Source organism: Phaethon aethereus (assembly GCF_964289735.1).
Source record: "Phaethon aethereus genome assembly, chromosome: 11".
Taxonomy (NCBI): Eukaryota; Metazoa; Chordata; class Aves; order Phaethontiformes; family Phaethontidae; genus Phaethon; species Phaethon aethereus.
Window position 1 is genome coordinate 21143097 of NC_138587.1, and position 288358 is coordinate 21431454.

A 288358-nucleotide genomic window follows, 5' to 3' on the forward strand; every position below is an offset into this window, starting at 1 on the left:
GTAGAAAAGGTCAAACAGTTAATGAACTTATTTTAAGGAATATCAGGTCCTGTTCCAGCCAGATACTCAGCTCTGACAGCATTGGGTTGCTGAGCCAAGGGCCCATTTTGTTGTCATACACCTCCTGCTGAGAAACCCATTTTCTAGATAATAGAGTGACCACTCAAGTGTAGAAGGGGGTTGGAGAAAAGCTACTGTTTAGAAAGGTCTATCGCTGGAGCAGTATTAAATAGCAGCATGTAGCAAGTAACTTCTGCTACAGTACCAACATTCTGTGATATCTGTTAGTATTGTAGCAAGCAGTTTTCAAGGAAACAGGAGTGATATAACCTGTTTTTATAGCTGTTAACTTTACCTAACTACTGCAAACCACATGCTTAAAAAATGTACCTTTCCATTCTGTCAACACGTGACAATTTGACAATAGGAGACTTTTATTTTTAAAAATCAGTTACGTAACAAAGATTTAGCTATAAATCTTTATAGATTTATGATCTAACAATGATGGTTGGACTTGATGGTCTTAAAGGTCTTTTCCAACCTTAACGATTGTGTGATTCTGTGCAATCGTAGATCTCAACCCTTTGAGAGAACAGTCATAGAATAAATCTGCTAAGCCGTTACCAGAGTCAGTGGGAGATTTAACCAGACTATTCAGAAAAGATAACAGGGAAGTAATGTTGAGGCACTTCTGGTTCACCCAGGTAAAGAATGTTTGTGGGTGGTTAAGTCCTTTCTCTTGAGCATCCTTGCTGCTACCACTCTCCTTCATCTACTGTTGCACGTTGTTTGTCCTTGATGAAATAAGAATTCTGTTTCTACATTTGTTTTCTATCTAGGTGACATTTTAAAATTACTGATAGCATCCAAACACTGATGAAAACTCAGCCTCAGCCACTGAGGTGTGCCTGTTTTTGACACAGAATTTACTGTCTGCAACAGATTCCCTTGACAGGTTGATTAGAACAGAGCACATCTGGTCAGAGTTCTGCTCTTCTAACAAAAAGTGCAAGGCTTTGAGCAGATTTCAAATATTTCCTAATTTTAATAGTCTAACATATACAAATGACTTAACAGGAAAGAAATTGCATTCATGCCAATATACAAAGTAACAGGTTGTTATCCTTAATCTTGAAATTAACTTGAGCAATTAATTTCACTAATATAATTATAATGCTAGAGTTAAAATTGCGGAAAAAATAATTTGAGGATTATGTTTAGAGGTAAAATAATTTTAATGTTAAATCATACATTAAACAATATTAATTAATACATTAAATAATGTTAAATATATTCAAAAATAAACAAAAATATTGGTGTAAGATAATGTTAAATAATACAGAAATAATTATGGCCCAGAGGCATATTTAAATCAATTCATGGAAAAGATGTATCTGATTACATTCAGGTAATTATGCCTTGCAAACAAATATTAAAAACTGTTACCTGAAAGCCAGTATCAACTGTAAGCTGAAATGAAGGTAAAATGCTGACAGGGCAATCCACCTCAGAAAGCTGACCTAGTGATAGTTACTTATCATTGCTGCTGATCATGGTGTCGGTTTTCATGATGGTGCCTGTTTAAAAAACAAACAAACCAAAATAAAAACCCCACAAAAAAAAAACCCAAACCCAAAGGAACCCAAACAAACAAAAAAACCCAACCCAGACCACTTATCATTAGTATTATACCAAGTAACATTATTTTAAGAGTGGCTAACATAGTATAGAATATTTTAAACTGTTGATTTATCACACTCATATACATTTTCTGTGAAATTCATAAAAAGTTTTTCTTTTTAATTTGTGAAAGTGTGTGTGGTTTTTTAGAGGGTGGAGTGAATGAATGTTCTCTGTACTGGCTATCTTATTTGGGTTGATAGCTGACTGGCTGAATCATTAGGTTTTTGATGTATTACTGTAGAAAATCTTGGGAAGCATATTGCTTGACTTATGTCAATAGGGACTGCAGTACACTATAGCTTTGGGATTATTTTTAAATGTCCATTATGTCCTCCTATCGCTATTTAATTTTCAGTGGCATATTTAGAACTGGGATGGGGTTTGCAGGTGTTAGTTTTTCCATACTTTAGGGATGCATCAATCTGAAAGGAAAAGCTATTATTGTTATTGAAAGGGAATTTTATTAGGAGCTGCTTTTTTATTCAACCCTCCCTCTCCCCCCAAACCTTAAACAAAACAATTAGTATTATGTTCTCCTGCTGTTATAATTGCGTGGAAGTCATAGAATCATAGAGTGGTTTGGGTTGGACGAGACCATTTAAGGCCATCTAGTCCACCCACCCTGCACTGAGCAGGGACATCTTCAACAAGACCAGTTTGCTCAGAGCCCCGTCCAGCCTGACCTGGAATGTTTCCAGGGATGGGGTGTCTCCTATCTTTCCGGGCAACCTGTGCCAGGGTTTCACCACCCTCATTGTCAAAAACTTCTTCCTTATATCTAGTCTAAATCTGCACTCTTCTAGTTTGTCTTATAGCTACAGGCCCTCCTAAAAAGTCTGTCCCCTGCTATATAGGGTTTGGAGGGGTGGATATGATAGGGTGATAGCCAATTGATGACGAATCATTGGGGAAATGGCATTTTAAGAGTATCTTAGATACTGAAAATGTAAGAGGAGGATGTGAAGAAACTAAACATAAGCGGAATACACTATAACTCAAACCTGGTTTTGGATTTAATACAAACATAGATGTAAAATGTATCTACTACTTCTAAAAGATCTAAAGTAAAACTTGGAACACAGGGGGTTTAAATACCTTTTATTTTTTGCAAAATTTGAGAATAGAGGTTTGTGCACTATTGGTGTTAATTATTTTAATTCTTTCATAGTTGTAAAAGCAGAGTGAGAATTAACTTTCACTCAAGAATTGGAATAGCAATGTGTTTGCATAGCGGAAATTGTAGATCTGGACAGATTTTCAGATATTTTAGCCTACCTGAGAAGAGCTGCTAATAATGTTTGTATTAGAATAATGTCTTGTAAAACAGTAGTCCTCGTTAAGAGTAAAGTATCTATGGAAAAATAATATGAACCACAGAACTTAAGTGTGTGTTAAGCGTATTGCATTTAGCTACTACCATTTCTTCAAATAAGTCTTCTTGAATGTCTAATTTGTGTTAGTGTGAAACTGTAATTTAGATCTGCTTCAGCTAGGAGTAAAATAGCGTGGTAAAAGGAGTTCCTGAAAGCTTCTGCTCTGCCATTATACGGATTAGGTGCCATTCACTATGGTATTTTGACCTTTAACATCAGATTTTGAATGCAGCTCAGGAACTTTCTTTGGCCTCTTCATTTTAATGCAACCCAAATGCTTCCTGAGCAAGTCATTAGGCAGCAGCCAAATTTTGTTTTAATCAAATGGACTCATAGATGGGTTGTTTTCTGTGTCTGGCCAGGATTCTGATTTGCAAACATAAAAGGGGACTTAGAACTTCAGGATGCTGTTAGCAAAGTAGAACTGAAGCCAATAAATCAAGAAATCATGTAGAGCCACTGTGTTTAAAAAATTATGTATACATGAGAGTATACAGTATGAACATCCACACGTAGCAATCAAGACAAAATTAAATCGATGTCTTGCTGGAGGATGTCACTCCACTTCCACTGGTTAATATGCTGTGACACAATCGTAGTCCTGCAGTAAGGGTCAGTGCAGAAAACCCAGTGTGCTTCTCAGTATATGATAACGTTTGGTATAGTGATTTGTGTTACAGTTCACTGAATCCATGTTTAATAGGTACAGCCTGTGATGCAGATTTATTGGCCATAAAGCAAATGAACATACATTGTTATTCCTTTGTGTTGAATATGTAGGCAGCACAGCATAAAGCAGCTGCTTTGGAAACACTGCCTGCCTGTATATAAGCATGTATTGCACGTAGAAATTTTCTCTTTATTGAAAGCAGGTGGAACCATTGCTCTGTGTCTCAAAGGGTTGACTAGCTCAGCTGTAGAACAGGGACACTATGCTCCGTTCCTTGTTCAAGACTCTTGTCAAACCCAGGAGTGAACTGGTAAACTCTTAAACAGACTTAAAATAGAAATAAACTTACAGTTGAAAACCCATTTAACACAAGCATCTGAAATGTAATACTTTTTTGTCATTACTAAACAAGGACCTGAAATTAGTTACATTAATGGCTAACTGCTCCAAACCCTTACTGCTTCTTTTGAAACCAAACCTCAAAAGAAACTCTTTCCCAATTTAAAACTTTTCTATTATGTATGTAATGTTAGTAAAGAATTGAGGAAACTATCGCATTTTCTGGAAAGGTAAATGCACTTACAGATACAGAGCCATGAGATACAGAGCCCTATCTCCTTAGCCTTAGCTACTTTAATCATCTGAACAGTCAATGTTTAAGATGCACAAAGCCCTTTCAAACTGCAAACAACTAATCAAGCACCATATTTTGGCCCTCTAAAGCAGAAGAGAAAAGACAACCCTGGAAATTAAGCTCCTAAAAACTTTATCTTTAGGCCCCAAATATGCAAAGTATCTATTAAGAAATTAATTTCAGGCAATAGATGTTGAATGTGCTGAAAGGTTTGTAAATGATACACTGGTGAAAAATTTAGTGGTATTTACCTGCAGCACATTCTTTAGCCAGTAAAACATGATTTTGGATACCTCTGCAGATCAAATTGTTTTCCTCCTCAGTATGCAATTTTCTACTCTTAAATTACATTTAACCTGAGTAACAGGTGGAGAAGCTGATTGCAAAACACAGAATGATAATCTCAAAAATTGTACACTGGTGAATACCATGACTAATGAAGACCTATTATTTGTGAGCTGTCACTCACACTCTTACACTTTAAGACATGTTAGTCTATTTGCCTTGACTCCATCAGCAAAGAATTTCTTTTTCAGAGGGACAAGTAGAGAATATGACATCTAGTAAGGAGACCTTAAGCTGCTGGTGACACTTTTATTAGTATTCTTTCTGTTTTAGTTAACTGGACACTTTGAGTCATCAAGAAATGATGACTAGAACAATATTCAGGAAAAGTTAAACTTTTAAAAAATTGTTTTTTAAATTGATGCCTAACATTCCTCAGCATAAGGACTGAAACTAATAGAATTACATTATAGTCCAGGATGAATTACAAACTAGCATGACATTAGTCCTTTCTTGTCAGGTGAAATTCCAAACTTTTAACCTTTTATATATTAAGCATTTAAAAGGTCCACTCATTCCCTGACTTTCTTATTCTCAAAGATTGCCTGGATTTAATAAATCAGAATACTTTATTTCATTCTAATATTCATACTGCTGCCTCACTCCAGAAATCAATGACTCATTCTCCATTTCAACAACACAAAACATTTCCCGCAGCTATCTGTTCTTGAGTGTGTTCATCACAGTATCACCTACTAGACAATGTCATGCTAACACTCATTTCTCAGAAGGTGTTGAGTAAAGCACACATATAGCCTCAGTGAGGATTCAATCCCTTTTGTTAAATCAGGATTATATTTATCGGTTGGGCACCGATAAAGTAGTGATAGGTACTGTCATGCTTTTCTGAGCTTTCAGAGTGTAAGAACTGACATAGAACATAATGAATAAAGGTCCATTTGTCCCCATATTTTCAGTGTCAATCAGTTTAGATAAGGAGTTTAAGAACTAGATTATATTATTGTTATTGTTATTATTATTATTAATAATAATAAATTAATAAATTCCAAAGAGAATACTACTTGGGGGATTACATTCACCAAACATTGTACCTAAAAGCATTATGGTGGGAGCACAGAAGAATACCAACTGATTATTTCCTTCCACTTACCAGTTCTACTAACTGCCTTTCTTATTACAGACTGCAAAGTGAAATGAGTCAAAACTTCTCATTCTTCCTCCTGTTCTGAAGCCAGAAGAACTGTATGTCTCAGAATACGAAATGTGTTCTCTCTGTGTGATACATTGCCTGTAACTTGCCCTGTAAACACTAGGATGTTGAGGAAGTCAAACATAAGCCTTTGGCACAAGTTGTGCATAAAATGACCTTCTGCAAAACTACTTCTTCTCCCATCTATTTGGTTTTCTATGGATTAGGCTTAATGTTTCTGATAGTATGATTCTACCCAGTGCCAGATGTTTGGAAAAGAATTTGAGACAAGTGTACCTTAAGTGTATTTTTAATGTAGTCAAACACTGTAGAATCAGTTTCAGCTTTCCTGTAGATAGTATAGGAATAGAGGATGAGATGGAGTAGAAGCTATTAGAAATATTCTGAGTTATCTGAATAATATTCTTCACATCTCTGCTTTAAACATCATGTTAAAATAATATTCATGACTTTCTTTAAAAGTTTCTGGAAAACTTTTTCCCACTCATAAGAATCTGCCCATTTTGTCTTCTGTGTCTGAATTGTAACACCCAAAGAGATGCCATCCGTTTCTGAAAGTGCAGCAGCAATTCATATACGTCTTCTCTTGTCCTCCTGCCATACCCATTATCAGGCTTCTGAAATCTGTGCCAACAAAGTAGGAATCTACCTACTGTTCTTTGTTCCTCTTGACACAGAGCTTTGCGCACGAAAATGTGAGGTATGCCTTTTTGCTGTAAAGTTCTTCTGTCATTGATTTTCTTTGCTCACTTTTTAACAAGTCACTGGGGAAAATAATTGCCCAGCAAATATGAAATTATGTATAATCTGGTATTCTTGTATTTTCTCCATTTGCCTTTCCAGTGAATTAGATTAGAGTATATATTAACAGCTACCCCCTCTTTGTCTTTCACAGCTAAAAGTCCTTCATGCAACAGGACTGGCACATAGCTGTACTTTCTAGTAAGCGAATATAATAAAATGTGAGAGTATTCTATATTTAGTCTCTTAAAGCACTGAGATGTTGCTATTGCTTGACATAGTGGGGTGGGGTTTTACAATTTTTGTTTTTTTCTGGTCTAGCAACTAAGTTCCATTTTGACCCAATCACAGAATATAAATCTACAGGTTTGGCTTGATGTCAATTAACAGCTGATTTTTCACAGCTGTAAAGTAAGTAGTAGAGTAAGTAGAGGAGTTTCTTCAGTACTCAAATACTGCAACAGCTTGGGAAAAAAAACCCCAAACACTTAAAAATGGAATGTATTTCTGATTAAAAATCTGATGGCAAAAAGCAAAGCAGTAAAAAAATCTTTAGGTACTTGCCAACAGTGCACAGAAATGCAACTTGGCTGAACCATCTGCAATATCACATCATCTGCTCTGCAGGAGTCTTGTTGAAGGCAATTAATTGTTAATTAGCAATGTGCCAGCAGACAGCTCAAGAAAGGGTTGTTTGCTGAGTTAGTCCAAATTGTCATATGTAATTTATGTGATGGAGCAGTTGCAGTAGCATAGTGTCTGTATGAATATACTGGGTCTGCTTTAGAGAACTGAACACATACTACTTTCTTTAAAACCCTAGGTATTCCGGTGCTTAAATGCTTACAGTATTCAAATGTAAACAAATACTGAATATGATAGGGTGTATTGATAAGAGCTGATTAAAAATTTTCAAGCAATTACTTTGTTTTACTAACATGCAGCTTCTGCCAAATAGAATTCAATAAAGGAAACATTTTAAAAATATGAGAACTCTTTTAATTTTTAAGCAATATATTGATGTTGCACTCCATTTTCAGAGGTATAAAATACGAACAATAAAACATGATAGAGTTGAACAGAATTTTTGAGGTAACTCGTCAATTTTATATCATGGAGAGAAGTAAATCATCTTCCTTATGGGTTGATCTGTCTGTTGGAGCTTTTCTTCTATTTCAGATGTGGAGCTGAACCAAAACCACTCCCTCATTCACATTTTATGACTCTATTTCTTATGGTTACTTGCAGTTGTTCTTTTTGATGTATTTTCAAACTACATTTAGCAGACTTTGTGCAGTGCTGCTGCCACCCTTCACTCAACATGAGTATTGCATGGGTTACCATGTTTGTGAGGGACAGACACTTCACTGCACGTTCAAGACTGAACACTGGTCTTTTGCTTCTGGGTAGGTGTTGTAGTTTAAATCTGGTAGGCAGCTAAGCACCACACAGCTGCTCTCTCATTCTCCCCCCGGGAGATGGGGTAGAGAATCGGAAAGGTGAAAGTGAGAAAGCTCATGGGTTGAAATGAAAACAGTTTAACAGGTAAAAAAAGCTGCATGTGCAAGCAAAGCAAAACAAGGAATTAATTCACTATTTCCCATCAGTACGTAGATGTTTAGCCATTTCCAGGAAAGCAGTGTGTCATTGTGTGTAACCATTACTTGGGGAGAGAAATGCCATAACTCAAATCATCCTCCTCCCTTCTTCCCACTCCCCCCCAGCTTTCTATGCTGAACATGATGTCATATGGTATGGAATATTCCTTCGGTCAGTTGGGGTCAGCTGTCCTGGCTGTGTCCCCTCCCAGATTCTTGTGCACCCCCAGACTACTTGCTGGTGGGGCAGCGTGAAAAATAGAAAAGACTTGATGCTCTGTAAGCGCTGGTCAGTAATAGCTAAAATATCAGTGTGTTTTCAACACTGTTTTGGTCACAAGTCCGGAGCATAGCTCCATACCAGCCACTATGAAGAAAATTAACTCTCTCGGCCAAAACCAGTACAGTAGGAAAGCTAGATAGATGAGCAGACTAAGCTGTTGAATCAGAACAGGAGAAATTAATTTTCATCAAGAAATGTTTTTATTCCTTGACACGTACTTTAAAAAAAAATATATAAAGGCATATAATTGCAAGATACTTACATTTCCATGTTTATTTACTTCAACTATTGATGATTAGCTTCATTCAGAAGCTTGAAAATGTTTTTTTTTAATACTGTTCCATAGACTCAATCTAAAGCCTGAAAGCCAAGTTAAACTGTGTGAAATTAATGGATTAACACAAAGCCTGGATAGATGGGCTGTTCATGCAAAAGAAGTGCAATGGGACCACTACCTAGGGGCTGGGGGAGATGCTGTTTCCTATCAGGTTCAGTTAAATTCTTTGAGTTTTGTAAATCCTAACAGTCTCCCCATGCTAACCTGGAACATACAGTGCACAAAGCAAGTCCTTGCCCTACTTTCTTCTACAGCAAGAAAGAATGTCTGGGATAAGATAAAGGACTTTAGATGCCTGCAGAGAGCATCTATAATCTCAATTAAATTCTGCCTTTATTTTAATATTCATCTGAGTACCTTCAATAATACAAATACTGAAGTCTTAAAATAGTTGAAAATATGTCCAGAGAATCTGAGCACCAACTTTCCTCAGAGTTCATTTCTTTTCCAGGTTGTAGCACCTCTCAGTATCAGTTTGGCATATTGATGATGTGCATAGCTGCATGAAGACTGAAACTTCAGTTTTGAATCCGGAAGAATGATTGACTAGTAACTGCTAGTGGTAAGGCAGTTGTGCTGTTATGTATCTAATTCTTCTGAAGTCCTATTTGGTATTTCTTTTATTTGGTCTCACTTGTAAGTCACGTTAAAACATCATTCCATATGCATCTTCTCTTTTAGTGCCGTTGTTTCTATAGTTGAGTATTTCCTCTTTTCACAAAAACTAGTGCATTTTACTCTCTGTCTTGTAGGACACTTTGGACTGCAGACATTTGCTAAACTACTGGAGGGTGGTTATTTTTTGTCAATGTGTGGAAATATACTTCATGTTGTCTTATTCAGAAGTACAATGCCTCAAGGTTGACAGAGGCATGAGGATACTTTTTCATGAAAATAATGTCTTGCTTATTGTTTATTGCTGCTATAACTGCTAGCTAAAGTAAAAACATGCTTTTGTTAGCTAAGTCAGCAGATATGACTTGACATGACATAGAAAAGGCCTCTGTTCAATTTGGGTAGATGACTGCTAAGTCTTGGAAGTTGTGTATAAGCCTCACTATTGGAGGTTCCCTCCAAGTGCTGTCTGTCTGTAAAACTCATGTTTAGGAAGCTCAAGATACTATTAGCCACATTAGCAGAGGGGTATCTCCAGAAAACACTATGGGAACGGTGCATACTTGTGTGAGGCAGTAGGAGGAACTCATGATGTGTACCACCTTTTTCATGAGACATTAGATCAACTTTATATTAAAATACAAGCAGTCACTGAATAACTGTCAGAAAAGTCTGTCTGACAAAAGGCACTGAGGAACCCTGTCAGGGAACTGAAGTTAACCCTTTCACAGCAAGATGCCCTGGAGGTGATCCAGAGATCAAGACGTGTTAGCACAAGTCTGTAGCAGAAAACCCATATTGTGGAATGTATCACCCACTTCTGTTTAGAAGATGAGGCGGTCTGGAAGATAAAATGCGTGTAACAAAGAAAATATGGATTTCAGACTGACAGCAAGGGACAGGAGAAGGCCCCCAAAGGGCAACATCAATAGATGAAAAAGTGGTTTTCACAGCTCTCTTGAACTCTAAATTCAGCATCTCGATGTTTGTGAGGCATGGGCAATAAATTTAAGGGAGAGAGATCTCCAGTGATAGTTGTTAAGCCTTTCTAAATAGAAGCCAAACAATCAGTTGTTGCTTAACTTAAAGTTGTTATCTGCAACAAATAAATATCCTTTTTTTCCCCATTGCAGAAAACTGATTATGCACAAAATCAGACAGCCTATTGCTGTTGGACTTAAGTCCAGTCTGTAATAATGTAACTAAGGGTGTCTTGTTCACAAATTGCTTCATGATCTTAGGCTTTTGATCCAAAACATTGTGTCAGATCACTATCACTAATGAAATTCATATTGTATATCTTCTCTTTTGTGTAGCTATTTACCCATGAAAAGCCTTTGTGAAATATTTACATAAGGCTTCTGCAGATTTTTCTTACGTCAAATCTAAACTAAAACTTTTAAATCTGGATGGAATTGTTCCTTCCTCCCTTCAGTCATACTGACACAGGGTTCTATATTGTTGAAACAACACAGAAATCAACAGCGTTACTCTGTTTTAGTATGAAGAAATGGAGCCAAGCCCAAGCCTTTTCATTTCCAAAGCCATATAACATGACTTTTGCTTACATTAAACACTCACATGAACGTTGCATTGATTGCTTTTAGGAAATTAGCTCTGTTCTTGGTAGCTTTAATTCTAGCAAGAATTCTTTTTTGGACAGCTATTTATTGCCTCTTTTTTTGTTTGTTTTAGTCAGGAAAAATGCAAAAATCTAGAGGCATGTGTTTGGGCCTAAAGTTTACATGGTGTAGCAGAGACTTCACTGTTGTCCAGTTGTAGTGCTACAGAAAATGAGGCATCCTAACAAGGATCCAAAGTGCAGGTTAAGCAAAGCATCCTCATTTCCAAGAAAAGTTATACATCCAAAGCATGAGAAGCAAAATGTGCAACTGTATCATGCAGTTTTTTTCACATGCCTTCTGAACTGTGTAGGGTTTGGGCACTAAGGAGAAAAAAAAGCAGAAGAGTTAATCCTCTGCATGTAGTGGTACATCGTAACACTCTGTGTATTTGTGTCTTGAAAGTATGGACCAGGTAGAAGTCCCAGAACAGAGTAAATGGAAAAATAAGCTGCATATGAGTTCTGGCAGTAACTAAAGAAGGTTGAGTACAGTGTGCATTCCTTGGTGCATCTGGGCCATGTATTCCAGCATCCTGGCAGAATCCTGTGGAAATGCAGCTTTTTCTTGGAGGTTCTTTTCTCAAGTTACTCTACATATCAATTCCTCATCTTTATTAATTTTAGTTTATAAATATCAATAAATGTAGTTTTAGAACATTTGGTACTTCACAACACCTTTCTTTGACTAGCAGAAACATCTGTTTTTCCATTCCCACTGCTGTCAACTTTCTACACAGAGTTTTAATGGTTTCCTTTGGAGTGTGGAGATAAATCTGAAAAAGGCAGAACCTGAATTGCTTTGTTAGGTCACATCATTTTAATCTGGGACTCGAGAGGAATGGCTAGGAAACTTACTTCTGGTGGGTGAGTGGGCTGTAAGCAACAATTCTAAATGATTCTGCAGAACTGATGCTACGTTATCAGGAATGGAGTAGGCAATGCAAAAGATATCTACTTGGGCATAACTAGAGTATTCGATGTGTGATGTTGCTAGCCCTTCTACAGAATATGTACTAATGTTTTTGTTAACTAATGTTTTAGTAGTAGGTGTTGGTTTTACTAGCAACAACCTTGTGATATTGATAACTATCAGTCTCTTGCCTTACAGCCCAGCCATGTTGCAAAGTTTGCTCTCATCCCAGTCACCGAGTTGAGCTCTGATTGCGTATCATGTGCAGATCTCCCAACAGACTGACAGAAGCAGGCACAAATTCATGATGAGGAGCGTGAGATACACTAGGTTAGTGCATGAACTGAGATGTAACCTGTAATCCAGAGAATTTTTTCTTCATTGCGATAGAGGAGGCTTCACCAGATTAAAAACCCAGGGTTAATCTGTTTTAAAATTTGGGAAGTTTTATGTTGCAAACACTGTGCTGTATTTCAGTGAAGTATTTTCAGAGATTAGCAGATAACAATTACTTACATAGATCCTTCAGTTGTTAGGAGGCTGAATGGGAATCGGTGCAAGAATACAGCAGTGGATAAAATACTTGTCACCGGGAATTAATCACTTCAGATACTGAACAAATCGGAACTGATTAAACATCTTTGGCATCTGCCAATCATCCTATAGACTGTTCTTTGGAGCAGGACCCTTCAATTTGGTATCATTAGTCTATTTGAGTAAGAGTTGTCTTTCCCATGTATCAAATCATCAGTCAAATGTTTACAGTCCCTTAGCTTCCCTCCATTTTTAGAATTACTTTCAGGAATGAAATGAGAATTCAGTTTCAGCTTTGATGTTTAAGTGTATCCTGTTGAGCTTGCTCAGCCTGGCTCGAACACACAAAAACAACGCCTGTTTTGAACCCTGCTGAAAACTAGTTGAAGGAAGGGGGAAAAATAAAACAACAAAAGCCCTCAAAGTTGAGTTTGGTTTGTACAAAGCCAGGTTGGGAAAAACGGATCTATTCCATCCTCAGTTAATGAATACCAGCTGCATTAAAAACCAAACAAAAAAAGTAAACCACAAAAAGACCACCCAAAACCAAATCCAGCTCTGGTAATGATATCTGTGGAGGATACTTTTAAAAAACATGATAAAAAAAAAATCAGAATTTTGCTGTTTTATCATTGTTTTACCCCTGGCAGTTTTTCTTGCACAATATAGGCTTGACTAGTACTATATATATTAGTATTAATAAGAAAAGAAAGGGCCTCATCCTGCACCTGTTAGGTGCAAGTGTTTATGTGATATACACTTGACAGAGAATATAGGGTGAGGCCCCAACACCCGCTCTTGTGGCATGCATAATGTAAAAGCAAAATTTAAAAACTTTAACCACAGTAGGAGCTTAAATGTGTAAACACACTCAGGCTGTGGGTGTAAGCAGGGTATGATGAGGCTCTAGCTTCCAAAGTCAGCTAAAGTTAATATAAAATCTATCCATGGGTATCTTTCCACTTTCTTCAGTGTTTTTACTGAATAAGAGTTTTCCTGGGAGTGTAAAAGTCCATGGAGCTGGAGGGCAAGAGGGAGGGAATTCACCTGGAAGAGCATGTTGTCTCTGGGACAGCATCCTCCAGCAGGCTTAGGTGTAATCCAGGAGTTAAGAGACTGTTCCAAAGCGCATCTCGTGTAGTTGCAGAGTAAAATGTTGGTGATCATAGATGCAGCTGAGAGTTTGGATTGAGGGAAGATTTGAAGTTAAAAGCTGAGTTGGGTTTTGCCATCTGCAGGGAGAAGCTGCAGAGATGAATAATGGAAGAGGTATTTAGTCTGGGTTGAGAAACATGGGTGGAAATAACTGACCCACCAAAAAAAAAAGGGGGTGTGTGAAATGGAAAAAAAAATAAATCTCTATTTGAAATATTTCATTCAGCCTGAAACAAGACAGTTTGCATTATTTTTTCCTATTCTTGCTTCTATTTTACACTTATTTAGCTTGAACTTTAAGCAAAACCCCGGTTAGAAATGCCCATGTGGGCTGCTTCTGCATTTTCCCAGTGTAACTAGAGAGCGCCCACATTGTTTCCACACTTTCCAAATGCTCCCCCCACATTTTTTTTAACACACACCCCCCCCCCCCCCGCAGAAGTTATGTCATCTGTTTTCGGCAGGTTCCTTTTTTTTTTTTTTTTTTTAAACTTGCCAGGCCTTGAAACGGAACCGAAGCCCACCCCCCCTCCAGCACCCCGAGCCGCGGCTGGCCGTGAGCGGGGGCGGGCGGCGGGGCCGGGCGGCGGGGCCGGGCTGCCGCCGGCGGCACTGCGGCAGGCGGCCGGCAGGTGCACCGCGAGCCGCCGCTGCGGGCCTTGCGCCAGCCGCACGCAGGTCGCCTGTCCCCTCGCACAGGGGGGAGCCGGGGGCGGGGGGGGTGCAAGGAGCGGGGCTGGGGACCTCCCGGTGCTTTCCGCAGGGCTGGGATGCTCGGGTGGTGATGCTGGGTGGAGGAGGAGGAGGAGGGAGGGGAGCTGGCGGGACAGCCTGAGGTGGGCGGAGGGGAGAGGCGGGTGTTATACCGTTGCTCTGGGGAAGGCTGAGCATTTGCAAATTCCGGCTTCAGAGCGCGGGGAGCATCCTGTCCCCGGCGGGCGGCCGCACAGCAGCCGCAGAACAGGACGAGGTTCGCCGGCTCAGCGTTACCCTCACGCCGTCCGCCTTCTCCCCGCCTCTGCCGCGGGGCGCCGGCGGCTGCCCTGCCCCGTGCTGCCTGTGCAACAGAGCGAAAAGCGGCAGCCCGCGGAGGTCCGCTCGGAGCCGGGCTCTGAGCTACAGACCCTGTCCCTCTCCCAGCCGCGCAGGCACAGGCAGAGCCCTGGGTGAGTAGTCTGGGAGCTACCTTACTCCTCCAGGCAAGCCAGAACCGTTCAGGCCCCCTTCTCGACATCCCTTTCTTCTCTGTGCTCAATTGTGTGCCTGGAAGGTGCAGGACATCTCTGTCCTCTGGTAGGTTAGTCAAGCTGGGATCCTGGTCTGGGGAGGGATTTTTGAAAGGCTTCAATACCCGTGCCTTAAAACAATGTCATACTACTAAGTTGTCTGTCTCAACGTGGAAATCTTCTCCTTCCCTTGTGCATAAGCTTCTTTCTTTTTTTTTTTTCTTTTATTTTTTTTTCTCTTTCCCTTTCCTTTTGTCCTTCTTTACAACTTTTCTAGCCGTATAGAGTTGCCTTCTTCACTTTCACCTGCAAATTTTTGTAGGTAATGAGAAGCCAACGATATGCTGAGGGACTTCTTTAGTCCTTGAAGGCTATTACTAACAAGTGACTTAAAACATCTGTATGTTTTTCTTTTGTTCTCCCCTAGGCTGAACAGTCATGACAGCTGAAAAGACTATTCCTATAATTAATGGGAAGCCAGAAGATGCTTTGGACCCAGAAGCCTCAAGTACCAACCTCGTCCACAGCAATGATAAGAAAGTTCATGAAAGAGGTCACTGGAACAATAAGGTTGAATTTGTGCTTTCTGTGGCAGGGGAGATTATTGGGTTGGGAAATGTATGGAGATTCCCATATCTTTGCTACAAGAATGGAGGAGGTAAGATGGCATCATATGTTTCTTTTCAGCTCACCATGAACATGGGGGAAATAAACAGTTAAGAATGCTTTACAGGGATTTCTTTCTCCTGTAAGAGACAAGTATTCAGGATTTCAGTGTATGTACAGGTAGCGGAGTATTAAGCATCTGACAACTGAGAAGAAATCGTTGTGTTTCTCTTTCCTTCTCCTCCCCAAATACTGTGTGGCTTACTTTCACAAGTTTCTTTTGTGTTAGTAAACTGCCATTTTTTTCTGTAAGATTTTTATGCAAAGAAGCCAGTGTTCTGCTATTAGTAGTACACTGTGTTTTCTTCTGCATGTGAATACAGACCCATGTATACTTAAATAAGTTTGTCTGATGTAGAAAAGAATGTAGCAGTTTATTTTTCACAACCGTATGCTTTGGAGAAGATTAATATAATTTTTAATAATGCTACAAAGATTACTTGTTCTTCTTTGTCATATGAAAATTTCTTTAACTCAGCTGTACTTTCTTTTCTCATTACTTCCCAAATCACTGCAGTAGGGCAGGGGAAGATGTATAACCTGCCTGTTACGCAAAGAACAGAGCAAACTCTAAAAAATTTAGAATGTTATTTGAGAGAGAAAGACTTAACTTCTACAAAAGTATGACATGTGGCATTTATTGGTTATAGTTAAATATAAACTATGGAAGATATGTGACAGTCAAGAATAAGCACGTCAGCTGTGACTAGCGAGGCAATGAGGAAAGAAAAGTAAATTACAAACTTAGTTTAGAACTCTGTGGACTGGATTCAACATTCTCCCCCCTTAAGGCCTGAATCAGTGTTAGTGTAAGCATATCGGCTGGGAGAAAAATAGTATGTTCAGTGGCTGATATGCAAAGGTCTGTTCTTTAATGGGTTTGCTAACAACACTATGCCAGATTTCTTTTCCTTGTCCCTCCAAGACTAGGCACGGTTGTCTGAACTCGAGGATGGTTTTGGCCCATTCTGTCTGCTGTTTCTATAAGTCTAATACTACTGTGGAAGATGTGTTTATGGTTTGCAGCTCCTTTACATATCTGTACTTTGGCAAAACTAAGATAACAAGAACTTATTCTGAAAGAATGGTGCTACCGAGTACTGCTGTTAGTACATAAATATTAATATGCTGGATATGATATGCAGAACAATTTCTTGTTGATTGTCAAGATTTTCCCAGAGAAATTTTGGCAGAGGAAAGATAGAAATATTTTTTGGTATATAATGAAAATGTCCTTTTTCATACAGTAACCTTTATACATCCATTTGTAGGTACATGCTAGCTTGCCAAAATGTGATGCTATCATTTTTAAGGGTATAACATTAGGTAGAAAAAATTCTAACCACGTTTTTGGGTGATTTGGTGAAAAAGTAATTACTTAAATATCATACTTAATCACCATTGTATTCTTTAAGAATAGAACTAATGTGTGTGATTTAATTGGTCATGTCCTGGCACCATGGGAAATTTGCCATTGACTTCAGTTTTATTCAGTGAGGACTTGGTCTATGACCTGTGTTTTTGTAACTCTCTGGAATGCCCTGCTGGAATTAGACCAGTTGGACTTGTTTGATCCATCAGATATAAAAACTGAAAACTACTTAGTGTGTGGTAAGTGAAGACAATGGTAAGATATATGAGCTAGTTATGAAATAACTTGTTAGCTACAAAACAAATATAGAAGCAGTAGTGTGGAACTTCTGAGGTCTGACCTCCCGCTGGTACCTACTCCTAGTCATAACAGGTAGCATAGGCAGGCATAAGCTTCTATAATTTCCATTTGTTCTTATGGATATTTAGTGATTTTTTAATTTTTTTTTTATTTTTTTTAGGAAAATCAATTTCTTTGTATGTTTAGAATGAGATATTTCTTGGAGTATGATGTTTGCAAGCTGGGAGACCTGATGTCCTCTAAGTTTCATGATGCATACCTGTTGTAGAACAGTGTTGGAAAAATAGTCCTTCCAATTTCAACAAGTTGCCATGTTAAACTCGCTTTAATTGTGTATATGAGTGGGCCAAGCTGGATTTGATACTGTCTAGCATTTTGCCTGGCTATAGAGATTTTGTTCAAACCATTTGCACATTAGATGCAAGGATTCCATTCTTTGTGAAATCCACGTGTATTGCTTGAGATGCAGCTGAGATTCAACTGTAGGCAAATTGCCTGGCTGAGGGAGGAGACTACTCATGAAGAGATCTCTCCTGATGTGCTGGGTCTGAAGAAAGAAACTGCAAGTCAAAGCAGCTGTATTTAGTTGTCTCAGCTTTCTGGTCAAAGTGACTAAAGCATAGCAATTGTTGCAGGTTGTGGGTGTGTTGTGGTGTTTGGGTTTTCGTGTGTGTTTTTTTTTTTAAGAACATGAATGGGATAACTATTTGCCTTGTAGTTGTAGAAATTTTCCTGAAGTATATTCAGAAACATTTTGTTCATAGTTAATAGTCTGACAGAGATTTAGTATTAGAGAGGTAGTTATTAAGGTGCTGTTCATTAATGATCAAATTGATCTTCTGGACTCCCATTGAAGGAAGGAAATGCTGCTATTGCTAGTGCTCTAAAGAACTGGTCAATGTGTGTGCCATGATGGACAGCACTGTAAAACGCATCTTCCCAGGAAAAACTGCATCCAGCAAAACCTTTGTGTTTAGCATATCTTGTGCTGGTTTGATTTGAAATGGAATGAATAGTGGGATGCTTACATCATTTAATGGGAGCTTTAAATGAAGTTAATTAGTGTTGTGATATTATTTGTTTGGGAGCAAGTAGTTTGAGACCTGGATACAACACATCATGTAGGTTGTACTAACCTTTATTTTCATAACTTAATTGGACAGTTAACGCCTTGTAATTTTCCTACAACTTAAGATAAATTATTTTGCGCAGTGCTTTGCTGCTCTAGTGTGCTTGGTTAAACCAGTAAAAGTTTCTTGGTGTAAGTAAACATGGCAGAATCTGTTATTTTGTGCTTCCTTCTCAGTATTTATTTCCTTCTTTCCTTCTTTCCTCCTTTCCTTCTTTCAGGCTAGTTGCTTGCTTTCCACCTCATCCTTTGACTCATCAGAAAGTCTGAGTACTTGGGGAATAAGGGAAAAAAGCTTTATGCCTTGTGTGTTAATGGATTCTCTATGTAGCCAAAAGGCTGTATTTTATTCCTTATTATTTAGGTTCAGTTCTAAATGGAATACCTAAAATCTACATTACTAGCAAGTGACATTATGCCTAACATATGTATCTTCTCTCATTTTTTGCTTCGGCATACTTCACAGCCATGTTCTTTAGGTGCTATACCTAATAACATGATGAATCATTAAAAAATACAATACTTCTGCTATGTGTTAATCAATGAGAAGTTTTGTTGTTGTCGTTGTGTATAACACCTCAGCATTGAATTGCACTATTCATTGTCTATGCTGGAGTTTACTGTCAGCATCTAACAAAAATGTTGATGCTTTGTTATTTTCCTGCAATTTCACATTAATATTTCTAGCTGATGAGGCCAAGCCCTGCTTTCCTGTTATTGTAAGTAGTTCTAAAGTTTATTTCATCATCCCCTTTTGATGATCTTTATCATCAGGCTTATCCAAATAACATACAAAGGACTTCTTGGGTTTAATTTCCATAACACTTCATCGCTGCTTTTCCTGAGAAAAGCAAGGAAGAGAAGAAAGATAGCGTAGACTGACTTGGTGATGATCAGAGCAGAGCTGTGTGGCTGAGCAAGACTGCAGTCTTTTCTCTGTTTGAGAGACATATGAGCAGAATTTAATCAATACTGAGCAACTTTAGTTTGGTCTTTTTTTGTCCATGACATTGGCTTACAGGTTAACTTTTGCTATTTGGGGCCAGGAGTAAACACTTCCTGCACTTTCAGGATAATGCCTGAGAAGGTGGCTAATAGGTGATCCTTCTTTTATTAAGAAAATTAATTTCTTACTGTGCTGTCAAGGAACTGTATTCATTATAACTGGTACCCCCGCAATGTTTGCTTGTAGGTGCGTTCCTCATCCCATATGTGGTTTTTTTTATTTGCTGTGGAATACCAGTATTTTTCTTGGAGACGGCCTTGGGACAGTTTACTAGTGAAGGAGGCATTACGTGCTGGAGGAAAGTTTGCCCTCTATTTGAAGGTAACGAACAGTTCTGTGTTCTACTGCAAAAGAATGCATGAAATTTGAAGTAAAATAAAGTAAATTGTATCAAAATTGAAGTTAAGATATACTTAAAGTAGTAAGCGTTTGTTTTTAAATTACCTGAAAAGTAAAAGTTTTCTATTGTGTCTCACTTTTTTTTCTCTAGGCATTGGATATGCTACCCAAGTTATAGAGGCACATCTAAATGTATATTACATCATCATTTTAGCATGGGCTATCTTCTATTTGTTTAACTGCTTTACTACAGAGCTTCCTTGGGCTACCTGTGGGCATGAATGGAATACAGGTATGACCTCAGTAGCGATTATTGGTATACAAATACTTCCAAATAATTGATTACGATATTAAAATGTCAGGAACAAAACTATTCTGGTAGAAAAGACTGTAGAAGTGGGCCAATTGCATCCTATCACACTACACCATGATAAAGAAATCCTGGAGGGAAGACTTATTCATACCTTTTTGGTTTAGGTCATTGTATAAGCATTTGTTCCTGCAGAATATAATGTCAGATAGCAAAAGAAGACTTTGGATTTTGTTAATTCTGTAAGATATTCTGGCTAAATCCCAAAACTCTCATCTTCAATCATATCTATTCTCCCTGAATACAGTAAGTGAATTCTACTGAAGAGCTGATGACAGGTTACAATCTTGCTCTTTCACTCTAATGAAATCAGGAGGAGTTTAAATGGAGAGAAAATATTACATGTGCAACTTTGGATTTGCTCTTTTTAATGCCAGATGTTGAGGGATAATGTTCATCAAGCTACTTCTGAAAACTTAGTCACATAAATAATCCTTACTGCATGCAAAGTAACCTCTTACATGAAAGATGAGGTGTGTATTTCTAAGGGTTTGCAGTGTAGGGCTTTCCATCTGTCCTCTCATTGATATTTTTATCTGTAATGCTCTACTTACTGCATGTGAAGATCACAAACGTCTGTGGGGAAGAATACATACCAATTCCCTTATTTCCATGTTCCTGAATTTTTTGCATTTATTCCTTATATTGCTGTCTGATTTCAAATCATGTATGAATTGTACCATCTTTCGTAGTTTTTTATTAATTGGTCACTATGGTGTTCTTTGAGCATACCTGAAGCTATCTGAAATGTTGCAGTTTAGGTTACCTTAGGGAACTAGTCTTGGGCCCAGTAGATGTGGAAGGCTTCAGTATCAGTTTTGGCAACACTGCAAAGGCGCTTAGCCAATGTTGGTCGCTGTTCAAATACTAAGTGTCAACTCAACCATGCTGAGCTGCTTTGATCTCCTTTCTCTGTACCCGAGATAATAATGATATGCCAGAGTGACTTTTCACTTGCCATATTAAGGCAAAGTGGAAACTTGTTACTGGCAATGTTTCATAAGCCAGTTGTTACCATTGGCCGTTGAACCAGCAGCTGGAGTAGGAGTGTGCTGTAATTCCCAATCAATCACCTCAGTTTCTCAAAGCATCTTTCTTCTGCCTCAGATGTTTTATTGGCCCCTGCCATTGCAGCTGTTCCTTTGGAAAATGTTACAGGAGAATGTAACATACAGCGTGGATCTTTTTCTGGAATAGGCCTCTGATCTGGTCATCAAAATACAGTGTTGCAGAAGTAGCAGCTGTGGCATTTTAGTATACCTAGAAATCCTTTAATCACATAGAGAAAATGTGTTATAGAATGCTGGCTTTACAAGACGCATAAACTAGAGGCTGCACAAGAAGAAATGTACTTTCATGTCAATATAGCAAACTCTTGTTTTTGTTCTTTTATAGAAAACTGTGTGGAATTTCAAAAACTTAATATGAGCAACTGCAGTCAAGTCTCTTTACAAAATGCCACTTCTCCAGTGATGGAATTCTGGGAGTAAGTGCACATAAACTTTACGTTTGATCAGACTATTCATTATCTTCCAATATTTTGATCATTTACACATGACTTTACAAATGAGATACCTTGTAACCCTATAGCATTTAGTGATGTGAGTTCAGCTGGAAATTTTCTCATACAGCCAAAGAGAGTCAGGATAAGAGTTTTAACTCCTTTTTTTTTTTTTTTTTTTTTTTTTTTGAGAGGATACAAGGAAAGGAATTCCATATCCTGAAAGAACATAGAACAAAGTGTGCCACTTGCTTGGGAGCTTGGCTCCTGCTGCTGGAGGAAAGAGCCTCTAAACCCATACTAATGAGGAGGCAGAGGTGGAAGAGGATGATTTTAGATTTATTTATTCCCTGCCCCCACCCTCCCCACCCCTCCAGGATGTTCCCTCTTTTAAGTGTTTGAGAGTTGCCTCTTCATCCTTGTTTGAGCTAACTAATGCTTTGGCTTCTGTATCTCATGATTTTTTAAAGGACTATGTAAGTGTTAGTTATTCAGCTATAATATGAGAGTTTAACCCTCTTGAGTCTCCTTGATTCTGATTTCTAGTTAGAGTAATAGAAGAGAATTATATCTTTACAAAATATGGTCTGCTTTTCTGATGACACATATTTTTTTCTTACTATAAATATTTAATTAGCGCATGTGTAGTCACATATTTGTTCCTTGCAGGGTGCAGAGTTTAAGCCAGTCATAGAAATGGAATGTTACTTTTAATACTAAGTCACCTCACAATTCAGAGTGTGTTACAAAATTCTGGGTTACTAAAGTTTCTTGAGGGCTCACTCATTAGTTGTATTATTAAGATAGAGCCTTATTCTGAGACTGTATGTTCAGAGCTCTGTTTTATGTGCAGGACAGCAATAGCTACACTTTGAAAGGACCATAAATTAAGACTATCCTTGAAGGGAGAACTCTACATTGACATAATTTTCTTGAATGTTAGCATATGCTATTGTCTTTGCCTTTACTAAACCTCTTTTGTCTTGCTACATCAGTTACCTTAGCCTTCATGGGTGGTAGTTATTGCTTCAGTAAATAATAGTGTTTTATTTAAAAGTAAAAACCTCCAAAACCAAATTAAATCTTAGTAAGGCATGAAAATGGATACATTCTCTGGTTAAAACTGTCATTTCATTTTGCTGCTAATATTATCAACAGTCTGAACACCCAACATGTTAAATCAAAATATACCTTGTCTACCCACTTCCCAGCTAATGTTTCAGAATAAACAAGAGTTTCTTAGGTGACATCTCTTATTGCTATGACTTCATCATTTTAACAAAAATATCTTATGCTTCTTTGGGATAACTAGAACTAAGAACTCATATAGTTAGATTAAATGAACAAAGTATTTTCTCCAGTACCAGCCTGATTTACCCACTGTGTTATTTGTTTATTCAACAATATTCAAAATTCAGCAATTGATGGTAACTCTAGTTACCCAGAGAAGTAGGCAATGGTCAGTTGAAGTGTGTGGAGGACACAGACTAAGTTTTATATCCCCACGTTTCTAGGGTTTTGGGGTTTTTTGTTAGTGCTCATCCTTGGATTGCCAAAATTCCTATGTCAGTGTTATTTTGACGCACATACAGATACATTTTAAGCATGTTCCCTTCTCAGAATTCTCAAAAATGAAACTAAACAGGGTTTTATAGCTAAACTTGGATTCAAGTTACAGTGGGTTTTAAATCCTTCAAATTTTGGACATATTTGCCTACCTGATTTTGGCTGAGCTAGGAATGAATTGTGAAACTAGAAGGGATAATCAGATTTAGCCTTTTCTATAACTTATTTTACAGTCTTGTGTGTTCAAAGTTGAAAATACACACTCCAAAACTTTTAAAATCACAAAAACTAAAAGAGAACGTAAATAAAATAATTTCTTATTTATTTGAAACTTCTTTCCTTGTGTTGTGGACAAACTTTTTGTGATACTAACAATGTACTGGCCAAAGTAGCTTAAGATATTAAACTTAGTTACTTTCTCTGTCCAAACAAAACTGAAGTTGCACAGCTTTTCACCCTTGGATAAAGAATGTACTCTCTTTCTGCTGAGGAGGGTGCTGGCCTTGTTAAAATTTAAATAGGTATGACGTTGCATGGCTTCAAAATTTATAATAGACATAACACACTAGTTTAGAAGTGGAAGAATGAGCTTTATTAAATATCAGGACTGGTTTTGCATTAAAATAACTAATTGGAATGAACAGAAGATTATAATTAAGTTATATGTCTTAAATATAGCAGACATAAATGCACAGTAGAGGTCTTTGTGTATAGATGTGCAGTGTGGATCACAGAGTACTTAATATGTAGTAAATATATTACTAGGCTAGTTAATTTGTCCAGCAAGTCATCTCCTAGTCTGTAGATAAGGGTTACCAAAAATGTTATTTCACTTAGCCAGAGGTCTTGTTCACATGATGTTGCTGTACTCCTTCATAAATTCTGGTGTCAGGAACCATAAATTTATTGAAAGACTCTTTTTGAAACAAATAGTGGAAGGATAATTGATGGGGTAGACTATACAGAGCAGATGCCCGTTGCTATTTTCAGAACTCATGTGGATAGTGTGTGAGAATCTTCCTTGCTGCAGTAACCAATCACAGGACTGAATTCATTTGCATATCGACCAGGGTCCTTACAATTAATTAAGTTGATGGCAGTGAAGGGAAGGGGGAGGCTCTAGTTTTCTTCTGAACAATCACACCATTCAAAACCTTTACACTTTGCTCTCTGCAATGTCAAGTCTGCAATTGAAACTCCTCTAAGTTGTGGCCACATAAAGCCAATTTATTGTGTAGAGAGTCAGCTACGGGACCCTTTTTTGGTCTATTTGGTTCTTTTTTGGTCTGTTACAATCTAATCTTAAGATAATCTGTGAATTGGAATGGTAATTATTGTCGCAAATAGTGATCCTATTTGCTTACTGTATGTGATCTCATTTCATGTAGAACTGAATACTGCATTTGTAAACTGTCAGGCTGATGTGATAATGAAAGATGATATGATCATCTTTCCTTTGATAATCATATCACATTACCACAGTGATATTGTGAATACTCTAGGAGTAGTCACAGTATTCTAGAGTTTCGTACACTATTCAAAATATCTTCAGAATTTTAATCAAAAAACCAACCCACTCCCCCCCACCCCACCCTCACCCCCACCAAAATGCTTGGGGAGGACTCAGTATTTACACAACTACATGTTTGAACAGTGCTATGTGTTTCTTTCAAGCCTAGTGCTCTGAGTCCAAGCATTAATGGTGAGGGATATACAGGTCGCTGTGTATCACACACATACATTATGTAAATGCCAGTAGAGGGTAGGAGCAGGGGCACAAGTCAGATTTGGTTTTGCGTATGGGTGCGCATGTGTAAATGAATACACCAGGCCCAAGAGGATGTCTTTACTTCTGGCTTTGAAAAGGAGTCTTCCCACCCCGCCCCCTTCCCGTTTTTACCTTCCCCACCCCCCCTTCCCCCCTCCATCCCCCCTTCCCCCCTCCTTTAGCTAGTACTACTAGGTCTTTTTCATCATCTAGGTTAGGAAGGCTCAGCCCTTATTTGCAGCTGGAAGTAAATCCAGATCCTCAGTTGGTTTGAGGATTGCGAATGGATACTTCAGCCTCTCTGCTGAAATATTTCTAGCTTTTATTGCCTCTGTGGCCTTGGCTACTCCTGCTATTCTGCTATTGCAGAAGTCAAACAGCAGCTCACCCAAGTGCAGTGATGACTGAGGGAATACTTTGCAGTATTATGAAGCTTTTCTGGCATGCGGTTACCCGTCCTCAGGTCTGTACAGAGGATACTGTTTCCTTCCTACCCTGGCAGGTATAGACTCACTTCCTCCCATAATTCAACATTGTCTACCAGCTTTGGCTGGATCACACAGAGAGTGAAAGCCTATTTATTGTCTTGGATGGATTGTTTGTTTAAAAAAAAAAAAAAAAAAAAGCAAAGGCTTTAGAGATAAGTATTGCAGTGGGTCCTAGATGCTATTTTTCTTTTGGTACAATCAGAAGAATCTCATCGTACGTGCAAGGACCTCAAAACTTAGACTTTTGTGAGCCTATAATTGATAACTACTTATATGTAGCTAGACACTGAAAATGGTCTGATCCTGCTGGAGGAGCAGTAGGCAAAGTCTGGGAGTTTGGACCCTCTTTAGTTGTTTTCCTGCTTAGAAATGTCTAACCTTGTTAATGTTTTAAGACTTCATTTGAGTTAGCAGATTTGCCACTGACTATAGGTATCAGTTTTGACAACTCTGAGAAAAATTATATTTCTATATTAAAGGATTTCTTACATTACTTAAAAAGGTCTTGGAAGCCATAGCCTTGAGAAACTTCACATTCCCTCTGCATATACAGAAAAAATAATAATCGTATTTTCAAGGTATGGCACATGGAATTTTTAGTGTCCAAACTTTAAACAGTTAATAGTGATAGCTGCATAATAACAGAGGTGTTGATAATTTTGGATATGTTAAATCAGTCCCATGAAAGACAGCTGTGGCCATGGATGAGGCTGTGTTTATAGCCTGGGAAACAGAATAGAGAGGAGAAGATACTCTACTCTGTTTTTCTGCGTACTTTCCTAGGAGCAGAAATTGCCTGGCAGGTATAGGGGGCAGCAACCATGTCTGCGTGCTCTTTTGGCTGCTACTCCAGTCTGTCACCAGGGTCAGGAATTTGAGGTTTCTAGTGCCTAGGAAAGGGAGCTGGACGGACAGAGGACCCATGGTTTTGTGGTTGATTCCACCTCAATAGTTTTTTATTGGCTGTATAACAACAACTTAGTACTCTGTTAAAGAAGGTCTAGTTGTTGGCCTGTCATTCTCTGGAGGGGGTGACACATCCTTAGCATTTCCAAGTAAAGCCTAGTGAGAAAAAACATTTTTTTTGTCTAGTGAAAAGAAAAGGGGCTGTTCTCAGCAAAAAGGAAAAGGCACAAACACTTTCCTTGCAAAGTCAAAAAGAGTTTTTCCTGTTTCATTCAGGCTGCAAATGACTGCAGGAGTCACATTGTGGTTAATCCCCACTACCCTATGAAAAGTCATTAGCCAGTAGGGTCTGATCCTGCAGTGCTCAGTACCCGGAGACCTTCAGCACCTCTCAGAACTAGGCCCTTTGTGCATGTCTTGTAGAACATTGAGTTGTGCCAGACTTACTCGTTTCTCTTCAGTTCATAAGAGGCCGTGTGAAAATTGCTTTTTGTTTGGAGTCACGTGAGCTCTTCATCTGGTTTTGCCTCAAAACCACTGACTTTGCCTGGTTTCAGCTGAAAGAAGTAAATGGGACAGGTGTCAAAATGCTATGCTCATTTCTTAATATTGAGGGATAAATGATACCCTAAACGAGGCTGATGAACTTCCATGGTTTTTGATTTATATTTTGAACATTGTACATAACATTTTTACTATGGAGAAAAAATTACCTTAAAAATTGCAGAGTCAAGTATTTGGGTATTAGGAAATAGTAGAAGTAAGGTTGTGCAATTTTAAGTTTACATCTTTTCTGAACGGGATCATATTTAGTTGAAGAACTGCCTAATGTTTTTTCAATAGATCTGCTTTGTTCTTGCTAGCGGATGGATAGGGAGCAAACACTGTGCAGGTATTCAATACTTTGTTGTTCTTCTCTCTGTTAATTTTCTTATGTTTTATATTATCATTATTATTAGGTTCCTGCTCTGCTGACAAATTTGTGAATTTAATCAAGGCTTCCTACGGTGCTCGTGGTGTCAGTGGCTTTGCAATCATAGTTTTCTTGATTATTTACATGTTCCTTTATATTCACAAAATCTCAATAAGGTCAAATTATTACCATTTTACAGAAGGGGATCTGAGATACAGAGAGAGCAAAAGTGCTAAGTATGAGAGGCCCAAGACATTATTTTCGTACCATTTAGCATTAGTGTTGTGCAAATTTTATTTCAATTAAGAAACAAGAAAATGTCCTCGAGTCAGCTTTGTCCAGAGATAAAGATAAAAAAATGTTACGTAATTGCAGACACCATAACATTTGTTTGAAACAAGTAGTTGCTATTTCAATCCAAACAAAACATTTTCTTTTGTGCACTTAAATGAAAATTTAAGGGAATTACTAAAAAAAAAACCCAAAACCAGTGACTTCCTGTCATCTTTGCTCTAATGACTCGGTATTTAGAAGACTTTCTTCATTGGATTTTGCTTGCAAAAAACTGAATACATATGTTCCACTTTTTTTGGAATGTTTTCTGTATGAGGTGGGAGTTTTACCATCTTCTCTTTAACTGGCTCTACGTTGCGTAAAAGTCAAATAATCATGGAGTATAGACTGGGATCCTAACATGTTGCTTCTCAAGTGGGTGCCTTGACCAGAAGTTCACAGGATCATTCTCCCACTGTCTCAGTACTTATTTAGGTGTTCTAGATTGAAGAGGATACTTGAGGACAAGAAGGATTGAAAGAGACTATTCTGATACTTTATAGGTTAATAGTTAGACCATTCCATTCCAGTCTTTATGCCAATAAATATTTAATTGTTTATACACCATACTAACAGGAGAGAGTGAAAGCTTTTTCTGAAGGCACCTACTGCAGAATAGCGGGAAGCTTGATAGCTAGGGAGTTCTCTTGGTAGAAAACTTTATGTTTTAGGGTAGAGAAGGGCTATGAATGTGGGTTTACAGCGTGATGCGTGAGCTTCTTGATTGTTTGTTCCCTGCCCTAGCCTCTTCTCTCTGTTTATGTAAATCAGCTCTTCATTCCCCATGTTTCTAATCTTAGTTCCAGACACTTTGAAAGGCCTTTTCAAAGGCAACCCAAATGTTAGCATGCTTCTGGGTCATTGGTGGGCTATATCGGTTCTTAACTCCTCCACTGATTTGTTACTCCCTGGCCCATAGCTAGTATCTGTCTGCCATCCCCGCCACAACTATCCAGTTTAGTACCCCTCCCTAGGATGTCTTTCAATCCCGCCATTCCCACATACACTTCCCACTGCTGTCTTTTCTTTGTATTATAATTCATCTGAATCTCTTTTTTTGGGCAGTTCAAATTGTCCTCTGACTTGTCTCTAAATCAGGTATATTACTGCTTCCCACTTCCAGCCACCTAGTCCTGCTCATTTTATCCAGCCAGCTGTCTACTCCCCAAACTTGCCTCTAGTCTTGGGATGGCTGCTCACTGGTCTCCCTGAACATTTTTCATCTGCTCCCTAGATTCATTGGCCAGCTAAACACAGACTGCTCTTCCTCCCGCTCGTTGCTTCTCTTCCTCTCCCCATGCCTATCTGCTAGTGTGAGAAAGACTAGCCTCCTTGTCCAGTCTCAGTCCAGTTAATCTTCCAGTTTCCCTAACTCCCAGCCTTCCAGATGTTTGGTTTTTTTTTTTTCCCTCCTGATGTTCTGCAGATTGTGCAAAGTTAGTAAGTATGCAGCATTAGAGCATTTTGACAAAGGACTCTAGGAAGATTTTTATCTGTATCCTGATGAAGTCTGTTGGCAATGTGGGGCTTTCTTTTTTTTCTTCAATGATGATGTCAGGTTATTGCAATAAATATTTTTTCCTATGCCTGGGTTTTGGATGCAGCCAAACATTGCCATTAACATTTTTGAAGATAATTATTGTAAAAACCTTAGTTTAAGCAGTAGGAGTCTGAATAAATATATTTGCATCTGAAAACAGGATATTATAATGGAAACTTTTAGTCCTCTTAATAAAAATACGGTGTTAGGAGATGCGCCTGTATGTTTTGGAAAAGTAACTTTAAAATATTACAAACTCCTCTTCAGTACTTGTAGGTACTCAAGGTAATAATAAACTTTGATTGTGAAGGTGCCATGAACAAATTTTGTCTTTTATTTTCCTAGTTATTTAGAATGATACTGTTTCAGATATAGATCATAAAACATTTATTTCACTATCTAGTACTTCGAATGCCTTTTGGGAATTTGTAGCATTCGGTTGGTTCCTATGATAAAACATGGGAAAGTTTTTTGTTATTGCTGTTGTTGGGGGGTTTTTTTTGCCTGTAGTGTTGACAAAAATAGAAATTACATTTTAGTAGCAAAGGTCATATATGAGCTGTTTAGAATAACCTTAATTACACAATTGTAAAAGTTCTGGCAATAATATTATTACCTACTAATAGTTGGAAAACATGCAAAGAGAGATGAGTGATGTGCTTAAAAAACTGAGACCTTTAGAAGCTGCTGGCTCAGATATCCAGTTTGGTGAAGAATGCTAAATTAATTGATTAATTATTTTAAAGAATCAATAACATTAAGGGCATTTTTGTTATTGTTGTTAATGTAGGAATGTGTGTTTAAAGGCATGTATATCTATATATGCACTTTCTGATGCTGTAGGGAAAAATATTTAAGAAAATAAGTTTGCTTGCAGGGAAATTAAAAAAAAAAAAAATTTGAAAGGTCTAAAAGCTTGGGCAAATCAGACAATTGCATAACATGCCAAAATAACCTGGCATGTTTCTTCTGACTTTGCTAGGGTTTTAATTGGTTTCTCGGAGATTTTTTTTTTCTTGATGTTACTTATATAAGAGAAGACCTCTACTTGAAAGGCCTCCTTTCAGTTATGCCTCCTTTCTTTTATTGTATTGTGCAAATACAACAGTGAGCTCATCCCCTTTTTTAAGAGTTATTACGTGTAGCCTCCTACACTTGGATCTAAGCAAACTTTTAAATCTTCTAGAAAACTAAAAGCAAGATACGATTGGTGGCGATCGCTGCCTGAAACCAATTAGTCCACTTCAGTAGCTCCCCTAAATAGGAGAGGTGTCTTGCAGAAGACAAATTGAAAAGTTACATTCAAGTTTTACAAGGTTGCCCACTCCAATAAGTATTTTCTCTCTCAGTTTGCCATGGGAATCAGATTTGTAAGATTAGATGTGTAAATAGCATGTAACTCATCCAAGATAATATTTTTAAATACCCCTGGAATCCTTTAAATATGCATGTGGCTTTGCAAATACTAGACTGTCATTTTTAACTGTCCAAGAACGTGTCCATTAGATTTTCTTACTGTCTTGAATTTGAGAATCTTAAGGACCTTGGTGCAAGGGATTTTAGCGATGCCCAAGCAACTCTGAAAACAATGTTAAGCTGTAGTCACATTCATCTGCTTCTTGGTTACCTTAGCATGGGTACTGTGTAAAGCAAATAGTTCCATGCAATTGAGCAAGCCTGTATCTAGTTTCGGCTCTTGAAAAAGTATCATCACAAGGAAAAAAAAAAAAAAAGTTTAGACCCTTTTAACGAGTATTTCCCAAGTATGGCTTTGTAGATTCAGGGCATTAACAGAAAGGGTGGTTGCTTAGGTTTTTTTAGTCAATTTAAACACTCAAGGGAGAGATGTTTTTGTGCAAAAAAACCCATAAAAACAAATGGAAACAACCCCCTTGTTTGGTAAAATTTTCACTGTTTTCCAGTATATTCTTATATGACAGCAAGGAAGTTGATTTGCAGTGTCAAGAGGACTTCCTGAGGAAAACTCATTAAATACTGCTATGGAACTCATAAAGGTTGCGGAACATCAGTTGGTGCAGGCCTTGAAACAATGATGTAGGCATAGTTGTCCTCTGTGTGGAAAAGAAAATGACTGATATTCTCCCAAAGTCCCTTCCACAGCTATTTTTAAATGATTTCAACTCTGCTGACTATTGTTTTTAGTTTATGAATGAAAAATTGAGCGAGAATCTATCTGAACTTAATTAAGAACCGTACTGTAAGTTACAAACGTTACACAAGAGTGGTATTTTATGAAGACTCAGTAAATGTAGACAAAGGACTTTGGACCGCCCGAAATAGCTCCTGTACACTTGCAGTTTTCTTTTTTGTCTTTTGACCTATCAGCTATTCTTTACTGCCTTGTGCCCCTGCTCCTGTGTAGTTTCACTTAGGGTTTTTTTGTAACTACAATTTAGTACAGGTCCAGTGAGTAAATTTTTTTTTTTTAGTCAGTTAATGGTTTTATATTGGCCTGTTCCATGTGGAAGAGATAAGAACTTATCACACATCACTCATTTGAGTGAGAGGTAATAAGAACACCACTCATTTATTACATGACTTTGTAGCCAAGAGCTTGCTATGAGGGACTATTTTACCATGGAACAGTTCTCAATTTTTTTGTGGTCTGTAGTTCTCATGTTATGAACATTTAATTAAGGGTGAACAACTGAGTGTAAGTCTACAGACTGTCTAAAAGGCTTAACACAAGTTTTGGGAGCCATCATGTTGGCTTACAATTCTTCTAGGTGCTTTCAGTTCACAGCTGCTATTGCGTGCTGAACTAATTTATGTCACTCAGGAGGTGAATTAAAAAAGGAGACTTTTGTCACTGCATGACTTCTTCAGAGAGGAGTAGGGGGAAAACTGCAAAAAGACTGGAGGAGTCATTGGATATACTGAGACAGTACCAAGAATCTATAGAGCAGAGGTGAGTGGAACAGTACAAAAACTTTATTTGACAGGATTAAACTCTCAGACTTCGTTAAGAAGTTGCCATGACTTCAGTGAAAGACGTTGAAGGAAAATAGGTCAGGAATGGCTAGAGGAGAAGTGGGATGTTTTGTGTTTATCCATCACTGTCTCTGTCTCTCGCTATAGATGTACACAAACACACATATACATACAAAAATGAAAAAAAGCAATATATGTGTATATACAGAGGCTGCTAAGTAGTGTCACATTACATTCAGGTAGCTTAAGTACTGACTTAATGATGCAAGGGTTGACACAAGAAATATGTGCCATTATTTGCAAGCAGTACTAGAAGTTTTAGAGAGAAGTAAGCTGAGGAGTGTTTAATCTTTCCTTAAGAAGTGTAAAAATGGATAGTGAATGAAGCAACATTCAACTCTGTCAGGACCTTAAGAAGAAGGAACTAGGCTGAGCAGCAGCAAATATGGCTCAGCTAGGAATAATTCATTCTGATATGTGTAGGTCACAGAAAATATGCTATAAGAAGTAAATATTTTAGAGCTGTGCATAATGCTCTAGCTGAGGGATTCTCACTAATGTGACCACTGGGAATTGTCTGTCGGCTGCTTCAGAAAAAAGGCCAAGTATGGAAGGAAGTGGATTTCCAGAGCAGAATGCTTACAGTTTGAGAGAATTTTATTACAGATTCTTTAATCTGTAGTCTGTAGATTATCTTCTAAAAGATGAAATACATCTTTCTAATTCTTGAGCACTGATGATTGGAGACTACAACTGGGTAGCAAGGAGCAATATCTGGCAAAGATTATTTGTAGCACTTTTAGAAACCTGTGGATGTGTTGTATTTCTTATTTTAGAGTTTACATGAAACCTTAAAAAGCAAGGTTTGTACAGTACACAGATTCTGTGTCCTTTGTCAGTTCTGGATATATAATTTTCAGAAAAATGAAAGTGTCAGCTCACATTGATTTCCAGTGAGAGCTCAGCACCCATACTTTCTCTCTGTTCATTTCAAAGAACATATACTTTTCATGACTAAATCTGCTGCAAATTCACTGGAAGATTACCTTTGTTCAACTTTATAGTTGTATCCAAGCTTGTTCTGGAGGGTGTTTCAGTGATTACCACACTGCTGCACTAGAAAAAGAACCTGACACAACCAATTTTTAGTTTCCTAAATGTTAGAATCTAGAGGAGAAAATGAAGCCTTTCTTTTTAAGGCATTCTCCTTCTCCAAGACATGTGCCTACTATATGGTACTAACATTATCAATATGTCATTCTTTCCCATGTCGTCATCACATAACCAGAGCTCCACAGGTTAGCAAGCCAAAGGATGGTTCATGCACTAGCCAGTCATGCAAGACATCTTCTGAAACTGTCTCTCCTTTTGCTTCTACTAGGGTTCAAGATTGTATAATATGGCTGCAAGTAAGAGCAGAACCAATTGAATGTGCAGCTTGAGTCATACATATAGCTAAATTTTGACATTTGTTTAGTCAATGCAGTGTATATTGTATGTAGTATGAGAGTAGTTGTGTGTGTGTGAATATATATATATATATATATAAAAAAATACTCTGGGGCTTGCAATTATGAGGGTTATCCCTGTTAAAATATATGTTTCCTTCCTGTAAAAGGGAGAGGTCTCCCACACATTTTTGTCAAAGTCCTGCATCGGGTAGGTTCTCTTCTAAGAAGAATTTTTCTTCATTCTCCTTTACTTTATTTGGCAGCTGCCCTTTAATATGTAGTCCTGTAAAGTGTAGAACAGGATGTTTGATTTATGTTTTAAAACTTTGAAACATTTCACAGCTTTCATATTGCTAATAAATAGAATGTTGCTATACCTGTTGTCTAGACAATGTTGTACCATTCTGTACATTTTCTTATGTCAAGAGATAATCACAAAATCACTAAGGTTGGAAAGGACGTTTAAGATCAAGTCCAACCATTAATCCAGCACCACCAGGTCCCCTAAACCATGTCCTGAAGCGCCACATCCACACGTTTTTTGAACACTTCCAGAGATGGCGACTCCACCACCTCCCTGGGCAGCCTGTTCCAATGCCTGACCACCCTCTCGGTGAAGAAACTTTTCCTAATATCCAATCTAAATTTCCCCTGGCGCAACTTGAGGCCATTTCCTCTCGTCCTATCACTAGTTAGTTGGGAGAAGAGACCAACGTCCTCGTCGCCACAACCCCCTTTCAGGTAGTTGTAGAGAGCAGTAAGGTCTCCCCTCAGCCTCCTCTTCTCCAGACTAAACAACCCCAGTTCCCTCAGCTGCTTCTCATAAGACTGTGCTCCAGACCCCTCACCAGCTCCGTTGCCCTTCTTTGGACATGCTCCAGCACCTCAGCATCCGTCTTGTAGTGAGAGGCCCAACACTGAACACAGTATTTGAGGTGCGGCCTCAGCAGTGCCGAGTACAGGGGCACAATCACTTCCCTACACAGTGATTAGCTGGCCACACTATTTCTGATACAGGCCAGGACGCTGTTGGCCTCCTTGGCCACCTGGACACACTGCTGGCTCATATTCAGCTGGCTGTCAACCAGCACCCCCAGGTCCCTTTCCGCTGGGCAGCTCTCCAGCCACTCCTCCCCAATCCTGTAGCTTTGCATGGGGTTGTTGTGACCAAAGTGCAGGAGCTGGCACTTGGCCTTATTAAACCTCATACAATTGACCTCTGCCCATCGATCCAGCCTGTCCAGATCCCGCTGCAGAGCCCTCCTACCCTCCAGCAGATCAACACTCCCACCCAACTTGGTGTCATCTGCAGACTTACTGAGGGAGCACTCGATTCCCTCATCCAGATCATCAATAAAGATATTGAACAAGACCGTCCCCAGAACCAAGCCCTGGGGAACACCGCTTGTGACCGGCCGCCAGCCACATTTAACACCATTCACCACAACTCTCTGGGCCTGGCCATCCAGCCAGTTCCTCACCCAGCGAAGAGTAAACCTGTTTAAGCCATGAGACACCAGTTTCTCCAGGAGAATGCTGTGGGAGATGCAGTCAAAGGCTTTACTAAAGTCCAGGTAGACAACGTCCACTGCCTTTCCCTCATCCACTAGGCGGGTCACCTGGTCATAGAAGGAGATCAGGTTGGTCAAGCAGGACCTGCCTTTCATGAACCCATGCTGGCTGGGCCTGATCCCTTGGTTGTCCTGCACGTGCCCTGTGAGCACTCTCAAGACGAACTGCTCCATGATCTTCTCCGGTACAGAGGTCAGGCTGACAGGCCTGTAGTTCCCAGGATACTCCTTCTGGCCTTTCTTGTAGATGTAATGAACCATGCCAGAGAAAAGAGAAACTTTGGAAAATGGTGCAAGTAATAAATGCAGTAATAAGTCAGCTAGGGAAGTAACAAGACCCTTTTTAAAGGTTCTTTTTATTGAAGGATAATTTTTCTTATTACCATGTCCTATATATATGTGTGTGTGTGTATATATATTTAGTAAAAAAACCTGAGAGATTTACAAAGTAAACCACTAGCCTTTTGGTTTCATAGAGTTTGATACCCCTTTAGCATTCAGCATAGATTTTTACACGTTTATCATGCGAGTACCGTTATTAAAAGTTACCATATGAGTATGTAAGGTAGTGGAGAATACAATCTCAAATCTTTAGCATCTTGTTTAATACTGTGGGGTTTTTGGTCTGTTTTTTGAGGTGTGGGTTGGTGGGTTTTTTTGTTCTCTCTGTGAGAGAAAACCACTCTGTATTCAAATAAAGGTGGGAAGCATGTAATTTTGGTGAACTCACCTTCTCTTAGCTGTTATTCCTTACTCTATGAGACTTTTAGTGTGTCTAGTCAGTAAACTGCAGACTACTGACTCAAAGCAATAGATCCTTCTCTGAAATACCATTGCTTGTATGATTATGTATTATTATTAAAATAAGCATTCTTTCAAAACTTTTTGTTCCTCCTAAACTGTTGCTTTTCCACCTTTGACTTATGCAGACCAAATGCATGGATCAGCCTCTCTTCCAAATTAGACAACAATTAGTGCAGAGTAGTCAGCCACAAGGAAATGTCGCAACTCCCTGAAAGATATTTCAGTACAGAAAAGCTTCTCTGCTGTTCAGCAGAGCTTAGCATTTTCATAGAATGAAAAGAGCAATTTTGCTACCTGGGAGATCCTTTAAAGCTGCTTGCAATTGTAAGATTTGAGGAAGCACTGACTTGAGCAAGAACTGGCAGCACGGCTGCCTGTGAAGGGTGCAGGGTCAGGTGAGCCTCAGCATTCAATTTTTAAGATTCTCTGTAAGATAGTGGGAAAGCTGCAGTGATCCAAATGAGAGAACAAATGCTGCTGGTAGGGAAACAACTCAAAATAGCTGTTTCGAAGCCATTTCTATAGTTTGGTGGTTGGCCACACTCTCATCAACAACTAATGTGTCACAAATACATTAGATAAGCAGTTGCCTCTGAACTCTGTGAGAAAAAGAATGTCACTTTTTAATTATCTGTGTGTTCCTGGCAAACATCTCAGCCTTCCAGTGTGTCTGGAAGTACTGCAATCATTATGGTCTTACAAAGGAGGCTGATTTTACGACTGCTAACTAGTTGAATAAGCATCTGACAGTGCAACAATCCACAGTACGATTGTCTTCATGCAGATGTTTACCAGAACCTTAAGCCTAGCAGTTCAGGCATCCACAGAAGATTTTGGTACATGGAATCTAAATCCCACCATTTTCAGAATTCAGTTAATATCTGCTCAAGTTTCTGCATGTCAGCAACTGTATACTTGCACACAATACTGAAACCAATACATTTTCCAAAAAATTAAAGGATACTGACTGCATAAAGTGCAATGAGAGAAAAAAAGATGAGAGTTTAGAAAATAGATATAAACTTAAACTCACTTTAACACAGGAATAGAGAATGCCTGAAAGATATTGATACTTTTCTGCTGAACTGATGGGAAAACTGTACAGCACTGCTACTCAAATATGTTACGCTTTTTCTACAAGGAGCTCAGTAACAAGGTTCACAAGGTAAATACGTCTGAAAAATCTGCAGGCATGAAAGGAGCATACCAAAACATAAGAAAGGCCACTGTACAGTAGCACCACTGCTACTTAGTGGCTTAATTTCGTTTTCCTTTCATTCCCCCCAGAATGCTCTGAGGACAGAGTCTGGCCCAGAGTAAAAAGGAACATTGCCACCTATGTTCCTGACTGAACAGATACAGATGGAGAAGTGACCTCAAGAGGCTGCCTTCTTTGTTTGGTTTTATGTTGTTGTTAGTGTTTTTTTGAAGAAAAATGTCTTGGAAACTGCTCCAAATCAGAGAGGGAACATGAAGGGGCCTTCCTCAAATAGACTGAATCTGTTCTTCAGCTTTCCAAATCATGAAATAATGCAATAAGTACTCCCGGTACATTCCTTTCAACAATGTGTTGGCAGCAGTTAATCCTCTTGCTATTCAAGAGCCTGGTACAGCTCCACACATTGGAACACTTTAATAAAAATGCTCTTTCCCAGGAAAATGCAGTGTTCTCCCAGCCAATAATATAGTGGTGTAAGCTTTCAAAATGTCACTTTTCAAATTTGGATGGAAAGGTTACTTTTCAGCCGTGAGTAGTCAGAGGTAGCAGTTAGCTCATAATATGCCCCTCTACAGGAATTCCAACAATGGAGGGAGGGGCCCTTCTTCCTTTCAGATGTACTGAACCACTAAATTGAAAGGTGTTTTAGTACATTCTCAAACAAATTAAAACCCTTTACAATAAGTATATAATACTTTTTGAAATAATTTCCTCATGGGATTTTATTTTTCTAGATTTTGCTAGGACTAATGTGCAATTATGTTAATTAAAAGAACAGAGGTAACCATTAGCAACAGTATGTTCCTGGCATGTAGGTAGCAAGAGGTTGTAGTAGTTTAGTCTGTCTAGTTTCTTACTAAGGTTATTATTTTATGTGTACTTAAGGTGTGCTGAAATTTTTCTATGGCTCTGTTATATCTTCCCCATGCTGTCCATGTTTGTTTTTATCCACACTTACATTTTGATTCAAGTTAAACTGTAAGCTTATAATAGGCTTACAATATTTGGTACTATAAGCTGTAACCAGAATAATCTACATTGTAGTAATAATGTCATGATTTTGTTCAGTCTAGTTGTAAATACCCTGGTGACCAAACATCATCATTCCTGACAGCTAATGGGAAACATAAAGAATGCCAGCTTTCAGATATACTTCCTATTATTCCATTTAAATTTATCTTTTATTCATTAGATTTTTGTAACTTTTATCACTTTTCTTCTGTGTTATGTATAGGAAGAAAAGTAAAGATCTTACTTCAATAACGTTTAGTGAAGTTATATACGTGGAACTAGAGGTAGTGAAACCTTCATAGTGTGTCTTTGGGTGTGAGACTCACTACAAACACACTCTGGTTTAAATTCAATTTTCTATTTACAAGCAAAATATCCCATCTAGAATTAATAGTTTGCTACCTCAGATTAAAAACCTTACTTTGGTTTGAGTTAACTTTTGCGTTCCAAATTAACCCTAATACGAATGGAGCTTATTTCCCTCAATATTCTATTCAAGATGCTCAAATGCCAACGGTCCCCTGGCTTTTTTCCCAGGCTATTGGCTGGTTCAGGAAACTGAACTGCTGTATATTTTTAAACAACAAAACCCCAAACAACTGCAGCAACATACCTGCAATAAATCTTTTCAAACTCTCATAAATTTCTATTTTCAGAGAGATCCAAAAATAGTTAATGATTTGTATCTTCAGTTCTCTGTACAAGACAAACCTTTTCTACAGCAAAGTTTCTCATAGTCTTAAGTTGTTGGCAGCACACTCGGTATACTCAAAGTTACACTGCCTAAAATGGCTTGTACTAACCAGTGATCTTACGTTCTGTAGTAATTCACATGGCTACCTCCAGCTACCTCCAGTTTGTTGTACTGGCAACTACAGTGGTCCTCTAGGTTTTTGGGCTTTTTTCTATCAGGATTGTTGTTGATTTTTTTACTTCTTTGAGTGTATGGTGATTTATGGAATTTTCATGTATTAAGAGAAGATTAGAATAACCTTCCTGAACCCAGTATCTTTTCCCCTAAATGTCCTGCAAGGTAGATGAGTTTGCAATGTTTTTTTGAAGGTAAGTACATTCAGACCTTAAGCCAGTGGCAGTAATGAATTCTGGTAATAAAGCTTCAAGACATTCCAATGAAATGTCTGTTAAGATATTTCTCCTCATTTAATTTTGGGGGATTTTACTTACAGATCCTCAGCTTTACTAAGTCTTGATATATGTATAAGGGAAAAAATATATATTTTTTTTCCAAACAAGTGTGAACCAAACCACCTGAAATGAAAATGAACTCTCCATATTCTATCTGTATTTTTAATAGTGCTCTTAAGGACAGACATTTGTGATTCCTTTGGGAAATCATAAAGAATTCAAGAAGCAAAATCTAGGAGGCAGTTACTGAACATATCTGCTTTTTTTTATAATATGTCTGGCAGGTGGTGGCACCTTTGCTAAGTCATATGGCCACTGGCATTCTAATCCCTTCTGGGATATTCAGATTTGATGATTGGAAAGTTTTATCACAAAGAAATGTCTTGAACTCATCCCTTAACTTAGGTTTCTAATTCCTGATAATTCAGTTTCATAAATTAACTTTGTCAGTTATCTCCAGTGGCTTCCCTGAGACTGTCAGGCTTATGTAGTTATCTAACTAGGGCACCTTGTGCTCAGAAAATCACTATTTTTCATTTTTACTTTTAATATCACCTGATAATTAGAATATAAAACCAGCATGAGTTTGTAGTTTGTCTCGGGATCCCATTGTCTTTTTTTACAAGACCATGTAGTTTATACAAGGGGATGCTTAAGGAGGCACTGAGGCCCTCTGTTCAAGAATAATTTCATTTAGTGTGAGGCGTTTGCAACTTCTTCCCTTTGCAATCATCATAAATTATGCAACGTGCATGAATTACTCCCTTCTGCTCTGCTTTAATATGTGCAATCACTTATTAAGTGATGAAAGTGATGAAAGATTGGTGCAAAGAATCTTACTGTAGAACTTCTCTTTTCCAAATGCTTCTTATTTCAAAACAGAGTATCACTTTCAATGTTGGTTTTACCACTCTTGTTCTGTCTCCATCCTTCCCTGCGTTAAAAGATGAGGAGCACAAGGTAGCGTATGGGACTTGCAGTGGTAAGAGAAGAAGAAGATACAGTGAAAGCTACGCGCTCTCTTTTTTTGTTGCCTGGGCGATTTATTCAAGGTCATGGCAGCTCGTAGATAGAAGCTGCATTGCTGAGGAGCAAGAAGCTGTGATCAACTCTGTCACCTTCTGATCCCTGAATACAACAACCTCACTTGGATGCAGGGAAGAATCATGTATTTTTAAAATTCTCCCTCTTTTCGTTTTATTTAATTTGAGTAATAGTGAGAGCAGGTATGAGGGTATCTACAGTCAGACTGAACTGAGGCTTTGTGAGAAGAATTTCATGGTCTGAATGCCATCTCCTTGCAAAACCCACATCTGCTGCTGCTGTTTCGGATCGTTTCGGCAGGAGAGCTGGGGCCCTGGCATTAGGGAGAGCTGCATTGTGCCAGCTGGGGAACTCACTGCTAGCCTCTGAATAAGACTTTCTCTTCCTTGGATCGATTCTTTGCATACATTGTGTCTTATAGTTTGATTATATGTTTTGGACTTGTTGCTGCTTACTTTCTAAGGGAAACATTAAAACTTTGTTCTGCTTGAACAAAGAAAATACAAAACAATTTACAGCACTTCAGTATATTTAAATACTCATTACAAGGCTAACAGTTCAAGTTGATTGGCACCACGTGTCTTTTTTTTAAATGGGAGCAGCAGGGATAATTGTGTTGAGGCCATTAATTTGCCATTTACCTTCTATCACACTCTACAAAAGAATTAGGCCAAGATCTTTGGATGGGTAAGGTAGGTGTCTCTGCTATTTGAGACTTCTCATAGAGCATTCAGAAAAAACTGAGCATTGACTTTCTGCAGACAGCTTCCAGAAACTGGTTGCTTTTAAAAGTCCTCATCTTGAATCTTTACTGAGAATTGTGTTCCTAAGACAAAGTTGTCTTTTGGTGTGTGAAACGTTCTAACTGTGAGAGAGAGAGAGAGAGTAATAACATTAATTTATTAAGAAGTTGTTATGCAGTTAGGGAAGAACAGCATAGTCATTCAAGTGACTGGCTGCTGGAATGGATTACTTTGACAGCTGGATGTGGATTATGGTGTGAGTCTAAATTAATTCTGCAAGCTCTGTTTGAGCCCTGAGTATGCCAATGTATCGGTCATATACTTCCATCATGCTCGCTCTTTTGCAATGTGGTAGCAGCACTGTGGAATTATTATTGCAAGCTTTCCATTGCTTTTTCCCCACAGCATGAGCTCTGCAACCGCGCTACAAGGCAGCTGAATAAAGATTGATATCTCAGTTGACGCATTCATGGGTCTGGAAGCCGAGGAGTGCTTTTAGCCCTATACGTAACTGTTGGCAGGATGTGAGTGTTGAGAGGTACTGTGTGACTAGGCAGGTGGCATTCATGGGAATTAGCGACTGGTGTGATGCAGATCATCATCCATATAGATGTGCACAAATCTTTAAGTAAGGAAGTTGGCAGCCTCTCTTAAATAAATTTAGCAATCCTCCAGGAGCTGTTCCTATTGCTGGGGGTTTGTCCTATAGCGGGTTTTGTCATGAAGTTCATACCACATGATATGACAGAGTCTTGTGCAGAGGTTGCAAGCTGTCTGAACTGGCCGGCTCACGTACCAAAGCAGCACAGCTATATCCATGGTATATGTGTTACAGGCAACTAACTACTTATAATACTTAGCCCAGGCAGAGTGCTGTGTTAGCATGGCTCTATGGCATCCAGTAGCTGAATAAGCTTACATATTTCTCCATAGCATTGATTTGCATTACTGCAGGCAGCTTACATGTGTTCACACTTCCCCATTTTTGGGGAAGAAATGCTACTTGTGTTTAGGTGCACATGTACCTAAATATCATCCAAATAGCCAGAAAAAAAATTGGTTTGATTGAAACATAAGGAAAAGCATTATTATTATTTTTCAATGAAAGTAAAGTTAAATGAAAAAAGTTCCAATTTCACAATTATTGTGGCCCAAACACAAACATTTTGTTTCGGGCTTTTGATTGTATGGCCTCTTGGTTTAGTTTTCTTTTTCAAATTTAAAAAAAAAACCAAAAAACTATTAATTTTAAAATGTAGTATGCCACTTGAAAATAAAAATTAGCACCTTTCTATGCAAGACAACAATTAAAATTCTTTAGGGTGCCCCTGCTTGTTTTCTGAGTTTCTCTCACTTAATCTGATTCTGAAGTTCAACCTGAACTTGGACCAATCTCTTTCAAACCTGCATCTTTAAGTCAGTATACTAATACTTACTTCTCAAAAAAAAAAAAATCAACTGCAGGTATAAACTGGAAATTATAGGTAATGTACACTTATGTGTCATTGCAGAAAGGTTAGATATGTATAGTCTAACAACAAAACTATGTGATTCCCATATTGCGGGTATATACTGTATAGATGTGCTGACTGCACCTTGTGCTGTGAGCCAACAGGCTGATAATATGCTGCTTTCCTTTCATAGGGTTGCAAAAAGAGCATTTACTCTACAACGTTTTCTTGATATTAGTAGCTGCATTTGTCAAAGCTGTTCCTCCTTAATCCTGTCAGAGCAGAAGTCTTACTGGTGGGTTAAGATTGTTGATCTGGGATGGTCTGCATGAAAACACTGGTGACCAAATGTGGAACTTTAATACATTTCTTTTCCATGAAATTAATTTGTAGTTTGAGGCTTTTTAGTTAATTTATAAAACGTTTTTGCTTAAAAAGAAAACTTGTAGTACCTGCAATCAAAATAGATCTCTTTACAAATACCTTTGTCATCAGGTTTCTGTGGTGGACCATTCACTCTTAACATGTCTTTCAACATGGTTATCCATAGCCTGTTGTCAGTATACAGCTGTTGGCCATTTATTGCCTAGACCCTGTTTAATCATATTATACCAATTTTTGTCTTGTTTCTCTTGAAAGTAACACCCTAATATTCAAGCTCAGATAAGAATTCAAAAATTTCTTTTGCTTTTTGAATGAGAATTTATAAAGAGGGTGGATGTTATCCTAAGTCAAATTCCACATGATATCATCTGTCAAATTGCTTAGAAGAGCTTGAATTTTAAGTATCTATTTCACCAGCCTTTTAGTATAATTATGGCTTCAGTGATGTTATTTTCAATTCAAGACTCTAGATATAAAATATGTGCTTTCCCCTTCTTCATTAAAATATATCTTTCATTAAAAACCCTCTCTCTCCATTTTTGAATGCATTTTGATGACAGTTCTTTAGTTTCTTTGTAGGTCTTAGCTAGCTGAGGGTGTTCCATGTTAGACCACTTCTCTCCCTAAATTAGATGATGGCAGAAGCATTGCAGAATAAAGCTAGTTACTTTGGACAAGGAAGAAATGTGGATGAGGTGGCAATAATTTTACATTTAAGCACTTAACAACTTCTATTGCAAAAAGTTTGTGTAACCTTCCTTCCCCCCCCCGCCCCCCCTTTTTTTTTTGTGGGAAGATCTTCCACCTCTACATGTGTTGGAAAATAAGACGACAAAGCTCAGGCTTTAGAGTTTTGTTTTTTTTTTTTTGGTGAAGTTTCTTTGACCTGTTAAATTTTGTCCTGCCTTAGCTAAGCAGTAAACTTTCAGCACGTATGTTGTAGATGGCTGTGCAGGAACAGCAGCTGCAGCTCTTGGAATGTGTGAAAGACTGATTAGGTTCTGCAGCATCTGTAAGGCCATCTGAAGGACTTGGTGATCGATCTTTTAATTTTCCTACCATATCACCAGCTGTTGATGTCTCCATCCTACTACCCCATCATTAGAGGCAGGTGAAGGAATGTCCCGTTCATCCTTAACCCACTGCTGGTGAAAGCAGAAAGAACCAGGCCAGATTCCTCCCCAGGTAACCCCAACATTTATTTATTTTAGGCATGGGGTTGAATTACATGATCATACCTTTTACTCCCTGAATTGATTGCCTCAGCCAATGACTAAATCAAATGCAAAAGGAAGAATTATTTCATATGGGTAATTGTAGGTCGGACTTTTTTAACTTAATACTCAACTCTTAACCTAAATATATTTTATTGTCATTAATTACACTATCTGTATAATTATATGCACATTAATTATATGTACGGATACTGGTCTCTTTTCCCAGCTAATAAGTGATAAGACAAGAAGAAATGGCCTCAAGTTGTGCCAGGGGAGGTTTAGGTTGGCTAATCAGAGAAAGTTCTTCACCAAAAGGATTGTCAAGCACTGGAACAGGCTGCCCAGGGAAGTGGTTGAGTCACCATCCCTGGAGGTATTTAAAAGACATGTAGTTGTGGCGCTTAGGGACATGGTTTAGTGGTGGACTTGGCAGTGCTAGGTCAATGGTTGGATGTGATGACCTTAAGGGTCTTTTTCAACCTAAATAATTCTGTGATTCTATGATATAATACAGTGATTATTATTATAGGGCTTTTAACTGTATCAGAGTACCTGTGAAATGCAGTTAATTTTCTTTCATTCACAATGTGTCTGGGAGGGTGAGTAGTGTAAGTCTAGGGTCTCTGAGGTTGTATAGATAACATGTAATAAAGATTTCAGGGAAAACTTGGCTCAGGGTAATTTATGTAAGGTTGAATGTTGGAAATTTTTATGTGAATTTGTGTATGTGTGCATACAGGTGTGCAAATATATTTGTGGAAACACACATGGAATGAACTGTGACCAATCCCTATAGAGATTTAATTAAGCTGATAAAAAGCATGAATGAAATGAATTCTTCTTCAATCAGCAAATGACTAGTTGCTTGCTTTAAGTTGTTTAAAAAATATGAGAAGTTTCTAAATCTCTGAATGTATGGAAATTAATGCAATTTCTGACCTCACATACCAGTAAAATCATACTTCTATTTTTCTGGAAAATTGAGGTTCCTGAAAAAAAGTCTTTTAATTATCTATAGGGCTTCTTTCAGGCTGAAGAGCTATTGAAAATCTCAAGAGAATTTATGAAATCATTGAGCATTATAAGAATAAATTTTTATTCTTGCTTTTAACTTTTTCATCCATACAACTAGGAGTATCCATGGTTTATTTATGGGCTGGTAAATAATTTACATTTTCTTTAATCTGAGTGTTTATTTAAAGTAAAAAAAAAAAAGAGGGCATGAAAGGACCATGCATCTCTCAGATTAGAGAAACATTCTTGCGAATAAAATGTTAGCTCAGATTTCTGGAAATGCACTGAAGCCTGGTTCTGCAGGTTTCCTGTGTGAATACTACCAGTTCACTTGATTTTTCTGTTCCCAAATTCTTGTTCATCACTCTCTCTCTTGTTAGTAAAGTCTTTGGCCCCAGAGTATGAACTGAGGGGTGTTCCTAAAATTCATGAGGACTTAAAGTTTTTAGAACTGAGTGGCTAGTATTTCAAATACACTATTTTCAAATAGTAAATGCAATACATATTTTTTCTGACCACTTTTCTCAAAAAAAGTTGTGTACTTGTTTTTTTTTAATAGAAACTTTGGGTTGAAAGGGACCTTTAAAGGCCATCTAGTCCAACCCCCCTGCACTGAGCAGGGACATGTTCAACTAGACCAGGTTGCTCAGAGCCCTGTCCAGCCTGACATGGAATGCTTCCAGGGATGGGCCATCTACCACCTCTCTGGGCAACCTGGGCCAGTGCTTCACCACCCTCATTGTCAAAAATTCCTTTCTTACACCTAGCCTAAATCTGCCCTCTTTTAGTTTAAAACCATTATCCCTCATCCTATTGCAACAGGCACTGCTAAAAATTCTGTCCCCATCTTTCTTCTAAGCCCCCTTTCAGTCCTGGCAGGCTGCAATAAGATGTCCCTGGAGTTTATGAAAATAAATGTTACAAAGTAAAAATAAAGGTTAGAACTTTTTTTGCCCTGAAAAAACAGTAAAATTGAGAAAAAAAATTATTGAAATGTTTTATTTTGGGCTTGTGTCAGTTATTAATTAAAAGAAATTTGGGGGTTTTCTTTGACTTGTCTTTATACAAAAGCTATTTTAAGATTTTTTAAAATTTTGTCACTGACCTGGAAAAATTAAACATTTGTAAACAAAAAAATCCATTTTTAACCAGATGTAAAATCCACTGAGAATATTCTACTTTTTTTCCTTCTGTCTATTCTATCTTAGCATGGTGCATTTTCAGTAGTCAGTAACCAAGAGTCTCCTTCCTTGAAGATGATTTAGTTTTAGCCCAGTGTTTTATATGTAGTGCTGTTTTGCCTCAATATTATTACCTTTTTTTCTTTTTTCTTTTTTCTTTTTTTTTTTTCTTGGAAGACGAAGGGTGTTAGCTATATCTGATGGAATTGAACATATTGGGAATCTTCGCTGGGAACTTGCACTGTGCCTCCTTGCTGCTTGGACTATCTGCTATTTTTGCATTTGGAAAGGAACAAAGTCTACTGGAAAGGTGAGGTTAAAATTCTGTGCATCCGCTGTACTATGAACAGTAGAATTTCATATGCATCTTGCATTGCTGTAAGTAACTATACTTGGCGGTATATAAATTGTAGTACTAGGTAATGAAGAATCAGCCATACTTTGCATTGTTTTGCTCCTCTTGTTTTTAATGATTTGCTTTTTCCCTAATTCTGTTAGATGAAGCTTTTTGATTTTGTTTTAGTTTGGTTTTGTTAATTCAGAAAACCACACTACTGGCCAATGTTTGAACCCTGAAATCAGTACTGGGCTGTGTTCATTTCTGTGCATTGAGGTATCCAAAACTTGAATTTTGTCCCAAACTGACAGGAGTTGAGACTCTCAATGACACAAGTAAGTTACATATAAGCAGAGATAATTCAGAAATATAAGCAAGCCACAACAAATACAAATGCAAGAAAATGCAAATGGAACACCAAAAGCAGAAATAATGCAAAAAAAACCCCAAAACCAAAGAGATAAAGATGGACATATTAGGGGGTAAAAAAGAAAAATATCTAGTACTCTTGTAACTTTTTGAGAGAATTCCATTACATACTGGAAACCCACCAGGGAGACACTACTTCCCAGGCTAAGTGAGTCATGGAATGATGGAGAGGTTGCCCTTGGAATAGTAGCAGATGTAGTTCTGAGTATAATATATGATTAATCAACTAAACAGAGAGAGGAAGAGCGCCATAGTTCTGGAGGGGGGGTGTGTATCTAAAAAAAGCACTGGTTTGTCATATTGGAACCAAAGAATACAAGGAAAAAAATTGGTGGATTGAAACATTTTGTGATTTAATTTTCAATAGTTTATTACTTAGTTTGGAAGTGTGGTTGGATTTTTTTTTGTTTGTTTCTGTTTTAGTACTCTAAATTTATAAATGAAATATGTGAAATGTAGAGTATTTTTTTAATTTAGAAAATATCAGAGTGAAATTTTTCAGCTTTCTCAACGACACACATCCTTCTTCCTATGAAAATTTTGGCTGAAACTATTTGCTGAATGCTGTCTGTATTTGCCAACTGTGCCAATCAATCTGGTACTGCATTTTTCATCTAAGTATTTTCACAGATTTATGCATCCCTACTTTTATCGAGTCACTGCAGGAAAAATGCTGAGAAAGACTGTCTAGGGATACATATAAGCATGAATAGTTTAGAAGAAAGAGGGTGGAAAAAAAACCTGAAGAGAAAAATATAGAGAAGCAAAGGTGATATAAGGGAATGACAAGATAAATGTCCATATGTCTTTGAAGCATGCACTCCAGGGAGGTACAAAAGTGGTTTTGAGTTGTCTGAGGAGCAGTGAAGAAATGAACCTGATTTTCTTTTTTCCATCAGAAAGAATATCTGAAGATGGAGATCTATTCTACCGTAGTATAATCTGACCCAAGGGTGGAGGAAAAAACATGTATTGTGAATGCACGTGCGTGCATGCATGCAAGGTTGTGCAAAGCTGCATTGTACTTAAGAAACACAGCATGAGTAGAAATCATTTGCTGATAGGGAGAGGCTCTATTGATTTCAGAAAGAACATATTTTATGTTTCTGCATTTCTGTGGTTTATATGCAGATTTTTAGTGTTATATGTATCACATGAGTTTCCTTCAGCTTATACCATTTCCTCAGATCTTAAAATTTGGAAGTAATTAAAGTGAAACTGACCTCTTTGACTTTTTAAATTGTTTTCCCCCTGATAGCTTAGCTAAAACCTCAGCTTACTGGTAGGTGGATTTTATTTGGTTTTATTTCAGTGTGATTTTGATAACCACCTTTCTGATGAGGTTAGGTGAAAAAGCGTGAGAAAGAGACGTGTCTTGCCCACTTGAAATGGGATAATAAGCTTATTAACTAAGCAGAAGTGCAAAGAAAATGGAATTAATATCCAGTATTCAGCTTTATATGTCTCAAGCTTAAAAAAAGCCCCGTAAGAAGTAGACTCATCATATATTTACACTACTTAAGTCAGTTTACCATGAGCAGCAGTTCTGTTCCCAGAATCATGAGCAAGCAGATTGGTATATTCCTGTGTTCCTCAGGAGACACTGTGGTAATCAGCCATCTGCGTATGCAGAGGATCCATTGCTTCTCAAGAAACATGTATCCAGTTCTGGTCCTGTAATTAGTAAGGAAAGCCTTTTACTAGATGAATGTGTGACATTGTAATTGGTTTCCAGTGATACCTTTTTTTCCCTGGATGTAAGTTCACTTTTTAAATGTGTTTAAGAATTTTAATATTCTTACACTTGCCACTCATTACAGCCAAGGTCACTGGAAATCTGTGCCATCTCACTGCCTCCCCAGACCAGCTAAACAAAGACATAGCAGTCAGGTGTTGTGGATGCTACAAAGGAATGAAATGCTCTGAAATACAGATGACAGAGCAGTCTTCTGGGCTGCAGTTTCCATTTCTGAAATACTGGCATTTTGAAAGGTCATATTTAAGCTCATCTGATCAGTCCTTCACACTAGATTGAATTTATTATATGCTCATTTCCAGGAAACATTTAAGATTGGCTTGTAGATTTGATTATAATATTAAAAGTGCTTTGAGGCTAACCTGCTAAATTTGCTACATACTTTAATTGGATTGAGTAATTTCAATGAAATAACACATTCATTCAAAGCAGAAAACTTCTTAAGGTTTTATCAGTTTTGGAAAGATTTTCAAAGGAATGTGTCTGTGGGACAGAATAGCTAGAGAAAAAGAGGACAAGGGAAACAGAGACAAAATGGAGAAGTGGAGAGAGAGACTTACCATCTTCATTCAGCTGTGTTTTGTGAAATATTCAAGAGGTTGATTTACTTTTTTCCTCTTTTTACTCTGCATCCTAATGCATGGTGAAAAAAATAATCTAAGCCTTAAAAGATGACATAAAATAAAACCATCATTCTCCAACTAGCATTGCCACAGAACTCATCTACTCAGGTTATGAATATTTAATATTTTAATATATTAACTATATTAAATCGTAACATGAAGTTTATCGCCAAATGAAGTGCTTGTGACACTGTTAACAAGATGTTTCAAACTTTCCATTACAGTTCTTATTTCTCGCATACCAACAGATATGTAATATCAAAACAATTTCAGGTGGTTCTGACTGCTTTCAGAAGAAACATAGTTGTGCCTTTTCATAGGTTCTTGCCGTTAATTATTCAATCTGAGATCTGTAGTTATTTGTGTGCTAGCTTTCACATTTAAAATATTGGAAATTGATTAAATGCAGGGTCTTTGAATGAGAACCTCAAAATCAAAAGGAGAAAAATATGATAACGTACTGTTATCACAATGTTATGTGTATATTCCAACTTGCTGATCTTGATAATACATGATATTTGTCTTACGCAGAAGTATTTTCAGTAGCTACCACCCAATGTTTCCACAGATGAGGTAAGAACTATGTAGAAAGCTGAAGAAAGTTTTCTAAACATACAAAGTATCATTGTAGACTCTGATCATTAGGGCTTGGTTTAGTATCTTATTTTCTCACAGTATTTATGATTGCTAATTACGACTATTCTGAGTATTTCTATAATGGAATGTACTGACATAGTTGCTGAGTCTTGCTAACTTTTGCTCTTCATATAACATTCATGAAATCTTCAGGTACCAGGGAACCAGTTCTTTTTTGGATCCATTTATGAATTTCACTAACCGTCCTTGTGCTTTAAACTTGGAGAAAGGGACACCAGAAGTTCCTAATCTATTTTTTCTAAATTCCTCGCTGAAGGAAGTAATCCTAATATTTTCCTCTTTTCTTTTTCTTAATGACAATATGGGAGTGTTTTCAGATCATGATCACTCCTCTGAGCTCATAGTGACTCCTCACTTGTAGCAACTTCTGCACAATTCCTTTTGAAGTGAGGAGGCTGGTAGACTTAGAGTTATGTAAAAGCATTATGGTAGTCTCTGTCTTACTCATCAATCCGTTCCTTTTCTGTTCAAGCATCTTGCTTACTTTTTGAATGCATCAACACATCCCTGTCTGGTGCTGATATTGTTATTTCAGAACCCTGTCAGGTACGTGTATTTATAGAATCACAAAATTGTACAGGTTAGAAGGGATCTTGGGAAGTCTCTTTTCCAGCCTCTTGGTCAAAAGAAAGGATCAATGCTGAACTCAGAACTGTTTTCTTAGTGTTTTGTCTGGCTGCATCTTAAAAACCTCCAAGAACAGAGATTTCACATGTCTTGAGGCAACCTATTCCAATCCTAAATTACTCAGATCATGAGGATAATTAATTAATTATTTTTTTCCTACAGGTAGTGTTCATTCCAATATTTAATTTACTGAGTTATGAATTATAAATTTTTTTGCTTAGCTTGTTATATTTGTCACCCACTCCTGATGAAAACACATTTTTGTATCATCTGTGTTACTATGCAGCATGAGTTTGAGTGTCTGCAATTATCCATGCACACAAAATGACTTGAAAATACTTCTATATTAATAAGCTAATAGCTGGATTTTTTTTTTTCTTCTTGAGTCTCTCTTTCCTACTCAGCATCACTGGCTTATTCATGAATGTTAAGTGGCAGCTAATCAGCCTATACTATACCATGCAGCCATGGGACCACTGGTCAAACTTGCTCATGTCTTTGTAATATCATTGCATGGTGTGCTTCTGTTCTCTGTGTGCTATGAAAAAGCACTACTTCTGCCCACTGTAGATGAGGAAGGGTTGAATAAAAAGTGTTAAAAAGCGGCCTGCTGTCTTGCTATTATTTTCAAGTTTGGCTATTAGAACATTTTACCACACCCCCAGCTTTGCATTTTTGAGTGTGATATCTTATGTTTGAAAGCAAGCCACAAAGAGAAAAGCAAAATTCCGTGTAAAAGGGAAACTAATATAATAATGACTAATAGATTTGGATCCAAAGGCTAGTTTAAGCAAGTGAGTATTTGATGTGTAATAAATGCCATAAACTGCCCTTGTCCATATGCAATATCTTTTACATTTCTTGGAAAATCAAGCTAAGACCCTTTCAATCTTATTGCAAAGAGTTGGACCTAATGAACAAATAATGCAAAGTCTGTGAAGGATATTATAGGTAAACGTTGCCAAGAAGACAGCTTCCATCTTACAGAACATTAGTAACACATAATATTGCCATATGAATTTGTACTCCAAACCATTTTCTTTGCTTTGCCATGTATTCTATGGAAACAGCATACATTATTAAATAATGGTTTGGTTACAAAAAGCAAACAACAGAAAAAGCTTATGTTCCTTACAAAATAATAAACTGTGTTCAGATTTACAATGCATTCCAATTTGTTCCCTGAACCTTTCCATAAAGAAAGTTGTGTAACACCTATATGTGTAATTATTTCTGATATAATTTATCTGGGTAACACTAATTTGAAAAAAATCTGGATAGCTGGAGGAAAATTGCTTTTGGTCTAGGCAACATCGTTTAGTGAGCAAAAAAAAAAATTGTTGTAAAACTGTAGGTCAGGTTTTGTCATTTTATGACTCAACACAAAGTCAATGTTTTCTGATATGAAGTGTTAGGAGAATATTGTTTTGTACCTTCAAGATTTTCACTTTATTTAGTATTAGAGTATCCCACTGCTTGTATGACCACTAAGACCAAGACTCATGCTTTTTTTTGGGGGGGGGTGGGGTGGGGGGGTGGGGTGTCTTTTTGAATGAGTTCTCATTAGTATCATAATGACTATACTTCTATTCTTTTGCCAGAGCCACACCAAAATAGTTCTTCTATAGTTCTACTTCTCCATTAGCTGCCGGCCAATATGTGATGAGAAATCCTTCTCACATTGTTTCAGGATCATCTGGAAGAGAGAAGAATCTCTTAAGAGTCCATTCTTCAAATTTTTCTGGAACTAATTTAGGTATCACAGAGATAGGCTTCGGTAATCACTGAATATTATTCTCTCTGATTCTGACTTCTGAATCTTTTAGTATTTTCTTACTCATTTTGTTCAAACTGTTCCCTGAAATTGAACATCATCTTGATCTTAGAGATGCATTAATTTCAGGCTGTCTCTCCACTTGATATACTTTAAAACTACAACAGAAGAAGAGTCCAATAAAAATAGAGGGTGATGCCGAAAGGTAAGGTCAGGAGTGTTGTCCTGACTTGACACAAGAACACGCAGAAAACATCAACTCTTTCATAGATATCAAGGATCTACAAAACAAATCTAGAGTAGTAGACCCAGAGCTAAGAGGCTGTTACCCTTGTAAAAAGATGTGGATGTTGCTTTAAAACAAATTTTCTTGTTTTTCAGATTGTAATCAATTTTGAAAATGTCTTGCACACTGTCTCATCAAGCTTTGACTTGAAAACATGCTAGAAAACATTAATATGTTTCTGTTTATCACTTTCTACCAGCTTTCACTCCGTTACCATTGCACAGAAAGCATTGCTGAAAAGTATTGTTGTGCTCACATGTTTAAGTGCTACATGAGAAAAAGCACTGATATAGCTACTCTCTCTACTTAAACATGAGTTGTCTAAGATGCTTGATTAAATAGTCCTGCAAGTCAAAAGCTAAAATAATAGGTTAATGATTACACAGTATCTCCTCATGAAACTTTTATGACTCTCCTTCTAATTTATCATTGGATAGCCTCATATTATCCAGTGTATCTCTAAAAAGGATACTGTTTGGTTAAGAAAATAATTGGCAGTTCATCATTTTAAACTATTAGAAGTGACCTTGCAAGCTTTCTTGATGATGTAGTTATAAACATGAAAGTATGAGGCACTCCAGGTTTTTTTACTTATCTCTTCCATTACTTATTCAAGTATTTCACTTTCTACCATGACATCATTGGAAAAGTTATAAACACCTCAGCAAAGCAGAGAACTTTCTTTTTTTTTAAAGGAGCGACAGTACTGCTTTACCTACCATGGGTAAGCAGGATATTGAGTTAAATATGTGTAAGTGATGGCATAATTTGTTATTTTACTCTTATGCTATTGAGTTTTTCCTTTTTCCTGTGTATGTGCATAGTGTCTTAAAAGGTAATGTTCTCCACAGTTCTTCTCTGCTTAATGGGTCTGATGGGAGCCTGTCTCTTTCAAAATGTTATGGTTGGCAAACTAGGTTAGATTCTGTACAGACTCTCAGATTTTTCCTGGTTTGAGTGTTTTATTTAAGCTTTACATGTGAAGCTTAGACAAGAATCTTGTAAAGGCTGCTAAGTGCATTTTATAGCTGTGATCAATATGAGGGTCTTAAGCTGGTCTTTGTGAAATTCATTTTGTAACTGCATGGTGGTTGTCCTTCCCAATGCTGCAACGTTCCTTACTTAATTAGTTCCACTGATCAGTTTGACTTGCTCAGCTGAACACAGTGAAGGACCTTTTAAGTGTAAATCGTCAAGAAATTTTATGGAAGTCTGTATTAATTCTGTGTGTTAAAAGACCAGAGATAAGTTACAACCTGTTTGACTGAGAGGCTTTGATATAGACCTATTAACAAGAATAGAAAAGTGGCTTGGTAAATAGTTTTGACATCATTGTTAATCTGTGAATATGATGGACAGGAAACAATCACTGAAAACTGTAAGACCATTTATAATGAATAAATAAGATTGCCAATGAAATGTGCTAAAATATGCATAATTAGCATCCACATTTTAGCAATGTTTAGCTAAAGGTGTAGAACCTGTTTTTTTCACTCTGTAGTGCTTCTGAAGACCTTCTGTCCCAGGCTGCAGTTCTGATAGGCCTGAATAGTTCAATACAAAATAGATAGCTGAGCTGTTGAGGGTTATTCCAACAAGTCAAACTTCTTGCTATGCATTACTAGAAAAAAAAAAGCTGCAACTGTACTTAAATATTGGTTACATTTAATTTTTCAGTTTTCTGTTGAGGAAAACCCCAGAATTTGTGTGAACAGCATAAAATGGAAAATGTAAGCCGTCAAACTCTGGCTGGCTGAGCGTAATGTCATTTCTTGCTATTGAGCTCTCCACATTCCCACCTTTTCATAGTCATGCTGCCTCCTCCACCTGCATTTGCAGCACTGGGGAGTGTAGGATGATTTATGGATGTTTCACAGTCCATCCTCCCAGATAACTTCCTTATCCAGGCTGGAGACAATAGAGGGCACAGTAATAGTAAATTATTTTTCACCTTCCCCACCCCCCATCCTCCTCCCAGCTCATATTTCTTTATATTTTGTGAATTATTGATACAGTTCTCCGATATTGAGATGTTTTCAACTTTATGAAGCAGCAACTCATAACTTCAAGATTTGAAGGCTTTTCCCCTTCATTCTAAGCCTTAGATTTTGCAAATCATCTGCCAAGGCTGTCACTGTTAGAATGTATCCCCATGGCAAAAAAATGACCCCACGGAACTTCCCATCAAGAGAAGGGCAGGGAAGGCCAGTGGCTTCTATGCCAGTGGCTTCTATGCCAGTGGCTTCTATGCCAGTGGCTTCTATGCCAGTGGCTTCTATGCCAGTGGCTTCTATGCCAGCCTTCATACACCTGCTTAAGATGGCCTGTTTGTACGCAGACCTCTTTTCTTATGCTAGGAAGGGCCACGGGTTGATCTTCTTTCTCCATCCTCAGACGGGTCTCTGCTTGGCCCCACTGTAGCTCCCTTCCTTCTCCTGCATTGTGCACCTGTACAAGACCTAGTTTATCGCCCCAGAGCGGCAAGTTTTTCAGCTTGCATGCAGGCCTGTTCTTGTTCTGGGGTAAGCTGCAATGCACCAACTTTGAATCTAGCTTTAGTGTCTTTGAAATAGTTTATCGCACTATTGGCAGACCTGAAGAGTGCTTATATTTCTGAGTGTGCATAATTTTGTATTAATTGAGAGAAGACCCAATTTTACATCTCTTTCATAGCAGCACATCTCTGATGACGTCAGAATGCCTTCTAATTTACAATTGTGTGAAAAGGGCTGGCATATGGACCTAAACCAAGGAAAATAATTGCAAGGAGTATATTGATCCGGCTGAAAATATGTGCAGAAAGATAACTTAGACTAATGCATGAAAGACGTGGAAAAAGTGCTAGGATTAGGATGTTCCTTTACCTTGAGGTGATTATCAGCAAGACACTTGCAAGGTATCTGCTCGAAGACCCCAAATTCAGAGATGGATTCTTCATACCTTTTACCCATCGTTTTCTCTGCCCTCCCATCAGGAGTTAAGCCTTGCCTGCCAGCAGTTAAGACTCAGTCACTAGTCCCAAAGAAAATTTATTTCTCAATAGCAGGCTATATAAAGGATTTAATGGATTCAATGAGGCAGAAAAAAGAGTAAAAGGACAGAAGCAAAAAATAGAGAAAGATGTGTGTAAGGAAAAAAAAAAAAGAAAAGAAAAAAAGAACTGGGGCCCATTGTAGGAGCCCAGGAAAAGGAACTAGGCAGCAATGATTGTATCTCCTGAAGTGTCTTTTGTTTTAGCTTAAAGTAGTAGCAAAGAATGGCCCTTCATGGCAAGGCTTTAACACTCTGTCCAAGAGTGATCTCTGTATTCAAAGAGGGAAAGTAGAACATTCATGAGATGCATGCAGAGTTCCTGCTATCCGCCTCCTCTGTGTGAGGTTTTAAAACAACTACTGCAATATTTTTTTCACTCTCCTGTGCACTGAGCATTTAAGGACACCTTGGATTTGTTAAAAAAGGGGATTTTTGTGCCCCTCTCAGTGGCTTTCCCAAACTTCTGTTTGGCAGCTGGGGAAAGTATCAAATAGTAAACTTAAATCAGAATTGCATCTGCATGATTTCATTCCTTCCCAGCTGTACCTCAACATCAGACACCCACTTTCATATGAATACTTAGACTGGATCTAAGCCCTGGTCTACAGCCCAAGCAAGTCAAAAGTGTGTTTCAGTGCACTGAAGGACATCTCAGGGCACATGCAAATGTGAGAGTTTTTGGGCAGAGCAATCATCTGATCTGTCTACCTAATGTATGAAAAAGTGGGGGTGGGGTCAAAGGGCGGCAGTCCAGCTGTGATAATTGCAGTGGTAATGCAGTGAAATTTGCTGAAAAATTAAAGGTGAAGTGAAAAGGCACAAATTAACATTGAGGCATCTCTATAGAAGAAACATATTGATTGACTAAAGGTAACACATACAGGTTTATTTTTTCCAGTGAGGTTACCAGGCACATTTAGCCCATTATCAAAAATATATACACTGACCCAATGAAAAAAGACTTTAGAAATGCAACAGTTTCAGTCATTTGTTCCTGTATGACCCCGTCATATTTCATTTCTCCTTTCAGATAACCTGCCCTTCCTTAACCCCCACCCAAAAGAATAATCGGTGAACAATGCCATACAGAACACCAAGCAGAAGCCAAAATATAAGTTGCTCTGTTTACTGTGATCATTGTTGATGCACAGGTGTCAGGGCTAGAACATTATTCCTTCAGGTACATGACACACTGCTTATATCTGTGATTTGTAACTGTTGATTTTTTTCATGAAGCTATGTTTTGCAAAAATGTTTGTATGGTTGCCCATGTCCTAGTCTCTTTATGGGTGTACAGAAATCGCTATAGATACTGCTTTTGTTAGATCTTAGTTTATGTATTTGGAATATTACTTGCATCTTTTCTTCAGCAAGAACATACAAGGTCTCTCCTTGGTCCCTCAACTCGAATACAGAAATGTGAGAGTTGGTGTCTGTTTATAGCATCATTAGTGCTATATTATTATGCCTCTTAGTGACGCTTCAATTTCATATTTCTTCAGCTGAAGTAGAATAGATGTAATCCCTGTTCCCACACAGGCAGTCTGTCCTCAGCTAGTGCTAATCTACATAGCTTCAAGCTTTGCTCTTTCTTAGCAATTTACAAAGCAGTTTATAGGTATCCATCCCCATGGCACTGTATGCAAAGGTTAGTATTAGATCAAATTCCTGCCAGTGGGAAGGCAGTCTCTTCAGTTTCTGCAGTCAGTATAGGCCAGATTTTTGGCTTTATCTACAATTTAAAGATGTCTTTGTAGTAGAAATTTTATTTACAAGGCTGTTCTTGTGAGATTTACAAACTTTAATTCTGTATACCACCCCGGTGTCAACTGACAGGGATTGAATCCAAACTCAGTCTTAAGAATGGGAAAGCTTAATGAAATAAATTGCTACATGAGCAACAAAGGCAGCTTCAGGCAGCTGCTGGTGCTATGCTGGTAACTAAAACACATCCCCGAGAAGTGAGTTGGCTGCTATGCACCTGCTATTCACTTATGCTGCTGGGCAATTGAAAAATTTGTGTGGTTAAAAAAGAAAAAAACTCCAAACATGCTGTATAAGCTTGATTGTGTCATATGCAGAAAGCGTAAAGCACTGCTCTAACAGTCTGATACAAAGAATTTACTGTACTAAAAACTCCTTTGAGTTATTTTCTGTGGGTGTAAAATGTGTTCATTGCTGTCTGAGATAACTAATGGTAGTTCAGGTCAGTAAGTCTTTTACTAAATCACCGATAAGTGATTTAGTTTGCATGTCACTTCTTCGTGGAGCGCCTTACTGAGGTTAGAATCTCAGTGTGCTAAGCCTTGGATGAACGCAGTGAGATGCCTCTATTCCCCTAAGAGCTTGCCTTTACATCTGCGTAACAGACAGTCAGAAATCTTGTTGAATTGAAAGGATGAGTGGAGAGCAGTGGGATCAAAGAATTTGCCTAAGATAGAAAAAGAATTCTGTGGAAGTTACATACTTTTAAGTCACACTGTCTTCCAGCCCAATGTTTTTATTGTATGATTCCTCTAATTTTTCCTATGCATCATGTCACCTCTTCTTCTCAGACTGAAACTCGGCTCAAAAACACAATTAAATTGCAGCACGCTGTGTCAGATCAGTGTCCTACAAGTCAGCCTTGAGCTGACTTAGGGGCCAGATTTAGAGGCTGTTTAGTAGGGGAGTTACAGTGCAATAAGCCTTGAAGTAAAATAAAGATGTGACTAATGGCATTATAATGGCATTATAATTGATATAGTAGCCATAGGGAATGGAAATGTGGAGAATTAGGGTCTGGATGATAAGGATACTTGTTAGCTTAGGTGGTAAGGCTAGTTATTATACTTCTGTTATCTTTATTATACTTAATACACAAGTAGTATTGCAAATGCTTTATGGTGAATACATCTCTCAGCTGTCACCATGGAGGTAAGGGCCTATATTCCCCAGTGGATGACAGAAAATTGTCTGTCATCCTGTGGGTAGTCAAACACACACTTTTTTCAATAATAAATTATAAGATCTTTATTATCCGGAAAACATTTTGAACCTCCCAATAGGATCATAGAATGGTTTCAGTTGGAAGGGACCTTTACATGTCATTTAGTCCAATACACGAAAGAGTTTCATGATTACAAAAATTATCGAAAGAAAGAAGAGGTCCAAGTGTGCTATGGGAATGCCATTTTTACCTGCTTGTTTACAAATAACTTTTTTCCCAGCATTCACCACCCAAGATTAAACAATGCTATTGTACTTTCAGAAAACAATGTGTAGAATTGACTGATAAATCATTTAGACATGGCTACTAACATATCTCCTTGAGTGCTTTGGATCATCAATAGACTACATATCAAAAAAAGGCTCATGTGTGACTAGTTTTGGTGCAAAGTTCTGGGGAAATTCCTAACTCCTGTTGTCTTGATGTTTCATGGTTTTAATATTTGCAATTATTTAAAATTTCTGATGAAATCATGCGTTTATTTGATGACTTCTCAGATGATGGCTACAATGCCTGATTCTCTTCTTTCCTCCTTCCCAGTCAAGGCCTTTATGCAGACAATGTACTCTGATTGCTACATTGATCTTTGCTGACTGGCATCTTCTACGCTTTGCAGCTACCTGAAGAGCTAGGTAGTTCTAGCTAGGAAACCTTACCTGCTAATCCTTTTGGTACATAGTATTGTATCTGCTTTCCAGATTGCATGCAGTCGACTTTTTTTCCTTAGTGGTGGTATTTGTTTGGGGATGGGCATGTGTGTGTTGTTTGTTTGAGGTTGTTTTTTTTTTAAGACAGTGAGAAAAATCAAGCAGGACAAGCAAGCAATCTAAGCTGGAGGTGATAAGGAATGTTCTTGTCAAGCTCTAGTTCACTAGAAAATGTTGGTTCACTGAAACTAGTAATTCTTTGGAGCAACTAGTAATTACATGAGGACAACACTCATCTGGAAAACCCAGTTTCCTGTTCTCCAGCAAACAGTCGGAGAGCAAACAAACCTTTACTGTCCTCTGGATTGGAGGAACGAGTTGGCCAAAAATTTTGAGTTTCATTCCAGTGCAAATTTAAGATCTTACAAATTTTTGTATGACAGGAAAATCATCTCCTGTCTTGTTCTGACCCTTGCATCTTTATCTGCTTTACAGGTGAAACATTTTTAGAATATGTCAGAACCTACTGGCTGATGCCTTCAGTGAGAGCTGGAAGGCATCTCTACATTTCTAGCTAAGAAATTAAATTAATTTGGCGTCTTATCAGTCCCCCATTTCTGCCTATGTAAACTCAGTAACAAAACTGGAAATTCAGGTGCTAGTATGGGCTAATTCTGACCCGCTGTAAATAATTTTCATACAAATGGGATTGTCCTGTATCAGGAATAGTCATCCCATATTAAATGCTTTTTAAGCAAAACTCAGGTTTCTGTGAATATATGTAACTAATACTGGTACCTGGCTTGTTGTATAAAGGCAAACTAGGTAGCATTCAGAAGTCTGAAAATCCTGGAAGGTTCTGAAAAGGAACAGCTTTGATTTATAAAAGCTTGAACTTTTTAAAGACCTTTTCAAAATGAAAAAAAACCCTCACTTGATTAATTAGTCCTAATTTATATTTAAAATTCTTCCTGATTGACTTTTAAAGTTGACTTTTACTTGATTAAATAGCAGTCTTTGATTTTGAGATATTTGTGGCTTTGTAAATTCCCTACTTGATGGGAGCTCTACATAACCACTTTTGCTTGCAGTAATGAGCTTAGCCAAGATGCTGAAGTTTGCTTCTTCCTCATCAGTCCTCTTCTCCCTGCCCACAACCACAGCACAGGTCTTTCTCTTTGTGCATTTGAACGTTAACAGAAACAATAAATTAACATTATTCTTTTAGATATTCATAGTTACAGGATACCATTATTTCATTTGCCATTCTAGTTCAAGGCTGGCCCATTTATGGTGGAGATAAAATAATGAATTTAAATCAATAGCATCTTCAGGGTAAAAAGCACACTCAAAACAAAACAAGAAAAAGACCTAAACAAAACAAAAAAACCCCACCACACCCTATAGATACCAGGGACAATAATACGCTGATTTTGTCATCAGTTTCTTTTGTGTTTACAGTGGTAGAGCTGTATCTGCTTGCCAAATTGTAGTCCTCATTTTGCAAAAGGCTTTCTGCAACTTTCTGCACTTGAAAATTATACTACAGACCTCCCCTTGCTTCACAGAATTATTTTGGGCATACTGTTTTTACACCTGTTGGAATTTTTGCACTGGCAGTGTATTAACGATATATTAACAATGTGACAGCACACTTTCTAACAAACAGATAGCACATTCTTAGGCATGTTAGTGTTTAAAATTGTTGCATCCTTTACTTTTTTAATCAACATTACTCCTCTGAGGGCACTCAGGCAATTGGAAAGTATAGGATGAATATTGAGTTTGGACAATGTAATTCTGGAGACTGAGGAACAGCAGCACTGGGAGGATGCAAGTCATTGCATGGAGTTCCTAAGATTTCTCTGAGTTGTATTGATTATGCTTATTTATCTAGGAAGTATTCTTCCTGCTCTCCTCCTTTGGCACTTAATGACAGCAAAAAATGTAGTAGCATTGATGAAACAGTATGACTAACAGTCTCACAGTTTCTTAGTTCAAGCTGTGTCCCTGTTCAGGCCAGCAAGGTTAGCGTTGTGTGGATTCACTAGTGAATCCTTCTGTACACTTCAGAGCAGGGTCTCCAAAAACTGTTATAGACCTATGTATTAATTTGTAGACTGTGTAAACTTAGGGTAACCATGCAAATAGTTTCCTATAAGCTTTAATTTAGATAAAGTGTGTCTCTTCTCTTGATGCCCTGAATCGAATTTTACTATGAATTTGACCAAAGCCATTCGGACTCAAATGGATTCTTGATTTAAAGACGTTCTTTCAGGATCCAGCCCATCTATTATGATCAGTACCACTTTTTCAGAAGCTGTTTGCACGTTCTTTGTAAGTGATTAGATCATTATTAAACTGTGCATGCATATGGTCAGGTCAAGAAAGAATCTGGTTATCTGCAGTTGCCATTATTTAGTGCTTAAATGCAGGTGCTCACATAATTGATTTAAATAATGTAATAGAATTAACGGCTTTTACATGTTATATATGCACTTTTGTGAGTTCCATTCCTCGTGATTGGTCTTTACTGATTATGTCTGCACAGAGGGGAAATTCTGTTCCAAGAAGCACTCTTAATCTGTGTTTTCCAGTTGTATGGATTGGGCACTTTCTGCAGAGTCACTGAAACTCCCTTCTACTCACATAGCAAGGTTCCTATCAGAAGGAGATGTGAGGAGCTGGGCACCCTCTCATTGTATTAAAACACTAAGTTGGGAAGTCGGGCTAGCCAAGGAACTGGGGTGTTGCTGGGCGTGCGGTGTGAAGTGCACCAGTTCTGCAGTGTAGATACAGCTACGTTCCAAGATGCTTGTGTTGAAATCTCTCAGGCCGTATTTGCAACCATTTCTGTTTGGTTTCTCTTGGTAGTCTAATAATTTTTCTTGATTAAGTATGAGGCCTGTAGACCCCATCAAAATAACCAGCAAGGTTGAAGAGCAATTTTTAGCAGAAATAAGACAGATCTTGATTTCAATGGTCCTGGGCTATCTGGAAACAAAACCAGCTGTGGTAATTATCTGGGAAATAATTTCAAGTAGCATGCATTTAGAAAACTTGATGCTGCTTAAGGAATTTTTATGGGGAGAAATAGCTCATTATCCAAGTGAATTGTTCACTCAATTCAGCTGGTAATGTGTGCTGCTGCAGTGCATTGATATTGTCTTCTTTGGTGCTTTTACATTGCTTTCCAATTTTAGCTGTACTCCTGGATTGGCCTGGTGGAGGCTATTAGAGCACTAGGGTCCTAAGCACTGAGTCAAAACTTCCACTGTGTTTTTCTTCCCCTCCTTTTGGAACTATTGACTACAGGTAGGCTGTTTTTTTTTTAACACAGACTATGTTGTTGAAATGGAATTTGGGAAGTGTTGAAAAGTTCATAAGGTCAGACCTAATGTAAAAATAGTTCTTACTGGAAAAAATAGGAAACAAACATTTTTCACACATTTTAAATATCGAGATAAAGCTTATAAATAATTACTTTGGCTTGTTAAAACACTTTTCAGTTGAGAGTCCACCCATTCAGTAAAAGGAACGCCAAAAAAAATGGAATAGAATGCAATCTTTTTTGTATTGCCTCAAAATGAATTTTGCAATTGAGTTTTAATTTCATTGCAAAGGAAACTGTTTCAGCTTGACTCAGACTTTTATTTAATTTGCTATTGCCTTCACCAGCACATGGATAAAAATAAGGACTTGCACAGTGCTGCTCAGTTACTTTTTTTTTTTTCGTGTCCCAGCCAGTGACCTCAGTGTGATGTGGTATTAGAAGTGTTTATTCCTTTTTGCTTTTACTGTGTCATGTAGAATCTTCTGCTTCCTGTGATCACTGTGCATTTAAGAAGGTTCTTACATACCTTCATTAAGCATCCTTTCCAAGCTTATCTTGCATCCCCAGTGAATTTTTCCTCTTTCATACTTATTTTTCAGCTCTCAAATCTCATTAAATTTTCTTACCTATTGGTTTTTGAACTTCTTTCTATTCTGAGTGAAGCTGTCTGCACTCACATATGATTTGTTAGTAGCTTAGCAGACATTCTGCAGTTTGTATGCAATCTGACTAGGGGCGGTTCACAAGATTATTCTGGAACAAATTTCCCTCTGTGGATACACAAATAAGAAAAACAGCAGATGATGCTGAATAAAAACACACAGAGCAAATAGAAAAATCAGCCATTTTGCTGATTCTATCTCCCCCCATCCCAATCTTACATCATACAGATCCACTCATCTGGTATTTTGTTGGGTTTTTGGTTTAGGGTTTTTTCCTGCATATGAAATTTTAGCTTTAAAATGTAGGCACATGTAGAAATTTTTTCCCCTTTTGACATACTGTTTAAAAACTTGTGAATCAGCTGTCATTCCTTATACCATATTTCTTGTAAATCCAATTAATGTTGAAAATGCCTCTTTTTCAGTTGTCATTTATATGTCTGTAGATGCAAAAGACTCTTTTTCAAACAATGCTGTATGGAAAATTTCACAGTATACCATTGGTGGTAGAAAAGGAAAATCTTTTACAGTGTTATCATCTGCTGTTAACATCTACGAAGTTAGAATCTGTGAAACTGGAAAAACATTAGTAAAGCCAGGACGGCTGTGTGAACTGTGGCATGTAGAACTCTTTTTTTTTTTTTTTTTTTTTTTAATTTTGATGGAAATCACACCCAGTTTAGTAATACTTGGGTGTCTCTACAAAGACACCAGAGCTGCCAGACAGTGGTAGCCTAATGGAGCAATAGAGGACTTTAGGGGAAGCGGATTAGCAAGCCAGTAATTTTCTGAAGAATCAAGTGAAATTAAACACTTTGATTCCATTTGTGAAGTGCAATTGGTTCATTATAGTACAAAGAAGGTTGAACATCGCAGCTTGCAGGAAAGAATTCCCTCATCTTCCTACCCTCTGAAAGTTATATTTTGTCCATTCAAATCTAGTTCAGTTGTGTTCTCACCAAGAGCCAAGCAAAAGATTAAAGTTCACTGCTTCCTATTCATGACTCACCTTGCTAAGAAGCTGCTGTGAGGTAGTGTGTGAACATCAGGCTGGTGAGTTCTGTGATAGCTATAGCCAGAGAAATCTATTTCTAGGCTTTTAGATTTCTGTGGGTGTGTGGCTCAATTCATTGCACGCAGGGCTTCTTCCTTATTCTCAACAGATTTATCACGTATTTCTTCTACATTTTCTCACAAGCCAAGTCACCTTCACTTGAACGTCTGTGGCATGATCTGACCAGAATGTTCAGAAAAGCACGTTTTCATTTAGGACAAGAAGTTCAAGAGTCTCAGTAGCCAAGTTTGAACCTATGCACCACATTTGCGCTTTAAAGATACTTAGGTATGAAAAGATGCAAACTGGCAGCGAGTTCAGTTCTCAAGATCTTTATGGTACATAGATACCTAGATATCATTATAACTAACCTTGTGTGATATAGACATCTAACTCTCTTAAGGTTTTGGTATGGAAAGTTCCAGGATTTGGTACTTAATTAACTTCCAATACTTTGGTACTTAAAGTTCATGGCAGTCAATGAATATCTGTTCTCAAGATCTTTGGTCCCAATGTACTTTCAGTTAAGCATCTTAAGTATGCTTAAGAGCTGTTAGATGTCCCAGTAGGTGCCTTTCCACATACTTGTATGTCTAAATATCTTTCCAAATTCGTCTTTCAATTATATCGTAATAGGAGAACTTGGTGCAAAAACTAGCATGCCAGAAATATTTTGTTTCCAACTGCTTAAATACTGGCATTGCTCTGAGAAGAGTTTAAAAAAAGCATTTAAGCATTGGAATGCAAATTAACATACCAAGCAATTAAAGTCAATTAAAACAGGATGCAGTGTAATTATAAACAGTTGTGTTCACATTTATATTCAGAGAAGTTTGATGTGTTGAAAGGAAAGAAAACAATTCAGGAAACTTTCAATGCCTACAGATGTGATGATGATACTAATAATGGCATTTGATTTCTAAAATGCCCCATCCTCTCTCACCTCATGAGCTCTCCAGAAGCACAACAAAACGAGCAACTGATGCACTGAATGCAATGCAATTAAGTGCCTCAACATACTGGGAGACTTGAACACCACTACGAGTGGTGGCCTTCTCTCCCCTCTCTAAGCACAATACATGTACCTGTTACAGTATTAGAGAAGTTTGCAGTTGAGCAGCTGTATGAGCCCTAACACCAAAAAATTGTGAACAGTGTCAGTTGGCTCAGGAAGGGTGTATCTGTCCCACACATGCTTCCTTGGTATCTCTTTCATTGTTGTTCTGGATATTTAGTATTTATTGACAGAAATACTGAGCCAGTTGCACTCTCTTTATATCCTGTTTCTGCATGGTAACCAGAAAAGAAGGAGAGTTCTCATCCCTCTAAAGCTGAGGCAGAACTATCTTCATGATGAAAACTTATGCTAGAGGTTGTGATTCTAGTACTTGCAATAATGTTAACGTGTGTGGATGGGCTGTGGAAGGCATTTGGAAGAAACAGAAAACTCTGAAATACAGCTCTACAAGCCTGGATGGCTGCTGCAGGATTACAGGCTACAAGGGTACCTTTACTTGACCTCTCTTGGGCATAGAGATGAGTGGTTTCAGCTCTTCCTTGATGGAGCTGAGTGAGGAAATACACCCAAAGGAACCTGGAAAGAAATCTGCCTCTACAAGATTGCAGTCTGCTTACTGATGTGGAAGGATGTGCAAGACAGCAGGCTGAAAACCAGTACAGTTAATGAAGCATGATGCAATGATATATTATTCTTTAATGTTGTAACAGATATTCAGGTGCAATACCTTCCATGTCATCAAATGTACGTGTCTGCTGACTATCCTCTATTAAAAGCAATTATTGATTTAAAAGAAGTAGAGGAAAATAGCTGGCAAAAATTAAATACAGAAACATGAAAAACACTTGCTGGCTACTCTGTCCTTTCCGCCTAAAGTAAGATTCAGAGCAGGACCATGTCCATTCCATGTGTTTCTTTTTTACTTCTCATTAACTGATGATCCATTTTTATTTGAAACCTAAATGTGGAGAGCAGTCTCTTTGAGACAAGGTCTGTTTGAACTCAGCTAGTAATATCAGCTTGCATTTCCACTAATATTCGATGATAATAAATGTGAGTACTGGGATAAAGCTTTTAATTTTGCACTTTATTGAACTATGAATTAATCAGTTCAGGCTTCTGAGATGGATAGGAATATAATGGTTGTCTCCATTTCCTGGGAAAATCATGGCTTGTATTTTCAAAAGCGATAAGACACCTGAAAGACATACAGATGCTTACCTCCTGTTAAGGTTGGTGAGAGTGAAGTGTCTATGTCTTGGGCAGCTGGACATGTTTGAAGATCTGCCATGTGATTTTAAGTTCCTCCATTTCTGAATGTACCAGCTGAGGCACACATGAGATGATTTCATGTTTGGGGTTAAATACTCAGCATGGTCTGAAAATCAAAATTCAGTTGCTTAGTCATCAAAATATTTTTGAGTAATCCTTTCATGAGTGCATTTTCTGATTTATCTCTTTCATTTACATAGCCATAAGACAGGTTATGAACTTTTGAATTTAAAATGCATATATTTGAGGGCTCTATGGGTTATATTTTTCACCAAATTATTTTCCCCATTCCTGCAGGTTTCTTAAGTAATTTTGACTTGTGGAAGGCAGATGTATAAGAGTATTATTGCATATTAGAATGGTTTATACCTACTTTGTACAGGCAGAAATGGCTATAGAGAAATTATGGAGAGTTAATTTTAAGGTACATTATTCATAGAATCATAGAATAGTTTGGGTTGGAAGGGACCTTTAAATGCCATCTAGTCAAACACCCTGCAGTGAGCAGGGACTTCTTCAACTAGAGCAGGTTGCTCAGAGCCCCATCCAACCTGACCTGGGATGTTTCCAGGGATGGGGCATCTACCACCTCTCTGGGCAATCAGGGCCAGGGTTTTACCACCCTCATTGTCAAAAATTTCATCCTTCTATGTAGTCTAAATCTGCCCTCTTTTAGTTTAAAACATCACCCCTTGTCCTATCACAACAGGCCCTGCTAAAAAGTCTGTCCCCATCTTTCTTCTAAAGCTCCCTTTGAGTCCTGGCAGCTGCAATAAGGTCTCCCTGGAACCTTCTCTTCTCCAGGCTGAACAACCCCAGCTCTCTCAGCCTGTCCTCACCGCAGAGCTGTTCCAGCCCTCTGGTGATTTTTGTGGCCTCTTCTGGACGGGTTCCAACAGCTCCATGTCTGTTCTGTGCTGAGGGCTCCAGAGCTGGATGCAGCACTGCAGGGGGGGGTCTCACCAGCGCAAAGTAGAGGGGCAGAATCCCCTCCCTCGACCTGCTAGCCACGCTGCTTTGGATGCAGCCCATGATACGGTTATTATTTTGTAAAGGAAATATTTATAGTGACTTGGAATTTATCATTTAATCCATCTCCAAGTTCAAATAGCTATATACTGCTGTCGGGTTGGTGATTGTAAAATGGGATCAATTCTGCTCAATTTTTCTTTTGGAAAACATGACTTCTTGCAGGTTTCTAGAAACGCTCAGTTGCCCCCCATGCACATAGCAAAATGATTTCTGAAAAAAATGCGGCTGTATAGGTAGAAACACTAATTTCTGGGCTTGAGCACTTCAGAAATCTTGTCTGAAGGCGCTTTGCGTGTTAAGGGTACTACAGGAAATCACAAGAAGTATTTAACTTTTAGGCTTGATGAAATGTTTATTCCTCAAACACAGACATGCAGGCAAAGCCGTCTTATGAGATGACAGTTTAGTAATTACTAGGTGACTGAGAATTCATTGCATATGTTGTTATAGAATACATATAATGCAATTACTTGCTATTAGGAGTCAATTTACCTGTATCTGTGTTTGGAATAGTACGTGGTATAGTGTATAGGTATAGTGTCTGGTCACTGGTCAAAAAGAGAGTGTAAATAATACACTTATAGAGAGACAGGGACGTTCTCTTTAAAAAAAAAAATTTTGACCTGTCCTACAAGACACAAATACTTTGGAAGGGAATATGTTTGGATGACAGAATTCACCTGCACAAACAAGGGCATCTAAAAGCACTTCTGCTCCAGAAAAGCATTTTTTTAAATAATAGCAAAATGGATGTGGAAATGAGCTGTTTTTCTTGCAGTTGGAATAAAATATTTTTCTAATGTTTGCTTCTTCTTGCTAGGTTGTATATGTAACAGCCACATTCCCCTATATCATGTTGATGATTCTTCTGATTCGTGGAGTAACGTTACCAGGTGCTTCCGAGGGGATAAAATTCTACTTGTACCCCGACCTTTCTCGACTGTCTGACCCACAGGTAGGACCATGGTCCATGTAATTATCTTCCTTTCTGACTGGGAAAAACGGCAAGAGTTTCTTGATTTTGAAGTTTGAATACAGGTGATTGCTAGATAGTTTTTCCTTTTTAGAGGAATTGTGGATAAGGCTTTAAAGCCATCACTGCTTACATGCGTTAGAATAGATTATTCTTTTTGTAGAAAAGTACGTTGGTTGATAAATCAGAATTTTCAGAAGCGTTCAGTTGTAGTTGCTGCTTCTGCCATGGAGGGGCAAGAGCATTGCCACTGGTTTCAATGGGAAGAACTTAGTTAAAGACCCATTTTACAGTTCTTTGCTCATTCCAAGTCTAAATCTCAGTCAAGATTAGTAAAGTAATCATTCAGATGATTGTTGCGTTTGAAGCAGAAGTCTCTACATGCAATCAAGGAGGAATGAAGTAGTCAGACCAGGAACTGTGTCTTTTTTGTTGTTTCCAGAGCAGAGTTGAACAAGGAAATACTGGGTTAAGTTGATTTTTTTTTTTTTTTCCAGTGACAGATGAGTACAATAAAACAGCTATTATATAGAATTTATCAATATCAAAGAGGGAAAATGACACATGCTTTACAAAACCTGATGTGTTGAAGACAGCATTTTACTTATCTGGTTTGGCAAAGTAAAAGACATTATACAGTGTTACTCCTGAGGCTATTACAATACTAAACGGATCTTGAGATAGAGGCAGAAAGGAAGTTTGGGAATATTTATCAAAATTTATTTTTCTAATCTGCTTACTGAAAATGTGTCAGCGTAATATTTTTCTAATCACTGCTTACTGAAACTGTGTGTTTTTTCGCAAAAGACAATAGGGGGAACCCTTCAGGTTACTTTTACAGTAAAAGTACTTTTACAGTACTTTTACAGTTATTTGTTTGCAACATATAATAGACTCAGACTGTAGTAAATAGAACAACCCAGTCCAATTTCAAGCGAACCTCACGTGTCTTAACCCAGTTTAGCAGAGACAAGAAATTTGACTGTCATATGCTTATCAGAGAACATGGAGGGTATCTGTTGATTTTGTCGTTTTAACTAGTTTCACCTTGCTGCATGGTTCTGACAACTAGAGTTAACCCACTGCCTTAACAGAAAGTGTTCACTGGGTACTCTCTTCTTGTACTGCACCGTGATGATTCCTCCACCTGTGAAGTCTATTGACCTTGTATGAATAGGACGTAGTTCTGCTGCTTAAATGTTGATTCCCGCACTCATCGAGCGCTGTGTGCCACCCTTGCTTCTGTTTGTTATTGAGGGAGGACATGCAAGCTTAAGCAACATTATTGTCGGGCTACAAGGGGGTTTTATATGCCTATTTACCGTACTGTTTCCATTTGTAAAGAAATACATGGTTGCCATGACAATTTCCAGAGCACATAGCATTAGTCTAAGCAGTCTATGAAGTACAAAGCACTTAAGACACGTGTGCATGTATCTGCTTGTCCCACACATACAGCTCAGCTGATACTAGAATGCCTTCTGGGAAGGCTTAATAGAATGCTTCAACGTGCCAAATTTCTCCTCTGTTTCAATGAGACTAACTGACACATTGCCATACTTCAGCCTTAGTATTTTAAGCACCTTTTTGTAGGAAATAAGCTGAAGTAGAATGTACCATAATAGAAATTGTGAACACTAGTACAGGTATTTTAGCTGTAGTATGAGTGATGAAATCGTTGTAGAGAATTATTTTTGTGTTGCAAAATGCTGTTTCATTGAAATGGAAATATTTTGTTGAGACTAATCAATTAAATTTTTTAAGAAAGATTTCTGAGTTATGGGTGGGATCTCTGGTCAGTTTTCAAGAAATAAAGGAAGTCTGACTTCTCAATTTTAAAAATAGAATTTGGTACAACTCGTTTTACTAAAAAGTAAAATGGAATCGCTTCAGGTTTATTGCAACTTTTAATGGTAACAAGTTAAATATATAGATATATATTATATGGAAATGTAGAACTTAATAATGCTCAAAACCACAAATTTTTGCATCAAAACCCCCATTCTGTAAGCCTCTTAATTTGTTCTAGAGATTTTTGCCAAGAAAGAAATATCAGACAACTGAAGTAACCTTTATGTTTGTGCTTCCAGTTTTCATCTTTACTCTTGTTTATTCGGATTTACTCCACAATATCAAAGCATAATGCATGTCTACTAGCAGAAGTTGTTTTCCTCTTCAGCTGAGGTCTGTTTAAATAGTGTTCCAGGGAGACTACTGTGTCTGTATTAGGAGAGCGGTATTTGAACCACAGTGCCAGCTATGTTTACTGTGGATTAAATAAATTAAGTTTCTCTTCAAGGCTCACTTTAGTTTGAAGTTCTTGAATCTTTTGTCTTTGTGTAATTTGCATTCCATGGTTCATTATAGCTTTCTAAGCAGCTATTCATCTGTCTTTTCAGTTCTTCGTAGCTTTCAAGTGCTGTGTTCTCTATTTCATTTTTATATTCTATCTTTTCAGCAGACTGAATCCTCTTGGTCTGAAAATGTCATCTTTTGTCCTGTGTATCTGTAGAGCTCATACCAATCACTTTTCATTATAATAGTGGAGTACTATATTTAAGCTTCAGAAATGCTTTGTTTCACCAACAATAAGGTCTCTTACAGCCTTCATGCTCAAATTGGCTTGAAATATGTCCCTCTGCCCCAATCTGGAAGATACAGGTGCTGTTTGTAGCTTAAATATGGGGTCTTTCCTGAGTTATAGCTCACATAAAAAAAGTATTTTACAAAGTTAATAGGATTATTTTGGGTTTTATGTGCAAGTCTGACTCAGAATATAGTTCTGGTTGTCCCTCAATAGATTTAAGTCACTTAATATGTAGTTGTGCTTGTGTGTGGTACTTGCTGCTCTTTTTAGGGGGGAAACATTTGGTTCTTCATAATGGGATTTTGCAAACATTTGTGCATGGAGGAGGTTAAATAGATTAGGGACTAGCAAATGTACCAGTTTGATGGATCAAGGAGTAATATTATGGTCAACGACCTGGAAAACACACACATGTAAATTTAAAACCTGCCATAGCAGAGGATTCTTAAAATGAGGAGGAAAATAAAAAAAAACCCCTTCCTGTTTATTGTGTGCTTGTATGCTAATAACTGGCTGAGTTACTGTTTGTGGGTTTTTTTTTTTTTAATTAAAGAATATGTATTACTTTAATGAAGATATTCATTATATCATCTGCAGGGATGAACATGCCAACATAGTCAGAATTGCACGCTTCTCTGAACAGTTGGTGCTTACGAAAATCTTGAACAAATTTAATTAATCTGGGGTTTGCAACTGAATTGCACATGAGAATACATTTCAGTGTGGAAAGAATAAAGGTTGTACTTCATCTCTGATATACTCTCATGTGTATGTTGAGCATGATAAATGCATGACAGGGCAAATTAACATATAAGGCACAGGAAGATATGAGCCATGACAGTTAGGACTGATTTTAAATTTCTCTGATCTTTCATTTGCAGTGAGAAAGTGTTAAAGTTGCAATAAAATTTCTGGTGTCAGAAACATTTCTACAATTCACCTCTAGTAGCTTAGCTATGAGAGTTCAACTATCAGGTTGTGACCGCACGACTGTGCAGATGACTGCAGAGCTTCCAGATGTTTTCTGTGGGTAATCTTGCAATGGGTAGTCCACTCAATTTGAAAATATCTTTCAGAAGGACTTTTTCCATAACTTTCCCTGGCACTGAAATTTGATTCACTGGCTGGTAGCTCACTGCATCTTCCTTCTTGCCCTTCTTCAAAACAAGTACCAAAACATGAATGCGCAGCAATGAACATCAACTCAACCTGAAAAAATCCTTACACTAGATAACTCTTACAGCACAAAGATGACTCTTTTCCTTACATTGCCCCCATCTGATAATTTCTTTCTTCCTGCATTTTTCTGTAATGGCACTTAGGCTAAGTTTTCATGATCTGTGTGTTCAGAGAGGAAAAAAAAACATTTTAGTACATCGGATATCTGTTTTAGGGAAAACATGCTTTTTTCATAGAAAATAACTTAGAATAAATACACATTAAATTATTTTTTGCCTGAAAATTGTAGTATTTATTAAAAACTCCTTAATTTTCAGGTTAGCATGAGTTTATTTTGCTAGTTATTCGCTCCTTCATGAACATCATCTCAGTATATTTGAGCATACACATAGAATTATACTTTAAAAGAAGATGCTAATCACCAAAGCTATAAAAAATTGCTATCCAATTAGGCTAATTATAATATCCATATGTGTGAGAGACATTTGGGAATACTGTATAGGTGTAGCAATAATATTTTCTTACATTCTGTTCTGAAAATCCAAACTGGAAAAGTGTTTGAGAATTTATCTTCCCTTAACTTTTTGTTTCCAACGTTTAATAATGCAGAGTTGTTTTAGTGATGAGAGCTGCAGCAGTAATGCCACTCTGATTCTTTACCAAGAACTTTCTTCTTAGCAGCAGAAGCAATAATACAGACTGATTCAATTTTCGTACATGCAGCCTTGGAAGCAAACAACTATCACGATCTTATCGCCACCTTGAGGCCAAATGAAACCTGTCTTTTCAAAGGCAGAAGAAAATAAAAATTCTCTCCTAACTTTGAAAGTGGAGGAAACAGTTGCATTTAAACAGAAGTGTTAGGGCTCTGTTTCCTTTAAAAAAAAAAAAAAAAAAAAGTAGAAGAAATCGTATTTTCATTTTTGGATGGTTTCATCCTCAGAAAATCAAGGGAAGTATATGGATTCCTGAGTAGTGGATTTAAGAACTGTACTGTATCTATCTAAGCATATTAATCCTTAAAATTGAAACCTAGGAATTTTTATATGTTGGCAATGAAATTATATTTAATTGCTGGAATATATTTTGATGCTTTTATTGGTTTGAAATGTGACAAGTGACAAACTTGCAGTCTAATGAGAAACTTACTTCACAGGATGTCTTCAATACTAGATCGTAAGCCTGGTTTTTAAGCAGAGTATTTGAAGAAAGGGTTTAGAGGCAGGTCACATGTGCTAAAGCTTACCAGCCTTTTCATACCACTAAGTCTAGTAATACCTTCGGTGATTTACCACATTTTTGACTGTTACAAGAGTTCCTGCACCCATTTAAAAAAAAAAAAAGGGGAGGGGGGGGAAATAGTAGTAATAAGAGGAGGAAGATGTCCAGTTCCTATCACACTCCTGCAGTTTTGTTAACAGGTATGGAATTTACTCTTTTTTCCTACCAATTTCTGCCCATTCTCTGTATTGTTGCTTCATCAGGTATTTACTTTCTGAACCATGCAGTTGCGATGCACATGCATGTGAGTTGCAGTAAATTAAAAAAAAAAATGAAATGCCAAAAATTCATACAGGGGCCATAGGTATGAAAATCCTTAGCTGAGTTTACTATCTATATAACTACAACTCCCACTTTATGCATGTATCTTTGAATAGTCTTTGTTCATTTGATATGGAAATTAAATTTCAAACTGTTCTTTCTGTGAAAGCAAAAGAGTATTGCTCCTGATCGTGAGGCTCTCATGTTCCTGTTAAATGGTAATCCCCTATCCAAACTTTTTAAATTTAAACTTGGAAAATAATTAATTCTTCTCAAAGTCTTCTGTTTGCACCATCATTACATATTATTGAGATTTTAAATTGTAAGGTAAATGCAGTATATAGATTAGTATGATGTTTAGAAACATTTTGCCCTACAATGCAGTTTACAATCTCCACGATGAGGAACTATTTCATTTTACTATGTGCTATGGCTTTTATGTGGTTTTAAAGAATAGGAAGACCAACAAATTGCTGTAATGCAGTGATCTTGCTGAAAGGGCAGAGGTGTTTAACAAAGCCATAAATCACTCCTGGGACAGATACTATTCCCATTTTTCCCAAAGAAAGACCGAAGGCAAGCCTGGGGGCACATTTTATTTCCCATGCTCAAAGGAACATACACAGTGCTCTCCTGCAGTGAATCTGTACTACAGAGATTGGGCACACACATTTCAAAAGGCATGGGCTGAAGACATTCAAGGTCTTCTATGACAAAAATTACTCTCTGCAATGCATGGAACAGGTTAGTATTTGTTCACTGCACAAATCATTACCTTGTGCAAAGATTTTAGGTATATTTAAGTATGCTGTGGGAAAGTCACAATCTAAATTGAATATGTCATTGTGAAACTGTTGGTTTGTATGAGTAAATGTACATACCTTTATGCCTCAATGTACAACTCTCATTTTTTTTCAACAGCATAATATTTTGACTATTAATTTTTATGTAGAAAATGTGGTTTCTGAAGTCCAGGTATTGCTTTGGAGATTTATTTCAAGACCCGAACAAATAGTTTGCTCCTTCTCCCCATGGTTTTTCCTTGCGTTTCTTGCTATCGCTCCACAAGCAACAGCAAACTGAGCAGGCAACAGCAGGTTTTGGCAGTTAGAAGAAACTTGTTGAAAGAATGAGGTCATTTCGTAATTTCCTTGGGGCTTCTAGACCACATGAAATCTCTTCCAGCTATCCCTGCAACCCCTTAGCAGCCTTGGCCATGGAGAGACATCATCTGAGTTTCAGGGAAACGCCAATTGCACTTCAATATTAGACTTCATGGCTAGCGTGATATACCACTGGAGGGAGACAGGATCCACACATTAGCCCCGTGTATTGGCCTAACAGGGAGAGATTTTTCACTGTTTACAATGATGGCACCTGAAAAGAAGTACTAGATAAACTTCAAGAGCCATTTTGTCCATAAGTTAATTAACATTCTTGGGAACATTTAAAGAATTGTGAATACTGTCCATGACTCCAGCCTGTCAGCTGGTCTGGAAGTCAAGTCTCCTAGCAAGAGAAAAGCTGGTGTTAAAAATTCATTTGTTTCAGATGGAATTAACAATTGGTACGAAAAATACTAAGTGATATATGGATATCAGTGAGGGAATAATAATAAGGGACCTTGTGCACAGTGAGGATAGTCAGTAGCTGATGCAAATAGGTATTCCACACTATTTCTGGGACAGTCACAAGTGGGTATATGATGCCATATAAATAGAGGCACTGAGAATATATAGCTATTTTAAGAATTGCTAACAGGATTCTTGCTAATCCTGTTATTCCAGAGGAATGAGAGAAAAAAGAAAAAGAGAAGATTACTACACTAGTGGAATGATGTGCAGCTTGGAGAAAATCTCTTATTTACTGTTTAAAAAATTGAGTGCTCCCAAAGATTGTTCTTTGAAGACCTGTACAAAAAGATGCTTTCTAATCCCCCAGATTTCAGATTTCCCCCCTCATTTCTGAGGCTCTTTTTCTTTCCATCCTAGAACTGAAATAGAAGTTGAATTCTCAAAACAATCCAACAAAAGAAAGGTTGGGCAAACTGCAGAGTTGACAAGCAGTAATGGCTAAAGCATGTTCTGTACACCCCACAAACTACCATTGGAGAGCCTAGAACAGTCTGTAGCTAAGGCCTTTACAGTAAATGGAGCTGGGTTCACACACATTTTTCCTCAGAAGTAGCCCAGAGGAGACTGATACGGAAGTTCTTCCCTGAAGGTATTCTCTGAACTAATAGAAATACAAAATGAGGAGGAGGCAGAAAGGAACAGAAAAGGTACCTTCCTCCAGGGTAGTGTAAGGAAGTTGGGGACTGCATTGAGCTGTGAGCTATGTAGGCACCTTACAACTACACGTGCCTTGCTGTTGGTCTTCCCTCTTCCTACCATGCTTTTTGTAGCATATAGTTTGTATGACACTTGTGCGTACATATGTGATTTATTTGCAAGGGCAGTGTGGGAAAGGGAGAAGAAAGTGACAGCAAGCAAGGAGAGGGAAGCTGGAAGGAGAAGGTGGGAGGTGAGTGATGACAGTTGCTGGCATGCTGCCCTAATGTATGTGGGAAAACAAGCTGCTTCTCCCATCATGAACTGTCACCAGCTGCCAGGCAGCTCACGGCAAGGATCGAGATCCAGGAGAGCAAATTGGGTAGATGAGGAGACGTGTGTATTGGCAGCTGCGACTTCCTGATGCTCTCTACCCTGAATGTCTGTGCTAAATTGTTGACTATTCCTTCCTTATGGATAAAACAAGTCCATGGTATTAGTATAGTTTTTGTTTAGGCTGTTGAAGCTGGATTAATTGTTGACTACTTTACCTAGCATTGTGTAATTGTTTCTTCCCTACGCTTTATAAAATGTTTATATGCACACACACATATATACACACTAAAGTTATATCATCAAAATTGCCCATGAAGATAAATGACAGGATGGGATAGTCAACATTTTTTCTTAACTTCAGGTTCTGCTATGGTGCACTATATGACCTGGGGATGCAGTTCATATTCTTTTCTCTGAAATAACAGTCTTTTAAGAAATAAATTTATTCCTGTGTTAATGTTAAATTCCAGAAAGTTTTGTAATACAGGAATTCCTGCAAAGGTCATTAATATTTTTAAAGATATCCTCCTTAACTGTGTTCACAATCTTAGATTTCCATATGTTAACATATTTTCCCATATGGGTGTTTATAGACAGCTCCTTTAAACACTGAGACTCAACTAAACGAGCATTTGTGACCATTTGCACCAGCATCCTGGCTGCAAGAATATCTTTTTATGCCATCAGAGAACAGAGGCAGTGACATGTGCTTTGTCACGCCAGTGCCAACCAAACACTACTACTTCAGTTTAGGACTGTAAATAAGGATAAGGAGAGAAAGCATCTGACTGTCACAAAGAGAGAAGCAATAAAATGGGTTGAGCAAATTTGTTACAAACTTGGCAGGAAATCGTCAGATGTTGATGCAGCTGGGGATATGGGTTCACCGATCTTTCATCTGTTTGCTTATTGTCAACCCATGTGAACTTTTCAGAGAACGTTTGAATTAAGAAACCGTAGCTGAATTAGTAAAGAATGTGAGGCAGAGTCTGGTTCCTGGTGATTTTGCACTTAAATTCTGTGTTCACATATTGATATTTCTGCAGAACAAATACAAAAAGTTTTACACAGTCCAGAGTTTTAAAAATGGTTTTATTTTAAAGAGGTGTTTTTCTTTATTCTTTTTACTGTTATTACATTTTGAAACAAAACTTGTTTAGGAATTAAAAATAAAACATTTCATTTAAAAATAGAGAAATAACATTTGACTTCTCAAAATAACATTTCAGTTTTTGACCAAATATTTTCAGTTTGACACAAATTTACGAATAATGTAAATTAAACTGAATCTTCATTCTTCTGCAAAGTTAAACTTTCCTTAGCCCCTTTAGTGTCAAGAAGTGTGGATGCTGAATACAATTCCTAAATGGCATTTTTTTATTCTAGTGCTTGTTTTATCCTGAACTCTCTTTTACTTTAAGTTTCTGCCAGCTCTGTGGCATAAATGAAAGGTTTTTCATTGCCCAGCTCCCTTTAAAAAGGGCTAGACTTACAGCAGAATTTTAGTGAATGTTGAGTGGCTTGTTTACTAAAATTTGCCAGTTGGGTATACAGTTCCTGTCACGCTAAAAACAACTCATGCTTTTAAAATACTCTAAATCCCTCTGTGTAAAATAATAAAACAACATGGTGACTCTGAGGGATATTCACTAAAAGGTATGGTGAAAGCTGGTACTTTCCCTGCCTGGAGGTCTGAATGAACCTGTTTATCCATCCATGAAGGTGAGCAGAACATAGGTGGAAAATGACTGCAGTAGTTAAAGCACTGAAAAAGGTATAGTTGGGGCACTAGCCTTCAGTGAGTTACTATCTTATGGAGGAAGGCAGAAAAAGTGGCACATGATTAGGGATTACAGACAAAATCTGTGCAGTATTTTTATCTTCACAACAAAGTAGATAAGGAGGTGCTAAGGTGTCATACTTAACATTACATATATAACTGGCATGTATAAGCAAGGTTCTGACTTTGTAGATGGCTGCCTCTTTCTTCAGTGGAGAGGGAAAAATGTCTTGGAAGTGTGGTTCGGTCACCCACTATTTGCCGCAGTCTTAGAAATTCCTTTTTGCACTAATTCTGTAGAGCGCTTGGAATGACCACAGTCTTACAGCCAGAGCAGAGACACCTCAGCTTGAGTGAATGAGGTGGAGGCTTAATAACATAGGGGCTAATTTACTCTCCTGGATATTTTGACACTGACCAGGCAATGATTTTCAGCACTGGTACATCACTGATAAGTGTATTTTTGTATTTATGTAACTCCACTTATCTGCAGATTTTTGAGTAGTTTAGGTCACAAAAAGATAGTATGTATAGACACTGAATAAGTCAGTTGTTAAAGAATCCAGTCTGTCAAACACAAGTCCAAATAATAAAATATTAATATTGCACTCTCGGTCCAAGATGGGTGGTTTGTTGAGGCTTAAATTTTTACTTTAGCTGCATAGTCATACAGGTGAAAGTAGAAGTAAGAACTGAGTGTGTATTACCAAAATATAGAGTTGAAGAATGCAAGACTAAATGAGTTGGCAGCAAGTGGGAAAGGGGAAGAAATAAACAAAAACATGGTCCCTTTTGTCTTCTTTCCATCCTGTTGTACTGAGTACTGTAGATTGGAGGTGTCAGACAGAAGCAAATCATCGTTCAGATGGAGGGGGAACATGCAAGAAGTGATTCTGAGGGACAGGCACAGCATCAAAGATGTTTGTGTGTTGGAATGACCTATACATCACGCCATGCTCCTGGCGGGTATGAGGAAAAATACCTACCAGCACATCAGCTCTTTGAACATTTCAGATAAGCATTTAAAATAAGCCTAGGAAATCAGCAGTACAATGTTTGTTTCCCAAATTAACTGCTCCGAGACAAATCCATCACAGGGAAGAGTTGACAAGCTTATGCCTGAAGGTCTAAACCAAATTTGCTTTATGACTTTGCTTTTCTCTATCCTCCCTTGCATTTATTTATGAAAATTATCCAGGGAACTCATTCTGATTTTTATATCTGTTGAGCCCCTTATGGAGCTGGATGTTGTTAGTAGCTCCTTACCTGTTGATGTGAACTTCTTTAAACTGCCAGGTGGGGTCTCAGTGACTTGTAATTGAGAAAACCCAGAAAACCCAAAATGCCCCTTTAAAAAAAAAAAAAAATCTTAAGGTCTGAGATTGATTGGGTAAGTTGTTGCTTTAAGCTTGCTAGAGGGATCTCAGAGAATCTTGGCACATAACCCTGGGTAGGTGCCAGGCTCTTGGTCTGGTTCCAAGCAAATTCCAGCTACCATTCACCAGTAATTAACTCCGAGACACATAGTCAGATGGTACATACTGAGTTACCATCTTTGCATCAATGTGATGGTGCCCGGCAAGTTGCAGAGCTATGGCCATGCTCACTCATCCACAGAATCAGATTTGTCCAAGTCCACAGAACAAGTCAATGGCTGGTCTACCCACCCTTATGTACCAGACCAAATTCCTGCTATCAAGCAGTGCTTGCTGTCTACTGCAGATGCTACAAGGCTTCCCACCTCTATCTGGCCATTACATTTAGTAGTGGAGGCTTCTGACCTGCATGCAAGTTAAGAGTATGGGGAGAGATGAATTTAAAGCTTAGGTTAATTTTTCTATGATTCTATAAAATGCCCAAGTTAACGACCATTGCTTGTTCAGTACTTAGTCATTGATGACATTCAAGGAGGAAGAGGCTACAGGACAAAGAATTAGAGTTTCTGGTTTTGAATATGGAGTCTTTGAGACTGCAGTGACTAAATACATACGGTGTTGTGGTATACATTCACCGCGGAGGTAACTGTAATGCTCAATATTCTGAAACAATTTACTACTGGGCAGTGCTGCCACAGAATTGATATAGCTGTGAGGCAACCTTAATGGTTTCTTACGTTTGTTTCCTAGAATTGTTGTTCTGTTATAAGCAATATGTAGCCATTTGTTTTAACTCATTTGGGTTTGCTGTACGCAGCGGGGGCACATCCATTTAGCCTTAACTGTTGCTTAAAGGCATTTATTGGCTTTTCACTTCTGTGTGCTTCCTTGGGCTGTCACGCAGACAGTTCTGTGTGATCTTGACTCACTCCTGTTACTTGTCTTCTACATTCAAACAACTGGATAAAAATATTTGTTTATAATTTGAACATGATTGTACAAAAGGGCAGAAAGTAGGACACCAAACACCAAAGCTGTAACAAAGGCAAGGGCCAAGGTGCTCTGGTGTGAGAGTTTCTCTGAGAACTCCTGAGGCAGAGCAACACAGTTTAAAGCCTGTTGGTTACCCGTGGTGTGCAGCCAGCAGGTACGTGGCAGGGGTAGGAGGGGTGGCGGGACTCCCAGGCTTCCTGTGCAATCAGTGGAAAGAGAAAGCCACCTTTGGAGAGCATTTCCATTGCATTGTACTCAAGTCATTTGAACATACAAAGTTATACGACCTTTTTGATACAGTTTGACTAACTAGAATAAAATTGGAATTTATTGGTTTGGTAAATGTTTGCTGCAGTCTTTCCGTGAGCATCTGGTTTTGGTGACAATTAAAAGAGGACAGTGGGCTACCTTTGCACTGATTGCATGTAGCCATATTTCTGTTATGTTTTTATCTCCAAATATTGTACATAAGTAGCTGAAGTTAAAAAACATTTGTGTTTGACTGTCCTGATAGTAATTTGAATCCTTTCCATTCTATTGTCTTAAGTCATATTAAACAGAAAATGACAGTTCTCAAATGGAAAGGGGATTTAAGATGTTCTAGTAAAGTGGTTGATGCTCTAGGTTAACTATATGGCTTTTCTTTGTTTTCTGGGGAAATTTTTGCTCAGTTAGGATGGGATTATCCACATCTGTAGCTTTGTCGAAGGCTGAGTAACTAAAATGTGATTAAATTATAACAAAATTATATGATTTCTTGTCTGTCATTTTGGATTGTTGACCTATATTGTCAGAGCCAATATTTTAAGGAGTATGTTGCACAAGATTTCAGTTCTCTGTGTTTTGAGATTACTGTTTTTAAAACTTAATTAACTTTTAATTGTGTCTTTGTTATTTATTCTGCCTAAGCATTCAGTTTTTATTATGCTTGTGAAGGGCAATATTTAGATTACTACGTGGGCAGCGTGAAATCAATGATCTCTTCAATTAAGCATTTATTTGTGTAACAGAGTTATAGGTAATAAGTTGTCACTTGGCATCTTTAATTGGTTTATTAAATACTGGTTTTAGTTGAGAGATTTTCTAGAGACATTCCTGTTAAATTTTTAAAATATTTTTCACTTTTCCCTTTGGTTTTTAGGCAATAAATATTTTTTAAAATAAATAAACTATAGTAGAGGTACTCAGTAGATATTAGCTGACCCTGGTTTTGGTGGTATAGTAGACAATTAAGTAGTTAGAGTAGCTTCTTAGAGAACCGTATTGTATTTGTGATGCTCCTTAGAAGACTGATCTGCTCATTAAATAGCAATGGTTGCTCTATAGGGCAGTGTATAGCAGTCACTGGTGTTTTTTTTGTGAAAAAGAAGGAGAAAAATAAAAAATAAATTAAAAAAAAGCTTTTACACACTGTCAGACCTGAAACTGGAGCACAGCCCTCCTGGTCCTGCAGCCAAGGCACCATTCCATGTTCGTGTGGCATTCAGCCAGTAACTTAGGAGGTCCTACTGGAACCCGGCCTTGGATTTGGCAGAAGTCTATAAAAATGGAGATGTAGTGGGTTTAGAAAAATACAAAAGAATGTGCTGTTTCACACAATGAAAAACTAAATGGTGGAACTCACTGCTAGAGGATGTGGGAGGCTGAAAGTATAAATTTGTTCAATTAATTACAGATTGGTCAATTGTGTGCTGTTAAACACAAGAGTCCACATATAACCCGTGCTTCCAGCTTGTTTCTGCTGGAGAATTTCTGTCCACCTTCTACTGGCAAGTTCCCTGTCCTGGGGTGTCCACCCTGCAGGTGCGGTCTCCTGCATCCCTACTATAAAATAAGATTAAGTATATGCCAGCTAGTAAGAACATGCTTATTTGAATAGAAAATAACACATCAGTAGCTGACTGCTGTAGATTCATAGTTTAACTGATATCTTTAATTCTTTGATAGCAATTATTCATCATTTTCATTATACTATGAATGGTTTGGTAGCGGAAGTTGTGCCAGTAGTTGTATAGGTGAGGAAACATAATAGTCCTTCTTTGGGTACTGGCATTATCAAGCAAGAGATTAAGAGAATTATAGAAATGAGTGTGAGAAAACAACTAGATAATGTTAGTTAGTGGAATGGACAGTCAACTCAACATGATAATTTCTTCTGCAGAACTGGGAGCATTAAAGTAAGCATCAAACAATCTGTTACTTGCTTGAAAGTATGTAAGATGATAATTTACATAAAAATTTGCCTAGAACAAAAATCATGTAGCCCAGTATGCTGTCTCTGGTAGTGGACCTAATAGGATTCCTAGGGGAATATATGATATTTGTTCCTTGAACTCTTTGGACAGCCAGGTATTTTCAGCTCAGGTGATTTCCCGTGGTCTATGTGGCTTTATGTGTTCAGAAATACTTCATGGATTTCCCTTCCATGTAGTTTTCTGATCTCCCTTAGAGCCCATGAAGACTTTTAGTATCCTAAACATCTCCCGGCAACAAGTTCCACAGATCTGCTAATTGTATCTGGAAGAGCTACCTCCTTTCATTCCTTTTGAACTGGATTCCTAGAAACGTCATCTGAGGATTCAAAAGTTCTTGCACTGGAAGTAACAGTGAACAATGCTACTCTTTCTTCCTTTCTCATTCATGAATTGTTAAACTGCACTGACATCCCACCTTACTTGAAGAAGTCCTAGCCCATTCAGTCTGTTCTCATACAGAATCACAGAATAGTTCAGGCTGGCAGGCACCTTTGGAGATCTTCTAGTCCGACCTCCCTTCCCAAAGCAGGTTCAACTAGAACCTGCTCAGGACCATAGAATCATAGAATCATTTAGGTTGGAAAAGGCCTTTAAGATCATCAAGTCCAACCGTAAACCTAACACTGCCAAGTCCACCAAAGACATGTCCACTTGGGTTCTGAGTTTCTCCATGGGTGGTGACTCCACAAGCTCTCTGTGGGCAACCTGTTCCAGTGTTTGACCACTCTCACAATAAAAGTTTTTTCTTATGCTGAAATGGAATTTCCTGTGTTGCTGTTTGTGCCCATTGCCTCTTGTCCCTCCATCAGGTACTACTGAGAAGACACCAGTTCTGTCCTCTTTACTCTCTCCCATAGAGAGAGAATACTCTGCACAGAGTATTCAAGATGTGGACAAACGATGGATTTAGTCAGTAGTATAATGTTGTTCTCCTCCTTAGTATTGCTTGTAGTCATTCCTTAACAATGCCCAGCACTTAATTTGCTTTCTTGACCACTGCTGTGCACTGTTGGAACTATCTGACATAACTACAAGGTAATGCTCCCAAATCAAAATTATCAGCTAAAAGCCCATCATTTCATAGGCAAAATCAGAGTTGATTTTTCTTGTATATATTACTTCAAATGCAATGGAATTTTATCTGCTGTTTTTTACATTTTTATTTTCCAGTCACACCAGCTTATAAGATCCATCATCACAATTAGCTGTCATTCTTGCTATATCTTTAAATATCATCTTTGGTAGTCTGACTAACTTTGTCACCTGTTTTTTCTCGGTGACTTTACAAGAAACTGAACAGCAGAGGCACAGATCATTGTAGTATTCCACTGGTGGCCTCCCTCCATTGTAAAAATTATCCCTTTACTCTTATCTGATGTTTCCTATCTTCTCATCAGTTATTTTTCTAGCAACAACTTTCTTTCTTAAACCACAGATGCTTAGTTTTCTAAAGGGCTTTTGGTGACAGATTTTTTTCTGTCACTTTTTTTTTTTCAATTTGAAAATTAAAATAAACTTACATCACCTTCAGCCACATGACTGCTGACCACTTCCAAAAAATTTAGGAGTAACAATCTCTCTTGGTTGGGATTTATCTTTTCTGCAGTTTCTAGGCTTTACCAGCAGCTTCTGTCTTGTCAATGCTAAGTACAGAAGGAACAGAGGGAACAGGCTCTGGAAATAGAGAGGAATTCTGCACTGGTAATGCTATAGAAACATGACTGGTTTCTTAATTTTTGAAATGCAGCTGCCAGTGGCACAATTCCAGCAGCTGGGCCAGAATCCAATGTTGAGATGCCCACCCACGGCACTGTGCCAGTGTAGTTGAGAAGGGGAAATATGTTCTTCACCTCTGGTCAAGTCAACACTGCACACTTTTGCTTAATTTGCCTTTGGGCTTTTATGCTTTTGGCAATGGCTGGAGAAAGGCAATGCTGTGGGTTAGGAAGCTTTGCTCTTATGACCGCTACTCTCTGCTTTCCATGAAGAGTCAATAGAGACAAATCATGTTCTTAAAATCCCTTGTTGACTGCAGTCACTGAAAAAAGAGGTTGTATGAGTAGAAACTACAGCCTAAAAAAGATACTGAGACTCAATGCCATCGTCTCCAATGCAGTTAGAGGAAGACAGTAATGTAATCTGCTCTGCTCCGAGAAAGTGTGAATCAAATGTTTAGTGCATTGATTGCACCAAACAGCCTTTAATGCTGATGTTGCTACTGTAGAAAACGCAAGAACAAACAAACAAGAAAAACATATGTAAAAATGAAGAGCACATTTTAAAAGAGAGCTGTTTCTAAGTCTGCTTGCTCTTTCCCTGCATTGACAGTGCCTGTCAATCTCTGCACACCCCACTCGAAGGAAGGAAGCAGAGTTTTTAGATCTCATTGCAGAATGCCACCTGGGAAAAAATTATAGTGCTGGGACATAGAGCCAAATCATATAGCTCTTGGCACAAACTCTTCAGTCAAAGACAGTTCTTTTTATCAGGCATTAATGAGATCCTTGTGTGCATATGCAAAAACAGAATTAAGACTTTGGGTATGCATTACATACTAACTCTTGATCTCTCAGATCCGCAAATCAACAGTATCTTCAGACTAGCTTGACCAGATAGTGCTGTGACCTAAACAGGGAACACCTCTGTCTTTGCAACAGTGGATACAAGGGTAGAATCTCTGTATCTGCTTATTTTACAGTATTTACTACAATTGTACTAATACCTAAATGCCACCGTTAGGGTTCCTTCTGCAAGATATTTGCAGTCAGGAAAATCTTTTGTGTCATGAAAAGGATTTCTGAAGTGAATAAAGATACAATGAATATAAATGAGCTTTTGTGAGATAAACTTTTATTTACTGCTTAGAAAAATTGAATATGTTTCTGAGGGGTATTTTTTATTTAGATGAGAATTTTTATCATAAATTTGATTATTCCAACCCAAATCAATTGAAAAATCTTTATAACATAAAAGATGAGGGTTTTTTATTTTACTGCATATGTTGTCCCCAGGCCCATAATTTGCCGAGTGCTACATTAGAGTAGTAGAATATATATTAACTCTTCACATATTTCAAACTTTAGCTTGATAAATATTTCTTCAAGCAAAAAGGCCAATAAGCAGGTCTTTTAGTTGCATTTCTCGTTTTTACAAATTCCAATTCTATAAAAACTAGCAAGGTAAAATCTTGGTCCCTGGAAATCGATTGGAAAATTTCTGTTAAATTTTGTGCCTTAACATTGCAGACACTTTACCCATTTAAAATTAACTGTAAAATTTTAAAGCATTCAGTAGTACATTCAGAGGTAGCACATTCTTTTTCTCCTATTTTGAGTTTCCTTTCCTTTTTCTTTTTTAACCCTCCATAGTGCTAAATGTAAGTTTTCCTTAAGCAGACACATTTTCACATTGCAAAGTAGACATTAAAAGATGTTAGAGGTGAAATATGGAACTTGAGTAGAACCTTCAGGACTGGAAGTCGGTCTGAAGATCAGAGTTGTTATCATTTCCTGTTAGGTACCCTACTGAAGAACCTTAATGTAGTGCTTTTAATTCCCCATGTAAGCAACAGAGAGAAAATAGGCTCCTCTAGAGAGTAATTTATCCCACTCAATGATTGAGTAGCTTTCGAGGAAGGGCCAGTCTCTCTCCTTCCGCTACAGGAGAACTCAGGAGAGTACATTCACCGTCATTAGAGTCTAACCTAAGTGGCAGACAGACTTTGGCATCATAGCTGTATTATAATCACTCGATGGAAGGAGCAGGACCCTTGACTGACACAAGAATCCTGAAAAAACTCCCAACATAGTGATAGCTTTTTGTCTGGATTCAAACATAAAGCAAATCCACTCTGGGAGCACATTTCAGGCACGATATTAGGCACAGATTTACTGAGCAGGGCGAGGCACTCTAAGCCACCTCTTACCTGCTCCTGGTAGCAGCGTTTTGGTTTTGTTCCAATTCGCGCATGCCTGCACAGCTGCTCCTTCCACAGCACCGCTGCATTCAGCCCTGTAGTATAGCATCCTCCTTGCATGGGTGCAATAGTCGTACACTGCACGTGGCCATAATGTTTTTTAAATTTTACTTTGTGTGAGGCTGCTTAACAGACTAGTACAGGCTTGGCTATATTATGCAGCCGTATTGCATGGCCTTGCTGTGGAACTGTTCAGGGTATAAACACTGAAAATGGAACGGATCCCAAGTATGCTACTGCCGTGTTCTCAGTCCCATGAGTTCCACTTCTGCCTAAATGAAAAATAGTGCTATTTGAAAATAATCTTGGAGGTGTGATTTTACAGTCTGTCCGTGAGTTGCAGGTTTACACAAGCCAAAAGGCTTTTTGTCGGTCAGTATATTACTCAAAGATGAGGAAATACTTCTTTCAAGAAATATAGCCTCTATGTGGAGTGGTTCATATGCAGTTCAATATAATTATGTCAGTTATTTTTAGCAATATTTAGTATGTGTTCTAGTTATTACTGGGTAGGAATACATCACACTATGTTACTTCATCAATACATCTGAAACCTTTGGATCAGCATTCTGTAGCAATTACTGTTTAAATAATACCACATATACGATACAGAATCATTTTGCGTCTCATTCAAACTTTGCTTCAGTCAGGGTTTATGTATCATTTTAGCATTCATTGCTGGGTACTTGGACAGTGCCTAAATTGCAGAAATGAATGGAAATCCCCTTGTGGAAAACTTAGTTTAGTATGAGGTTTAGGCTGTTTTCAATAAAAGGAAGAATTGAAGATCAAGTAATTTTCATGATTATATAACTGTATTTTCTTCTGTTTCAAACTTTGTTCTTTTTAGATACTTTGTTAAAAGTGCAGTTTCTAAGATAAGTATTCCTATGAAGATTAAAGGATTAAGAATTCTAGGGAATTATTATTTTTGAAGAAGTTAAATTAAATAACATTTAACCTAATGTTATATAACCTAAGTATAGTTTCCTCTTAATTTCTGAAGTGAATTCTTTCAATAATGATTCATGACCAAAATATTTACCCTTTTTTTTTTTAAAGTATTTGCAATCAGAGCTGAATACTATGTTTAATATCTCCAGTGTTCCTTGGGCTTCAAGGATGCTGAATGAGAATCCTAAGAAAGTAACTGGAGTAAACACAAAAGCTATCAGAGAAGGATTTTTTTTGTCACTGTGATATTACAGTCAAGCAGTTCTATAATAGCAATTAGGTATCTTGAAATGATCAACTTGCTGAGAGGATATGGAACCCTACTACATTTGCTAAAACTCCTGCCTCACCCTCTCCCTGAAAACCTAAAAACCAGCCAACCCCAGAGCTCTGCTTTCTGGCGAATGTTACGCAAATGTAATATCTGAAGAAAAAAAAGACCTTAAAAACATCTCTGTCTGTGTTCAGAATACTCCAGAAATTAGTCAGGATGACCTCTCTCATCAATCCCTCAATGCAATTGAGTGTAAATATTTTGAAGCTCCTCTGACTGTCCATAGGTGTTATCATGTATGTGGGAGCCAACAAATATCTCATTCTGAGAACATTTGTTGATAGTGTCTTAGTAAAGAGGAACACTAATCAACACCCTCATTTTAGAAATTAGTTAACTGCACTTCCTGCATCTATTTAAAAATATTGAGCATCTTTATCATTTAAAGATAAAGATTTAAACACCCCCCCACCAAGAGACCTGGTAAAATCTGGTGTCTCCAGGACACTAAAAACATACTCTCTTGAAAAGAGAAAGGCAACAGCTATTTTTTGTGCTTTTCCATATCATGCACAGAATGTAAACCCCTCCCCCCTTTTTTATTTCCAAATACCTGAGCTTTATACAGTGCAAGTGTATGAAAAGGCAAAACTTTTGATGCTTTTAAGGCATGCTACAAGAGAGCTCTCCAACACAACTGGAACATGATTGCTTTAGCACTTTACCTTTCCAGAATGCTGGACCATTTTCAGAAACCAAGGACGGTCAATACAAGCAGGCTTCATCACAGAGGAACGATGCAGACCATCCTGCTGATCTGAACTCTATGTACATTTGGTATGCAGTTACAAGAAATGAGTCAGTGAAAAAACAGTTGCTTGCACCCAAGACATATTGAGATTTAATTATATTTTTGCCTCTTATCGATACCTTTTTAAAAGGCTTCCAGCTTGCCAAATTCCCACATTTAAGCTACCAATATATTGAAGACAATTTTAATTTCTTATCGCTCAGACACAAAAGAACTGTTGCAGTTACTCAGCAACTTTTATTTTTTCCCAGAAATCATGTTCATCATAGGGACATAAATGTTTTTATACAAGTAATATTTCTTGAATATTTCTATGTATTTTATAGTCAGCTATTTCCTTACCTTATGCTCCAGAACTAAAGCAATGGAAAACTGGTATATGTTTTAAGGGAAAATTCTATATGAGATAACTCTCTCCTTATATGTATTCTAGGCAACTGTTGTAACTATTGGCTGTAAATGTAAACATGCAAGTTTTATCATAAAGATAGTTTAGGGAAATTCTTGGACTCATAACTACCATAGCAGATGGGATTTTTACTTTGGGCAAAGTTGGAAGGTTAGTAATGACTTTCAGATAAAGATAGGCCTGGCCAATGTTCTTCTGTTAGATTTTTTTCTTCCTAAATATAGGAAAAGTGCTATGAAAATTATTCCTGGGGTTTTGTATATCTGCCCAGAAGAAATCAAGCAAGGCATAAGGTAGGTTGGTGCTATTAAATCAAAGTTCTTTAACAAGGAACATCAGATAGCCATCTATTATTTCTTTCACACCTTTAAATTTCTTGGGTGGTCAAGACAAGATAACTAATAGTCATTGAAATACTGGGTGGAGAGAGCAGCAGCAAAGGGTATAAGCATTAATAATGCTATTTTACACACCTCTAATTGTTCTTTGTGATTCGACTTTGTGACAGACTAAATCTCTGAACGTGGTAACCTGAAAGGGTGCTTTCATGGCCATCATAGTCTCCTTTTAGATCACTTGCAGGCATCGCTGTTTCTGAATGAAGTTGGGCATGTGAAGACACTGGGACAACCCAGAGGTTAGAGCATGCTCTTAACTCCGTTGCCACTCCTGTAGTGGCCCAGGCATTCTTCTGAGCCTCTGGGTCTCCCAGGTGTCATTGTGGTGCCAACGCCATGCAGAAACTACAGGCTCTCAGGTCTACCACTGTGGAAAACCACCTGAGTATTCAATGTCCTGGAATTCAGACCCCTCTTGAGGTCTGAGATGCCAGTTAGAAATGGAAATGATATAGGGATTAGAAATGGAAGTAGACAAACAAGCATCCCAGCGTTAAAAGCATCTGAGCCTTGTACCTTTCAGCGTGTGGGTGAAGTAGGAGGTAGAGATTGCTCTTGTAACAAATTAGTTCACTGTACTGCAATTTAATGAAATAACAGATTTACATCTGAGAGTTGTTAATTTTTCTTGTTTCTGTAATGATGTTAAATTTGGAAGCAAAATTGTGTAGATGTGTGGGGCACATGAGGTGTGCAATTAGCTGTCCTCAGCGATTAGCCAAGTTAAGGAGACAATTGGTAAGAAACTAGTAAAATAATGATGCAAAATGCAATCTGTTTAGTACCCTAGTTCTTGCCAGGTTGGGATTTCTCTGAATTGGACTGCTAGTTTGTGTATCTGAATCCTGCTGTCAGAATACGCTGACTGGGAAGTGAGTCCAAAGCCTCTGGTCTCTTTCCCGTCTCCTGTTGTACCATGCTGAGTGAGGTTACTTTGAGGATGTCAACCGACAAGTTCATAATCAAAGTGAATTGCAGGCTCACAAGACTGAAACCAGAGTTCGGAAACCAAAGACACTTTTTAAACACTCAGAGCCTTGCACTTGGTTCTCTGACCTTCCCGCAACCACGCACACATACCTGCTATCTGAAATGAGCATCCAAGCCCCGAGGTATCTCAGTTAGCACTCTGCAGAGAAGAGTGACTTTTGGGTAGTGTTTATTTCCTTTTTAATGAACATACAGCCTAACCTACATGAGTGCGCTCATGATAATACAAACAGGGAAGTACAACGGTACTTTGTGGCTGATAGCTTTGGAATCATGCCAAGGCAATCAAGATATCTCCTAAGTTTTGCGTTAAGAAGTTCAGGAAAGTAAACCAGTCTCATAACAGACATTATTTCAGTCATGAAAAGCAGTCAGAGTGAGTGAAAGAATTCTTCCTCTATGTCCCAGAAGGAACCTCAGCATGCTTTGCTCCAGCACCTGACTTTCAACATTGGCTGGCAACACAGAAACATACTACAAGTGTGGCTCCTGTATTGAGGAAGGACCTGTTCCATTTTAACAGGGCGGTACTTGGCTAACAATTATGCCTCGGAAAATTAGCATTTAAATATGTGTAAAGTAATCTGAGCTATAGTGTTGGTCTCCAAAGGCAGCAATGAACAAACAAAACTTCAAGTATTTAGGTCCTTCACCCCCTCAGTTCACCCATCTCGTAATGAATATACTGTATTCATCCCGTCTGTAAGTAACATTAGCAGAAGGTAGGAGAGAGACTGCCTAGCAACCCACAGAAATCCCAAAGAGAGGTGGAGAGGAAGTGATTTTCATGTAATTATTCACTTCTACAAAAGCTGTTGTCAGGTAGACACTAGAAACATAGCTGTTTTATTATTCGCCTAACCTACTTTTAATCTTTTGAGAATCACTACTGTTAAAGAGAGGGAAAAAAGAGCTTAATTCAGCCATTTTCTGCCTGGCCGTTTAAGTTGTGTTTTCCTGCTCTAATGAAGGCTCTGCTTTCAGAAGCTGTGTTGTTTAAAAACCCGGGGTAGTAAACTTCAGAAACAAACTAAGTCCTGTATCCAAAACTCAACATTTTTTTTTGCCTTTCTCTACCATAACAGTTCATATTTTGTTTGGGTTTAATTTCCCATTTAATGACATCTCCCATTGAGTTGAGAGAGTAATAAGGTAATTTTTTTCTTTTTTTTCCTCTTCTCCCCCCCCCCCCCGCCCCGCTCCCCCCGAAGGCATTTGGGGACAAGGGGCAGGGGCTAAAGAGCTTGTTTACTTTAGATAACACAGTTGGTGCCAGCTTGCTTGGATCCAGCAGGTTTTTTACTTTACTTTTCTGAACATGGAGACCCCAGCTTTGCCCTCAGCCACAACTCCTTGGAGTTGTCTGAGGCTGCATGGAGATAACCAAGGGATATTTTAGTGCTATTCTTGCCATCTGGATAAGGCTAGAGGAGTCGTGTTTCTCTTGTAAAACTTCATGCTAAGCCCTCTTTTACATCAGTGACTGTCTGAGCAAACAGTTGCCACTTACCAGTAGCCTGGGGACAGGCACATTTTCAGTGAATAGTCTTTGATTTATATCCTTGCTTTTCTACATCGCAGTTCTACCTTAGGTTCAATAAATGTAGGTTTGATACATTTCGACATTGAAGGTTTTCTTTTGAAGGAGTATGTTTAATTGAATGCAAGTATATCAAAAGTATGTTGAACTACTATTCAAAGTATATTTGTTAAGGCAGTGAGTTTCAGAATGGTTTATCGTGAAGGTCATCATATAAGTTCTCAGAAGCTTTAACCCATTCCCTCTAGGTAGAGTAATATTCTACACAGAAAAAAGTTACTTTAAAATTGCATTGCAACAGTCTGTTTTGCTCCCTAGTTGTTCCAAGGTTTCAGTTTCAAGTGGTAAGCTGTATTTTCTTAGTCAGCAAAAAGCTTTTCATTGTGACGACTGGGATTAACTAGTTTAATTTTGTGAAATTTGTCTGATTTCTAAATAAATGTGTCTTTTTCAATTAACTCTGTTGAAAAGATTTGTAGGTTTTTTTTAAAACTAAACATATACCAAGATTAGAAAATCAGTCTTTCTTGCTATTTTATAGTCAAACATGAGAAACTATGCAGTTACAATAACTGTGTTAATTATGTGGGAAAATTAAAATAATAAAGTTTATTCTTCCCTGTTTGATTTTCTCTGCAAGATTCACAGGAATAAGATACATTATCAGTGTACTGCTAGTCAGGAAAAGTGCAGAATGCATGCAAGGAATGGATTTATTCACTTTGAATGTCTGCATCTTCTAAGTGTTTGGGTTGTTTTTGAGAATGGAAGAGTACTTTGAACTGAAATATGTATTCTGCACAGTTGTATAGCATAGACGTTCAGCTGATTTTTGTGTTAGCTGCTATTGAAGAAAAAAGATTCAGTTGATTACAAGAGAGCGACTAGAGAATAAATGAAAACGGGTTAATTTTCTTTTTCGTGCTTTTGAACAGAGATTTCAGTTGGTGGCAGTGAATTGTCCAGAGCATAACCTTTTGCACTTTTTGCAACAGGATCTAAAACCACTGCATGTTCCTGCTCGTTGTGGCCTCCAGGGCAGATGTACGTGCTTCGGCCTCTTCTCCATCCATTTGACAAAGCATTCTGCATTGAAACTGAAAATATAAAAAATTAATCTCTTGTCTGTCTTTTCTGGTGGGGTGTCATGTGAATGTATAACATTCTTCATCTTGGTTAGCACACGAGGAACATAGGAAGTGTTAAAAAACCCCCAACCAAATCCCCAAACCCCACATATACCTGTTGCTTTCCTTCCACTGTATATGTACCCAGCCTTCATACAGCAGTCCACTTACCATCCTGGTGCTCTCTCCTGCATGCTACACCATGCCAAACATAATAGTTTGTGATGTAGTTGAGTGTTCTTTGTAATGAGGAAGCTGGAAAAAAAATACTTTAATTGGAATAAGATCAGAGTGAGTGTTTAACTACTGCCTGTTTTATCATTTTTCTTAGATGATAGATTCATATATACATGAAAGTGTAACTTGTAGCAGAGGAATGTGATAAACAGCAATTTAAGAAATGTTCTGGGAATGATTTTTGTAGTTGCACATCACCCTGCGCTGTGTTGGCATGCTTCAATCAGTAGACTAATTCTTGGTTTCCTAGTGACTTCAGAAGTTCATCTTGGTGATAATATCATCAGTTAATTAAGAGACATGGGATCTAAGACTGGAAAAAATAGCCTTGTAAATGAAAAAAAGGTAAAGCTCACTGCCTAGGAACCTTCAGGCTATGTGATACTTTCCTGTGGCATTAGAGAGTGTGTGCTTTCTATTTTCTTAATATAAAAATATTATTTTGAGTAGCAGAGTCCAGTGGCCCTGGAGTCCTGCTGTGTGCCACACCAGAGCAGCTACGGTCAGGAGCCTCCGCATGTGCAGGATTTGTGCATTAGCAAGTATGTCTGCAGGAAAAACATGTGTGAACATGGCTTGTTTAGTTTAATGTAGCCGAGTTATTCATGTTTGCTTCATATGTACCATCACAACTCTTTCTACTGGTGTCAATGTAAAATGAAGGCCTATTAATCATGAGAGGAAAGAAGGGTTCCAGTCTGACCTTGAAACAAGGTCAGAATATCTCAGTAGCATCTGTCCACCCATCTGATTGCTCTCCGAATGGTATGTGTAGGCTCATGGCACCAGCACCTGCTGGGTTTCTGCGGGGTTACAGCACGGGTCAGCCTGGTTTTCAATCCCAGCTCCTATTCAGTCAGATGCCAGCTGGTAACCGAAAGCAGTCTGTAGTGACTAACTGATAGAAAAGAAAGACTCAGGCTATCTGACATGAAAGGACAGGGTCAAATAGGGACTTTGGCTTTTTCCCAAAGTCATTAGAAGCTGCATTTTTTTCATCATATTTTGCTCAGCATATATTTGGGGGTTTTCTACAGTTTTATGTCAGAAATTATTAGACCTATTCTGACCTGTTGTACCAGTGCTTAGAGCTGTAGTTGCCATGGCCAAAGGGAGCCCCTTAAACACTTATCTAATTCAGGCAGCGGGGGGAGAGGAAGGAAGCCTATGTTAGGGCCATGGCTGGCAGATTCTTTTGAAATTATCTGATGCTCCAAAAGTTTCTATCAGTGCTCATAATTAAACATGTTGTTAATTCCCTCATGTCTGACGGGGTACTCCTTAAGTGCAGGTGCTACTTCAAGATTAAGAGCTAACCTTTGTATAGTTTCTTACAGTCTTGTCATGTCTAAACCTATATGATAATGAAAGAATGTACAGTACTTTTTTCCCAAAAGATGTAGCTAAGATCTTTATCCTGACTGCCCTGTGTGAGCTTCATAATTGGTTTTCAGTCTGCGTTTGCTGTCCATCTTCTTTTTTTTATGCTGCATATGGATTTTGTTTTTATTTTTTTGTGATCTTGGTTTAGTTCCCTCGTTGTGGTCTCCTCCATTGAATTTGTCTACCTTTTACAGTACAGGATGCAGTACACAGGTAGCCTGACTGACTCCCAGGTGGCTTGGTTGTAAACCATGCATTGCGGCCATAGACTCAGAAAGCATGTGCTTTAGAAGCCAACTTGAAAATGATAAACCTTGCGGTCTAGTACAGGTAGAGATGTTCTGTAGCTGATGTGAATTTTTGACATTTTCTGCACACTCCCCACATATCGTGAGAGACACTGGCACATGAACATTAAACCTGTCATGATGTGACTTAAATTCTAGGAATGCTCCTATTTAAGTCTATTTGGCAACAGGTTGTTTTATTCAGGTATTTTTACTGTTTCAAAAATCTGCAACTATTCTATGCCTTTACCTTGAAATTTCATTTATTATATCCTGACAGCAAAAGCTTCCTTTTAAAATTCTTATTTGAAACCACAGGCAAACTGCTTTTTAAAATACAAACACTGCTGAGATTCATCAAAAAGTAATGAATAATTTAAATTAAAAGAAAACTCTAAAGTGATTGCTCATTCTCTGATAACAAAATGGGAAATAAATGACTATCAACATTTGGAACATCATGTTTTAAAGAATGAGTGCAGCATTTAACTGGCCTATGAGATCTCCCATATTCTCAGACAGAGTGCTTCATTATCGAATTGTCATTAACCACTCTGTAGTTAAGGATGCTTTGAGCTTTGCAGCTGAAGTGGGTGTTCAATCTCACTGTTACGAATGAAAAAAAAAAGGTGCATATTTATGAAACTACACTCCTGGGATGCACATTTCAGCCAGTATTTAGACATCAATGTGAAATTAATTCCCTTGATTTTGATAGAAATACTCAAGGAAGCAAACTCAAGTGTGTGGGTACAAATATTAGCAGCCCTTCCATGTTTATAATTTCTAACAGATCTGTTAACTGTAACTATGGGAACAGCCATGGAAAGACAGACAAATATATATGTTTTGTTTCATGGAAGAATCCTCACAGTGCTTGATTATTCTTCTAGTGATCTATGAAGAAACATGGAAGTTGCAGTTCTTTTAGATCAGACATTACACTGAAAACCCTAAACTGTCTCCTGATCCAAAGTATTACAGTGATTTGGTACCATTCAGAAATTTGTGAAATATAATTTAGAAGATGGCAAAAAGAGGAAGGGTGATGTGTGTGTTTCTTTACATACACAAATCTCTCTGAAACTGTAATACCCAGGCACCTGGAGCCTACGTGTCGGTCCAGACACTAAGAACCCACAGCTACTACCTCAACATCCTAGTTGACTGTGTGAGTTCAGAGAGCAGTACTGCCGCAAGGAAATCATGACATCTCTCCTGCGACAGCTCAGCTACAGCTCCTAGGTCTGAGCCAGCTGTAATGACATCGACAATACTGGCTTCCTGTTTGGTACAAAGCCTTACTCCACAGCAGCTTATTCCTGCTACTCTTCTTTGTCTGTAATTAGGCATGTACTTCATCATCTAGACACCGCCTTTAGAGTGTTTCTGGTTCTTTTGGTGTAAATTCTGTCATATCTTTCAGGCCCATGTATGGTCTTTCCTACTTCATGCCACAGTGACAACAGCACCAGTGTTACACAGTTATTCTCATCTGTTGACTTAGAGAAAAAAAAAATCACCTTGTAATCACGGTAGACCTGTGAATTGACAGAAGGCTGCTGTCACCATGTGCAGAGTGCTTGTGAGGATATGCAGCTACACACGCAACTGAGTGTAGAGACAGACACCTGAACAAGGAGTAAGAATAGGAAGTGGTTGAGGTGATTTAGAGCTGCACTGGGCCATTTCTAAAAAAACGTACTCTCTTTTGTTTTCTTTTCCCATTTTTACCATTATTTGAGCAAGAGACTGGAAAATTAAACCATAAACTAGTGTTTATTCCAAGAGCTAGTCTACCCAGCCCACAGACTTGATCCTCACAGGCAGAGGCAATGTAGGCTGACCAAGTCCTGTCTTCCCCCAGGGCCCAGGGGTGAGGTGCCTGGCTGTGGATTTGAACATACAGCCTGCCACAAACAGAACTGCCAAGTACCACATTTTTGACAACCTCCTCCTTATTTTGTTTTCAATATATGGCATGACCCCATCTTACTGATGTAAAGAGCTATATAGTCAGACTAAAATAAGGGGCTGTCAGTCATTTTGGGATTTTCAGTTTGAAGTCGGTAGACCTGGCTTTTTATACTGTATTTTTTTCAGTTGTTCTGTACGTGGCTTTCATTCACCTTGGTTGCAACAGTGAGTGCTTAGTAATTTTGTACTTCACTTCAGAACCCATTAAACGAGGACTACCCAGTTAATGAACTGAGAAAGGGTTGGTTTAAGTGATTTATGGACATAACGTCACATAGAAACTTTATAGCAGAGACATGAAAAGAATCTAATTCTCCAGAGCATTATTCTGTTGTCTTCACTGCAGCACATCCCTCTTCCTTCTTTGTCCTTCTTCATTCATTACATGCGCTCCAATCATGGCAACAAAAGAGGCAAGGGATCCTCCAGACAACAGGATCCTCTGTTGGACTAGCTCGATTCATCTCCCTTGGCAGAAAGATGAATAGTCATGTAAATGAAGATTGTCCCCTGGGCCTACGCACAAGGTGACCAAATTAAGATTACCCAGGGAGACTTAATATCTGGGTATTGCTGGCTTTTGAGAGCTGGACTTCGCAAAAGAGCGCTTTCCATTTTTAGTAAAAAGTGTTCTTGTTTATTCTGTTTTGTGGAATTGTGTTTGTTCCAACGTAAGTTAGTTATCAGCAGGACACAGCAGAGACCACTGCCTGCGAACTAATGGTGTGAATCAGGAAAGCTATAAAGTGAAGCGTGGGAAAGCCTCAAAAAGGGGATCAGGGTGCAGACAGCACTGCTGTTCCCCTTCCCACTCGGAAAGCGGAGAGACTCCCAATCTCTCGCTGCCATGCCTCATTTCTACTTGGAGAAAGCAGGCAGTGCTGTAGATCTGAGGCTTGTTTACTTTGCCTTCTCCCTTTGGGAACAGAGCTTGGTCGCATGGGCTCATTGAACAGTCCCTTCTTCCTAGCCAGCAAGCAGTATTTCTGTACAGGAGTCGCAGCAAGAGCTGTGCTGCTCTATTCTGAGCTGGCGTTTTCATTCCTCTAGCTTGCCCATACTGTCGCTATCGTAGCACTGGGCCTAGCATGTCTAGAAAATGCCTGTAATCTGGGTGCAAATATGTAAACACAGTGGATATAAGGTTCTGTCCTATGGCATTTGGATTTTTTTAATATTAGATATAATAAACAATGGTTTTGTGCTTTAGCTTTAATCTTGTTTTGGCATGGAAACATTTTTAATATGAGATAAAAAAGTAAGAGGAAACACTTAGTTCCATCTTTTAAAGTAGGGGCTAATAGAAGACTATAAAACATTTTCAATCCCCAAATTTATGAATGCATACTGCTGAATTGACTTAATTATCACTAACCAAAGGATTTTCAAGGTACAAAGTTTATAAAGCATAAGCAGGATGTTCTCTAGTACAGGTCCTTTTCTTTGGAATTTACTCATACCAGAAATGCATCCAGACCCATCTTGTTTCAGAAAAAACATACTCTTGTCCCAGCCTTTCACCACCTGCTGGCTCCAGAACCCTTGGTTTGCAGCTTACTGGCAGTTTTTTCTTTGTCTCTGTCCCATAGAATTTCAGTGTTCTGCAGAATCGTGCTACATTCATCCCATGTATTTGAAAAATGTTACAACTTCTAGTCTAAGCCAGACATTGCAAATTCATCACTCAGAAATAATTTATAATGCTTTTGTTGCCACGAGCCAGATGGATGACACCTGGATTTGTGAGTGCTCTCTACAAGCGCCCATCTGTACCCACCGGAAGTTTTAATGAGAACAACTTCCCCTGAGGTACAGTTTATGAATGACTAAGACTGGGTGTGACTTAGACTAATAAACAATTTGTGTACCTCAACAAATTCTCCAACCACGAATGAGTACTGCAGTCTGATGCTAAATGTCAAATGGTCACTAGCTATTTGGGCAAGAGCATGAGGAACTGATCTGTAATATCAACTTCATGGCTTTAAAATGTTGACAGGTCCAGGCTTGTGACAAAATACAACAGAGTTACTCCATCTCACATGTTTTTTCCAGCTACCAAAAATCTACCTGCAGTTTATAAATTTATTTCCCTATTTGCCTCTTCTACATTTGTAGATGTTTTTGCCATTTCAGAAACCTGAAAGTGAAATATTAATGGTAATCACAATTTAAATGTCACTGAGCGTAGAGCCCGAAAGCACCTACACTGACTCTATTATTCCATTCAGTAAATCAAATTACTTCTTCCTTCCTGTTTCAACATGAGCCGTAAGCTCTGATGGAATTTCTAGATTGATGTCATATAGCACAACAACCAAGAGGCTCTTCAATCTGATTCAACTTCTGTAGAATTTTGAACATTTACTTACAGAACATATTTCTCTCGAAGTATTTGCCACTTTTTATGTTGAATCACTGTCAGATGTCATGGTCTTTAGAGGAGACTTGTTTTCTTTGAAGGAAATAATATCATTTATGGCCAGAATTTTATCTGTTTTTCTAAGTAGGTACACAGGACCTCCAGAGGGGTGTGCTCTCTGCTCTTTTTCTCAAGCAGCTCTGGAAGCTCTCACTTCAGAGAGAGTACAATTCTTCTTTGCCCCCATTTCCACTAGGACTTGCTGTCCGAGGAATAATCAGAGTTCTGCGGAGCTGGCGTATGCCAACAGGAAAGGCTGTGGCTCATCTGAGTGCTGTACAACGCACTGCAACAATACAGTGTGCGAAGCTGAAATGGAAGGAAACAGCAGATTCTGCATGTGCTGATCCAGTTTCCTAGCTTTTGTTTATGCTTAAGAAGACCGTGAATTTTCAGTTGACCTATGCGACTTGCAGCTTTTTGGGAGCTTCCGCTCTTGTTAAAAAGCCTGTCTGTCAAAAGGGCTTGCTTTGTGCAGTTTTTTCCTTACCAAGTAGTGAAACTTTGAGATGTAACCAGCTGTATCTTATTCAGTATGACAGCAATGAAATCATTTAAGCCACTGATGCAAATCAAATGTGATCTTAATGTTATTCCTGAAAAGAAACACTCTCCACAACTCCAGAGACCAAGGTCTCACTTGATCACATGTAAGACAAATACATTCCCTTCATGTATTTATGAGTATTTGATCACTATTATTAGCATTATTAGTATTAGTCATGAAATCATTACCTGCATGACCTCTTTCCTGTTTCAAACTTAGAGCAACTAATGGCTACATAGCTATTGCCTCTGGTTATCAGTCAGTGTTTTGTTACTTCTCTGAAAAGCACTTTGGTTGCTCTGCTTTAAAAAAAAACACCTTACAGAGCTCATTTATCCCAGCAAACCAGGAGTCAGAATTTACTGTATTGGAAATAACCGCGGCTGTGTAGATGTGGGCTCTTCACATTGCCCTCATCGCAAAATCAGGACTTAAAGAGTATATTTACCTCCAGTAAGAACACACCTAGAATCTAGTTGAATGAAATAAACTGTTTGTTGGAATATTTTTAAAGTTAAAAAATTGCAGGTTATATTAATGTTCTGAGATTGCTGTGAGGAGAATAATCTCATAGTGTCAGCTCATGCTTCCGTTTTTTTCTCTTTTCTCTGATTTAGAATTTAGTGTTTGCATCACTTTAGGATATAAATGTTAGCATAATGATATTATAAAGCTACTTACTCATTAAGCTCTACAGAACTTTTATTCATTAATTGTACAGTGACCAGACCAACCATGTCCTCATGCGTAATTGGGGCCATGAACTATTGCTAAAAAAAAAACTTTCCCTGGATAAGTCGTCTTTTATCTTTCCCCAGCTTAATTTGTATATTATCTATGAATGGCATATTTTGTCTTCAAAGGATTTTTTCACACTAAATTTTTAAATTTAAATAAATAATTATCAAATGAGAATGAGATAAATGCAGGTGATTCTATTTAGGTTGCAATTACTAACACCTTATAGTGTTAACAAAGCCATTAAAGAATTTATACTGGGTGAGGTTCTTCTCCAGAAATCCTCTCTCTACTTAGATTCGGCTGAACCTGTAAAGACCAGTTGAGTTATTCCTTGTTTATACCACTGGGAAGGAGAGGGGAATTTAACTCACAGCATTTTTTTTTTTAAGGTTGTGACTCATAAAAGGTTTGCCAGACACTATTACCCTGTGCAGTTGCCTCTGCAAATTTGCAGTCAATATATGCATAAAGGTGATTCCTTCTGGACCTTTTTTAACCATAACGACTCCATTTTTTTTGTCTTCAGGTGTGGGTGGATGCCGGTACACAGATATTTTTCTCTTACGCGATCTGCTTGGGGTGCTTGACAGCCCTGGGAAGTTACAACAATTATAATAATAACTGCTACAGGTAATATCTTCCACGCTTTATTTTTACATTTAGTTTCTGTGATGGAAGTGTCCACATACTTAGCTTCACTCAGAAGTACTTCCCTTTTCCTATTTGCATGAGTAATCATAAGCACGTGCACATGTTTTACAAAAACAGATCTATAGTGTTATAATTGTTTCAGAGGAAGTCTTTTTCCAAAATTTGGTGTTTTCATCCCTTTTGATCATATCCAAGAATTGCATAGCCACAAGCCGCTTAGTACACACAGATATACACAATCGCGTGTATAAAATACAGAATTTCAGAAATGTATAACTGCACGTGTGTGCGCTATTTGATTGTATAATGTATATCTGCTTTAAAAAAGAATCCTACAAGTAATTGTTATTAAAACTCTCCTGAGTTTGGTCTATGCTCTGAATGTCACTTTGCCCTACAGTTTGCTAGTAGAGATGGATAGCATTTCATTGCTTATCTTTATAGGAATCAGTAAGGAAATTGCTAATTAATTCAGTAGGTTTTAATCTTTCCTGAATCAATGTCAAAAGGATATGACTGGCACAAAATCCTCATTCCATTTTACTGGCATGGGCATTACTATATGAGCACTACTATGATCTTCTGGCATCGGTATTTATTGAATTAGTTTTCCTACTATTCAGCAGCCTCTAATGCAAGACAGTAAATGACAGTTTGATTGTACTGACTCCATTATGATCTCCAACCAGAAAATTAAAATTTCATTTTCCTATAAAGGAACTGATGCAGTCAAAAAGCAAAAGAACCCTAAACACAGCACCTCCAATTTAATTTCTAAATTACAGTTCTAATTACTATTAAATTAATTTCAATTTTAATTTCTAAATTACTGCAATTTAAATTCTAAATTACAGTTTTACTTGGAGAGTTCTGGAGATGGTTTTAGGAGATGCCTTCTCCTTTCAAGGTCTTAGCAACAATTTGCTTTTCTGTCAGAGAAACACCAAACAGTAGGACCCTCCAGACAGAGAAGGAATTGGGAGACTGGAAACCAGAAAGACATGAACGTATCCACCAGCTGAATGTCTGCGAAGCTATCCCGCGGCAGTTAAGGGTGCTTTGCCATCTAAACATGCAATGTAACTTAGCAGCAACATAAGTTACTCTTTGCTTGGCTACGACAGCCAAAATTCTGAATGTTTTGCTGCATAAAGTAGCTTAAGTCCTCTACAGTCTTCAGTGCTGATTGACATTATTTTCAGAGGAATGATAAAGATGGCTCAACAGAGGGTAATGAATGCCCCTATAGAACTGGTAATGAAAGTTTCCCCTAATTAGCATAAGTCATGCTTTAACAAAGATGCGACTCCTTTTCTCTATTATTTAATTTTATTTTTGTTTCTTTCCAGTCGCATCCCCTCTAGAAACTATTCTGTCACTGCCTCAAGGGCTGCAGTAATCTTTTTACTACGGTTTTGTAACTCATTACACATCACATTGATGTGTGATCAGAGAGCTTATGTAATTTTCCTTCTTTTCCTCTGACCCTAGCGGCATAGCTTGTAAAAAACATCAGCTGCTCTCTTTTAAAGCTCCTGAGCAAGATGCTGCAACAGAACACTTTTTACTGAATTCAAGCTTCACAATTCCTCTAACAAAATGTTTTCACAAATTACCTGAATAGGACTGATTTTATTGTGTCCCAAAGTATGATTCTTAAGAAATCTGAGGAAAGGGGCAGGAAGCTGCAGAAAGCAGCTGAGTTAAACAGGGCTGTTAACAGAGCAAGACAATACAAAGCAGCTCTGCAGTGGAAAGCAGAATTAAATTTGTATTCTAACTAGTACTTAAAAAATCTAAAATCAAGCTATGGATTTGCCTCTTGCAATACCCACAGTGTATGGTCTGCTTGTAACATCTACTTCCACTCTTTTTGCACTCTGTTTTAATATTTTTTTTTTTTCCAAGAGAAACTAGCAGTGGAAAATAATGACATGAGGTATTTTAGTGGGAAATGGGAAAATCGAAACTGCACGTGGGATTTTCTTATTAGCAACTTGATCTAATTCATTAACACTGCAAATGAATTGCAAACAGGTCACTTCACATCTTTGAATAGGAAATGAATTTTTATTGTCCTTACCTATCTTGCATTGTGATACATGAATATAGATCCTCCCTGGCTTTACAACCACTTATATCAAAAGTGACTCATGAAAAGATGAAAGTAATGGCAGTACCATCAGCAGGCAATGCTTTCCCCATATAAATAAAAGAAAGGTGTACTGATGTTTCCTCTAATTTTTAGCAAGCTAAGAGCTCCTAATCCATTCAGACCTTCCTAAGGGATAGATTAACTTCAGACAACCTCGGTAGACAGAAGAGGAAACTGTTTTTGTTTGCTTCATGCTTTCTCTGCTTCATGCGCTCTGTATTTGCAGAACGGATCCAGCTCCCCGCCAGGGGGGAACACCACTTGGTTTCACAGCACCACTCCTTTGTATTGGGCGCTGCACCTCAGCGGGACAATTTTTATGTATGAGCTCCATGTACAAATCAGGGCTTAGCTGCCATGTTGCTGCTGTGGTGCAGAAGATAAATGAGTGATTTCACACGCTGTCAACACATGGACAAAACTTTTAAGAAATGAAGATGTGTCCTTCATCAAACTTCTAGTCTAAGAGGGAAAGAGGAATGAGAATTGGTCTTGAGGGGGATCCATAAAGGCAAGAAAGTAACTGGAGGGATGCAAAAGGCTCTGTGGGCTCTTCTCTTATCAGAGAAGGTCCTTAAGGAAGGCAGAATCAATTTTCAGCAGTATCCTGCCTGTCAGTCAGGGAGAAGATGAGAGATGCATGTCTTGAATTATTCAGGTGATTGGCAAGACATTAATTTGGAAGAATGTGAAGTTTTCATAAAAATTTGAAGTTTTCCTTTCACTTGAAATCAGTTTGGGCTTCAGTCAGGCTCTGATACCTTCCTACCAAGGATGCTTATTAAAAATTCATGGAAAATTAGATAAACTTCTTGTTCTCCTTTCAATGGTTCTTGGGCATTTGTGTTTTAAAATTCATTGGTTTCACAGTCAGTGGAGCCAGATCCCCATCTCAGTTTTACTTCCCGTAGCAGAAGAAAGGACGGAACTACAGGTTACACACTTCTAAGGCAAAAAAAACACAGGACTGGAGGGGTTAGTAGAATTCCTGCAAAGATAAGGGAAGGATGAAAATTAAAATCGGAGGTTATATTTTTATTAGGACAGGAAACACTGCTAAGTTCCCAGAGAACTGAGTGTTCAGCCTGTGACTGTCTAACTGGGGAAGAAAATGATGGCACTGTGGCTGTGTTCTGTCAAAAGAATAGGTACCTCATTAACTGGAGATGATGAAAATCCCCTTAGGTTCACTTTTGCCCATTTCCCCGGAAAATGCATAACTATTTCGTACCATGGCACTGTGGTTTGTGGGTCTTCCCTGCGAGTGGAGAAATGTGTGTGCTCTTCTTGTTCTCTCACAGATGATCTAGTTACATAGGATTGTCCACTTGGGTCTTGCCCCAGGACCTTCCTTCAAGAGGCAGCAGCAGAAACTGCCAGGGGCTCTGAAGGTGCGCAGGGAGCAATGTGTCTCTGCCTCAACCCTTTTTTGCATGGTTAGGAACCAGCAGCTCTCAAATGTCCTGTGCCACACCATTCACCAGAAAAAAAATAATCTTGTTGTTTGGACTGCATTTGAAGCCTGGGAATTATCTAAAATAAATCTTATCTGCAGAAAGCAGGCTGTTCCAAATGGAGGCATTGTATGACTGGTGAGCAGTCAGATCCATCCCACTGAAGTAATCTCTCTTTTTTTTCCCCCCCAAAGGATTAAAAAAATACATCTTTCTGACCTGTCTTATTGACAGAGTTTCATCAAACTTAGTTTTAATTTCTCAGCATTGAACTCACCAGTTTCTTAGGTGAGAGAGGCTGGGGTGAGAATCTCTCCAGAGCTACTTCAGTGCTGAAATACACTGAGAAGAATGGTTGGGAAGATGATCTTTTTCTTTGTTTTATTTCTCTGCAAAGCACAAAGAACTCCATGCTCCTGGTTACTTTCTTTTAGATTGCTATTTTGCTTTAAAACATGTAAAACTTTGATAAAGTGTATCACTAGCCTGGTTGTGCATGACTACAGGAAGCAATTTCATATGAAAAGCAAATAAATAACAGGTTAGAATTATGATCATTTTCAGAATTTTCAGAAAGTATTTTAAAGGATCCATTTACCCCTGCTAATGAACAGTATTAGAGCGAGTCACAGAATCATTAAGGTTGGAAAAGACCTTTAAGATCAAGTCCAACCATCAACCCAACACCACCATGCTCCCTAAACCATGTCCCAAACTGCCACGTCCACACATTTTTTGAACACCTCCAGTGATGGTGACTCCACCACCTCCCTGGGCAGCCTGTTCCAACGTTTGACCACTCTCTCAGTATTTTTACTAATTTCTAGTCTAAACTAGAAATTTACTAATTTTTACTAATGCCCAGTCTAAACCTCCCCTGGCGCAACTTGAGGCCATTTCCTCTCGTCCTATTGCTGGTTACTTGGGAGAAGAGACCAACACCCTTGTCGCCCCAACCCCCTTTCAGGGAGTTGTAGAGAGCGATAAGGTCTCCCCTCAGCCTCCTCTTCTCCAGACTGAACACCCCCAGTTCCCTCAGCTGCTCCTCATCAGACTTGTGCTCCAGACCCCTCACCAGCTTCGTTGCCCTTCTCTGGACACGGTCCAGCACCTTAACGTCCTTCTTGTAGTGAGGGGCCCAGAACTGAACACAGGATTCAAGGTGCAGCCTCAGCAGTGCCGAGTACAGGGGCACGATCACTTCCCTACTCCTGCTGGCCACACTATTCCTGATACAGGCCAGGACACTGCTGGCCTCCTTGGCCACCTGGGCACACTGCTGGCTCATGTTCAGGTCCATGCATGAAAGAAGCATGAACATCACCAGATGTGTCCATGTCTGAGCCTTGATCTACAAATGAGAGTATTCATTCTTTTTTAATTTCTGGATAAATTTTGTCAATTTATAGATGATATGCCATATATAAATTTTTTACTATGAAATGATTGTGAAAACATAAAAACATCCTCAAAATAATGGTTCAAATTAACTGTAGATAAGGTGATGAGAGAGAGCCAAAGCCTCCCACGGCCCAGTGGCTGTAGTTCAGCTGATCACTCTGCAGTACTGAAATGTATGCCTGCTTCCTGCCATTGGGAATGTATGTGCCTGATGCTAAGGTGAGTCAAAGTCAGCAACAGGAAGAGCTTGGAACAGATGTGGGATGCAGCACAGGGCTCATTAGTGAAGGAATAAGATGCTGGAACTGGTCACCTCACTTTCAACTTAATAAACTGAGGAGATAAAGTTATAGGATAAAAATACCAAATGAAACAAGCAACAGGACAGAGAGATTACCGAAGAAGTTTTGCTGGGATATATGCCAGGACTTCAAAAATATGAATTGTCTCTGATTCTCAAAAAGTCACTACAAATCTGTGACAAAGGTGGGAATCATTACTGAAGATGTGGGTTCAGAACTTGTTAGATTTTACAGGGTCATTTCTTCTCATAGATTGGTTGCACAAAAGTTTGCTTCAGAGCTGTGGTAGGATGGGAATAAACCAGACTAAGGTATAGGCATGAGAGAGCTACAGGCTTGCCTTGTGTTTCAATGGTTTAGAATCCTAATTTACTTTCAGGCATCTAGGTTAGACTGTTACTTTCTCAAGTACACAGCTGTCTCTTGTAGCAAACAGTCTTAAAGGACTGACTGTCATGACAAATCATTCCTACCTCATCATCTGTCAAGCCTGAAGTGCTGTCTGAAAGCAGGATGAACAACCACGTTTCACTGAGCTCTGGGGAAAGCTCACACCTTTCTGCATGAGTATTTTCCTTTTTTAAAGTGATTTACTATTGTGGCATTTGCAGTCTGGGAAAAGAAATATTTCTTCACCTTGGCCTTGTAATTGCCATTGTTTGGTGTGTAGGATACATAGGTCTGAGAGTCCCTGCACTGTCTTTGCCTGCCTGTTAGGCACTTTTTTAGGCATATACATGCTTCCTAGATTATGTATGGTGCTTTTCATTACCAGGACTTCTTAAAAAAAGTTTATAAACCCAACTGGAGGTGTATTTTGTATGGCTATATATTGCTAATATACTGTAACTGGAATAGGATCTGCTGAGATCTGACCATAGGATTTTTTTCCAGGAAAAAAATTACTACCATTTTTATATAGTTTATAAATGAGTTCATATCCTCTGGAATACATTATTGCAACTACTACAGAAAAATTGTTCTTAACACCATTCTTTCAGTTATTTTTACAGGTTTTTTAAAGATTCTATCGAAAAACAGTAAGCGAGTAGCAACAGGTTTGCAATTCAAGCAGTTAAAACACAAGTGAGGGTATTATGATGGTATCTTCCTGAAAACGCTTATGCCTGACTGATTTCTCTCAGACTTAAGATCAGTTGGGGACCTTACTCTTAATGAACAATTTAATGTCTGTTCCTGCAGCTTGAGGTTCTGTTAGTCCTATGGCTCAGAATATGAAAGAAACCCAGGCTCTGGAAATCAACTGCAGTGTTTTTTATTTATATTTTCAGAGACTGCATCATGCTCTGCTGCTTGAACAGTGGCACAAGCTTTGTTGCTGGTTTTGCTATCTTTTCAGTTCTTGGATTTATGGCTTATGAACAAGGCGTGCCCATTGCAGAAGTTGCAGAATCAGGTAAGTTCCAAAAGCAGTTTTCCGAGTTAACAAAAAATGCCCAGAAGTTGCTGTCAGAATACTTCATCTGTGCCAATATCTTATAGATAAATTGACTGTTTTGCAGATAGTTTTACAAAACTCGTCTTATAAACCTGTTACCTGACTCATTAGAATAACTGCTATAAGAAGAGTTCTCAACTATTTTACGGTTATACATTTATGTGTGAAATATTAATGTTATTGTGCATAGCACCAAATTCATAAAGTCAAGGAGCTATTGTAATGCAAACTTACTCCAGCTGAGCATACAGAACATTGTATAGCAGAGAAACATTGCTCAGTTATGCCCCTTGAGTGTTACATCCTCATGAAAGGAGCGTTCAGTTTTCTTTAAGTGAGACAGACCAAAATCCACACAAACATTTCTTCCTTCTGAAGGAAAAAAAAAAAAGAAAAAGAAAAAAGATATAGCTATTAAAGTAATGAGAAACCAGCTGTTTAGGAGAAATCTTTGGAAGTCCTCTGAATTCTTGCGTAATGTTTACTATCTAAATACAGATTTCTAACTGTCAGGCGGCTAATGCCCTCTCCTAATGTCAGTAAGTTTTTCTCCCAGGGACATAGGCTGAGACGCTCTGGTTGGTTAAGTATAATAGTTCTTGTTTTGAGTCCAGAAAGGCACAAAAGCCCAGCTCTACGAGAAATTAACCTTCTAATGTTCATTACCATCACTTGGAGTTAGGCATCCAATGAAAGTTAATTGCTCTTTAACACCTTTGTGGATGTAACATCTTTAAGCATCACTTAAAACTCAACAGAACAGAAAGAACAGGAGAGCTGGCCAGAAAGAAAAGCAGTGTAATGCTGAACTGCTGAGAAGGAGAAATGACTGTCATGAAGTTAGCCAAGGTTATCAGGAAAACTGCAAAGCAAGTACAGCTTCACGAATACTGTCATGGAAAATATTTCTCTTTTCCTAAAGCCCTCATGACAACTGGCTTATACTATTATAGAAACTATATAGAAAAACGTTAATAAGACTATAGCAACTCTGGAAGCTATAGGAGCTTGTAAATACCGTGTTAAATGAAAAAGCAGTAGTGTGTTGACAGGTCTTCACTGAAGTTATTGCAGCAGGAGCACAGAAGTACTCCTTTATCAGCCTTGTGATACTGCCTTTATATCCCTGATCTAAAAGCTGGCTAACTTCGGAAAAAGCTGTTATAGCATGAGAGTTTGCAGCAACTGAAAAATGGGCACAGGTAAATAAGAACAGGAAAATATGAACTGGGTGAGATGGTACTTTAGCAGATCTGAGAAGTTACTAATGCTGTTGCAAGTGTGTTCTATTTTAAAGATTTCTGTAAATATGCAGCCAATGAATTAATATTATGTACCAGCAGCAGCACTCAAAAATGCAGAGCAGCTCTTGAACAAACCAGTAGACACTTGGCTTGCACCAGGTATGGCTTCCAAGATGCAGCTCTTAACCACTGACTGCATTCTTGCACAAAATGTCAGATACAGTGCTGTCTTAAGGAAAAAAAAAAGATTCCAGAATATCTTAGTAAGTTATATAAGACAATCACAGGACCACATGCTACTATTTATTCAGGTATGGGAGTCTTGCTGTACATCCACACAAAGGATGAAGGAGAACATAAAGTACAGTGATGCCTTAACAGAAGTCTTGACCTTCAAACATTTGGACAGGTTGTAGGCAGAATTGATGTGCCAAGCAAGTCTTAATCACTGATTAGCGTCATCAACAAATATTTAGACTATTAGAGATGTAGAGTTTGTCAAGGTTTTCAACCTTGTATTTAGCTCCTCTTATCTGCCATAAAAGAGCAATCAAGTTGTGGTGGATTGACCCTCGCCAGCAGCTTAGCATCCACACTGCTTTCACTCACTCACCCACCCCCGTGGGATGGAGAAGCGAACAGGAAGAGAAGACGTGGGTCCAGATAGTTTAATGAGTAATGCTGTGGAAGCAGTGTTCAGCAACAGCCACGATGTTGGTGTTAGCAAGGCTGCTCAATCCACAGATCCAAAACACAGCACCATACAGGCTGTTATGAAGAAAGTTAACTCCACCTCAGACAGACCCAGTACACAAGTATAAATATTTCCTTTCTTTTCTTCCTTTTCAGGACCAGGACTTGCATTCATTGCTTACCCTAAAGCTGTTACCATGATGCCTCTTTCTCCTCTGTGGGCAACTCTGTTCTTCATGATGCTCATATTCCTTGGATTAGATAGTCAGGTATGAAACAAACACTATTTAAAGATGTTATCAGATTCCGTAGCATGTGTATATCAGCATCCTTGATGTAGGCAGCATCTAACCTGATGAAAAAATGAACCCTAACTTAATTACTTGCTTAAAACCATTGATTTAAGTTCCTTATTTTAAATCTTAGTTATGTGATGCTGGAGATTCCTTTATTATTTACTGTGAACGCTGCTTCAGCCTGACTGTAGCTTTCATTATTAACAGAGAAACCAGAACTTAAATACGGGTGATTAAAATTCACAGTTCAGTAAAATACCAGTGTGTCTTCTTTTCCTGTTTTTAAAGCACTTTGCAATGAATTTTTTAAACTGAATATTAGATAGTGATAATGTAAGTTCCTGTGGTGTATTTATTCTTCAAGACGCCATAGCAAGAAATGTGTAGTCATATTCTGCAGCAAAGTGACAGCACAGAAGTTGTCCTTCCTGTGTGACCATAAAAATTGTGAAAGCTGTTGGATGAAAAATGTACAGTAGCTGGCATTCTTAGCATGCAGCTCAGCTTTTGGCATGATTTGGTTCAGAAAGTTTGTGATTGTATACTGTAGAACAAAGCTCGTCAGTGTTTATTTTGCATGACATTTCCTATCATTAAACTTAAGGCTTTAATAACTTCTCCTTTTCCTGATCTAACAATTTTTTTTTAAAACAAGCAGTTTCTGCATTCTATTGTTGACTGTTCCAATGAAGCAGGCTTTATATTGTCTACTTTTGGGCATTAATTTTAGTGCCTATTTTAGAAACTTTTCTCCAGAGCCCTGAGTCAGAAGCTCGAGCCTCTTGCTTTCTGCTGATTTTTGAAGTTAATAAGAAGTTCCTTCCCTCCCTCATTAGATGTACTTGGCTTGGGCAGCTAATAGCTTGGTGGAACTTCTCTCTTCTGTAAAATGAGAGAACTTCTACAAAAACCTGCTGCAGTTCATTTAGCAGGGCTTGAAGGTGCACAGCACTGCACAGCATTCCTTTGAGAGACAAAAGTGTAGGATGCTTGGAGTGAAATTCACTACAGTCCTATGTACAGTTTGTACATTATTTATGTCCCATTCAAGCCACATTTGAAAGATTTAACTGTTATGTAATCCATCTGCTACAAGGCAACTACATTCTGAGATAATCAGTGGATCCAACTATTTGAATCTGGTGGTGGACTGGAAATCCATAGCTTTGGACTTTTTAATTCTGAAATAATGTTCCTCTCAATTTGAGCTTCTGCTTATAGAGTGTCCTCAGGGATCATTCAGTCTCTATGATGAGAACACCTAAGGATATTTGAAGCGTTTGGTAGCAAATCCAAATCCCAACAGCAGAAGAGACACATCTCATTTGTACTTTCCTATCATTTGTTCTAGTTCGTGTGTGTCGAAAGCATTGTGACAGCTGTTGTAGATATGTACCCAAAGGTTTTCCGAAGGGGCTACAGAAGAGAACTGTTGATTCTTGGCCTTTCCATTGTGTCATACTTCATTGGCCTAATAATGTTAACTGAGGTAAGATGTGCTTTGTCGTACTACCGCAGAAAAAAGGAAATGGGTTTCTGTTTATAATCATAATGGATAAAATGCAAGAATATTTGCCATAGACAAATATCAATGTGAGGAATATGACTACAAAACACTTGAGAGACTGTTCTCAATTTCTGTGTAACATTTGAAATGTGAAATGTATCCTCAGATTTTCAGCTGAGCTTAGGAAATATTTTAATCCAAGTTACATAGCCAAGGAAATTACATCTGCTTTGCACCAGCCAGCCAGACATACTGATCATGGTTTCTCCTTACTTATTCTGGGCAGACCAGTCTGGAAACAGCTACATTGTGGATGAATAGATCAATAAAGAAGATGAAGTAAAGTGAAAATAGAAAACTAAAATGTCTTCGATTTTTATATCACCAGGCCAGGTCAATTAATACAGCCAATTTCTGATCAGGGTGTCAGTCCATCCCATCAGTTCGTGATACAACACATCTGGCACTACTGTGTTTGGTACCCAGGTTGGGGAGGGACTCGGGTCCTTTGGTACTTGGTAGGAGGTTAGTCTTGGTGCTCAGTGCTTGCTTTACAGAGTGAGTTGTGTCAAGAGTCTTCCTCTCCTTCACTTTACCCTCCCAAGACAGGAAGGAGAGAGCCATAGTCCACACTCTTCTGCTTGCTGGGCCGTTAGAGCCTCCCTGCCCCAGGGAGCGAGGCAAATAAAAAAGTTTCATGGTTGAGGAGCCCAGAAGCCCAACCATATCCTGGGCTGCATTGGAAGCAGCGTGGCCAGCAGGGCAAGGGAGTGGATTGTGCCCCTCTGCTCTGCTCTGGTGAGACCCCATCTGGAGCCCTCAGCACAGGACAGACATGGATCTGCTGGAGTGGGGCCAGAGGAGGCTACAAAAATGCCCAGAGGGCTGGAACAGCTCTGCTGAGAGGACAGGCTGAGAGAGCTGGGGTTGTTCAGCCTGGAGAAGAGAAGGCTCTGGGGAGACCTTATTGCAGCTGCCAGGACTGGAAGGGGGCTTAGAAGAAAGATGGGGACAGACTTTTTAGCAGGACCTGTCGCGATAGGACAAGGGGTGATGGTTTTAAACTAAAAAAAGAGTAGATTTAGACTAGGTGTAAGAAAGACATTTTTGACAATGAGGGTGGTGAAGCACTGTCCCAGGTTGCCCAAAGAGGTAGTAGATCGCTGGAAACATTCCAGTTCATGTTGGACGGGGCTCTGAGCAACCTGATCTAGTTGAAGATGTCCCTGCTCACTGCAGGGGCTTGGACTAGATGGCCTGTAAAGGTCCCTTCCAACCCAAACTCTTCTATGGTTCTATGAGGAGCTGTAGCATTAAATGTCTGAGGAATGTCTGATGAAGCCCGCCTGTATTAACCGTGAAGGGCCACAATGTGTCTCTGTTGTGCAGCAATCGCCGGTAGGGTTTCCCAGTGAAGCAGCCTCCCAGGGCTTCATGAACTCATCTGGGGTCACTTAAATTCCCTCTACGGAAATCCACAGTCCTTAGACTATGTGCTTTTCAAATTGCTTTCTTACTGAAAATGAGCAGATTTCATCACAAAAAAAGGTGTTAGGCAATTGTAAGCATATTAGTTTGTTGTCCTCACTATGCAAGTTTTTACAACAAATGGAATAAATCAACAAATCAGAATATATTAGCTTCAGATACGCTTTCAGGGAAAGAATAACTCAAGATGTGGACGAAAGTGGAGACTAGAACAAAATGAAACTTTCATTATTTTTTTTAGTAACATTTTCTGCCAGACTAATCAGATCTCTTTCTCTGATAAGACATTTGCATATCCAGTTGAGCAGAAGTTTTATATACTTCAGTGAAGGAACTGAAAATTCACCACAAGAAAAATTATTAATTTTACTCAAAATAGGAGGACTGGTGCAAGTAGCTGGACAAAGAGGAGATAATGAATGTTGGTGTTAAAAGAGACAGTGGCTGAAATGAGATTCTTAATGAAGTTACACAGACAGCTCTTGGTAGCAATTTTATCTAGTATCTGTAGTTGACTTGCTATGGAAACAAGTCACATGCAGTTATTGGTTACATGCAACTGTCTGTCTGGTGATTTATTCCTTCTTCATTTTAAATTTTGAACCTATTGGCAGATTGCAGTCAATTTAACAGAAGTTTCCAAGATAAGTCCTTTTCCTGAAAGTTCAATAATGTTCATGAAAGTTGGCAGCCAGATAGAGAAGTCCTAGAAGTGTCCTTATTGTTCAAAAGAACAAAGCATGACTTAGTCTTTATTAAAAACCAGAGAATTCACAAAAAAGCCATAGCCTAATGAGTGCATGAAGTATAGGGGCTCACAGTCATCTATAAGATTAAGTCCAAATCAGGCTTCATTAACTCTGATGTTCCTGGGTCACAGAAGAAGGCATAATGATAGGGAAGGACTGGATGACTGGAGTGTTAAGGATGGGGTAGACTACAGTAGCACAAGGTATAAGGTTGTCCATATAGCAGTACACATTTCTATTAGGCATTGAAAATGACTGGGAAAGAGAAGTATCTGGATGGGAAACTAAGCACTACAGATATGCTGTAGACATAAACCAATGTTTCTTAGATGTGTCAGGAAGGTATTTCCAATTAAGAGATGGGAATAGTCCCATGACTGGACAAGATGGTAACAGTCTCACTGAAACACTATGTATGACTCTGGATACTCTATTCAGACTGGAACAGCATGAGGAGCAAGAGCAGTGGGGATGATCCTAGGAGTACAGAGCTGATTTTACCAGAAACCAGCAAAATTATGATAATATTAGCAAGGGTGTATGATCACTTTCTTTAAGTACATCATAGATATAACAGTGAGTATAAACATGAACTATTTCAGCAAAAAGAATGGCGCGCTCACCCTCATCCCCAATCCAGGGTATATAAGCTGTCCATGAATAATTAAGCTGAAAATTAAGAAAGGATTTCTATCCATCAGAACAGCAAGGTTCTACAGGTTTTTCCAAGAAAATAGTTCTGGCTTAAAACTGCAATTCAGATTGTCAGTTAGTTTGTGAAAGGTATTAGACGACGTAGTTCCCCGTGAAGAGCAGAGGAATTGACACTGGTTAGTAAAGAATTCCTTCCAGATGTGTGTCCCTACAAGTTGAGCATTAGGGCAGAGCAACCTCATAGGGACTAGTTTGCCTGTAATAATTGTTACCCTTAGTAAGATCAATTGTCTTTGCTATGTAAAATGTGGACGTTTTGGAATAATTCCTTGCAAAGTGCAAGTGTTAAGCAGAGCACTGAGAGGTACGTTATAGAGATGTACAGGCTAAAACAAATAAAATCATGAAAAGTGAAGAGGAAGCAAGTTCTCAACAATGCCAGGAATATTCTTGCAGGAGTTTTGCAGAACTGTGTTCCCTGTATTGTATTGTCTTGGTTGATCTCCAGGCTTCCAATTTGCCCAGATATTTGCTGAACCTTACAGTGAGCTCTTTGCAGTAAAGATATTCACTTGTGAGATTTTGGGAAGTCAGCTGGCAGAGCTGATTAAAAGCAGTGTAGCTAGTAATCAAAAGAGCATCTGCATTAGGAGAAAAAAAAAATCTCATTCAATTAAAAAAAAATTACTTCAACGTTTGCATTCTGGTCTGGGAAGGCAGATATTCCACGGTGCTTTTACTGTCACTTTTTGCTCAACAGAAACCTTAAAGGACAGAGAAGCACTTTTTTCTCAGTATCGCTAGAGACACATAAGTTATTACTGAGAGATGTGACTTATTTACATCATCAAGTAAGCAATCTATGTAGCTGTGATCCAGTGCAGAAACTCTGGTAGAGAAGGCTCCATTCCATGGTACTTCAGTAAGGCATCAAAGCATTGTGCATGAGTGAGACTTCCAAGGGTAATTATATATCCCAACTCTGCCCTTATCCTTTCTTGCATTTCTGAATACACATACCTGGATTCTATTCAGGCTTTGGGTTAATCATAAAAGATACTTTACCTTATAGGAAAACTTTCTGATTCAGATATGTGGTCATTTCCTAACTATAGATGTCAATGCCGTTTTATATGCAGTAACTTGAGAACATTCTTACATTCCGTAAGATTTAGACAGGCTTTCAAGTTTACAGAGTCCTTTTGGCTTACCTTCAGATAGTTAATGCAGAGAAAGAAAAGGGGGAAATCCTAGGTATTGTTTTTGATTTAGTTTTCTTTATGTTTTTAGGGTTCTCCTCTATTTGCAGGAAATTGTCTGAGCTGTAATGGATCGTATGTACTACCCAAATAGCATTACATTTCAACTGAAGAAATTCTCTCAAGCCCCTATTTCCTTCACATAGCTTTCTGCAAAGAGGGAAGTCTTAGGATTCCTTTCTATTGAGATGATCTTTTGTGAATCTCCTCCTCATTATTATTTCAATATTGAACCCATATGTGATAAAAGATTAAGTATCTTGCATAGAAAGTACTGTAACATTATGCATATAATTTTAATAGTCAGGTTATCTATAATGTTATTAATTGGACTTCACAGGTTTTCTTCTCATCTTGCCTTGAGGCAAAGGTTCTAGAAAGCCAGCCAGTTCTCTGAACAGTTCTGACTGTTGTAAGCAAGAGAAAAAATACAGGGAAAGAAGAATTATGTCTTTGATAGATGTGACAATTGATATAACAGAGTCATAGTCACACAGTAAGTAAGTGAGGATGCCTTCGTTAAGCACATTTACCTTTTTCATACTGGTTGGTATTGTGGCACCACTGAATGCAGAAGATTACAGATCATTGCTAGCATAGCGTGGATTGTGTAGGGATGCCGTGCTAACTGAGGACACTGCTTGGTTGCTCTCCTTCCTGGAAGTGCAGAGGTTGCTATTTCAAAGCCATTTGGAGACCAATTTTTAACTTGTTAGGAAAACATTTTTTAAAAGCTTGCTTGGAGTCAGGGTGATTCTTACTTCACTTTTTTTTTTTTTTGGTCAAATAATAATGACTCATTAAGTAATGTGGCTTAAAGGCTGTGAGCTACATTCAAACTTTGTAGGTCAGTTTACTCATTTTACAGTCCCTATCCCATTGGAGACTGGTTCTAGTAGCTACAGATTTTTCCTTCTTTCCCCACATTTTGACTAATTCTTTTACACGGTAGCACAGATACAAAACCAAGGCTATATGTCTTCATCTGTAGTGATCAGGGTCAAAAGAACCTGTAGTTATCTACAGCTTGATGTGATAACAAATGAAGTTGAAAAGAAGCACAGAGGTGGGAGAGCGTCTTGGAAACAAGACAAATGTAGTTCTCTCCACTCCAGGATTTACTACCTTAAAGCAGATGCACAGTATTCAACTGGCATAGGGAATAATGTTAAATGCTATGGAAGAAAAAAATCTTCCACAATAACAAATCACTGAGAAAGGAATATTCTTTGTTCAAGAAGGAACCAACTTTAGTAGGAAGACTGCCAGGGAACCAACAGATTGACTGTGTAATTAAAGCCATATTTGCTATGAAATATTCCTACTGGTGTCAACACAATATTTTTTTTAATTTTTCTGGTTTTGTCTTTCAGGGTGGGATGTACGTCTTTCAGTTATTTGACTCTTACGCAGCTAGTGGCATGTGCCTTCTTTTTGTTGCCATATTTGAATGTGTCTGCATAGGTTGGGTTTATGGTGAGTTGCTGAAAATTGTCTGTGCCAGGGCGTGTTCCCTTCCACTTCTGACACAGGGAAGTTGGAGTTCATGCCTCATTGACACAAAAGGGACTGAGTAGTGTCCCAAGCTCTGCTGTTTCTGTCTGTCAGGAAAGTCAAGAGAAAACCACCACAGTGCTGGGCATGTTCATGGTTACACCCTTAAGCATTTTTTGCTCACCAAAGACTGATAATTTTTCTTTGTAAAGCAACGTATGAACTTCAGATCATGCATGTCCTCAGCTATCTAGGGATTCACACATGAGCTTGCAGCATATATATACTCTTTAACTGGGCTTGCTCAAACTGTTACTGACCAGAAGCCATTTGTTTGACAGCTCGCCCACTCCTACTCTCTGTGAATTCATGCTGGTCAGACACAGATGTAGGCAGCAATCTCTGCCTCAGGTATGGAGCAGATGACGGAGAGATGTGTGTGTCAGGGAAAGCAATAGCAGCTTCAGTCTTTGCAGCCCTGTCAGAACCTATGTTTTTCTCTTTACTGTGTTAAATACTGACCTATACAACCTCTTACATGTACATTCTACATCTGCTTTTCATTTGTTTTTTTGGGGCAGGCAGCAATCGCTTTTACGATAACATTGAAGATATGATTGGGTACAAACCACTGCCATTGATTAAGTGGTGCTGGATGGTCTTAACTCCAGGTATTTGCGCAGTAAGTACAGAATATCCAAATAACTTGTTTTAGATATAAAGAGGGCTTTCTGTGCATATTTTTAGGATTTTGCTGCCACTAATAGTTCACAATACTTCAGAAAAACACCTATTGATTTGTAGCATATGTTTTAATTAAAAAACACTCTGTAGGATCTGTAAAAATTGTTAAATAGTCTGTGAATTGTGAGAAACCGTAGTATATACAATGATAGGGAAAAAGTAAACTCAGGGCCCTAAATGACCACTTGCCATTACAACGGAGGCTTTTTTTCACTGCGCTGCTAGTATACTGTGTGTCTACCCAGCATAACTCAAGCTGCTCCAGACTTGTGCTGGTTTCATTGCTGCTCCAGCCTCCTTCCCTCTCTTTGGGTGAGGAGACATTTTTCAAAGAACACAGGACATTTTTTCTTCTAGTAAAAGTAGTAGAGGAGGCCAAGAGCACATCTCATATGCCTGAAGAAGGGGAAGAAATTTGCCTTACCAGAAGCTAGCAGTACTGGTGCCAACTCTGGCAATCTGCTGGGACAAAAACAGGGACAAAATTACAAAAGGAGCATGACCAGACTGCCCCTAAATTTGATCCACAAGTGCTTGACGATTAGATACTAAAATCTTCCAGTTCTCTAATACGTAAGTGATAGCGACTGTAGAACCGCAGATGCTGGGGCACCTGGAGATCCAGGTTCCCTTGAGCTCTGCCAGTTCATTTGCAAACTTGGGAAAATTTCGGACTAATTTTCACCAGCTCTGAAATGAATTTAATACCATTTGCTCATGTACACTCTTTTCACCACTTTGAAGAAAACTACATAGTAACTTTTCTATATTTCATAAATTTAAATGGTCCAAACTGCTTGATTAGACACCTGTCAAATTTAGACAGTTATATTTGAGCTATTGGGAGGATGAAAGAGTTGGCCTGCAGAACTACAGATACAGACAGTGGATTAAGGCAACTTTGAAAATTTTGGCTTTCTTTTTTTATCATGACAGGTTGGAAAGAACGCAGCTTGTGTTACTTAATCACAGCTGGTTCATGGTAGCAAAACTTAATCTTTCCTACCCAGGTACTGTTTGCCATCAAAGTGCAGATTTTATTGTCACCGAGAGATAAATAGGATTTAAACTTGAAAGGTTGTTCATTTCTGTGGAAAGTACTGAGGCACGTTATTTAAGCTGTACGTAAAAGAAGATAATGCTGGTTGTTTTTTTTTTCTCTGTCTGAAAAGCTTACCTCTACTTTCCATCTTTAGGGAGACTGGCCTTGCCTGAACAGGCGATCATTTTCCTGTTACATAGGCAGTGTTTTTTCAAATACTGCTAATATGTTTCTCTGCTTATTTCAGGGAATCTTCATCTTTTTCCTGGTGAAATACAAGCCTTTGAAATACAACAATGTGTATATATACCCTGACTGGGGCTATGGCATAGGGTGGATGATGGCGCTCTCTTCCATGATCTGTATCCCTTTGTGGATCTGCATTAAGCTGTGGAAGACAGAAGGCACTTTCATAGAGGTAAGATATATTTTCAGATTAATGATACTGAAAAAAGAAGTGGGAAGGGAGTGTGAATCCTCACCTGCATGAGACTAAGCACAGTTTAATCAAAAAAGCAATGCCACGTACCCGTTCCAGTGGCAGCTGGGGCTAGGCCTCCCAGTCACTGGTGGAAAGAGGCATCTGAATTTTCTCTATTTTCTTAGAATCACAGAATCATTTAGGTTGGAAAAAACCTTTGATTATCAAGTCCAACTGTAAATCTAACACTGCCAAGTCCACCACTAAACCATGTCCCTAAGCGCCACGTCTACATGTCTTTTAATACCTCTAGGTATGGTGACTCCACCACTTACCTGGGCAAAACTTCTGAATTTCTTTTTTTTTTTCTCCTTCACCGACTTCAGCCTGTGGTAAACTAACCAATACTATAGCTTTAAGGTGCTCTGTTCCAACTCAATTTGAATCTTAAAATGTCTTGTAACATCAGCTAAATCCCTCAAGAAGGTTTGTACCAGACATTCATTCAGGTCAGCTGCCTTCTTTCCATGGTTTTGGTAACTAATGTTTGTACTGCCAGGGTTTTCCTCCAGGAGTTGGGTAGCAAACACTCACATATGTCTTCTGGACACTTTTCCTGATTACAGTTCTCTAAGTGAGACATAGAGGCAAAAAGAAATACTCAGTGCAATTTACTAACATTTGGTATCAGGTTATCTCAGGTCTAGGCAAAGGTTAAGGTTATTAAATATAAGACATTTTATCCAAAGAAAGACAGTGAAGATGGCTATAATGGAAGAAACAAGAATATAAATCTTATTTGGTCATTTGGGTTTTCTCATATTGCAAAAAAGCTTGGTTCTGTCACCTGGAGTACCTTAGATACTATTCAGTAAATGTAGGTGTCCCAGTATTGCCTGGGATATATCTCAATATATATATGGAGGGGACTTTATTCAGTCCCTTTCATGCTTTATTTATATATATGGAGGGGACTTTATTCAGTCCCTTTCAGTCTTTCTGATGTTCTCTAGGATAATGCCAATGTGAAGAACAAGACAGTAGGAATTTCTATGTCTGAGGTACCTGAGGCTCATTAACTTGTCTAACACTTTTGAAAGACCTCTCAGCGTATACCCACGCTTTCAGAATTATCCTCTATTCAGAACCAAAGGGTCTGACATCTGAATATATCTGAGTATATCTCAATGTAATAGTTACTGCTTTCTTGAACGGAGAAGCTAATGTGCAACTTCTTGTGCTGGCTGGTGGCAGTCCATATTGAAATGACTCCATTAAGCTGATTAAATATGGCCTGGAGATTACCTAGGAATTCTTTACTGTGCGTATATAAAACAAAAAGTGAATTGTCCATAATATAGTTTTCTTAGCATGGCAAAAGAGGAAGTTTTGCACAAATCTTAACATTAAATGTTTCCTTAATGCATCAACCTTACCCTGTCTCTGCAAGTAAATAGACTTTTTTTATAGAATTTTGTTTTGCATTGCCTTGTAATCTGAAGCAGTGCAGACAGGTCATTATCTTTTCCGTACAGGAACAATAAGAGGGGATTTTAATTACAGATGGGAGATTATCAGGAAGCCAACTTCCTGCAACATCTCTGCTCTCCAAGCTGTGAGCAGCAACGTTGCTACTGATGTTATTGCTGTAAGAGAGAAAGTTCTCAGCTGAACACTTACATTTTTCTTTTGTTCTTTATTGTAGCTTAATACACTTTGGCAGTCTCTTGTTTGTTTATTTTTTCAGCATATATCCTTTGACCATACCGTGAGAAACAAAATGTACCCATATAACAGGCCTTACCCCGAGGATTATGTGGAATTTCTTCACAGAAGGGAATGTTACTCTAAATCAGCACAGAAATTCACTTTGACTTTGTCTTTGCCTTCATTCTCTAGCCTTTGGTCTGCTGTGATTTGTAAAGAACTGCGTGGCATGCAGTTTTATGGGTGTACAGGGAAATAAGCAGCAGACATGCAAGAGAAGAGGCTGTTATAGTCAACATGTTTAAGAAATGTGTGTCTGTGGCCAAGAACAATATAATGATTTCCATTTTCTCAAATTTTCTAGAAATTCAGGAAGTTGATTACACCTAGCTCAGATCTGAAAATGAGAGGGAAACTTGGAGGAGGAGCCTACATTGCAGCAATAAATGACTGCGACGCCAAACTGAAAGGAGATGGCACCATTTCAACCATTACAGAAAAGGAGACACATTTCTGAAAGAACTATCTTTTTTGTTTTATTTTTTTTTATAAATAAATAAATAAATTCACTTAATTATAGAGGCTGGCTTGTTTTGCACAAAATTTTATTAACCAGTTAATTTTAAAGTGAAAATTGTATACTTGTTTAAAAGTGTTTTTTTAAAGTACTATATAAGTAATGATTATGTAAAAGAAAAAGAAATAGTATTATATGTTATGTTAGTGATGCCTTCTTGTAATATGGTGATTTCAGTAAATGTTTTTTTAGAAGTTAGAGGGACCTGTATAATGTGCTGTAAAACTTTTCTACTTTGAGTTCTGGCAGGTGTAATGTTGTATCGATACACGCATTCTAACCTGTAAGCATTTCAGACCATTTCAGCTTCTAATGTATGTATATAAAGGGGACCAGAATGTCCTTTTGTTTATATCGGAAGAAACTGTGAGGGGATGGGGGCATGACTTATAACTGCTGTTGCATGTCACTGTCTGAATGTGGGCTGTATCCAAAGCCCACTGAAATCAGAGGGAGTTTTTCCAGCTGGGGCCGGCGGCTTTTGCACCAGGCTGTGTGCGATTCAGCCTTTCCCTCAGCCAGGGCAGCTGCAGGACGGAGTTTGCACCTAACAGAGCTCTTCTTTCGGGGCAAGTTTTATGAAGCCGCCAGGAAGCACCACCTCAGCTGCTCTTACCGCCTTCCCTCCACCCTCCTTTTGCTTCAACAGGTCTAAAAATGTGGTGGAATGGGCCCACTTCTGAGTCGCTGTTTTTCTGGAGGTTGGAGAGAGAATATTTCTTAAGCGCTATTAATTTTGCAGCTCTTGTAAGTTAATGGTCTCTAAGATGATGTGTACTGCTTCAGGACACCGCTAAAGCTTTTTCATTTTCTTCAGTGTCTGGGCAGCCAGCACTCCATTTTGGCTGACACTTCCCATCCCCTGAAGTGAAAGGTGTTTGTCTATGCTTGTACAAGAGGAGATCAAGGTTACTTTCTATATGTGGAGATGTTCTGAGGAAAAAAAGAGCAGGTTTAGAGCTCTGCATGCCTTGGCCTCTCTGTCTTGTCTCTTTATCTGTTTTCCAGTCTGTCTGTCTGTCTCTACATCTATTCATTCCCCTCCAAAGAAATCAGGATCCTGTAATGACAATGTGTAGCACTATATAGCTCTTCTCATCTTCAAGGTACTTTCTCGGTACTCTCAGATTAGGCCCTGATTGCTCTACCCTGAATGCTATGGAGGCTAGAGTAACTGGTCCTTCATCTCTACAAGAGTTCCAGGAGGTAATTTATATATGGTGCAGGTGAAGGAATTAAGACAGGGTTGTTGTGACTTCTCTGTTTTGCAAAGGGAGCTGTACTGGGTTTGTGAGATCAAGCCTTTGTATTCTATCAGTTGTATGAACCGACTCCCTCTGATTTAAAGGAGATTTCGCATGTGAATCCAACTGATGGATGGTTGTTCCCATGAGGTAGGCAAATGCTACTCCTATTATCAAAATCCCTAGACTATCTCTTTTTGGGTTTGTTTGTTTTTTTTCTTCTGCCAGTATTCCAAACCCTATTATTTGTTGTGGACAATTTATTTTGTCCTGTTTTTATTTAATGGTTGTATGAGAAACCTGTGGAGGAATACTGTACTACACTGCACAGTATTTGACGGGAGAGACAAGCAACAGCCTAAGACAGCTCAGAAGAAATATGGTAAAATCTGCGGTCTTCTCTGCAATTCAAAATCACCAAAGCTCAGATACCAGCATCTGGAGTTATTAGAAACAGAAGTGGCTGCTGGCCTTCTACAGAGGAAAAATTTCACTAGAAGTCACTAACTATATCTCAGTAGTACGTAAAACTGTACATGTAGCCAGTATGTCTTTGAGATTTTACGGTTACCTCTTAAAAAAGCATTTTCATAGAATCACTTTGTCTCAAGTCACATCATTAAATCTAATAGATCTACTTAATTTTACTTGACCTTATTTGTATTTTTCATGTGGTAAGGTGGAAGTCTGGGAGAGAACTTCTCTGCCACAATTCTACTTCAGATACTTTAAGTCCTGCTTGCCTTTGCATGTCTCCATTGGCAGGTGCTTAGGAAAGACACTTGGCAGGGGCCTGGCCTTACGAAGGTACAGAACCACCACCTTGTGAATGCTGGCCTCCCTCAGAGGGAGGCTTCAGCTTGGCATCCAGGATGGGAGGTTACCAGTGAAAACCACAGTCCCATTGGAAAATGATACTCCTGGAAGAGCCATGCTCCCAGACAGACTGAGTTATGTAACTCAAATACAGAAAATACAACGAAGCAACTCAAAGTTACATATTGACATTGAAAAAATGCCCACTCCAAAACCTAGAAATTAACATTTTTGGAAGCACCAATGAGTCATAAATATTTCTAATCCAGTGTCCCTTCCTGGTCTTTCTCTCCACCTAGCAGACTTGCAGAACTAAGGCCAAAGCCACATCTGGGCCTTGGGATGGATTATGTTCCCTCCCAGAGTCAATGTCAACACATTTTCCTGTCAGTGAAGGATGTGCGAATGTAGATGCACTTTTAGGTTACTTGGCCCTTAGCCTTGATTTCAGTGAAGTTCTCTTCAGCAATCGGGACTCCTCATGAACATTTACAGTAAAGTGTGCCAAAAGGCGGAACTCACACCACTCAGCTGGCCATTAGACATGAAACAAAACTCCCAGACAAGTCAAGATTGCCCTTTGAATCGTAACACACACTGCTGTAGCAGGACAAATTGACTTGTGCATTTTAGCTTGTCAGTGTACTTTGTTGTACTCATCCAAACATCTCCACAGGAACGATGTACTTTGTGTGGAACATGCTTCCTATTCTGCTGCTATGAACCATTTCACCTGTAGCTTTATACACATACATATGGATTGGCATGGTCTTAAGTATTATACAGTATTACTAATGTGCTGTGCTTGTAAATGTGTGCATTTAATATCTGACTTAACACTTTACTGATTTTAAAAAAAATATTTTTCTTTTACGGGGAGGGATGTGGGAGGGAAAATTTCTTCATAGTATTTGTGTTTTGTTTTTTGAAGCAATACGAAGGGGGAAATGCAAAACCCAACTATATCATGATAATTTTTTTATGCGGTAGAAAAAATATTGCCCTTTTCTGAATTATCTGGAGTATTATTAAAAATAATGCAATAAAAATGAACACCCGCTAAGGCTTATGTAACATTTTACACAAAGAAGGATTCTGTTTAGTTTTGAAAGGCAAAAAATTTCATCTACTTACTTGTTTTCAAAAATTAAAAGAAATGGGCAAAACCCATCTGTGTATTTTAATTTATATCAATGTATTTTATAAGAGCCTCACCCAACAAAGTAAATAATTACAATTACTCTGTTAGGGCAGATTTATGTCCCTTAATTTTAAATTGAGAACTTTGAAAAAAGAGAAGATTTAGCAACTTGTTTGAGCTCATTCAGTAAATCTGTGGCTGAAACAAACCGAAGTCTCCCGATCTCACAACTTAAGTCACTGTTATTTAATGGAAATCCTGGTTGCCATGGAAAAGTGCCGACCTGCCGCCACTTTCCCGTCCCTGCCCTCACCCCTCCCCACTTCTGGCTGTGGTTTGCTGTGGCCTGCTTTGTGTCGCTGGTGGCATTAGGGGAGCCACGCAGAGAGCCACCTCAGGAACCAAACCGGCTGAGACTTCACCCAAGAAAAGCATCTGGTTAGTTCTCAGTAACCCAGCTTACTGCCTGGCCCCACAAACGCTAATGCTGGAGGGAGACACCACAGGGCGGTGAATTAACGTCCTCGGCTGCTGTACACGTGATGCTGGATTAAAACAACCTTCTAACCATGGCCGCAGGCAGAGGCCAATGCTGTCTCCTGGATCAGCTTTTGTACTACGATTTTAAGCTTTTATACACTTCTTTCTTGTGTCACTGGCCCGTGTACAAGGAAAAATGCTTGCTGTAGTACATGACACACTGATGAAAAATTCTGATATTCTACCCTGAAGCACCCTATTATATAGTAGCCTGCCACACAGGAAATTAAGCTCTTTTCTTAAAGGCCGTTTCTCACCTTGATTAATGAAGCATATCTATAATAAGGAAAATGTCTATGGATTTTGACAAAGCCTTTCAATTCCTCTCTGACCGTACCAACTACTCTACGCAGCAGCAAAGATACCACAGGAACGACGCGCACCCTCTTCCCAAGGTTGATGTTCTTGCACTCGCAGCAGCAGCAGCCCACGGCAGACTTAGGATCCAGCCAGGCAGCATCATGAGGTTCTTGGCCCCACCTTGCAACTAAATGTTGAGTAAATCTGAACATATCAGGAAATTTGGCCTCAGATGTTGACGACTTCCCATTCAGAGGAATCCCTGAACTTGGTCATCCACGGTGCAGCAGCAAGTCTAGTGAAGACTTCCAAAACCACCCATTTCTTACTAAATAAAAAATGGCTTGGTGGATTATATACTTGCACATCTGGCAGGAAGAAGATGTGCAAATTTGCACAGACAATAAAAAGGAGAAAATTGGCTGTGATTCTCTTAAAAAAGGTTTGGAGAAGGCTGAAGAGCTTGAGAAGGCATAATGTACGACTGCTCAGACTCCCCAGACCTGTATGAACACGAAGGGGTGAGTGCTAACAGTGCAAGAGTTTCCAGCTCTTCGTTCTAAAGATACTCTTAAAATAGAAACTATTCATTACAATGTAATACAGCAAAAGGGACCATGATTTGGGTGCTGATTTGAAGTGAGAACTTGAGGGAAGCGTTACACACTCCTTTTCTTACATACACTAATTTTAAAAGGATCAGCTCCTGACCTGCTTTAACCTTTGTTCTCTGAGACCTGCAACCCATCTCAGCTGTGTCCTGCACTCCCTCAAGTCGTTCTGAATTCCAGTCACATCCACCTCCTTGTTGACTGGCCATGCTCATGTTGATTGCAGAAGGCTGCTCTTGGGCTTTCAAGCTAATTTTCTGCATCTGCTCTCCTCAGTTGCCTTGATCATCATCTGTGCTTGTCCATCCTGAAAACAGAATAGCCTTCAGCTGTATTGTTGGTACTGCCGAATCAGAAGCCCAAGTATCACATATTGTCACATGTGGAAGGAACAGAAATCTTTGCATGTTCCTAGAAATGTCTTGCCAGCAATTGTTTCTAGTGCTATTATAATGCATGCTAGAAGCCACAGCTAGGCTTCTGCTTCTCAGATGATCTTACTGCCAACTGATGGAGAGGGTTCTTCCACATCATGATGAGGTCCATGGCTTCTAAAATGAGTGGGTCCTTGCTACTGTGGTATTTCAGTTAGACAAGAAGAGAAGCATAAAGATAGCCAAGAGTTCCTTGCTATAAATGGTTAGTGACAAAATATCGGGGTATGATTTCTATTTCTATCAGCTTGCTGTTAATAAAGTCAGTCAGCCAATTCCACTATCCATTCCCAGCACTTACTACAGCACTACATAAGAGGCACAGCAGCTTTTCTTAAATGTTATTGTAAAACAACTTATCAAAAACCCTGAGCTCTAGCTGATCTCTTTTTATTTAAATGAAAACACCCACTTATTTACCATGCTATACACAGATGAATCATTCCTCTCCTCTTCCTAAAAGGCTAAAAACTATCTGCAGTTAAGGCATGCCATGCTCAAAAGAGTGAACCACAGCTATTGAGGCAGACACCTCCGGGGCCAGTTCTGAGTTTGGTTGCAGCCAGCGATGTGGAATTTACCATCAGAAAGCCCTGACACTCACATGCACAAGTGAGAGGTAGAACTGATGAAGACAACACAAAGCACGGTGAAGGGCCACGGTCAAGACATTGTACGACTTGTGCCTTCACAAGCCTTATGCACGTGGGAAAGGTATTACGTGGTTTATTCATACATGACAGGAGACGTCAGCGTTGGTTTTACGTTTACAGCCTTCCATCGGTGAATCAGCACGACTGGGCTTCTCAGCAGGAGCAAGCTGAGCTGTGTGAGTAGTGGATCAGAAGCTGCTGCACAGCACCACCTTGCTTTGAGCTCTGCTTATGGAGGCATGCCAGAACACTGTGGTTCTTTCTAATCGAGCCCTACTCTTGGCTTGCTCCCAAATTAATTTGGAAGAACAAATGTATGAACTTCAACAGAAACATGCCTGGGAATTATTCTGGGCTTCATCAGGTGGCTTGGTTTTGGTGGTTATTTTTTCCTTTGCCAGTGAAATTAATTTTGTTGTGGAAATGCAGGCAAAAATTACAAGCCAAATAACACAGTACCAGGTCAGTAAGCAGAAATCAAGAGAAGAATAGGCTATTAAGACAAGCCAAGGACAACTAATTTCTTTGTGTTGTCTGCAGGGATGAAAGCATGATGTATTACAAATGATGTTTAAATCAGCTTTAAACTGTTACTGCTTCATTTTAGACATTCATTCCAGAAAACTAGCCCAAGTTATGTTTAAAACTCTCTGCTTGTTTACCAAACTTTTGCATCAGACTTCATAGAAAACTTGTTGGGTTCTTGTAGCACAGACTACTCCTCCTGCAGCTTTAGGGCCTACTGCTTCTGCAGCTACTACTTTCCTCCTTCCCCTTCTATACATTGCTCTCAATGCAATTCAGAATACAGTCTCTGCTTCTTCAGGAGGAGGAAGGGTGGTGTTGAAGGCTGTCAGCTGATTGGATTAATTAAAAGTAATTGACTGCACATTGCAACCACGATTGGGGAAGGAAAGGAAAGTGCTATAAAAGAAGGTAGGGAAGAAGCTGTGTTGGGTAGGAGGTGTTGTGGTGGGTGGGTGTTTAGAATGATGCAGCTGGTGAAGGGGTGGTTGTGACTATGGTCTCTTCTGTCTTCCTCAAGAACTCAACAGGTAGGGGTTGTGAGGTGGGTGGTAGATGTTTGTCTCAACTAGTTTTCTGGTGTTGTAACTTTTGGAATTAGTCTGTAGTTTTTCATGTGTTTCTAGGTTGCATTGGAGGTCTCTGTGTGCCAGAGGTCTGAACTGGCAAAATTGTTGCAGGATTTGGGCTAACAGAATGTGTTGATTGTTCCTCAATTATTCCTACCCTTGCCAACCTCCACAAGTTCCTGTATTATCTATCCTATCTGTGCCTGGTTCAAATTGTAAGCTTGCTCTGTGTGTTATGGTGATATTGCTACTTAAAAAAGTCTAATTGTTTAGAGCATTCAAGTGAGCTAGTTTAAAATCCTTTGGAGTTGAAGGATTTTTTTTTCAGCAAATGTTCTCAAGGCCTTTTATGTTTGTGTTAGAAACTGTAACACCTTGTATGGTGTAGTCCTGTTGCACATCACTAGCCTGTATAGGCTTAGATGTCCTTTGAGTTGGTATATCAAGGTAGGGTAAACACAGGCTTTTATCTATTTAGCTGAAGGAGTTTAATATACCTGTAATTTTGTAGAGTTTTGAGGTTTTGTATGAAAATATCAAATGCTATAACAGTTCTATTTTGGAAACTGTTAGTTCTGTTTTGGGAAATAATATGTGGGTAGGATGGTGAGAAGATGCAGCATGGAGGGCAGTAAATTTGCTATTGCATCTCTGGATTGGTTCCTAAATAAAAGCTACTGTGGTAACTTCATGGACTAGCAGAACTTCTTGAGAAATACTTAAACTCAGTAAAGCTAGTGCTCTTAGCATATTGGAATGCTGCTTCCTTGCAGCAGCTACCATTCTTCATTTGCATGTAATTAGCTGAAACAGATTTCTTCCTATTAAGATGAAAATAATCAATGAAACCTCTGACTTAAAAGTTGGATTTCCCCCAGCTGAAACTTCCATTTCAGAACTGAAGTTGGAGAAAATATCTTATGTTGTTTGCAGCTTCTCTGCTGTGCTATGCAATGAGGTAGAGGAGTCCCCTGGGAAAGGTTTCCTTTCTAGGTGAGGGTGGAGAGTTGAGGTACCGGAGAACAGCAGCCTCCTTGGCTGTTAGGTGCCCCAGGAAGATGCCCTTTAACAGCACTTCTGTGGTGCAGTGGGGGCACCTTTTAGTCAGAATTGGTCTAAACCTGATGAACCGAGGGGTTTGTAGCTAACAAACGTCTGCATACCTGCTGTTTGCAGCAGGCAAGTAGATGTCAACTCTGCCATCAGCTTTTCCTAGTTCTTTACACGTACTTGACATGCACTGTTTCAGGTAGTTGGATTTGAAAGTCCTTTCTGCAGTTGCACCCTTTTTTTGATGCTGTCCTGATTCTTCTTGTTGAAAGACTTTGTTTCCATAACATTAGGTGGCAGCACATGACAACATAAAATCAGTTTGTCCCCGTAGCTCAACAACTAAACTGGGGACATGAAGTCAAGGGCTCTAACTGTTGTGTGACGAATGAATTTATAGTCTCTATAGAGTTTCTAGAAGAATTTCTTTTTTTATTAAAATATCCCCAAAGGTTCATACTGAAGCTGACATTGTGGTGTTAGAGTTGTCAGTGAGACTGCAATAGTATAGTTGTTTAAAATAATGTAAAATAATGTGTGGTGTAAAGAAAAATGACAACCCACAACATATCCTGTGGAAAAGAGAAGGTAGATGTGCACAGTAATATTTTTCTTTCTCAGTGATTGAGAGGCATTACTACCATATCCAAAGTATTAGCTTTAAAGAGTTGTTGCAGCATTCTCAAGAAAAAAATTTTTCATGCCATTTTCTTTGGAGCAGAATTAAATTGTATTTTCCATGCTAAATAGAGAAAACAAAAAAATAGGGGTGTTGCATTGAGCAAACATCAAGTAAGGAATCAGCTTACCAGAAAAGAGCCAGTGAAAGGCAGTGATGTGGCTTTTTGAAAATATTGAAACTTGCTATTGAAAATATATGAGGAAATATTACCAGTGTGATTTACACTCAAGTGTTTATGCTCTTATCTGTGTCTGAGAGGTGGTCTTGATCACAACACAAGTAAACCTTATCTGAGTTTTGATGAGTAATTCTCATAATTAACTTTATCTTCTCAAGCAACAATAAGGAGGTGTCTCTAAATGTTTGTGGTGTGACACACATAACACTAAGCTGTGGAAGTAGGTTCCACAGCTACACTGAGAGCGCGATGAGCTATCCGGTACTTCCTTTTTGGTCTTCACTGAAGGCATCTTTTCAGAGAATGCTACTGGAGGTTGCTAGCTTGTACATCTGTGCATACCTAAAATGCAGGTGTTAACCGGAAATGTTACCCTGTGTTAACTGCTGTGGAGACTTTTTATTTTTCCCCACTTCCACAAAACCTCTGCTGTCAAATAGTTAAACCCACTATTTTAAAAAATGTTAGTCCTCAAATTCTTGTATTCGTACTGAATATAAAATAGGTGGCATTAACTGCACCCTATATGTATGTAGTTTTACCCCAAAGCAATTTCTGAGTTCAGGACTGCCTGGATCCACAGATACTCATGGATGTTGATGTCTACAGCAGTTCACTGACATTGTAGGACCACAGCTTTCTTGTTAGTAGTTGAAACAGGTGAATTTTAGGGTGTATCAACCAAGATGGAAGGGAGCAATATTCTTGTCCTGCATCCAGCACTGTTAAAATGCAGCTAGAAATGTTTTTAACATTGTCACTCATTTAATTTGGATTTTCTTCAAGTTACTACATTCCTAAATGTAATCAAATAAGTTAGAGTTGCTTCAGACCTTCAGGAAGACCTGTAAAAAACTGTTATGAATCAGTGGATGTGAGACAAACCAGGTTTCATTTAAAAACAAACAAACCCAACAACAAACCACCCCACACCAAAAAAAACCCTAAACAGCCAGTTCACCCTGTAAAACCAGTCTCATTCCAAGGTCACTCATATAAATTAGCTGTATGGATCTGTTGCTCAGGTCTAGTTACTTAAACCTGGAAAGTAAAATTTGACACTTTTTTTGTCCTCACATTATTCTTGCTCTGTCTGAATCCTGTCAAATATTTCTGAAGAACACCTTGGAACATACAGACTTCCATGCATGTGTCCTCACTGCCAGCCAGTCCTCAACTGTGATTATGGTTTCTAGATGCTTTGCTGGGAGTCAGAGAATTAATAGTTGAAACAAAACTCCTACCCCCTATTAAATCAGAGGGTATAATTAGTACCTGTAGACCTGGTTTTGTATACAGATGTGAGGTGAAGAGATGTATTTGGTAAGCAGGCAAAGGAAAATTGGAACACGGTGCAAGTAAGTATTTAACTGTGTGCATGTGTAGGCATATAAAGCAAAGCCTTCAGTAGCTCTGTGTGTTCTTTGTGAACAGACCTGAAAAGTAGTGCTCTGAGAGGGGGGAAAAACCCACCTGAGACTGGGCAGGATATTGTTAAAAAAAGGTCAAGCAAGGAACAATTCATGTTGAGGCTTTAACTGAGAGACCACACAAGTTAGTGGGAGGTTTCTTGTTAAAGCAGCTATGCAACTGGACCTTTGGTGGTCTATCAAGTTCCTTCAGCTGTAATTTATGTGTTGTTTGAAACAGCTGATTAAAACCCAACCTTGGACCCTAGGGATTCCGTGATTCTTCCAAAGTAGCTGCAGTGCTGAACTTAAGTTTCTGCCAATATCAATTAAAACTGTTCTGCTTTCTCAATCCCCTGCCTCCCTCCCTTTCCCCAAACCTTGTTAATGCTTCCAAGTTTAGTCTTGGATTGGAGCCCTGAGCATCTTCAAATAATCTGAATTGTTTTGTCACCTCTGAGTAGGATTTTTCTTTTCCAGACATAAATAAATATGTATTCCTTACAAATTTCACCGGAAAAGGTAATTACAGTGCACCTCTGAGTAAGATTTGCAATCACAAGGAGGCCTTCCTTCCATTACTGCTAACAACCAACTGTAAAAGATGGTGACTATTTAAAGCTCCACATTTACCCTGCCTTTCTCCTGACAAGCTTGTACACTGATTCTGACATGCAGATTGACAGCTTCATGGCATTTTGGAATGTTCCAACTGCAATAAGTATGTGGTACTATTTATTTTAGTACCTCCATTCCCACAGCAGCCACTGACTCACAAGAAAAAGCTAAGAGCAATATTTGGCATTTGCTTCCTGTGCAGTACAATTTGCCTGGTTCATTAACCTTCTTTATGTAGATGTAAATTCTGAGTCTGACATGGGTATTTTTGGGGTGCATGTCAAAACTAGATTTGTCTGTCTGAGCAACATTTGCTTCTGAAAATGCTTACAATTGCTTCAGCAATTTTGGCTTTTAAAGTAAACTTTGTATTGTATGTTAAGCTGTGTTTATGTTGTACGTTTTGAAGCTCTAGCACTATTAAACTTGTAGGACAAAAAGCATGAGACAAAAGAGAGTGTATAAAGCATCAGCTGTGTGACATTATCTTGTACCTGTTTTACCAGAAATAGTTTCTTTCTGCTCATAGGACACAGCATTACTGAAGATTGATGGAGGCTGAACATAAATTCTGCTGTGACTTGTAAATTGATTGGACTGGTTGTATACATGCAAGCATATATAAAGAAGGGGAGAGGTTTATGTTTTTGTAATAATATGAGAAAAGGCTCTAGTATGTCTATACTTTTGTGTATGTAATGAAAAATTAAGACTAAATTAAGTCCCTGTTTCTGCTAAAGATTCCTTGTGTGATGGTGCCATACACAGTAGTGCTTTTCCTGCCGCAGTAAAATCATCTGCACAGTAAACTCTTAACTATTGTGAAACTGGTGCATGCTGTGCAGTACTTTAACTAGGATATACTAAGGCCCCTTTTTAATCATATAAAAGGGTATATTTTTAAGACCTGCATGCTGAAGGCATGAGGCAGCTTATGAATGTGCTGAAAGCCAGGGTGTTTTCTACTAAGCTAGTGGTAGCGTAGGGGTCTGCCCATTAGCATTCTAGCACAAAAGCTTGGCTTGCATTGGACTTACGACTTCGGTAAGAATGAAAATATTTGTTTACAGCTACAGTCTGTTTGCAACTGATCTTGCATCACGTGAGTAATGTTATGTATCAAATGTTATGAACAAATTGCATGCCGAGAAGAACGAGACGTGAACACTTGTGAGTAAATCAGGAATAGTGAATTAACTGATGAATGACCTTATTAATTGAAACCAGCTTGCTTGGTAACATGTCAATAGGCATAACTTCCTTTGTCTCTTAAAGCACACTTTCCAGTTCCTTTCCCTGTTAGCCATGTTTACCAGGAGAAAGGAAATGCTGCAGTCCAGGACTTGGCTTCTGTAAAACTGTCAGTACTGAGACCTCAACTCTGTGGGGACTAGTTCTATCAGCCCCCAATACCTTTTCTACAGGAAAAACCTCTTATTGTGCCAAGAACAGTGTGGGGAAGGAGGGAGGAAGAGAGAAAAACACATTGGCCTGTTTTGCTGTTACATTTCAGGGTTTTGTCTCACCAGTTCTGATAGAATCTCTGTCTCTCCACTCCAGTGGCTTCTTTCTTGGAAAAGTTGGTGCTCAAAACGTGCAACATTCCTTCTGCCTGATGTATCCTGCCTACACGGATTTGGCCTAGGGCTCACCTCATATGCACACTTGTCCTCTCCTCCCCACAAAAGAAATTGCATTAAGAGTTAGATCCTCAGTGACCTCACTCTCAGTAGCACCATACAGTTCGGCAGGTATCAGTCCTCTGCTTGTGGTAGACTGAGTCTCCAGCTGCTGCCAAAGTGCAATTGGATTTGTTTCATCTCATTTTCTATCATGACCTTAAAACTGGCTTCTTGCTCCAAGTATACGGCTCACTTTGGTTTCTTTAGCTGCCTGGCAAAAATGTTTTCAGAGCATTTTGAGACCAAGGTAGGAGCAAAATATTCCCCCATCAGCATAGAAAGGGTGTAGTTTGCTCTGATTTAATACCTTCTCAATGGGAGAAGTTAGAAAGATCAGAAAAGTTGACAATATATGAAATAAGAACATGGAAACAGCTCTGCTGGTCTTGTATTGTGAGCCAGATACTCTCTTTTTGTCCTTTTTATGTTGTTCTTTGGACCACCGGTTTACACTGAGGGTCTGGACTCGGATGTATATTCTCCATATTGATGAAAAACTTGTCCAGCAAATATTTATGTGAAACAAGCACTGTTCTGCCATCCTGCTGTAAACAAGAATGTTAAAACTATGATCTAATGTGGAAATTGGTTGAGAGATTGGGCATGTCTGTACATATATGCTAAATAAAACAATGAATAAATCTTAAGCATGCAGAAGTAGGCAATAGTACAGGCTACAACTCTTATTGGAATGGCAAAACAAGTCCAAGTTGGTCCAAGGCCACCTTTCTGGCATGTGACTTTATCTCAAATTTGAGGCTTTCATGTTTTTAATGTCCTGTGTGGAGAAGGGCAAAGATGCCTTTGAACTATTTTTGCGTCTTCCCTGCTGTTTGGTGGGTTTTTTAATCAGTAAAAAATTAATTTATATGGGCTTTCTCTACTGCTCAAAATATGGTGGCTGCCTTCTACTGGTAAATACTAGCTTGGCCTGCAATCACCAGTATTTTTTCCTGTGACATTGAACTCTTCAAGTCCAACCCCAACCCCTGACTTGCCCTGTGAGGCAATTTAATTCTGCAATTCCCCGCAGAGTATCTAGTTATTTCATAAATGTGTACATTTAGGAATTTTGTGAGGTGACTGTCTTACAGTATTCTTTGAAACCAACAAGCTGGGATTTTCAGAAGTAGGTACTAGATCCATGCTCTTCAGAAGTTCCAGGTGTCTGCAAATTCCATAGCAAAGTGTTCTGTTCTTCTCAACACTAGCAGGTCATTTCTATAGATATGTTAAATAAAATATGTTAAAATCAGTTTACATATCCTACTTCATGTAACCTGGTCTGAAGACTTCAGCTGCTGCATTTCCTTCTAATGTCTCAGTTACTTACATGATCATGAAAAGAAATGTTTTTAAAGCTGGTAGTGCATAAACAGGTTTATCTGCTATATGCTGCCACAAGCAAGAAAACTATATGCCACTGGATGTCACCCTAACAAAGCTCAAAGTACTTGGCAGTACAAATCTTTACACTTCCATTATAAAACATTGTACAGCCTGATAAACTCTGGATTCCTTAGCAGAAGGAGGGCAAAATAATATAGAAGTTGCCATATTAGCTGTCCCATGCAGAAGCCATTGACATCTCAAGTGTTGTATCTGGCAAGACAACTAGGTTTCATTTCTTTTCAGTAAAGCATTAGGTATGGCAAATCTTGAATTCTTCAGGGCTTCTTTTCTAGAAGCTTACTTTGTTGCATGGGTTGTTTTGGGCTAAGAAGTGAGGCAAACATTCAACTCTGACCATTTTTCTGTCCCCTGTCCATACATGTTTGAAAATTTAGCAGAGAGCATGGAAGCTGAGTGTTCAACTCCAGTTAAAAGTCAATAGAATCTACCACTCTTCTCAACTTGCTGTTTTTAAGGGGTGACAAGAAGTTGTAGGTCAGTAAGGACCTACAGGATAATTTAGCTCGGGGACCAAGAATGCTGCCATTATGAGCTTCAAGTATAAGACGTCTTGGAGGGAAGGGACTCTTCTGAGAACAGAACAATAAGTAATGGGGTGAAATTGCTGCATGGAGAGCTTGAGTTGCAAATTGGCAAAAGCTATAAATTGAGGGTAGGTGCTCTTAATAGAGACAGATAAGCATCCTCTCAAGATGCTAAGGAGGGTGGATCAGCAGTAAAGTACACTAGTAGAGAATCTGTATTGCTGAAAGATTGTAAGAATAATTTAGATAATGTTTTAAATTATCCAGGTACAGTGATCCTTCCTTGAGGCATCTTGATCTCTGCTGAACATATTATTGTTTTTATTCTACCACCCTTTACATCCTGGCTAATGTGCATAAAACACTGACCATGCTCAGTTTCACACAGATTGGACTAGTTCTCCCTACCTCTTTCGTGTTAGCAGTAGCTGTCTTACACCATCCTTTTATTCTTGGTATAAAAAAAGTCCTGAAATGTTTGTACAGAGGCTGCAGCCACTGCTTTAAAATTTAAATAGACTTACTAATTCCTTTTAAAATATACCTAATAACAGATACAGATAGTTAGAAAATCCAGCAAGTACTACTGAAATATGTATCTGCTATAGAAAGCTGGATGACTTTCACATGTGTCATACCATAGAACAGAATGTCAGGGCACTGTACAAAATTTTAATTACGTAATTAGTTGGCTGAGTCATACAAGTTTTTCTCCCTTAACTTGAGCCTTGTGATAGATGGCATTGGCATGTAGCAAACACTTTCCTGGTATAGCTTTATTTGTGGTGGTGTTCCTCACAAATTTTGACATCTGTAGAAATCTCAGAGGGACCATCCTAGAAATTGTGGTTTGGGGCTGGTCTTGAAGTGATGCAAAATGAGGTCATGGTGAGATTTGCATTAGTAATGTAAGCTAGCTTCAAGTATACTGCCAAAGAGCAACAGGACAATTTTTTTTTGTCATTAATGACCTGCAGTTGAGTTAGTGGCTACAACTGAAAAGCTCTGAATTCCATTACCCAGCTCATCTCTGTGAAATCAATGAATGTTTCCCTGATCATACATAAATAGTTCAACCCTTTTAATAAATGTCAAGAAGGGGCCTTCATTTTCCCCATGTGCCTCTTTATCATTCATTTAAATGGGCAGAAAAATAGTCCTCCTAGATGTTTCCAGGTTTCCAAAACCTCATTAATACAAAATGCAAGATACAGACCGACCTCTCTCCCAGGCAAAACCTCCCACCTTCTTAATGGCTGTCATTGTATACAGGACATAACCTGTGCAACAGGGACTTGCATGCTATTCTGAAAATATTCTCACTGATATTTAATAGTATTTCTCATTTCTAAGATTCTGTCAGCTCATGGCCATGAGATGCCCCTTAGAGAAGCTATCTGGATTGATGTGGTAGTCTACAAAAACACCGTTTACACCCATTTAGGAGGATCGGATATGTTAGGTTCAGTTGCAAATTTAGGTATGTAAGTGAATGTGATAAGAAAGGAATGCTGAGAACAGAGCAAGATCCAAATGTTGTGGTCCTGTGAATTGGAGCAGAAATGTCCTTTGTGGCTTGTATGTGGTATTAATTTCTGCCCCAGCTGGGGAGAGATTCAACTATTTAACCTGTAAAGAATGAAAGGCTGCTGGCTGGCAAACTCCTCTGAAAGGAGTCAAATATCGGTGACACTTTTTTCAGGGTTCTATGATGCTCTTCCAAACTGCTGGTGAGGGGGGTAGTGGTGGTGGTATATACAAGTTCTCGTGAAGCTCTAGTGACACAGTGCATGCTGCCTTTTTTTCCCCCAGTGTATTCTTGATTGTCTCAACACTGAAGAGGTGCCCTGTTTTATTTGCTAAATAATGTTGGCCTCATTTAGTCATAAATGTATTAATACCTTGCCTCACCTTGGCAACTTCCTCCCTAGGGCATTAAAAAGCTTCTATCTTTCTTTTACTGCACTTCACCATAGTTTGATTAAAACAGTAATAAAAATAAAATACAACTTCATTTATAACAAGTAGTTGTGGTCTATTTCAAGGTATTTTGGTTACTTTCCTGATTAGAAGCTTGATTATATTGGCTTATTGTTGATGCATTTAACTGCAAGTGTTACAAACAGCAGGTGGCTCAAACTGATGGTTGTGAATGTCATTACCAAGTTACCTGCCTGAAGCAGTAATGAAAGTCCTTACTAGCAATCCTTTTAGGACAGGGATCAACTAACTGCTTGCATTATTATGTCGTTCTTTGTCATGCATAATTTTAAAGGGTATGGGTTGTTCTTTGTGGGACATAGCTGTGGTTGAAGTCTTAATGACGCAAGAGAAACACAAGAGAGACTGCTTGTCTGAAGTTTGGTCTCTGGTCTAGTCTATGTGTGTGACACAACCTGCTACATCCATTAGGTTGGAAAATTGCTTCATCTCTAGTGTAAATACAAACCTTGGTTCTACAGAATAGGTATTTTTTGGGGGTGGGGGTGGGGGGGTGCGTGTGACTTCTCCAGCTCACATTCACTCCAGAAGGCCTTATTTAAAGGGCTTTGTGCAACTGAATGGGGATTGTCATTGTCTCTCAAGCGAGATACCTCAGTTGTGAGTTCTGGGGTGTATATTGTACTAGCCAAGATTTTTATCTAGTGTCTAGTATCAGCTTGGTAGTGGTAACAGAGCCTTGGGCCTGTGCAAGTAGTTTATAAGTCACCTCAGCTCCATCTAAACAGGTTTCTAGAATTTATAAACGTCCCCATGAGCTGGACTACAAACAAAGCCAGGAAGGAAGCAAGGTTCCTATCAAGGTGAAGCTATTATCTGCTTTAAGCGATGGATTTGCATGCTCTGCGAGCAATACCTGTCCTCATGCATATATGTATTTTCATAACTCTTATAAATCTGGATAAATGAATTCCCTAAAAAGAAATTTGCTGGGTGAGTAGTCTAGAAAGGCTTTCCATGAAAAGTTTCTGGTGACTTCATGAAAATCTGCTTAAGAGCTTTCATTAAAATCTTCCTGCTTAATCTAGCATAGTTCTTAAAGCAAAATAGTGAGATCATGCTTCTGGGATAAATCTAATTTTGTATCTGCAGTGGGTTGTGAAATGTTTGCAAGTGAAAGCTCTCCTGAATACAGGTGAAACTACAAACTCTTCCCTCAGCCTGATGTAGTTTTCTTGTGCAAATTTAAGCTCACACTCATGTGGACTGAGATTATTATAACTGCTAAATTCACATTGTAATGTCAGAAGTCCAGTCAGTCCCATAGACAAAGACCCTATTCTGCACAATGAGTCATAGGATCATAGAATAGTTTGGGTTGGAAGGGACCTTTCAAGGCCATCTAGTCCAACCTCCCTGCAATGAGCAGGGACATCTTCAGCTAGATCAGTTTGCTCAGGGCCCTGTCCAGCCTGACCTGGAATGTTTCCAAGGATGGGGCATCTACTGTGTCTCTGGGAAACCTGGGACAGTGCTTCACACCCTCATTGCCAAAAATTTCTTCCTTCTATCTAGTCTAAATCTACTCTTTTTTTAGTTTAAAACCATTGCCCCTTGTCCTATTGCAACAGGCCCTGCTGAAAAGTCTGTCCTCATCTTTCTTCTAAGCCCTCTTTTGGTACTGGCAGGCTGCAATAAGGTCTCCCTGGAGCCTTCTCTTCTCCAGGCTGAACAACCCCAACTCTCTCAGCCTGTCACCACATGAGCGATGTTCCATCCCTCTGAGCGTTTTTGTGGCCTCCTCTGGACCTGCTCTATGTCTGTCCTGTGCTGAGGGTTCCAGAGCTGGACACAGCACTGCAGGGGAGTCTCACCAGAGTAGAGGGGCAGAATCCCCTCCCTCGCCCTGCTGGCCACGCTGCTTTGGATGCAGCCCAGGACATGGTTGGCCTTCTGGACTGTGAGTGCACATTGCTGGCTCCTGTCCAGCTTTTCATCCTTCAGTACCCCCAAGTCCTTCTCAGCAGGGCTGCTCTCAATCCCTTCATCCTCCAGCCTCTATTGATACCGGGCATTACCCCAACCCTGGTGCAGGACCTTGAACTTGGCCTTGTTGAACCTCATGAGGTTCACAGGGGCCGATTCCTCGAGCTTGTCCAGGTGCCTCTGGATGGCATCCTGTCCCTCAGGCGTGTCAGCTGCACCACTCAGCTTGGTGTCATCTGCTAATGTGCTGAGGGTGCACTTGATCCCACTGTCTATGTCATTGATTAAGATATTAAAGAGTACTGGTCCCAATACGGACCCCTGAGGGACACCACTTGTCAATGATCTCCATCTGAACATTGAGCCATTGACCATACTCTCTGGATGCAACAATCCAAGCAATTCCTGATCTACTAAATAGTCCACCCATCAAAGCCATGTCTCTCCAATTTACAGAGAAGGATGTTGCGGGGGACACTGTCAAAGGCCTTACGGAAGTCCAGACAACATGCGTAGCTCTTCCCTTGTCCATTGGTGTAATCACTCCATCGTAGAAAGCCACTAGGCTGGTCAGGCAAGACTTTGGTGAAGCCATGCTGGCTGTCTTGAATCGCCTCCCTGTCCTCCATAGCTGCTAGGAGGATCTGTTCCATGATCTTCCCAGGCACAGAGGGGAAGATGATGGGTTGGTGGTTTCTACGGAGTGCTAGGCCTGCAAATGGTTTGTATATTTTCAGTGCTTGGGCCAGGGCTCTAGAAAAGGTTGTGGACTGAGCTGCACTTTCTGTAGTTTATAAAGAGCTTTTTCTTTTTATATATATATAGGATGCATATGTATAGGTATATGTGAGTGTACATATAAACAGATGGCTGCATGTATGCACATGTGCTGTGTGGAAATGTAGTAATTTCCTATCCATATACTTTTCTTTAATGGTGCTAGGACTGAAACATCTCCCACTCTTGTTCATTTTCTCTCTTATTTTTCTTAAAAAAAAAAAAAGCTTAATACTTGCTGCTTCAGGCTTTGATCTTATGAATCCCATTTGTCTGAGATCTGCTCTGTATCCTGAGTGACTCCTGACTGTACTCCGGAGTATCCCAGGGTCAGTGAGCCCAGAAGTCACGAGCACTTGGAGGACTCACTGCAACTTTCCTGAGTTGGTTCAAATGTGAACCTGTTGTGTTTAAATATCCCATTTCTGGTTAAAAGCAGAAAATTATAGCTATTAGGAATTGAAACAGCCTATTTTTAGATCCTTGCCATGTACACCAATGGAAAAGTATACTGTCCTTCTAAAAATATTTCTGAATATCAGTGGACGCCTAAAACACAGGCAGAAGGTTTCGGCTGGTTTCTTCTTTTGTTGAAATGGTTTGCTCATATCTAATTGTCTTGTCAATCTGATGCGATAGAGTGGGAAATGTGCTGAGACACAGCACAGTAGATGTGAGGTTATGCAGCATTAAGCATAAACCGAAAACCATGCAAGCCTTGAATACCAGTTCAGAGAGAAAGCATTTAGCCTGATATTTTTTCATTGTTACAAGTTTGTAGTTAGTTGTGGGTTTGGACAAAGCTTCACGCAGCTCTTACCAGTGAGAGGCTCACAATCATAGATAGCACACTGTGCTCTTCCAGAGCACAAATATTGGTTTTGGTATCATGCTTTATATTGTTTGTGTTGTATTGTAGCATTTTAAATTAGAGCTGTTCCTTTTGATATAAGGAAACGGATTGTAGATACCTTTTCTCTTTTATTAAAACTTCTTTAGTGAAAACCTGCAAAAGAAACTTGATTGACTATGTATCATGGTGAACTTTAGATCCTTAGCTTACTTCTGCTTGCTATCTGAAGCCCAAGATTCATACCAGCCTGCAACTTTAAATTTTACTGCTGAAGGCAGTAGTTGCTTCAGCCTATTCACACTGCCTGAGAATCAAGCCTTTAAGATCATGACGGTGACCTGTTTAGATGTATTCATGTCTTGGAACACTAAACAGCTGAAAGTGAAGTGATATCAGAAGATGCTTAGCCAGTCTCCTTTGTAAGAGGACATGCAAGATCCAAATTTTTCTTGGATAAAAGGATACTTGATTAAGGAAAGCTCACTTGTCTAATGACCCCAAGTACTCTTGTTTTTCACTTGGTCTGAGCCAGTATATTGACCATAGTGCCATCAGTTCTCTAACATCTTTTCATTCATGTTGGTGCTTAAATTACAGCTGTTTGCACAAACCTTGGGTGTCTCAACCCAGAATAGTGTCAGTACTGCTTTGCTGCGTAAGCGGTTACATGCAGTTTTCACTGGCAATACTTGAGGGGTTTCTTCCCTTCTTCTAGTAGCTTCCCATAAAGGTAGTTACAATCATCTGGCCTCTGCCTACCACAAAGCAGGTATTTCATACAATGCTTCCTGCAGTAAGTCTAATAACTTCTGATGCATGTTTTGTAAAGATGGCGAGGCTGATTTAAAGGCCCCAGTGACCATGTGTTCATTACTTCCCTTGCTAAGCTATTCTAACAGTTGATTACTCTGTTATAATTTTAGAGAGAAAAGTAATATGATTGTGGCTACATCTCGCAATATAATTATAAAAGGGAGCATTTATAGCTCTTCAAAGCCTTCTTCAAATAAAATTTCTTTGCTATTTGAAATATTGACTTTCTTTTTTATCAGTGAGATTTTAAACTGCAATTGACTTCAGATTAAATGACCTGCTTTGTGGCAGGTCTTACAGAAAACTAACACTGATCACTTTTCAGCAACAAATACTTTAATTCTGTCAGTACATCCCAGCTCTGTTATAAGAGCCTTCTGTATGCATAAATGCCACCACTGCAGTATTCGGGCTACCTACCAATATGCTAAAGGTGTGTCAGCGTGGAGAAGAGAAGCAAAAAGCCCAATTTGATACTTGAAAAGAAGCTAATAATTTAATTGTTACAGAAACCATAATTAGAAATCATTAACTGTTAATAATGTGTTTAGAAGACTCAAAGCATTACTGATGGTGAACCATCACCCACCGATTCAGTTACATGCTAGACAGGCTTTAACAATTTATGCAAGAAGATTCAAGGTGACAGCAGAAAAACTGAGAGAAAGTAAGCTTCCTGCATTCTGTTTCATTTCGGCACAGTTGTTACGCCTAGCTTATTCGTTGGAAAGATTTCTTTTCCAAAATTCAAATGATTTGTTTCTGAAGACTGAAGTAACAAAGCAAGCCTTCGTTAAAGAATATTTTCTGCCTCTTTATTAATACTTGTACTTCTTTCTGCATAGTGCATAGTTATACTGATCCACCTCCATTGTAACCTATAGGTTAAATCTTGGGCTACTGCAATAGGAACAACTACCTGTTTCATAGAAGCATTTAGGAGTTAGTGTTGCATGTTCTATGAATCTCTAACACCACAATGTTACTTTAGTAAGCCGTGCTCCCTTAACTGCAGAAGGCTGCCAGAGAGAGCTGGAAGGAGATGTAATCATTATCCTGACTATGGAGTTAGAAAACTGAACCTCGACTGCAAACATAGAACACAAAAGCACTCCCCTGGAATGGGGTAGATAAATTTCTACACCTAAACTTAGCGGAGACCAGACACTTTCTTCCCTCATTCTAAACACACATAGAGTACAAATTTCAAATTCACATGTGAAAGCAGGATTGCAAACATACTCTTCTGTCTGTGACAGGAAGTCTCAGAAGCACTTTAAGCACCTGGGCACAAAGTCTCTTTGGAGGAAATACAACCTAGGACCATACTTCTCAGCTGCAGCTAGGAAGCAGCTGAAGGCAGGTGTAAATACCAGACACGGGGACCATGAATGCCGGAAACATGATGGGAGGTGTGTAGCAGCAGTCTTCAGATGCTGGGGCAAATATGGTCACCTACACGCATTACTTAAATAGGAAGTAATTTTGCATTGAAGATTATTACTCGTTTCAAGCCAGAACAGTACTAGATTTAGTAGCCTACCTACTTAAGTTGAGTTTTAGTCAGAACAACTTCACAGCAATAAAGTCAGAAGAATAATAAAACCATGTAAGTCACTGGGGGTTGGCTGCATCTTTCTCTAGTTCTTCTCTTTACAAGATGATAACCTATGCAGTAGTTGTTTCTTCTGTATAATCAGCTGCTCTCCTGATTTGATGCACTGTTGTAACACTGTATTCTCAAGGCTGTGCATACATATTTGCAAAGTAGACTTGTCTGCTTACATTAAATTTCAGTAGAATTAAGATTGCTAAATCTATTGTTAATATTCATTGAATACTTGAGCAGGTGCTTTGGGTTTTTTCTTACTTCTTACTGTCATTGCTTATTTCATTATACTTTTTTCTTCCATAGAAAGTAAATTTAAATAACTTCTTAATCAAATAGATGATGATATAGGGGGAAGAAGAGTTTGAGTATTTAAACCTGGCTGTCCTACTTGGAAAAGTTGTGAATTGTCCTGCCTATCAAGCCAACAATAAATTGTCTAACTGTGCCAAACTGTTAGTCACACAGGAACCACTGTTAGGAGTTCTGTGATTCCTCATACTAGGAAACATGTTGCTTATTGATGACAAAGTAATTTGTTTTAAAAAAGTTGATATTTTAAAAAGCTTTGTCTGGTAACATGTTCAACAGGTTTAAACATCTCCTCTCTGTATACAAACATCCTGCTTAGCTGAATTATAGGAAAGTTTCAGAAATGTCATCTAAAAATGCCAAGAAAAATAAATATACTTTGCTTTTGTAACAATAACTGTAATGAAAACTAGAATAAGAGGAAAGTATAAAACAAAAGTTATAACTGAATTATGATCAAAGAAGTCCACATGAATGACTTAACATCTACAGTGCCTCTTCCTATGAAGAAAACACATCAAAATTACACAAAGTAAATATGGCGTGCCCTTTCTGCAAGAGAACCAAACCAGTTAGTGAAGTCATGATTTTGTTGGTAGGATCTTTAATTGCAACTCTAAGTCATTGCTAGAAGTAATTATTCGAGGACGGAGAAAGATGGAATTTGAAATACATAAGACCATGGATGAAGGCAACTAGCAATAAAGCACCAAAAGTAAATACAGAAACTAATAGGAGATAACAACCTGTTGCATCTGGAAAGAATGATATCGAGTGAGCCAATTCTTAAATTAAACTTATCAGTATCTAACGTGGTGACCCTGTGTAATGTGTGGAAGAGAATAACTTAAGGCTTTTGAGATTATTGGCAGTTTCTCCAATGGAACAAAAACCTCATTGCAGACGTTTTATCTGAACTGTAAAAGCTAGCAGGCCTACTGTTGACCAAGAGATGAATTCACTTGTACTTAAATCTTTTACCCAAGCTGTGTCTCTGACCTAGAAACAGCTTTTGACTGATCAGTTGTTGCATTAAGCATCCAGTGGTTGTGGAGAAATTATATACTGTACATTCCCTAGCTATAATTTAGAGAAGTGTTGAAGTAAAGTTTTATTTCTGGAAATGTATAATCTTCTTACATTAGCCTTCTGCTTTTGTGGAAAGGAGTACTTGCACAGAGTAGCTGGGTCTGTGACAGGTTTGCAAGAAGAGAGTGGCAAGGGTGGTGTACGCTCCCAAATTGCCTCCCCAGTTGCTATGTAACAGATGCTCAGCTCCCAAGTGACTGGAAGCAGCTTGACTGTCTGGCTGAAGGAAACTGCTGACTTCTGTACAGTGTCCTTGGACAGCCTTTCTACAGAGTTTAATAGTGAGGAAAGCCAAAACCTACTGTTCTGAAAAGAAAATGTTTTTTATATATGTCAATATAACATGTTTTTGTGTGTGTTGTTTAAGATATTGTATATAACATGCTGCTCAGGTCAAAGCTAAGCAACCGCACCAAGAAAACGTGGTGTTTCTTTGCATGGGAGGGAGGCAGTTCTTCTGCAGGGGAGGCTGGTGGCTGTGTGCTATGTTCTCCATAGGCAAATCTCAGATGCCAGGCAGAGCTACGTTTATGAAGGCTGGGAATGTGAGCCCTTTGCTTGCTAGCACTTTAGCTCTTGAAATCTGACCTTGAGTCATGCAAAAGTGTGAGAGTTCTTACTTGCCATGTTGATGGGTAGTTAAGCTGTTCAAATTTACTCAGAAAAATGTGTATTGGGCCATAGTTAAAAATGGTCACTTCTTCAGAAGACTCTCCCATGACAACTAAGCCTAGAAATCACATTCTTCAGGTGTCATTGATATTGATGATCTTGATTAGCTTAGATTAACTATCATTTGGAACATCTTTGGCTATATGAAAAAAGTAAACAACACTTCTACCATCATACATAGCATATGATAGCACGGCATCTTCCTGCATCAGTATGATTGACCTGGTATCTCTCCATCTTTGCAGCATACCTCTACCATTTCTGGTCTTATCAAATATCCACTAGAGGCCACAGGTATCATTCAGTGACTTTAATATCAGGTCAGCTCTTCCTGAGGGGTCCCCATTTACAAAAGGTAATGACAATCTGTGAGTTTCAGCAGAAAACTTTTCAACTGAGAAAAATTCTCAAGTTAGTGGTATATGAATGCAAAACTGTAGCTTCTGAAGCTATTCCAGTAGGTAGACACCAGAAAACATTATAATTTACTTCCCAAATAGAACAGAAGCTCACTACCCAAGGTGATGAAAGCTTCTACTGTTGCACTGTCTTTTCAGGAAAAGAGAATTAAAGGGTATGGGGTTTGTGAAAAGGAGTGAGATTCATTGAATTGTTTTATCTCTGATTGAAATCTCATCCCGTGATACCACTGAGATGATTGAATAGGACACAGCTGGAAAAGGAGGGATGTAAGGAGTTTAAACTCTGTGCTGGATAAAAAAAAAAACACTCTAAGAGGTTTTCAGAGACATGCCATGGCTCCAGGCCGAAGTGTATGTACACCAAATAACCCATCGGCCACCTACCACTTCAGAAGGAAAACGGCACTGAGCTTTGCAGACGTGCTGTCCTATTGCAAATCCCATGGAAACAAGTACTCAGTATAAATACCATGTACACAGAACAGTGCACATGCTTTTTGCAGTGCAGATTCTGCTATTTGGTCCAGTCTACAGAAACACTTCAGCCAGCATCTCATCAGGTTTGATGTGTATGTGAGATAAAGGGCTTTGTGCTAGACCAGAAGAAAAGCTAACCTGTCTACCACTGCATTAAATTGATCCACATTTAGAAATGAATATATGTTAGCCTAAGATGCTGTGGACATATCCTTCTTCCCTCGCCTGTAAATCTCACTGGTGAATGCACTTTGATTCTCGAGGCCTAGTGTGAAGTACACTGAAAACACTGTAAGGGAAGTATCTTCTTTGGGTTGTAGTCATGCAAATATACAATCAAACAGCTCCAAGGAGAGCATGCTTTTGGCTACCTGAGAGTGAAGAGATGGAGAAAATATTTTTTAAATGAATCCATAAGTGAGCATTGCGAAAGATGAACATAGATAACTTGAGCAAAATGATTGCTCTATTTCAATGCTCCAGAAGAAACATGGAGCATTCTGTAGTGTGACTTGAACATGAAAACAATTTCCAATAAAGCTGTCATTCATTCTGGCTTGCATTAGTTACAAAGCATATATTCACCTATGACAAGAAGGATGCTCCCTATTGTTATCCTCTTGTCCTTCAAAAACCAGTACTGACTGGTGTTTAGTTGCATCTTTTGTTTAATGGCTAAGAAGGAGTAGCTGTCCCCATAGTGCTATTCAAAACCCTGATATGCCCATTCAGACACTAGGCATGGAAGTGTACGCAACTTGTAAGCTAGAATTTGATATGTTTCTTGCTCCAAGGATGCTGTAGTCTATTCTCTAGCACACAATTATATTTTTTTTTCTCCAGACATCTACTGAGAAATTGCGTCCAGATCTCGGGTGTAAAAAAGAAAGGAAGGGAATCCAAATGCATTGAATAAGTCATTTGTGAGAATACTGGTGAATAAATTATTTGATAGTAACAAGAAGTTCGGATCTAACACATACGTTGTGCAAGATGAAACATTTTGTGGCAACTTTTGTATTGGGAAAATAAGGACCAACATTATTTTTTCAGGCAAAGTATCTCCAGCTGAGCTAAACACTTGAGCTTGTTCTTAATTTTAAGCACATGAATAGATCCATAGCCCTTCAATTACTGTTCTTTATTACTATGTAAAATCCTGAGCTCCTTTCTCAGAGCTTTTACTTCGTATTTCTTCTAATCAGGCAAAACTCCCAATAATTCTATAACGCACTTGAGGCATTATGCAAGCTATTTATAGATGCTTTCAACAGAAATAACTTGGACAAATCTATCATGCAGAGACTTCTAAGCAGTAGCAGCAGGGTGCAAAGTTCCCTCTGCGTCTTTTCTGTGAACTCACACTAGAAACTGGAGGGGCAAGTCAGGCAACTTAAAACCTCTTAAGTGTCTTGTGTGTGGCTGACAGTAGCATGCTGATGAGTAGCCAGGTTTGCCGGTCTCTGCCTGAATCGAAAGTTGTATTTGCAAAATACAGCCTGTTTTGGAATAAAAAGAGAACGTTCACCTACATGTAATATCTACAGAAGGTGATGGATGTATTTAGCTAGAACAACCCACTATAAAAATAGATTTCAGGTTCTTTTCTTCTGGCACAGAAACAATGAGATGTGGGAAGAGCAGAAAGCTGAGAAACTCTGCATCAACTGCTCCCAGCTGAGCCCAGAGGCAAATGTGCAAAGTTGTATCCTCCCAAGTTCTCCAACCAGGGATTTATCTAAAAATGTTTGAAAACTTATTTATTTTCACCTTAGGTTCCTAAGGAAATGCATCTTATGAAGTTTTGGCATGCATTTCCTCATCACGCCCTCAGTAATCTTTATACTCTGTAAAGTTCAAGCAGATATGATGGAGGAACAAAGGGCTTAAGACATTTCCTGAAAGTGAGTAGCCAAGGAGAGAAGAGCCAACCTATTAAAGATGCTATATTTACAGAATTTAATCTATTTTCTCACAGAATGAAAAGCTGCACTGTCGTATTTTGACATAAGGAAACCAACAGGGAAGAAAGGTATTAAAAATTTCCAGTCATGAGGAACTCTTGAATCCTTTTGTGTCATCAAAGCCAACCCTGAAACAAACTCTTTGGAAATTTCATCCCTAGAATTGCTATCATCTTTGCAACAGATCTTTTGATGTTAATTTACCCCCAGTTTCAATCCATACAATAGTATTAGTAGGAGAAGGAGTATATCTGTTCCACTGATATTATTTTTTACAGAAACAAGTCACTTCTAGAGGGAGGGGAAAAAAGGCTTCTCAACATCTCCAGTTGTAATGAACAAGAGATACATAAAAATGTAGACCAGGCAACAAATCATCTAGTTTGGTTCAAATTATTTTATACTTTTTCAAATTTCTGTGTCATTAATGCTATCATATTTGGCAATGAAATGTGATTAAGATTTGCATTTTCAAGGGTGTTGTCTTTCCCTAACAGGCTCCTTGGGTGTTATTTGACTGAGGTTTTAGTCTGGTTGCTAGATTTATAGTCTCAGTGTGAACTGCATGCTCAGGGCATGTTTAGACAATGAAGTCCCACATGAAGACGCTATAAAAGGTGAAGAATGTCTAATGTTGATATAAAGCACAGTTCAAATTTTGAATTAAAACCCATTTGAATGTTAGAGTTCTTCTCATATTTTGTTTCTGTCATAATTAAAGGAAGGTGATGGTACACTTCTGTTTGTAATGCTGGTGCTTGTCTATTTGATTGCAAAAAACAGTAAAGTTTTAGAAAATGATGGAAAGACAAAAATTGTTTTCAAGACATATAACTAAAAACCCAATGTTCTTGTTAGGCTGATCTCACTAAAAAAATGAAGAGGCAGACAAGGATCTACGTTGCTAATTTCAAAGCAAAACTTCAGCTCTTCCATAGTAAAGGAATCTCCAGACCCTGGTTCTTTGTTCAGCTGCCTCACTCCAGAGAAGACTACAGTTTATGATACTACATTCTGCATAGATGGTCATCCAAAACATTGAAAATTTCTGATGTTGTTCAGCTGCTGGTTACGCATTCAGACTAGCTGTATGCATCACTGTAGGGTTGTCCACACTGGAGCAGAACAGTAATTTATCTAATGTAATACCTTACTGCTTGGGGCAAAGCAAAGTATAGGAAATTCCACAATAGACACCTACTGATGAGGATAGTAGAAGGCATTAATTATGAAATGAAAAGGATAATAACTAATTTTCTCCCATCACTAGCCTTCGCTTGCATTCGCTTGTATGAATTAAGAATAATTACAAAAAAGAGTGGGAACAAGAATGTAGATGGGCTATGTATTGACACAGAGTTCAGTGTGACTACAGCTTCTGCACTATAAATGAGCTAACTAGTTATTGCCTGTACCTACAACTTTGCCACTAGAAAAGGATCCCAAAGGAGATATTTCCTTCTAATCTTCCATCCTTACATATGACCACATTAGCAGTCTGAGCTGAGCGTCAAGAATAAGGGCAGTCCCTGGTCCCTTGAGCTGATTGTCAATATTAATGCGTGTGCCAATTTCCTTCTAGTATTGCTGCCATTCAGAAGGAGATTCAGGCACAGACCATAGGAAAGTTCTTTCTAGAAATGACTCCAGTAGTCTGGATGCAGTCCATGCCCTGCTTGGAGTGCTTAATCTCAAACAATCCAACACACAAAAGTCTCTAGGCTGCTGCATGGCACCCATGTCGCACAGTATACCCACAGCCCTGGTCCGTCAAACAGCACTTTACCAGGCAGTGGCACAGCAGTCACTATTATCTCAATCCCTGGGAACTGAAAAAGAGAATAAAAAAAAAAAAAAAAAATAGCCATTTTATTTACTTTGCTGAGGTATACACCAAGAGAATGTGACCTGAGTTAGTGTGAAAAGGGGAGCCTGGCATGTGAGGAAGGATGTCTTTGTTTTCTCAAGAAAGAATGAGATGTGAACTACTATTCACATGGGCGTAGGGCAAGTGAAAAGGAGCAATGGTACTAGGGTCCAGAACATCTGCTCTCTGATTCAAGGATCTGTCCAAGTGTAGTTCTAGTAGTCAGACATCTGAAGATCATCATAATGAGTTGGGGTAGGTGCAGGTATAATCTTAGGACACTTGGCAAAGTCTGTTATATCACTATAACCTCAGGATTACCACAGCAGGCAGGATCCCGTATTTGTTGTCTGATACATAGGTGAGGCAGATGCATCCTGATTGTGCCAGACTTCTGACAAAATGCGGTGTGGGTGCCTGCATTCTGGCTCTGCTGGACTTGTGTATGTATGACTTGGTGGTGTATACAAGTCTAGCACATTGCACCTGTACTCCATGTGTGAAAGTCTTGTTGGGCTCACTGCCTGTGTGTTGCACGCTTGATTTGTGTGTATGCAGTGGCTATGTGTTACAGGACTTGGGCAGCCTGCTCATAGGGTCTGTGCTGATGACATTTCTAAGGAAAGAAAAGAGTAGTTGTTAGGGGGATGTCACCAAGTGCTCTTAAATCTAATCCAGTACCCAGAAAATCCACATCTGTATGTTCAATTTGTGCAGATGTAGATGCTCTGTGAACTAAAGCAGAGGTTTGTGCTTGGATGTAGACGACTGACATGTGAGGTCTCCAGACTGCCTTCAACCAGATCCCACTCAGGCAAAATATTAGTTTCTCTATTAGTTTCACTTTTAGTTTCTCATTTCTGTGAGCAATACATTAAATTGGAAATAGTTAAAAAAAAAAAAGAAAAAAGGCATCTGAAATCAGTCCACTTAACTAGCAAACGTTCAGTCCCATTGCAAGTCGGAGTTTGTGCTACAGCGTGTTCCTTCAGACCTGAGCTTGCATTCCGAGCCTCCAGGGCAGTGGAGACTGAGCGTTAGTTGTCATATACTCTGACCTGACAACTGCCAACCCTGCAGTGACGATCACAAGCTCCTGCTAACCCAGAGCAGAATGTGACAGGCTGTGGCACTGATCCTGCAGTCCTTGCTGCTTCACTAGGAAGGCAGAGTCAGTCCCTGTGTTTTGCATTGCTCTGCATCTTGAAAGCGTTAAAGAGGTGATGGAATCTCAAAAGCAGCTTTTCTCTCTCATCAGATTCTCTTTTGTGTGCTCTCTACCAGTTATGTGTGTTTAAATATTAAATGCACTCGGTGCATGAAAGCAAGCCGTGAAACAATTAATATCATATGCATACATGTGTAGAAGCGCATACGCATGCCCAATCACACATGCATACGCTAAGAGCCCAATTTACTTTCCAAATAATTTTTTTAACACAAAATCAAGCATACATTTTAGTCTCCTCTGTAATTATAATCAACGTCGTCTTCTAGGAAGATAAAAAGAGAAAAGTGGGAATCGGGAAAAGGGAAACGTTACAAGCCTTTTCATTAGGGTTTTATGTATTTAAAGAATTTGCATTTTTAACCAGTGGCAAATTTATTTCATACTACATAAGCTCTGAGGATCCTTTGGGATAAACAGCATGAAAGCTGTCAATTTAGAACAATCATCTATTTTCTGTTTACTGAAAGTTTGCTTTTTTTGCTACGGTGTTTTGTGCGTGGCTGGAAATATTTGTTCAGAATTATAATTGTCAAACAGCTTGTTCTATTTGGAATTGATTTGTTAAAGAGAGCTGCCTCTGTTATGAAAATAGAGGGAACAGTGCCAGCTGATTTCTTTGGGCTGCAGGTTGCAACCTGGGAGATTGCCTGCCTTCCCTAAAGCTAGGTGTAAGGTTCCATAACAGTGTGCCTACCTGCCATGATTTTTGGAATTTGAGGAGAGGGAGCCTGAAAGCTGTCTGTGGAGAGTTGGGGAGATCAGGACTTCAATGTCTGTAATTCAGGTTTAAGGTCATGGATGGCCAGCCATTTTCCATGGGAGCTAATTGATTCCTATGTGGAATCAGTGGATGGTTTCATTCTTCTTCCCATGAAACCATACTTACATCACTGCTGCTGTGAAGCCAATCTGGGCTGGATCTTTAGGGATTTTTGGTTTGGAACGCTCTTTAGATATATACAATTTGACGTCAGCTTCTAGAGGGGCATGTTAGCAATTTTTTTCATCCCTAGCCTTAGTCTTGTGTCAGGAGCATAGTAGCCACCCAGGAACTGCATTTGACAGGGTAGCACAAAGTAATGTGAGCTCAACTGTTACCTTTGGCCCGTTGTGATGAAGCTCTAGCAAGAGTCATCTTACCATTGCGACTCTTCTCAGATACTACATCTAGCTCTCAGGCCCTGTCTGTACACGTATTGAAGTACCTGCTGTCAGTTCCAGGGGCTTAAAAATCCTAGTTGATGACAGAGATGCACATCAGCAGATTCTAACCTTCTAAAAAAAGAAGCTTCTTGACTTCTGAAAAGAGACTGCCTCTCATGTGAACAGTCACTAGAAGATGCAGAAGTATGAATGTCCTAAAACTTTGCTCAAGCACAAATTAAGACACAGTGCTAGAATCTACTTCACATCTTTCTGGTTATTTGCAGATCTATAACTTATCTGTTCCTGTCTGAGTTCTGTAGATTCTTATTGCATTGGCCATGTGAGCTGAGGGCACCAGGATTTTTGTCCATGTTTTGCATTTTAATATTAATAGCAGAAAAATATTTATTGTCTCAACAGCTATGACTTGTCTATTCAGTCTGGCAGAAACAAAGAGGAATGAAGTCCCCTCTTCAACTCAGTGATGGCTTTTCGATAGGTTATTAATATCTTTGAGATGGCAGTGCATTAGGGCTGGGGCAGGATGGAACATGAATTTGCCACTTCTTAGCCCAAGAATAATATTCTGTTTTCTTAAAGACACAAATTATTTCTGTCCTTTCCTTCAGTCTAGACTTAAGGTAAATCCATTTGTATGTTGACATGCAGTTCCTGGACCTTACACTCATTGTAAGACTACTGTTACTGTGGAGCAGTATTGATAAAAAACATTGAGTTTAGGTATCCCTGGAGCCATGCCCTTAACCTGAAATTCTTACCAATGTGTAGTCCTTCCTCCTCCAAAAAAGTATATTGCTTGCTGTCCAATTAGTTCAACTTTTTATTGGTTTGATTCTGGATACTGTGAGTTACGCTAATTCTTTCTTTAATGGTTTTCTGTTTAACTAGTAAATGTAGAACACAACTATTACGCATAGTTGTTGTTGTTATCGATCTTCCAAAAGTCACCAGCAGAGATTGCGTGTAATTGTTCTTGTTCTGTGAACTCAGAAGTCACACCCAGCAATAGTTTCATTGCAAATAGTGACTTTTGTGTAGATTTAAGAGGATCAATAAGATCTCCAGATGTTGTTTGTTTGAAACCTGTGGTTCTTTTGATGGACCCATTGTTATATGTTGCTCTCAAATACCCTAAGAGAGCTGACAAAATAGTTAGACATTTTGGAAAGCAGTGACTTTCACATCAGTAAAAGCATTAATTAAATTCTGAGGTAAGAAAACAGGGTTAATAGTGTCTTTCATTATTACAAAGCATCCATGGGAACCAAAATATCAATGCAAAAATCAGTAGCAGGATGGTCCCAGCAGGCTTAGTGGTGTTGCTAGGCAACCCTTCACATTAGCTTTAAGGCACTTGTACTGTGATATGATTCGGATAGAAATCAGAGTTGCTGCTTTCTTTAGAGAAAATAATCATGAATACCTTTGTCGGTGTTTTGTGGGAGAGGGGTAAGGAAAGTGATCTAATATGTACTGCAGCTAAGTACAAGGCTTGAAAAGAAACATAACAGTCTCTATGTTCAGATAGTATCATTTTACGGAAGGGTTGGTATGTAGCTCTTGACATGTCCTCATCTGAATAGTATTGAAAACAGGACCACTTTGATGCTTTCAAAAATAAATATTTCAGAAGTTACTTCCATGGAGGAAAATTATTAGTCACTATGCTCTTCTTACCAACAGCAATGTACAAATAGAAACTGTAGGTGCTGTATACTTGTAGCTAGATAGGTTCTTCAGGAGGACATTATTCCAAACAGTCATTGCTAGGTGACAGAGAAACTGTGATTTAGCTCCAGACGTAGCAACTTGTACTAGTCTCATGACGTGTATGCTGTAGGCAATCTAATGACTGCAGCCTGACTCCCACTTACACAAGAGTAACATACTGCTCTCAACATTTAATGGAACTATGGAAGGGTGAAGTTGACAGTAAGTTAATTAACAGCCCTTTTCCTTCATCCTTTTAATATCTCATATTTTCTTTTGTCACATCTCATTTGTGGTGCACTCTTAACTGAGTTTGAGCTGGGGGTGTATTTTATTGCAACTGTTAATCCTGTAAAAATGTCAGCTAGTTAGAAAAGCTCTGCAAACTGTTGTCTTGGAGCAGTAATAAAACAGGTTTCCTGCTGCAATATATAGAAAAGATTGTATGTCAGCCTTTGGGTACACATGGTGAAATCTTGGATCCACGGACAAGTCAAAAGGTTAAGTCATGGGTGACAAGTAACAGCACATGAGAATACTTAAGGTATTTTCTTCATCCTTTTAACCCCAGGTCTTTAAACTCGACACTATTTGTTACATAGACTTTTATTGGAAGGCATGAAGGGTTTTGCAAATGAGATTGAAAATTATTGCTTCAGTGAAGAATCACAGAATCACTAGGTTGGAAAGGACCTTCAAGATCATCAAGTCCAACCATTAATCCAGCGCCACCATGTCCCCTAAACCATGTCCTGAACTGCCACATCCACACGTTTTTTGAACACTTCCAGAGATGGCGACTCCACCACCTCCCTGGGCAGCCTGTTCCAATGCCTGACCACCCTCTCAGTGAAGAAATTTTTCCTAATATCCAGTCTAAACCTCCCCTGGCGCAACTTGAGGCCATTTCCTCTTGTCCTATCACTAGTTACTTGGGAGAAGAGGCCAACACCCTCGTTGCCACAACCCCCTTTCAGGTAGTTGTAGAGAGCGATAAGGTCTCCCCTCAGCCTCCTCTTCTCCAAAGAGGCCCAAGCTACTTGTGCACTCTCTTCCTCTGCAGAGACAGTAACCTTCTGCGTTGGCTGCTTCTGTTGCTTGGAACAGTGAACACTTTGTTCCCTACCTGGCGATTCAAGAATTGAAAATGATCACACAGGAGGCACTTATAATGTCAGATGTTCCCTCTCAAATGAAACACGACAATACATGTCACCAACCTAAGAAACAAATTGGAAGCGATTTCTGACTCGTTTTTTCACTTTTAAGGGGAAAGCACAATCAAAGGAGCATTTCTATTTCTTTTTGCATTATGGGTGGTGCTTTGGAATTAGAACTGGTGAGTCTTTGGAATTGCTTTGCCAACAGACTGTGACATGGGTCCATAGCCACCTTGCTCCTGGGGGGTCTTTAATGAGATTGCCACCACGCCATTTGCTGCATGATCTTTACATGTGAACAGAGGATTGCTCCTAACTGAAGCAGATCTGTCTGTTGAATGCTGGAGATCTGTTGCTGTAGTGAACTTCCAGTTACTAGAAACATCGGTCAGAATTGAAGCTCTAAGTTTGTTACAAAAGCCTGCAATCACCCCATCTTCTGTAACCTTAAGAAAGTCTTCATTGTGTTTCCTTTAAAAAAGAATATATTGGATTCCTTCCAAGGACCATAAAATTGTCATTCAAACCATAGAAACCCACGAGTGTCTGACTGCTAATGGCACAGATCTAGCTCTGTGTTCACGTCATGGACCTCATTCTCTTACACAGCTCAATTTCTGTGATTTCTGCTCTTGCTTTGTCAGCTTTAAAGAAAGAATCCATTTGTTAATGGATTACTGTTAACTGATTTATGTTGTTCTTCCCAAAACATCACATTTCAAAATAGAGCATAGCTGCAAGGCTTCCTAAGGACAGCCATGAAATATTTTTGTATGAGATGGGAACATTGTTAGGTAGTGATATTTAATGTTTGTTTCCTGACCTTCATCGCTTTTCATCCTGGCTTTTATTGCACCAGATAAAATCACCTAGTAGCACATGGAGGCCCATCTATGCCCTTGGCATTCCTCAACATGGCTCTGCTACTAACAGGGGAGCGACACTACTTTTGACAGCTTTGCCCTGCAGGATTATTTTCTGTGGACTATATTTGTACATGCTAGTCTGTAAACCTTAAGAAGTATTTGCAACATGAAATTCTCCTTGACTTTCTCACGTAAGAGAAAAATTAGCAAAAATCTCAGTTCAGTAATTTGAAATAAAGACCAAGCATCCCACGCCATACTTTAAAAAGAGTCAGGCAGGCAGAGACTCAAACAAGAAACTGTTTGTCTGGCTCATGCATGCATGCTGCATTGTGTTTTGTATTTTTACATGCGGCACAGCCTACTGTCATGAGAGATGACTGGTGTTGGCTCAAACAATCCTGCAGGCCACTGTGATGTGCTGTAAAACACCATGGCAAATGCTAGTGACACTCGTGTCAAAGGAAAAATGGGACACCCTACTCTGGATATCAGGTTTTGAATGAGGGAGTGGGGTATGGGGAGTTTTGTGTGTGAAATGAAAACAAAGACTCTCACATGTCCCACGTATCATGACATGTCTGAAGATGTCCGTATAGAAGAAACCTTCAGTAAAACACAACAGACCTATACTAAAAACCTTGCTAGAATTTCATATGAGTAAATCTTCATATGAGTTGGTCAGAGCAACTGGTAACTTTTAAGTTGGAAGTAGCTCTTTGAGCATCCCTGCTGATTGCAAGGGACGTGACAGGGAATGGGTGTGCACTCATGTATTGCCAGCATTAAGATAATATGAGATAGCTGGAGCTGCTGAAGTCAACACTGCTGGGCTGCCCAGAAACCTTCTCTGATTTCTTCAGCATAGCCAAGTACAGTATGGCATATCCAGAGATGTACTTGCCTCTCCAGGTTTTATGAAGACCGATTATGAAAAGATTTTGATGTGGAGATCACGTGTCCAGGAACTGAACTCGTATGAGCCATGCAGCTACAACACAGAATTTTCATTTTTTCCTGGTGCTTGAAACTACTCTGGAGCAGCAGCAGGATATGCTGATATATTGCCTCTCACTGATTGATTTCAGTCAAGATTTTATCATGATATGAACAGAGTGAAAATCGAATAAATAGAATTTGTCTCAAGGTATGACTAGGGGCAGGTGGGTTTAATGGGATAGAGTTTGCTTTTAAGCTACCTTCATACACCACATGGACAATTTTCACTTCTCATAGTATTTCAGATTTGTCCCTACCAATTTATGAAATTTCCTTATTCTGCACCTTCACCCATGTCCTATGCTAAAGTGCGGGCAGAACCTACTGTACACTTCCATTTGGACTATAACACTACAGAGTAGAGCCCTTTTCTCTGTAAGCAGCTGAGCCAGTAACACCCCCATCCTCCAAAAGACTCCATACATACATCACCATGCCTTATCACTTCAGAGTTTCCCACACAGAAATACTTGTTAGGTGAAAATACAAAGGTGGCAGGCAGATGCATGGGAAATTGGTATACTGTGATTTGCCAGGCACACAGAGCACTTTTCTGAAAGACTCCTTCTAGCGATGGGGTTCTTCTGGAAGGAGAGTGAACAGGGCAAGCTGGAGAGAATAAACTGAGGAATTAGAGGGACAAAAGAAGTAAGAAGGTGGCAATATGTTAAAGGAAAAGCTGATTTGTTTAAAATTGGATTGAAGATTCAATCAATCTTATCCTATTATCTATATGATGTATGCAATGTATGAAATTTACCAGGCCAGATCTTGAGGTCTGGTCTCCAACTTTTCTCAGACAAAGAGGGCCAGACTTCTGCATTAATTACTGAGCATAATATATGCAGCATCTAGCAAAAGACTACTCTGTCCACTTACCAGATAGTAACTGAAAATGTTCCTGTATCTTTCTTTTTAATATCTGTCAGATATTAAAAAGAAGAATAAATCAATGAATAATGAAGCCGTTCCCTGCTTTGCTATACTGTTACTGTCCAGAGGTAGCTCATATCAGTTCAGATCTGCCCTGTTTTATTCCCTGTGAAGTGCAAAAGAGTGGTAACATTGCCATCAACATTTGCTAGCCTCTATGCTCAGTTTACCAGTGATTAAAAGATCAAGCTAAGCTTTTTCACACTGCAACAAAATCCACAGTGCATTAGCATTCTGACCGCAAAATTTAAGAGAAAATGTTAATATAAAACTCACAGTTGAGATAGCAAAGAATATTAGAGGTGGCATGTTGGCCATGAGCTCTGCTTTGGGCTCTGGGGAAAAAAGAAATAGAACAAGGTTAGTTCTAACCTTGAAATTAACCTTTTTCTATTTTTTTCTTCAGCCGGAAGAAGACCTGCAGGCCAAGACGTCGCCTCTAATTTTTTTGCGTGTATTTCAAACATATACTTTGACCCCATTTTTACGGTTTAGTCTTTGGAGTTATCCAATATAAAGTGGCTGCTGTGCTGATTAGTCTGTTTTACTGGGACTAGAGGAAAGATTAATATTATTTGTGGGCTGCTTTAGAATTCTTGCTTTGTTTCAGCTGAACTGAACATTCAGCTGAATGCAGTTGTCTAGTATTCACCATGCTGTTTTTTCCTGTGGCCCTACTATTTTTTTTTCCTGGCTATTTGTTCTTGTCATTTGCAGTAATCTGATTTCATTTGTTCAGCTTTTGGCATAGTATCCTAATATAGTCAGCTGCTGCAATGAGTATGTGAAATTTCTGCAATCTGACTAAATATCAATAGCCTATTGAACTTTTATATTATCCGTACTTGTAATCAAGTAAACTGCTTGAGAATTTGCACATCTATGCATTTAGATGTGGAAAAAATAGTCTGTGTTCATGTAATTAAAGTCTGTATCATAATACTTATGCACAAAAGGGCCAAATTAAGGTTTTGCAGGCCAGTTTAATTCCAGTACTTCCTCTTTGTTTACTGCTTGACTTTGCAACCTGAAAGCAATTTGTAATGTCATTTTTTAATTCATTAATATCCACATAAAATTGAGATGCACAACTGCCTGTGGTTACAGTTGGTGAGGTATTATTCACTAATAAGGCACAAAACTATTAAAGATGGAGTAAGGGACAGGAACAAAAAGCTACTAAGCATAAACTTTGTATCAGGATAGGAATGGTGAGGAGTCAACATGAGGGGCCTGAGAAGAAGGAGGAGGTAGCACGAGGAGGCATAGGAGTCTAGGGTTAGAGCGAAGCGGGGACTGAGGAAGCATAAGTCTGGATAGAGAGATGGGTAAGGAGAAAGAGAAGATAGTAGCAGTGAGGTCAGCCCCCACGCAAAAAGTTACCTAGGTTAGTCATACTCTGCTTCAAGATCTGATATTGCTCTGCTGTGTTACCTTCCATGCTTGCTCTTCATCTGGTTTTAATCGTGAGCCACTGAGGACAAGGACCGCTTCATGCTGCGTGTTTGGTGCCTTGGAACCCCAATACAAAATCACATCTATTAAACTGAGATGCAGCAATGTTTTACATTTGACAGAAAAAGAAAGGCAGGTTGAGACAGGTCTGTCTGAGCTGTGGAATTTCATCAGCTTGGTATCAATTGGATGCTGACAGAACTTAAATTGTTGGATAGAAATTAAATTTACTCCTTTGAGTTGAAATTGAATGACCATAGTGAAAGAAAGTAGCTGGAGAAAACATGAGCAATGTGGAAGACAAGATCAATATTAATCAAAGAAAAGATGACGTCTATGTCAAAAACTAACTTGGTCAACATGGGGTCAGAGAGGATGAAAGCAGACAGAAGAGGCACTTTGAGAAAGTGTTTGCCACTATTGGAATATGAACGATCAGAATTGTAGCTGAAGAAGGATAATTGTGCTGGAATTGGGCCATTTCTTTCTGAAATGTAAAGTTGTAGAAATTATAAGAGAAATAACAAAAGAAAAGATAAATCGTAGAAGGGACCTGACTTTTGGATACATATCGTTTGTTGCTAATATTGGTCTGGGAGGTAGTTGAGCAATTTTTCACCAGCAGGTTTATGGTGTTTGCTGAACACTTCTGCATCAGGTGATTAAAATAGTAAAAGGCAAATCATGAACTGTTTGTATTCTTCTCTCTCTCCTTCTGGGGATGGAAGGTCAGACAAAGAGCACTTGTTGACCAAAACACAGAGACTAGAGCTCTATTTCTTCCTCTGATTGCTCTTGGATGTGAAGCAGCAGCTTGTGATGTTGGTAGTTTACAGAACTTCATGACATGCTGTGGCAGTTTTCTGGGTTTTTTTTCTTTGATTGGATGGGTGTCTTTGTGCAGTTCATCTGGAATGACTGCAGTGTGGTGGCATGTTCCACAGCAAAAACTTCCTATTTGGCATACTTCTTACTTTAAATTAACCATGGAATAAGTAACTGTTAGATCAATGACATCTCCAACTCTATCTGCTACCTCCTCTTATATCCTGTTCTCTTTTTGCAGAGATGTAATGCTCCATTTTTCCAGTATGTCATTGGAGGTATCTGAATGTGTCACAAGTCTCTAGCCTACAGAATAAACTTCCTAAACTTCTCTTGTTATTCTTGTCCCCAATCACATGGTTAATCTTGTCAGCCTACTAAATTTCACCAAAAAATGTGATCTTTTCAATTTTTGCTTCTCTTCATATATTCATGCCACATCTGAGCCTTTTCTACCTTCTTACCTAAAAAACAGCCCATTCTTTCTTTTCAAGTGCTCAGAAAGTTGTCCAATGTTACAAATTTATGCCTTCCTGATTGCTATAATCTCCTCCTACTTTATTAATACATCTCTGTCAATGTCTGAAAAACAGGATGACAGGAGAGTTTTAAAAATGTGTTCAGTAAAATTATAATACACAATGACTGCCCAAACCACAACGCCATCTTTGTTTATGCTCACCCACAGAATCTCTGTCCTCATGTTCTCTTGTGACTTCAGTCAAAATTTCCATTCAGGCCTAGATCTCTGGCCCATCAAAACGGGAAAAAAAAGTGATGAAATAAATGGCTTTGTGCCACTCCTGCTTCATGTCCACTTGTGGTCTTGCATAGCTTGTGGCAGGAAACAGATGCACTGTAGTTCATATTGTGACAACCACAACTGTCACCAGCCATTGTGCTGGCCAAGAACAGCAAAATCATACCAAAGCCCTGGTCCTACTCCTAGCAAGAAAGAGTCCAGGTGAAAGATGAAAGGCATGGAACTGGGTATACTGTTTTGTCTCCAGCAGTGGGAACTTACAGTCCAGGAAAGTTTTCTTGCCAAGGACCAGATGTGCGTTGCTGACTCTTTAATATCTACAGTATAAAACTTGCCTTTGCCACCAAGAATTAAGAGTGTTGATAATCTAGATGGCTCAGCTTCTTGCTGCGTCTCACTTCCCACTGAAAAAATTCATTGTTCTCTCTATTCTAGTACAGACACTAACCTCACCAAACCAGGCATCTCCTCCTTTCCTTTTTGTCTCCAAGGCAAATACTGGGAGTGGAAAGAAGAAATGAATGGAGAAGCAGGTTCTGGCATGCAGATTTGGTGGAGAGTATGGGGCGTAAGAAGGACAAGGCAAGGAGGAAACAAATGCTACACAGTAATGGATGAGCTACTGACATATAGACTTGTGCCTCACAGATGGTGTGTTCCTTCTTGCCATGTACCTCCTGTTTCCTTCATGAAGACCCAAGGCAAAAGGCATCAGCTAATAAATACGGGCAATACCCAAACTCCTAGCTGGGCAGACTACGCAGGGATCCGATACATCACCGGCCTGTGGTATTGCAGCTCCACAGGCACTTGACAGCTTGGGCGTTTTTGGGTGATTTCAAAACCAGGGTAATTTATCAGAAATAAATCCTTCTTACCCGCTACAGCAACATTTCACTTGATTAGCATTAGCATCTATTAGTGGTTGGTTGCATCGTTTGTTCTACTGCTTCCTGCCTTTCGGTGTGATAGCCTCTATTTAAAATACTTGAGTCCAGGAAGGTGTGATCAGCTTCTTTCTAGTATCTGACACACTCACTCTCTTCCCATTATTTCATGCTCTAGTTTGTTTTCTAATTCAGTTCTGCCATGAGGAGCCACTTCCTCTTTGTGATAGAGACACTATAATGATAATTGTCTTTTGCAAAGCAATTCAAGGTAACTAATCAGAATAATGATAGCAGCAGCTGCAACTTCTAATGAAGTTAGGGACTGTCAACCTCATGGTAATCATTGTCTTAAAGAAAAAATGTCAGTATGATAAATTATCATAGTGCACAATGGGCCCCACATTCTTTGCCACTTTAAGGGAGATGCATAGGCATTCACTCATTTGCTGGTTGTTGTATCAAAGGGCTTATATTTAATATTTGGAGAATTGTGTCTGGTGTCTGAAGCCTTCACACTAAAAAAACATCCTTAAAGCAGTGGACCATGTGTTGTGCCAAATGTACTGTGCCAGATAGTTTCAGCAGCTCTCACCCTCAGAGGCTCACAGAAAAGCATGCAATACTTTCAGCCTAATTACTTCAAACACCATAAGGACCAAACTCATTTAGGGCATACATGAAAAGCTGTCAAAGGGTCAATTTCTTAGACTGGAATAACTGGTAGGTAAGGTAGGAATGGAAACAAGCAGACTAAAAATAATTACCAAATTTGGCAACTTTTATGTCTCTGCATTCTGGCTTTAAAAAGTGGGAGGATGTTGATAGCATCACCAAAGAATAGTGTCCTCAGACTTGTTAAGAGTCCTATTTTGAGCTTAGATCTTGTGTTAACTTCGTTATACTTTAAGAGCTGTCCTCATGTGTTATCAACCAGTTTTCCTGTACCTCATGAAAGCCACACAGGGCATTTGAAATGTGACCTACTTGCAGTTCAGAAATGTGAATGGTGATTTCTCCCAAACACTGGAGCAGGCTAAAGGACCACAGCAAGAATCCCAAACGCTGCTGTCCCAAAATGCAATCCACAAAAAAAATCCATGCAACCAGCAAAACTGCACTGAAATTTTTCCAATGACCAGCAGACCTGCAGAACTGCTGCTCTTGTGGGTGGCATTTGATTCTTCTCTTGGTGTTTCTTTCTGCTCTGTGCTGTCGTCCCCGAGAGCCCCAGTTGTATAGGGCCTCCTTCCATGGGTGTCAGGAACATGGAAATTCTGTATTTTCTATTTGTGCGTATTGCAAGATGGTCTCTAGTTTACATCCCACATTGCCACAATAAATGGTTCATCCCTGGGTTATGCATTGGGCATTGCCGTTCTGAATAACACAGCATAGGATGCTCTTCTAAATGCACACAAATAGAGACATTTGCCTGCTTAGTGGAAGCTCAAGTGAGTAATTTTTTCTGCATTGCCTTGTGATGATGAATTTTCTCTGAAATCCTAAATGAGGCTGTTTCCAGTATAAACAATCTGTCTTTAGCTGGAGGTACATACAAAAATGCTTTGAGGAAATTCCTACTGCTCTTGCAATATCATGCTGAGAATATTTTATGCTGTTCCCAGCAGATCTTGCTATTATTTCTGTAAATATTTGCTCTAAGGAATAGCAAACAAAATTTTGGAAGACTGTAAAAGCATTATTCAAAATCATGGTTAATATTCAAGAACATCCTCTTGAGTCACTATCTACTCTCCCCCTGGCTTCCTTTTTTCCTTTCTGGCAAAATTATATGTGAATTTGAATTCAGTTTCTGTGTCAAAAAATACACGTGTTGTACAAATGCCCATACAGGCATATTTCCATTATTTGTTTGGCAACTACACCTAAGGACTAAATGCTGTGTTAGCTGCCATATATGAACAAAGAAATTCCCTGAGAATGTACAATATAATGATTAAAGGTAAAAAAACTGTAATGAAGAGACAAAATTGTCTCCATATTCAAGCTGAAGAATGAGAAGTAGCTTGCACATGGTTACACCAGTAATCTGGCAGACCTGTGAGCCAAAATTCAGTCTTAAGTCCTCTAATGGTCATATATGTTTGAGTTAGGACACTCCTTTCTGTAGCAGGCACATTGTGTAAGTGGGGAAAAAAAAAATCTAATGCATTGGATTCAGCCTGTCTGTAACATATTGCATAAGAGATCACAATAATCTATATGCTTATAAAAGGTTCTTTGATTTATATTTAGCTTTAACTTATTTTTTAAGTATTATGAATAGACTTATAAGCATGAAACTGTTTTCAAAATGGAAATAAATTCAGTAATTGCTATTCTATAATTTAAATTAAATTTAGACATAGGGAAAAAAAAAGATAATCTGAGATGGGGTGATCCAGCCAAAGAGCCATCAGTATTTGAATTTCAAAATCCTGAACTAGCCACTCCCCAGCATGCATGTCTCAGAAATTAGATTCTAATAATTTAAAAAATACTATTGGATGTGTTTGGGTGCAACTTTTAAAAGATCATGCTTTCAAACTTTTTAAATTGCAATTATCATGCTTAGAAATTAATTTAAAGTCTTTAATGAAAGCTGAGATTCCCATGTAATCGCTTAGCTCCAGTAGATGGGCTTCAAGAATTATACTGTAAATACAAAACTCATGATATATCATGAAGCGCCTGGTAAGGCTTGGGAATTAATCAGAGAGATCACTGATAGACCGATTGCTATTGCTTAAGCTTATCATCGTTTATCTCTGTGCTGGCAAAAACTCACCCCAATGGGAGGGCAGAAGAACCTTCATTGTTATCTGAGGAACTATTTCTGCTTACATGAAAGCTAATACAATGCTCTGCCTCCTACTTACTTTCTCTTTGTAACAGGTTGAGCTCCATCTATATTCTCTGAAATATTTCCTTTTCTGGGGTCTCTCTCCTAATTCTTTCTGTCCATTCTGCAACTGCTCCCACCGAGGCAGCTGTGAAGGCCTGTTGGGGAGCAGAGGGGGGAAAAGGATTTGTTAGCCTAAATGGACTTTTTTGTAACTAACATCTGTGACGCTCATTTTGTTGTCTTCTCTCTCCAAATCTTATAGCAGCTCCCTAATTACAGCAGTGCTGTTAGGATGAAGGTTTTTTTAAGTATTCTGACATCTTCCCAAGTCGGGTTAATAGATTTAATAATTAGACAATGGGATTCTTCTATCCGTGCCCACCCGCACCCCCTTCACTGACTGTTGCTTGTGATTCTATTATTATCTGGCATATTCCAACAATGTTCTCCCTTTCAAAGGATTTTGAAGAGTGCAGCAAAATATCAGAGAAATATATGAGCTAAAGTCAGAAAGGACAATGGACCTTATGTTCATGTCACCACATAAACAATCCCAAAGTGCTTTGTGTCTTAACATACCATTCTCTAGTAACATAATAATTTTACATGCCCATATTCAGAGCTGGAATGAAGTCTCTCTTTTCTTGTTATTCCTACACAGAGATTAAATTGGAATAATTTCTGTGGATAAATATGCACTGTGTTAGTGATTGCAAATGGCTTTTTTAACATATGCTGTGTGGATTCCACTGATTTGACTTATCTGCTTACACTGCTTATCTGAGCATCTTCTAACTCAGAATCCCAGTCTAAGTTTTCCAGACTAGTAAAAAGAACATACTGCATAGGCTACATAAATGTTAAACATCAATGTCTGTGATGCATATTTTATTTGAGAAGGTAATAGTTTGTAAGGCCTTCCAAAATATCAGAGGAAATCAAGCACACAAACTCTATTTCTTAATGTTGTTTCAGTTGTTTGAAAGTTGTTTTACTTCATAAAATAGTTTATGCAGTGATGCAGAGAGAAGTATACGGGTCTACACGTTGCTTTTGTCCTCAAGCTCATCATCTTCTGTGTCATCTCTGGACGTGCTGAATTGATACAGGGAAGTTGTACTCTCAGTCACATGTCAGGCTTGTAATTCCTCCTCACATCAGCGTAGGAAGGCAATTAAGTAAACTCCAAAAGTAGGAGTATTTCTTGTTTTGAGTGCTGTCATAGCTAAAAATGTCATGCAGTATAACTTGCAAATAGGAAAAAATATCAACCTATAGTGCATAAACCACAACTGCACCCTCTCCCTTCATAGTACAGACAGTCTATGCTGGCTAAAATATTAAATTCAAGGAAGAGAGTAAAGGTTTCCCGAGTCCAAGCTTATCCATATTTCAAACTACAGAAGTCTACTCTAATTCCACAGACCCAAGGCAAGGTTTTTAGGATGGAAATTATGGGAAAGATCAGAGGTCCAAAGAAAAATTCCCCTTCCTCCAAAACAAGAATCTGACTCATGTAGGTGTCTTTTTTTTTTTTTTTTTTCAATAAATTTCAGCAAGCTGACTAGAAATCAAGATTGGAGGTGGGGGGAGAATCCAAATATGCAAAAATTTCTTTATACTCCATATACAGATGAAAGAGAGACTATTTTGATCTAAAATCAGAAAGACCTTCCTCCACAACAAAAGGGCTGATAAGTGACAAAATTAACTTCTAACAACAGTTTCTAGAACCTGGGTTGTATCTGACTCCAGTCTATCCAGAGGACAGAGGATTGTGTTGTGTTTTTTTCGGTTTTGTTTATATGCATGTATGCTTCTCCTCCTTTGACTCTAAAAGGAGGACTTTTCTTCCTGACAAAACTTTGTGTCTGAAAGACTTCTCTGAACTTGTGACCAGTTAGTAGACATGAGTAAAGAAATATAATTGCTCTTCTCACTTTTACATCGAGCTTTCAGCAGAAGTTGAACCATTCCTTGAGTTTGAATTGTTCTAGTCTAAGTATCATCAAAAGAGATCCTTTGTCGACAGGGCAAATGCCAGCAGATACCAAATGAGGTCAGTTCCCTTGGTTTGTATCGGTAACCTAAAAAGGGACATACCACTATAAGGAGTTACTGACCAGGGGAGATGAAGGCCCTGGTTAAACTCTCATTGAATTCACTGGTGTGAGATTTTTTGAAAAGCTGAGAGGAGACTGGCTCAGAGTAAATTCTTTACGTGATTTTTGTAGCTCACTTGATCATCCCCAGATGTATGTTCAATGTGCTAATTAATCATCATTCTAAAAGCTTTTTAACCATGGCAAATGAAGGATATCACTTTGTATTCTAAATGGGATACATCATCCTGTAGAAGATGGGCAGAATTCACAAAACTGATTGTAGGGTGTTTAGGAGTTAATATGCAGCAGGTTTAAATGTATGTTCTGTTAAATTATGCTCAAAAGAGCCTGTGTGTGGGGCGGGGGGAGTAGGCCCCTTCCTAGCCTGGAGGTTAATTATATACATGATGTTAGTAAGACTAGATACAGTACCACTCGCAATTCAACATCTGAAGCTGACATTAATGAATTTGCAAGGAGCTGTGGGTACACTCAGGCAAATTTTCTGCTAAATAGTCAGAAAGGGTACAGACACTGGGCTTCAGAGTATCCTGTTTAGATCCAGCGTTACCTATTTTATATTGCTGAATTTGACATGTTATCTTCTGAAGATAATTTAGCAGTTTGTTGCTTATTATCATGACCGTGAGCAGTGTATTCTAACTTTGCAAAGACTTTAAAGGGTTGTAGTTGTTCAGTGGCATAGGGTAGTCACTTAAAACGCTGTTTCTCATGTTTGTCCTGTGACCCATGCTCTTTCAAGGCTTTATGCTTTGTGACTTCAGCCGAGACTGCAGCAAAAGAATGGATCCTTTTTGCTTTGATCGTTTTGTTGAGGGCATGTACATCCTACCCCTTCTTTTCAGAGAACTCGGCAAAATTTGCTTTCCATTCTTCTTTTTCATGCTTTGCCTTCTTAATTAAAACCTTTTACAAGGCCATTCTCTTTTCAGACTTGTTTAATTATGAAACAACCATATCAAAAGAAATTACTAATGCACTTGGATTTGTATCTAATAATGAAATTAAAACCTTTCTGCTGTGGTGGCCTTCAGGTCTGTAATTTTTGGTTCTATTAGGAAAAGAGCTAAGTTACACATATGAGGTATTGTTTCTTCTTAGATAATAACACAGGATGACTGCAAATGAAACTAAACTCTCTCTCGGACGTTCTCCTGTAAAACATCTCAATCTTACATCCTAAAAATAACTCTAGGAAATTACTAAGCTATCATCTTTGGCCACCTTTATGGACTATTTCTTTAATGCTTTGGATTTGAGACAGTCAAAGATTTTTCTAAGCATTATCCAACTGGTACAGATAACCCATTTGCAGTTTTTCAAGGTTTTAAAGTGAAAAAATACATGTATCCAGTCCTTCCCCTGCCCTCCCTTGAGCATGTATATATCCACAAAATGTACACTTTCCACTATAATGGCAATACTCCAAGGGAATAAAAATACAGTTTCAGGGGTTTTGGACTGTTTGCTCAGGTTATGCTTCCAAAGTGATTTCTGTATTGCGTGGGTTTTTGTTTTTTTTTTTCTTTATCATCACCTAGATTGATCTGAACCAGGATTGAATCTTCTTCAACAAACAGTAGTAATATGACTAAAAAGAAGACAAACCAAAAACCTCAGAGCTCTCACTCTCACCAATATTTCAATATTCCTTATATAGTTACAGTTACACAACTACTACATATGAGAAATAAATTGCTGGAGGGTAGAAGGAAGTCATTTATGTAAACATACTGGTAGATACTTTGTAAGTAAACATGCTTTTTTATCCTAGTGCACTTAGGCATGGACAAACAAGAAGGGTGTACTTCAGATGTACTTCTCATCTAGTATTTGATTAAATTCTGTGCCTTTTGTTGAGATATTTAGTCGTGGTGTATGATTTGAGTTGCTAGTCTTCATCCTTTGAATTACCTACCAGTTTACTGTGAAATACAATACCAAGACATCTTGAATGGGTTTGGATTGTACAGATAGCTGCCATGCTTTGTTTATTATAGAATACTATCATATTCAATGCCATGTGCTGTATCCCTGATTTGCTGCTACAGTGGTGTAAATCCAAGGTGCTCTTCCAAAGTGAATGGAAAAAGCATTAGACTTGCACTGCTAACAGATCAGAGTCTTGTCCAGTTGAACCATTTTAAAGACATGACTTTGTAAAGGAAAAGCCAGACAAAACTTGGAAGTGTGGTCTTAAGAGATATGCAGAGCAAAGTCCTTCAGTCAAGTCTGGCACGCATTCGATGAGCACTGAAATGCCCCTGGGTTTATTCCAGCAGTACCTTTTTGTTGCCTACTCTCCCCTACTCCTCAAATCCCTTGACAGTCACTTTGGTATACTTCTAACTGCTTGTGATCTGGCGATAGGTGAAGCTACTGCTCTGGAATTTGGTCCTGAAATGTATTTTGTCTTTGATACTAGGTCAGAAAAGATTGTATTACTGCATGAGCATCTTGGCCAATTCAAACTCCTAAAAGCACTTGTAAGCTTGGTGTCTGCCTTTCTAAACAGCAGGGTTAGTTTTCTTCTGCTAAATAGTGGATTTAGCATGTGTTTTGCCTGATGACAGTCTACTATAGATAAGGGAGCAAAATCTCCTGAGCTGACTAATTCTAAAATACGTGAGGTTCAGCACAAAGAGGGAGCTTTCTTTTGGCTATCACTATGTTTCAGCAATTATCCTTCCAGAATGTTGTTTTTTTTCTTTTCTGCTTTTGGTTCACCTACTTGCACTGCTGAATGGATTGGTGCTTTGAGGGAAATGTTTGCTCGCAAGTCTAACTTTCATTCCAATAACTGCTTGAGCTATTCTGCACTGGGTCTTTATTTTGTGGCGCTCACCATAAAAAAAAAAAAAAAAATCAACACATGTTCCTTTGGCTTACAGCTCCAAACAAATAGTTTTTGCTGTACTAATTATTTATACATTGCCACAAGCTATGAAGATTGACTTCTTATCTCAGCTGCTTCAGCAGTAACTTCCACAAATAAGGATGGCTTTGTCTCTATATAGGATGGAAGAGACTTATTTCATAGTCACATAACTTTATTCACATTATTAATAGGTAACTCCAAGGTATATGGATAATACATAGTCTGCCAAAATTTTTATAGGCTGATATGGCCCTGGACAAAAATAATTCAGAAAAATGCTTTTCACTCCTGTATAATTTAGAGAGGAATGCATGGCTCTTCTTTTCAAGACACAACATTTACAGGGTCAAAAGCAGGATACAGAACAACTTGACTAAATCAACAGAAAGTGTACTGAAAAAAAAATACAAATATCAGATATACCTGCAATGTAATTTTAAAGCAATAAGCTTTTATCTATGTAAAGCTTTCTGGTCACCTAGACTGAGAACAATGTATGTGAAGTCTTTTTCCACTTATATTTAAATGAATGCAAAAGGAAAACTCTAGCTTATCAACTGGAAATATTTCCAATTTCATTTTGCTTTTAAGGCCCCTCTGTACTTTTTTTCCTAAAAGTACAATTACCATATGTCTGAGGCCTGAGAATAAAAATGTTTGCTTTTGTATTAATTTTCTACGTCCTGTTTGTGCTGAGATTTTAAACAAGAAAAAAAAAAAAGAAAATAAATGCTACTGGATATCTCACAGAATGAACAAGATGCATAATGGGATGTGACACTGTTAAATGACTGCATGGTGTTTTGTGAGGGAAGTATTCAGGTATAGTGGGGTCAAAGAGGAAACATATTCCCGTTCTCTCGTATCATGTATATGTAGATTTCATCTCGGACATCTTGCTGTATATTACACACTGGCATGTACTTATCTGGCCTGGCTTAGAGACCTTACACAGTGGCCACATCCAGGGAATTATTCAGCTGCGGTGGGATTCATTCCCTCTCAAGTTCCCTTAGGAACTAGAGCAAGAGGTGAGACCGCAGTCCCTGGTGGAAGGTGTCGGAAGGCTGTGCACATTTATATTTAGCACTCCTCTGGTCCAGATAATACATTGACTTTATTTCACCACCTAAACATTTGGATTCACTCAGTCTAAACAAACATGGTGTGCAGTTTATATGTTGTGATTGTGTGGAGTTACTTGACTATGTTTGAATAAGAATCCCTTGCTGTAAATCTCAGTTCCAAGTTCCAGCTGTTTGCTGCTGAAGTTCTGTCTAAAAAATCAGTGTAAGGGCCCTTGCATTTTAGAGAAGGGAACCAGCATTGTTATCTTTTGTATCTTTTGCTCAGAGCATCTAAAGTTTGTCCTTTGGATGAGTTAACGCAGTGTAACAGACACCAAAATGCATTTGTAATAACACCAAACAAACCAAAGGGGTGATGAAGATGAACACCTGTGTGTGCTCAGTTTACCACCAAACCACCTTCACACAGCACCAGGGAGAAGATCATTGATTTGGTCTGAAATTCAAGCTCAAAATATCGAGTGCACAAAAGCAGTGGACTCCGATTTCATTCACAGAAAACGTTATTCTAGCTTAAATTGATATGTTCAGCACAAAGATTCGATTGGTATATTGAATTTCTGCTTTCTATTTGCCAACCACCAATATGGAAAATTAATGATGAGGAAAATTGTCTATCACCCTTTCCCATTAGCAGCCACTATCATTTTCAGGACATCTTTGGAGAGACTGTTTGTTTGCAACTTCTGTATCAGCCTAGTGTAATAAGCCAGCACCAGCTGTATGTACCTTATTGAGCCTGTTTCTCTGTTGTGCTATGCCTTTTGCAGGCACTGGTACAAGTCCAGATCAAGATGAAAATGTGATGCCAGTGTTCAGAGACAAACAGCTACAGAAAATGCCAAGAAATAGAAAATCAAGTCATTTAGTCCCCAGTTCTCACAACCATGCAGAGCTTGCAGATACAGCTATATAAAAGTCCAGTGAGGGAACATGAAGGTGGTGGTGGTGGTGGGTTTTACTTCATAGTAGCCACAGCTAAGGAAAATTAACCTGGTGGTTTAATGTTGCTCACTGCACCTGCTCCTGTATTTGAGCTCCGTAGTAGTTACACAAGGCTAGAGCCTTCTGTGGATGCTCTCATTTGGCATAAAAGTAGTCTGAATTTGCTGTAACTTATTTTAGGCATCAGTATAATCTGGTTTAAATATATACCTTCTGTGTGAATGATCTACGCAGAGCCGATTTCAGCTGTCTTTTGGAGCTAGGAAGGACATTTCATTGTTCATCTGGCCTGCCTTCCTGTCAATTCTTGCAAATATATCTGTATCTTTCTGTGTCTCTGTAGTGGCTCCCAAGATGAAATGAAGAGAATTACATAGCTGGCAGTAAATTGAGCAAGATACAAATGCCTTTGAGCACAGAAATAATCCACCAAGACCAAGTTAAGAATCTGGCTCAGAGTTCAACAAGACTTGACTAGGAAAATGTCATTTTTGATACTTTCAAAGTGATTCCGTGGATGCGAAAGCCATGAAAATCGCTTCCTGTGGGAGCATATTGGACAATAAAGTGGATATAAGTGAGAGAGAAGCTAAGCTAGAGAGAGATCTGCCCACTACACTTCGTTCTGGTCCATTAATTTCTGAAAACTAATTAAAAGCGTAGTTCAATTTTTTTCTCTTTTTCCTCAGGTCAGTTTGCCTCTCAGGCTACAATCCTTGGGCTAACCACTGACTACACCTGTGTTCCTAACAGTCTGTCCTGGGAGAATACATTCATTCAGCTGTCTGAAGCAGTGCCCATATCCAGCTCCAGGTAAACAAATCCGCTCTCCTCATTATTTCCAAACTAATAGACCAAACTGATACTCCTAAGCTAGATGACCAGTGCCTCCTTCCCTGATGTGATAGTTTTCTCCTTCCTCTGACTGTGGCATTTGATTATCGTGTATGTGTGATGACAATCTTACTGCTACCTTATACTTGGTAAATTGGTTTGATATGATTGGCAGAGGTAGGTGGGAAGAGACAGGAGGAGTGGACCGAGTGCTGAATACAAACTTGTACAAGCTCTGGCATTGAATACATTTAGGAACCCAAAGCAGTTACAAGCACAGGTCTCCCCTGAACTTACCTAAGGCAGAGCTTGACAACATGGGCACATTTAAATGACCTTTGAGGCAGATGCGAGCAGTCTCTGATGTAATTGGAATCCGAGTTGCTGCTGTTAGCATGGCATGGATCCAAGCTCATTAGACTTGCCAAGTATTGGGCTTATTAGCTCCAGTCCTGTGCTGTGCTAATGCAATTGCACAACATTTAGATTTAAGCTGCTTCTCACATCCTGTGGTTCAGTGTGCAGGAACAGCACGTTGGGCTCTCTCCTCACAAAAGGCACTGTGGATGCACCAGCGGAAGAGTTTCTGACTGGGTCAAGAGAAGCAGTTTGGGAGAGCAGAGCTCTGACTTGGGTAGTCTCATGCAGAATCGCTGTACAGTCTTGGAGGCTTCAGCAACTGCTGAGCGTGTTTCAGCACCAAAGACTATGGTGGGACACAAAAGGCAAAGCTGGTTTACTGGTTTACTGTTGGAAATGAACATGCCAGCCTCTTTTAGATCTGCTTCTCGCCTTGATCTTGATTTTTTTTTTTTCCCAACTATTTGCCCTTGACCATGTTTATGGCAAGTTATGGATATTTTGTTTTAAGTATGAAATGAAGCATATTATACAGCCATTAAAATTCAGAGTTTTGTCTTCAATACCAGAAAAGTATTAAATTGTCCTCATCCTTGATGGAGTTTAATTTTTTTTTTTAGTCTATCAGTGTTTCTCAGACAAGTCAAATGTCACATTGAGGCATGATTTACATATTCATAAAATGATTTGTATTCAGAAGCTTTGTTTAATATTTTCTGGACAGTTTTTCATACTAATAAGTGTTTAACTCAAGAGACTACGCAGGTAACCTGAAAAATGAAAGCCTGCCATAATTTTTGCAAAATACTACTTGTAATTCCAAAATAAATGAATGAGCTCTGAATTATTGTATTTCTTTGTTTAATCAAACAAGTTACTTGCACAGCAATGAAATACACTTTTTTACAAGAAAATAATTAGGAATGTCCTTATTTCACAGAGGCACATTTATTTTCCTTCTGCTTCTTGACTGTAGATCAAATAGATATTGGACAGTTATTTTCAAGTAATAGCAAGGTTCAGTTTTAAGTTTGATTTATACTAGTATTTCTCATGCATTGAAAATGTGCACTTGTGCTCCTCTAGCTAAATTAAATTTTGATTTTCAATTTATACATTTGTCAATCAATAAATATGTTTGATGGTAGCAAATAGACTCTCTCTCTTTTTTTTATAGTAAATAGACTCTTTCTTTCATTTTTCTATGTTAAATACTGAGTGGAGTGCTCCACTGGTAATGCAAGAGCCTGAAGTCCTAGCTCTCCTCCATGGAGGCTGTGTGAATTTTAAAGAGCTAATGGATGCTACTAGGTATTATCCTGGTAACTGTCCAGTGGCCTTTACTGTCAAGGCCTTTACTCTTACCCCCGTTAATCTCCCAGTGTGCAACTGTGTCTCAGTCACAGAATCACTAAGGTTGGAAAGGACCTTCAAGATCATCAAGTCCAACCATTAATCCAGAACCACCATGTCCCCTAAACCATGTCCTGAAGTGCCACATCCACACGTTTTTGAACACTTCCAGAGATGGCGACTCCACCACCTCCCTGGGCAGCCTGTTCCAATGCTTGACCACTCTCTCAGTGAAGAAATTTTTCCTAATATCCAATCTAAACCTCCCCTGGCACAACCTGAGGCCATAAGTCAAGGCCTACAGCCTCAACCCTGAAAATGAAAGAGGAGTTCACCCATGTGTCGAGGCTGTCCAGCCTTACTCTGAGCCATACTGTTAGACAGCAACAGGTCCGTGAGCAGTAGAAGAAAGTTGTTACATGGACTCCCTACGGTTTTCTACCGCATAGATATAAAACTACACAGTAATGTGGACACATCTGTGCAAACCCCATGTATCATGTGGCCATAATATGATAATAAGCCTATGAATGGGCTTATTAGCAAAGCCTACAGCTAGAGTAAATGGCTCTACAAGTTAAGAACTAGTATTCATAAACCGCAGAGGAGCACAATCAGTTACCTTCCTATTTTGTTACATGAAGATGTTGCTGCAGAAACCTGTTCTTTTTCAGAAGTGCTGTATATTTAGAATTTCAGAAAAGTATCCACACACCTTTGTTCATACACACACGCATGCATTTATACTGTCTCTGACAATGAGCTGTAGTGTTACAGCTTACATGAGCTGGTCTCCTCAGTTCAGTAAAATCTACTGAGCAATGAAAATTTCTGAGCACAATCTATTTTAAAGAAAAAACAAGAAAACCAAAGTAGTTTAACACACTTAAATTAACAATCTTTTCTGTGACCCTGTCTAAAGGCATCCTCATTATGCATTACTCTGTTTTGGGTGTGGATCTTTTGACTCTACTCTCTTGGGAGATTTATCATGTGGAGAACATGAAAGTAAGTTGTTTTGTCTGTTTTATGGAGTGTAAGTGTTGCTTACTTGATTGTGATTAGTGGCTAATTCCTACTATGGCTACTGGTTAAGTGTAAAAGTAACCATTAACTGAAATGTTAATGCTAGTTATGTTGTTATGCTAGTTATGTTATAGCTGTTATGTTAACGTTAGTGCTAAAGCACCCCTGTTGTTCACTATTGTTCAATACAGAGGCATTTCCTGAGGTTCCCAGACTCCAGCCTTTCCTTACAAAGCTTGTAGGGAAATTCCTTGTCTAAGGAATTACCTCACAGTCATGGGTTTATAGAACAGTCATTAGTAAAATACATTCAACTTGAATAGATAGGATGGCTTTCAGACTGTGTGGTGTTTCTGAGTAATTGTCAGAAGACCGGAAAGTGGCAAATGGGACAAAAAATCAGGTGCTCTACTCAGGGAACCCAATGAACAATTTCCTACAATGCGTAACTCTGCAGTGGCATTTGCTGCTGTGGGAGAGTGAGCAAGTTGGGCAGGACTCCTTATGCATCCACAAACAGACTAGCCAAATTCATAGAGAAAAGTTGCTGACCATTGAGCAAACAGGGTTCATAAAACCTTCAGTTCAAGATTCCTAAAATCAGTTTGGTGTATCTGTCTTAACTATCCACTAGATTAGAGGGATCTTTGGGCTGACTCTGGGTAGCAAAGCACATAAGGATATTTAAGGTGTGTATTGGGGGGGTGTATGTATATATACACATACAGGTCTGCAACAGGTTGCCATTCATAGAGTGAAGGGATAGTCACAACAAGGGGCCTCTTGATATATTCAAAAGGTCAGACTGGGCACTGTATAGATTTTGCCAAAATGGCACATTTTTATGTATGTATACATGTGATTAAATTCAGCTACCTTCAGCAGCAATGATTCAATTTGTATTTGCAATTATATTGGTTTTGTATGTAAATTAGATACCTGCTTTGCACATACACTCGCAGGCCTATTCTTTTCCCTTGTGATTGACAGAAAGTGGGGGCCTCCTTTCAGATGCAGGTTAGTGTTAGAGGAGAAAAATGCCAAAAGTAAAACCTCTTAAAAGGTTTTTTTGCCTTCCAAGCCACAACAGCTGCAGAGGGTGATTAGCTTCATGTGGTGTCAGTTGCATTTTTATCCAGCTTTATTCTGTTTGTTTTCTCTTCCAGACATTTCTCCTTGCTGAGACTACAGCTGCATGTGCCCCACATGGACTCATCACTACAGGCATTTCCCCTGGAGGGGAAGAAGTCAGCCACCCAGGAAGGGTAACCTCTCTGCCCTTCTATGCCTCATGGTGTCTGTCACCTTCTCCACCGTGAGCTCCCTGAGCTTTGCTCTGCAGAAAGCACAATTAAACGATGATATCTCCACGTCACTCTCTTCAGGTGAGACCTCCAGAAATGTATTTGGTGGCCCATGGAAACAGATGGCAAGACAAGCACTGCGTCTATTGGGGTAGGAGGGAGGAACGCTGTGGCACTTGGGACCTCAGTGCAGTCAAAGGATTTGAGGGTACAAGTGTCATTCAGCCCAGACCCTGAGTTGCATCCTAGCTAGTTGTACCACATGACAAAAGTGACCACTGTCACCTTGAAGAAGAGGTTAAAGCAGTTCCCTCTTTATTACAGGTACTGGCTCATTGTCTAGCCTGGGTTTTTTACCCCACATCCATTCCTTTCTTCAGGCCAATATCCTTTTCAATCGCTCTTGCAGAACTATGATGTTTTATGGTTACAGTCATAACCTCCCTAAAAAAAAAAACTCCAGGAGGCTGTGTGGGACAGGGCTCTGGTTCTGCACTGGGAAGAGCACTTAACTCATTAACAGCTTTCTACCGCTGACAAGGAAACAAAATACAGATCTTTGCCCAGGCTGTTTTGAGCCCTTTGGAAGCTATGACAATATCAGTGCTATACTGTCAGACTGAAGCAGATAAAACAGCACTGGTCCCAGGGTGCCATCAGGTCCCAGGCATGATAGCAGTGCTAACATCACCAAAGTACGCCGCCTGTGCCTAACAGCTCTCAAATATAAAACTATTCCCTGCTTTTTGTACCCGGTTGGTGTTCCCTGTTGCAACTTCCACTATGAATGGGCAGGGATATGGCAGTGGTAGATGAACTGTGTCAAAATAAGTATGTATATGCACAGTTACCCAATTTGCTCATGGATTGATGGAGCTTGCAAAGTTTGATGCCCAAACAGTACAGCAGTTGAATAGAAGCAAGCTTGTCAATCAAGTCCTGCATTTTTTTACTAGGGTAGCTCTTTGACTCTTTCAAATTGCTGTGCTTTTCAGCTCATTCTGCAGTAAATGAAGTGACAGGCTGCTGCTTTAAAAAGTGGTATCATGTTCTAATTTATTCTCCTACCCCAGTCTGCCTTTTATGGCCACACCATGACTTTGATCACACCATCCTTTTTCTTTGTGACTGAAATCCTGTCAGTGCAGAACAGAGAGCAGGACTCTATTCTCCTCAGCAAGCATATATTTGAAAACATGGCTATTTAATGACACCTTCAACACTGAACAAAAATTTTTAGTTCAACTTTTGGTTCAGTTCAGAGCGCTCCACATTTTTACAGTTCCTTTGTCAACTGAACTCCTCAGCACAACCCCTGTTGCACTTGTATTCACCCACTACTCTATTAACATCTCGTTAAACTGCACCCCAACAGTGGCTTTCTCCTAACTGCTGTAAGGACAAACGTTTGGAGAATAATAATGTATATTTGCATAACTCCACTCATACGGACATCTTAGATAAGAACTGTTCAGAACAAACAGCAACATCTACCCAATCCAGCTGAGGTGGCAGGAGAAAATTAGGTGGGCATGATTCAAGCTACAGGGATTGTCAGAGACTGACTCGGAGCCTGACGCTAATTACTCTACCAGAAAAAAATGCCACTATAAGGTTTCTAAAGGGCATCTTGCTACATCTATATTAACTCCTTTCCTTCCACATTTCAACTTCACTTACCCTTACTTACTGATCTAAAAAGCATTTACTGGATTTCCTTTAAATGCCCTAATGTTTCAGGCAATTAATAAACAGCAAATGTTTGCCCTGGCACTGACAACTTCTCCCATGCTTCCATGACTGCCATGCAAACAAGTCTGGGGCACAGTGTCAATCGAGAAGAGCAGCAGTACCAGCCTGTGGCAAAAAAAGCAAAAACTACCAGAGCCCTGTAGGGACAAATATGCTCTACAGTCCTGTCTTGCTGTGGACAGACAAGACAAGAAAACATCTTCTCTCATGCACACCTGCCTTTCCTCGTTTTGTCTGAACATGCGCAGAACTGCCGTAGCTGTGAGCACGAACTCTGAGTTCACAATAGCCATCGTTCAGGAACACCACAGATTCTGGTGCCCAGCAGGGGCCATAGGTTTAACTGGGGGGTTGGGGAGTATTTTTCTTTTATGTGAGGACCTTTAGGAGCTTTACTTAGCTTTCTCTAGCTCCTCCACCTTTTTACAGTAGACCAAACTCTTATAGCAGAATACCTGCAAAACCAAGGAGGACTGTAGAAGTGGCTAAGGCCATCCAATGGCCTTACAACTGATAGATGGCAACATCATGCCAGCTAGTGCTGGTAGCACTGGCAATACTGACCTGCATTTAACTTGGCTTTGCTCTGCCATGAGCTGAGCAGAGTGTTTTGTGAGTATGTGAAAAACACTAGTGCTTTCAGTGGCGTTTCAGTGCTCTCAGTTGTATGTGTCCTGCAAGACTGTTCTACTAGGTCAGACTGTGGAACCCATCACAGAGACTGGTGCTCTTTGGCTGATTATAAGTACATGGTTACGTAGAAATTGTAGAAAACTTTAAGTTTTTTAATTTATATTTAAATTATTCACTGACAGCCTATTAGGCATTATGGTTTGAAACACATGCATGGTGTGAAGGCCTCATAGATGATCCACAGAATACTACATTAACGTACACACAGGAAGATTTCTGTAGAAATCAACCCCTTGGAAGCATTTCCTTTGCTAACCCCTACGTGAAGGGCCGCTGCTTCTACTGTAAAAGTTAACAGGATTTACATTCAAAGCTTTCTCTTCTGCTGTCTGCCTTCTAAGCTGTTCTGGCTTTGCTTCCAGCTCTCTCCATCTTGCATCTGTAATGCTTAAGCTTTTTTAATTCTTTCCTATCTTATTCTGGCCTTCCCTGCAGCACTCTCATCTGCATGGGCGTAAAGCTGCCTCAAAGCCTAAGGAATCATAAAGAGCGGGAAATCTCTTAAAAGAGCATGCTTTTATTAAGGAGCCAATTTCATTGCTATCAGACATGAATGAGAGGTTGCCTTCCTCACTTGTTACCTCTGAAATCATCACAAACAAACATGATCAAAAAGCCAAAAGAACAGGTAAAAAAAAGGAAGCACCAAAACACTTTAACTGTCAGTGGTCAGAGTATGTGGGATTACTGTGATACAGTGGCTCCAGAAGACAAGACTTTCTGCCATGGAGGGTGGGTCAATGTTTGTTTTCTTCTTCAGCTGGACATTTTCTAATACTATTTAGGTCTTTGTCGCTCACTCCTTTTCCTCAGTCACTTCTGACTGCTGAAAGTACTAAGGAAGTAAAAAAGCCACAAAAATGGGATTTCCCATTCCATCTCACATGATTTTCAAATGTTTCAACTTTGATTCTTGCAGTAACAATAGTTTATAATTATGGAGTTATTTCAGCCAAATACATTAGTGTGCATTAAATCCTCCAATCTCTTATAGGCCCTTAGGGGATGCCACAGACAATGTGTTTCATGGATGGGTAAACTGAAGCAGTGAAGAAGGAAGGCAAGCTGTACAGATGAGATTATAATGCCAGTATCTAGGGTCCTGCTCCTTTCTGGGACTTTAATTCCTTTTCAGAGCATAAAGTAGATTGAGGGAAAAAGCCTTGCCTTTCACACTTTTAGAAGTAGTTTGTATTTGTAATACTACAACACCACAAACAATAGGGCAGTGCAGGGCAAAATGCAGCGAGAAGCAAAAGCACAAGAGAGTGACTTAAAAAACTACCTCAGCGCCAGAAAGCAGCAGAATATTTCCCTGCTGCTTCATTTTGACTTGATTTGACAACCTCATTTCATCCTAACATCACAGGAAATCACGGTCCAATTTTTCTATGGCATAGTGTTAGATATGAAGAGCACTATATATATGTTTTACATGTTTTGCTTCAGAATAGAACAGAGTTAACATTTACAGGCTTTGCCTAGCAGGGGCTGCCTAGAGCACCAAAACTGCCTGTTAAATCCCCTCCCAATTAAAACAAAAATGGATAGGTTTTACGATTCCTGTGTTCTTTTCTATTTTTACTTGACTGAGCATTAGTGGATGCTGTCTCTCTGTCAGTCACATTTCATCTTATCCTTTTGCCTCTAGCCCTTTTGGTCTAGAATTGATTTTCTCACCACTTTAAGCAGAAACTGTGAGATCTGTACATTGGCACATTTCTGAGAGCTTTATGCAGTAGTGGCAGTGGGCTGCATCCTACATGCAGCTGCTGAGTATCTTTATTCCCCTCTTGAAGGCAATGGAAGTTACAGACACTCAATAATTTCAGCAGATATTCAGAATTTTGCATATTCAAATCCATTTTTGATGCTTCTAGCAAATGCTTCCATGAATGTGTACACATACATATGTATAAATACATACAAATGTGTGCAGGCTTGTGTGCATCTGCGTGTATATAGACACATGTTTTCCGACTGGAAAATTTTGCTTTATAAATAAGCTTGTCTCTCAGCCATGGGAAAAATATTAAAAGCTCTCAGTCCTTTAAACAAAACTTAACAAAACTGCATTCCAATCACATTCTGTCAGTTTATTTTCTAAATAACTAAAATAACTTCTGATTTAATTTGTGATGTGACTAGAATAACTAATTTCTATACTATCCTTCATGTGAGTAGCTCAAAGGCCCCGTATTGCAGTTGCTAGTTTGCTCAGGTAAGCTGTGCCTTAGACAAGGGACATTTGGGATGCTTCACTTCCTGCTGAAGTCCATTCCCTCCTCTAAGACAACAAGGGATTAGTGATGTTATGGCTTCCCTTTGATATCTTAAAGAAGCTGTGGGCTTCAACACCATGAAAGGAAGTAGAAGACAGAGACTAAAGGGCAGAAATGGACTAATATTCCTCCTTGGATGGAGTTAAATAGCCCAGGATACTACACCCTTACAGTTAGAGTGGGGCTGCATCCACACCTACCTGTAGATATAGGGATGTATCCACACCGAATCCTTTAAAGAAGTGGGTCCAAGTTAGAGCAAGGATTTGGTGTTTATGTCCACTTCAAAACCATGGTGACTTACTCAAATATTTGAAGTAAAGGAAAAGGGAAAGCAGTTTTTTCTCTGTTTGGGTGCCTACGTTCTCACACCAGTATGTATAGGTCATATTAGGGCAGAGTACCATATATGATAGTGGTTCTGCAAGAAACCAGTAAGGTAAATACAATCCAAAGGGGTCAGAGACAGGCAGCAACTTGGGGCAAGACAGAGAGCCTCACTTGGACACGTGTTTCAGTAGGGCTGTTCCGAAGGAACAGCCTTTATGCAGAAAGTGCCCTTAGGATGATGTCCTGAGCTTTTGGCTTAGTAAATAAAGAGAAAAGAAAAACAAGCAAAGAACATATCTTCCCATCATTACTGGTGTGTCAAACACAAGGAATGCTGAGAAAATAAGAGGTGGGAGGAATCTTTCTTTTTCTCCCATAATTTATAGTGATTTTTGCACTAACTGACACACAGTGTATCAAACAAGAGTGGTGGTTGTGCCTTGAGCTTTCAAAATCTGTCTCATTCTTGCTGCCAGAAGCAGTAATAGCCCATTCTGGCTCAATGCTAATTTAGACATTCTAGCTACAGCAATAGTGGCAGAAAGAACAGCTCCTGGCTAGACCTGTGCATATATGAAACGGCGTCTGGGCATGCGTACAAAATACAGGTTGTGTGTGTGTGCACATAAATGTATATATAGTTATAAAAATTCCACATTTTGTGGAACTTGCAGATATGGGCAACAGAGCAGGCAGAAAGATTTGGTGGTGTGATGTGTTCTGAAAAGAACAATGCAAATCTATCAGAAGCCACTTCCATTGCTTGAAAGGGTTTGTGATTGCTCTCCAGTGAGAAATGTTTGTGGTATTTGGCAGCTGATTTATCTGTGTCCTACTGTTTGACAGCACTCACACAAGTCAGAACGCTTTCCCATACATTTGTTCTAGATTCATCATTTTGACATGCAATAGCATCCTTCGAGTGGCATGTGGAGTCATCTTTTAAGAATGAGTGAAGATTTCTGTGGGCAGCTGGAGAGTCTGTGAGGGAGGATCTTGTTTATTGACTTCTCAGTGTGCTGAGGCTTAGTGATGCCAAAGGAAAAATATTACGAAGTGTAGGGAAGGTTTGTTGAAGAAAATGTATTTCCCTCAACTTCATGTTGCTTTCTTCAGTTCTGCATGTAACTGTCTTCACTTATTTTGTTTATAGTTAATGCCACCGGCGGTTGGACCTTACATTGCTACTACTGTGTAAACTTGATTACTCTAATGACATCTTGATGTTGTACATTAATTTCAAGCATCTCTTTGGATAGTGGAGCAGAGCAAACTGTCCTTTCCCAGTTAAGGTGAATAGCAATAGGGCTTTTCTAGAATCAAATATGTTCGCTGCAGTGAATATTATCTCGTAATCATAATTTCTAGTTACAATTACTCTGCTTACAGAAATCTTATACAAATGATCTGAAGATAGGAGAGAAATATTTGAGAATAAAATCTCTGATGATAAAATCTAAAGATTGCAGTTGAGAATGTTTATGTGCTTCTAGTAAGTGTTTCTGTGTGTTAATCTCATTCAAAATGCATTTTCTGAAGAAAATCATAACATTGATACATGTATTTTCCCTTTCACCATAAACATGTTCTTTCTACTCCAACAGCATATTGTTTGGCTGGAAAACATGAAATGCCCAGGCAGATCATAGCTTGTCCTTAAGAATTTTTAAAACACTCTTCCCCACTTCTTACTATGTAAGGTTAAAATCAGAGTGTGTTATGATTTCTAAGGGATTACCTTATCTTATGCAGTGTAAATATTTTAAAATATTTATTAAATTGATTTTTAAATACTGTAATAGACCAGGAGTTTTTGGTCTATTTAAGAAAATGAAAATTTCTTGTATCTTAACACCACAGAAAAATCTTCGGTGTTCAGGTGCAGCATGTCTTGCAGGTGCTTATGACCATACAAGCATGGCTTTTTCCATTTCAGGAAAGAACTGCTGCAAGACAAATGTTCCCTTACTTCCCCCCCCCCCCCCTGAAAATTAATTTCATTCAATTCATCAACTTCACTTTTTAGCAGCAAAAAATTTGTCTCTTTTGGTACTAACCTGGTCTAACTATTGCTTCAGCAGGCCATACTGTTATCTGCTGACGGCACAGCTTGACTTGGCACCAATTATTAGGTCAAGTCACAACCAAACTCTTTAATTTACTGAAATTCATTAATAAATTCTCTCAGCCAGACTGAGATTTGTCTCAACTTTACACTATACATGCTTCTATATCAGCTAGTCAAGGAGGTTTTCTTCACAAGGAATAAATGGTCTTTTTCAGGGCAGGTTATCATTGGACCTATTTTAGACCGGAATCAGGATGACATGAATTGGCTTTAGACTCTATTAGGCTACTTAGACTAGGTTTCCACTGACTATAAAGGGATCCTGGGTGATTCTTTGCATGGTGATTCCTACATTTAGTCAGATCAATCCCCGCATTTGTCTCAGAAGTAGCATCTTGCATTCTCTTTGCTGTGTATATTCATGACAAGTGCCTTTGGTCTGGATGAAGTAAAAACTGAGCTTCCATGACAGGTACATTGTTTCTCGTAGGGTTAGCTGTTTCATATGGGGCTCTTATGATCCCAAGATGGTATGAAACTAATAAACAAAAAAAACCCCCACTAAAGTACAATTGGCAGAAGAATAATAACCTAACACTGTTAGTATTTTTACCGATGAAACCTGTCTGTGCAATTGCCATGGCTGCTGCCAGTTAATGTACAGCCTGCTCTCACAGAACATAGGTCACTTAGTCCAAAATCCTGCCCTCTGTAACTCTCTATTTCATGGGTTTGTTCATAGCCTAAATTTGTTCATAGCCTGGATGTGTTCGTGAGAACCTTTATGGAAAGAGGATAAAATTGTACTCAAAAATAGGAACCATAAGAATGATTGCTTCATGCCATGAGAAACAGCCTTGCCCCAGGCAGCATCCTCTACAACTACCTGAAAGGGGGTTGTGGCGATGAGGGTGTTGGTCTCTTCTCCCAAGTAACTAGTGATAGGACAAGAGGAAATGGCCTCAAGTTGCGCCAGGGGAGGTTTAGATTGGATATTAGGAAAAATTTCTTCACTGAGAGGGTGGTCAGGCATTGGAACAGGCTGCCCAGGGAGGTGGTGGAGTCGCCATCTCTGGAAGTGTTCAAAAAACGTGTGGATGTGGCGCTTCAGGACATGGTTTAGGGGACATGGTGGTTCTGGATTAATGGTTGGACTTGATGATCTTAAAGGTCCTTTCCAACCTAGTGATTCTGTGATTCTGTGATTCTATTATCTCTGACCCCATACAAAGTTCAGTATATATTACAGTATCTCTAAAACTTAAAATAGTCCAGACTCACTAGCAGTTCAATTAAAGTTCATCTTTCGGCAACTTGAACAGTATACTATAAAATAAAAAAAATAGCCCCCATCCTCTCACAGTTTACAGTCCTTAGGGGACATTAGGCTTTAAGCACCAGTTTCGGACATAAATTTGTAAAATATCCTTTTTCCTTTAGCTTTTTCTCTGATGGAACTTTCATTAGAAATGTTTCCTGTATCTTCCTTCATCTCCCACAGAAAATACCATTTTCCACTGCCTATTCCTAAGTAATTTTCAAGCCAGCAAACACCATGTTCCCAAATTAGAAAGGTAGGGTTTTTTTAGAATTTTATTGTACATTAATGTAAGATAGCATTTAAATTTTCATCTGAATTAAGTAATACATTTACTGTACTTTTTTCCTAACCCATGCAGAGAAAGAAGAGAGACACTATTCCCTGTACCGAGATACTTTAGGCCTTAATCACTCTGATCAGGTTCATCTGGAGCCTCCAGCCATATCCTCTGCCCAGGAGCCCCACGACATGGTTTAGTGGTGGACTTGGCAGTGTTAGGTTAACAGTTGTACTCGATGATCTTAAGGGTCTCTTCCAACCTAAAGGATTCTATGATTCTATTTAAGCTCAGCTTAGGCATAGGAGCTGTAGCTTGTAGGAGTATGAATTCCCAGCTCAGTCACAGCCATGCCTATGCCAGGCAATGGTCTTTACTTGTGAAGCTCACCTCCTAGCTTGGTCTCAGACCTGTTTCATCACCATGAACTTACTTGATTATCTGGTGTCTCAGCTGACTGGCTGCCATCTCCAGGCCTGCCCTGCTGGTCTTGCTTGGGTACTGAGGGGCTGGGCCCTGGCTGGTGAGGCCCTTGCGCTGCTGGCTGCATTATTCCTCTGGGCTCCCAGCTCTTTGGGAGCAGATGGACCTTGCTGTGCACTGATGCGCTCAGTGTTGAGTGTTGTCTCTCTAGAACAACATAAAAAGACAGATAAGAGCTATACAGAAAGCTTTCTAGTAGCAGCTCTACTATGACAAACAAACAAAAAATCTTTTGGGTAAAACTATTTGAAGGCTAGGTAGTTTCAGCTTAATGCATACGTGATTGGAAGCAACATGTACAAAGTGTTATTCTTCAGTTCTATCTCTTAGAGATATTGGTGTGTTCCACAACAGGATGAGCTAGAAACTCCAGCAACTATTCTGAATAATGTTGCCATTGCAGATACCTCTGGTGCACCCAGGTCAGGTCAAGACCATGGAGAAGAAGCCTCTGGTGACCATGTTCTGCGTGCATTTGCTGTAGGCCAGGTCTAAACCGGGAACCTCAGCATTTGAATTGGTTTGACCACATACAAAGATACGAGCTTACTGAAAGAAAAGGTTTCTCTCAGTGATAACAGAGAGTGTGGTGGATGTATTCGCCTGCCTGCAGTTACAGCTTACTCTCACTCTGTGTTTGAGCATGAGATCCCTGTGCCTGAAGGAAGGCAGCAGCTCTGCTTAAGAGGAGGCAGCTCTCCAGCCTTTCTGCAGCATAGGGACGTGCAGGGTGTTTGCCGATATCCCTGATATCTCAAAAGCATTCAGTAAAAGTCTATGGAGTGCATGTATGCTGATTGGTACTGCCTCAGTTTGTTTTGCTGTCTGGAAGACCGTCATCAGTTACTGAGAAGCTGGTTACAGACAGGTAGAAAGAAGTGAGAGTTTGAAGGAGGAAGAACAGAAACCTCTTAGGAAGGATGATGTTCCGTTTCAATTGGAATTCTATTACTGACTCCTCAGATTCATCTGTCCAGCTTGAATCTTCTCACATCTTTCAGCCTATTGCAAATTTAATAGACTTTTCAAAAAATTTGACCCCCTGTGATGGTTTTCTGCCTCTCCTCCCTTTAATGTATAAGGCTGATATTAACCTGTATTGTGCCATACCTAACAGTTTCCCAGTATTTGATTTCTCAGAACATATGAAAAAGAAGAAGAAATCCAGATCTATTTGAAGTATTTGAGGGTGGAGGGTGCTTTGTTTCTGGGAAAGAAATTAAACAGGAGAAAGGGATGGAGTTAATAAAGGAAAGAGAGGCAGGGGAAAATAAAGAAGAGCCACCTGAAAGCATACTATACAGAATCTGAAACCATGCTGCTACGCCTTGCAGGGCAATTTTGGAAGTTTTCTACAAAGAAAGCTAGTTTGATAAGCAAGAATTATTTTGTTGAGTTTGATAGATAGGAGCTGGTGTGTATCAGTAATTCACAAGTATCTACCTATTCCTGGGATACAGTTTAAAGCCACAATGACACACAGTGTAGACAGCTCTGTATAGATCCTGTACTGAGAGCAGGCAGCCTTCCAATGCAGACAAGGAGCTTTAAGTAGCGGTGATTAATTCATCAACCCAACAAACTGGAAAGCTGGATCTCACTGAATGGATCATTAACCTAAACCATATTAAGCTGCTAACACTAGCTAAAGTCACATATAATAGTGACTGACACTAAAGGGAACACCAACTGGCACATTCACCCCTTATTCACTCCTTAAATACATGTGCCTGAACAATCTGATGAAGCACAGAGGGCTACATAGGCTAGCTTGGAGAGGCCCCCTCAGGAATGCATAGAAACTGAAGTTCAGGCTTTTATCCCTGCAGAGCAGACCATCATTAGATAAGCTGTGAACAGGGGTATCAGATGCACATACAATTCCTAGGAAATAAAAAAAAAAAACACACCATATGCCAATCGAGCATGTCTCTATCCCTGATACACAACTGTGTCTGAATTAGGGCTTGAATTAGAAACCTGTGAGATTTATTCATGGCATTTTTGCACTTCCCTTAACTGTGGCTGCAACAGCAAGGAAGAGCCAGTTAGGTGCATTAAATAGTGATTATTCCAGTTGCTATCCATGTCTGGGTTCTACCAGATATAAGCCACTGCTCAGGGCAGAATGCCGGTTCTCCTGCAATTCTTTCTTTACCACTCCTGTTTGTAGCTGAGTTGATACAAGAGTTGACAAGTGGTATATACTTTTTGTACGTAGTTGAACTGAAATGCAGTTTAAAATAAATTCTTCTAGAACACCTCTCAGAACAGCTTCTAGAGTTGTTTCATGTACTAGATTTTCCATAGACCTGACTGTTTGGGCCAATGAATTTTCTTTATTTAAACCAAGAATCCTGTACCTTTGTCTTCTGTCCCTTTGGATAAACACTGCTTCTGTGTCATGGGGGAGGTTTAAAAACATTCTATTTGCTTTTTGTTTACTTCTGTTTTTCTTCAGCATTTTTTTTTTTTTTACCTACTGAGAAAACCTAATTACAAGTACTATTTATTTCTTCAACTGTACTGGTACAGTGTGTGCAGAATTAGACATGAGAGTGCCATTAATGCTACTGGAAAATTTGCACCTTAGCATCCTTTCCCATCAAGCTGCAATTTGTTCTGTCCTTTTGAGTCATCCTGCCCTCTTTGCTGTACAAACAAACTCTTTGCTGTACTACTTAGCATTCCAAAACCCAGCTACCTGAAGCTTAGTAGCTTACTCGCCATAATTAAATTGAATTTTCAACGACATATGCTTGTAGTTAGCTGAACCGCACGCTTGCGCACAGAATCCTGCCCTCTTCCTTTGACATAATACGCTGCTTATATTAGTAAAATCCCTGCTGTCATACCACCAGTCATTCTTTCTAATACTGCTTACTGCCCCCCTGCCTTTTTTTATCTCCTACTCTTTCTTCTGAATATAGCAATGTTTGCCCACCAGCAGACTTCATTTAAATAGGTAGGATATCAGGTTTGTTCACATTTTCAGCTACCATTTAAAATAAATACAAACAGTTAAGTTATTACCTGGCTGTAAATGATTGCAATTAGTTCTGCACTATGTTCTGGTTATCAGGACTTTTGCTCATTGCCTTTTAATTGAGCGCAGCAGCTCCTCCACAGCTAGGCTTTTTGGATAACCACTTGTGAGCAGTATTTGCCTAAATCCAACTCAGTTTCTCTAATTTAGCAGCCAGTGTCGGAAGTGGCTTGAAGACACCCTTCTGTTTTATGGATCAGGCACTGATCTAGCACCTGCCAACTTACACTGACTGTGTGGTTTTCTTTTCTTGCCAGCAATTTCAAGGCAGTATAAATTTCCAGTAATATAATTTTCAAGATAAATTTTTGGAGGTTCTCAATGTTGTTCTAACTAGAATTCTTCATCCTTTAAGAAAGTGAAGGTGGACAAAGGAGCTTTCAGTACATTATGCCTCATGTTGGGGCTTGTGGGGAAAGAAATTGCAGGTTCACTTTGGTTAACAACTGATAAAATATGAACTTCCTTTTGTTAGTCATCAAAATACATTGAGCAAGACCAAAAGGCAAATGGATAAACAAAACTAACATCTGTATCTAATTACTCTATGAAAGCAAGAAGAGTTAAAAAAACAAAAAACAAACTGCACAGGAACAGCAGATCTATTGGCAGGATCATGCTTTTCTGTCCCTGTTTGCCCTGCAAAGAGACAGTTTCCTGGCAATTTCAGTCACTGTGGGATTGATACTGCTTGTCAACATTGAATGGAAAATGCAAACATCACTTTCAGTCAAACTGTATTTTTGTTTGGTTGTATGGATGACTTAACTGCAGTTGCCATATGACAATGTCCCCTTCATCATGAAGGATTTAGGGGTATTTTTGGCAGGTTATCCTACAACAGTGCTTTGCTCTCTGCTGACTCCAGATGTGTCTCCATAAACTTGGTATGCAATGTGGAGAAGTAAATTGTGTGATACGGAGGGATTTATTTTTCCCTTTTACCCCCCATCTGCTGTCTTTGTTTCAGTACAGGGGATAATGCAAGATTCTATTCTGGATCACAGAACTCCCACATCTCAAATGCATTCCCTGGGGAATACAATTTACCAATAATAATCTATGAAAGCACGCTCTGAGGGGTCAACCTGACACCCCTGGTATAACCACCTGAGGTCATAACTGTATGACGGTTGAACCTTGATGCCTGTATCTTGTAGCAAGGTATGTTCAGGTTTAAGGAGAAGGGTAGATGATCACTGTGCAAGGATTTGGGAAGGAAATGTCATCAAGCAACATTCACAGGCAAAATACAAAGTAAAAAAAAAAAAAAAAAGGACTACTGAGCACTGCTGATGGCAGATGCTGGTTGAGCAGGATGCAAATTGCAATCAATCCTTTACAAAAATAACTGGAACAGACAGTCTTCTATTTGGAGAATTATCCGTTTGCATTTGCTGCTATCTTCTTTCTTCCCTCCTTCCTAGGATTTTTTAAAAAAAATTCTTTTCTTATCAGTACTTCAGGATGATCTATGCTTTCACAGGTCAGTCAATAGGTAAACGTAGGCAAAAATCCTTTATAAATTTCTGAGGAGAGTTGCAAGCAGGGTAACTTTGCTTTTTCACTCTTTATATTCACTATAGGGTGAAAGAACCAAACCCGCTTTCTTTCAGCACCAAATGCTACTGACCCAATAAATAAGTTTAGAAGCATTGAACGAGAGTCAACAAATACTCAACAGGAGGACAGGAAAAGTGTAATGCTTCCAACAGAAATGGCAAAATTTGAAGCTAATGTCTCCCTACTTTAATTAAAGTCAAAAATGCCCCCTTTTTTTTTAAAAAATGTTTTAAACTCATGTTTTTATCCATAGCAAAGCAATGTCTGCAGTTTGCTGACTTGTTAATTGCAGCCTGTTTCCTCCTCCCAAAGTATTAATTCAGAGGATTAACAGGCTAGTTAGACTTCTGATTTCAACTATTTAAAAGATAATGATCAGGTGCTAAAGCATCCTCCAAAGTCACATTGCCAGTAAACCTTCTACAGGACCCAGGTTGGAGTTTATTTTCAGGGAAATTGCTACTACTTTAGGACTCTGTAAACAAGAATACAAACAGGGTCCTTCAGCCACAACCCTTGGCAGAACACATCGGGTCTTAGCCAGCTGCCAATCAAGTAGCATCATTTAATTTGTAATCATGAACGTTCTAGACAAAGAAAAAAACTTTAATTACAGGCTGAAGTACAAAGTAATTTTGGGATGGTGTCATGTGGCAGTTGAGAAAGGGGCCGAGTTCAGGTCAGCACCCGAGATGGCTCCTAGCAGAACAGTGGAGGGAATTCAACTGCTGAGCTTCCCACTGAACTGACTGTTACAGATCTAGCTTTTAGGCAGATGGTGTTTGTCTGGAATAGATACACTTGCCTCTGCCTGAGTTCCTCATCATCCCTAGGAGCAGCTCTGCTCTAGCTGTGACCTTACCACATCTGGCAGAGTACAAGAATTATTGAGAGGCAAGGTATTTTAAATGGATTATCTGCTTATTAGTGTTTTGCTCATTCTAAAGCTACTTGTAAATTTTGCATAAAATTTGGCAAGTAGATGCTTCTTTTTCTTCTGCAGGTTAGGGGAAATGAATTCTGGCAAAGCCATAATGTTTGATTTTTACCTTTTCTTTTCAAAAGGTTTCAATTAGAAGCTTTAGTTAGATTTGTAAAGGGTGCTGAAAGAGCAAATAAAATTATCTGCCCAGATCTAAAACAAAAGAATAGTTTGACCCAAAACCTGCTGAGTAGTGCAGGTACGTGGCTCAGAAATGACTTGCAGACTCTCTAAGCAGATAAGATCTCTTCATATTCATAATGGTTTATATAGCACCTGCTTTATTCAGCCTCTTCATATGACACCATTTTGGAAGACATTCACTAAATCATTTTTACTAAAAGCATTGATCACATAAATGAGTAGCAACCAACAGTGAATGATGCTACTGTGAAAGCAACTGTCTAGCAGCGGTACAAAAGGGGACAAAAAAGCAAAGGGAAACTGAAAACCAGATTCCCTCCCGAACTCCTGTCACAGCTCTTGAACTGTCCATACCACTATAAAATGTACTTTTTTGTATTGTATTTCTTCATTCTCTCTTGTATTACATTGCTTTACATGGTGGTACCTTATTGAGCAGATGTTTTTTTAAGTATCCATGATGTTAAGAGCACAGATTGCGTTCGCCTTAAATAGGAACTGTGTGTCCCTAAACTTCCTGGGCTTTCTAGGAAAACTTCCTACAATATAACCTCTAAATTGGCACAAAAATGTAAGGGTTTTTATTACCTCCTAATGAAATGTGCTGTTAGCTTGGAACTTGAACATGACAGCTGCTTATGAATGTACCACAAGTAATGACAGGTTTATATTTATATAAAGCATTCTATCTGATCTTGGTGTCTTCTGCAGTATCTCCATCTCTCAGCCTATCTGGCAGATAGCTGTATGGATTACCTTCATGCTCTATACAGCCAAACTAGCAAAAAGCTAAGTGACTTGACTAGCAATTTGTGACAACTGGAAATAGGATAAAGGACTCAAAAGATTAAACCCTGCAAACTTTATTTATGTGAGTAACTGTAACTGGTCTGGATCCTAATTTCATGCCTTACTGCCTTAATCACAAAACGAGCCTTTCTCTGGGCAACAAAGCAGCTCCAGAGAGAAAAGAGAAACATAAAGCCTATCTCACAGAAGTCATAACTTGAGTAGTGACAGCCCTCTAAGGGAGAGGGCTTTTAGCCTTACTTTCCAAAGCAGCCATTTTGGGGCCATAGTCAGTATTAACTCAGACAGCTTCTTCAGTCTTCCAGCAGGGAATGTTTTATCTTTTGGCTGCTGGTTTTGCTGTGATTGTGCATAGTTTGTTTTCAAATGAAGTTCACAACGTGGAATTAAAATACAGTGTGTTCAGAATGTAGGACAGAATGGTAATTTAAAGGCAAGAAAAGGTCTGGAAAGCCTGTAAGGGATATCAGAGAGTAGAAGTGGTTTCCATGACAACAAATCCACCAAAATCTTTGCATTCATATTGATTCTAGTGATGGATGAGCCAATTTGGGGGCAGAGAAGAAAAAAAAAAGAGAAAAATATTTAACCCTGATGAAGAATGCATTCTCCTTGGGAAAAAAAAAAAATTGCAGAAGTCTTTCTTCCTGAAGTCCTTAACTCAGATCCCAGCTACAAGAAACCTAATGCATAAATAGCATAGCAAGGCTGGCTTGTTTCCCTGTAGTCTGGTTCAGTTTGTAAGGTGTTTTGTTAATTGTGCCTGCCGCTGCTGAGCTAGGCAGGGGCAAACGATACTGCACAAAAAGGGACTGAAACTGCCTGAATAAAATTATAGGGGACGAGTGGGATATATCTCCTCTGAGTGTGACAGAACTCAACACTGTGGCTTCTTGGAGCAGCGAGTGCTGGTGCAGGCATGGAGTGGGGCAGGAAAGAGCTGTTTGTGCTGCAGTGGAGCAGCCTTAAGACAGCTCTCTGCTGTGCTCTATTGTTCAGACTTTCTTCCTTTTTCATCCATGTCTTAGCTGTTTTTGCAGCTCATGCCAGGCAGTGAGTGACACACTTCCCCCTATGCCAATGTGAGCATTTATGTGGCTTTTGTGTTGTTCTATGAGACAGGTTAGTCAGAAGTGCTTTAGGACCACAGACTCAGCTGCTTTAACAGCTTTTCCATTCTTGAATCATGATGTCATTGGAAATCAGCCCCTTGTAGACTATTATATACTTCAGTGCTTTTGAAAATCTTCACTGCACACTCTTTTTTAAAAGTGTGCTGCTGTAGTTGTATATATGAGGAGCATGAAACAAAGGAAAAGGGACCAATGGGTCACAAGCCTTCAATAGGAAACTTATCAAGGAACAGAAAAAGAATTTTGTGCTGTATGATCTCGCTTGGATACCATATGCACTTCAGATAACACATGTTTCATGCAGTCACTGACACAAAGCAACCTGAGTTTCATTAGCCTGCATTAACTATAGTCATGCAGTAAATCTGTAAACAACTTCTAAAAGAATCTGTTAATTACGATCATTTGCTCTTCAACATTTTACATTCTGTGCATGCCTGAAACACCATTGCTCATTTAAACCAATGGCCACATTATCTTTTTAATGTATTAAATGCTGTTGCAACAGGACTGAAACCTTCTTGCAGTCAGTGGAGCTTTAAGGAAGACTGCCTGGCTTATCATTCACATCCCATGTGGAAAAGGCAGCAAGAGGTTTAGTCTGCTGTAGAAAGCAAGAGCAGGAAAGCAGAAAAGAGTGCTACTATTGCTCAAGTCATCCAGCAAAAGCCCAGTGCAGATCATGCAGCAGTTCAGTGCTGAGAGCTCTGACACCTCCTACAGCAACACTTTCCAGAAATCAATGCCGAGCTTCTGGTCTTATTCTGCACGCCAACATCCATTTCTAATAACTGCCCTGGAACAAGGTGATATATATACAGATTAAGGGAACTAACTTGTGGCTATGGGCCACTGTGTCAGCAAGAAAAGGCAAAGGTATAAACACAAACGCAGTATCCAAGCTACTACTCAGTGAAGTGCTGGGCTGCAAGGAAGCAAGCTTTCTGAAAGGATTTTAGGGTTTAAAACACTGGAGGGTGAGAGTAAGGGAGAGACATAAGAGCTTCTGCCGAGAAGTGATTTGATGAAGACTGTATTACCAGAAGCTGAGCATCTAGCAATTGTAGGGTCAGTGGAGGGGCTTTGTTTTCAGAGAGGCAGGGGGTCTGAAAGATCTGGTGACCCAGGCCCATTTTGCTTGCAAGGTGGTTAATTCATAAATCCTACTGCCTCGAGGTTTTTCATTTCCAGGCTGAATTAATTTCAGTCCTTAAACATAATAAGCTCAGACACAGATATGGCTTATTTTAAAGTTATTGTTTCTAAATGCTGTTGAAAAAAATATGAGGACATGAAAGGTCTTTAATGTAGCATTTGTCATTTTTGTTGCCATAAAATATGTTTCCACGTTTGTTATCAAGACTGGAAATGTAGAAAGAATCTCTTCTCTCCAAAAATCACCGTGGAATGGCCTGTGGAAGTACATGGCAGGATTGCCCTGAGCTCTTTGCTAGCAACAGCACAAATGCACCAATGATGCATCAGAGGATGCTGCTTCCTCATGCAATATTCTGGCTCACTCAAACTCAGGCTAGATTAATCTTGGTTGGCATCTAGTGGAAACATGAGGGATGCTGTTAGCAAGCAGCTCTTCAAGTTCTTACACTCTTGCCCTCACTGTTCAAGGTCTACTTAGGTTTTGTGGCTTAATCTGATTCTCATTGTATGCACATCTCCAGCTTGAGCTAAGAAGTGACTTAAAAATTAAGCTAGTTTGCCCATGGAAGTCATTATGAAGCATAGCCAACAGCAACTACCAAGGAGGTTGACAATGATGGTGCAAAATATGGCTTGGCTTCCATGCAAGAACAAGTCATAGAGTAAGACTTGGAAAGTCTTGGAACAAAGACAAAAGAGAGGTATATCAGTAAAATCACAGATGGTGTGGAGATCAACTGAGACAACAAACAAGCATTCCCATAATGTAAGCAAAGGGCAACCAAGGAAAATAGCAGAAAGCAGACTTAAAAGCTACCACAAAGAACACCTTTTTGTTACAGTTCATAATTAGGTTTTAAAACGCCTTGCTTGTGCAAGTTATGAATCAAACAATACAGATAGCTTTAAAAGCAGGAGGACATCTACTTTCTTCTCTGTTCCTAGAGAGTGCTTGTAGCTGGGTTTAGGAAAGCAACGCCCGAAGCAACCATGTCTCATGGGAAGCACTATGTCATTGGCTGGTTGGGCAACTCTTGCCTCTAGGCTAGGTAGTAGCATCTTGGTCCTATTAAGCTAACTGCTAAACCTGTCCTGTTTTCTTTGTCCTCCACTCCATTTTAGGCACAGCTGTTTATGGGTAGAAAAAGCACTGTACTCTGTTGAGAATCAATGGATGGAAACATTACTGTGAAAGTGTTAACCTTCCATTTTCATTTACATATTTTGGAGGTCACATTGGCTTGCAGTCTAACCACTTGGACAGTAAATGAAGCTTCAGTTGCATCTATAAAGAAACCAACCATCAAGTCTCTGACTTTAAATTCATATAAGCTTTATTCTGATGGTGGACTTAGATAAATTTATGATTTAAATGAAAATGTGTCTTATTTAACTTGTAGGTCCTTCTGAAATTCACTGAAAGAGCTGGACATAGCATTACGTAAACAGCTAGCATTAACATCTATGTTTCATAGTATAGCAACAGTTAATCAACGTTATTTAGATTTAAGCACAGAATGTGTTTTAAGTAGCCATTTGCAATATTATTCCAAATCTCTAGAGAGTCTCTGTGAATTAACAGAGTTTCACATCATCTCCTGTTACAATAATGGAAAGGAAACAAAGCAGGTAGATGAGGGGACTTGCTGAATACCCCAGTGACAGGCCAATGTCAGTGCCCTGCTTGCACCATTTGGTTCCTTTTTAGAGGGAAAAGCCTCCCTTTGAACAGGGAGAGGGAGTTGGACGAGCAATTCAGGTCCTAGGTACAAGGGAAGAATTCAATGCCTGGGCATCCAGTGTCTACGTAAAGTTGTGGATAGGCTTTTTACTGTCTCTCTGCATACAGAGATGTTCACCTTTAAATAACAATTTCTCAGAAAGTTTCTGATTAAAAAGAGCAGAGAGCTCATCTGCTGTAACTTGACACAGTTTCCTTGAAGTCAGTGGATTTAACTAGGGGAGAATCTAAACCACAGTAGTTAGCACTGCTTTGATATTCACAAATTATGCTCTTGAAATGGATATAAAAATCAGTTATCCCTCATGAGAATAAACAAGGGCTCTCAAAACTCAGCAGGCATTATGCAGCGTGTTAGAGTGGTTTCAAGCACACTGTTGAACCTAGCAATGAACGGATTCATTCTTCATAGGCACTCTAGAAAAAAATGACAGCAGAGGTTTGTCTCAGAGATAACTGGGGCAGGCTGTTTAGCAAGTTGTTCTGTACCAGCATAGTAGTCTGACAGTGTTAGTGGAGCTGGCTCTAGAAAGTGATCATTGTATTAATTGCCACTTACAGGAATTAAAACTTTGTAGCATGCCTTACATCTTAAAGCACTCCTGGAAACTGAGGAATCCTCTAACTTCACTGTGAGGCAGGTGAACAAGTATTAAATGTCTGTTTCATAACTCTGAAAATTGCATCACAACCCTACTGACTGGTTCGTCGAAGTCCCTCAGCTGACTAATGGCAGAACTGCTGCAGAATTGAGCGCAGTTGCTGACCACTGGCCCCACATGCAACCCACGGCCATGATTCCTCACACTGCAGGAGCTGTATTCCTCACTTGTTTGGGCCCCATAGCGGGAATGAGTCTTCCATCAGTACCCAAGCATACCATCACTATCATCCCCAATTTTTTCTTTACTAAAACATTCTTCTGCAGGCAGAAACAGTATATTCTGTTCATCTATTTATCTACAAAGTAGGCATATTATGGGAAGCCTAAAGATAAGATTTTGCCTTAATAGTCACTGTGGGAAAGGTTTGGCCCTAGAGAATTCCCTGTCCTCGTAAAGACAATACAGCTGTGTCCTTCACCAGCTGCTGTGTGGGAAACAGCATCTGAGGGAGAGGAGTTGGAGGGGTAAAGGTAAAATAAGAAAAAAATGTAAACGGAGTAATTTGAGACAGCCTTAAAGTATTGAAAACCAGACATTAGAATCAGGAGCTGGAAGTCTGACACCCTTCACTAGTCCTGGAATTAAGCAAGGGATGCATGTAAATGGCTGTCTCTTGTTAGGGGCCGTGATGTATGAGACAGGAAGTCCGATCTCAGGCTCTCAGATGTGTGCTCTTGTCTTTCCTTGGTGAATCATTGACTCCAGTGAAAATATTCTCATCAGTAAAACTGTTGCAGGAACACTAAAAAGAGCCTGGCAGTCACACACACACCTTTAAAAATTTCGAAGTATGATGAAAACATGTATGCAAAATCCCTAAGTGAAGGTACTGCTATATCAAAAACATACCATTAAGAGTATCATTTTTAGATCTCTCTGTATAATGCTGACTGATCATGTGATAGGAATGGTAAAATCTAAGATATTAAGCCAATTACTAAATTACATTTCAAAAGCTAAGATAGTTGACCCTGAAGAACTTTGTGGGTTTATAATTTAATGTGGATAAAATGTTCTTAACAGACATGTTTGAGCTGATATTTAGTCATTTTTACTTTTCTGTAATAAGACAATATAAAAAGCAATTCCTTGGACACTGCAAATATCTCCCACAGTAAATCCGAAACATAAACACAATGCTAAGTCTGACCTAATTAAAACAAATCAGGTAATAAAATGCTTTTTTTAAGCTAAGTGCTGGTGGATGTGGGAGTTTTGCTAGTAGATCATGCTAAATGGGTTTTGGTCCACTATGCTGTTTGTTATTTCTATGTAGAAACATCTGGTTAAGCCAGGCATTAGTGAGATGTGCTCTGTGCACATGAGTGTCCCTGCTGCATGTGTGCATGTTAAATACAGCGTACTGGGATTTTTTCCCAAATAGTCGGTCCTGGTGCCAGCATATAGCTTCAGGAATGTTAACCAGCGTTATGAAAAAAATAGGATGAAGAACTCTGAACATACTGCATTACCAAAAAGAAAGTGATGCACATAGGAAATATAATTTTGATATATAAAACAGTATTTAGAAGCTTGAAATTTACAGAAACAAAGCCCTGGATATTAGTAGTGATAATGACAGGTTGTCTGATGATGATACTTTGAATTGCTGTCTTTATAAATAATTTGCATTTCCTTTATAAAGTGGGATTTTTTTTTTTTTTGCATGTTACCGTTGGTGTATTCCAGAATCACTCAGCAGTTGATGTGTTGACTATTTATTTATGATTTCCATTAAGCCACTTGGAGCAAAGTGCATATGTCAATATACATGTTGATTGGATTAGCATAGAGGATAATGGACTTATGAGAAGAGTAACCAGGATTTGTGCTATTTTTAAAGTGTATCTAAATTGCTTACAGTAAAGGAAAAGAAAACAGTAAGTCATGAAATTTCAGGGAGCGCTGAAATCAGAATGTGATAAGAATATCAGGGCTGATAGCTTTCAGGAAAGGGCTTTTAAGCAGAATGCTGTGCAGCTTTCTGCAATAAAAGTGTCTAAAACCCCCAAGCAATGAGCACCCTGTGAGGGTATGTAATTGCTACCTTCTGTGGTCCCTGAGGTTTTGATATCAGTTGAGCAGTCATGTGTGCTCCTCAGCCTATTGCCAGGGACTTGAAATTACATTATAGACTCAGAAATGTGCAGCACTTTGAAAGTAAATCCACACCCAAACCCCAGAAGACTATTTGAGTGTAAAGGCATTCCAGATGGGAATTTAAATGCTAAATTTCATGTAATATTATTTAGCAGGTTAGTTTATCCCTCATTTGTTTGCCATCTGTCATTACTTCAGAAAAAAATGTTTGTAACTCATCAGCCTACAAAACCAGAAAAGATTGCTACCTCAAACCAAAGATGATCACTATAAGATGCAATTTCAGAATAATTACAAATTATAGTTACACAATTAGGGAAAATTTTGCTTCGCAGTTGTGGTTTTAGTTAGTAAATTCAGGACCACTACTCAAGCCTTTATCTTTTGTTTTGTTACCGTTTTTTCTTTCTTTCTGCACACACAACTGATTAGACATGAGAGTGGGTACATGTCTGGCAAATCTGTGTTGTGAACAGATGATAACCAACAGGCACAAAAATGGACCAAGACTACAATATATTCACTCTGTTGGCAAAGAGTGTTTTCAACTGCATTTATGGTTTAATTTCTGTTGCTATGAATTTGGAAGTGAAATAAAACCTTAGCATATTTGAAAAAATGGCAGCTATTTATCTGCCAAAGAATAATGAACAGTTCTTTGCTCACCTGAATATCATTATGGAGGAAAAATATTATGACTTTTCCAAACAGAAAAAGAATGGCAAAATCCCAAAAACCGGTATGAAAGAAATGCAATTAAACATAATATAGTTTCTTTTTATAGGTATTCCTCTACTAACAAAAATGAAATATGGGAAACCTCAAAAGTTTTTACCTGGTTTGAAAATTTAGTTAAATAGAACAAGCATTCTTTTACTCTCCCTGTTTTCCTATAGAATAGGCATGGAAGAGCATAGTTTCTTAGACATTGAGGTCAGTATGTCTTTTTACATCTTTCACTCCACCAATCAAATGTGAGGATCATGCTGCATTGAATCATATTCTTGTCATTGGTCAGAAAATTCTAATAAATTTATAGGACCAAAGGGACTATTATGATAATCTCATATGCAATTTTAGGTTTCATGAGTTGGTTCTTACTATGTCCTGGTCTTCTAGTTTAAAAACAGTTTCTTCTCAGATAGGCCATGGCCAAACTGCCAGCATCACTGTTGTAGTCACATGGTATCACTTGTGCTTCCTCATGCAACACATGAAAATATTTTGGTATAATCCTTTATTTTTTTTGCAGTCACTTGTGCCTGTTCAAAGTGAGTAAATATCAAAGCTACCAGAAGTAATATTTGACAGCAGTAGAGGGAAGGATGAGTTTACCATAAAATAAAGCTGCCTCTAGAAAGCTGTGAGAGATTCTGGAAGTACATGTGCTTTAGTAAAGCCTTTGACACCGTTTCACACAGCATTCTCCTGGAGAAACTGGCTGCTCATGGCTTGGATGGGTGTGCTCTTTGCTGGGTAAAAAACTGGCTGGCAGGTCAGGCCCAAACAGTTGTGGCGAATGGAGTTAAATCCAGTTGATGGCCAGTCACAAGTGGTGTTCCCCAGGGCTCAGTATTGGGGCTGGTTCTGTTTAATATCTTTATCAATGATCTGGATAAGGGGATCGAGTGTTCCCTCAGTAAGTTTGTAGACACCACCAAGTTGGGCAGGAGTGTTGATCTGTTTGAGGGTAGGAAGGCTCTACAGAGGGACCTGGACAGGCTGGATCTATGGGCCAAGGCCAATGGTATGAGGTTCAACAAGGCTCAGTGCCAGGTCCTGCACTTCGGTCACAACAACCCCATGCAATGCTACAGGCTTGGGGAGGAGTGGCTGGAGAGCTGCCCGGCGGAAAGGGACCTGGGGGTGCTGGTTGACAGCTGGCTGAACATGAGCCAGCAGTGTGCCCAGGTGGCCAAGGAGGCCAACAGCATCCTGGCTTGTCTCAGCAATAGTGCGGCCAGGAGGAGCAGGGAAGTGATTGTACCCCTGTACTCAGCACTGGTAAGGCCGCACCTCAAATACTGTGTTCAGTTTTGGGTTCCTCACTACAAGACAGACATTGTGGTGCTGGAGCATGTCCAGAGAAGGGCAGCGAAGCTGATGAAGGGTCTGGAGAACAAGTCCTATTAGGAGTGGCTGGGGGAACTGGGGTTTTTGAGCCTGGAGAAAAGGAGACCTTATTGTTCTCTACAGCTCTCTGAAAGAAGGTTGCACCAAGGTGGGTGTCGGTCTCTTCTCCCAAGTAACAAGGATGAGAGCAAATGGCCTCAGTTGTGCCAAGGGGAGGTTTAGATTGGATATTAGGAAAAATTTGTCCACCGAAGGGGTTGTCAAGCATTGGAACAGGCTTCCCAGGGAAGTGGCTGAGTCACCGTCCCTGGGTGTATTTAAAAGATGTGTAGACGTGGTGATTAGGGACACGCTTTAGTGGTGGACTTGCCAGTGTTAGGTTTATGCTTGGACTCTACATGATCTTAAGGGCCTTCAACAACCTAAATGATTCTATGACTCTATTTGGGGGAACATATTACAAGTGGCAAAAACTAATTCAGAACTATTCACAAAATGCATCTGTAGCAAAAAAAGCAGCAGAAAAAGAAAGAAACAGTGAGATTTCATTAGTTCTGTTTGTAGTGGTTTATCCTTTGAAGATACCTGTATCTTCTGTGCTACTAGCTGGATACAAGAGTTATGTGCTGAATGCATTACTTGGAGGTATATTTGATCTTTGCTCTCATCTGCCCTAGTTTACTCTGGCTGACTGTCTTCAGTTCCAATCTTGGAGAATTATATTGTCTAACTTCTGCATTTCTGACCTGTATTTAGAATAGATGTGATTTACCTTGGGTTGTAAAGGCTGAGTGTATTCACCAGTCCCAGAAAATTCCTGCTGTTAAAATTGAGGGAAGTAAAAATGCTGGATTATTAAAATCTGACTCTAACGCTATCTGCAAGGGATGAAGATGTCATGCATGAATCTATGTCAATGTTAAGGGTACAGAGACTTATTTCTTCCAGAGGAATTAATAGGTATGACTAATTCAGTCCCTTCATACCAATGGCCAAATCCTTCTCTATCACACCATTTCAGGGAAGAGGAGAACATAACCCAAAGAATCAGAATTTCACATCTTCTCATTTAACAGAGCTGCTTTACTTACTTTCCTCTTCTTTAAATCATCTATTTTGACAGTCTGAGGGTTCAAAAGGAAATAGAGGAAAACTTCTGTTTCATGCATGAAAAGCAGTCTTTCCCTAGACCTTTGGATCCCAGATCCGCAGATATGCGCAGGGCTATGTGTTAGAGCAGAGCACACCTTACACCTGGGATCTGGCCTTCCTGGGTACGGAGCTCTCTGATGCACGTCCACAGTAATCTCTGCACTGTACTCATATCCTGGCAGCCACTGGCTGTTGTCATTTCCCCCGCAGTTTGGCAGCCAGCAGAGGTTAATGTAGAGCTGACCCTGTAGAAAATATGCTACATAGCAGGGCCTTATGCTTTGTGACAGACAGACAGTTCCTTCTCCTGCCTTCCCAGCTGTGCCCAGAACACAGCTTCTCCCCCGTGCAGATGCTTAAACTTCTACAAGTCCAACTCCTCCTCAGCAACTTTCTTTCCAGGATCCTGGTCTTCAGGTTTGTGATGACTTAATTAGTCTAGCCTGTGCAAATGCATGAGGTTCAATAAGACCCAGTGCAGGGTCCTGCACCTGGGTCAGGGCAAGCCAATACAAGCTGGGGGATGAAGGGATGGAGAGCAGCTCTGCTGAGAAGGACTTGGGGGTACTGGGGGATGAAAAGCAGGACAGGAGCCAGCAATGTGCGCTTGCAGCCCAGAAGGATCCTGTATCCTGGGCTGCATCAAAAGGAGTGTAGCCAGCAGGTCAAGGGAGAGGATTCTGCCCCTCTACTCCACTCTGGTGAGATCCCACCTGGAGTCCTGCGTCCAGCTCTGGAGCCCTCAGCACAGGAAACACATGGAGCTGTTGGAGAGGGTCCAGAGGAGGCCACAAAAATGACCAGAGGGATGGAACAGCTCTGCTGTGAGGACACGCTGGGAGAGCTGGGGGTGTTCAGCCTGGAGAAGAGAAGGCTCCGGGGAGATCTTATTGCAGCCTGCCAGTATTGAAAGGGGGCTTAGAAGAAAGATGGGGACAGACTTTTTAGCAGGGCCTGTTGCGATAGGACAAGGGGCAATGGTTTTAAACTAAAAGAGGACAGATTTAGACTAGAAAGAAGGAAGACATTTTTGACAATGAGGGTGGTGAAACCCTGGCCCAGGTTGCCCAGAGAGGTGGTAGATAGCCCATCCCTGGAAACATCCCAGGTCAGGCTGGACGGGGCTCTGAGCAATCTTGAAGTTGAAGATGTTCCCTGCTCACTGCAGAGGGGTTGGACTAGATGGCCTTGAAAGGTCCCTTCCAACCCAAAGATTCCATGATTCTAAGAAATTCATAGTCTGCTGACTCTTTAAGCCTAATTTTTGTGCTACTTAAAAATAGATATAGATCTAAAATGAAGGGGTTATTTTAAAACAGTAAGTAAAAATTTCTTACATTTTATAGTATTTAAAAATAACAAAAAATGTGACAAGAAAGGGTTGATATTGCATTTGCTGGAGAACTCATGCAAGGATATGCTGATTCTATGCCAAAGCAGAACACAAAGGTGACCTGATGTCCCTGGGAAAGGAGAAGTGGCTATAAGGACAAGGATCTGAGCAAGAACTAAGAGACAAGTACTGTGCTGTAGAATTTGCCATATGTTTTAATTCCTTAGTGCCTCAGTTTCACAATCGGTACAATGCAGGATTACAAAATTTAGCTGGATCAAGCCTAAGGAATGGGATGTGACTCTACCAAAATAGGCAAAATAGAAATCTCTTCCCCTGGGTTTTCATCTATCCAGTCATATACATTGCAGTAATTTCTAAATTAAGTTCTTGGAAAGACAGAAACTAGCTGATAACAGTAAGGCATTGTCAATCCATTATGCAAATGGCAAAATAAATTAAAAGACTGGAGGAATGGGTAGAATGTAAAGTGATTGTGGTTTCATGAGACTAAGCTATTGCACAGAGGGATGCAGAATTAGGGTGTTGTATTATTGTGCAAATAAAAAGGCAGAGAGGGGGGTCTAGGTTGTAATGGAAACAGTGCTTCAGGGCCAAGGACTGCTGTGACTCCAGATGTCAGTAGTTTGTTAAACATAATACAAAACAACATAAAATGTAAAAAATGCAACTGGAACAAAAGGTTAGGCTGTCTCTCTCCATGCCTCAGTGAAAAGAATGAGAAGAAAAACAAAGTCACTTGGCAGCTGGGGTTTCTCAAATCTTGCCGGCCTCTGCAATCTCCTCCATTGCCAAAGCCATTATATCACTATACAAGCAGCACCCTACCATTAAGCAAATAGGGTCTCTCTCATCCCACCACTACATAAACAGTCCCCTGCCATGGCAATAGCATCCTTTCATTGCCATGCACCATCTCGCTATTTCAAACGCAGCATCCCACTACTGCATTACAACTCCATTACACAACAACGTGTCAGCAAACTCTCTCATTAAGTGGCAAGTTTAAGAAAGCGTTACCAAACTAAACAAACAGGCCTGCTAGGTGTTCTTTTTTTTAAAGCTTCTCCAACTTTCTTTCATCTTCATACTCTCTATCAAAGGGTCAGACTGACTTTGTGTAACACCACTGATAGGGGAACAGTATTACAGATGAGCTTCGGTCTCTACGTTCGAAGGTCTTACCTGCTGCCTTGGGAATAACAGGCTGTATGGCCTACCTGTCCACTTTGCTTTTCCTCACACTCGTCTGGGGCCACCCTGATCATCCTGAGTAAGAACATTCCTTCCAGGAGAATGAGGGTCACCCCATCTCCGTGTTATCGGATTCAGCTCTTTCAACAGAGCTAAAACTGTTACCTATAGCCAGGACCATTAGTGTGAACCTAGTTTCTGGTAAAGATACATCAAAGACAGTCTTAGAGATTCTCCCACTAAGAAATCAGGTAATGTGTTGAAAGGAGCAGGACTTAGATTCTCTGCTCTGAAAGAAAATCAGATGTCAAAACTTCAGCTACATTTCTAAATGGGACAAAATCCTCAAATTTTGAAAATCATATTCTGAATTTGGCTTTTAAAACATGCCTATTCTCTTCTAATTCAACTAAAAAATGGTAAAATTCAAAGCAGCAAGCAAACTGTGAAATAAAAATCTAGGCAAGCGTTGGAGGAAATGGCAATAAATTTTATTATACCAGCTGCTATTATTGGTAAACAAGTCAGGTTTTGGGGCAGGCAGCTCCTGTTTCAGGTCTGAAACAGAAACAGTCTTTGACTCCTTTCCAGATGCATCATCTGGTCTAATAAAAGATATTAAGTCTCCCAGCATGCCTTGCCTTATTCATATGTTTACACCTCTTCTGCTACAATAAATAGTAATAATAGGATATTTCTGTAAGAAAATGGCATTTCAACAGTGTTAGTACTTCTTTCATCACAACATCATTCAAGAAAAGTGGGCTGGTTTTGTCAAAGTATCTTTTTCAGCAGGCATAGACTTCCATATTCTGTGTAACAATTCAATTTAGCAAAAATTATCAGTGTTCCAAAATAATACATAAACATTGCTAAAATGTGATGATAGCTTTCATTTGGGAAAAGTTTAAGTGGGCTGAAAATGGATCAGAAAGAAGAATATGAACAGATATAGCAGAGGCATTGCACAGAGGCTAAGATCCTATGGCAGTCACAGCCACAGAGCACAGCTGAGGCAAATGGTGTAAGAGTCAACTGACAATTTTTAATTTGTCAACAACAGAACCATCTATAGCTGAATTAAAGAGCCACTGTTGTGGTTTAACCTGGCAGGCAGCTAAACACCACCCAAACTGTTCTCTCATACTCCCCTCAGTGGGATGGGGGAGAGAATCATGGAAAAAAAGGTAAAACTATTTTTTTAGTTTAATAGGACGGAAAAGGAAGGGAAAATAATAATAATGATAAAAGAATATTCAAAATGAGTGATGCACAATGCAATTGCTCACCACCCACTGACAAATGCCCAGCCAGTCCCCAAGCATCAGCCGCCTCCCCACCTCCCCAGCTAGCCCCCCCAGGTTTTTTGTTCAGCATGTCACCATATGGTGTGGAATATCCCTTTGGTCAGTGGGGGCAGCTGTCCTTGCTGTGCCCCCTCCCAGCTTCCTGTGCACCCTCAGCCTCCTCGCTGTCAGGGCAGTGTGAGAATCTGACAAGTCCTTGACTTAGTGTAAGCACTGCTCAGCAACAGCTAAATCATCAGTGTGTTATCAACATTATTCTTATCCTAAATCCAGAACACAGTACGATACCAGCTACTAGGAAGAAAATTAACTCTATCCCCACTGAAACCAGGACAGCCACATATCTTTGAGCACAATCAAGTCACCAGCTGTGGTCAGAGAACAGCTGTGCTTCAGTATATCACAGGGAAATCTTTTCAGTTCTCCTTGTTAAGTATGCTGCATGAGTGACTGGCTACTTCTAGCACAAGGCTATTTTACTGGGATATGTTGCTATGCACTATGTGCAAATAGACATTGGCTTTCCTCATCTGTCGTTTGCATACTCCCAGAGGTGAGGGGCATCCTTTTTGAACAATTGTTCTAGTATTTAAGATTTTGTGACTAAACATTTTAATAAAACACATGGGGCACTTCCCAGTTTCTGATGGGGCCCTCTACACTTTAAAAAGACCTATGTTCATTTTTCCTGGGCTTCTACATAGACACAGCAGGGGATCTTGGTTAAGATCTGTTTGTTCTTCCTGACTTTGTTTTTTGCTCCTGCATGAGCAGCAGTCATCTCTCCTATCCAGACATCAAACCCTTCCACACTGCTGCTCTCTACCTGAGCCAGAGACAAGCCTCTTTGGTGAAACTGAGTCTCCTACATGAAGTGTTGCAGGACTGGATCAAAGCTAAGTATTCTGTTCAATTTTAATACTGCTTATAACCAAATTCCAAGGAGCTGTTCTACTTAATCACCCTGGTAGCTAGAGCCTGTTGTGAGAGGTAGACCTGCCCAGAAGCAACAAAAAGACTCCCAGCTAAGAGCAGATACCTGTTGCACAGAATAAATCATCATATCCCTTCCTATATTATCCTCTTCTCCCCAAAGCAGCTGTTCTGGATGAGCAGGGAGAGCTATAATCTAACTGCCCTCTTACTATTATCCCACTCAACTCTCCATAATAACATGAGGTGGAAGGAGAGCCAGTGCTGATAGCAGCCCTGTTACTCACCCAAATAGAGAGCCAGAGATTGTGTGGAAATAGTAAATGCAAAGCAGTCTTAACTGCTGAAAGAAGGGACCTCACAGCCAAGCCTATGCTCTCACTGAAGCTTTTGGTCATAAGTTTTGGTCTATTTCCCCCTATGGACCCTCAGTTAGGAAGTCTTAGACATTTCAGAGAAGTCATCAGAGACAAAATCAACAGATCAATAACTCTCAGTCACCTCCTCCTGCTCATTCCATATGGCATCAAGTAATTCTAATATTAACCTTATATAGCCAGAAAGTTATTCATATGCTGTGAAAGCTGACAGTCCACAGAAACTGCAAGGTAATCAGGTTTTTTCATATAAAAATATGAGTGTACATTTTCCTGAAGAAAGACAGGACAATACTGACAACAAGAGGCTAGATTTGGAAAAGAAATTGAGCTCTTAAAAGGGTTATTGGTTCTGTTGAAAAAGCATTACCAATCTACTACTAATAACAGAGTTTCCTCTCATAAAGGCCAGCAGAAAATTAAGACAAGATATCTTTCACCTGATAATAGAGATTAAAACCATGTCTATGTCCCTAAACATTTCATAGTGAAACTGTATCTTCTTGTGAGTGTGCTTGGCTGCTTTGATGCTGGAAAATCGGGGAAGGCGGGTGAGGGGCAGAATCTTGTCTATCTGATTAAAGAAAATCCTGTTGTTAATGTTGGAAGGAAATGGACTCAGAACCAAACTTTCTGTTGGAAAAGTAGTTCCAGCTTTAAGCGAAATTCTGCCAAATTTCTGCATCCATTTCCACTGGCAGAGGACCTTTGTAGACTGTAACCAATCATATGAAGTGATTCAGAAGAATAACACTAAAGTAGCTTTTTCTTCTCTCTGTGCCGAATATTCATCACCCTGTATTTGACTTGCTGTGAGGATCTCCCCCTTCTTTTCCTTTCAGAGTGCAGTTTAAACTGTTTTAGCTCCCAAATTTGTTCCTGATTGTTTCAGTTGCCAGTGAGCTTGGAGACAGATTTACCACTCAAGTTTTCTTAGTGCCTTTCTATCAGTTGTCTGTTTAATGGTACCATGGGATTTCTGTTTAATATTTAAACATAGGATTTCTAATAGGACTTCTAGTATCTCATTCCCTAGAGCTCAGAACTGCATTTCCATTCCTAGCAATGTATAGACAACCAGGGTTCTTATTTTAAGTCTTATATTAATGGGCTCCAGACAGTACCTAGAGTGAAAGGTACCCTTTCATCAATAATCATAGAATCATAGGATAGTTTGGGTTGGAAGGGACCTTTCAAGGCCATCTAGTGCAACCCCCCTGCAGTGAGCAGGGAGCATCTTCAACTAGACCAGGTTGCTCAGAGCCTGACCTGGGATGTTTCCAGGGATGGGCTATCTACCACCTCTCTGGGCAACCTGGGCCAGGGTTTCACCACCCTCATTGTCAAAAATATCTTCCTTCTATCTAGTCTAAATCTGTCCTCTTTTAGTTTAAAACCATCACCCCTTGTCCTATTGCAACAGGTCCTGCTAAAAAGTCTGTCCCCATCTTTCCTCTAAGCCCCTGTTCAGTCCTGGCAGCTGCAATAAGGTCTCCCCAGAGCCTTCTCTTCTCCAAGGCTGAACACCCCCAGCTCTCCCAGCCTGTCCTCACAGCAGAGCTGTTCCATCCCTCTGGTCATTTTTGTGGCCTCCTCTGGCCCCACTCCAACAGTTCCATGTCTGTCCTGTGCTGAGGGCTCCAGAGCTGGATGCAGCACTGCAGGGGGTTCTCCCCAGAGTGGAGCAGAGGGGCACCTTGAGAGAATTTATTCACAAAACTATTCTTTCTTTTAAATATAAAAAAATGGTGGCAATGAATGTCCAATCGGAGCAGGTCGGATTTTCACTAGTTCTGTATTATACTATCTGCTAGACCTTGTTCTGTATCTTACAGCTTGGCCTAAGCCCCGTATGGATTCACATTCAGTACCCTCAATGTCCATGATAAGCATGGATTCCAGATAGTCTTGACACCTTGCTGGTGTGTACAAAATTCACATTCTGCTTGCATGAATCTCTTGAGACTGGAGAGAAACAAAGTCATTTAGACTGACAGCTCAAAACCAGTGTGCATAGGGAGTCTGTCCTTTTGAAAGCAAAATATTCCCATACTTTCCTTGCTTGAAATAAAGCATAAATATTCTCCTTTTTTAAAGGGATTCAGCCTACATTATTGAGCAGTTGCTTACTATTTAGATTTAAAATGGGATTTTGTAATGGATTTGAAATGACAGACTGAGTATTAGACACTTGATTGTACATTCAAAGGGATGAGTGAAGCACTGCTAACCTTCTTGTCTGTGTGATCTACTCCAGTAAAGACTTCCAAGAGAAAAAGGTACGTAATCTGCTTTAAATGATTCCATTAATTTGAATAGTAGACGGCTATCTGGCCTTCTACAGACAACAACAAAATTCCAATTTTTATTCCAGCGGAATATTTATTTCAGTGGAAAATTATTTCATGTATCTCACCAAACCTAAATCAATTCTGCAAGATTGTATATCTCTAGCCTGTTTGTGTTATCTAATTGCATTGCTCTACACTCTTCCAAGAGATGCTAACTAGGGAACGAGCTCTCCAGTGAAGATGTGCAATGCTGAAGCATCTGAACAAGAAGCATAATTTCCAATACTCAGTGTAATCAGAAGGATACCATCCTCTTGAATAGGTGAGCACTTGCATGCTCTTGGGCAATTCTCCTTTGCTTCAGGAATATTGTCAAAGTGCCATTGTCAGGACAGCTTCCAAGGCATCTTTACAAACGTGGTATGCAATACACCACAAATACCCACAAGACCTTTACATTATTAAAACGTCTTGAGTTATGATTGCTGTTGTCTCAAATGACAGTGCCTGTTGAGACTGTATAATTGCTCTTTATTATTATGTCTTGTCATTTTGAGTCTTCTTCTCCACATGATATTTTCCTACTACAGTAATACTAAGTATTTTAACATTCCTGTGCTTTTGCTTACAGCCCTCGGATAAGCATTTCTTACTTGTTTTACTGGCACTGTTCTTGCAGACTGCTGTTCCAGACATTTACTTAATTTAATACATTTCTTACCTACCAGCTTATTTATATCATGCCTCCAAGACCTGGAGAGGAATTCACAAACTTCCAACATCCAGTAAAAACACTGCCAATCTTGACAATGTTTTTTTTAAAACTACCACCTTCTCACATTTGCTTTTCCATCACACATACATGTATGTGTGCATTTGTGTGTGCAGCTGCTGAGGTCAGAGAAGGGGGAATAGAATTTTTTTTTTAACAGCTAAGTAAATTTTTTTTTATACAGCTCCAGTTCCAAATCCCTTAACTACAGACAATCTATATGATGGCAAAAGAAAGGAAGATAAAGCAGAGTATCAAAATTGCAGCTGCCATACTTCATGGTAATGGAAGCAGCAGGACAACGTGAATTCACTAACTGACTTAGGGGGGGCCTGCTGTTCCTTATCACAGGCAGAGGTCTTGGATGGGCCCAGCCTCAGGACACTCTTTCCTAGGAGGGGCATTCAGCAGCATTAGCTAAAAGCAGGTGATTTCTTTCATCAAATCATTTCTTTAATGAAACTTAGGGTTTCAGTCATGCAAAATGACTCCTTAATCTGGGGTGAACTCAGGATATTTTATACCAAAAAAAATTATATACGAAAATAAACAAAAAGAGTACTTTGATTTTCCTATCATGAATCCCATTTGACACTTGAAATAGTCTAGTACCCAAGAAAAAGTCCAAACCATGAGTAGAAATGTTGACTGCCTACCACTAACTGCGGATATTTGCAAAGGTTTCCAGGGCACCTGGCATCTCTCACCTTTCTTACCTTCAGGTCCAGAGCTCACAGTTAGTGATATTAAAAATACTAAGGATTGAAGAGCTCCTTCATTGACAGCTCTCACAAATGAGATGATGAATCTTGCTACATTTTTTTAAGAAAACTGCCATCACCTATGTCTTGACAGACATTTTCCACAGAATAATGCTGGCAGATAAGAAAGTGTGCCCTTTTGTACAAAAGCTGGTATGTTATCTTAAATGACCTCTTAGTAAGTCCAAGCCCAGAAGTAAAATTAAGACAGCTGCTAGCCACAGTTCTTAGGAGTGGCAAACCAACCTCAGGACTCTGAATAGTGTCTCTGTGCAGAGCATGCATTCCCAACAGAGCTACAGGACAGGAATACTATAGCCACCAATGCACTCTGAATGGTATTCTTTGTCTAATGCTGCCACCTGTGAAGTCAATGTCAAAACTCTTAGGAACACTGAAGTGGAAATTTAGTTAGTATTTGTGCTCTGTGAAAAATCCTTGTCCAAAGCATAAAGGAGAAGTACAGTACTTTAGTCTCCTCCTGATCCTACTTCCTACCAGAAGTAAAGTTAGGTTCCCAGGTTAGCCTCTGGAAAAGGGGAAGCTAGTTCATTTATTTGGTTTTAGAGAAGGGTGAATATTTTTTGTCATTATTATGTTATGGGACTAGACTTCTTGACAGTTGGTGTTAGACATCATCCATCAGGAACACACTGAACAGTCTTTTTAGAAAGTGGTAATAAACTCCTGCAGACTATAACCAAGAGGACCAGTTGCTTAACTTTATTTAATTTTATCAGAGCACACATGTGTTTGCCAAGTCTTACTTTTATCACTAATAAAGATGGAAACAAGCAGGACAATGGAGGAAAGTCACTAGAAAATTAAGATAACATCAAAACAAGAAGATTTAAAAAGAGCCAAAATTATTCTGAACTCCAAACATCACTGGATAGAAGAAGCTAGGCACGTGACATGTAATATAATTTATGTTCACTTTGAATCTGTTCTATGCTGCCACATGAAGCAAGAAGGCAGTAGCAGAAACAGCTGTGCTGCCTTCATTCCCTTCACTCATCCTTCCAAGCAAGTAACTGCAGTTACAAAATCTTTTGGAGTTACAAGTTTGGGTTTACAAGACTTTTGTGTATTCCTGCCCATTGGTAAGGGTACAAACAATTACAGTACATGATATACCATGTTTGTATATCTGAGGGATAGGATCAATCCCAAACTATTTGACTTTCAAAACCAGAACCCCATTGTTTGTTTTTATCTTGGTTATCAGTCTTCAAACAAACTGGTCTCATGAGAATTTTACGCCATCCCATTAAAACTTGAAAACAATCTGGAATCTCAAACATATTTTTATGTTCAAGTCATGGGCTCTTTGTCTTTACATGAATAGCTAATTACTGTTATCAGCTTAGGTTTCAACTTATCTCTTACCTACATATCATTTATTTTAAATGTTCTTATCAGAGCAAACAAGAAATTATCTTTACATTAGCAATCTCTTTAGTGTGGTGAAAACACTTCTTTTTTCCAACTATAAATATCTTTTAATAAGCTGCGCTCTGACTTCCTCAAATTATTCCTAATGACCAACTTGAATTTGAACTTTTGAAAGTTGCCAAACAAATGTCCTTCTTCAAGACAGTCATAAATGGATACTCTACAGCCTCGTGTCTTACAGACTGCAAGCCTTTTTTGCTCTTTCTGAAACAACATGGGAAACCTTTTCAAAAGAACATAGTGATTTTGGGTGCTCAACTTGATAGACTAAATAGGTTTTTGGAGCACTGCTGCTCAGCATTTCCTAGAAAGCAATCCTTTTCTGATTTGTTAAGGATAGACACTTGAAACCATAAATCCCTTTTAACAATCTTAGCTTGTTTTATATCTCACTAATAAACCCAATATGTATTACATTTAGTGTCCCACTGATGCTTCTCCGTCAAGAATGAGAAGAAATGCCCATTACTGTTTGGTTTATAAAGTATAGAGTTTCAAAGTGAAATTACATTAAGTGTGAGTGGCCAAGACACCAAGCAAGACTGAACAGTCCCAGTGTGTCCCATGCCACAGGGACTCCCCGTGATCAGCAGCAGGGCTGCTAGCTGATCTGGCTGCTGGAGAACTCTGCTAACAAAGTATTAACTGAATTGCCCGAGACCCAGTTGGGGTTACGAGAGGACTTGGTACACCTGCCTCCATGAAGGAGGGATTAAGAGAAGCCACTGTTTGGTTGTAAGGAAGCAGGTTAGAGGCCCTTCTCCAGATCATGAGACAACACCTCGCCCCTAGGCAGTCTTCAGAAGAAACACAAAGACTGCGGAGCGCTAAAGAGATACTTTCACTCATTGATGGAAGGGCAAGAGGAAACACATTAAGCTCTACTGCATCATTTTCCTCATAGACTGGCAAAGCCTACCAAGTTCAGCAGTGAGCACTGTACCAAAACAGCCTGACAAATACCGGAGTCCCCTGGGTATGTTTGTTCTACTCAAACAAGCTGCCTTGGCTGGGATTTGAGAGCTCTCCCTTTTTGAATGAGATTTTGGAGTTATTGGAGAAAGTTGATAGAGTTCCCTTCACCTGGAGCTCCTCACACATCTGGAGGATATGCAGATAGCCCCGTGGGCGTAGTCTGTCTCCTAACACTAGCTACGTGTGTCAGAATTGCACTTCGCTGCTGCTACACGCCCGTGCAAAACAACTGGTGCTTCAGAAGGATTGGACAGAATTGTTGTGCATGTGTAAACCAGTTGCACAGCTGACAGACAGACAGTCCGTGTTCCACAAAGTCTGCACAGGCCCAGATGCACACATTTCTGTCTGCAAATTCCATTCACAAGTACTCTTGCCCTGGAATGAGATACTGGTGCCACTTTGGAAGAATTACTCACACATCTGTACTGGACCACTTGTTTGCTCTTTTTATACCAGTAGTTGCTCTTGAGTTAGGATGAAAAAGTGGCAGGGGAAAGAGAGATTTCCTTTTCCAAACTACTGCTGCTACTTTTCCAGCCACTGCTACAGGACTGGAGTGCGTGGTGACCAGGAAATTGTAAGGGAAGGATTGAAGAGACATTTAAAAATTGATTTTCTTAGTAGACATAGAAACACAGTGCTGCCTTCCAATGTGCTTTTATCATTAACTCTTACTGGGATATGTATGTCTGAGTGAGTGCACATATGGTGTTTGTTTTGTTTTGGGTTTTTTTGACATATGAAATTCTTTTTTAATAACTTTATATAGATATTAATAAACTAGCACAACGTGAGACACTGTGCTAATAGGACCATACAATCACCATCGTCAGTAGAACCCAAATCAAAACAGGAATACATAATACCTGCTTATTCTCCCAGTGAAAATCAATTCTCTTGTAGCTGCTTAATTGTTTTTCCCCTCTTCCTCCTGTTCTGCCAGATAAAATTGATTTTAGAACTGCTTTTGCAAGGGGTCTCCCATTTATCTCCCATTTATCAACCATGGCCAATTGAAAAGAACATCAGTCAGACTGTTCATACAATGTTTTGTTGGTGGGCTACAAATATCACATTTGCAGTTAGACTTAGGCCGCAAAATAAACTGAAACTTCATTATGGAGGACTAAAATGTCTTCAAAAGGATACAGCTTTGAAAACTTCCAAACAGGATAAAAAAATACTTTAGCACATTTTTGCAAAATGATAATGTCTCACCGTCTCCCCAGGAAATTAATCAGAGTGTAATCAAAATATGTTTCTAGCTGCTGAAGTTCACTTCCTCCCTTGTAGATTTTTCTCACATAAATTGAACCTCAAATTCAAAGTCATGTTAACTGGACAGCTGTTCTCATGAAGCTGTGTGAAATGGTGGTATCTACTCTTACCTCTATTGTGCTTTCTGTAGCCCTGCTTGATGGGACTTCCTTTCACAGAGATCACACATAGGGGAGAGAAGAAGAAACACAGCCCCCCCTGTAGCTCATATTTAGTACAAAACAAGCAGAAACTTTGTAAGTGACAGTGGAATACATACAGTCCTCGCTTGTTCAGAATTGTGACTGTTGCTGTGGTATTCCCACCCTGCAAACTAGGATCAATGGAGCTTACCAGTCAAAAGTGAGAAAATTCATGGGTTGAGATAAAGACAGTTTCATAGGTAAAGCAACAGCTGCGTACACAAGCAAAGCAAAATAAAGAATTCATTCACCATTTCCCATTGGTAGGCAGATGATTAGCCATTTCCAGGAAAGTGGGGTTTCATCATGTGTAATAGTTACTTGGGAAGACAAACACCATCACTTTGAATGTCCTCCATCCCTCCTACTCCTTTTCCCCAGCTTTTATTGCTGAACATGATGTCATATAGTATGGAATATCCCTTTGGTCTGCTGTCCCAGTTGTGTCCCCTCCCAGCTCCTTCTACACCCCCAGCCTACTTGCTGTCAGGGTAAGAAACAGGAAAGTGTGAGAAACAGAAAAGGCTTTGATCTGTGTAAGCACTGTTCAGCAACAACTAAATCATCCCTATGTTATCAAAACTGTTTTGCTCACAAATCCAAAAAACAGCACCACAGCAGGTACTATGAAGATGAACTCTATCTCAGCCAAAACCAGTACAGTAGGAAATGAAGAACAATTACAGCTGCAAGGAAAACACAGGGCAGGCAGAATGTAATTACCCAGGTTGGAATATGGCCACAACACTGGGGCTTAAATGTTCTTACTCTTGTGAAAGGAACAACAAAAAATACTTGCACTGCAGCAGCCAGGCTCTCTAGTTTTGCTTTATCTGAACCACAGCATCTCCCACGGCATTGTTCCCAGCACTGTAGTAGCCATAGGTTGGTATTGCTCCCAGGGAACTAGTCCCCATTGCCTTTTGATGTTTACTGCCTTGGGTATGAAGACTGAGGAAAGAGCCAAATCAATTCAGAGACAAAACTGAAACCATCTAGGTAATTTAAAAGGACATGCTGTCAAACTTGCAAAGCACAGCACCACTGAAACAGGTGACTGCTGGGAATCCAGATTCTTCAGGTGACTTTAAAAGTTATTTGAACATCCTACTGGAAGCAAAAAGTACACTAGAGAAAGAAGAATAAAAAGAAGCATCCAAATATTGAAAATATTGCACTACTGAGCTAGAACTAATTAATTTGCCTAACTATCCTGAACAGACATTACAAACACACCACTGAATATAGTCACAGTGCCAGGAGAAAATGCAAAATGCTGGTAGGCTCCTAAAATGGCACTAAGTCTAGTAAATGGCTCTGCATGCTAAAATCACTGTTAAGATTTTAAGATCTCTATTTTTTTAATTGATGTTAATGCCAGACACATGGACAAGAGTATCCCGACTCCAGAAATAGTGTACCCAATTACTGGAAGAAGACGACAGAACTTCCACTGTGGAAGATTTTGTCCTGATAATTCAAATTTAAAGCCTGAATTAAATCACTGACAGTTTTAAATCTCTTTCAGAACAGATATATTTGTATGTTTGTTTTATAACTGTGAATTCTCATTCACCTGAATGTCTAGTATTGCTTTGAATGTTACTCAGTACTTCATCTCAACAAGTTCACACAGCACAGCATATGTGTTCTTTGGTGAAAAAAGGATTGCTCTTTCACAGATTTGAGGTCTACTTTTTCAAAGTTCCTTTTAAAACTTTCAGATATGAGTGATTATGTTAAGTTGATAGCTTGTTAGGAGATAAGTGGGAGATGACCTTACCTTGAAGCAGTCTGTCTGTCTTTGTGTAGAAAGATTGAGGTTTTGTTTTGCTGAATAACACAGAACTCAGCAGAGACTCCTTTTCTTTTTTGGCTTTCAGCTAAAAGCTTTGCACTTTCTAGAATGTCCCCTCTGAGCTGGTAACAGAAATGTTCCTTCTCACTTCTCTTATGCACACAGCTCCACCAAATAGTGCCATAGTCCCCTGAATTTAGTCTCTAGAAAATCCCCTTGGTTCAGAAAATCAGGTCCTATGCATATACGTGTACTTGGTGATGCTCCCATTTTTTCAGCAAACTAGTTTGAAACAGAAACTCTTATATTTAGCCTCAAAGATTATAAGCTTTTGCATCACCTGCCTTACTGTATCTTAAGAAAAAAAAATTCATTGAGAGAAGAACTTGATCTACTCCTCATAATCCAGGAGGAAGCAGTCAAGGACATGCTAAGCCACCTGGACACCCACAAGTCTATGGGGCCTGATGAGATCCACCCAAGAGTACTGAGAGAGCTGGCGGAGGAGCTTGCCAAGCCACTCTCCATCATCTATCAGCAGTCTTGGTTAACAGGAGAGGTCCCAGAAGACTGGAGGTTTGCCAATGTGACGCCCGTCACAAGAAAGGCCGGAAGGAGGATCCCGGGAACTACAGGCCTGTCAGCCTGACCTCTGTTCCAGGGAAGATTATGGAGCGGTTGGTCTTGAGAGTGCTCACAGGGCATCTGCAGGACAACCAAAGGATCAGGCCCAGCCAGCATGGGTTCATGAAAGGCAGGTCCTGCTTGACCAACCTGATCTCCTTCTATGACCAGGTGACCCGCCTAGTGGATGAGGGAAAGGCTGTGGATGTTGTCTACCTGGACTTTAGTAAAGCCTTTGACAGCGTCTCCCACAGCATTCTCCTGGAGAAACTGGCGGCTCGTGGCTTAGACGGGTTTACTCTTCGCTGGGTGAGGAACTGGCTAGATGGCCGAGCACAGAGAGTTGTGGTGAACGGCGTTAAATCCGGCTGGCGGCCGGTCACAAGCGGTTTTCCCCAGGGCTCGGTTCTGGGGCCGGTCTTATTCAATATCTTTATTGATGATCTGGATGAGGGAATTGAGTGCTCCCTCAGTAAGTTTGCAGATGACACCAAGTTGAGTGGGAGTGTTGATCTGCTGGAGGGTAGGAGGGCTCTGCAGAGGGATCTGGACAGGCTGGATCGATGGGCAGAGGCCAAATGTATGAGGTTTAATAAGGTCAAGTGCAGGGTCCTGCACTTTGGCCACAACAACCCCATGCAATGCTACAGGATTGGGTAGGAGTGGCTGGAGAGCTGCCCGGCAGAAAGGGACCTGGGGGTGCTGGTTGACAGCTGGCTGAACATGAGCCGGCAGTGTGCCCAGGTGGCCAAGAAGGCCAACAGCGTCCTGGCCTGTATCAGGAATAGTGTGGCCAGCAGGAGTAGGGAAGTGATTGTGCCCTTGTACTGGGCACTGGTGAGGCTGCACCTTGAATACTGTGTTCAGTTTTGGGCCCCTCACTACAAGAAGGATGTTGAGGTGCTGGAGCGTGTCCAGAGAAGGGCAACAAAGCTGGTGAGGGGTCTGGAGCACAAGTCTTCTGAGGAGCGGCTGAGGGAACTGGGGTTTTTTAGTCTGGAGAAGAGGAGGCCGAGAGGAGACCTTATCGCTCTCTACAACTACCTGAAAGGGGGTTGTGGCGACGAGGGTGTTGGTCTCTTCTCCCAAGTAGCTAGTGATAGGACAAGAGGAAATGGCCTCAAGTTGCGCCAGGGGAGGTTTAGACTGGATATTAGGAAAAATTTCTTCACTGAGAGGGTGGTCAGGCATTGGAACAGGCTGCCCAGGGAGGTGGTGGAGTCGCCATCTCTGGAAGTGTTCAAAAAACGTGTGGATGTGGTGCTTCAGGACATGGTTTAGGGGACACGGTGGTGCTGGATTAATGGTTGGACTTGATGATCTTAAAGGTCCTTTCCAACCTAGTGATTCTGTGATTTATTTTCTGTAATGATGTCTAACTTATTGAGGTGTGAAATCTGGAGGCAGATTGGTCAGGTTATAGTAAAGTACTCAACAAATACTGCCTTCATCTTGGATTTGGATACGTAGAAGCATTACAAGAATGAGAAGAGGTTTACTTTCCTCTCATAGGGAAGAACATACTTCTTGACAGAGGAAAGTATAATGTTGCTAAACCTGTTCAAGAGTGTGTGAAGGATGTATCTTGTGCTTGTACAGTCATTCTTCCAGGGTTTAATTCCCCTCTGTATGACTGAGAAACCAAACCTCATTCACACCAAGCAATATATATATACAAAGCTTAAAATTCTGCTCAGCAATTCACACTGCCTCAACGCAGCAAGATATCAGTTGCAAAAACAGGAGAAACATGCTGATGAGATTCAATTAAGAGGTATAAAAGAACTCACTCAATTGACTTAGTGCATTTCTAAGCACATTTCCCACAGACAAGATCCAGAAACCCCCAAGAGTGCAATGGCCTTTTGATTTCTCAAGTTCTCAAAATCTGAAATAATAAATTCTGAAAGATTTTTTGAAAAAGTGAAAAAAAAATATTTGCTATAGACTAGAAAGGTATGCACAAGCCCAATTCCAGGCACAAGTGTTCTGCAATCAGAAAACTATGTATTTCAAGCAATGTGTTTTGTGTACCTCTACAGAAAAGAAAGGTATGAAAGTCTCACTAATTCCTTTGCGCTGTCCACTGATAACTTCAGAAGCAGTTTAAAGGTGAAAAAACCCCTATGAGGAACTGCTGCCTTCTTCCCATGACATAAAGGAGCAAGCTCATCCTGCGCTCCATCCACACAGCCTGTGAGCCAGCTTCTCTCTCCAGGATTTTGTGTTGTTGTGGCACAGTGGTACTGAGGCCATGCGAAATATCACCATGTAGCAAGGCTACGTGATACAACATGTTTCAGTGCAAGATGTCTTCCTAGACAGCAAGGTGCTCTTCTTTCCAGAAAAGCACCCAACACACTGTTCTGGTAGGAGGAAAAAAACATGGCTAGTCCTAGATTAATTTGACATGGTTTGCAGTGTGAAAATAATGTTAATTGCATTTTAAAAATAATCTCTTTAGCTAATATTAATAAACTGTAAAGATCAGCCTTAATGCTAGGATCTCTGTTGGTTTGAAGCACAGCACGTTGAAGAAGGAAATTTTGAAAACTTTTTTGGATGACAGTAAATGTTGGCACTGCCACCATCTTCACAGCTATTGTCCCTGATGAAACTGGCTTTTGCTACTTCCTCAGCCATACAAGGCCTTCTATAGTCTCTTTTCTCCTTTAGTTGAATGATGTGATGAGAGGCTCAAATCTTTTGTCTCTGCTATACTTAGTATCTGTCACTGTATGCAATAGTTTTCTTTCCCTTCCAGATGTTATCAAAGTCCAATAACTGCTCTTGAGAGCCAAGACAGATGTAAGCTATTTTTTAAAATACGATTCAAGCCAAATTTCTTTCTTTGAGATGTAAAAATATAATGAAACATTATGAATGCCTTTTAATGCTATAGAAATGCAAAAATAAGTGCTATAATAATCATTAGATTATTTATCATCATCTGTCAAGGCCAAATCCTAGCTCTAATAACAATCACCATGGCTAGGCTCCAATGCAATTATTATCAGGGACCTGCTCCAAAGACAAAGTCAATGAGAAACTTTCTTCCACTGAGTTCAGTGTACTTTGGATGAGGCTTCAAACTGTCTAAGCTTGCAGAAGCTGCCTTGGGTCCTCCCAAAGCTGACACTCACAACACAGAGGTTGCTGTTGGTGGAGATACTTCAAGACAGCGATCTCCACAGCACTGCCTGGGGAAGTTTGGCCAAACAGCGTTAAAAAATAGCTAAGTCCTTTACTTTGTTACATCTGGTTGCTGTATCCCTTGCTGTCACCTTAACAGTTGCGGTGATGCTGATCAGCCTCAGTATTGTCATTCATGCTTGAGGATCCTTCAAACGGACAGTGACTATTAATTGCCCTATATGGGCTTGGCAGGTCAGAAATGCATTGCAGCTTGGACAGCAACTTACTGAAAAATGGCAGCAAGACCTTTTATTTTCCCAGCTTCTCCACTTCATGCTTGCATAAGATAAGGCATAAGGAGCACAAGTTAAATTGTAGCAACTCCAAATCAAAAACCAAGTTTGCCGAAGCAATATAAAGTTTTCATTGCTGTTTGACCCCGTGAAAAGGGAGATGTGGGTAGCTTTTGTAGTGACACACATTCCTGCTGGTTTTAATCAACAGATAATTAATAGCAAATTATAATCATAATAGCATATTTCATCCCAAAGGCTCCAAGAGATCTTGATAAAAAGTTGGCCAAATGCTGTGCTTAATTATACTCATGAAATCGAGTTCAAATGAGGGTGGACATTCTTTAACCTCTGCAATGCAGCCACTTCCAAGAAGGAACATAGCACCTGCTCATCAGAACACACTGCTCTGTGCAATGAGAAAGGGCAAGAAGTAAAGACTCGCTGAAAAAGTAATCTGAAACACTGGGGAATACTTAGCAATCACTACTCATATAGGAATTGGGTGAGGGAAATGCGAGTCTTACGTTAGCTAGTACAGACAGAATGCTATGGGGTCTTGCATGAAAAACGCTAGCCGGATCCTTAAGATTCAGCTGATCCATTTCTAACACTCCCCACAAGCACCCTTCTGCTCAGTAAGTAACATCCCACACGTCCCACTGTGCAGCACCTGATTGCATTTCTTATCCAAGTCCCAGCTAGCCATAACTTTGTTGAGCTTTTGAGACCTGATGACTTATAACCAAAAGGGTAATGACCACAAGCCTTGACAATTTAGCAAATTATTGGCAACAAAGGCTAATTGCTACTGCAGGATATGATGCTTGAATATGGTACATTACTCAGTGCATGATCTTTATTTGCTGTGAGTTAGTTCCTATCCGGTATTTAACCATCAAAAGCTGCAATATCAAAAGAGCAAAAAGCAAAAAAACAACCAACACTGACCATGAGGATGTATTTTCCTTTTGGCAAAAAAACAGCTACCTTTGGGTAAAATTACACTCTGGAATAGTTTAGGCAGTTGACAAATAGAATGATCAGAGCAACAGTCTGTTTGTTGTGTCATCTAGAATAGCATTAAAAATACAGCACTGTAGCTTGTAAGATTTAGCAGGATTAAAACTGGTGCAAACACAGCAACAGCAATAGTTCTTAAACCTGCCAAAGTAAGTACCAAGTTGCTTTGTACTTATCAATGCAATTGTGTTCTTCGTTCAGACCTGCCGATAACAGCTTCTAGTTTATATTCATATTCAGTTTCCTCAACTGAACTATCACGTTTAGGATTTCAGCACTCAAACCCCTAATACCACCTTTCTTAGGCTGCTAGAACAGTACCTCCGTAACATTTCTTGCCAAATGCACAGACTCTCCAGATTAGCCAGGTTACACTAAATTCCTGGAAGTGGCAGTTCAGTCCCACTGGCAAGCCTGTCCCACACGTAAATCTTAGGTCTCTTCTCAGAACTGACCAGACAGTGGGATGCTCCAGACTTACACCTTTCTTTCTCCCAGAGATGCCTGTGTTAGCACATGCAACCAAGCCAAAGCCCAGCCAATCAGTGCACAGTCACACCCCTAGGGAGACAGGCCTCTGCGTCCAGGAACCATACATTCAACAGATTCCCCTAGATATGTGCTTCTGAGTCACCAGCTTGCCAACGCAGCAAGCGAAGCCTAGCACATTTATAAATAATCTGTGGGAAACATGGGGGAAGCCATAGTTTTCCTCCTTCACAGGAGCTTCTTTAAACAGGATCTCCCTTGTCTTAGATGTTCGTAAAGAATTCTGCAGCATATAACAGCATTACAAATCAGATACTTGGTAAGTTCAATGGACAAACGGAGATCCTTACGTGTAGGTACCAAGAGCAGTACAAGTGTCAAGAGCACAACAAGCTTGTGCAGCCTGTGCTGAAATCCATGCTGTATTCTCATGGCTTTTAGTTTAAATTGAACTTGGACACATCTGCATGCCTTGTAAGGCAGTATAACTGCAGCCCCCCAAATCTCTGAGTTATGATGGAACAGTAGCAGATCTTTTTCAAGTCAATGAACTGTAGCATGTCGTGCAATTTTAAGCAGAGCTTTCCACTGGACCATGTCACAGCTCTCCTAGCAGTTAAAGCTTAAATAGTTAGAGATTATGACACTGCCTCCAAAACAAATCACAGACTTCTTCCTTTCAAAGGATGCAGTCAGGAAAAAGCTGTAGGTAGGAAGGAAAGAACGATTAGCATTTTGGCTCTGTGATACTACAGCACCAATTCCCAAGCATATAGAATCATAGAATAGTTTAGGTTGGAAAAGACCCTTAAGATCATCAAGTCCAACCATTGACCTAGCACTACCAAGTCCACCACTAAACCATGTCCTGAAGCACCACATCCACATGTCTTTTAAATACCTCCAGGGTCGGTGACTAAACCACTTCCCTGGGCAGCTTGTTCCAGTGCTTGACAACCCTTTTGGTGAAGAAATTTTTCCTAATATCCAATCTAAACCTCCCCTGGCGCAACTTGAGGCCGTTTCCTCTTGCCCTGCTGCTTGTTACTTGGGACAAGAGACCGACACCCACCTCACTGAAACCTCCTTTCAAGGAGTTGTAGAGAGTGCTAAGATCTCCCCTGAGCCTCCTTTTCTCCAGGCTCAACAATCCCAGTTCCCTCAGCCACTCCTCATAAGACTTGTTCTCTGATATTGAATCAGTAGGGTAATTTTAACTTTCCAAATCTCTCATGGACCATAATCAGACCAAACTAAATTGAGGTGATCTTGAAATCTACTGTCTTAACACAGGTGCACTGCTGAAATGCAGATCACATGTGCTGGCAACATGAGCAACAATTTGGGAACCACTGTGCTAGGGTTTTGCTGTGTACATTGTTGGCTATTAATGTAATTTGCCACAGAATTTATTCCCTTAATGATGAGTTATTCTGTAAAATTGGAGCTTTCAAGTAAAAAGAAACACATATAGGCTAAAGCACCACATTCAAAAACATGGGGAGTGGTACAAAATCTTCCACCCACAGCTGCAGATGGCTGTTTTATGTAGCTACTTTTCAGATGGTAGTTTTGACCTTACCAAGGCAAACTGTCACAGAGGCAAAAGGCAGCTAACCCCACTGCATTGTAACCAGTACAGAGGAAACCTAGACAGTCATACAGCCACAACGTGGCAGGTAACCCACAGATGTCTTACCAGACAATCCCAACAGAGTACAGAGGGCTGTGGCCTCTTCTGTACTCATGGTACATCCAAGTCCAGAGAAAGGTAGCTCTCCTGTTTGAGATCCAGCCTCAAGTGGATATATACTGAATAGTCAGTACACCTCTGGGAGCAGGTCTAAACAACTGAATGAAAAACAACCCAGCATGGGTTCATGAAAGGCAGGTCCTGCCTGACCAACCTGATTTCCTTCTATGACCAGGTGACCCAGCTAGTGGATAAGGGAAAGGCTGTGGATGTTGTCTACCTGGACTTCAGTAAAGCCTTTGACAGCATCTCCCACAGCATTCTCCTGGAGAAACTGGCGGCTCATGGCTTAAGTGCACTCTTCGCTGGGTAAAGAACTGGCTGGATGGCCGAGCCCAGAGAGTTGTGGTGAATGGTGTTAAATGTGGCTGGCAGCCAGTCACAAGCGGTGTTCCCCAGGGCTTGGTTCTGGGGCTGGTCTTGTTCAGTATCTTTATTGATGATCTGGATAAGGGGATCGAGTGCTCCCTCAGTAAGTCTGCAGATGACATCAAGTTGGGTGGGAGTGTTGATCTGCTGGAGGGTAGGAGGGTTCTGCAGAGGGATCTGGACAGGCTGGATCGGTGGGCTGAGGTCAACTGTATGAGGTTTAATAAGGCCAAGTGCCGGGTCCTGCACTTCGGTCACAATAACTCCATGCAAAGCTACAGGCTTGGGGAGGAGTGGCTGGAAAGCTGTCCGGTAGAAAGGGACCTGGGGGTGCTGGTTGACAACCGGCTGAATATGAGCCAGCAGTGTGTCCAGGTGACCAAGGAAGGCAACAGCATCCTGGCCTGTATCAGAAATAGTGTGGCCAGCAGGAGTAGGGAAGTGATCATGCCCCTGTACTCGGCACTGGTGAGGCCGCACCTTGAATCCTGTGTTCAATGTTGGGCCCCTCACTACAAGAAGGATGCTAAGGTGCTTGAGCGTGTCCAAAGAAGGGCAACAAAGCTGGTGAGGGGTCTGGAGCACAAGTCTTCTGAGGAGCGGCTGAGGGAACTGGGGTTGTTTAGTCTGGAGAAGAGGAGGCTGAGGGGAGACCTTATCGCTCTCTACAACTACCTGAAAGGGGGTTGTGGTGAGGTGGGTGTTGGTCTCTTCTCCCAACTAACTAGTGATAGGACGAGAAGAAATGGCCTCAAGTTGCACCAGGGGAGGTTTAGACTGGATATTAGGAAAAATTTCCTCACTGAGAGGGTGGCCAAGCACTGGCACAGGCTGCCCAGGGAGGTGGTGGAGTCGCCACCTCTGAAGTGTTTAAAAAACCTGTGAATATGGTGCTTCAGGACATAGTTTAGGGGACATGGTGGCGTTGGGTTAATGGTTGGACTTGATGATCTTGAAGCTCCTTTCCAACCTTTGTGATGCTGTGAATATATCCTATATTTTAGAAAAAGCCAAGTCAATCAGAACCAATATGTAGCCAAAACGCAAGGACAATGGGACTATGATGAAGACAAGGGCTAATCAAGTGCTAATCAGTAGCAAAAATTTATAACCCTGAAATAATAGTAGAGATGCCAGAGCAGTAGTTATTCATCAACACTCTATAAATCGGACAGCTAGAATAGCATTAGCTATTACCTTTTCAAGCCATCCAGGCAAAGAAATTCCTGATTATTATGGTGGATTACAGGACAATCCAATTATTAGTTTCAGCATAAAAACTCCTTGTAATTAATGGGAAACAGTGTTAAAGTCTGCTAACATATTTTCTACATTAAAACTCACAAGAAAGTAATTGAAGATTTTGAGCAATCCTGCAACCCCCCCACAATTAGCTGGGTTTCAAAATGGTAATTAGCCAATCTTACAAGATGTGTCCACTCTATCTGCATGTCCTACTAATAAACATCAATGCTTGTATTGCTATTGCTGTATGATTATCATGTATTAAACATTAGTTCACACATCATCCTTAAATTCACATAGAGCAATCTAGACATTAAGAAGACAGACAAACATTTGGGGTGGGTTCATAACCCACTGATGGGATAAATGACAACCAAAACACCCCTCCAGACCTGCTTGGGAGGAAAAGGAGGTTAGGTCTTCCTGACTCAACAAGTATATGACAGTGAAATGCTTATTGCTGGCGTTGTTACTAATTTTGTGTATCATAAGACAACAGATGTTAGTAGAGATTGTGACTTACTTCATCTTCTAAACAACAGAGGCTGTGTTTTAATGCAGTGAAACATACGGGACAAGACATGGGATTGATTCTTCTACCATAGTGATGTCTGTTTTAATCCTGCTGCACGAGAAAACCAGCTTACCTTGAAAAACTCTCTAGAAGGTGTTCTTTTGGTTCAATCCTCTGGCCAGTTGTCACTGCCATTCACTCATTTCAGAGAGTCACCTGGGGAGTCAAAGGCAACCAACGTGTTTTCTGCTAGCTGTTAACGTTCATCGGGTATCCGGGATGCGGCTGTCCTCGGCGGAATACCGCATACCATGGGAGAGCACCTGCTCTGCGATCCCTGGGACAAGGCCGTGGTGCTCCAACGTGTCACCACTGCGGTGAGCTTGCCTTGCTTTCGCCTCTGCGGGGGAAGGTGCCCTCGAGAGAGAGACGGCCGGGGAATTCTGACTGGAAATCTTACACTGAGCAAACGTCAAACTGAAAAGGATGCCAGGAATGGGGTGATTCTGACCATTCCTCTTCCTACACTCAGACATTTTTGAGGAAGTTTGGAAACATATCTACGTTTCAGGACTTTCAAAACACAGTTCGAAGCTTTCTGGTCTGAAGTAACTTCCCTCTTGGAAACACACACCGCCCAAACTCAGTCAGAAGACTCTCAGTTTTTCCAGCAGCTCGCCAGACTTGCGGTTCTGAACTCCTTCGTTCAGCTGTTGTTAACTGGGCCGAGGGGAAAGCGGCAGTCGCCGAACTGCTCAAGGGCACCGATCTCCGGCACGGGTCAGCCCGACAGGGTCCTGGACCCCCCCGCGAGACGGTCGAGGGGGAAGCGGTGAGTTGGGGAGACGTGTCGCCCCCACGCAGGGGCGAGGCGGGCGGGACAGCCCTGAGACCGGGGGCCAGGCCTGAGGCGGGACAGCCCTGAGGCGGGACAGCCCTGAGGCGGGGGGCCAGGCCTGCGGGGGGAGGGGGCGGCCGCCGCTGGGCGCCGCCAACCGTCCCTCTCCTCAGAGGCGGGCTGGGGGCGGGGCGGGGCGGTGCGCACCCGGCCCCGCTGCTGCGCGGCCGCTGCTGCGTGGGGAGGGCGCGGCGGCGCGGCGGGCGCCGAGCTTTAAATGAACATTACTATCGCTCGGGGAGGGCAGCGCCGGTGGCTCGGGCCGATTGACGGCGGCAGCTCTTCTTCTTCTTCTTCTTCTTTCTCCTCCTCCTCCTCCTCCCTCCTCCTCCTCCTCCACGGCCGCAGGTAGGGTGTGCGTCTTGGAGCGCAAACTTCAGTCCTTCCCCGTGCCCGGTGCGCGGAACCCTGAGGCGAGGCGGGCGGCGTTCTCCTGCCCGGCGCGGGAACACCGCGGTGCCCCGCGCCCTTCCCCGGGCGGGCAGGCTGCTGCCGGCGTCGCGGGGTCTAGCGGGGACACGGCCGCCCTCGGGGGAAGCAGGCTGCGGCGGCGTCTCCTCGGAGGGCGGTGGAGCCCTGTGGGGAGAGCGGGGACGGCCCCGCCGAGGAGCTGGCGGGCGGCCGCGGGAGCCCCTGAGGTAAATCGCCTGGGAAGCGGCCGCGGGCGGCCGCCTGTTGCCGTCGCGGCGGCGGCTGCGGGCGCCGGGGAGGTTGGCGGTGGCGGCTCGTTTCTTGCGAGCGCAGCGGTCCGTGGGCTGCCAGACCCGCAGCGCCTTCGTCTCTCGCCGCGCGCGGCGGTGGAGGCACGGGTGTCCCTGCCGGTGCGGGAGGGAGAGCAGGGCGTTCCTCGGCTCCCCCGGGAAGGCGCAGCTCTCCTCGCAGTGGCAACCTTAAACAGCCTCGTCCTAATAAAAGTTATTTGCAGGAGGTGGAGTGTTTTATTTTCTTTCGTTCGATATTAAATGTGATCTGGTGGTGGGTGAGTCTGTAAGCAGAGCATGGGTCTGAAAACATGAAGTGTCAGTCTAGTGCTCGGTTTCTAGCTTGTTGATAATGGATTTAAAGATTTAGTTATAATTTCAGTTCACGTATTATCTTTGCTCGGTTGCTTTAGAACTCGTTTAAACTCTATTTTCAACAGAGATGAGTGAACTTTAAAGAAAATCAGGTCAGGCATAGATTCCGGGCATCAAACCCTTTTCAGGTCCCAGAAATAGCCACAGAAGTAGCGTGACCAGTTCTTTTTTTTTTTTTTCTTCCCCATGCACAAAGCTTTTTATTTTTTAATTTTTGTTGCGATTTCTGACAGAAACTGGAGCTCATCAACTGGATCTTTTCAGCTTAGTTTATCGGCATAAACATGCTTTCTAAGCTTGCATTCTTATGCAATTATATTAGTCTCCCTTGACTGTATGAGGTTTGAGTTTCTGATAGTGACTGTAGTTCTTCAAATAATAAAGTCTGTTTAGCACAAGCTTTTTCTTCTCGCATTTTTAGGATGTAGATCTATGAGAAGGTGAGAAGGAAGATGACTGTGAGGGAACATGCATATTAGCTGTTACGGGGTAAAAAAAATGTACTTATATATTAACAATAAAAAAAGGTTCAGAGGGAATGTTTTATTTCTGATGTTCTGTTCCTGAAACAACGGGGTTCTTAAGTTATTGTATGTCTTATAAAGTGTTGAAACGAGAATTGACAGATACTTATCTTGCAATAAATGGGTCAGATGATAACGTCTTCCACTGGATCTCTTACTTCTGTATTGGACAGATTTGGTTGCTAAGTAGCTATGAATTTCTAATCCCAAAGCAAATGATGTCATAATGACATCATCACGTTGTTTCACTTGATTGATTCTCATAAGAGAACAGTAATGAGATTTGATATACATGTCCCATCTCTTTAATATTCTTCTTCTGCTTCAGGGGATTTCCTGACCTGCCTGGCAAATTCCAGTGAATCACACTGAGCTCTAGTAAAAAGACCTTCCTTTTGGAGACGAGGTGGAATATTAAAGGGACAGTGGCTGATCCTGGTCTCGTCAAAATCTGAGGAACTTGGCAGCTTATCTTTTAAACGTGGAGATCTAGATATGAAGGGCAGTGATTTAAAACTTGGAGTTACTAAATGCGTGTGCAGGTGTGAAAGTGCCTTGAATTTCAAAGACGCTCAGCTTGAGCTGTTCAAATTGACTTTAATTGGATATGTGCAACTTCAGCATTGTTGAGTCACTTAATGTGTGTGAATCTAAATACTTTAAGTGGGGCAGGGGGGCCAGAGGAAACATAACTCTCATCTTCCTTCAGTTGCCAAAATAAATGTTAGTCCTAATGGTAAATGGGTGAAATCTGTCAGAAATTGCCATGTTAATGCTGTGTTAAGAACTGACAGCTCAATATTTCTTTATTTTTTTCCAGCTAGGTAGCATAATTTAACCATTGATAAGTTTGAAGCATTTTAATATCAACACTGGCATCATAGGGAGCTTTTTGTAAGAGAGTTTTAAATCTTTAGAGTTTATAGAGTGTGTAAGAAATTGATGTGTTTTGTTTCTTTTAAGGTTAAAGGTACAAATGATGTCACTTGATGATGATCAGCATGGACTGCTAGTTTTTACAGTTTTTCATGTGTGTGTTCATATGAGCATGCGTCTGCGTGAATTTTAGGCAGTTGTTTTCATGATAAATTGTTGGTTTGTGATCATGAGTTTCTTTATACCCAGTGAGTTTGAAATATTCTAGACAGGGCTATGTGTATTTTATATGTGTAAATCTTACTATTTCATACACGTGAGAAAGGGAGAAATGAAGCAATTTTAATGTCTGCTTTATTGAATGTGTAGTTTCATTTGGTAAAGTTAAAAGCTGAGTCTGTCTCTTACAACATTTAGAGGCTGTGTACACCAATCGTACTTGATTCATGAATATCATGGGTTCCTAAAACGCATTTCAAAAGTAAACAATAATTAGTTAGCATGGACGAGTTGGTGGTTAATATAGTTAACTGAAGATACTGACTGCTGATGTGACGCTTCTGTTATCGCAAAAGTACTGCAGCATTGATGGCACTATGAAGTGTAGCAGAGCAGTAATTGAACAAGGACTGGGAACAAGCAAGATAGGAAGGTGGTTTTTGACTGTATATTTGAATCTATTCACCATGTAAATGCAATCTAAGATACAGATGCAAAAAGGAAATTTCTAAATAATCTGTAAGCATTCTGCACTCATCATCCTATATGCAGTGACAATTTTCCACAAGCTTTAGATGATTTCTGGGATGACTCAACTACGAACAAGTGATTTGGAAAAAAAAATATTATCTCTGAAGAGAATCCTTGGTGACAATTTCTTTTCAAGTTATCTTAGGATTTTCTGCTTAGCATGATTTCTTCTAACTCATGCTCGCGTCGAATGTTGGAAACGAAAAATTAATTTGGACTTGGGGACATATCTGTGCCTTTCAACTGCATGTTAGATGGTCATCTGTGACATTTGCATGGTTGTGCTTTTAATCTGGTGACACATTTGGTTACATAAAATGCAGAAAGCAGTGCACCTCAAAGCCTTTCTGAATGCTTGTAATGGAAGGTTGATGCTGCAGTCCTGACCTCTTTGAACAGGTGATGACAGCGCAGACGTGGCCAAATAGGGAAAGACAGTGAACGCTTTCACAGTCGTGGCAGATCTCGCTTAAAATACAAGGTCAGTTGTTGCAGTGGCTCAGTAAAACAATGGACAAAGCAACAAAGTCTTTTGTTGTACAAATAGCAATAAGAAACGCAATCTTTAGACTTGTGTTATCTACTGCAAGACTGAGCTGTGTTCAGATCACGGGTGAATTATCTGGTATCTGGCTTAAAAAAAAACAAAAACAAAAAAACAAAAAAACAAAAAAAAAAAAAACCAAAACAAAACAATTGATACGCTTCAGGGCTTCTAGCGACTGAGATATTTCGGTCCCCTGCTTCCAGAAGCACATCCTTTGATTGTCAGTGTGAGGATAGCCAGTGTTTCAGCTCCAACTTCTGCTTTTGTCATAAGCTCTGTGTGAGAATAGAATGAAATACCAAGTGGATTATTGGATTTACTTTTTTTTTCCTTAGCTTTTTAAGGGGAAAATAATATCTATAAAATCTGAGACTTTCTCAGGCCACTTGTGTGAGCCTTTTATAAAGGCGATACTGGCAGTAGGATATTTGAAATGTGTTTTGTTCCGTCAGATTGGTAGGTAACCTGATAAGCAAATTCATCTATACCTGGATCTCCTTTACTGAAGAAAAGAAATCTGCCAGCTGCATAAAGGGTGCTATTTACAGAATGGAAACAGGATTTGGTCCCTCAATTACTTGGAAGTAAAATAATTAAAAAACATATTTTTGTATATGTACTCTACCTTCCTTTCCTCTTCAAATTCCTTCGAAACGGAAAGTCACACAGTGTAACACGAACAACAAATTGTTACTTTCCAAGAAACCCTTTGGCTTTTTTATTTTTGCACAAATGTATTTTGCAGTAATTTTAATTGTTCAAGACCTGGCCAATATGCAAGCTTGTAAACACAGAATTCGCTGACCACATCCACAACAGAGCTGATGTAATCTGCAAACCAAGGACTAAATGCCGCTCTCAGTTGGGCTAGTGTAGTTGGAACAACGTTATCATGAGAGGTAATGCTTTGGCTTTGCCCCAAGGCAACAAACCCAAACCATTTACATTCTGATATTTCCATGTTGCTACTCTGATCAGACTTAAATGTGCAGAAACTGCCACTCTTTTAACAATAATTCTGCTTTGCATAGGGTTAATGACAGCTCTTTGTTACAGAAGAACCCTGTGGGTTACAGGGAACCTGCGAGGTTTAACAGGTACAAGTCCTTTGACTTCAGCTGTAATTGATGCAGTGCTTTGAGTAAGCACTTTGGTGTCGCAAAAGTCCTGCGTTTGTAGAAGTTCTGATGTGCCACTGTTGTCTGTTTAAAAAAACCCCCACACACTCACCAAAAAACAAGAGCAACAAACCCTAAAAGAAATAAAACAAAGTCCAGATGCGGGCCTTACATGCTGGATAGCTAACACTATCTGTTAGACATGAAAAGGCTTTCTCTTTATAACTTAAATTAAGCATATTTAGGTATCAGTTGTTCCAAAATCACTTTTCCACTCAAAATAATTTCTGAAAGAATTCATTGTCCAAAAATAGAAGTTGTTTAAGAATGATTAATAGAGTGATTTGTTAAGCTGGAAAATTTTTATTTTATTCTGGTTTGGATCTTTATATTTTAGAAGATGCGATATGTTGCTAGCAAACTTAATGCTGATTTTAGTTTTCAGTGCTGTCTTAGAATAATCTTTGTGTAAATTGAATCTTTTCTGTGTAAAGTAACAATTACTTTAATGTTTAATTAGAATGATGTTATAATGAAAAGCATACAGTGAAAAATCGGTACTTTTGATACTGGTTGTATTCATATGGTTATCAAGCAATGCTTACACAGTTGAGGTTCATTCTGTAACTTTACAAGATCATGCAACAAGACTAAAATATAAGGCAGAAGAAAGTCATGTCAGTGGTGAATAAATACATCACAAAATTTTCCTTTGAAAAATGTATGCTTTCAGTTACCTATCGATGTATTCCTTTCCATACAAACTAAAAGTTCATAGGTAAATTGTCCCAGTCTGATTCTGCCTGTGCAAGGAATTCTGATTTTTATTTTTTTTCCTTCCCTCTGAAGTAAAACAGATAGAACTAAGCTCAAGATGCAAACTGTTTTCCCTGAGAAGTTCGCTCTGCCTTTTCAGCACTTCTGAATCGTGGGTGTTGGAAGGGAGGGGGAGACTTTGCACAGTTTGTGCAATCACCTTTCTTCTGAAATGTGACTTATAGTATGTCCAGTCTGAGCCCTAGAGTTAGCTAATCTGGGGATTCTGTGATAGAGCTCAGGGGAATGGGTTTGCTTGTTGGTTGTTTTTCGCTTGTTTTGCTTTTTTTTCCCTGGCTGAAACATAGTGGAGACTCAGTCTGACAACTGATACAGTGCTCAAAGAGAAAATATTTTTCACTATCAAGGTGGTATTGCTTTTTAATATATCTCTTAATTTCAGGCTACGGCAAGTGTTTCCCCACTGTAAGACTGTTTTCTCAGTGAAGCTGAGATGAAACGAGGCAGCTGTTTTAAAAACAAGTATCACAGGAATAAAACATGGCCTCCAGTTGTGGATACAACAAGGCGGGGGGGGGGGCACTGCTTAGTATTCTTCTTTTCCTCAATTGTTTTTAAAGGCTAATGAAAGCCTGAGGAGACACACAGACAGTCACACTAGCACAAATCCCTATTATTGCTCTGATGATGAGCCTTGATGCTAGAGATTTTGCATGCTGCATCTTTGTTGCCTTCTGTAAATGCTACAAATAGCAGGAAGGGATGGGTAAAATCACACAGATGCTTTAATTATGATTTGATTACAGAGCAACCAGAGGAGTCTATTCTGAGGAATGTGCAATTAGAGAAAATTCTGAGGACTATCTACCCTTCCGAAATTAAAATTAACTGGGATTATTTGAACAGGGTTTAACATTTCTGAAGGAGTATCACTCCTCAAGGATCTTGCTGCCCTTGTGCAATAGATCCTCTCTAGCTTAGCAGGTGGGCTTCAGGGTAACACGATGTCATCTTCCTCAGCTGCTGGTTTGCTTCACCTAGCAGTCCCGTCTTAGTACCCCTTGCTGGACACGGACAGGAGGGTGACACAGAACCTGCATTTGACGTGGAAATAAGTGGCCATCCCTGGGTTGAAGCACAAAAAAAGGAAGAGCAGTTTAAGCATTCCTGGATCATCCCTCCATATCTTCTCTGTGGAAACAGAGCTTTTCAATCTCATGAGCAAGAAAACAGGAGTTGTGCAGGTTCCAAAGGGAAGGCGTAGATGGAAAATTCCATGCATTTTCCTCTTTGCAAACTATTTAATAGCAGAAAGCTATATGATTAAATATGTTAAGCTGCTTTGTGGGCTTAAGTGGTACAAATGACTTGAATTTAATTCCATTGACTTCAGTAGCTGTCAAACATGAGCAGAATTCAAAATCTCTCCCAGAGATGAATAGCAACATGCCTTCAGATGCGAGGATGCTTAAGCCATATGGAAGTTACATTCTCAGACAGTCATTGTGCTTTCTTCACTTCCCTGGAATGAGTTCACCTCTTTGGACAGGCAGCATCAACCTGGAGACCGGTGTCGGGCACAGAGTTGATAAAACCATGGCTTGCACCCACTAGCTGCAGGAGCAGCGAGGTGAGGGCACAAGCAGGTCAGGAGGCTTTCAGGTTGCCAAGAGCACCATGTACACATAACGATGACAGTAGCTGTGAAGAAGAAATGTTTTATTTACTTTTTCTCAATGCTTAGCATGTTCATTTATCGGTAGCAGAAGGGTTTTGGGGTTTTTTTCCCCCTCTTATTTTCTCTAGAACCAAATGTGTTGTACTTGAAATAATTCTTATGCTTGAAAATCATTCTTCAAGTGCAATGTCAGTTATTCTCCCTGAACTCCCGCTCTCCAGCCCAAAAGAATGGGACCTGGCAGGAGTCCTCCTGGGCTCTAGTTTGGGAGGTGTGTTTGCTTTGGAGCTGGAGTGTGGCAGCAGCGGAAGGGAGAAAGACTCCTACTTCACTGAGCTTCTTGAGTCCTGTACTCCAGCTGTTCATAGAGGCCATGTGAAACTGGGCTTTGTTGATCTTGGTGCCTGGATGCTTTGGGAACAGACGGGGCTGTGAGAGTGGCACCAGCTGGTTTCACTCATCTCCCTCAGGGGTCTGTTCTGAAGACTGACCTTGCTTTTGACGTTGCTTACCTTCAGCAGCAAGGGATACCACTGAATGTGGCCAGCTGAGATAGATGGTGTTCAAGACACTTAAAGAATTACTGTTCTGTCTGAACAGGTGCTGAGCTCAATTAACCTTAAGTGTAGCTAAAGATCAGCTGGATTCAGCAGCCTGTTAGTCATCTTTGCCAATTGTAAGAGCATTTTCTAGCATAGTGTCTTCTTTATTTATTTTAACATTTCTTTTTAAGAGCCTTCAAACCCTCCAACTTCAAAGCACTTCTGTTCCTACTGACCCATGTGTATTTCACAGGGATAAAACCTCTAGCAAGCAACTTGAGGATGATTTGTCAAGGGTCGCTTTAATAAATTACGGTATTTATTTTGTGCCTGAAATTCCCTTGGTTGGTGACTAAGAGAAACTTTGTACTAAGCTGTGCAAAGCATAATGAGGTTGCTGTAATGCTTTGATGTGGAAATGCTTAAATGCAAAAAAAAAAAAAAAAAAAAAAAGAAAAAGTGGTATTATTGATAGAGAAAGCTTACTTAAAATATCTAGGGATAGTTTATATAAACCAAATATAGATTATACTATCAAGATTATAAATTTTGATAATAGCCCTTTAAAACTTTCATATTGGACATCAAAATGAGATTATGTTCTTGAACAGTTATGCAGATAGTTACAAACTCGGTCCTTTTTAAAAATATATATACTTGACATCAATGATAGAGAAATTAATATTGCAATAGATGTACAATAAGATTTTCATTTCCTTGTACCTGTTACAAAGCCATTCTTCATCAACAAACTTGCTGAATTGACTATTAATTTTTCTGGAATTAGAGGCTATAGTGAATTTGCTCTGTGTTTGTCTCATTTAATGAAGACTGTTATATAAGAATCGCTTCCCTTTAGCTGATTGAATTGTATTTTCGATGCCATTTGCTTTCCATGTTTCTTATGGATTAGCAAAACCAAGTTTGCTGTATTTTTCTTCTTTTCTTCTTGTATCTATTCTTGAGGCTTATTAGCACAAAGCAGCTCTGAGCCATGGCTTGGACACCAGAGATTCTGAAAGCCTCAAATAGCCATAATAATGGAGTTGGATGAAGGATGCTGGTTGCCATGGGAACAGTGCATGTGCCACACAAGATAATGTAACCGCTGTAGTGCGGAGATCCGTGCTGCATATTGATTGCAAGATTTCTTGAATTCCTTATAAATTTTGTGCTTTGTCCTGTGTGCTCCACCTAGCAAGTGAGAGAAGCTTATCAGCTGGACTAAATCCAGGGAGATTTTGCTAATTTGGCTTTTGCATGTGAGGGGAGAAGAAGGGATCGGAACTACCTGAGAGTATTGTTAGGTTCACAGCCTTTCCTTGTTGAGTGTCCTAACTGTTGTGTTAACTTGGAGTTAATGAAGTATTGGAACTGAGGCACCATGGGTGAGTGCCCAGAGTTAAGAGTGATAATAGAAGGGCCTTAGGAAACTGAACTGCCACCTATATAATGCTTCATATGGTGGCTTGTCACCTGGACACCTGCACAGTATCACAGTTCCCCAGTGTACCTCTTCATTGCTCTTGTTGGTATGCCGCTGAAAAGGTAATTTTTGTTCCAGCTTGTCAAGGATGGATCCAATTGGTGGCATAGCTGTTCAAAATACTGCGATTAGGAAATATCACGCTCATTGACAGCCAAGAGGATGCGTGCAGGATTGGTCATTTCACCAAGCTGGTGGAAGGTAAAACATGCAGGTTTTAATCTGGAGGAATTCTGTGCGAGCAGGACCACATTTTGTTTGGTTTTTCCATGAGGTTGGAGCTTCTTTCTAAATGTATGACAGTCACACCTTCCAGAGTGGCAGTGTCTACCAGGTTAGCATAGTACTAGTGGGCTGCTAAAATTGCCTGCAATAAAAATTAATTTGAATAATAAAATAATAAAAATTAATGAAGCAGGACTGGTTTTGCTATAATTCTGCAGCCTAAGTTTTCTGAGTCCTGGAATAACAACATAGAAACTCTAGTAATTGTCCCAATAGCCCAGATTCTCACCAGTATGGACCAGCAAAGGTCTATCAGTGGTCTACTTAGCGAAGCGCTGCTTCTCTGCAGGTAAACCCTGGCATGTGATCTCGAGAGGTTCACATTCTGCTTTGGGATCCTGCTTCCTAGACTCAGGTGAGATCTGTAGGCCATGTTCATTCCTCAGTGAAAGGTAGTTAGGTCCACTATTGCTCAGGATGATTGTGCAGATGAGGTAATGCAAATTAAAACCGTCCTTCAAATGTTACCCCCCTGGGAAGGGTGATGCCAGAAAACGCTGCTTGCCTTCAGCAGGATTGCTGGCAATTGGCCACTTGTCCTCTCTCTAACAGTAAAAGTCATAGTTTCCCCAGTACTAACATTACTGAATCAAACCGGCCGCTCCCCTCTTCCCAAGTTACATGTGGGGATACATACCCTTTAAACTATTTCTTGATCTGCTTTCCCAAATTTTTCACTCTGAGGAATTTGTGGCAGAAGACAAATTTCTGGCAACTATTAAAAAAAAACAAACCAACCCAACAACAAAAAACCACGCTGTTGACACCTGAGAGTTACTGGAAGCTCTCTGCTTTTTTGCTTTTTTTTTTTTTTTTATCCCTGGAAAAACCTCCTGTTAGAGAAGATACTGTGTAATTATTGATCTTACAAGGTTTTTGGAGATTACTTATATTGTTTCATACATACCTCATGCATTTGAATCTCTGGGTGTTATCTTAATTTACCTTAGAAGTATCAGAACTTTAGAAACTGAGCTAGTGAGGTTTTCTGAGTCTGCTTTAATAAGATACTTATCTTGAGGGAGAGATGGGTAACTTAAATTATATGTGAGATATTTTTTTGTCAGAAATGTGTCTGAGAGGACATATTTAGAAATGCTAGGCTATTGTGCCCTCTGGGCATCATTTGCAGGGTTGTGTGACTTTGTTCATCAGTATGGGTCATCTCAAATGTGGTGCTCGTATACCCATTCAGTTTTTTCTGGACTACTATGTCTGTTTTTTCTTGGCTGCTATTTCTGGGTTTAGATCCTACCATCACATCTCAGCAGATTACCTAGTTTTATTGTCAAATCAAAAAACTGATTGTACAGGATCAGCTTCTCTGTAGTTCTGTTGTTTTTTTGGGGTGAGTTTTGTTGTTGGGTTGTTTTTTTTTTTATAACCAAGACAAACCGACATATCATCTAAGATGCCTGTTTATAACCAAGACACCTGCTTTGTAATGTATAGACAGATACATTTTTAGACAGCTTAAACATAATAAAGGACTAGTGGCACTGGACTCTGATATGTTTAATTAAAGCCATTAGTTTGTCATTTCTTTTCATAGAATCATAGAATAGTGTGGGTTGGAAGGGACCTTTAAAGGCCATCTAGTCCAACCCCCCTGCAGTGAGCAGGGACATCTTCAACTAGACCGGGTTGCTCAGAGCCCCGTCCAGCCTGACCTGGAATGTTTCCACGGACGGGGCATCTACCGCCTCTCTGGGCAACCTGGGCCAGCGCTTCACCACCCTCATTGTCAAAAATTTCTTCTTTACATCTAGTCTAAGTCTACCCTCTTTTCGTTTAAAAGCATTGTCCCTTGTCCTATCGTAACAGGCCCTGCTAAAAAGTCTGTCCGCATCTTTCTCATCAGCCCCCTTTAAGTACTGAAAGGCTTTTGTAACCCTCTAACATTTTCTGGGATTATGTAATAATTTGTGGGTGAAATCCTTAGTCTTTTTCAAAACAAAATAGATGAATAGTTGAATTCAAAATAGTTGAATTTAGTAAGTGAACTAACTGATGAACTTGGACATTAGACATTACCTTAGATATTATTAAGATGCTCACCTGGAGTGAAGTCTGACTCTAGTGGTGTCAGTCCTCCACCAGTTTGGCTGCCCACCACCACCCCGCTTCCTGCTGCACCTAGTTGGAGTAGTGCCTCTTGTGCCCTGTGGTCACTCCTTGTGCAGCTTGTCTCTGGATGAAGACTAATACCAGGTGTTCAGGGATTAGCCGATGAGGTTTGCCTATGTGTGTGTGTATGTGTAGATATAAATGCACACACATCACACTGTGTGTTTTTGTGTGTGTGTTTGTGTGTATACTCTACAGTTCTTATCTTTTCTTATGTTCCTGCTGTCACTTGGTGGCATTTAAGATGATTGCTTGGATTAGAAAGTGCTTTAGTTAGGATAAAAGCGAACAGACTGAACCTGAGTGTCAGCTGTAACTTTTGTTTTGGCCTATGCTGTGCTGGAAATGGCTTGTCACCGTAACAAGGTGGTAATATGGTTCTGAATGAACATGTAGCAGTAGCACAGTTATTGATTGTCACTTGTTTGTCCTTGGGCTATCTGGTACTGTCCTGCTACTGTCACAATTTTAAAGAAATACTCAGCTTTTAAGTATGGGCACATGTATGAATGTCTATAAATACGTACAGCAGCTGGGCTCTAAGTGCCCGTGAAGAATGCCAGTGAATATGCTTGCTCTTTGTGGTGGTTTGTGGTGTTGATGTCTATAAGTCTATTGCATTGCCCCCAGGGATTTTCAATATGAAAACGGTGCTACATTTGATAAAGGCAGGGGCTGAGTCTATAGTACGATATCTTTTCAAATTGGATTTTTTCTGAACACAGTAGAGTTTGACAGGCTAGATGACAACCACCCGTGAAAGACAGGGAATCTGCTGCTGTCATTCTATGGAAAACCACCTATGTTACCCAACGTATCAACTTTTCATGTTATCCTTTAGGTGACTTCTTGGTTGAACTCCACTGAATCCAAAAGGTCCTGCTGATCGCTAAGGTCTTGCGTACTATCTGGGGTACAACATTCTGTAAATCTACCTTGTTTATTGTACTAAAGCTGTAGGAATTGAATGATTATATGGTAATGATTAACATCCTGTAACTGAATAGATTTTAGCAGTGAGGTCTGATAAGAAATGCAGCTGCCACCCCCTCCCCTGTCCTGCCAAAACCCGCAAAAACTCTGGCGTGTGAGATGGTTGCTGGATTGAATAAAATAATGGTCCAATAATCAGCATGTGTAGTTGTGAAGGGAATAAGAACTAATATTTCTGAAGAAAACAGCAGGGAAGTGAGCCAAATGCTTACTTTGGAAAGGTCAGTGACTTGAATGGATCAACAATAATTTTTACTAGTTGTGAATCTGGCTCTGGCACCTAGGTCATCTAAGGAGCAGAGAAAGGGTTTTGCTGGTTTTTTAAATACAAGCAAATGGAAACTGTCTATGGTTTATCATTCAGAACTCCATTTTCAAGTGCTTATTGCAGCCTTTAAGCCTTCAAGACCAAGCAGCAAAACCTGAGAGTGCATAGAGACGTGTGGTAGAATTTCATCTTCATGGCTGGCTGAAAAAGGAGATGGATGGTTCTGCTTCACAGTGACACTTGGAGGACTGTGAGGAAGATTGTTTTCCCACATTTGCATTCAGCTACTTCAAGTGTATCAATTTCCACCGAGCAAAAGGATGATTTTGATTTTACACAACGAGAGTTTCCAAGGAGGTGCTAGATTTACAAAAGAGGTTGCCAAGGGTCTCCAAGGGACTTGACAGATTTACAGTCTGATGACATACTACTAGTGTAGTCTTAGTGGAAATTGAGTTTGATATAAGTAATAAAGAATTGGAGGTGCTCAAGGACAATGTTCAAAAGCAATTTAGAGAGGCCATAGAACATTTTGATTTGACTCAATATAATTCCTCCCACAAAAGGCAGTTGAAGTGTGACTGGTGAAATTTACTTGTTATAGCTTTATACTTTATAATATTGAAAATTGAGCTTCAGTGTTATAATACATTTCTGTCTGTCTTTATGCAGATTACATAAAAATAGATGGGTAGTTTATGAAGGTAAAATCTTGGAGGTAGGGAATGTTTAAATGAAAATTATCAAAGAATGGTTTTTATTTTAAAAGAGTATGTATATCTTAGCCAAAGTGGTTTAGTAATGGACAAATATGGGCTTGGGGAATGCTTGGATGGACCTTTGAAAAACTTCACAAATTTCCTAGATAATTGTTTTTTTTAAAGTCTATTAAAAAAAAAAAAAAAAGACACACTATTATTTGCAGATCACGTCTGTGCCAGCACTGGCAGTATGAGAAAGGCAACCCTATGTAGTTTGTTCTTTTGTTCTTCATATAAGAACTTGCTGCCTTGTCTTCTGAGTAACACAAAAGCTATTTTATTTCTGAGGAGCAAATGCTTTCTGAGTGAATCTGTAAGATACTGGTTTTCTTTCATGAGGTCGCTATATTTTCCTTTTGCCACTATTTTTGAAGTTGTAGAAAATCACGACAGAATTGCATTGCAAGGACAGACCTGCTGCAGTTGTGATTCGCTTCAAGTGGTTAAAGAAAAGAATTGCCGAGAGGTGCCTAAGAAATGGCAGCTAAGTACGTGAATGTCCATGTACCTGCTAGGTAGAAGCCATGTGTATTGTGGCTACAGATGAATTCTTTTCATTTATAGATGTACTCATGCTAGAGGGGAGATGGAGGGGCAGGGGAATGATCTTCCTTCTTTAAAGGTTATATAGATGTTGTCTTGAAATGCATTCTATTCAGGCTCCCTCAAAAGCTATTGCAGCTTATTTTTTGCTACTACATATTGTGGGGATTGATCACATTCATGTATTTACAGTCAAGATTAGCTGCTTCCTCGCTCCATGCAGACAGTCTAAAAATCACATTGATGATGAGTAACACTGATAAACATATAGTAAAGCAAACAAAAAAGTGTGCAGATTTATGGGCAGTTTTCTTCCTTGAGGGTGACAAAGGTGTGCAGATTGAGGACAGCTAAGCTGTTAGCAAATGTGCTCCGGTTGTTGGAGCACAGAATGAGGAAAAATAGCTGTAACTGTACAAGGATGTATCAGTTGTACTTCCGTTGTGGATAGAAAGACATGTAAATAATTAACACTACAAAGGAATGGCCACAGTGAAAAGAGCCTAGCATTATCCTCTGGTGTCCTCTTTGGAAAGCAGATGAAAACTATCAAAGCCCAACTCCCTGCCTGCCTTGCTACAAATAGGAGACTTTTGGCAACAGCGGAAGAAGCAGTGCTGAAATGATGGTTGCTTGGTGCTGCAAGAGTGTTTGCTCCTACTTGGACCCTTTGGGATTAAAGAATGGCCAAGGAACATAACTGTGGGCATTTTTTGTCCTTCATGCACCGTTTTATTCCACTTGGTCTGCTAGTTTTTGGCTGGATGGTAACAAGCAGGTCTGTTCTAAGTAATTTAGCTTTCCCCAGCAGGTGTGGGATTTGGCACTGGGCCCTTGAAGAAGTTAGGTCTGAGAGAAGAGCTTGCAGCTGAAGAGCTTTGAATAGCAGTAGCAGGTAACAACCTCAAATTGCAGTACCTCAGACTTGTCTGTCGTTGTTTCTTACTTGCTTCTGGGTTAGTAGATAAGCAAGCAAAAAATTCTCAGTTGAGGAAAGCCGTAGCCATTAAAAAAAAAAAAAAGGCAAACAATAGAAAACCTAGGAATTGTTGTTGAAGAGCTAACACTGGGTCAGAATGAGGAACACAGGTGATTATTACACTTAGCATCTGGCATGTGTGTCAGCCTATCATGTGTCTGACAGCAAAACGTATGGCTGCTTCCAGATAGTTTTATCCATCAACGCTGAATTCATGCACTTCAACAGAGGATAGCTGGTATAAGAAGATTTACAGGGGTACCATACATTCTGCTACATTTATATTATCCGTGATTATGCAGAGTTGGTTTCTATGTGAAACGCATTGTGAGCCTGTCTGTAGATTTGCTACATTAACTTCTCTTTTCTACTGGGCTAGAAGATCACACTGCTTTGTTTATTTTATTTTTTTTTTAAAGTCATTTGCTGTGTTTGTGTGTGAAGTAATCATGTGGTTGTTTATCTTCTTTGGGGGTTTGTAACAAAATTTATTCTGTAGTCCTAGCTATGATTATTAGTTGTACAGCAGTTTTTCTCCATGATGTTCCTACCTTCAAGATGGAGGATTTACACACAGCTGCTAGAAATGACTGTTGCTTTTCCAGCAGGGAGCTCTTGTAGTGGAAATCAGGGAGCTGGAAGAGAGCCTGGAAGAGTAAATGGGAAAGCCAGGGTATCTTTGCAGAAAGCCATAGGGCCACTGACCTCGATACACTTACGTCAGTGGACAATGCAATACTGTGCATTTAAACATGATTATGGGGAGCAAAAATGTTGACTGGATAACAGCTGGGCTGCCATGATGTTTTATAGGAGGGGGTCCTTATTTTCACTAGGAAAGCCGAATCGGTTATTTGTTCTGTCTGGATTTGTTCTGTCTGGAGGATAGGTATCACAAAAGAATGCTGCTTCCACTTATTTTTTTTAATGGGATTAATGCAGTTCCAGTTACCAAATGTCACTGTTGCTTCCACAAAATATTTCCTAGAAGTGAACAGCAAACTAAAATAATCTGCATTCAATTTAGAACAAGGTTCTATGTTTTGTTTGGATAACGATGGCAGCTTCCTTAAAATCAGAAGTGAAATTCCATCACTGGTTGGATGTGCAGGGGAATCTGAAATGCATAATATAGCATTGAATGAGTTGTGTTTGAGGATGTCTAAACTGTCTTGCAAGTAAATGTCTCCAACATCATGGTTTATTTCTAGGGAACTTTATTTAGCGGGAGCGTGAGTTATCTCTGCCATGTAGCAGTCAAAATTCACAGCTTTCCTGAAAGATCTACTACTACAAGGAATAAAGACGTGCTTTGTTTACAGGAGAGAGGGGGGAAAAAAGCCACCCTTCAGGCTGTTGTTTATAGCTGCTGACATGTGATAGAACACAAACATGCCTTCGCTTGTGGAATCTCAGATTGGCATCTTTACGGGGGGGGGGTTATATTCAAGGGTAGCTTAAAGCTGACACTTTGTCATCTTGCAGACATAAGCCCTAAAAAGAGCTGTTGTATGCACTGGAGTATGTTATGCATAATAAAAATTGAATACTGGAAGAGTTAGAAACAGTAGTTTGTATTCAGCAGCTGAATTATGCAAGGTATGGAGCGCTGTCTTGTGCGGAACATTCTCAGTTGATAGGAATTTCTTTGCTAATAAAAGGCTTCAAGATTTGGTCCAATGGATCTTAAAACTGGTAGTGCTATTTGTGGATATGATTGGCAGATGTAATCCCTTTCCTGCTCTCATCTACATCTTTTCTTTCCTAGTCTGTGCCAGCCGTTAGACCAAGACGTAATTAAATCTAGTCCTTCAGAACCAAAGGAGACATTAATCATTCAGGGTACTTTTTTCTTTTTCTTAGAAGTCTAAGAAAGATAGACACCTTAATCCCACTGAAATGCACACATATATATTTTTGGCTCCTCTGAAAAATTCAGCCACATTATTTAATATAGCCCAGTGGTGATCTTTTATCAACACTTTCTTAATGACATACAAATCTTTGACATTCCCTTTGCAAATATTGTGAATGAATTGGGAACATCATATATTGTTTAAAAAATAATACTACCATAGTTGTTTTTTCTTTTTCTTACAACTAATAGGTAAGTTTTACTCTTTTTTTCTATCTTTTTAAGACTCTTTCTTTCTTTCATATCCACAAATACTTCCGTAGCATAACAGAAACCAACTTTCCTCAGTTTCCCCATCTTTCATTGAGGTAAGCGATGACTTGCTGATAGCCATTGCACAAGCTTTCTTTTTCTGAACAAACCTGAAAAAACAGAAGAGGCTCTAAAAATGTACGAAGTAACATTGGCCTAAAGCATGACGAGCAAGTAAAAATTTTGCCGCTTTAACCAGTGTACCAGCCTTACACTGAATGTAGTTATCCCATAAGCTTATTAGGAGCATTTGATACACGTGCTGGTATGTTGTTTTGAACAGGTAGCTATGGAAAAGGTTGTATGGTTTGAAGATAGGAATAATGGAAGTCTAAAACTGGTGATATCTTAAAGTAGCCTATCCTCTGCTGGTTGGAGGCACTTCAGTGAACACTTGCAGAAGTAGGAAATACTATTTGGAGTTCATTTGCTCTATTAAAAAAAAAAAAAGTAAAAGGCTGGAGAATTTATTCTGCTTTCTTTGATGGAAAGCCTGATCCACAGCAGCTGACTTAGTATAAACAATTAAGCAAGTGAAGCTGCAGTCCATGGGCCTGATGCTTCTTCCTTCTTTTCCCAGGATCTCTGAGCTGTGTGCCACCTTTAGAGAAGTGGTGGGCATCATGAAAACTCATGGTACACAGTTGTAGAAAATCTAGATTGGGAAGAACCTCTGGAGGTCATCAGGTCCATGCGTGTACACTGTGTGAGCTAAGGGTTTTTTTAATTTGTCTACATTTGAATGGCTTGTAGAAAAATTTTAACGAATCAAGAAATTATGTGCGTGTCACTTGGGTTACTCACTTTCTCTGCTTCTTCCGAGTTGATCGTTGAAAGCTAATTTTTGTAGCTATAGGGAGATGAGTATTTCTCTCTCCTTACTGCAGTAACTTGTTAAAATTTTCTCCATTTAGCCAAATGCCCTTTTCCTTCAAAGTAATGTGAACTCCCAGTGGAAGCTGAGGATATTCACTGCTTAACAGAACCAAGCCCTCCATTTGCACAATCCCTGTAGTCTGGCAATGTATTTGGAGTAAGTCCATTATGACTGCTTTAGATTGGCTTCGAGCTAAATTGGAGGAGAGAATACTTCACTCTATCTGTGCTGTGCAGATAAGAACTAATAATATGTCTCTGAATAAATCAGACTTGTTTTGCCACTTGTTATTTTATTACACTCAAGGGGGTGTACAGTTATCTTCTGTGCATTATTCTTTAGGAGTCCCCATTTCCTGGTTAATACCTGGAAGATAGGGCTTTAGAGGAGCCAGGATATGTTGCTCATATTCAGTATTGTGCAATACAGAAAGATTTCTTTTCTTGTGGAAAGAAGATGCAAGGAATTGGTTATTGTCAGATGCAAGGAATTGGTTATTGTCTAATAGGCAGAAGCAGATTTTTTTTTTCTTTAGGAAAACGAATGCATTTTAGAAAGGAGATGATTAGTAAATAATAAAGAAATGCGTAGGAATATAAATCATAGCTTTATTATTTCATTCCAGGTTTTATGTGTTGGGTTCTGGGAAAAATAAAAGAACTTACTCTGTGTGTGTGTGTATTGGTATGAACAGGTGCAGCAATTGCTTTTGAAATGAGTCCAAGCGAGTAACATTAAGCCCTCATTTTACACCTCGCTGAATGCTGTGCAAAGAGCAGAACTTCCCAGCAGCATAAGCAGATACAATTCCATTGATAGCTTTGGCGCTGAGCCTATTCACTTAAATCAGTGAAGTAGTATCTGCTCATGCCTCAGTAAACAAAACCTGTTATATTATATAGGTCAGTATTTGTTTTGGGACAGTCCTCAGTCCTTTGAATGCTTGCACTTCCAAGGTTAACGCTGTATTCCCAAAAAGAGTTTTTTATTTCTTCAGCCTCCCATTTCTGAGGCTGGAAGAATTGTGGGACCAATATTCGCTTCCTTCATTTGAGACTTTTGAGGCCTGTATAATGGGAAAAGTACTTGAATTCCAAACTTTCAGAGTTTCAGTCAAGCTCTTAGTGTGAGAGGAAGGGCTCACAAGATGGGTGGATGGATGAATGCAGTTGCAGGAGTGAATTATGACACCTCTAACCTATCTTAGGAAACGCATAGTGGAGATGACCGTCCAGCCCACATCTCCTGACACTCGGTCTTACTGGCCAGAGCAACTTTGCGTTGTATATGGCCCTGATTCGGCTATGTTAAACTTCTTGGGTGTTGCCTTAATTTCAAGCATGTGCTTAAACCTCGCTACTTTAAAGCAAATATTTCCCATTTTAGTTAAAAAAAAAAAAAAAAAGAAGAAGAAAAAAGAGAAAGTGCAGATTTGGATTTAAAGAGGGAAAAGGTGTAGTTCTCATCAAATACTGATTTAAATTATGAAAAAATACCATCTCTTGACTGCGCCATCACTGCTGTATATATTTAATACAAAGAAAAGTAATGCTCTGTGACAGAAAGCTGTGTTCTCTTAGCGCTTGCGAAGGCAGCAGTTATTTGCTTCACATTTGAAAGGTGACATTCCCAGCTAGATGGCCTAGAAAATTGTTTTCAAAAAGTAAGAAAAATTAGTTCAGGAGGGCTGTCGAACATCCAGCACTCTCCTTTGCACCAAATTGCCGAGTACCTGGCGATACATGACATTATGACAAGTGTTCAGCCTCGGGGGGTGGTGACAAGTGAGGAGCTATTCAGAACACTTCTTCCCTTCAGATCTCAGGTGAGCTTGCAGAATTGCCACTACAAAATTCACGTGTTTTTGGGGCATTTTTGGAAATTGATAAACTAAGCAAGGATGTTTCACTGGCATATGATAAATACAGTACCTCATAATACTGCTGGCTTTGTTCTCCTTTTTTTAAAGAAGTGGTTTTCATAGCACATTGTACTCATTTCCAAATTGTTTGAAATTAATGGATCCTGATATGTAACTCAAGGCTAGAAAGACGTTTATGTCATTTGGGGGGCTTTTTGTAGCAGTTTTCATGTGTTCACTTTCTTTTATCTTTTTTTTTTTCCTCCCTAAAGGAAGCTGTTTTTTTAATTGGCTCTTGCAAATCAATTTTTTTATTTATTATGCTATTAAATATGACAATACGCCTTAAAAACAATGGGAAGGGAAATGATGCCAAATTCATTATTCCAATATACATAGGAGTTTTGCTTCCCTTTAGATTTGTTTGTCAGAAGCTAGTCTTTGGCACTATTACCCATGTGGCTGTGGGACTTTCTTTTCAGCTAAGGGTTGGAAACTTTTAAATGGGAGGTAACTAAACGCTACCAAGTTGCTGCTGTAAGCTGAGGGAAATGAGCGTTAATGTGCCATTGGTATTCTCTCTGGGTTTCTGACCAGCGTTGCAAAGAGAAAGTGTCCTCAGAGATTTACGCCTGTGATTTCTGTTGAGTCCAGCTATCATCGTGACAGGATTCTGGGAGCTGAAAAAGAGCGTAAAAATAACCTGTAGAGCAGATGCATGAGAAATAAGCCTTGTAATGATGTTGCTCATTATTAAGTTTGTTCTTTGATTTAACAGCTTCCTGGAACCTGGGATATGCTACTAGTCACATCTGGGGTAGAATTTGTCAGCTGTTTGCTAGGAAAGATAAACGACAGATAGACAGAATGCAATTACCAAAGCTGAAATTTTGCCAAGGCTCTGGATTTACTTTTCAAAAAGTGCCAAGGCATCTTTCACAGTCACAAATTATGACACTTACCTTTTTGGGTGGGGCACAAGGATTGGCTTATTGTGAAGAATATGGTTGCAGAAATAATTTGCCTAGTATATGAATGGCATCTGCATGTGGTAGCATTCCTCAAGAGAAGAGAGAGAGACAGTTGAGCTGCCAAGCAGTACAGATAAATTGTATCTAAAAAGAAAAAGTATTGGTTACAGGAGGATACAGGTAATTGGTACCGTATGTTGTTCCAAGCTTCTCTCTTCAACTGAGCAGTCATGTGTTACAGTGCTAATAACTGAAACTGCTTCAGACTCATCTGTAAGTTATTTTGCATGCCCAATGATAGCCTTGGGTTCTTTGGGACTGTGAAGGCCCTTGTCCAAACATCTTGCTTATTCACTTTCTCAGGTAGAACCAGTGGTATTAACTAAGCTGGAGAAATGATAGACAAAGACAAACCCCACTTGGGAGGCTGTTGAGCATCATGAAGCAAGCAGTACTTTGAATGTTGATATCAAATACCTGTATAATATTTAGTAGGTGATAACTGTAAGAGAAGATTGTGATAGAAAAAGGCGTTTCCTTCAGTTCTACAGCAATGTATGCTACTCCAAGATCTCTGTAAAGAAAAGAGGTGAAATGGCTTAAGAGGCAGAAATGAGGAATGCTAGAAGAAACACAAGAGTCTGTGTAGTGCATAAGGGGTAGACTGTTAAGCTTTTTACCAGTAGGTAGGGAATGCTCAAATATGAATGAGTATTCAGAATTTTATATGTAAATTTGACCTCTGGCTTTCTGAAGGCCAATGAAACAGGACTTTGCAAACCCCAGAAGGCACATTATCAGTGAACAGTATCCAAATGACATTTCAAACACTAAATACAGTAATTCACTCCTCACTTATATCCCATCTGTCATTGTTCTGTCTGTCTAGCAAACTTACTGGAGTCTTGTCATATGACAGTGTATTTTATCCTCATCACAGACTTAATTCACTTATCTAAGATTTCCAATTTAGATGAGTGAAGGAATACTGCTGCAGTGTAATTCTCCACTGTCTAAGAGATAAGCTTCCAAAATCTCAATGTGCTCCCCTAGAATAGTTAGGGTAGTATCCAGGACCTCACTCACAAATCAGTTCTTGACTCTATGCCTTATCATTAAAAGTGAAAAATAATCCGTCTTCAGGATTTTAAAACTGATAGCCTGTGTTATAGTAGGGGATCCATCTTGCTAATTCTGGCACCTGTATACCTCTAGTGCTGTTAAAATCTCATTCTTCTTTGACGGTCATTGCACATGAACTCCTAAATTACTTTTGTTCCCTTTCCATAATTCTTTGTTGTTGTTGTCTCATCACTGCTTCTCATAATTTTTTCCCGCTTTGCATGGCATCATAAAATGAGCATGTTCTCAGGCTTCACAAGGGACTGACGTGATCTTTCCAGCCTGGGGAGAACATGGCCAATGTGTGAGCTCCCTGAAGATAAATAGTTGTTTCTGTTGCATTATCCACTACACGCACTCAGATGCTGCTCCTCTTTCTCTGGAGGTCTTCCCAAATCCAGCCACAAACAGGGACAAGCTAGCACCTTGTGAGCAGAAGCAGAATAAGTATATGCAGGCGCTGGAAGTTCAGGAACTAAGGTATTTCCTCCACCACAAAACACCAGCTCTTACTTACGACAGCGTACAGCCATCTCTGGCTGCTGCTATGGTTGTCCTATCCAAACATGGAGAGGATGTCTGTGTGGATATATACTCTGCCTCTTGGTATTGCTCTTTCTCACTTTTTCCCACCAGTTCAGGACTCCCAAAAGAGCAAGGCAGGGTGAAGAATTGCAATCCTAGCTGTCCCCAGGAGAAGTTAATCTTCTCTTACTGTGATATGTTTCAGAAGTGTGAAGTAGAAGAAGGGAAGACTAGGAGCTGAGCTGAGTTTCAGAAATGCTGGTTCTTTAGACTTATCAGTGATGTAGGGTTTTTCTGTTGTGGTGGTTTGATGGGATCTTTTTGTCTCCCTTTCCCTCCTCCCAGCACTGCAGGCTATTGAAACATGGCTGCCTGTGGGAGTCTTTTCATGCTTAGTATTGGTGCTGCTCTCTCTGAACCGCTTTATGTTGTTATAATTACTACGATTTCTTTTGGGGTCTGTAATCTTTCAGATAGGTCAAGCTTGTAAATGGCAACTTTGCCCAGGAGAGTTCAACGTGTGTCTGGAGGGAGCCTTCCTATCATAAACAACGAACATTTGCAATGATAAAGTTTGAATAAAGTGGGTAGTGGTGAGTTTTTTGGGTTGTGGGGAGGAGGTGTGTGTGTTTGTTTTTTCCTTTGCTGCTTCTTCAGAGAACTCCGCTCCCTAGCTGTGAGATATAATGGCTGTATGAATTGCTATTTAATCAGGGATGCTAATTAAGTCTTAGCTCTTCAGTGCTTTCATGGGAGAGCTGTATATGATTTGCAGCGTCTGGAATTGCAATTGCGGGCAATTAAGCAGTTCTTGGCTCGGTAGGACCTGAAAGTGCAGTTTTATGAGGGATATTTGGGACTTGGAGAGATCCTGCCACCTTCAACATTTTCCTTGGTCAGAAGATACTTGTTGTTGTTGTTTTTAAAAGGAAATAATCTAAAGAAGTGAGGCGGTGAAGGAATACATACATTTTGGATTTTAAGTAGCCTTTTTTTGTGTGTATAATTACAGTAGTACATCCACTTTTATGACACAGTTAATATAATTGTTGTTTAAATGTAAAGCCCATTCTTAACAGAAATCTCACTCAGCTTTTCAGCATTGCTTGTCTGCTTTTATAAATGCAATTGAGAAACTAAGGTTCTTGGCCATGGCTACCTGCTATTTTATTGGATGCCACCAAAGGGTTCCTACTTACGGGTGTTGACAGCACTTTTCAGTCAGTGGGTCAGACTTTATACAGTGGATGGTCTTAAATGAGAAATTTTGCAACCCCTGGCCTAAAGAGCTGTGAGATTTATGAGCTAAAATGGGAGAAAATGTGTGGAATACTCATCAGGCTTATGTAGTACAGACAAAACCAAACCAGGAACTAAATACTGCAACAAATAGCATGCAAGTCTGCTTAGTGTTTAAGAATAGGCTGGGATTTTTAGGTTTTGGTTTTTTTATTCCCCCAAATATTATATCTTGGTAGTGGATACCAGTGATACTTTGTGGTGGTCACTGTAATCCTTGGCCCTTTAGAAGTGGGTTCAGTAATCGCGTCATAGTTTTGCATCCAGTAATATGCCATTTCTACATGGCATAAAGGACAGTAGGAAGAAGAAAAATATTCTTCGTATTTCTTTTTCTTTATCTGAATAGTGCTTGGAAAGGCTTCTCAGGAAAAAAAGTAATTCGGAGAAATTTCAGATACTTCAGGCAGGAGAAAGAGAGCACAAGATGGACTTAAGAGGTTTTAGATAAAAAGCATGGTGTATAATCAGCCTGTGAGACTAGAGGAGTGTTTTACTTCGTTTTCAGCAGAGTCAACTCTTTCCTTCCCTCTTTCTCCCTCTCTACTGTGGCAGTCACTTCTCAGTAGGGCAGGAGCTGGTCAAAATGGACATGCAAAAGTGATGAAATAAAAGATAGTTGGGAAGTCTGTGAATGGCACAATACTGTCATAAGGACCAACATCTCACCAAGCGACGGTCAACTGGTTGGTCATTACCCACCCTGTGAACACAGATTGGGAAGCCTACTTTTCCTTTGGTTTGGTGTATTAATATAGTGCTCTATATTGTTTTTCGTCTGTCTACCACTCAATTGTGATGATAAAGTGACAAATATTAATTGAGGGCAACAGAAGCCACATACTGCAGTGATGCAAATAGTGGTGAAATTACCAGTGCCAACATAGTCAAGCAAATAAACCTAACTCAGCAAAATTAGCTTGGGTACTAGAAATGCTACAGTAAATGCTACAGTGGGTAAGTTGATGAGCTTATTCAACTGGGCTGCACGCAGTAGCTGAGCTAGCTTTTTCAGAGACATTTTAACTGTCTTGGTGCTGGACTGCATTGCTTCGTGTAGATAAACACGTTCTGTAGCTTGTGTTGTTTTGTTATGTGACACATGGAATCTTTCCCACTAGCACGCTGAATTTTCCTTGTCTGTGCTTAACCACAGTGAAGTAGTTGGAAGTGGTATTATCCTGACTTTAGTCTACTTTGAACTACTTCCAATTAGCTACATAAAATAAATGCTAGAAAAGCAGAAATGATGATTACAGCAGTTGAAAATAAATGAGGCTTTTTCTGCTTTGCATTTGAAACCTGTTCTGGAGCTGGGATTAGCTGACTTTATCCTTCAGGATTCTTCTAGGTTTATTCTATGCAAAGCATTTACTACACACTGGTTTGAGTTTTGGCTTACTACTATCCTGCCCCTCTTGCGATCAGACTCCACAGGTGAAGAGGGAAGTGGTTTACAGCAGAGACAATCAGACTTCAGATGCCAAAAGCTCCACGAGAATCTGATACCCAATTACTACTGAAGTGCTCATTCAAATACATGGAAATTGGTGAGACAAATCTGTTGGATACTGTGGATGGCACTCTGATTTTGAGAGGAAAAGGACAGGCATTATGTAAGCTATTCTTCTTAAGTTCATCATCAACAAAATTAGTGACCTTTGAAAACTTGGACGTTGTCCATTGTAGACTGCTGTGCTGACTTCTCTATGGGAAGAAGTTGCACTTTGAAATGTTTACAGCCACTCAACTATCAGATCCTCTAGTCCCAGAGAACATGCGTTTTGACTGATGTGGGAATCTTGTGGTATAGAGTGAGATACAGTCTTTGTGAAGAGCACCAGGTTCCAATTCCAGGTTAATCAGTTCTTGTTAGATGGTTGTGGCCATTTCACCTTTCAGAGTCTCAGTGTGTAATTGCTGTAAAAAGGAACAAATGATCCTGTATTGACTTTTATTGTTTAAAAGCTGTTACATGGAACATTCTAACAGTAAGGAGTTATTGCTGGTGAGAGAACTTTATAGGCATCATGCAAGATCAATATTTCCCTAATTTGTTCCAGTGTGAAAATACATGTTTTTCTAAGATCCACTACACGTGTTTACCTAGAAATCTGCTCCTGCTTTGAAGAGTTGTCTGGGCAGTACTAAGATACTAATTGAAGTAGAATGCATTGATCCTGAGGAGCCCCTACGGGAGAGTTAAGTGAAATCCTTGAAGGGAAAAGCATGGAGTAGTGCTGTGGTGTGGCAGCAGAGGAATAGATGCTAATCCAGCCTAAATAACATTGGGAGACTGGAAGCCTGCTGATGGATAACGTTGCTCATCTATTACCCATAAGCAGCTGAGAACACAGATTTTCTTGATTGGCAAGAAAATATGACTGTCCCAATTTTCAGGCTGTTTTGTCAAATAAATTAAGAGAGAGTATTATTGCATCTGTGATTGCCTGAGGACACTTTTGTCAGATCCCCACTTGAGAAATTCTGGCACAATAATCTAAGTTAGACACTCTGAAAATAGGGGTCACTTGTTAATACTTGAATGCCAAAAATGTGCTTTGTAGTATTTGTATTCATGACTTTCCAGTGAAGAACCTCTCTGCCAGCTCAGAGCAGAGCTTGGTGACAGGCATGTTTTACAGGTGGTTAAGAGTGGTTTTTCCAGATGTGCTTAAGGATCACACCCGAAGCGGAATTCTTGCTGATATTGGAGAGTTGTAGGCTTAAATACAAATCACAGATCTGACCCAAAACAATGTTAAAACACAGAATTGAATACTATAGGACTGTTGCTGTTGGATCACATTGGGGTTTTTTTGTTTGTTTGCCTTACACACATGACTCACCCACACATGTGCTTTTATCTGTGTTGGAATTCAGGGGGCTTGAGTAATTTTAAAGAAAAACACTAAAAAGGTGGTTTCTCGAGCGAATCTGAAGCAGACTCCACTGACTGAGAAGTAGATGGCTTATTACTCCTCCTGTTGTAGGGAGGGGCTGGAGTGATTGCTGCCTTAAACCAAAAGTTAGGCTCCAGACGGAGTTCTTGGAGCAGTCCAGCTAGGTGAGGAGGTTTGAGCTGGGTTTTTCTTACTGTTAATTTCATTAATAATAGAGCTGCTGTCCAGGAAGAGACTAAATTCTTGAATGAGAAAAATGCACAGGCTCTAAGTGCTTCACTTGAAAGGTGCTTTTATTTACTCTGAGAATGTATTCATCAACATAGCTTGTGTTCCAGATATTTTAACGTCCTTTTCATACGTACTTACAGTCGTTAGTTTGCAAATGACAATTGAATTAGCAAATTAGATTCCTTCACTCTTGGCAAGTTCCACAAACCTTGCAATTGTAAGGCCGTAAAAGTCTGAGAGGCAGAAAAAGCAGTTTCCAAAAAGGGGAAAAAAGACATACCAAATTATTTACTGCAGCAAGTAAGGTTTTTTCTGATGTAATTAAATAGAATACAAATAACTGTGTATTATATTAATACATATATGTATGCATGTATACACATATGTCCCTGCTCATTGCAGGGGGGCTGGGCTAGATGACCTTTAAAGGTCCCTTCCAACCCAAACCACTCTATGATTCTATAACTGAGTATTTTTTTCCTAGGCAGTCAAATGGGTTTAGGGCGGTATCAGTATGAATGTTCAAATCCCTAAGTATGGATCTGGAAAAATGTTTTCTGATGTGCTATTGTTCAGGTCAGGTAGATGGAAATAAAGCTGTCAGTCTTGCAGATTGCAGGCTCATCCATTTTGAGAACAACGTAAGCCACATGTGTACTCTTACCTCATATAAAAACACTTTTTTCCTTTTTAAATTTCTTCCTGATGAACTGTGTACCTTTAGAAAAGGGCAAACTTAACCTAATCTTTTCCAGGGAAAAATCAGCAAAATTATATCTCTCATGTATGATATTTTTGCTCAGGTGGCTTACTATTCAAACAAATGGGCCAGAGCGGGGGGAGATAACCCTCTCCTTCGCCTCCTCAAGAAAGGTGTTTGCCTTCTAAGACTCCAGCTTGGACTTTATATTGAAAAATATGCCCCTTGAGATCAAGGAAAATTGTGTCTTGTAGTGAATGATACGAAATAATTAAATTTCTGCCTTTGAATGAACAGCTGTCCTCTTGGAACATAAATGGTCAGTGGGTTGAAATTGAAGATTTAACACTTTCTTTTTGATGAGGCCTGACATGTTACTATCAAGGTTTCTCAAGTACCTCTGCTGTCTCTCAAAACAGCCTATTTGCCTGGCCCTTGTGGACAAGAAACCTGGCACTTATCTTACCCAGATGGCATATTTTATCTGGAACTTGAGAGTTATTTACTTCTGCTTGTTGGTCTGGACTCCTCATTAGCTTAATTATCCCAGTTAAGTATTGGGCCAGCGTAGCATCAGCATCACTGACAGAGACCTTCCAGAACTGGCAAGCACTAGTTCTGAGGCACAGATTTTGAAGAGAAAATTGTCCCAGATATTGACTGTGGATTTCAGGTTGCAGCATTAGCCTTTGGTTCCAAATTGTCTTGTGTTCTCCTTGATGCATTGATGCTCATCAGATGGTACCTTATCTTTCTCTTTGATAAAAGTAGCAGGCTTTGATTCATGACAGAAACCAACATTTGGTGTTATCTGGTTTCATGACCCCAGCTGGCTTTCAGTTATGAGTAATGTCAGTGTTGGTACATGGATATCTTCTGGTAAGTTTATTGTAAATTAAAAAAAAAAAACCCCAAACAAAAACCACAAATCAGTTCCTCCATGAGGTAGAAAACTCATAGCCTATGTTTATACTGGAGTAAGTAAAGTGGATATTTTGTCTCATATTTAAAATGAATGACCTTGTATGAGAGCCAGCCATTCTTACTGGTCGCAAATAAGAAGAGATATTAGTGGATATACAGGGGATGCCTGAGTAGATTGTTCAATCTGTTTCTTTTGACCAACGCAGAAAAGCTTTGAAGCTTGTTAGTAGCTAGAAAGCTAGAGACAGGGAAAACCAAAATTATAGTGATTTGTTTACAATGTACAACCTCCATATTGGAAACCTTTGTACTACATTTCAATATATTAAAAATAATCCTATGCTAAAAGCTGTTTAGAGTCATTACTATAGTCCGAAGGTAAAGAATGGCCGGGTACACTATTAGCTTTGTAAATAAAATGCCACACCACACAGATATGACTGCCCTAGACCAAGGGACCTCTTGAGCAAGGGATCTCAAGCTCTCTGAGCCCAGGGCCTGCAGCTGATGTGCCAGCAAGACGTGCAAGAAACGTATGTGAGTAGGAGCTGCACCCAGAGCCTCAGATTTGGTACCTTGCCAAGTCCAAATATGAGCCCCATTGTCATGTCTAGAAGACTTGCTACCGTGAGCGTATGGAGAATGTAAGAGAAGACTTGCATCTCTTAAAGGATATTTAGTTGTGGAAAGTTGAGTCTGAGATGCTGCTGAATTGTTGTTAAGGGAACTAGAGCTTAGATACATAGCTGCAAAATACACAGAATGTATTTGTGTGTTCTTAGAGTCATGCCAGCTTTTTAGAGCACAGTTTGACCCCACTGCTCGTCTTGAGACAGGCTTTCAATATAGGCTTAAAATCATTTGGGGCAGGAGTGAAACCTTGCCCCATTGGTGGTGTAATGCAATTGAGCCATCGGTTAAAACCAACAATGACTGGGTTTCATGTACTGACCACTTGCAAAGTTCTCAAATTTATCTTGAGCTTTTTTTGCCTTTTTTTTTTTAAGTGAAATGAAAGCAAATTGTTCCATTTATCTCCTTTCTTCAGAGTGAGCTTCCCAATTGTTTGTCCTTATCACTTCAAGCCAGAAAGTTTTGTCAATTTGCTAGGCACCTCGATATTGCACCTTCAAATTCATGATTTGACAGGGAGAGGGGAAAATTTCTTGTTTCCACTTAAACTGCTTTTAGTTTAGAATGAAATCCCATTTAAACTGAAAGGTTTGGATTGAAGTTTGAGGATCAAAGAAAACGGAACTGAAAGTTACTGTGGCTTTAGCTTGGAGCTGTATCTGAAAAGGGTAACCTCAGATTCAGGGCTTTTCTTTCCCTTTCTTCTGCAACTCCCTCCAAAAGGGTAGGTTTCCTCTAGCGTCTCCTGAAAGAGGCTTAACTGCATTAACATGTGCCTGCAGGTTTTTTTCGGTTTGGTTTGCAGTATATGATAACTGCATGTAAAAATCACAAATGTAAAGTCTTTTCTTATTCAGAAAACAGGGCTATTTAAAATAAGCCATGATCTAAAATGTAGACGCAGTACCAAAATTAGAATCGTTGGGAATTAGCAGCGTTGGCAGTTGCTATTGTTAGGCGATGGAGGCTTGTGAACTAGGAAACAGAGCATCTGCTATAGCTGCCTCCTCTGCACCAGTTCAGGCCTGTGTTATGTGCGGCTGCTGAAACTGGATATGGCGTTTTGTGGGAGCTGTAGGGGTAAAAAAAAATGAATTGCAGGAAAGTGATACAAATTGAAGGAAGTTTGACTTCCATGAACATGGCATACCCGGCCTCTAAAAACGTGGACCATTAGTTCTCTGCTTGACAAAAAGTATTTCTAGCTCTGTGTCTGATGCGTGGAGCTGTGTGGATCCTGTCTGTTGAGTGGGTCTCTAAGATTTAGACAATGTCCCACTCTGTCATCCAAAGTGACTTGCCCAGTGACACAGAGAAAATCTGATCTCAGATATGCCAAGATGTCATCCGAGGAAGAATAAGTTGGCCGTGGCACTTTTAGGCAGTGTTTTCAGATTTAAGACAAACCCAAATATCCCCAAATTTAGAAACTGGAGGTGGCAGGAGGAGTCCAGCAAACCAAGGGAAACATCCCCGACAAAAATGCAGTATTTTTGTTGCCCAAACTCTGTTGTTTTTATGAAACCACAGCTTTTGAAATTTTGTGACTTTAAGTTTTCTTCATCATCACTTTACAGAAATTGTTTTTCTAGACTTTTTGGCTTCATAGTGAGGCATGAAATTGAAACTTGTGTATTTTTTTTAGGACAATAAAAAGAATTGTAAGCCCTGATTAAGTCTTATTTCTCTTTCCCCTCACCACTGGTGAAGATACCATTTCAACCATTAAGAGTTAACAGTAGCCTTTTCAGATTAGATATCCATTTTGCTGGAGCGTGTCCAGAGAAGGGCAACAAAGCTGGTGAGGGGTCTGGAGCACAAGTCTTCTGAGGAGCGGCTGAGGGAACTGGGGTTGTTTAGTCTGGAGAAGAGGAGGCTGAGGGGAGACCTTATCGCTCTCTACAACTACCTGAAAGGGAGTTGTGGCGAGGAGGGTGTCGGTCTCTTCTCCCAAGTAACTAGTGATAGAATGAGAGGAAATGGCCTCAAGTTGCGCCAGGGGAGGTTTAGATTGGATATTAGGAAAAATTTCTTCACTGAGAGAGTGGTCAGGCATTGGAACAGGCTGCCCAGGGCGGTGGTGGAGTCGCCATCTCTGGAAGTGTTCAAAAAACGTGTGGATGTGGCGCTTCAGGACATGGTTTAGGGGACATGGTGGCGCTGGATTAATGGTTGGACTTGATGATCTTGAAGGTCCTTTCCAACCTAGTGATTCTGTGTGATTCTGTGTGATTTTAAGACAGTATCTGTTCTAAATTTGGCCTGATTGTGTACTGAAAATTTCATGGGAAATTACAGGTTGAGGAACATTGTGCAGTTAGTGACATTCTGGGTGTTTGGATCAGAGTCTGAATTTTGTCTTTGAAAGCTCGGTCAGGGCATACAGCTCTCAATAGGTAGCGTTGCCTTTGCTGGAGCTTCCCCCTTCAACAGTGGGCTTCTTGTAGCAGTGCAACATTGTGAGTATTGATACAAAACAGGAGTCATTCACAGGTTGGTGATCAATAGTCGGTGCCTGTATTAAATATGGGAAACTTCAGACTGGAATGATGCTCTTTCTGATGTATTCTGACACGTGGAGCAACATGTTTCTAACTACTCTTGCCCAAAACAATAACACTCCAAAAAAATAAATACAAATTTCCACAGTGACAGATGGGAGATTCTTACAGACCTCAAACAAACCAAAGTCCCAGGAGACTCCGTCAGCACATAGAGACGGAAGGCAGAGTGGTTTATGTCATGTTTTCACATCCTGTTTTCACCGAAGGAAGTATGTAGGTCTTTGGGACGTGGCAGGTCCCGATGAATTAGGCAGTGTGCCGGTTTTCATAGGCTTCTAACAACGTTAGTAAATCCTAATTTGATGGCTGCCCCAGGACTGGCTATGGCAAATTTGCCTGAGCTAAGGGGCACCAGCCTGGTAGACTCATTTCATACCGTTTCATACCATTAGTTCTTCCCGCCCGTGTCCACCAGCCTGTGTGGGCTGCAGACCCCTAGCCACCTTTAAAGGAGCAGTTTGAGCAGCTCTGTAGCCGCACTGAGAGGGGTGCTGCCATGCTCCAGTCCCACTCACACAGCGGCACCCTTCCGGCAGCACTGCAGGACCACCTCCTCCATCTCTAGGCTACCTAGAGACTGCTACCTGCCAGCAAATGTGGCTATAGCGTATCAGGGTAGTCTCTTCTTTGGGAAGAGAAGTAACATGTGACTTACCAGATTCTAAAAACTAAATAACAAACACTACCTCCGGTTACTTACATTGAGTTGTTTTGGTGGTTTTTTCCCCCCTTATGTAGAAGGAGGCTGTGATCTTTGCTGGAGCCTTCATGTGCCCTCGCAAGGCAAACGGTCTTTCATACCTATCATTTGTACATGCTGGAAATGAAAAGAGTCTATTAGAAGAATGTAGCAATATTATTATTGAAGGTTTGGGGATTGCACTGGGACTCAAAGAAACTCTGCTCTAAATTCCGCCCCAGCCTATTGCTATTTTGCAATTTTGCAAATTTGCAAATTACTTTGCCTTTCTGTTGTACTTGCTGCTCCCTTTTTTTTTTGTCCTGGCTTGCTGCGTTAGCATGTCTCCAAGGTCTCGTCTCTGTGCAGTTCTCTGAGCCAGCAGCCGCCCGACGCCTTTAAGGCAGGAAGTCAGAACTGCCCCACTCCAGCCTGCAGCAGCTCAGTGAACTGCTCTGGCCAAGGCAGAAGCTATTGGGGCAACGGCATCACAAATACCAAACAAGGGTGCAAAACAGGGGCCAGAGGGGGAAAGAAGTAGATGGGCAGGCAGTTTACCACCCTCATCTCCTCCCAGGCAAAGGGGAGAAGGGTGGATGGGAGAAAGGGGTGTGTAAGGGGAGCAAATAATGTGATTGGCAGTATCTATATGTCAGGATTCTGTTTGATTTCTGCAGTCCAGAGCAGGACAGTAAATCCGCTGCTCCACTAACCTTGTATTTGGTTTGCTTCTGTGGCCAAGAGGGACGTGGTATGTTGGGTCATTTCCTGGGTGTCAGCAAGGGGATACTGGAACCTGTCTTAGCATCAACCAGGATGCTGACTGTAACCCCTCATGACCTTTTTTGAACCTCTCCGTGTTCCCTAGCAGTTGCATTTTCTCCACTGAAAACCAGAGTGGGCTGTGAGGGAAGGCCTTTGGGTTTGCCCAATGCAGATGCTTATTAATGCCAGTTAGGGCTCAAGAATGATACCCAACTAATGTGAAGAACAATGGGCAAAACCATTTTTATACAGCAGTAACTTAGATTATTAGCCTGCTCTATAAAACTTCAGACGGATGGGAGTACCATCAGTAAAGATGACTCCAAATAAGTATGGGAATGCTGTCCTTAGCTAGACAGCTTCTCTAGGGCAAGTCTTTACTGAATATCTGACAGTGGTGAAGCTAGAGGTGGATGTTTGGTTGCAGTAGATGGTAATTATTATATTTGGTTGCAGTAGTCAGTCTAGAAGCCAATAATAGAAATTGTGACAAAGACTTTATTGCAAAGAAATGCAGCATGGAAACAACAAAGAAAACACCATAGCCAGTAAGGTAGGAATCAAAGTGCCTAAGCAAGCAGGTGCCCCACATTGTAAGGGCCATTTGGTTCTGCTGTAAATTGCTAGAAATCTATTCAAAGTTTGGCCCGGAGATTTTTTTGATGTGTAAATATAGAGTAGCAGGGGCAGATTGTGCTAATGTGAGCTGAGCAATAATATACTCAAATAATGCGTAACTATCCACAGCCGTGTTAAATCACCGGGATTGATTGGGAAGTAGTGTTGGTATGAAAGCCTTGTAAGAGACTGATTATCAGTTACTCAGTTTTGATATAATTCCATGATGAGTGGAAAAATTTCTGTCCCCTTGCATCTCCCTCCATGATAGATTGTCTATTTCAAATAAAAATGATACAGGGCCCAGATGGGAAAATCATTACAGGCTTATAAGAAAATTTTGCAATTTTTGAAACGGGCTTCAAGCAGACTCCCAAGATTGTCGGGATAATTTTGCACTTGTGGTGCAAGTGTATTTTTCATTATCTTTACTCTGATGTTAACAAGCACAACAAAATTCATTGCCTTTCAAAAATAATCTTCCTACAAGCTACGTGGGCAGCACTTTTCATGGTTTTTCATCTTGCATTTCTTGTTTGTTTTTCTTTTTTGCATTTTATTGTGGATTTTTCTGGATAATCATAGAATCCCTTATAATTGACAAGGTACACCTTTGCTAGCAAGTTCTTCAAAAAGAAATAGGAAACGTTTTTTTGGAGTTAAATGATAAATATTTATTTACGGATCTGACCATAGTAGGTCCTGATAGCAATACTGCATAAGACACAAGCTTTTTCTGCGGGTTCGATATTCACATCTTAAAAAGATGTAGATATTAAGATTTAGTTTCACACCAGGAGAGCTCTGTGAACTACAGAAGATGAATGTAAGTGTCATTACGGAACTGAATCTAGACTTATGGAGTAAATGTTTGTGGTTTGGGCTCAAAATTACGCAGGTATCTCAGCAGGGATCTCTTGTATGCCACAGAAACGTTAGCAGTTCTGGTGATGTTGTTTGGTTTTTGTTTTTTCATCTTTGTTTCTGAAGTACTGAATTGTTCTTACATATGGAGACTGGAAAATGGAGAAGTTGCTGGTTTTCCTTCTTGGTGGTGTGACTGTCTTCAAGCCATAGTTATACATGCCATCCTTATCACTGCTTTGAATTCTTGTGATGACTTGTGAGAGACAGATGAGCGCTACAGAAATGCGGGCACGCCTTAAGGAGAGGCAAGAGAGAATATTCTTGGGAAACTATGTTATTTCTTTTCTTCACATGCAGGCTCTACTGGGTAGCTAGAGAGAAAATTTGGTCCTTTAAGGGTGCCAGAACTGGGAGTAGGCAGATGAGTTGTCATGTTCTAGAGCCTGAAATGAAGGATGAGGTGTCAGTGTGTTTCTTTGGTATGGGCAAAATGTACCTGCAAATGTCAACAAATGGGCAAGGAAATGAAGCTCCTACCACTTCCCCTTCCTCCAAACTGGTGCCTTCCAGGTATGTGTTCTAGTCTGAGGTGCGAGAGATTGCTATTTTAATGGTACTTAAGATATTGTAAACCTACAGTTTGCATCCTTTGTGTCATCCAGCTTCTTCAAGGAAGCAAGGTGTACGCAGTCGTTTGACAGCCTGTTGCCTGCTGCTTTGCTCCCAATAACTTCTGAACCTGTTGGCCAGGGTTAGCCATATTTGACAGAGAAGAACCGAACATCTTGAAGGCTTCTATTTCTAAGCTTCATAAAATCAATTAGAGGCAACGGGTGAAAGTTAATCCATTTCCTGAAAAGCTACAGTGTACGAGCTTGTATTAGACATCAGAGAAATTGAGTAAGAGCATGTCAGTATGTATGTCCCAGCACCAAAATTCAGCAAATATCAGTCATGTTGGATCCCACTGCAAGATGCAAGCTTTACCAACCTTTACCTGCTTAAAAGCATTCAAAACTACTTTCTTTAACTCATTATTTTAGATACTTTCTTACTGATTAGATCGAAGCCAGGGTTTTTAGCCAGCCCTGCCTCTTGTTACTGGAACTGCTATCAAATAAGTGATGTGACAGTATGTATGTTTAGTTGTGTTACTGTATTTAAAAAAACTCCAGTCCAAGCAGCACTTTTTGGGTAACTTTTGGGATGTTGGTGTACAGGACATGTTTGTATGCCTCTGACATATACCATAAGTACATCTGACTGAAGTTTTTTCATAATTCTTTATTCAACCAACTGTTCATACTTCCCCCCGCCCCCAACAGAGTACTGTTCATAAAATAGGACCTTTGTAGTGCAGCATGTAGGTTTTTAATGTATCTTTTACACTTTTATATACCTTCTCAAGATTTCCCAGCACATAGCTTACCTTCCCTCAGCTGACAATGATACATTCATTTACATCACCTGTAGATGTGGCAGATTTTGTGGGTTACCATTTCATATTTAAGCGTGCGTAGCTTTCCAAAATGCCTCAGCAAAGTACATATATGGTGTATAAATAGTTAAGAAGAATGAGTAGAGAGATGCATAGAATGTCTACGTACAGCTCAAACAACCAGATGTTCATAGGATGTGTAATTTAGATTTCCTTCTGCAAGTGTTGCTGTTGTCAATAATGAAAGAAATGTAGCTGGCTGTACAAATTTAATCGGACAAATGCTTAGATCTGTGGCACTCTTACTCCTGTGTACCTGATTTATTTTTTTTTTAATCAGAGGGAAGATTGTTAAAGTCAAAATGTAGACTTGTACAGGGGAAAAAGGAAGCTTTTAACTCAAAAATAACAAGCTGCTATGGACAAGCAATCAACCTAATTTAGATACTACACACACTCTGTGTTTCGGGCCAACTTCAGAAGTACTAAGATCCAGCTAAGGTTTGTCATTTGTTGCTATATTATCTTCAGAACACCTAATGTGCTGCACTGACTAAACATGGGAATTTGGGTGACATCATGGGATGTTTTCTTAGGCAGTAAAAATATGAAAAGCCACTATTTATTTTATGCAAGCTAAACACAACAAAGCCATTACAGAAAGGCTCATGCCATTAAATTCACCTAAAATCTAACAGTATTTTTCAGATAAGGCCGTGTTGCTACCAAGCTTTTCAACAAATAGGCATTTGCACAAAACCTATACTCTTTTTAACTCCTTCAGGTAAAATCAAAGTGAAAATATGGGCAGTGGTACTTCGAATTCGCAGGTTTTTGTGGTGAAAATAAAGTTGCCTGTAGTTACGCTTTTCCTGCCCACATTTGTCTTGCCTCTGACCATTCTTGCTGCAGGTATTATTTCATATTGCAAAAGATCAAGTCAGCTTTAGTTTCCATTTGCTCAGCATGGTTTGCCAGAGCTCTATGGAGCACTCGGCTGGGGCATCAGATGCTGATGCAGATGCAACTGGCATCACTGGTTTTGTCACACTGATGCCAGATTCCACATATCCATCTTAAGAAATTGAATAGGTGGACAAGCGCTATGAAATACTTCTAAAAATTGTGATGGCTTTTCATGAACAGCAGAGACTGCAAGGAAGTTCCGAGGAGGTGAGCCAAAAGAAAAAGGAATTAGTCTGTTTTGTCTCTTTGTGGGTTTTGTTGTTGTTGTTGTGGGTTGGTTGGTTTTTTTTGGTGTGGTGGGTTTTTTTCCTTTAGAAGATCTGTTTCAATATACAATTTAGCAATTGCTCATAAAGGCAAATTCTCCTCTCATTAAGAAGCCAAAGGTGGCATGGTGGCTGGCTGGGCCAGTGAGCATTGCGCACGTATTGAATCAAAATGACCTCTTTGTGGAAGTCCACATAACTAAGCCAGATTTTTCATGAGAGATCTGAAGTACCGATAGGAAAAGTTAGTAGCAGCATTCTTCAGTGCGTATGGGTTTCCGCTATATATATATGTGGTGGAACAGCATGTGTGATATCACCTGCTGTGCACTACGTGCACAGTATTTTGCTTACTACTTCGAAACAGTATCCCTCCTATAAAAGAACAATAAAACAAAGCTCTCCTTGTGGACACTTCAGAATGGAAGTCCAATGAACTCAGCAGTCCTCTTTTTACACTTTCCATATTTCAATCCCATTTCATACGCTCCAGGACACTGCTGACATGGGGTATATATTTTGCTATGAAACTTAGCATATGCATAGTGTTCTCTCGACTTCATTGCCCAATACAACTAGGACTGTAAGTGCAAATAACCCGTGGCCACAGTGCGCTCAACTGGAGTCCCTCTCGGGTTAGAGGAAGAATACCTTCGAAGTTTTATGAAGCCAATGTGGCATTTTATATAACAGCAGTTCTTCAGCATTTCTTGAATGGAGCTGCCGGAGTCTTGCCCTGTGTGGAGCCCTTGGAGCTGCTGCGCTCCGGGCAGGGAGGAACACAATGGACTGGAGGGGAGGGAGTAAGGAACTCTGAACATAACAGAGGTTCATCATTTAAAGGAGTGGGGGTTTCCTGCTGACTGCGTGTGCTTCTGAACTGTTCTTTCTTGCCCTTTGATATCGCTTGTGAATGATGATAGCAATATTGCTGTTCAGCTTCATTTTATGAAGCCAGTTCTATACTCTTCAAATCCACTTTTATGCAGGCCAGGGGAGAGAAAAATGCTTTTATTAATTAAGCGGCACTCGCTTTGTTGCAGTTTCCCTGGTTGTGCTTATTACTTTGGCTGCTATGTGTGCTTGGCGCTCTCAAGTAATTCTTCTCTAATGTGGTGGTGATGCAGGACAACCAGATGGTATCCAAAGCCCAGTTTTAGAGGGCTTTCCTCTCTTGGCTGAGCAACCCTAGTAACTGAAGTCAAGGAAGCTCTATTGTGCACTGAGGAATGTGGTGGGAAGCTGGTGTGCCCTTCCTAGCACACTCAGTGTTGGCATGAAAGAACTGGGGGAGCAAAGACTGACTTTATTAAAAGATCTCTCCATCTTCTTCCCACAAAGCATAACATTGCATAGCAAGTGTCATACCTGCTCTACTGGCTGACAACTACAATTTGTATTTCGTTTTGCCTAAGCCAACCCACAGATCTTACATAAGTGTCTTTCTGTCCCATTCCATGTCAGACCAACTTTAAAATTAAATCCTAGTGCTGTGGGATCTTGCCTAATCAGATTAGAGAGCACGTAGAAAGCATCTTTACTGCTGTATTGCCAGTTCTTCTAGACTGTTGTACATAAGTCATTGTTTTTTGAAGTATTACTGTATATAAAGAGTGTGGATCGGAGGTTAGGGGCTACTTCTGTTGTTGTAATTTATTATTCTTATTAAAGAATCTTATTGGATTGGGAAAACTATTTTTCATAGCATGGAAAAAACCCTACTTTCAAGCCTATGTAATGAAAGCATTTTTTTTGTTGTCTGATGCTGATTTGCTCTGTCACCATATATGCACAAATGTCCATGCGCCGACACCACTGACAGAAAAATCTCCAGCATGGTCTCCAAATGGAATAATGGCATCAGCAGTAGGGCAGGACAGACGCAAATTGGTCAGTCTGTACCTCCATCCTCTCAAAACAAGCCTCTGCCGAGTCTTCAGGCTTGCCACTGCCCATTGCTGCATACTTCTAGTGTGTGCAATGGGGTGTTTGCCAAAGGTTGTGCTGCATGAGAAAGTTAAGCACTTCCCCACATGTGATTGTTTGAACTACTGCTTTCAATCTCTTTTAACATTAAGAAACACCAGGCTGCCTGCCAAAACCCCTTGCTCTCGACATAGACATGTGCATACTTTCTGGGGTGTCTTGCAAAGTTTCAGCCTTATGTTCAGTGTTACAGTAGTATTGAAATAGGTCTGGGCACCTTCCTCCAGGAGGACTCGCAAAATCTCAGGTTTTCTGCATTATTCATGAAGATTTTCTGACTAACTGTCCGGTTTGTCTTTGTCAAGGACTCTTACACTGGACTAAATTACTCACTTTATTCAACAGAGGCTTTAATGCATACCCAAAACTCTGCAGAGTCTGATAGGGCTGGAAGAGCAGGGGCAGGCTCTATGCCCAGCACTTACCTGCAGAGCCTGGTTGTAGGTATGAAGGGGTGAATCCATGTTCCTCTTGGCTTGGTTGTTCACTTCTGAGATGCAGCACAGATCCTTTGCTGGAGTGCCAGCTGTGAGGATGGGTTTATCTCTCGTTATCAGCCACACACACACACATCTTTCTATGTGGTGGTGGTTTATTTGGGGTTTTTTATGCTGGTTTGGGTTTCTTTTTCCACCCATCCTCAACACACTTGGCCTCTTCCAGTACTTGGAAGCTCCTGCTGATGATAAAGCACAGCCCAAATGTAAATTACAAAACCAAAGATTTAATCTAGTCTAGGACCTGTTTGTGAAAGTACTAGAACACCCTGATGATCCTTAGCCTAGTACAGCCTGTGCTGGCTAAGAAGAAACACTTTCAGTTCTGTGCTGGCCAATTGCAGATTTGTTAGGGCACTCTTTGGAGCCGTCTGCACCCTGGACTTAGAAACGTGTAGGTGAGGAGGTCAAAGTTTCAACGTGATCCCAGCTCAAAACAGGAGCCCCGTTTTGGCCACACAATGATCTAGACTTCCTTGTGTATAAGGAAGTGCATTACCTGAACTGCTCAAACTTCTGACAACAGCCAGAAATGACATTTACTGGTACACAAAATTGGACAGGCTTGCATTGAAATACGGAAAACTGAGTCCACAGTTTTATGAATGGGAGATACCTGTACACAGAAGGACCTGTGACGATGTGGAAGTACACAGAGTTTCCCTCTTTGAGTCCCACCTTGAAGTGGAACAGCGAGGAAGGTTACAAGCATGATCCTTGTTTCCCTCCTCACCCAGCATACCAACAGCTGATTCTTCTTCAGCTTCCAGCTGAAGACGTTTGGGTTTTTTTTTAAGTTGTTGGATGTGGCCTTTTAATAAGCATTATAATCATGTGGTGATCTGAAATGAGAAGTTGAAGAAAAGTACTGTTTATAGCAGAGTCTTTACGTGTTTTTTATGTTTCTTTTAACATCATTTACAATTAGAAGTGAATGGTTGATTATCTCAATCTTCCTTTACACAAATCTGTAAGTAAAATTAATGTTGAACTTTGCATGACCTCGTGACCAATGTTGCCAACATTGCCATAAGGTGTAGCTTCACACTGGCAGGCGTTTCATTTGTTGCAGTCTCTGGTTTGAGGACTGGTGACTGGCATATGGTAAAAGAAGTTAATGAGAGGAACTAGACGATAAATTGATCACGAATGGGCATACACTAGACATGCAATAGACACTAGCTCACTGTGGTTTTTCCAACTGAAGCGGAGCTGTGGAAGTCTGCAGGAGTCACACGTGCTTCAGAGTTGACTCAAATATCCCTAGGTCATTTTTCATAATATATATTTGCTTCCTTGATTTTTCCTTCCTTTATTTTGGCTTTGAAAATTTGTATAGTACAAGTAGAGTTTTTTGAAAAGGTGCAAGAATGTAACCCACAGCAGGAAACCAAAACTGAGGAGTGATTATTGCAGGCTGTTATCTTATAGTGCTTATAATTTAAGTGTAGTGAACCATTTGTCTCAACAGTTAATTATAACCACATGTAAAACTTAACATCATTACCCAGGATTAAGTCCTGTTGCTTGATCTGGTTTATCGTTTAATTCCTTTGGGAGTGTTTTAGAGGATGGTGTTTTAGATAAGTGCGTGCTGTTAATAACTCTTTAAATTGTATTAAAGGTGGCAAGTGTTATTTCTTGATTTAATTCCTGTAAATAAAGGAACTTTACAATCATGGGAATTCCCCTTTAATTTTTTTAAATGCAGAACGATTAAATGGAATATTTTCATTGCCCAAGTTCTGGGCTGTTATATCTATACTGTATGCTGGGCTATTAAATAGAAACCTTATTACTGCCTCATCTTACGTGTGTGTGTATATATATATAATGTGTAAAAATCTGGGCTGTACGCTACGTACAATACAGTGCTGCATTTGGAATTATTTTGTTTCTGTACACTCATAGGAGATCTACAGGGAAAGTAATGAGTAACTGTGGCTTGGAGATTGTTTTGGAAAAAAATTACAAACGGCAGAGCCAAGCTCTTTGATGAGATGCCCGCGTCGCAAAGCTCTTTGGGCAGCAAGGTCTCTGGTCGCGGTACGTTTTTAAGTTGCCTAAAGTACTGTTGAAGCAAACCTGATTTCTGTGATCTCATGTTTTCCAGACTGATCCAGAAGCTGGTGCAGGAGTGCGGACCGGCTCACAAACCATCCCGGCTCTTGGGGGTGTATCTGGCGTTTGGGTGTGGGTCCTGCCGAAGCCGTAGCTGCCGGTGAGGCAACCGCTAGCCGCAAAGCTGCTGTCCACGTGGACTGGTGCTGAAATCTCTCGCCCGGCCGCCACCAGAGCCTCTCCAGCAAAACCCAGAGACATGGCAACAAACGGGACGAAAGTGGCGGATGGACAGATCTCCACTGAAGTTGATGCTTCAATCACCAACGACAAGCCTAAAACCTTGGTAGTAAAAGTACAGAAGAAGAAGACGGATCTTCCAGACCGAGATACTTGGAAAGGAAAATTTGACTTTCTTATGTCCTGTGTAGGTTATGCCATTGGCTTAGGGAATGTATGGCGATTTCCATACCTTTGTGGCAAGAACGGTGGAGGTATGTTCGCTGTTTCATTCTTATGGCCGCTGAGCTATTTGTGTGTTAGAATTCACCATAAAAATTAATTATCAGTACAGCAGAACTTGGTTTTAATAGCTTTTTCATCTGTCTAGATGTATAGGTGGTTTTTAGTTGGGGGCAGGGGGGAGAGGTGTTTCTATTTTTTGCTTTACACTTGTCCAGGAGGGTTGGAGCCATTTTGGAGTGTGGTGCTTTGAGGTCTGCCCTGGAGTTTATTCCAACTTCTAGTTGGCAGGTGCTCTTAAAAGACCATAAGGCATTAGAGCAGAACTAACCCACATTGCCCTCCAACTCTTCTTTTGGGTTGAGTTTCTGAGAGGATTGCTTGCGACTTGTAATACTGACTCTGAGCTTACCATAAAAGCCTAACTTCAGCTGGAAAGCAGCCAGTTCTGGTTAAAGCCTTTATGCTATCTGCATGCTCCTGTGACAGATGAAGGCAACAAAACTCACAGTCTTTTGGATTTTAGCTTTTTACTTAAACAGAAAATATTTAAATGATGAGGAGAGATATATTTTTCCCCTGTTTTCCCCTCTTGAGATACTGGCTCAGAAGTGTACATGTGCTTTCCACTAGCTTTTTTTTAAAGTTACACTTAAGAGGAAAAGTGGGTTTCTTTTCATGTATAATAGGGATGGAAACAGCGGAAACTCAGTAGTGTTTTTCCCCACTGTAACAGACTTCCTTATTCCTTTTTAGGTGCATTCCTGATTCCCTATTTCCTTACTCTAATTTTTGCTGGAGTGCCACTGTTTCTTTTGGAGTGTTCCCTTGGTCAGTATACATCTATAGGAGGACTTGGAGTGTGGAAGCTTGCTCCAATGTTCAAAGGTACAGTATGAATTTGGATTCCTTTCAATTTGTTTTCACATTGCACGAAGTGACAGGGCAAGGACGTTTCCTTATGCCTTCATATTATTATTTAAAATACAATTTTCTACAGAAAATAATAGTTTTCTGAGGTGTAACTGGCAGTTTTGAAACATGCTAGGGTAGCAGTCATTCCCTGTTAAAAGTAGCAAGAGTTAGGCATTAGAATCTCACCAAACTTTTATTTTTTGAATTGAAAAACTTTTATTTTTTGCTAGGAACGTATAAAGACTGTTCAAAATACCATATTAAATCTAGCAATATTTGTCTGAGCAGCTATGGAACTCTGTTCACAGCAATTTGGTAAACATTGTTTCTGTTTGAGGTCACAGAGCTTTGCATCTCCTGATGTTGTTTATTGAAGTTCAAAAGCCAGACACTTCAAAGATGGCAATTTCATGCTGGATTGCTTAGGAGAAGCTCACTCCATACTTAGATTTTTAGCTAGTTTGAGGTTTCTCATTGCTAGAACCTCAAGGTTTTAGTCTAGATTCTACAAAGACCTATAAACCTCACAAACCATGCTTTTCAACCTCTAATCCCAAATCCTTTGACATCTAAGAGCTCCTGAGCTGACTTGTGGACCAGTAGAGGAGCAAGTTACACACTGAGTTATAAATTACTTCACACAGTAGGACTGACAATTAGCATAGGGTGAGGTAAAAGTTTGTTTAGAGTGGATTTTGTTCTAGGAAATTTTGTATTGGGAAAACCCAGAGACATGAAAATTGTTTCTCACAGATAAGTATTTTAACCTTCCTCAAGTTCTGATGCTGGTATGGGGCACAATGAAAAGTATGGATCCTGCTTTGCATTATGCTGATTATTCTGAGCAATTCCTCCTGTCTAATGTCATGTGGCAACTTGTCAAAAGCCTGAATATTTTAAAATACCCCAGAAGTCTCCATGGGGAGAAGAAGAGAAGGCATTCTCATTGTGGAACCCCTGACATTTCTTTCAGCTGAGCTGACATAATAGCATTATACTACGCATCAAGCACTTTGATCGGTGTAGTAAATGGCTAGCTGGTCTTAACTCCTACTCAACTTGCATGTGGCTGCCAGAAGTTTCTGTGGGACTGCTGTTTGAGAGAATCAGCTGATTTAGCCCTTTCCCCTAGAAGTAAAAAATGCCTGTAAAATCTCAGCAGCAGCAGCAGCAGTAGTCACTGCTTACTGCAACACACAAAGAAGTGGACACTATGATTAAATTTATGGTTGACTGAACTATCGCCCAAATTAGTGACCTTTTTATAATGGTACTTCTAAAATTTTAACTTGGCTTCTACAGCATTCGGTAAATGGCATCTGCCTCATACATTGTATTTTTCCTTCTGAACTGCAGCTCTTCGACTCACACATATACAAATATTAATAAAAGTTACCTTCTTTCGTTTCTTCTTCTTTCCTTTACAGGTGTGGGACTAGCTGCTGCAGTCCTTTCCTTTTGGCTAAATATTTACTACATTGTGATTATTTCGTGGGCCATATACTACCTGTATAATTCCTTTACCACTGTAAGTGGGCTGGGGGGTGGGATTGTTTGTTGAATGTAAAGCGAAGCGATATATAGGTAGCTGATTAATCTGACTGTAAAGGTGTGAGCTTAACAGAAAATGCATAGAAATCAATAGGATAAGCCATTTTTGACTAAAAGAGAACTATTTTGTAAAAATTCCTCCTAATTTTTTTTTTTCTCCATGAGAAATGTAGAATAGAAAACTGTGAGGCAAATAGCTCCGTTCCAAGAATGTCAGTGGAGAAACGTAAGAATAGGTTATTTTGGAGCCACAGGCTTCTCTTTCTTACTGACCTGTTTAAATTTCCTCATCTTAATCTTCAGAGCCACAGCTCTTTCATCTGTACCCTTTTAGTTTCACTTACTACCTGTCTCTGCCCTGTAACAGCAAGCGTGCCCGCTTGCTTCTCTGCGTACCTGCCAGGCAGCTGCAAGTCGTGCGTAGGCTTGGGACTCCTTGTCCTGGCAATGCCCACAGGCAGCCAGTCATGCCCCTGAGAAAAACTCTAGTGTCTAACAGATTTATTTTTTCCTTCAACTGCAGCTACACAGATGTTAGTTCTTTGGGAAATAGTGTGATTGCAATGTGGTTTAATGGTGCAGGGGTTTATCAAAGAAATCCCCGTGGAATGGAAGATCTGTGATTTGATTAGCTATGAACTTCCATTCATTGTTATTTTCGCTTTGTTTTCTTTCCTTTTAACTTTACAAAGGATGATTCATCAGCTGAGTAGGCCTTGTCTGATTTGTGGGTTTTGGCCATCTGAGGAAGCATTCTTACAGAAGTTTCAACAATTAATGCATTATTGTTCAATTGTTGTCCCTTCTACAAATTTTGTTCGTACTTGCTTGTTCTCAGTTCTAACGAATTGTCCCTTGACAAAGTTTGCATTAATGACTGTCTGGGAGTGACGTGATCATTTCTTTTTTAGTTACCCTCAAAGTTGTTACGGATGTGAAAGGTCAGTCATAGTCTGGAAGCGGTGCACTGGTCCATATTAGTTGAATATTCATTTCTAATTCCCTTGAAGCCTCTTATCCTTGTATTTAAATATGCAGAACCCTGGTACAACATTTTCTGTGTGAGGATTTTCCAAGATTTGCCATCAAAAGAATATCTAAGTTGTATCTAAATCAGATTCATTCTAGTGGATATCACGTATAAGCAGGTTCTGCTTCTCAGAACTTCTGAAAGATAACGTAATGGACACAAGGAGAAAATGCATGGAGAGAATAGAAAGTTTACATTTTTCTAATTGTCCCTTGACCCGAGGGGAAAATGGAAATCTCTGCTTAATAACCATCACGGCTTTATTACTGCTAGTACAAGAAGAGGTAGCAGGACCTCCAGGAGGTCCTTTCTGCTGCCCTTGTTTCTTGTAGCGCTCAATATATTCTCAACATGCCGAGAGGTGTATCAGACTCCAAAGCGTTTGGGCCGATATATTAAAGAAAGGAAGAAATATTTTCACATCCGATTCACACAACTGATAGGAAGTTAAATAACTTATGTGACAGACATGCACCCCAGGGAGATCAGTGCACTGCAGAACTCAAAGTATATCAGTTCTCCACTCAACTGTCATTTCTAGTAAAGAGAAAGATACCTGAGGTAAGGCTTACCTAAAAAGTGTTTGACTGTTTAGGTTTTTTCCTCTCTCTTTCTTAAATAGACTCTTCCTTGGAAACACTGTGAGAACCCGTGGAACACTGACCGCTGCTTCTCCAATTATACCTTAGCAAACACCACCAACATGACAAGCGCTGTGGTCGAATTCTGGGAGTAAGCTGATAATTTTTCTCTATATCATTCCTGTGCATATGCAAGGATCAGCTTGTTATCATTCATATACTATCTTCTGAATTAGCTGTCAACTACACCATTCTGTTGGCTTATTCTAGACGCAACATGCACCAAATGACTGATGGATTGGAAAAACCAGGGCAAATCCGATGGCCGCTAGCAATTACTCTAGCAATTGCCTGGATTCTGGTGTATTTTTGTATCTGGAAGGGGGTAGGCTGGACCGGAAAGGTAAGATTATAAAGTACTGTAAATCACTTTTAATTAAAAATGCCCATTTTACTCAAATATTCTGAAAATTCTTGAGGTAAGAGGTCCTGGGGACAGTTGTGCTGGAATAGCTCTATGAAGCTTTTCATTTCTTTCTTGAATTGATAGGGCACCATGTTTTTGAAAGAGCTGGCTCCTCTGGAGCTAGGTCTGACCACAATCGTAGATGGTGTGTTCACTTACAGACTTCTTGGGTTCGCCAGGTATAAAGTTGCCTAAAAATATGTCTGCTTGTTCCTGGGATGAATATTCTAGCTAGTTTGGCTAGCAGTAGAGCGAGGATGCGGTGTTTTGGCTTCAGTGAGAAGCATGCATTTATTGCACAGCTCTTGCGGGACTTAGATACGTAAGCGCGTGCTGAAGCTGTATTGCATATGTAGGAGCTGGTCCCTTCTTTCCTTATGCTGAATGAGAGCCGGAGGTGTTTTTTGCCACAGACACGCATGCAAGCTCTGCTGCTTGGAGTCTGGCTGGTTTACTAAGGGATTAAAGGAAATTATTGACGGAAATTTCTCCAGGAATGAAAGGGCAACAACAGCATCTGACATGGGCATATACCTTTCCCTCTCCCCACAATGGCAGGAAGAAATCTTGGGGAAATGAAAAGTCACAGCTGTGAGGCCAGGTGGCAACTGAAGGCTTGGGTTATAAGACCTCAGGCCTGGTGTAGAGGACTAGGATTTTTTTCACACTGGAAGAATGAATTGTTAACTTTGGACAAGATCTTTATAACTGTGACCCACTTCAAGCTGCGTGTTGAACATGGCCTAGTTGAGGTCAGACCAAAGAGTTTCATTTCTCCTGTCTGCAAAGAAGGTGGCAAAAATGGGCTGACGGTTTCTTTGGATTCTGACGTCATAGTGTCTTTTTTATAAGGCTTTTGAAAAGGCAAGAGAGTAGGATCTTGTAGGGCAATTCTATCATAACACAGGTGAGGAGAGTGTGTTAAAATTACAAAAGCAGCTGGCTGAGAGCAGGATAATGTTGTTTTACAAACAGATGTTGTTCTCCAAGCAGGACAGGAGTACTAGAACGGCTTCAGGGAGCTCCCCTTGTTGAATACAAAAAAAGAAAAGCGTGAGCCCTCATGCAAATATATCCTAGTCTGCTAAATTCCACCTTCAGGAAAGTCAGCAACAGCCACCATGCCTTGTAGACATGGTGTTTAGGGAATTCTGCAGTAGGCGCTCCCCTTTCCTCACCAACCCTTTCCATTGATCAATGTTTCAAATTTAAAGGTCAGCCTCAGTTGCTGCTGAAGTATTTTTCGGGAGCAAATATTTTCTGAAGTGTTAACAAGTAGAGATCATTCTTCCTTCCACACTTACAATGTCTTGTTTCTTCACATCAGGTGGTATATTTCTCTGCTACTTACCCCTATGTTATGCTGCTTATCTTGTTCTTCCGTGGTGTAACACTGCCTGGAGCAAAGGAAGGCATTTTATTCTATATAACTCCCAACTTCAGTAAGCTTTCAGACTCTGAGGTAAATATTCAATCCTTGTGAACAAAAGTTTCACTACTAACTGTTCACCTTTCAGACATATGACCTGCTCCTCAAGTGCAGAAACAGATTTTAAAAAAAATTATTTCCTGCAATCAGGTTTGGCTGGATGCTGCCACACAGATTTTCTTCTCCTATGGTTTGGGTCTGGGTTCACTGATTGCCCTTGGAAGTTACAACCCTTTCCACAATAATGTTTACAGGTAAGCAGATGACCGCACATATTACAATGGCGCTTTCCTGTCTTAGCTGGAGCTGGATTCTGTCTTTCTGTGCACTATATCATTGAAATAAAGTGTAGTCTCTGATCTGAATATCAAGTGTTTTAGCCAAGTAAGAATGAGATCTGTAAGTGCATTTACACTAATGGGAAAGACAGTGTGACTTGTCCAGGCGTGAAATGGAACCCAGACTATGAAATCCTAAATCATGAAATCTTTTCACAGGAAAAAAATACTGATGAACAGCAGCATCACTTTACCTGCTGCTTAAAGCACCTTACCTTTATTTCAGGGACTCCATCATAGTGTGCTGCATAAACTCATGCACAAGCATGTTTGCTGGCTTTGTCATCTTCTCCATCGTTGGATTCATGGCTAATGTCACAAAGAGGCCTATTGCCGATGTTGCAGCATCAGGTACCCGATATATTTTTCTCTAAGTTGTTCAGTGGCATCAGTTTTTGTTCGTACGTTGCATCCAACTGCTTCATGTAGTTGTTCAAAATCCCTCCCTCAAAAGGTCCCTCAGCTCCCTGTCATTTCAGTCGCCCTTACCGACGGCAAAAGGGAGAGCATTGTTTCAAACCTCTCAAGGCAGCACCAGCAGAATGACTTCACGTCGAGCAGGCTGCCTGCCTGCCTGCCTAGCGCGCGCTCAAACCTCTGGTGCGCGGAGCGGTCAGCCAGGGATGCGTCGTGGGCTGACGCAATGAATGCTAACGAACGCTACGTACGGGGGAATGCATTTACAAGAGGTGGCAGCTCAGTTTGCTGCTTCAGTGCTTTGCTGTGACATCAGGTTATGAGCCTCTTGCTACTGAAATTCTTCAGAGCAAACTGAAAGGAGGAATGATGGTCATTAGGTTTTTGGAGCCTACCTTCTCAAACTCAGGTTTTTAAATCCCTTTTACTGTTTCCTGATGTTAAGCCCTTTGAGGCAGATCTGTTTCTCACCTGTTCAGACCTACAGCTATCAGCCAGTTTTATGGGACCCTTTATTATGAAAGTTGTTTTACTTGGGGCAGTAAGATGTCCGTGGAAGAATTCTGCTAGTCTTTGCAGTTCGTTGTCTTGTCTTCCAGATGAAAAAGCTTAAAGTAGCAGAGCAGATGGCTGCCCTAACCCAGCTGGTGTACCAGATACTCATTTAGCGGTTCTGGCCACAGGGAGGGATCCGATAACTGAAAGCCTGGTTGGAAGTCACTGGTGGACAAAATACATCTTACTATACTAGCAAACATATCCCATTGTTGAAATATTTCCTTAGTTAAAAAAGTAGAGAATTTAGGCCCTAAAAATAATCTTCAATAAAGTACACCTACAAAGAAATTAGGAAAAGAAATTATGATGGCATACACTGTTGTCAAAAAATGCTCTGGAAAGTCAGTGGTGTGTGAAATGAGCTGCTTGGATTTATGTATTTGATGCAGATATAACTATATAAAGACTACACCTGCAAACAGAGCAATGTTTTTATATCGTATTAAGCTCCTAAGTACATTTTAAGGTACCTAAGATAATAGACTTCTGAAAGAAGCACGTGACCTCCTGTGGCCACTAATTGTGAAGGGTATTTGGAAATTTGACCTTTTAATTAAGGCTTCTATTTCTCCTAGCAAGCTCAGAAACTGCTGCTTTGTTTTAGCACCCTGAGACATGTTGTTTTGCGATCTTTTATCTCTGTAAAACAAACTAGCATTAAAAGCTGTAGCTGCATTTTGGTGGAATGTGTGGCAGGGTAAAATTAAGAACATATGTATCGTAAGTTTATTTTGCTTTTACTACTGCCATTTGGGAGGCATTCCAGTCGTACCTGCTATTGCTAGCAAATAATCGTTTCAAAGTCTGCATTGCATTTACTTTGACAGTTCAGGTATCTACGCCAAACCTTGCTTCGCTGGTTTGAAAGCTATACATGTCCAACCAATTGTCAGGGACAGACGTACTTTTAGCGAAAACTGAAAAATCAGATACCCCCGTTAGGTGAGGCACATTAATTTTATTCCTGTGATTATTTAGTTTGCTACAGGTTTCCCTCTTAACCTGACATCAGCTGGCTTCTGGCTACACTATGACAATGAAAAGAGCTCCTTTTTTAATAAGAATCTATATTCTTCTTCCAACACTATGCCCCCATCAGCAGTTAGTAGGAGCACAAATGAACAGGTTCACCTGTTCACAACTACACAGTTCACTGAAATGTATATTTTAAGATAATGGAATGGAATAGCAAATGGGAATCTTATAAATGCTGGGAAGTGTCTTCTCCATTTCTGAGCTGTCTTTGTTTCTCTTCTGAACTACTTGGTGCAAAGCAGAAGATTACACCTATCAGTAACTGCTTGAGAGGGAGAGAAAGCTTATCAGTACCTGAAGATGTAATCCTAGCCGAGGGTAACATTCCCGGTCTTTGCTATACAAAGGTGTCTCTCAGGAGCAGCTTCTGAACTGCACCTAGTATTTTGCTTGCTTGCTTGCTTGGGTTTGGGGGTTTTGTTTGTTTATTTTTTGTTTCGGTTGGTTCAATTTAAAAGCAAGATACATGCGCTGATGTCTCGGCAAGTGAACACTGATTAAGTTGAAATCCCTGGTCAGATGCTGCATCCATGGCTGAGTCATTCAAATGAACCTAAAACCTATGCATCAACAGGAGCAAATAATCCCAGCACCCAATCAGTCACACTGACATTTTCTCTCCTGTTTCTCCTACCAGGCCCTGGACTGGCATTTCTAGCTTATCCAGAAGCAGTGACACAGTTACCGATTTCTCCTTTGTGGGCAATACTGTTCTTCTCCATGTTGCTTATGCTCGGAATTGACAGTCAGGTAAAACCAGTGTGAAAATTAATAATGAAGACAAATTTTCTGGAAGCGTGCGGTACAAGGTTGGCCTGGCTCTGTGCGCTCTGCGCTGCCAGCTCTTAGTGGTGCAGAATGGTTTCTGGAATAATCGGATAAAGAGCAGGGGGTACTAAGGAGAGGAAAGACTACAAGGTTCAAGGGAGCCTGGGATAGTAAAAAAGCTGATACTGGGACACTTTTGCTTTTTCACAAACTGTTGGAAGCATAAACAAAACGTGCAGAAAATTTATTCTGCAGACAAAAGGAACTGTCTTTGAAATCTTAACCATTCAATCACAATATTAAAAGTACATTTGCCATGTTCATCAATGTAGGAGACACTGGGATATGCATTACGAGATTTAGATGCCCCAAGTATTTCTGAAAGGTGACTTCAGAACTTGCCGCATGGAGCAAAAAGATGCAGCACACATTTCCTCTTAAGCAGATGCATGTCAGGAGCAAATTCAGGAGGCGGTAGGCTCATTACTGAGGACGTTCTGCGTCTCGGTGTGTTCTGAAATCCCAATGGTAAGGATCAAGACTTTATGGGTTCAGCCTTAGCTAAGAGTTATAGATGGTATCTGACAACTGGAAATGAATGGGCAGGCACAACCTTGAGGGTCTGCAAATCCAAATAAGGTATTATCCAGAGTTACCGTCTAGATTAAATAATGAAATAATTGCCATGCAGTCATTAAAAAATGTTTCTTGCAAAATAAACAAAAAGCACACGGATCAAGAAAAAAGCACTTTACATGGTACAATGGCCTATGGCCAACAAAAGCATCCATTAATCAGTGGTAATTTTAATACAGATAGCAACTACATTGTACGCACTGAAGCAAGCAACTGGCTTATTTTGTTCAGCCTACTTTGAGGACTTTGTCAGGGAAGCCCCTTCTGCCTGCTGAAATGTTTGGTCGTTTTTGTGTGTGACCAGTCGTAGGCAGATGTGTTCGTCTACTTGCAGTAGGTAGCAGCTGTCAAACCAGCACCTCACAGTTATTAGCACAGTCTTCAGAGCACAAAAAGGAAAATGAGAATTACTAACTTGGTACTGCCTTAGTCTTTCAGTAGTGAAAATCCGTCATTTTCTATAAATCCAAGTTGACTTCAGCCTGTGAACCAAAATACAAAAAGACCAAGAGGGCATTTTATCTTGAAACATGAAAGGAAGCTGAAAATTTATGTTTTCTATTTCTTTGTTTTTCAGTAAGCTTCAGGCTTGACATTAAAACCTATTGCTCAATCTGGGGGGAAACTACTGTGAAATTAATTGGGTCAAAAATATTCTTGAAAGAACTTGTCTCTAGGCAACTAACAGCTGAGGAAGGTAGTCTAATATTATTAAAAAGAATATGCATCATCTACAGGCTGTCATGCTTTCTTCATTTTCTGTCTGTCAGTGACACATTTCATACGCTCTAATTTATAGGAACTGTAATACTGGTTAAATTCTGATTGCACTGCTGGAAATTAATAAAACTTTACATACTTGTTTATCATTATTTCAGCCATCATAATGATAACGTTTATTTTGAATACATACATAGAGGAAAAAATCTGAAATATGGCCATGCTTTCCATTTGGAGGACCACAGCCTCAGCAAAAATCTTTTCTGGGCATACAAAAAGTATTGGATTTATTACATGTGAGAATCAATCTTTTGTCTTTAACCTTCACCCTGAAGCACTAATCTGATTAGACTTTTTGTGCCTATTGGCTTTCATGTATGTGAGTAAAGGACTCTTTACTCACAGTAAAGATCTGAAAAAATAAAAAGTGAAGGATCGAGGGGTTGAAGCCTTCAACTGTAGGCGTATCGTCTTGTATGACAAGAAGGAGCCCTTTATGTTCATAAAGCGCAAGCTGTAGTTCATAGTTTGGAGTTTTGAGTGTGTTTCTAGCTGGAAATCTTGCACAGAACTTTTTAGACAGAAACAAGGCTATTCAGAAGCACTGCTTCCACTGAAGTCAAGTGACTTTTCATTCATCATTTAATGGATGCAGCCTTAGGCCAGTGCTGGATACTACTGAAAATTCCCCCCCCCCGCCCCAGACATAATCCTGCTGTTGTAGTGCGTTGCATTGTATCTTATTTCTAACTTTACTTGCAGTTCTGCACTGTGGAAGGATTCATAACAGCTTTGGTGGATGAATTTCCAAAGTTACTGCGCAATCGGAGAGAAATCTTCATTGCTGTTGTTTGCATTGTTTCCTATCTGATAGGGCTGTCCAATATTACTCAGGTATGTTCTGTGGAAGAATGTGATCTCGTGTCTGACATACAGCATCTGTTTTATTTCTCCCTTCCCCGGCTCCAACCGGGAGTCATTGCAAACCATTAAAGCGGCAGGGATCTGTCATCAACACTATCTAAAGACTTCAGGCAGCAGACTTTACCTTATAAGTGTAAAATGGCTGTCGTCCACGGATGCAGTTTGTCCTACTTCATGGTTCAGGTGACAAGAAAATACCCAGCTGTCCTACAGCCCAGGAAGTGGTAGCTAGGGGTGTTCTCCGTTGCTTCCTGTGATCTACTAGATTGCAAACTATTTCAGGGAAATGATTGAATTATTGAACAAAAAGGAGTAAAGCAAAATCAAACCAGTTGATTGAATTCTAGCAGCAAACTAATCTTTGTCAGTATTGAACTCAAGCATTATAAGACTTTAACCTGTTAACTTTAATTTACTTGAGTATGTCCCTAGCCTATTTGCCACTGTTAGTTTGTAGCTTGCATTTTAATCTATCTTGAAATTGGAGTCCTTACTATTTATTTTAACACTTCCTTCTTATATGTTTTAGGGTGGAATCTATGTTTTTAAGCTTTTTGACTACTACTCCGCCAGTGGAATGAGTCTCTTGTTCCTTGTATTCTTTGAGTGCATCTCGATATCTTGGTGCTATGGTAAACAAAATGTTTTTATTTTTTCCGTAAGTTTTGCACATCATAAAGGTACTTCATCTACTGATTTGTTCTGTTGTGTGTGCACGTGCTGAGGGTGGAGCTGATACTAGCCTTGTTTTGTATGCGTGTAATTACACCGAGGACTCAAAGTTGGCTTGTGGAAGGTACTCCTGCCTCCTTGAAACACCCTGTGTGCGAGCCTGGAAGTCAGTAGATGCTAAGCACTTCGGGAATACTAAATAGGTGACATCTCCTGCTTTTTTTCCCACTCCCCTTCCTTGGAAAGCTGGACCTTCAAAGGTGTGAGGTACTGCTGTTCTCAACACAGTGACTTGGGTCTTTTGGACTTGGTAATGTTTCGTTTCCAGAAGTGACTCTGTCACTCCAGGGTCTTGCAGTGAGAGCCAGGCTCCTTGGCCAGTTGTGTCTTGCATAATTGCCCTACAATATCGAGAAGTCTGGCCTGACGAGCTCTGGGAATATGTAACATATTCTTGCCAGTGTATTTGTGCATTTGACCTTAGTTCTGTGTTGGCTAGTCCAAGGACCTACTCCCACCATTACTAAGGCACTTCAGCTTATATTACAAAACTGATTCAGAGATAGATAACTGGAGTCTTTCTGCTGTCTTTTAATGGGCTTAAGAGGATGGAACAGCATTTTATAGGGGGGAGATACTGCATATGAAATCAGCAAACGCAAATGGAAAAATACACCAGCTAAATAATGAAGAAATACAATACAAAGTTATAACTAATACGATAGACATGCCTACCAGCACTCCATCATCTTCTAAAAGGTAACAGCAGCAGCAGCAGAAGGGCTACTTTTTGATTCCATATGCAGTTCTGCATGTATGTGGTGCACATATATCCACACAGAGTGAAGCTGGTTAATGCTAGGATGGATTTTTTTTTAAATTTAATTTGTAAAATATCATTCTAAATCTCTCGCTCTAATAAGAGAGTTGACATGAACCTGGGGTGATTTATTGCATCTGACCTTCAGATGTACAGACCTCCTCAGCCTTCCCATGGGAATGTTTTCTGGTTGCTAATTAAATAATTATGATGTGGAAGAATGAGAGCAAATTATTCGTGGTGCTTCTCAGTTTGCACAATACTTTCCCATTCAGATAGGTGAAAATTATGTTGGGGTCTCTATATAGAACTTCCAAATCTACCTCATCGTTTATGACAGCGTCTCTGAAAACCACTGAGCTTTCAACTGAATCTGCTCTCTGATACGTTTCTCTACCGTTTCTTATTTCTATATTTAGGTGTTAACAGATTTTATGACAACATCCAAGAGATGGTGGGATACAGACCCTGCATCTGGTGGAAACTCTGCTGGTCATTTTTCACTCCTATCATTGTGGCAGTAAGGAACAAACTTTTATTATATGATTCATAGGATATAAATGAGGTGTCCTATGTACTACAGCGTTGTCATTTCCACCCCCAAAGGTTCATATTAACTCTGACCTCATTCCTTTTTTAATGATTTGAGCAATTCCGTTGAAGGCAATATGCAAAAACCAGTGTCATTAGAGGAAGCCTAAGAAAAGAAGCCTTGTGCAATTTCAAGATTTGTATTAGTCCTCTGGAAACGGTAACTAGTCGAGAGTTTGACTGGCAGAGACAGAAAACTGTATGAAACAAGTTTTGACCATTTCTTGTATTCTAGATAAAATTTAGCAATCTCTCTAAAGTCTAAATTTACCATGTACACAAAAGTGCCCACATTTTGTGAACTGAATTCTTTCACAGGCACTAGTCTGGTAACAGGATTATAAACTGATGTTGTTCTCCCATGGGATTCTGTGGCATATATTACCCAGTTTATACTACGTTGCTACCGTTTTTTCTGGCAAACCTTGCATGGATTTTGTGCACTGGTAACCATAGTACAGACTTTTCCCGATTCTGAACTCTATCCAGTTAAGCCCATACAGTACCTTTTGAAATAATAAGCAAAGGAATGTAAATTTACTACACATAACGTAGGCAACCCAGATGCAATATAAAAAACTGTAGACACTATTACACATGACACAATACTACTCACTCACTGCTATTTCTCTGATATTCCATAGAGGTGGCCATAGAAAAGCAAACGGCATTAGTGCTGTTTAGAGACTGTTTAGAGGGGCACAGAAATGTGTTTGTATTGAGGGTCCCTTGATTCACCTCTGCCCAGATGAAGGCGACTTCCGTTTTTCTGAAATCAAGTGTGTTCAGGAAGGCATAAAAAAATGCATTTTGTTTATTTTAGTGGTGTAGTAGGAAGATGGCCAACACTGCATGTAAAACTTACCAGATTTTTCTTGTCTTGTAAAGTCTTCAACAGAATTTGTTGCCCAGTGTAAGTTCAGAGGTGGCGATGATGTGCTAATCTGCCTCTCTGCATTCTCCTCTCCGGGAATATGTTCTGCACAAGGCCCGAACCTGGGATCACAATGAGCTTCCTTCTTTGCCGGTTCAGTTTAGCAGGTTTCCCTGATGCAGGCTGGTTTTAGACATCTGAAACAGGCCAGGATAGGAGTCTTCCTTGGGAACTTACAGGAAAAAACACCATGTTTGCAGGTCATCTGTTTGAAAACAACACAATCAGTGCTGCTGGTCAATGGTACTGTATACGTGTGTATACGCAGGTATTACTTCCCAGGACCCCCATCTTTCCCAATAGCCCCCTTCCCTCTGATTTTTGTGCAGGTTATCTGAGGACTCCGCTAGTACCAGTGGATTCCCCGTACCAGCATACCTGGATAATCTGAGATGCAGGTTACGTATGTGAAAATATAGTGTTAAATTGAATCATTAAGATTGATTTTGGTAAGAAGCTTCTTGGGAAACTACCTCCTCGTCTCTTGTTATTGAAAAATTCAAAGTGCTTTTTGAATTTCCTAGGATAGGATCCGTTGTACAGACAAATCTGTAGCCGCTTACTGAAGCGCAGGTCCCGTTCATGCTGCCCTCATTGTCCATTATGAGTTTGTTCAGAGGATCTGAACAGTATCAAAGCCTCTGGGCCAAGCACCCTTAGGTGGTGGCATTAGAGAGGTCAGTGCAGAGCCAGGCTTTAAAGAACATTTCTTACTCAGGGCCTCTAGGAGTCTGTTGCTGACCAGTACGGTAGAGCTGTACAGATAGTATTATTCCAGTAAGAAAGTCAGTGGAAACAAACAAACAACTTCACGATTTCACAGTTTTAGTTCCATTATTTACGCTGTGCCACACTAGAGATTAAGCTAGCGGGAACTCGCTCAGTGCAGTGCGCTGACGTTTGCCTGTTTTCTGCAACATCCACAAGCCCGTGCCCGGCGGCCATCACCAGGGACCAAAGGAACCCTTTTCTCCTTGCCTGGATGTAAAGGCAGGCTTGAGGTCCAAGTCAATCCAGAAAAAACTCTTGAACACAGAAAACTCTGCAAATCTTATCCAAATCTTCTTTTTCCGCTGTATTTTGCAGGGAGTATTTATCTTCAGTGCTGTCCAAATGACTCCGCTCACAATGGGAAGTTACGTTTTCCCAAAATGGGGCCAAGGGGTTGGCTGGTTCATGGCTTTGTCTTCTATGGTGCTGATCCCAGGCTATATGGCATATATGTTTCTAACCCTGAAAGGATCCTTAAAACAGGTAAGTCTCCCCTCTTTTTTTTTTTTTTTTCTTCTTTTTCCTGGCTGCATGATTTCATCTTGGGAGACCTGTGCACACCGATTGCTGGGCAGTTATTTTCTACTCCATCTTTCCTGGGGCCTCACTTGCTTAGCCCAGTTATTTTGCATCAAGGTGAAAAAACTAAAAACAAGTACCAAACAGACAAAAGACAAGCCCAGTGTCTGTACCATCTGTTGTTAAACATAATTCACCACATTAAATGTGGTCCTTAGCTCTGGGCTTTGGCAGTTGCAGACACTTCGCATCCCAGCTCCTTACACCTAGAAAACAAAGTAGCAGTTTACAAAATATGTAAATTTGTCCTTATTAACGCAAGACATACTGTCATGTATCGAGGCAGGCGATGCTCTAAGGAACTAGAATCAAACCCTTAGGACTAAACCCACGTAACTCTTGGTTTCCATGAGTCTGCGCACAGTGACGCTGTTTAGCATCCCCCTGCAACGTGAGCAAAGACCTGAGCTCCTGTTCTGTGTTACGCCCATTCTAAGTGACAACAGTGCCCTTGTTCTGCTGCAGCTGTAAAATGCTGCACTTCCCTTTAGTCTTTATTTAAGGGATTTCTGTGGACAGTTACTTCATGAAGAACATTAGAGGCCCTTTTCTCATTGCGCTGTGTTCTTTCTTAGCCTCTCCCTGATTCCTTATTCCATTTGCTACAAGGAGACGACACTTCCCGTGCGAGGGAGGCATTGTACGGCGTAAATCCATTTTAAGGTCCTCTGAGAAATGTTGCTCAAGGAGTGTGAAATGTTAGTGAGGTTA

At 39.6% G+C, this 288358-nt stretch overlaps 2 protein-coding genes across 2 annotated transcripts in view; both read left to right on the plus strand.

Annotated features, from left to right (window-relative positions):
• The first annotated feature begins 14086 nt into the window (after positions 1-14086).
• SLC6A11 (solute carrier family 6 member 11) lies at positions 14087-122675 on the plus strand. The gene is made up of 14 exons (XM_082004553.1): positions 14087-15557; positions 19559-19693; positions 19863-20003; positions 21477-21567; positions 46462-46594; positions 68635-68769; positions 101705-101808; positions 108434-108558; positions 110694-110806; positions 112185-112322; positions 117864-117966; positions 118566-118666; positions 120018-120188; positions 122263-122675. The coding sequence occupies exons 1-14, from the start codon at positions 15338-15340 to the stop codon at positions 122413-122415; spliced, it is 1863 nt and encodes a 620-aa protein (XP_081860679.1). The 5' UTR covers positions 14087-15337; the 3' UTR covers positions 122416-122675.
• A 149034-nt stretch (positions 122676-271709) lies between these two features.
• SLC6A1 (solute carrier family 6 member 1) overlaps positions 271710-288358 on the plus strand; it is a gene marked incomplete at its 5' end in the record, with an annotated part of 18924 nt that continues 2275 nt past the window's right edge. The window contains 13 exons of the mRNA XM_082004453.1: positions 271710-271944; positions 272669-272800; positions 274255-274355; positions 276031-276140; positions 276260-276392; positions 277783-277917; positions 278035-278138; positions 278449-278573; positions 280870-280982; positions 283119-283250; positions 283810-283912; positions 285192-285292; positions 287384-287551. Coding sequence (XP_081860579.1) covers positions 271710-271944; positions 272669-272800; positions 274255-274355; positions 276031-276140; positions 276260-276392; positions 277783-277917; positions 278035-278138; positions 278449-278573; positions 280870-280982; positions 283119-283250; positions 283810-283912; positions 285192-285292; positions 287384-287551 — 1692 coding nt within the window. The remainder of the gene's footprint in view (positions 271945-272668; positions 272801-274254; positions 274356-276030; positions 276141-276259; positions 276393-277782; positions 277918-278034; positions 278139-278448; positions 278574-280869; positions 280983-283118; positions 283251-283809; positions 283913-285191; positions 285293-287383; positions 287552-288358) is intronic.

Bases quoted from the DNA above. Each gene is read 5' to 3' on its own strand.
- SLC6A11 (XM_082004553.1), top strand. From the start codon at position 15,338: ATGACAGCTGAAAAGACTATTCCTATAATTAATGGGAAGCCAGAAGAT. The intron at 21,568-46,461 runs GTAAGTGCACAT...TTTTCTTGGAAG, and splicing joins CCAGTGATGGAATTCTGGGA to ACGAAGGGTGTTAGCTATAT. The intron at 112,323-117,863 runs GTAAGATGTGCT...TTTGTCTTTCAG, and splicing joins GCCTAATAATGTTAACTGAG to GGTGGGATGTACGTCTTTCA.